The sequence below is a fragment of the Arvicanthis niloticus genome, chromosome 4 (genome assembly GCF_011762505.2).
Source record: "Arvicanthis niloticus isolate mArvNil1 chromosome 4, mArvNil1.pat.X, whole genome shotgun sequence".
In the NCBI taxonomy this organism is placed as follows: domain Eukaryota; kingdom Metazoa; phylum Chordata; class Mammalia; order Rodentia; family Muridae; genus Arvicanthis; species Arvicanthis niloticus.
The window spans coordinates 49,707,592-49,995,949 of NC_047661.1; the positions used below are offsets into that span (position 1 = coordinate 49,707,592).

The window sequence follows — 288,358 nt, forward strand, 5'->3', positions numbered from 1 at the left end:
CATTGTGCCAGTAATACATTCCACTTAAAAGATAGTTGTGGGCCAGCCAAAAATGTGGAAGTTGAGAAAATAGAGCAGCAACTGATAGAGTACACTTCAGGGCTAGAAGCAAGAGCACCTCAAGCCCAGATCCCCTGACCATGTGAATAAATAGCCTTTTGTATAGTTCCATACCATGATCATAGCACTAAAATTTCCATTCAAAGACAATAGTTGGGTACAATACCATTGTGAGAACATTTGAGGTAGCTGAGTAGTGGTGGAGCACACCTTTAGTCCCAGCACTCAGGAGACAGAGGCAGGCAGATCTCTGTGAGGTCCAGGCCAGCCCATCTACAGATCAAGCTCCAGGGCAGCCAGGACTATGCAGAGAAACCATCTATTGGAAAAGAACAACAACAAACAACACATGAGGTGATGTGATAGTTGTTTTTTTCCTCTCACTGCCTCTGCCATTCCCTAGATGTCACCTGGTATGACTGTGTGAGAAAGAACTCAGACTTCACGGTATTTGAAACAGAATCTTTTGGAAGTCCCCTTTGTTTCTGGTGATCTAAAGAAAGGTAGACGCAAATCACTGGCCTAAAGAAAGATGCCATCCAGTGTGGATGGAGCATGAAGGGGTTTGATTCCCCTGGGCAGAGCAACCATGGGATGGGATAACTCTCCAGAATGCGGAGAAATAAATACAATTTCTTCTTTTAAATTTATTTATTTTTATTTTATGTACATTGGTGTTTTGCCTGATTGCATGTCTGAATGAGGATGTCAGATCCCTTGGAACAGAAGTTACAGACAGTTGTGAGGTGCTTTGTGGGTGCTGGGAATTAGACCCAAGTCCGAAGAAGAGTAACCAGTGCTCCTAAATGTTCTGGCCACAAATGAGTTTGGTGGTAATCACAGACTTTGGGCTTAATGTCCACATTTATTGTTTACATTTTAATATCTTAAAGATGTCTCTGTGAACATTTTTTTTAAAAAAGAGCTATGATTTATTATATTCTAAAATTCTGTAGCAAATGTTTGAATTTAAATTAGACCTCCATTTCCATGGCTTGTCTCTCAGCAACATTTCTTGTTTGTGGAGCTCCTGTTCTCACCAGAAATACATATTCTTTAACCTTTTCTTTCCTACCTGAGATGAAAAGTCATGATAAACACTTCTCAAAGCTCTCAGGTCACCCACACTCCCAAACCTTCCCAAGAAGTCCAGTGATCTACAATTTCATTGAGATTGGTCCAAGGCCAAATCAAGGCTTTAGGCTTTGTCTTAGTTAGGATTTCCAATGCTGTGAAGAGAAACCATGACCAAGGCAACCCTTACAAAAGACAACATTTAATTGGGGCTGGCTTACAAGTTCAAAGGTTTAGTCCATTATCATCAAGGTAGGAAGCATGGCAGCATCCAGAGGAGCTGAGAGTTCTACATCTTGTTCCAAAGCAAACCAGAAGACTGCCTTCCAAGCATCTAGGAAAAGGGCATCAAAGCCTACCCCCATAGTGACATACCTCCTCCAACAAGGCCACACCTCCCAACAATGCCACTCACTATGGGCCAAGCATATTTAAACCATCACAGACTTCTTAACTGATATGTACACACACACATGTGCATATATACATGTGTGTGTATATATATATATATGTGTGTGTGTGTATACACACATACATACAATCATATGAAGAAGCAAGTAACCTGTTATTATCTGTATCTTACTGTAGCTTAAGAGGCTATGGCTTCATTAAGATAAGTAGTGAACCAGATTTGGGCCCTACATGACTGAATCCCATACTCTTTTCCCTCGGCCACACACATTCAGTAAGTACAGCTGAAGGGCTTGAATGTTCTCAGAGAGAAGTGGAGAGCTAAAGCAAAGACGGGTGGCTATGTCCTCCTTGCCTGTTTACAGCACTCAGTTATATTGCCATCATGGCCAAGCCTGCCATGTGCTTGCTCTCTGCTCAGGAACTGGGCAAGTATATGACTTCTTGTCTGAGTCCCAGTCTAACATCCCTACACCAAGAATTAGGCTCTACCTTTATATTTTTTAATCTTAAAGCCAAATGAGTCCTGAATCTTGGGGTCCTTTTTTTTTTCTTGTTAAATGCTTTCAAATGTTAATTGTAAATCATTTAGAAACAAACAAATTCAGAAGGACTAGATGATTAACCAATTAAATTATCTCTTCACCCAACTATCCCTACAACTAACATGTTCTGTGCAACATTCCTTCCTTTGTGAGCATGTTAAAAATGTGAAAGTAAATCTCATACTCCCATTTGCAATTCCTTCTCCTCAACATGGACCTATCTCCACATCATTTGCCTTGTTCAAGAACATTTTAGATCCTCATAGTGTTGCATATTTTTAATGCCAGCAACTGGGAGTCAGAGGCAGGTGGGTCTCTTTGAGCCAGCCTGTCTACATTGCAATTTCCAGGACGGCTAGAGCTACTTAGTAAGGCTGTCTCCAGAGATATAGATAGATAGATAGATAGATAGATAGATAGATAGATAGATAGATAGATAGATAGATGAATTGAATATATACCATCTCATTGCATGGTGTGAGAGTTTATTTCATATCCCAGATTGGACTTTTAAATCAGTTCCATTCTTCCCCACTATAGATACGCTAGGCCTATCTCGAATCCTGTCTTTTGCAGAAAAATTAAACCTAATTCCACAGGTGAACCCTAAAAGATGAGTCATATCCATCATATCCTCTCAGGTAAACAACACCTAACTGGGTGGAGTCAGTCAGTCTACTGGCACACAAGCCATTCACTTAAACTGATTAAGAATGGAAGCCAAGAGAACCAAGAGAAGCCAAGAGTACAGCAGAATAGGGAAGAGGCATTTCAAATGTACTTGCAACCAACAGAACCTGGACTGACGCTCACACTATGATGAGGTCTGCGCCTGAGTCTTCCTTGCACACTTGTGTTTTCTTTATTGGAAGACTTCTGCAGCTTGGGGTCGACAGCTCAAGTCCACATGCCCTAAGACTCTGATGTGTATTGTCTAATCACTCCTTGTATTCACTGAACCCTTTATTCTCCAGCCAACCACTACTAAATGGTAATTTTTCTAATTTGCTTTTCCAAATTAGAAAATTTGTTGTCTTAAATGACATCACCATGATCTCAGAGTGATTTTTAACGTTTGCTATGGGATTGACCTATTGGAAGTTCATCTCTTGGGAACTGCCTGTTTATATCATTGGCCCAGATCTTTCTGGTGGAGTCAGCATAGTTTTCTCATTGATTTAAAATGACTCCTTGATATTTCCAACTTGCTCACTTTTATACCTCACTATTTTACAAGACTCCCTGGGTTCCTCCTGATGTTTAACTATGGGTCTCTGCATCTGCTTCTATCTGCTGCTAGATAAAGCCCCTCAGGAGACAGTTATGCTAGGTTCCTGTCTGTAAGCATAGCAGAGTATCATTAATAGTGTCAGGGGTTAGCTATCTCATATGGGTTGGATCTCAAGTTGGGGCAGTCATTGGTTGCCTAGACAAGAAGCCTCACAGAGTCCACTAACCTGGGACCGCTGGGGCTCACAGAGCCTGGGCCACCAACTAGGAAGCATGCAGGAGCTGGACCAGGACCCCTACACGTTTGTAGCAAATGTGCAGCTTGTCTTCATGTGAGTCCTCTAACAAGTTGAACAGGGCTGTCTTGGTCTCTGTTTCCTGAGATTGGATCCCCCTTTCCCCTATCCGGACTGCCTGGTTGAGCCTCAGTGGGAGAGGATGTGCCTAGTTCTGCTGGGGCTAGATGTCCCAGGGTAGGGTGGTAGCCAAGGGGAAAAGACAATTGGGGGGGGGGGGAGGATTTGTAAGGGTGGGACTGGGAAGAGAGGAGGGAGGGGGGCTGTGATCAGGATATAAAGTGAAATTTTAAAATAGAAAAAGAAAGGAATATATAAATAAACAAACAAATATATAAAATGACTTCTTATGTATTGCAAATCTTGATCATGAGCCTTTTTCCTATGAGCTAGTGAGAGGCAAAAGTAAGGACAAAAAAAGATAGGTTAAAACTTTCTAGAAAGGTCTAAGGCCAAGAGTTTCAGGAAAAGTCTGTAATGCAAAGAGGACTAGGTTAGGAATTTGTCAGGAGACTGCTTCCATTTTTCATTGCTGTTGTCTCAGTTATTAGCATCCAAAGGTCAAGAGGGAGAAAAGTGGATGTGGAAAGAGAAAGGGAGAGGAGCCAGGAAAGGAATCCAGTCCAACCTTAGGAGCCCCTAATCCAATGGCTCTACCTCCTGACTCTTGACCCCTTTTCCCTAGAGCAATGTTCTCATTGGGGATATAATTAGTCTGGGCATCCGTTCATAGAAACTTTCAAAGATCCATAAACACATATAGTTTTAAATAAGTTAAAGTCCATGTCTCATATGATGTGTTCTATATGAGAAACCCCATCCCAGCATCATCCTTTCCCAACAGCATTCTTCAGGCATCTTGTGATGGTGATCTGTTGTACTAGTGCACAAAGTACCTTGAGATCCAACCAAAAAAAAAAAAAAAAAAAAAAAAAAAGGGTAATCTGAAACAATATCAATTTAAAGGTTGGCAAGGATATTAACAAAATGAATGGCCTTAATGTCTGGGTACCACATCCCTTTGCAAGTTCAGTGGTTGTTAAATCTTTGCCTTCAGTAAAATTGAAATGGGACTCAATTCAGTTGTCAGTTGATAGATTGTTTTCAATGTTATTATAGATCACTTCATGCATGTAACTCTGTGAGAGCCAAGTGACATGACAGGAACTGCATTCCTTCCTGTTGCCATGGACAAGATTTTTATTTGCATTGAGTACATTATTAATTTTTAAAATTATTTATTCCTAATATACTTATCAAATGTCATATGGCTTTGATCAGAGATAGTATACTCGTCAGCATAATGAAACCTGCCTTACAATTGCCAGTCCACTGTAGCAGGCATATAGAAGCTGCTTTTGTTCCGTTTTTATTTATTAATAGTAGTAGTAGTATGGAGACTTTTTGGAGACTATGTTTCATGTAGCTTAGTCTGGACTCCAACTGACTACTGAGCCAAGGATGACCTTGAGCTCCTGTTCTTCAAGCTAAATGGTAAGACCAGAGGTACATACCACCACACCATGCTAGAATCTGCATACATTGTATACCACTGAGCCGAAAAGCTGAGAGCACAAGATAAGCCCCTGTCTTCAACCTTCAGTCACCTTGGTTTCCAAGAACAAAGCCTTGTGGGTATAGATCCATCCAGAGGAGGGCAATTATCCTAGAAAGTTAGGCAATAGCCTGAAGCATAAGGAATCATCTCAAAAAGACCAAGATTAGTATCTCCTTAAAGGACTAAAATAACAAATATGATATGCCCGATCACACCTTGACCTGGGACTCATTAATTATGCATGTCTCTTGCCCCCGTCTCAAGTCTTCCATCATTTGAGCTCCGATGATGCTCAAATCAGAACACTGACATCAGACTCAGGGGCATCAGAGCCCTTTAATTACTTCCTCTACCCAAAGTGCTGATGAAATCTCTGGCCTCCAGTTTTTTTTCCACTAATACCTACTATTACCTATGTCTGTAATCTGTGCTTTGGATGGTTGCCCAAACCTAGCTTGTGGGGAATGCTGGGGATGGGGCTTTCAGCCTGAAACTCCACTTACAAACGTAAATGTTTAACTGCTTATTCAAGAAAACTGTATTGCTCGGTCATTTCATAGCCTAATGTAGATGAGATCTCAACTCTTCTTCAAAGGCTCCAGCTAGTCCTGCTTCCATTTTTTTATTTCTGTTGTCACAAAGTTATTAACATTCAACCAGCAAGAGAAGAAAAATGGATGTGGGAAGAGAAAGGAAGAGGAGAAGAAAGAGCTGGGAAAGGAACCCAACCCAGCCTTAGTTGTTAGAACAGGAATTGGTTCTTAGTCCCTATTTGAATAAATAGCACTATTCTTTTTTTAAAAAACCAGTACTTAACAACAGACCATCTATCATAGTATATCGTTTACATTTCTTATATATATATATATATATATTTTTAATTACATTGTAGAATCGAAGGAACAAGTAGGTTTGCAAAATTCCTGTACTTGAGTGGAGAGATGGTTGCAGTGGCCTGGAACTCTTGTTCAGGATGTCTCATGTCCTCTTCTGGACTCTATAGGCTCCTGGGCACACACATGTGCACATAAACAAAAATAATTAAGTCTTCAAATTTTCTTTAGGAAATATAGAACACCAATGTGTTTAGACAAGCGCCCACTCAGTAAATAATTAAATAATTAAATAGTGGGAGAGGGCCAAAGGGATGACTCAGTGGTTAAAAGCACACGCTACTCAGAGAAGACCCAAATTCAGTTTCAAGCATCCATGTCAGGTGGTTCATGGCTGCCTGCAACTACCGCTCCTGGGATATCTGCTGCCAGTGGCTTCCTCTGGCACCTGCACTTATGTGCACATAACCACATATGCACAGGATTAAAAATAAAGTAAAACTCTTAAAAAAAAAAAAAAAAAGCTAACAGACTGAAAATATAACTCATTTGGCATCCTGAAGCCCTGGGTTCAGTTCCATCTGCCAAATAAGCTGGGATTAGTGGCGGGGTCCTATAATTCTAGGAAAAAGAGAAAGTAATTGTGAGTGGACCCGCTCACCTGTGTTGTACATTGCCTCTCCATTGTCTTCAAAGCACAGGCATTCGGACCATCAGCTTCCTGAAAATCTAGGCAGAGCGAGTTCCAAGTACAGAAATGTTACCTTTCTTGGCAGAGTTCACCTATCAATATAACAACCAGATCTATAGTCTGCCAAACATTCTTAGCTTTGCAGTCAAGGTCAAGCTGCTGTGAGACTTAGGAATTCTGCACTGAAGTCAGTGAATTCTGATAGGCTTTGCCATCAGCTGGTCAGAGTAAACCACTGGTCCTCCTGGTAAATAAACAACCTATCTCTTTCCAGAAAAGTCTGTCATTTTGACTGCAGTAGATGGCAGTTTGAGACAAGGGTCCAGCTCCCCTCCCTAAAAAGGCCCATTGACCTTTATTGCAAGTGAAATAGCTTATGGGGATAGTAAATGGCTAACCTTACTGTACTATAAAACAGGGCTCCCTGTAGCCTCTCTCTGCTCAGTTCCACTGAGAGTCCTGTTAATAGCACTCCTCATAAAAGCCCTGTGCCACTGCCCAGGTGCAAACCTTTACAGAAATACAAATGAAGCTTCCAAAATTACTGGAAGAAAAAAAAATGTCAAAGGATATTGGCCACTATTTAGCAGGTGTTTCTGAACCAGAGTTTGAGATCGCTAATTTTGCATTTTTTTGCAAAAATTTTGGTTTAAAGAAAGCAGCAACTGACAAGAGTCTAAAAACAGGAAAATGAGCTTAGGTTAATGTTGCATTGATAGCTCCATCTGACCTGGTTATCAAAAATAAGTCAAACTCTGAACCAAAGAAATTAAAAGCCACAAAAAAAGAAACAGCAGTCCGCCTTCCAAAACTTTATTTAGTAAGTAAGTAAGTAAGTAAATGTATCAATGTGCATTAAGGTCAAACAACTATGATATCTTTTAGGATAATATTAAGTATTAACATAAACAATAATATGTATTACGTCTTTAATTCTAGCACTCTGGAGGCAGAAACAGGCAGATATCTGTTCAGAGACAGTGTGGTCTACAGAGTGAGTTCCAGAACATCCAGAGTGACATAGTGAAAATGAATAAATAAATCAATATAAAATATGTTACAAATACATCTTACCACAAGATCTAAAAATTAAGTATCCATCAAAGGATTTATAAGTACCTGAGTCATATTGATACTTACTTTATTTTTATTGTACTTATTTTTATATTTTATTATTTTTATAATTTTCTCATGACTGTAACATAATACCTAACAGAAGCAACTTAAATGGGGAAGGATTTATGTGGTTCACAGTCATATGGAGTACATGCCATTGTGGTGGGGAAGGCATGGAGACTTCATGATAGTGAGAACATGTGGTATGGCTTCCCCATGTTCTTTCAGATCAGGAATTAGAGAGAAAGAGAGGGCTTTTATGCCAGAAATGAGATTGGAATAGATGCCTCTCTAAGACGCTTCCTTAAAATGTCCCATGTATTCTAGTTAGGCCATATGCCTAAAGCTTCCACAACCTCCCAAAACTTCACTAGCAGCTAGGGTCTAAGCATTCAAACACATGAGCCTATGGGAGACAGTTGACATTCAAATTATAATATCCCATTCCTGGTTTTTATAGGATTATGGCCATCTCATAATTTAAAATATATTTAGTTCAACTTGAAAAGTCCCAATAGCCTCTCACAGTTACAGAAGCATTCAACTCAGGCAACACCTTAACTGTGAGCTCCTGTACAATAAAATACAATAAAAAAAAATACAATAAAATAGAATAACAAAGAAAGAAAGAAGTCACAGACTTCCAAAATGCAATGTCACAGAATTAAGCAGTCCCATCCCAAAGAAAATAAATGGAGCATAGAAAGAAAACGTTGACCAAAGCAAGACCAAAACCCAGCAGGGCAAATACCAAACCCCATAGTTAGATGTTCAGTATTCATGGCACATGATGTCATCATCTGGACTCCAAATTGCTTGGATAGTTCAGTAGACATAGCTCTGCTATCTGCAGCACAGTGCTCTTTGGGGCTGACTCCAACAGGTACCAGATGCGTTTCAGGGAAGATACTCAACATTTCAATCACCTAACAGTGATACATATCCAGTCAATAAACATATTAGAATATTAAATAAGTTAAGCCAATCTATTTCTATTAAGTAAATTATAATTTTATATTATTGCCTTTTTAAAAGGAAAACTTAATCTGTTCATTCATTTATCTACAGTCACATTGGTTTTATTTTTTTTTCCCCTTTCTCCTGATTGCTATGAGTGGTGTTCTTAGCAGAAGGCCACCCCTAGTATTGTTACAGCCAATGTTACATTGTTACAATGTTACAGTAATGTTACAGCCTAGTAATGTTACAGGAGTGTGTTGGTTTCTTAGTTTGTAACTGACCGAAACAATGTTAATCCCACCAGGTGAGAATAAGAAAAGAACACTGGCAGAATATTTTAGCCAAATCTGAAGCAAGATTTTATTAAATATTGGTCAAGATGTAGACACTGGCCAGGTCCATGCCCAGGATTCCTAGAGAATGGGCACAAGTTGCATTACTCCGGTGCTTATAAAAGCAAGACCAACAAGGTAATGTACTTCCTGCTTTCATCCAACTGGGGGTAAGCATACATCCTGACATAGTTCTTGCCTACCTACCTCCCACTTACATGTGATCACTTTCTGTGCAGTTGGGGCAACCAACCTTGTGAAAACAGATGGCTTGTTATCTTACATGAAGAAGCTCCCAGCATTCCAGTCCTTGGGCAAGTAGTGTTTACAGGTTTATCTGTCCATAGGCAAGTAGGGCTTATAATTTAGAGACATCGTTGTTTTATAGATCTCTTAAGCTCAGTAATTAAAACTTAAAACACAACTTTAGCCGTCATAGCAACTTAACAGGTAAAATATTTGCATTGATTCATGGTTCAGGGAGGGAAGGTTCATCATAGCTAGAAAAGCACTCCAGGAGTCAGTCTATGGTGTCGGCTGCTTACCACATGACACTGATCAGAGGCAGTGTGTTAAGAGCCACTGGTACAAACAAGATTCTTTGCCACAGAAAATAACCTTAGGACAAATCAATTTGAAGCAACTTGGAGTTTATTCAGAAGTGATTTTAATATAAATATAAGTGCTAGGTAACAGAGAGGCATTTAGGAAAATGGGAGCGCATACCCAAGCATGGGGGTGTGTTTTCAAGTGAGTCACATTTAACATTCACAGTTGGGTTGGTTTCCGAAGTTACGTCTCAGAGGGTTGCTAAGGAAATTAGATGAGACTATAGGGTGGTTCCTTATGTTCTCTGAATACAAGTGAGAAGTAAAACTGTAGTTCCCAAGGGTTGTACCTGAGCTGATATCCTTGCACTGTAAACAAAGTTTATGGTCTTGTTTATGAGATTCCCAAAATATTGGAGGCTCACATTTGGGAAAGCAGTAAGGTCATAGTCCAATGTCATACGTTCTCAGGTCTTAAACATAGTTCATTGCTATTTTAATATTCTTATTTGAAAATATCTCGATGTAAAAGGGTATATTATCTCTGTGTGGGCAACCTTTGGAGCAGATGTTAATTTGCCTCAAAATCTTTTTTTTTTTTAACTTAAAATATAATTACATTATTTTCCATCTTCCTGTCCTCCCTTTTTAAAATCTATGACCTGTTTTTCTTTGTTATACACATGTGTAATGTGTGTGTGTGTGTGTGTGTGTATAATTATATAAACACAGTAAAATACTTGCTGAGTTCATCTATTTGTATGTGTATGATTTCAGGGTGGCCAGTTGATATTGGAAAGCCAATTAGGAGACTCACTCTTGCAGAAGACTACTCCAGCTCTCAGCATTCCCCTGGTTGCCTATAGTTACCTGACCAGGGGAGAGCCCTGAGGGACTTCTTTCCACTTTAGCATGTCTGTTGCTGTTGTCTTTCTTCTGGTCTTCTTTAGGCTTGGTTTTAATTATTGGCTTTCACTTGGGGAGAGACTTCAGCTAGACTCTAGAGTAAGAGACTCCTTTCTCTTCCAACTTAACCTTAATTTTCTCTGTCTCCCTATCCTGCCCTACTATAGATCAGGAAGTAACCTGGGACCAAAAGAGACAGGATATAACCCTAAAGGCCCAAGGATTCATGTCCTCCAGCTAGGACCCAATGCCTAAAGGTTCCACAAGTATTCCCACCTAATGCCACCAGCTAGGAACCAAGCACTCATACACTGGAGTTTGTGGAGGACATTTCCCATTTCAACCATAACAGGTACATACATAAGAGGAGAGACACTCTTGTTACTCTGTAACTTAGCCTAGCATGTCACATTCAGTGCAGAGACAAGGCCACAAGCTAAAAGCAGTAAGAGGGTTATGTTTGGTTTGGTTTGGTTTGGTTTGGTTTGGTTTGGTTTGGTTTGGTTTGGTTCTTTTGTTTGTTAGGTAGGTTTTTGTTTTATTTTTGTTTTTGTTGGAGGTGGTGGTGTCAGTGGTGGTTGGTTGTTTTTTTTTTTTTTTGGAGAGGGCAAGGGTGTGTCTGAGACAGGGTTTCTCTGTAGAGCTTCATCTATTCTGGAACTCTCTCTGTAGAGCAGACTGGCCTCAGAGTCAGAGTTCTGCCTGCCACTTCCTCCCAAGTGCCAGAACTAAAGGCATGAGCTGCCACCACTACCAGGCCATTTTGTAATCTTTTAATGAAAATTCTCTTTAAAATTTTATTTTAACCAGATGTAGTATCTACCACCTTTAATCCTAGTACTAGGGAGGCAGTTGCAGGCAGATTTCTGTAAACTCAAAACCAGCCTGGTTTGCATAACAAATTTCAGGACTACGTAAACAAAAATCCATTTTAATTTAAATTTGGGAAAAAGTATCACTTACCCAGCAATAAGATTATGACATGCTACCCTGACAGAGAGAGAGAGAGAGAGAGAGAGAGAGAGAGAGAGAGAGAGAGAGAAAGAGAGAGAGAGAATAAATGTTTTGCCTGCATGTATGTACATGTACCACATGTGTGACTAGTGTCCTTGGAGATTGAAGGAGGATGTTGGATGTTGGGTTCCCTGTAATTAGGGTTACCAATGGTAATTTATCCACCAGGTGGGTGCTGGGAAAAAAATCCTGGCTCCCCTACAAGAACAGTAGTCTTAACCCAAGAAGTGGTCTTAACTACTAGTCATCTCTCCAGCACCATGCCCAGCTTTTTCCATAGATACTAAGGAGTTAAACTCAGGGAGTTATGCTTACCTGGTAAGCACTTTCCCAACTGCAGTATCTCCTCAGCCATCAGAGTTGTTCTTCTGTCTTGTGTTTTCTTGAGATGGTCTCACTATATAGTGGAGGTTGGCCTCAAGTTCACTCAGTTTTCCTGTCCTAGTCTTTAGCTAGGTTATGATCACCATGCCCAGTATACTTGCTACTTTTAACCATTTTATGAAGGCAGATTCCTTCCTGATTGGCAATCTGTCAATCTCCAGTGCTTATTATGATGCTCAATACAGAACGAACACACCTATAATGGCTAGATTTATGCCAACTTGACACAAACTGTAATCATCTAAGAGGAGAAAACTTCCATTGAGGAAAATGCCTCCACAATATCAGGCTGTAGGCAGGCCTATAAGGTTGATGGGGGAAATTAGTGGTTGATGGGGGAAGGCCCAGGCCCTTGTGGATGGTGTCACCCTAGGCTGGTGATCCTGGGAACATTCTATGAGAAAGCAGGATGAGCAAGCCATGGAGGGCAAGCCAATAAGCACTCTTCCATGGCCTCTGTATCAGCTCCTGCCTCCAGGTTCCTGCCCTGTTTTAGTCCCTGTCCTGACTTCCTTCAGGGATGGACTACGGTATGGAAATGTCCTTTCCCTTCCCAATGTGCTTTTGGTCATGGTGGTTTGTAACAGCAACAGAAACCCAAACTAAGACAACACCTCAATTCAAATATCAGTTTCTGAGTCTTCCTGCCTCTGTTTTATGGCCTAGGGAATGGTATGACAGCCATTACATCTCAGAGGTTTGTCCCAAGAGGTTGAGTTGTCCCTAGGAAGGTTCTGGAGTAATGCACGGCACATCATGAGCAATCTTCAGATGAGAGCTGTGATTACTGATGTACAAAATGACCTCTGAGTCTAAGTTGTTTCTTATTTTGTTCATCACCAACAGCAAAATAAGGAACATCCTCACACTGTGTGTGTTGCTTCCAATTAGTTATTTCCTTGAGATCTTATTGTTGGATCAAAGAGACAGCAGAATGAAACCTTTTAAAACTACTCCCTTTGATCTCCGCCCTTGAAGGAAAACTTAATGGTATGGAAAAGAAACCCTACTTGAGCTTAAACAGACAATGAGGCCAAGAAAGCCATGTCTATTTGTCAGTAACCACAATAATTTAGCAAGCATCCACTTTATTCACAAAACTATATGAACACCACACAGAAACCCCTGTTTCTACTCAGTTGAATTAATTTGACAAGGGATTTACGGGTCAGCTCGAGGCATCTTTCATGCTACGTGTAACTGGAGTATGGAGGAAAACGAAGTGTTCTTTGTCCTTAAATGCACAAACAAAAGTACACGTATGAAGGTAACAGGAGACTATATAACCAGGTGCCAAATTACTTTCTTAAAGGATTCCGGATCTCCAGTGCAGGCAGCACTGTTAGCTAAGCAGTGCAGAGTGGGTGCTGGCTGGAGCTACCTGGCAGACTTAAAAGCATTTTCAAAGGACCGTAGCCAGTTGGCTGCAAAGAAGAAGCATGTTACCACCGAAGTGATGACTAAATTAAACTGCACTTTCTTCTTAGAATCTAGCCTTTTATAATTGCCTTTAATCCACCCCTAAATGAACAGGACAGCTTTGCATTTAAATATCAGCAGCAGGAAATGTTTGCTCTTGCTGAAACACATTCCCCCAACGCTGTCGGGAGGTGAAGGCAGCTGCCAGCTTCAGCTGGAGGCTAAGTCCAAGAGGGGCACTCCAGAGTACTGGCGGCTGAAGCGATGACTGGCAGCCCTGGTGGAGGACAGTGCGAGTTTATCTGTTGGTGGGGGGTGGGGGATTGTTGGGGGTGCAAATAAAAACCATTCACTTTTAGGGTGTGTTATGGTAGTTGCGGGGGGGGGGGGGGTTGGTGAGCACCCCATGGGACTTCTAGGTTCTTATGCACCAGAAGAAAAAATTAGACACAGATGCATGCGTAGTTGGTTTGTTACAGGAGAAGAAAAGCATTTCTAACAGTGGAGATGCTGGAGCTGGAAATGGCTCCAGGGCTCAGTGGCTCCAGGTCCAGGACCTTGAGGGGTGTTCTGAATGCTACGAAAGGGCTTCTGCCCCTTTGGTGGATTATTGCATTCCTCTTGGATTTCTTTGTTGCTGTTGCTGTTGCTGTTGCTGTTGCTGTTGCTGTTGCTGTTGCTGTTGCTGTTGTTGTTGTTGTTGTTGCTGCTGCTGTTGTTGTTGTGTTTTACTTTCCTTTTTTTTTTCTTTCTTTCTTTTTTTTTGGGGGGGGTGGGTTTTTTGTTTGGTCGGTGTTTTGGGTTTGGTTTGGTTTTTTGGGTTTTTTGTTTTTGTTTTTGTTGGGGGTGTGGGGAGAAGATGTATGCTTTATTTTCTTACCTGGAGGCCAAGAGCATGGGGCTTACAGCCCTTCTCTCTACCACTGGTGTCTTTCAGGTGGACTTCACTCTGCCTCCCTCTCCTGCCTCTGGTACAGAAGTAAGGAGTCTTAAACAAAAGTCACAAGCCCCAGCACTCTCCAGGGACTTTGCCTCCTTGTCTGTTTGATTGCCTGGTTGAGGACAGTAGGGCCACTCATTTCCAGAAATCTAGAAGCAGAAACCCATTCCTGGCATTCAGGAAAGCTTCCAAGTTGCCAGAAAGTCCCCCTGTAAGAAGATAAGCCCTGGTTTCTGGCCTTTAAAATGCCCAGCCAAGCATTATCTTGTGTCTTATCAAGGCTCAATTAACCTGCCTCGGGAACTGACAAGCTCCAGATGCCCCCAGAAGCCTCCTCAACACCAAGAGACTGGCTGTTTTGCCCAAGCAGCAGACAAGCAAAACTGCCTTCCTTATATGGTGAAAAGTGCCCTGCCCCTTTAAGGCCAAGACACTGGGCTGCAGACAATCCCTGGGAAGTTTGCAGGCAGCCCAGTCCAGTGTCTGATCCTTGCCGCTGAGCAGGTGAGTTCCCAAAATCTTCCCTCCCTCATTTGCACCCAACTCTCAGAATTGTTCCCAAGATGGCTAATGCTTTTATGAATGGTTAGAGAATTTTAGGGTCAGCAGATAGGGTGTTACTTGCAGAAGTTTGAGTTGAAGGAAAAGCAAGGTTACCAGAGACATGTGCAGCAATGCAGGCAGCAGCCAGCCACCAGCCACCAGCCACCAGCCAGGATGCTCTAACTTCACCAGTGAGGAAGCAGTAAGATTACAGAGGCCCGAGGCATTCCAGGACAGGAAAAGTGAGAGCAGATTCCAGGCAACGCCATGAGTGGGTAAGTTTAGACTCTTGAGCTAAATAAGCTGGTGAACTACAAGTTTAAAGCGAACGGGGACAGGAGACAATGCTTCTGCAAGTGCTGGTGGCTTTGTAGAAGCAGGAGTACAGGGCTGACTGCAGAGGGGAAAGTACTGGTGAATGTTCACAGCGCTAGGGCACGGGAAGGCTGCAGCCTTAACCCTTTGTCTGGATAACTGTAAGGCTTGGCTGTCACGGACCCAAGGTGGGACTAGGACGGGTGCCTATGAGAAGTCCTGCGATATAATGCCACAAGAGACTAATTAGATGAGGAAGACTCCAGTTGTGGGAAAGCCTTGCTGGGAAAGCCTTGCTGTTACCGCCTAAATACCTTGTCAAAGAAAGCACCGGGGAATTCTGTCCTTCACCGCCAAAGGCAGGAAGACTTAGTCCCACTTGAGCTGACTGTACCTGCATCATTTAGTAACTCTGCTTCCCGATGTTTCTTCCCACGATCCGTAGCCTCTTAAGTTACCGATCTGAAATCAGCTGACAGAACTTTTGAAGGTCTAAATACTTGCTAGCACAGTGCATCCAGGGAAGGCTAAGATGCATTCTTTTGGAACTGGAGATTTTATTGATTGCCTAAGGAGAAGTGGGTGTGGCAGAGAAAAAAAGATACTTGAGGGTCATTTTATTACCTGTCCCAAGCTTTTTAACCAGGCCCATTCATCAGCTACAGCCAGAAGAAGTCCGCCCAGGAATTTAAAAGAGATGATGTGTTGCAGGGTGTGGGGGTCGCCTTTTCTCTTTGCTAAGTCAGGGGCTATTCATCTTCCGAGGCCAGCCAGCTTTGGTGCAGTAGCTGGTGGTGGAAAGGTTTAAAATTAGATTGGAATTCGTTACGTATTCCATGCCTTATAAAAATAATCATATATCTGGGTAGTCACTGAAGAATTTATTAACTAATTTATTGACTAATGAGTGTCCTATGCACTTGTTAGTGCTTCCTAAAGACTCCTTGGAAAGATTTTGTTTTTCATCAACAGGGCCTTTCCCAGTCAAGGTTTTCCATTTTCATTCAAGGGCTTTTCTCTTGCCTGACTGTTCATGGGTGGGTAAAGTCTGACTCTGACTTGCTACCCTACTCACAGATGCTACTACTGTCCAGGCAAAACGTTCATAGTCACAATGTAGGCACTATGGGCCTATGGGCCTATGGGCCTAGCCCTGTTCATTTTGTATCAAGCTAATATAGAAAGAAGAGTCCAAAAGGCTGCTTGAAGGCCTGATGATTTGAATTTGATCCCTGGGTCCCACAAGGTGGCAGGAGAGAACTGACTCTTAAGGACTGTCCACTGACTTCCAAGGGCACTGTGTCATCTGCACACATACATACACACACATACATATGCATGCATACATGTATAGACGCTGCTTTCCATGTGCATGTAGCCACAGAAAGCACACTCTCATGTCCCAAAGCTGGGAAACCTCAACAAGGTATACACGGTGATCTTTTGTAAACAAACTCAAGGCATTTTAAAAGTACAGCTTCTTGAACAGCTCACACACTGACTTTCAGTCACATACCAATGGTATGAATTCACAAGGCCATTTATTTGAAGCATGCTTCAGTTTCCCTGCTACTAACATGCAGATTAGAAGGGACTTTCCAAGGGTGTAGAAGGACCAATTGGAATTCAGCAGGTCTGGGCTACATTTTCAGTCCCTTCACTTATTCTAGGACTGCAGAGACGTTCTTTGGCTAGTGTGCAACTCAGTGTCCTTGTTAACAAAGTAAATGAGTAACTTGTTTTTTTCTCTCCCTGTGACCTGGAGAAATATATCATCCTTAGAGGAGGAAATGAGATTTGGGAGCAGAAACCAGCTCTGTAGCATAAGTTTAGAACCACAGTGGGTTCACATTCCTTCTTCCAGTCCCCTTTAAGGAAGGACATTCAGCTCCCCTAGTTATTAACCAGGCTTGTTGTGGGCCTTCTTATAGCAAACTCACTTCTACTTATTTGTGTTCAGAGACAAAGATGAGTTGACTTCTTCCTTTGGAATAAAAACATTCCATGTGCTTGAAGAGCAACAGTAAACCATCTTAGCACCTCTGTAAGAGGGGCTCACCCCAATAAAAAGTCTTTAAGGGGAATTTTTGTTACTATATGGCAATTCTTACATGTGCTTCAATATCACCACGTGCTGCTGCTGCTGTTCTAAGAAATCTCTTAACACAGTCACAGCGTCCTTAAGAACGCTACTGTGTGTGTTGTTTGCATTATCCAGGCTGCTTTGAGAGCAGGAGTGTTTTACTGTATGTAACAGGAACATATATGACATACTTCTATATGAAAGACAATCACTCTGCCCTATTTGGGAGGTAAAGAGACATTTCAGCAGCAGAAGTGGTCCAAATACTTGTCACAGCACACACAGCAGCTGGGGAAGACGAATGACCCCACTCCCACCGAGAAGCTGATCTCCAGGTCCGGATTAACACCTCTTCCATCAAGAGGCTGGATTTAGAGTCCCCAACTTGAGAGTTTAAATTAGGTGTGAAGCTCTAGCCTTCTTCCTTAGTGTGTCTGAGCCTCAGTTCAAGTGCATGAGGGAAGGATAATAGTACCTGAGCACACAGCTTGTGGAGTCAGAAACACTGCCAGTGCATGTGGCCCTGTCTGCTGTGCCCCAGTGTCTAACAGTTCCTAAGAGAGTTGCTAGACCTCCCTGTCTCATAAAACAGTGGCCCTGGGGCTCAGCTGGTAAGAGCTTGCTGTGAAATCAAAAGAACCCAAGTGTAATACCCAGCACCCACATAGAAATCTGTCACCCCAATATTGAAGAGCAGATACAGGTAGATCCGAGGACCTAGCTGGCTAGCTTATAATTTAGTGAGAGATCCTATCAGGAGGAGGAGGAAGAAGAGGAGGAGGAGGAAAAGCTATCAAGGCAGACACTCCATTTCCTCCTCTGACTCCTGCATGCATGCATGAACACCTAACCCACCAATGCACATACATCACACACCACACACACACACACACACACACACATATGCACAAAAATGAAAATTTAAAACAGTGTTAGCCCTGGACATTGTAGCTCTTCAAACTATTTGCAAATATAGGTATATTTCTTAGAATACACAAATGAAATTTTAATTTTTTAAGATTTTATTTCATGTGTCTAAATGTTTTGTCTGCATGTGTGTATGTATGTGCACTACATTCATGCCTGGTACCACTGGCAATCAAGAGAAGATGTCAGAGCTTCAGAGACTGGAGGTACAAATGTTTGTGAACCACCATGTGGATGCTGGGAATCAAACCTGAGTCCTCTGCAAAAGCAACAAGTGCTCTGGATGATGAAGATATCTCTCTAGCCCCATAAATTCATTCTTTAATTAAAAAGTGTAAGTTTGTGCTTATGCAGAATGAAAAAAGTAGTTGTTGAGATGATGAGAGATAAGTAAATGTGGCTTAAAAGCTGCTGGGTCTCATAGGGCTTTGGACTGTGTTCTATAGAGCCTTTAACCTCATGAGAGATATTACAAGAAGAAAGACTTGGCATGAGGAGCAGGAAGTGGTCCTACATTAGGCAGGTGAGCTGGAGACTCCAAAGGAGCTGATCTGAATCTCAGGACCCATCTCTAGCTGTTTTCTTTGACTTCTGCAGATAATTTGATTCATCTCTAAGGCAGCCATGATGGGGAAACTTGCGGAACTGTCTTAATCAATGTCTAGCTTTCAGATAAAGCTGTACTTGGAGCAATCAAGAACAATGGTACCTCTGCTTGTTGCCCAGCTGCCTTGAGGGTACCCATGAGACAAGCACAGACTTGTCTGGTGCTCTCAGGGTCTGTGCTTTATGTTTGTGGCAAGCTGATACCTGCTTATGGGAAATTGTTGCTGGAACAAGGCTTGTGGGTCTTGCCAGAGATGGATGCTGGCAGCTTGGCAGGACCTCCTGACTTTCTATTAACTATCACATGGGGAGCAGACCTCTTCCTCCTCCTCCTCCTCTTCTTCCTCCTCCTCTTCCTCTTCTTCTCTTTCTTCTTCTTCCTCTTCTTCTTTCATCATATTTGCATCCAACTATTTTGACTTCCTTCTCTATATTGCAATAATTGCAATAATTACCAAACTAGAGAGAGCATAAAGCATTCGTTAAAACCAGGTTGTGGCCCCATCCCTTTCATAAATATATGTAGATCTGAACTGGGGCCAGAATATCTACAAGTTTCTGTCATTGCTGATAGTCTAGGAGCCCCACTTTGGAAATAGGCCCTATAACCCAACACTAAATTTCAACTCCAGTGCTCCCAGGCTCTACCCATCTTCTGTTCTTGGGCACATGTACGTGTGTGTGTGTGTGTGTGTGTGTGTGTGTGTGTGTGTGTGTGTGTGTGTGTGGTGTGTGTGCAGTACAGACACCTCCCTGTTAAAAATAAAGAATAATCTTGGTATTGCACAAAGGAATGCAAGAGCAAGATGGAACTAGCTCACCAGGCCAATTCTTATAAAACGGGTACACCAAAACCCAAAACAGTCTAGAAAAACACCAAGGACAAGATGGCTCCCACCTTTTATCTCTGATATGGGCCAGGTAATAGCATCTCCTACCACTGGTGCAGGCTCAACTTTGCAATCTAACTGGATTACCTAAAGCGCACAAAAAGGAAGGGAAAGGTTCAGGGACTAAGAGTCCTCACTGGGCTTACTGCCTTTGACATATCCTCACCAAAATTACTTATCATTGTTTATTAAACTATGTCCTTTGTATACAATATCAAATTATCCCAATAGCCCAATGTGTTTGGAATCCTAAAGCAAACTGGAAGAGAGTAAATAACCAAATTCTCACTGGTGACAGGAGGGAGATTTGATCCTCAAACCGGACATGTCCAGAAAGTTCTAGATTGCCTGGCCACACCTTTAGAGCCCAGGAAAAGTGCAGCAATGTGCTCTTCCACATTCAAAGTCCCTACATCATGTCTGACTTTGTCCATGGACCACTTCTGTTACATCTCAAACTCAGATAGGAAACTCAAGTTCAAGTTTCATTTCATCTTGATGACTGTTCCATAAAGAACAACAAAACTTGTTTTTCCCTCTCCAACTCAGAAAGGGAAATCCATTTGTGCATGTGTGTGTGCGTGTGTGTGTGTGTGTGTGAAGGTATAATAAAAAATAAAGTAAAAAATGCAAAAGTTTATAAAAAACATAAAGAAAAATGGGATTCAACTGACTGATAGGCAATAGTCACTAATATAGACATTCTGTCCTAAAGTGGTGAGAAAAGGACAAACACATCAATTACAGCCTTGTATGCAAAGGTCTTTTATTACAACACAACTGATGCCATTATATTGAAACAATCCATTATGCCCTAATAAGGAGGTAATGATATACCCAGCTTAGCCCCCCCCTCCACCATTAGCAAACAGTGTAGGCTATTTTCTTCTCAGTGTTTTACACAAAAGTGAGCATGATAATGCCTTTTTGTGTCATCTTAACATTTATTTGGCTGTTTGGTTAGATTTTTTGAGACTGTTCTCCCTCTGTAGCTGTCTTAGTCAAGGCTTCTGTTGCTGTGAAAGACACCACGACTGTGGTAACTCTTATAAAGAAAAACATTTCATTGGAGCTGGCTTACAGTTTCGGAGGTTTAGGCCATTATGCTCATTGTGGGAAACATGGCAGTGTGTAGGCAGACATGGTGGTGGAGTTACAAGGAGTTCTACCTCTTGATCCAAATACGGGTTCCATACTGGGTGGAGCTTTAACATAGGACCTCAAAGCCCAGCCCCACAGTAACACACTTCCTCCAACAAAATCACACCTACTCCAACAAGGCCAAACCTCCTAATAGTGTCACCCTATGGGCCTGTGGGGGCAAATGGCATTCAAACTACCACAGTAGCCTAGCCTGGCCTGGATCTCTTTGTGTAACCCAAAATGGGCTCGAACTCGTGGTAATCTTTCCTGCCTTGGCCTTCTGAGTGCTAGGATTACAGATGTGGGTTCCTATGTCCAGCTCATCTAAACATTTGCTATGAATAATAAAACAATATAACTTAATGATATCAACTAAATAAAAAACACTTATTAAAACATATCCCTAGTCACTTATAATACAGCAGAAAGGAAACAGATGTAGCAGGATTTACTTTCTAGAGAAGGAAAACAGATAATAAGAAAAGAAAGAAGAAATTGTAATACTTGTTCAGAGAGGGGGAAGCTGTATTCTCTCCTGCCCTTCCCCTCCCTTTTTCCTTCCCTCCCTCCCTCCCTCCTTCCCTCCATCCCTCCCTCTTTTCCTCCCTTCCTTCTTTTCTTTTGAAACAGGGTCTTTACATAGCCCAGGCTGGCCACCCTTATAACCAAACTTTAGCATTCAAGAGCCTGAGCAAAGAGGATTTTGAGTCAGAGGCTAGCCTGGGCTACATTAAATTATTGGCACTTACAAGACAGAGTCTGGATGCTGGATCTCAGTGCTGCTTAGAGGCATGCACACAGGCTTACCCTGCTCAGGCTATGCTGCAGAAATGGTCTTTACTGAAAAATCCTCTGGAGCCGTAATGGCAGCTCAGTTAAGAGCTGTGCCTTAGTTCAGTGGGTAGCTACTGAAGCATCGTGAGCTTTAAAACTGATAGGAGGAATTGGATGAGGAAATGTGGGAGGGCAGACCAGGAGAGGGCAATGACTAGACTGTAAAAAAAATAAAAGTAATCAAAAAAGAAAGAAAGAAGGAAAGAAAGAAAGAAAGAAAGAAAGAAAGAAAGAAAGAAAGAAAGAAAGAAGCTAAATATCCTTAAAAATATTTTTTCAAATTAAAAAAATCGGTTTGGACACAGTAACCCACACCTTTAATCCCAGCATTCAGGAAGGAGTTAGGCAGCTCTCTTGATGATAGACTGGTCTACATAGTAGGATTCAGGACAGTCATGGATACAAAGTAAATACATGTCTCAAAAAAAAAAAAAGTCACTTTGGAAGATTTTAGCTGTATTCAATATTTACCCAGTATTCAGGAGGCTGAGGCTGCCAATTCACAGCCAGGTTGGGGCTACATACTCCATACTGAGTTCTAGGAGAGGTAAGACTACAGACATCCAGCCCTGGCTAAAGTGAATGAATACAGTCACTTTGGTTAGTAGAGTGGAGGAAGAATGGAAGAGCACAGAAATCAAGAACATGATTCACCAGGAATTCCCAGCATCACAACAGAGATGACAATGGCCTGCATAAGGCACATAGTGGGACAGTTTCTAAAGGATCCTGTCTTTAAAAGGAAGGCTACTGTCAGTCTCAGAGGCCTGTAATGCCAGCACTTGCAAAGCAGAGGCAGGTAGGTGGATCACTGGGAGTTCCAGGCTAGCCAGGACTACACAGCAAGACCCCTTTCCCAAACAAAAGAAGCATACTAAGTAAATATGAGCTGTTTCTCGGGACACCCTGAAATTAACTCCTTTCGAGTTTTCCATTTTAACATCAGTTGGCTTCCTGTAAACGTTAAGGAGTCATTGTAACATCAAATTCTAGAGCTTAATCTTTCCAGCGTAAGCCAGATCCCTTGCACTTTCTCCCTGCCATCCACCTGCATTTCAAGATGTTCCCTCCTCAGAGGGAGAACTGATTTGCTTCTAGCTTGCAGAGAGAGAGGTGAAATCATGCTTGCTCCCTGAACAACACTATGTAATTTCCCTCCACGAAGGGTCAACAGGAATGATCCTGCTTGTATCATTTTATAAAACCTGTGTCTAATCACATGAATAGCAGGTACCACGTCTACATTTATTCTGCCAAAAGGGTAACATCAAAATATCTTGAAGAGATTGCAGGCATTTTAGTGCTAATTTTACTACAGTATTAAAACCTTGCAAATAGCTTCCAGGTGCATACACTCCATCTCCTCAACCTAGGCAATTCAGCTTCCGGCACTTTAGAGGATGCCCTAACTGCCTCTCCTTATAGCTGTATCTTCTGCATCCCTAAGCAAGTAGTCCCTAAACTTCTCAGACTATCCCTAAGACCCAAGAAGCAATGGGGACCCATTGATTCACCTTCACAGGACCCACTTCTCACCCATGAGAGAAGCATCCTGTCCACTAGCTGAGTCTACAAGTATTGATATAAAGAGGGAGAGAGAAAGTAGGTGTCTGTCTGTCTACTGGTGAGTGCTTCCACTGGGTGGCAGGTGCCTCTGCAGTCAAACCTGGGTCCTTCCCATGTGTACTCTCAGAGCTGAGCATGGCAACTGGTCATAATACAAAGTACCTATCTTTCCTCTAAGTGGATGGAGTCTGGTGCTCACCAATTCATATTCTGCCTTCTAGTTTCTGAACGAAACTGAGGAGAAACAGAAAGATTAGGCCACTCCTCACCCCTAACCAAATCATCTTCTTTAAAATTCTCATGAAAACTGTATCAGCCCAGCAACTAAGGAGGCATATAGTTCAGATGCAGGAGACCACAGATTCAATCCCTGACACTTTTACTTTTCAAGATCCAGGAGTACTATAGCAGTCTACCTCTCGCCTGGCCACCTTTTCCAGCATTCAGGAGGTAGAACCATGAATAAATCTTCGAGTTTGAAGCCAGCCTAGAGCTCCAGGACTGCCTGAGCTATGTAGAGAGCCCTGTCTCAAAAAAACAACCAACCAACCAACCAACCAACCAATCAACCACAAAACCCATAAAAAGCACCCAGGCTCTAATATAGGAATGAAAACCCAGGAAGGCTGAGATGTACCTCAGCTGGTAGAGCACTTTCTTAGAATACAGAAAGCCTTGGGTTCTACCCCAGCACCTCATGAACTGAGTATGATACTGTACCCATGTACATGGGGGCATAGAGGCAAAGGGTTATTCGACTATATAGTGAAATCAGGACTAGCCTGGCTTTGTGAAACCCAGTCTTTAAACAAAACAATGCAGAGCTCTGTCATCTGAGTCTTGGGTGTGGCCCTACAGGAGGTGACACACCCCACTGTCTAGCCAAGAACAAAGCAGGAAGGTGGACCAGGTTTATGTTTCATAGAAAGCAAAGTCTTCACGTCCAGAAAAAAATCTTGTCTTAGCTGGTAGCTAATCACAACAAAATTTGGATGAGGTCACTGTGGTTGCCAGAAACTAGATGCTAACCGAGGCCTCCTCCTTCAGACTGTGAGATACCTGAGGCTGACTTGTGCATCCTCTAAAGCTCCTCTGTGCCCCTGGCACACCAAACCAAACCAAACCGAACCGAACCAGCTACACTTCCCCTCCCCCTCCCAGCATGACCAGGCTGCATCTTTTGACCCTGTCTTCCTTTACCTGTCCTTTAGCCTCTGGAAAGGAGACACTTGATATGCAGTTGTTTGAACCTTCGTCATTTAGCTGCAAACCAACACTTATCCAATGTTCAAAGTCCCAAAACCATTTTTACTTAAAACCACACATTTTCCCCATACAATCTGAATTTCTTAGAGTGAGGGAGCAAGTGAGAGAGAAGGACATTTTTGATGTTATAACACTAATGTTAGAAATATTAGCCTTACCTAGCCTTTATAGAACATTTTATATTTATAAAAATCTAGTATAAACTTACTAGTAAAAATTGCCAGATTCAGCCATGGAGGTGGCACGCGCCTTTAGTCCCAGCACCCAGAAGACAGAGGCAGGTAGATCTCGGAGTTTAAGGCCAGCCTGGTCTACAGAGTGAGTTCCAAGATAACCAGGACTATATAGACACATCCTGTTTAGTGGTGAAAAAACAATCCAGATTCCTTACTTAACTTTATGCCTCCTTGAGATCTTCCTCATCAAAAAACCCAAAAACTCCAAATTAAAGAATTTAAAATGTCCTGCCTTCTTTGCATAAGCTTGGAGCCTTTTGTTCATTGAAATATGGAAGTATCCAGCCTCATCATTAAAATTACTGAAGAGCATAATTCAAACTCCTGGCCTGTCCACTGAAGTTACCAAAAATGGTAATGCATTGCTGGTGTGAGAGCCCAGAGCAAGGAGGCAAAGCCAGTTCTGGCTGGGTTCTGGGAGGTTGGACGAACTTAAGCCTGAAATAGCTGTGGCAGACAGAACTCTGTCTTAGCTTAGAGATGCCTGTCCACTAGGCCTCTGAGTTCAGCATCAGGAAGCTGTCAAATGCAGCCATCTGTGCTGCTCCCTTCCACAGAAAGGCCCTTTGTGGGGGATGCTGACACCCAAGGGTAACAGCAGGAATACCGACTGCCCTTCAAAGTGTGGAATCCCCTCAGACACTGCACTGTTGAACAGGAGGCAGAATCGTGGCATCTCCACCTTCATCATCGCCTGTGTTATGGAGGATCATCTATCCATTTTTCTGAGCCCTGTTTGCAATATGGGTGACAGAGGTTTTGAACTCAATTGTTTTTATTTTCTTGTTCACTTTGTAATTAAGAAAGTTCTCCAGGTTCTTATTAATTCTGTCCTGGAAGTAAACCATGATACAAATGGTTGTTGAATGGTGTCCTGGCTGGTGTTATGTCAACTTGACACAGGCTAGAGTTATATGAAAGGAGGGAGCCTCAAATAAGAAGATGCTAACAATAAGATCCTTCTGCAGGGCATTTTCTTAATTAGTGATTGATGGGGGAAAGGGTACAGCCCATTGTGGGTGTGGCTATCCCTGGGCTGGAGGTCCTGGGTTCTGTAAGAAAGTAGGTCTAGCAAACTAAAGGGAGCAAGCCAGTAAGCAGCACCCCTCCATAGCCTATGCATCAGCTTCTGCTTCCAATGTGGAAGTGTAAAACCCTTTCCAACTTGTTTTTGGTGATGGTATTTCATCATAACAATAATAACCCTAGCAAAGACGAATGGCAGTGATAAACCTTATTCTTGCTCAGTTTGGACATACTGTTTCTGTATGATAGGTGTTTGGTACTAGGGGTTTGACCCAGAGACTTGGGCATCCAAGCAAGTGCTCTGCCACTGAGCTACATCTCCAGACATGTGTGTGGTTTTTGAGACAGTGTCTCAGTTGACCAGGTTGGTCCGAAACTCACTATGTAGCTGAGGCTAGTCTTGAAATCCTGATCCTCCTGCCTCAGCCTTCCAGATGCCAGGGTTCCATCATGTGTCTCTCTGTCTCTCTGACTGTGTCTGTGTCTGTATCTGTGTGTCTGTCTCTCTCATCTCTCTGTCTCTCTCTCTGTCTCTCTCTCTGTCTCTCTGCCTCTCTCTCTGCCTCTGTCTCTCTCTGTCTCTCTCTGTCTCTCTCTGTCTCTCTGTCTCTCTCTCTCTCTCTCTCTCTCTCTCTCTCACACACACACACACACACACTTATACACTTACACACTTACAGGCTGACTAGAAATACTTTGTGAAAGTCGAGAACATTACCACACTTCAAGAAGAAATACTTTTTCTGCTCATCCTGCTTGCCAGAGTGGAAAGATCCAAGAACCACCTCTCTCTGTCTAGAAGTGAGTCTCTTATTGAATATAGAAGGTATTCTCATACAAGGCAGGCCTTAGGTGGCAGCCTGAAGAACATAAGAGCATATAGGAGTGGCTGTGGTACAACCCAGCGCCAGGTGGGCAGTGTGCCCTTGGCTCCCCTGCCTGGTATTACTCTGCAGTCACACAGAACCTCAGATAGCTCATTTTTCTTATCCCTGCCTTAGCCAAGTTCCCTGCATTTGGTTTTTTGATCTTTCTGCTAAAATCAATCTCATCTAATTATCTTCTGTTCCACTTCTTTGAACCCCTTCCAGTTGCTTCTATTTCTCAAGTGTTTAATATAGAATCTGGGTGAAGTTCCGGCTGAGTCAGGTAGAGGCAGCTGCTTACCTCTTTAAGGAGCTAAGATGCTTTGCCAAGGAACCCTTCGCTGGAGTGCCGAGTGAGCCTGGCGCACAGGTGGCACACAGCAAGTACTACCCATGGGAAGAATCCATTGCGACCAATTCTAAATGGCTGGTACATTCCATCTGGCACTTAATGTACTTGACCCCCACCCACCGCTCTAAACTCTTTCTGGTCTTTGTTTTTGTTTGTTTGTTTTCCTAGTCTAATACTTATTTCAGTGATTATTTCTTTGATAGTTTGTGCATTAAAAAAAAAGTTAAAATCCCTTCGATTTCTACTCACATATTTAATTAATTTAATTCATGTGATAGGAATTAGACAGATTAACATTATTTATGACTTACCCCCTTTTATTCCTTTCTGGAAATTACTCCTAGTCATGTTAATATTCTCTTGTTTTTAAATTCTATTAGAGTAGATTGGCCTTGGCCTTGGTTAATTTTTGGTTAATGAGCTACGGAGCAACATTCATGCTACTTCCATTGCAACACAGGTTTGGGCTGAGAAGATGAAAAATGGGGGTCTTAAAATGATATTATTTGGAACTCGCTTGCAAATAACCCAGTGGGGTGAGCGAGGTGAGGGGTTCTGGGGGAAATGGAGTTGCTGAAATGGGAGAGAGCTACAGGGAACTCACCCTGCTCTGATTATGTAAGTGCTGCAAATGTTGCCATGTTTTAAAAATGTTTTAAAAAGGAGTGTCGGATTGTTTTTAAGGCACAGAAAATGGTATAAGTAGGCTGAAATGAAACTGATCCCTCTGAATTATTGGAGAATTTACAGACACAGTAGGCCTCTGGCACCCTCTCCCCGGTCATTGATATGTGAGAGGGCTTCAGCAACTTTTGCTTACTTCAAGATTCAGCTAAAGCTTCTCTTTTCTTTGGAGGGTTTTCTAAACCACCCACATTGAGTTGAATGCCTCTCTGGCATTTTTTTTTTTTTATACACCACTCTTTGATAATGCCTCCCCTGAGACTTAGAACCTTGACTGTAATCTCTGACATCCTTATTGACTGTAATTGTTGACATCCCTGTTGACTGTAATTGCTGGCATCCTTTTTCCTTCCTAGTTCTCTGAGCTCTTTGGCCTCCTTCAATTCTCTCTCCAGAATCCAGTGCCTGACACATAGGTATCTGGATAAATGGACAACAAAATAACCAGAAGAATGTGCACACTATGTTATCTCCTTGAGGCTGCAGCTTCCTATACAAGGACCTCCTGCCATCTCTCCATCTTCCACCTTTTGGCATTCCACTTCCGATTGATGACCCAGCTACCAACCAGTTGTCCCTGCCTTGGCTAAATCCTAGCTGTTTGGTGTTTCAACTAAGGATCGTGTTCTACAGTGTGATACACACTCACTTTTTGATAATTCTCAGCTACATGTGTTTTGACAGTCTTCTATTTATATTCATACATGTATGCATGCATACATACATACATACATACATAGGTACACTGGAAAGAGGAATTGGTGATAAATAAACCTGTGATTTCACAGAGAATATCATTTATTCTCTGTGAACACGTGCTGTGTTAACCAACCTTACCCAGCCTCATAAGTCAGACACAAAATGCTTGGGTGTCACCATAGATGCTCCAAGCTCTATAACTGAACTCTTGGCCATGCCTGTTAGAAGTTGACAGTGAAATCACAGATGTACTTTGTATGTATACACAGAATGTTCACTTTCTGAAACTGCAAAGTATAAACACATGCACTTTCCTTATGAGACAGCATCTCCTATAGCCCAGGTTACTTTGAGGTCATTATGTAGCTGAGCCTGGCCTTGAACTCCTTCCTGGTCTTTCTGCTTCTATCTCCCAAAGGCTGGAATCACAGGATTGTGCTTCTACATGTAAACAGAATTAAAACACAGGAAATGGTTAAACATCTTTTGGGCTCTCCACCCATTTCATCACATTACCTCAGAGTTTTAGCATGGGTTAATCTAAAAGCTAGCAGATTGTGTCAGTGATGTGAATTCTTATCTTGGTCAGTAATAATCCAGCAAGAGAGCCAGTGTTGATGCTTCTGTTTAATGTATTGTGTTTCTCAAGTGCTGTGTTTAGCCTTTTTACTTATAAAAGGTTGTTAATAATACTGCTTATATAAAATTCACTGTTTCATCAAGTCTAATGTGTTACTGATATGTAAAGCATGTCATTATTTTAGGTGTCATTAAGAAAAGCCATGGAACTGGAGAGGTAGCCCAGTGGTGAAGAACACATACTGCTCTTCCCAAGGACCTCAGCTCAAATCCCAGCATGCACTCCAAGCAGCTCACTACTGCCTAAAATTCCAGTCTCAGGGGATCTAACACCACCATCTTCTGGCCTCTGTGACACACCAACATTCACATGCACTTATCCACGCCACTCCCTGTCCCACATACACAAAATTTTGTAAACAGAGCAACAATGGGCTGGGAGGTGTGCCCCGCAGGCCAACAACTTGAAGAGTGTGTGAGGCCTTGGGTTTAATCCCCAGCACTGACTGACAACATTTCTGCTATTTATCAATCATAATTTCAAGGGCTGCAGCTCAGTAGTAGATCTGAGTCTAGCACTGTAATAATAACAATGGGCAGGATGACATTGATTTCGAGATACCTAATGTCTAAAGTGTGGATTCAAATTGATGAAATAAAGAACCTGCAGGCTACTTCTACTTTAGCAAAGGGATATTTGTACTCTATTGATAACAGTTATATCAAGTTTTCCTTTTGAGTAAGTTTATTTGGGGGTGTTGCAGGGCTGAGGCGGGATTTCTCTGTATAACTTTGGCTGTCCTGGAATGCTCTTCATAGAGCAGACCAGGCTGGCCTTGAATTCTCAGAGATCCTCATGCCTCTGCCTCCCAAGTGCTGGTATTAAAGGTGTACACCACCATGCCTGGCTGTGAGTTTAATTATAAAATGAGCCAACTTAAAGAAAACTATAATACAGACTACGATATAGCAGGACCCCAGAGGTGGAATACAGGTCTTGGCCCAACTGCTGTATGGCTCCATGTGTGTCAGAGCTCTGACTGCTTCACAGAAGAGCATAAGAAAATGGTTTGTGTCTCAGCTGAGGAGTATAACTATACAAAGAAAGTTCTAGAAAGTAGACTCATTGCATATTCTAGAACAATCCCAGACTTGCCTGGATTTAAATAATGGCATTTATTTATTTAAATAATTATTTAATAATTATTTAAATTATTATTAAATAAATTATTAAATAATTTATTTAAATAATGGCATATTCAGAGACCTGCTTCAGTTTGAATTCTTTCTCTAACAAGGAAGGGGAAGGGATCCTTTTTAATTTTAAAAATTGATTAATTATTAAAGAAAACTGGCTAACAAAACATTTGGTTTCTGAGATTATCAAATCAAATCATGGTCACTTTCTTTTCTTATAATTGATTTGCCACTTGGAATAGATTAATGAGGAACTTCTATCAGAATATATTTCACTGAGAACATATAAGAAGTGGATGCTGTCTTATTCCTGGAATAAGGAAAGGGAGAAGAGAATGGCTTTGGTGGAGTTTGAGTTTGGGAAGCTACAGCATCTACTTGGGCTCTCTAGCCAGTACATGGATTTGTGCTTCTCGGCCTCCTAACTCCTACTGCACCCAGCCATGCTTTCAACGCCAGGGCACAGTGGCAGCATTTCTCAGAGAGTTCAACAGCATCCCTTGTTTTAATCTGCATTTATTCTTGAAGGTTACTATGAGTCGTTAGCCCCAATGCAACAAAGTGGGAGGTCATACAAGTCATGCAGGCTCTGCTGCATGCACACAGCCAGCTTTTGAAAACTTCCCTGCAAAGGTTCTAATGTAAGTGTAATTGAAAGAGAGATGGAATACATATGCATATGCTAATAAAGGGATTCTTTGTAGTCAGCAGATATTCACATAATAATTGAGCGTCAGTGAACCTGTTACAGTATAATGAAATGTAAAGGTCTTAAAAAATCATATATAGGCCATTGGCTATTAGTATGATTTTAAAAATATAATCAGTAACAATTAGCAAAGTCTGTAATACATCTGCAGCTGTTTCTGCTGCCTGGGACTAATGATGCTAGAAACTGTTCTAAATTGTAATGCCTCTCTCTTCTTAAATTCTTTGTTTAGGGGTTCTCTCATGGAATAACTTTATAAGGAGTATTTTCTGATGTTTTTTAAAGCCATTAACATTGTACACTAAATTTTAAAAGTTAGACATAGAAAAATAAATTTAGAGGAATACTCAAGTCCAAGAACTTTTCTTTAAGCAGACACACTGGTCAAAGGGTCAAATATCAAGGCAAAAGGAGGTGGGGTGGCATGGGCTAGAAACATTGATCCAAACGTAAAGAACTTGCTGGACAAACATGAGGGTTTCAGTTCAGATCCTCAGAACACGCTTTAAATGCCCAGACTGCATGTGCATGTAGACCCAGTGCTTGGGGGATGGCTTGTGGAAAACGGAGACTGAAGGTTTCCCTGGCCAGTCAGTCTAGTAAGAACAGTGAGGTAGGTCCAGTTTCAGAGACCCTGTCTTAAAAACTAAAGTGTAGAGCAATAGAAAATACTGAAAGTTGACCTCTGGCCTCATTATATGTATACACATATACATCTATACAGCCATACATGATAAATTAATTTTGTCTTAGTGTCTCTCTGTGTGTTTATGAAAGAGAGCGAGAGTGAGAGAGAGAGAGAGAAAGAGAGAGAGAGACACAGAGAGAGACAGAGAGACAGAGAGAAGGATGGAGGGATGGAGGGAGGAAGAATTTTACATCATTCTGTCTGTCCTGGTACTTGTTGTATAGCCCAAGCTGGCCTCAAATTTGTAGAGGCCAGCCTGTCTCTACCTCCTCAGTGCTGGGATTATGTCCAGCCTTTGTCTTGGAGTCTAAATGTCAGGTTCTCCAGGGTTTGGGTGCAGGCCATTTGCTGAGAGACAGTAAGAGAGGAGATAATGAGTAGAATGTATAAGTCTGCTTCTATGGGGCACAGAATAGATTTCATCCTAGAGGAGACCTGTGAGTCCTGTGGCCAAGCAAACACAGCAGCTGGAGGGAGGCATCAAGACCTGCTTAGAGAAAAAGTAGCTCATAATTCCATTTGATGGTGTGAGCAGAAGGGAAGAGGCCAGAGTGGCTTCCACATGTGTACCATGAACAACAGAGTAGAATGTTACAAAGGCATAGAATTTCCCCTCCTGATACCCCAAACCTTAACAATGTAGAAGGAAGATGAAAAGATTTTTCACTTAAATTTTTTCTTTACCTTTTTCTTCAGCTTTTAGCCTGGAAAGTTAAAATGCCAACTGTGTGACATATTTGCATAGAATCAATTTTCCATTAAAAATACATAAGCTTTTAAGATATTGCTCCTTCTGACCTTTTCCTCTTAGTCAGCTTCCTGTAGACAACACAGATGAATTCCCTCACTCTAGGCTGGTTCCCTTCTCCTTCTTTCTTTCTTCTTTCTGTCTTTTGATTTTTTTTTTTTTTTTTTTGTACTAGGGAGCAAACCCAGACCTTCACAATGCTATTATTTGACTAACTCTAATCCAAATGTTCTATTTATCTTTTTATTGGTTTATTTTTTTCATGTGTATGGGTGTCTTTGCCAGTTCATGTATCTGTGTACCACATATGTGCAAGGCCCCTAGAGACCAGAAGAGAGTGTCAGGTCCTCTGGGACTGGTATTACAGAGGGTTGTGAGGCACCATTGTGAGTGCTAAGAATCAAACCCATGTCCTCTTAACTACTAAGACATCTCTCCACCCCTCTATCTTTTTTTAAAAGAAATAACGATAGTCCAGCATGGTGGTTTATGCCTCTAATCCCAGTACTGTGAGGAAAGCAGATCTCTGTGAGTTTGAGGCCAGCCTGTTCTCCATAGTGAGTTCCAGACCAGCCAGGGCTGTTACATGTGAGACCTTGTCTGACAACAAAAGAAGTAGTTATACTTTCCCTTGTGACTTTTATAAATTAATCTATTCCTCTAAATGTTAACAGTCTCTTAATGTGTTTTCTGTGATTTTTAAATTTACTACATGCTGCTTTTATTGATCCATTTTGGTTGGGACATTTGAGAGCTTATTTAAACTAAGTAGCTTTGAACTTACAGAGCGATGCCACCCAATGTACATACCTTCATCTGAAACTTTGGGTGAATTTGGATAAAATGAACGTCTTTCGAAAAGTTCACTTCAAACTTGACAGATATCTTCTAACTTGGCTGGGACACTTGGAGAGTGAAAACTTAGTGTTGACAGTTAGGCCAAGATAGCAGGGATGGAGCAGGACCATCCATGAGAAATAGCAGAGATGAAGCAGGACCAACCACACAAGATAGCAGGGATAGAGCAGGACCATCCACACAAGATAGCAGGGATGGAACAGGACCATCCATGAGAAATAGCAGAGATGGAGCAGGACCAACCACACAAGATAGCAGAGATAGTGCTGGGTCATCCATCCAGTATAGCAGGAATGGAGGAGGACCCTCCACATAAGACTTAGAAGATGCCAGTTCTTCAGCTCTGATTGCAGACTTAGACTGTGGGAGGCTAGAGCTAAGAACTGAAGTTCAAGTGATGATACAGAGATGGGTAAAGAATGAAGCTGCTTTTGGATTTGCATTTGAAGTTAACAATGATGCAATGAGTGCCCCAGCACTCCCTGTTGCCCCTAGTGCCCATTCTGTGCATCTGCCTGATTCAGGCATCCGGGTCACAGCACATGAAGCTTTAGCAGTTTCTAGGCTCAGACAATTTCATGCAGTTTCCATTTCACAAGGATGCTATTGGGCCAGAGAGCTGCACGGATGACCTCATCCATGAATGCAGGGCTGCTTAGAGCCAGTGCTAATGCTCTTGGAAAAGCTCCTTCCTGCTCCACAAGCTGTGTTCCCTGTGTATGGCATTGGCAATGGCAGCAGCCAAGTCATATCAGGAAGTGACCAGAACAGTTCTCACATCTCCGAGCCTCTTGCAAAGATGCTCTTTGGCAAGCATAAGATAGAAACACAAGACACAAGGCCTTCGAGGCAGCTTCTTGTTTACTGGGGCCAAATGATACCAGCTCCTGTGCCCATCACTTAGGAGGCTACTGTGAGCGCTTGGAGTAAGTGTACCTATAACTGTCCCCGGATTGTCCTTCATGATCTTCTGAGTTATACCTTCCAGTGATGCTCAAAAATGTTAGCTCAGGGTTGCTTCCAGACTTACTTTTCAACTTTAAGAACTTTAAGACTGTGGAAGATAATGGCAGAAAACTCCCACAAGAGGAAAGTTCTGGCAGTTGACTTAGTTCTTTCCATCTGAGGTATGGCCTTTTTAGAAGTATAGCATGCTCCCTTTCTTGTTCTTGTCAAAAGAGAGCAAATTTCTTACTAATGGAATCCCAGCATGTGCACTGCACGTTCCTAGAGGGTATAACTCACGCTGTTGTCTACATGAATAGTGTCAAATGGTCCCACCCATAGGGACTATTGTTCAGGTAAGGGCCTGATGGACATCTTTATGTGATGTTTCTCTGATAAAGATACCATCTTTGCTGCTCTTAGCCGTTTGGATCACTAATGCCTACAAACCATGCAGGGTAATCTTCATTATAAACATACATTCCCCCCTATTTCTGTAAATATCAAAACCGTTAGTCTAGGGGTCCTGTGGTCAGGTTTGGAAAACATGTTACTGGGTATATTTTGTAAGTACTATTGTCATTGGGGAATGTATACTGTACAATCACATCGTCTAATGGAAACTCAAAACCTTTACGATGTTTTCTTATTTGCTTTATGTATTCTAATTATTTGTGTGTGATGAGGGGGAGTGTGCCGTGGTATATGTGTGGAAGCCAGAGGGCAACTTTATGGAGTTGGTTCTCTTCTTCCACCTCTTCAGGAGCGAACACAAGTTGTCAGGTTTACACAGCAAATTCCTACACCCGATGAGCCATCTCTTGCTGGCCTAAGAGATGAGTTTTAAATAGACATTTCTATTAAAATATAGCACTGCCAATGGGGGAGGGAGAAACTACCATCTTAGATATACTGAAGCTCCATCTCTCTAATGTATACACAGATAAGCTAGTAAGTGAAAACTGACTCTTGGTGGAGATACCATGTACCCAAGACAACCTGCCTCGCCTGTTAGCAGACATACTTTTGTTTTGGATTAATGCACAAATGAACTTGTTATCTTTTTCTTTTTAACTTTATTGATTTTTTTGTGAATTTCACATTGTGTACCCCAATTTCACTCTTTTTTCTGTCCCCCTAATATCTGTCCTCAGCCCTTACAACACCCCCTTGCCAAAGGAGAATAAAATAGGATAAAAAGTTCTTGTTGTGGAAGCTGTGGTGTGTCACACCATAGACCACACATCTCTACTTGCAAATGTTCATTGCAATGAATCACTAGTTTGTTTCAAGGCCTCGGGCTTCTGCTATACCATCAATATTACATTCTCACTGGGACTCCTTTTAGATATCTTGTCATTGTCTGGTGTCATGGAGATCCTGCAGATCTGCACAACTGACCCTTCCTGTGCTCCAGCAGATCAGTAGATGTCGGAGTAGACCAACTCAAAGCCCTGGATCTGGGCCTGGGCCAAAGCTGAGTTGGTCAGCCTGCTCGCTCTCTGGAGCCGTCGATACCACAAGTACTAGTTCACCTAATGTTGCAGCCAGCAAGGGGTCAGTCAGCTCTCACCTGTACCTTAGCCACCAGGGCCAGCTCTACTGTGCTGCACAGGTGAGGTGCAGGGCCCATTCTTCCTGGTCCTACAGCTAGTAAGGGGAGGGGCCAGCTCTCCTGCTGTCCTGACTTCAGGGCCAGCTCTCCAGCCTGTTACCTGCAATAGTGAGGGGTAAAGGGGAGGGGGTGGGGCAGAAATGAGGCATCTTTTGATAAGAAAGGTGATAAAAAAGACTGAGAGACAATTTTGCATCCCATTTTCCATCTTTTCTAGGATGAAATCCGTAGGGTCTCTAGACTGGAAGAAGCCTGTTTTCTTCCAGACATTTAACCAAACCCTGCTATTTGCCAAATGCCTTCAACAGGCAGTCCGCCCTCTTTCATCTGCAAACTGTGGTCATAAAGTTGTTTAGAGACTGGGCTGGAAACAAGGCCCAGATGTTCTACATCTAGGACACTTCGTCCTACAGAGCGGTTCAGTATCCCCAGAGCTACACACAGGTGATGAAACAGCAGAACATCTGTGTCCTGAGTGTGACTTGCATGGAATTCACACAATAAAGATGAAACTAACCCTTCACTAGCCAACTCCTTGTTAGTATACCAGCCACAATGTAGAGAAAATTAAGTGTCAGTGCTAATTATTTCAGCACTAGCTTGGAGAATTTTTTTGCAAGTGTTTTGCCCTACTCACGCCCATTATAACACATGTATTTCAAACAGATCCTTTCTCAGATACTGCCTTCACAAGTTAAAATCCTGGAAACAGCACTAGCCCTGAGGGGCGTGGCCATCTCAGCCACACTGTTTTATTGTGGATCCAGTTTCCTACCTGTGACAAACAAAAACCCAAGCTGACCTTAAAGACAATTTTTTGAGGGGGGAGATAGGGGAGGAACTTATCACTTTAGCCGGCAGCAACATGATATTTCCTTTCCTGAAGCTATCTTTATTTTTTCTTTAAAACTTGTTTGTTTTTCAAGACAGAGTTTCTCTGTGTAGCTCTGGATGTCCTGGAACTTGCTCCAGACCAGGCTGGCCTCAAACTCAGAGATCTGCCCGCCTACCTCTTGGACTGGAATCCACCCCCCCCCCTTTTTTTTTTTTTTTTAAAGATTTATTATGTATGTGAGTGTTCTATTTGCATGTATGCCTTCATGACAGACGAGGGCATCAGACCCCATTAAAAATGATCCTGAGCTACTATGTGGCTGCTGGGAATTGAACTCAGGACCTCCAGAAGAACACCCAATGCTCTTAACTGATGAGCCATCTCTCCAGCTCCACCCATCAACACTTCTTATTTTATTTGTATGAGTGTTTTGCCTGCACTATGAATGTGTACCTCAGATATAACATGCTCCTGAAGGCCAGAAGAGGGAGATATTGTGAGCAACCTATAGATGCTGAAAATGGAATGCATCTCTCCAGCCCCTATAGTCTTCCTTTCACAGCTTAATATCCTAATTTGCTGAATATCGCTGAACTTAAGAGGCCAAGCACTGTACCAGCCAGCTTCCTCAAACACAAATACTGCCCACACAGTGATTCCAAGTAGGAGACAGAGCTAGCCTGAGAATGCTGCAAGGAGACCCTTTCTGACATTTTTCCCCCTAGTAAATTGATCCACCTGGGACCAAGGTCTACTGACCTTGTAGATGAGAGAATACGAATAAAAATTCTAAACCCAAACTACCCAGTGTCAAGATCTGGCTCAGCTGCCTACTTTACCAGTTTGTGACATTGGGCAAATTACTTAATATCACCGTCCTTGACCACTTCACATACAAATGAGCAGGAAAAGTTTCCTCGCAGAAATCTTGAGGACCAAAGAAAGAAAGTCTTTATGACTCAAACAACAAATGTCTATCAAGTCATTATTTCTTTCTCAGCCCTGCTGTTCACAGAGCTCAGAGTATCTTCTTTTCTACACCAGAATCCCATCCCACTTAAGGACTTTCAAATCACCATAGCAAGGTATAAAGATACAGTTACACTTTGTTTTTTAAGTAAGTTAGAACAAGAGTTTTCAGACTAGGTCTAAAATTTGGAACCTTTGGTTGAGGCCAATGATAAGCATGAAGGCCTGAACCACAGGCTCTCTCCTCTGGATTGTCTGAGCCTGTGTCACCACCCTGTTTTAGACCATTTGAGGAATCGAACTCAGGGCCTCTGGTATGCTAGATCAGCCTTCTAACCATTGAACTACACCTCTAGCACCCTAGAATAAAATACTCATAAAATAAACATTTCGTGAAACTTATATTTGTTTTTAAACAGATGTATGACATGGATTGTGATATAAAATGTAATTCTATGAGGCTACTAGAGAAGCAGATTAAACAGCAACACTGATAGCATGTATCACACCGCAGTGGATGCCATGGGCTCAGAGACGTGTCCTCTGATCTAAGTGAGCAGGAAGAATCCAAACCTTCCAGGAGGAGGTGTTATGTTGGCTGAGACTTATGATTAAAAAAAAAAAAAAGTTGGTTGGAAAAGTTGGAGGTGGTGATGGAAAGCAGACCCTTTAGAGGCAACCCTTGTGGAGTTTTGGTGGTCAGCCTTTCCTAGGCTGCATTCCTAGGAAGGCTACGCTTGGCTGCATACAATGGTCAGGACTACTTCAGAGTGCAGTACTTGTGAGGGCAGTTGGTGGTCAAAAGGGACTCTTAATCTAGGCAGAAATGACAACACTGGATTGACAGGGAAGGTTCTGGAAGTAGGCCTCTCCTCTTGTCCCATATTTCTGATGTCTGATTCACAGAGGTTTTAGGGCACAGATCTAAGGAAGAAGGCAGCAAACTAACTTGAGAGGAGCCTCCCTAAAGAGGAAGAAGACAGGACTTTTAGATCACTTTGCAAATCATTTCTCCACCCTACTGGACCTAACTGCTCACTATTGCTGTCTTGAAGTTGGCAGGCCTTCCTGTTCCAGAGTGGGAGCATTCTTGGCAGGGGGTGGAAGTCTGGAAACAGAATGGTAACTGGGCTGGCCAAGCACTTTCCATGGATAGAGGAGAAAAGGAGGCTTGGTACTTCCCATCTGATCCAGATTATCTGGTCAGAAAGTAATGTGAACGAACAGATACATTCCAAAATGTTTATCATGGTATTTGAAATGCCATGCATTTCTGACAGTGTATTTACCTTGCCAAATGTTTTAATTAGGTTTCATTTTACATTTCCTGATCACAGACCACAGAGCGGCCAGGGAGTTAGTGGGCCAGCTGTGTGGGTGGGTGGCTCCGGAGGTCCTGGTGCTTAAAAACTGGGCTGTCACTATAATGCTCCTGTCTGTCACTCCAGCTGACAAATATTTGTTCACTTGCATCTGCCACAGAGTACGTAGCTCCGTGTATGTGTGTGTACTGTATGCATGTGTGTATACACGTGAATGCAGGTATACCTGCCTGGGTAGGAATGTGTGAGGTCAGAGGTTGACATTGCCTTATGACGTCAGCTTATTTTGAAATTCTTTTTTCTCTGAACCTAGGGCTTGCAGTTTGGGGTAGCCTGACTCCCACTATCAGGGATCTGTCTGTCTTCATGTCCAACCCCAGCATATTGGGGTTACAGGCAGCACCCAGATCCTGGCTTTTATAGAAGGTACTTTACTGGCTAAGCCATTTCTCCAGCACTCGGGGTAGCTTTTTTGACCTAAGCTTGGTCATGACCCATGGTGATCTTTTGGGCAGTACTTGTGCCCATCTATGCCACAGAACACAGGACCACCTGCATACCTGTCAGCGGCAGCCAGCATTCTTCTGCACCCTCACATCAAAACATATTTGGGGCACTAAGCAGGCTGTTTACAGATGTTCATGTGAATTATATTTTAAGTCCTAACCAGTCCCTTTTGTCTGAAGCGCTGGACAGACCAGAGGCCTCTTTTCCTGTTATTCACAGGATTGCTGCTTCCAGACAAGGTTTGATTACATTTCCCGGCCAGGGGCTTACCTAAGAGAGGAAATCACTGAGACAAAGGGTCTCTGCACCAAGTCTCCCACAAGAGCCTTGATGGCTGGGTGGCAGCCACTCCCTACCCAGGAATCCCAAGTATGCCTCTGCTCCTCCATTTGGAGGGTGCCAAGCAAGGGTTGGGGTTTGGTCCAGACTAGTCCTGCTGGAATAAATTAGTTACAGGCCTAAATCTGGTAGTCCAAGGAAACTCTCCATTTCACTGTCGAGTTAAGCACGCTTCCATTCTCACCACAGAGGAGGCATTTCCTAGCTAACTTCTCACAGGGCAAGAGTGTTCAGAGGAAATATTTAGTCCTTAAAAGGTATGCTGCAACCCGTCCACGTCATCCAAGCGAATAGTTTCACATCATCCAAACTTCTTCCTAAAAAGAAGGGTTGGCAAGTTCAGGTAGCCCGTGTATGGTCTTGGAAACTTTCCCATAGATTTTTAAAAAAATTATTATTATTCAATTCCCTGAAAAAAAAAAAAAAAAACAACCAAGTAAGCAAAGCCAACCAGTGTACTAGGTGCACCACCACTCGGGTCTTTCTCCTTTACAATCTTCTGGGTCGGTTCTGTTGGAAGGGATGTCTGGCCCCACCTTCAGGGTAGATCTCCACCCCACTTCCTGACCTCCACGTTCGCTCACACCGTCCCTGCTCACACTCTATCTCCTAGCGGTACACACACCTCGCTGAGGTCACCCTCAGTGCCGCTGGGAAGGGGAAGGAAATATGAGCAAAAGCAACAGGTTCCACCCACTGCCTGAACTTGGAAGTGGATATCAGGGCGCGGTGAAGGAGAGGAAGCGGGTATGGGGAAGGTAGAAAGGAAATGACAGGGTCTGACCACTGGTCACTTGAGCTCCTACGAGGCTTGTGTATTTGCTTGTGAGGATGACAGGAGGTCCTTCTCAGGGTCACTTGGGGACTTCCCCGTGGACTGGGAGGTATCAGGTCCGCGTGGCCCTGCAGGAGGCTTTGCTTGGGTAAAGCGCTCAGCCAAGAGGCCTTGAGGTGCGTTCGGCACAGATCCCTTCCCCAGGGCGCGGTCCTTACACACGGCGGGGGCAGTGAGCCGAGCGCCCGTACCCTCCCTCCGCCCTCGCCTCTCCGCGCTCTCCTAGCCGGCTTCTAGCTCCAGCCTCCGGCGGGGAAAACCGGACGAGCGGACTGCGCCGCACCCCGCAGCCTCTGGGCATGCTCCGTGGCGGGACCCGGTCTGCCGCCGTCGCCGGGAGGGCGCGTCTTCCCTTCTCCAGGGCGGCGGCGCCTGCAGCGACACCGGGCCCCGGACACCTTTGGCGGAAGCAAGCTCTGAGGGGGAGCCATCCTGCTGGGGCGTGGGCCGACAGCGCCCCCGTGCCCATCCTTTCCGAGTGGGGCTGACCGAGGAGGCGCGCAGGCGGGATATGCCCAGCGACTACTGCAGTTCCTTAGAAAGTAAAGCTGAGCTCGCCCGGCGCGGGGCTCCCAGCGGCCGCCGGGAGGGGGCGGGGCGGGGCGGGGCCAGCTTGGGGGTGGTCCCAGTGCCCCCGCGAGGTGCGAAATCAGATTCAACCTCCCTCTAGGGTCCCGCCCCCAGGGAATCAGAATTCAGTGGGAAAGTGTTTGGGAGAATCCTTGGGGCGGAGTGCTAGGGGCGCGCCTGGCGTCAAATGGTTAACACAAAGTCCGCGCGCGCCCCTGGGCTATGAGGGTGAAAAGTGCGCGCCCGTGGCTGCGCACCCCTTTGCTAATTTGCGGGTTAGTTAACCGGAGGAAGTCAACTTGTGCGGGGAGGGGTGGAGGCCGCTCAGGCTGCTGCTGGCTCCCGCCCCAAGGCCTCTTAGGGCGATCGCACCTCACGGCTGGCCGGCGCCGCGCGCGGGGAGGTCGGGGTGGGCAGCGGGCGGCCGGAGCAGCAGGCTCAACCCGGCCACTTACTCTTTCTGCCTCCTCCTCCCCCCCCCCCCAGGATTACCGAGAGGATGGGATGGATCTAGGCAGTGACGCCGGCAGCAGCAGCAGCAGCCGCGCCAGCTCACAGTCCAACTCCACCAAAGTGACCCCTTGCTCCGAGTGCAAATCCTCATCGTCGCCGGGGGGTAGCTTGGACTTAGTGTCTGCTCTGGAAGACTATGAAGAACCCTTCCCGGTCTACCAGAAGAAGGTGATTGATGAGTGGGCTCCGGAGGAGGACGGGGAGGAGGAGGAAGAGGAGGACGATCGAGGGTATCGGGATGACCGCTGTCCGGCCCGAGAGCCAGGGGACGTGAGCGCCAGGATCGGCAGCAGCGGGAGCAGGAGCGCCGCCGCCACTATGCCGTCCCCGATGCCTAACGGCAACCTCCATCCTCACGACTCCCAAGACCTCAGGCACAATGGCAACGTGGTGGTAGCCGGCCGGCCGAATGCCTCCCGGGTTCCCCGGAGACCTATCCAGAAGACCCAGCCTCCTGGGAGCCGGCGCGGAGGCCGGAACCGGGCATCTGGGGGGCTCTGTCTTCAGCCTCCGGACCGCGGGACGCGCGTCCCGGAAGAGCCCCCTGCGCCCCCAATGGACTGGGAGGCGTTGGAAAAGCATCTGGCCGGGCTGCAGTTCCGGGAGCAGGAGGTGCGAAACCAGGGTCAGGCGAGGACCAACTCCACCTCTGTAAGTTGGCCCGGGTGCGTGCCCACGCGCGCACACCCGCGTACACACCTCACGCGCAGCCCACACGCCCCTTCTCCGCGCTCTCGCCGGTGATGGCCCCATTCATCCTTCCCGAGGGTGGGGGCTGGGCCGGAGAGCCTGCCTCCTGTTCCCCTAGGGTACGCTTGCTCTGTCTGTGAGCTGTCTGGGTTTACAGGATGGGCGGAGAGAAGGGAGGGGCAGCCAGAGGGCAGCAGAAAGTCGGGTTAGAGGAACCCGCGACTCATTTTGATGGAATTACTTATGGAGACTAGGTTGTGAGTCACTTGCCTGAAAATAAATCTAGGGAGATTTCCTGACCTAAGTCAGTGCCTGCGGGGGCTATTTCACACTATAATAGTTGGGGCTTTGTGCATCCTCTTGGGTCTTCCAACGTTGCCACTCACGTCTCGCCCTGAGCCAGTGCACAAGCACGCAGTCGCCTGCCCACACCTCAGATCTGGCAAGCGCGTGTGTTCCATCCCGGCTCCTGGGTTTGGATGGATTAAAGGTCCTCCTCTGACTTTTCTTCCTTGAAACCTGAGCGATTGCTGACCTGGAGGAACTGGGTGAATTGAACTGCCAGGATGAGGGAGGGGCTTGCTGCCTCTGCCTGACTCTCTCCCTGTAGGCGAATCCCTTCTTGTTTTGATAAAAGAACCACTTACAGTTCCTTACCGGAGGCTACTGCCTCAATTCTGGAAAAGCCAGACAGGGAGGGGTGCTAGCGTGCAGCGGAAGGAGGGAGGGAAGGAGGACTGCATCTATAATAAGCTCAGGCAGGTTTGTACTTGTCTCAACATTTTTTTTTCTCCTGAGAGGAGAGCAGATAAATGACTTTAAAAGAAAGGCATCATGAATGTAGCTCTCCCTTTATCACTGTTTGAGATAAAGCAACAGTTGTAATTTGAAATCATTAGCAAGATATCCCTAAATAGGGCTGAAGGGCACAGTTTAAATGAGCTGCCTTCTGTGTGTGACAGCTGTGTGGCAGTGTAGGAAAATGCTTGCCTCGCAGGTGTAATTTGGCTACTCTGAGTCTCCCAGGCTCCTGGAAATTGGGTGCATGCACTTCTGACTTCAGGGGTGAGAGTGGTAACAGGGTTTCACAGAGAAATTGGCACAGTGTCTGTCAGCGCCTTTGGTTGACAGAGCCCATTGGTTAGCGTCCCTTGAGAGATTACCTATTAAATTAACACACTTGTTTTAATCCCAGCCGTTTCAAAGTGTACCATGTCACCAACAGACGTGGAATCTTCCCATTGCAGCCAATGCTGTTTCCCCATTAAACTCCCAGGATTTGAGCAATGATTGAAGATAAGCTGTTACATTGCCGTAACTGGGCTGAGAGTCTGGTAAGGTGAGATAGGGTAGACTGTCTGCCCTCTGGGAATTTGACATTTAAGGACTGGCCCAGACAGAACCCTTCTCAACCCAGTGCTTACACATTCTCATTATTGTGGGCAGCCTTTAAAACCTAAGGTACTCCTTCCTTCCTTCAGCAATTTGGAGTTTCTTCCTCCTTGTTCCCAGATTCCCAGGCTCCCAGCTCTTCTAAAAATGTGTGTGTGCTCTTGTTATTTTTAGAAGTCATTGCACTTTTTTTTAAAGTTTAAAGAAGTTTAAAGAACACACACACACACACACACACACACACACACACACACACGTATGTTGCGGTAAGGGATATGCACATGTCGTGGTTCACATGTGGAGGTCAGAGAAAAACCTTTGAGAGTCTCTTCTTGTGGACCCCGAGGATTAAGCACTGGTCATGAGGTTTGATGGTGCTTTAACATGCTGAGCTGTGTCAGAAGGCCCGTTTTGGTTTGTGTTTGAATAAAGTTATTACTACATGTTTGCTTAGGATGGTGCTTTCAAACGAAGATCTCTATGAACTCTCCTTAATGCTTAAAAACATTGTAGTACATACATACACAGTTGCAGAAAGCCAGGTGATTGCTATGGCTTTCAGTTTTGTGTATGCACTGTATGGTCATCTAAAGTTTGTTACTTTGGGTTTCTGTTATAAAAAGTTTTGAAAACAGCATTTAAATTCTATGTATCATTGCCTGGAGTAAGCAACAGGGTGGTCGGGAGCTGGAGAATAGCAAATCATTGGTGTAGAAAGCCTGCCTCTGAAGGAGGCAGTCTAGTCCACTGGATTGTGCTACTCTTTAGAATGTTGTATGGCAACACATTAACAGGGCTGGGTGCATCGTGAGCAGGAGGCTGTAAAATACAGGAGAGAGGCCAGGTTCTCTTTACTGTATAATCTAAGAGCCACCTCAGGGATTTGTCCTTGCTGTTACGTCTTCAGTTGCTCTATTGGTTTGGTTCCATGACTCTTCCAGACTGTTCAGCTCTCATCAGCTCTGAGTGATTATTCCTGCTGCTCTCTTCCTACAGCAGAGCAACAGTGCCCCTCATCCTACCCCCTACCCTTGGCTCGTTTCCTAGTGCTAGCACTAGTCTTGTTTGTTCAAGACTTATGGGTGATATCTCATTCAAATGACCATTATATTGGTGCTGGGAACTGAACCTAGGTCCTCTGGATTTTGAGATAGGCTGTATGTAGCTCAGGCTGGCTACATGAGGTTCTCTATCTGGCAGAAGCTGGCCCTGAATTCATGTTCGTCCTTCATCTGCTTCCCAGGTGCTGTGATTACAGGTGTGCACCTGCTGTGCCATGGTGCCTGGGACAGTGCCTGAGATGTTTAAGGGTCTCATCTATTCAGTGAAGGAAGAAGCGTTTATAGCATCCACGTATCCCAGACTTTACCCAAAGTCCCCACCGTACAACTGAGAACAGAGGGCCTGAGATGCTGTGTGATTTGTCTGAGGTACCCATGAGAAGCCTTGTGAAATGGTTTTGATTTTTGTGTGAAAGGGTATTCTTTTTTATTTTTCCTTCCCACATAGGAGTGATTTCCTCCTCTTTTATACTTTAAATACTTGGAGATAGAAAGGATAGAGTACCTCCCTCCCTGAAATAAATTAAAAGACTTTTTTGTTTTGTTTTGCTTTGCTTTTCAAGAGAGGGTTTCTCTGTGTAGCAGTCTTGGCTGTTCTGAAACTTGCTTTGTAGACCAAGCTGGCCTCGAACTCAGAGAGATCCACCTGCCCCTGCCTCCTAATCCTAACCCTGAGTTCTGGGATTAAAGGCATGTGCCATCATACCCATTATTAAAAGACTCCTTGACGACAAGACCTCTGTTGAAATTCCTCAGCAGTGAGGACAGAAGTAATCTAAGAAACCATCAATCCCACTGCTTCAGAGTCTCTCCTCACAGGCAGAGTTGGGTTAGGTTTGCTGACACTGCTGGGCTTCTGCAGAGCTACATAGTAATGAGATCCAGAGTTCCTCTCTCCAGGTCCTATGTCCTGCTTCTCAGCTTCAACACCAAAGAAAGACTGAGGTCTCAGAAGTGACTTGACTTTTAGGCTTTCCTGATCCTGGAAAGAGTTAGGGCCAAGTTTAAAACATACCATGTGCATGTAGAGCTTAAAACCCCAAGCTGACCTTTGTGTGTGGAGTTCAGGGACTTCACCCCTCCCCTGGTGCTGATGGAGGGATGTGAGCTAGGCTGCTAGAGAGATTCTGGGGCCATAACTGGGAAATCCCTGAATCACCTGGGTGGAAGCACGCTGGTGGTCGACTCCTACCAACTTCTAGGTGCTGGAGGCTCCTTCACAAACCTCCACCGAATCAGGTGGTCCAAGCCCAACAGCAAGTTGAAACTATTCTGCATCTCTGTCTCTGGTGGCTCACCTTGGGCTTGTCACATATGAGGAGGCTCAGGAGTGCTATCTCTCTACCACAAGTACCCTGAGATGGCTGTCCCTAGCAGGATTGTGCCCGCCCATGTGTCCTCTTACCAGGGCTTATCTTCCCTTTTGGGTGGGCTAGTTCTTGATGAACGCTAGGGCCAGACACAGACTAAAAATTGTTCTGAACATTGGTGGTTTTGATCCTAGATGAGAGCCTTTATCCCGAAAGCTCTCATCTCTCTCTCTTGACAGCTGCCTTCTGCATCTATCTCTAGGTTTTAGTTTAATACTGCCACACTTATTTTTTTTTCTTTCGTGTGTGTGTGTGTGTGTGTGTGTGTGTTGTGTGTTTCGTTTTGGAGACAGGGTTTCTCTGACAGCCCTGACTGATCTGAAACTCACTCTGTAGACCGTGCTGGCCTTGAGCTCAGAGATCCACCTGCCTCTGCCTCCCAAGTGCTGGGATGGAAGGTGTGCACAACTGCCAGGCACCACTCACTTACTTACACACCTTTCACATAGGTGGGATATGGTACGTCATTTCAGGACTCCTTGGACCCTTTACATAGGTGGAGTATGGAATGGCCCAGTGCCCCAGTGTGTCTTTTCACTGGTCTTGTTATGAGGGCTTTTCTCCTTTGGTATGTGTAATCTTTCATGTTTAACCTGTTTCTGGAAACTCTGCTCTTGTTTCCCCATCTTGTATATTCTCTAAAAGCAGATTTGTTAGGCTGGGCATTTGGCTCCTTGGGTAAAGCCAGATATGGTAGTCCATGCGTGTGATCTCAGCCTCCCACTGTGGGATGGGAGCTGGAGACAGGAGAATTGCCAGAAGCAGGTGGGCTGACTAGCATGGAATACATAGTATTGAACAAGGGAAAGCCTGGCTCACATGACATAGGTAGGGAAGACTGACAGCTGAGGTGGTCCTCACTAGCACACGTGCCCAAACTCATACACACACACACACACACACACACACACACACACTCCTTGCCCCATATTTAAGGCAGTCTAGCTGAGGTAGAAGATGAATTGCATAAGTGATAATGTAAATTTGAATGTTTTCTATAATACTTATGTAACTTTTGACACAGCTGTGTAATCACTGACCTGATTTCTGTACTATGAATTGACTTGCATCTTCAGATACTTGTATTCCTTAGTCATCTGGTGATCGGCACCTGGATTAATTCTAGTTTTTTGCTATTCTAAGTAAAATTACTATGCCGGTTATACATAAATCTTTATGTGAACTTTCATCCCATTTCCTTTAGGTACATATGGGAGAGTGGGACTGGATCATATAGTTGGTATACTTTCAGCTTCCTGAGAAGCTGCCTTCTCCTTCCAAGAAGCATCATTTTAGATGGCCAGTGCCTTGATGCTTTAATTTTTTTATAATTTATTTGTTTGTTTATTCTGTATGTGTTGTGTGTATGTGTTGTGTGTATGTCTGTATATGTGTGTGTATGTGTCAATGACTGTGTACACATACATGTGTTTTGTATGTGTACCACCATATGGGTTCCAGAGGTCAAACTCAGGTCATCAGGCTTGGTGACAAGTGCCCTTACCTGCAGAGCCATCTCCTGGGCACCGTGGTCATTGTCATGGCTCTTACACCACTGACTAGAACTTTGGCTCCCCTCCTAGCAGCTAATCTATATCATTTGAACTTTTGGCTTTTCCAGGACATTTCTATTCAGGTTACTGGGAAGGCTGTAACATCTAACCAAACTCATTCTGCCATTGTTCCAAAGAAGAGAGGTATCTCCTTTTTAAAAATTAGATAAGGGTTCTAGTTATAGACCCCACCCTTTTAAAATGCAGTTTTATTATACTATTATGTCCTTGACAGGTATATTTTCCTCATTTAATAAGAAGTTAAGAATTATTTTAATTGATACATTAATTGAAAGTAAACTCTCCTAATAAGGTTATTTCTAAAGTACTTAAAAATAATTTGTCTTTTTATTTGTTTACACTGTTAGCTAGTAGCAAACTTTAAATTACCTACATTTCTCCTTAGAAAAGTGCTAATTACCAGTAATAGTCAATGTATTGTTCTGTAAGAATTACAACCCAGTTATTCTGCACAATGCTACAGAAGTAACTAAATGACTGAATGGTTTTTCCCTTAGTTACTTGGGAGCTATGGTTAAGTTATACAAATTCCTGTTTTATAGACTGAAATAAAGGTGGTTCAATGGAAAGGGTGCTTACCATCAAGACTGATGACCTGAATTTGATCTCCTGGAAGGAGAGAAGATATAGACCCACACAATACGTACAACATATACATCATACATATATGTACCCACACATAATAATAGTAATGAGAAAGTGTATATATATACATATATATATATACATACATATATATATGTATGTATATATATATATACACACACACACATACACATATACATAAATACATATTCTGTTATATAACCTTGGTTGTCCTAGAACTCACTATATAGACCAAGCTGGCCTCAAACTTGGAGGTCCTTCTGCCTCTGCCTCCATAGTGTTGGCAAAGGTGTGTGGAGCTATACCCAGCTTGAAAAAGAAGGTTTTTTTTTTTTTTAGATATAAAAGAAAAATATTCAGGCTCTAAACACACTAGCTTGCCAGAATTAAAGCCTCAGCTTAGTTGTAGGGTTCTGCTCAAGGTCCTGAGTTCAGTACTTACCAAGACTTGTAGGGTCCTTGTCTAATCGTGTTCGAGGTCCTGGGTTCAATACTTAACAATGGAGAAAAGAAATAGATTTAAGGAATACCCAAAGTAACAAACTTTTATAAATATAATATTTTTATTCTTTGAAAATTTTGTACAACGTGTTTTGAGCATATTCACAAACACCCCAATTTTGTGCTCACTCTATTGAGTATAATTTGGGCTGCCCACATACTCCTGAGTGTGGGGCCATCACTGGAGCATGGTCGACTTGCCAGGGGTCTCACTCTGAAAGAAAACTGGCCCTCCCTCCCTCCCTCCCTCCGAAGTCCTTAGCTGCTCACAGTCCTCAGTGAGGGATGGAGCTCACCAATCTATTAGTGGATATTTTGTTATGAACTAAAACATAAAACAAAAGTACAGAAAGAAAAAAAAAACAAGCAAACAAGAAAAGGCTTTATAAAACATTTGTAAAACATAAAGTATTTGCAAGCCTAGTGTGGTAACACATGCCTGTGATCCAGTAGTTAGAAGTTCAAGGCACGAGGATCACACAAGTTTGAGGCTAGCTCACTTAGGAGTCTCTAAAGTCAAGGCATGACCCAAGTTCCTTTGAAATGGATTCAGCAGGTGCTACTGGATGAGAAATGAGAAATTCAGTGGGTATCTGGGACCTGCAGGCCAAAGACCCTGAGCTGAAGCAGGCCAGGATCCAAGGCTGCTGTTGAACAGCAGGGCCTGTGGAGGGAGGAGGAGCTTAGGTCAAGGAAGCTGCAGCACTGAGGTGAAGAAGGAGACCGGAGGTAAGCGCACTGTCCTTCAGAACAGGTGCAGTGTGTTGGATAATTTCTTGCTTTTGTGTCACATCCAGGAAATCCAGGAATCCAGGAAAACTTCTACATGAACCGATAGCAGTGCCTGATGTGAGGGTTGGCACTGGAGATACTGGTGTGGACTAGAATGCCACCACAGGGCTGGAGCTGTGTGCTTCTGAAAGGCATTAGATTATCGGCTCTGTGCTGTAGAAGGTCAGTGGACTCTGTAGAGAGCCGCAAATCTGGCCCTTTGTAAAGACTTAGCACTAAAAGGTACTCTTCTTTGCCTCCTAGAAATGCAATGCATATTAGTTGTCTGCTTTTCCTATTCTCGAAAACAACAGGCATCTATGTTGACTTTTTGGTTTTTTGGTCTAGTAGGTAAATATGGCAATTCTTTGAAGAAGGAAAAAAAAAAGGATCAAATTGTTCTCAGAGGCTTTATCTGTGAAAAATAGTGAGCAGTGTTCTGTAGCTCTGCGAAGCATCAGCCAGCCTTATGTTAGTCTGTTCTGGTTAATGAGTGCTAACACACTTACCCAGGCTGCCTTCGGATTAGCGGAATCCAAATCACTAGGTGATAGGGCGCAAGAACTTGTTACTTGCCTTTTGGTATATTAATAGTCATTTAGAAGTAAGATTTGCGCATGCATTAACAAGAAGTATTTGTGATTTGTGAGGTCCACGAAATAGTCTAAATCGGGACACTTGGCTTAGTCAGAATATGGGTGAGAGCGAAGAATAGAAAAGTGGCCATAAGGAGAGGGAGGCATGTGTGAGGTTTCTGTTTCCTGTATGATGCTTCTGGATTTTCCAGCGATTTGTTTTTAACTTCTAATTAGTTTGCTTTGTACCATGACAAAAATTTTTCAGACCTATTTTTAAAATGTATACATTTTCAGGGTTTGAGCAAAACTAAATCTCCCACCCTTTATATCTTTAACTCGTTTCATTTTTATGTTTCTTTGTCTCATTAATTTAGAATTAGCACCTAAATTAACGTGTTCCGTTATGAAATCACCATGTCGCTTTGTTCTCCATGATCTTCCTTCCCACCCCCTCCTGCTCAACCCTTCCCCTCCCCACAGCTCTCTCTGCTTTCCTGTCCCTTCTACTCCACTCCACGTCTTTTTTCTCCTCTATTTAAGATCTTTTCTCTTTCTTGTGGTCTCCTTTCTAGTTTCATGACTTAGCTTCCTACGCATGCACGCACGCACGCATGCACGCACGCACGCTCCCTCGCTCGCTCCCTCGCTCCCGCACACCATGATCGTGATACTTCTCATTTCCACCCATTTTCCTGCAGGTGTCATGGTTCCATTTTGCTCCGTGTCTGAATAAAACTCCATTGTGTGTTTATACATCCCTTTGTCCATCCTGTATTGATGGCCACCTAGGCAAGTTCCATTTCTTAACTACTGTGACACTAGTTAAAGCAGCAGCAGCAGCAAACACTTGCGAACAACGTCTCCACGGCAGAAGACAGGGTCTTTTGGGTGTATACCCATGAGGGGTGTAGCTGGCTCGTATGGTAGTTCTCTTATCTTTTCTGGGGGAAACCCCGTCTAGTCCATAGTAGCTGTACCAGTTTTCACTCCAACTAGCAGTAAGTAAAGGTTCCTCTTTCCCCGTCACGTCTTCCACAGCATGTTTTGTTGTTTCCTTGGTGGTAGCCGGGCTGACTAGGGTTAAATAGAATCTTGAACAAGTTTCCATTTGTATTTCTGGATGACTAAGCATGTTGAACATTTTTGGTAATATTTGGTCTTGTGAGAAGTGCCACATATATTATAGCCCATATATTAGTGGGATATTTTGTGGGTCTCGGTGTTTATATCTGATCTACCTATTGACAGCACCACCTCTGGTCTGATGTATTTGATGTGCATTTCCTCTTAGTCTGTACGTTGTATGTTCAAACTCCTGATAGTTTCCTTTGCTGTGCAGAAGCATTTCAAATTCATATAGTCTAATTTGTAGTATTTGGGGTTCTCTCTTGTGACCCTGGAGTCCTTTTCAGAGAGTTCTTGTATGTTCCTGAATCCTGGAGTGTTTCCCTCTAACAGTTTTCAGTGTTTCAGGTTTTAAATCAAGGTCTTTGAGATGCAGATCTGATTTCTCTCCCTGCCTGTGGAAACCTAGTTCTCCCAGCGCCATCGCCATCGGTGATGACTGGCTCGGTAGTATGAGTTCGGATATTGTGATACGGCCAGCATTGTTCTGACTGCTTAGCACTGCTTTTGTTATTGAGGTCTTTTGGATTTCCAAATGAATCCTGGGATGTCGTCTCTAATTCAGTGAGGACCGTCTGTCATTGGAATTTTCCTGTAGACTGTTTTCAGTGGTGTAGCCATTTTTACGATATCCGCTGTAGTCAATGAGCATGACGGGCCTTTTGTAACCAGTGATCTGTTAGTGTTTTATTGTGTTAATTTGTGTCTTAAAGGGCATTAGTTAGCAGCTGATCTCTGAAATATTACCAGTTCAAAGGCTTTATTTTTTTCTGTATTCCAAGAGAGGTGAGTGATCTCTTCGAAACTCCTGAGGGATAGCTTAGCTATTTTCATGATTGGCTTTTGTTGTTGTTGATTTGTTTGGTCCTTGTTTCACAAAATACTACAACCCCCCCCCAAACAAACAAACAAACAAACAAACCCTTTATGAAGCAGGCGCGTGTTGAGATAGAGATGGTGGCTTCATGGTTAAGAGCATTGGTTGCTCTTCCAGAGGACCAGGGTTTGATTCCCAGCATCCATCCACATAGAGGCTAACAACAGTCTGCACTCTAGTTTCGGGGATCTCGTGCTCTCTTCTGTTCTTCCTCAGACACTGTATGTGGTACACAGACATGCAGACAAAACAACCATACATATGGGGAAAAAAACTAAAAATAACATAAAATTTAAAAAGGTATGTGGGTTAGGCTTTCCTAGGTGAAACAGGCAAAAGATGTACCATTCCCTTTAGGCGGATGATGTTGGTTTTCAGGATGCATAGGGCAGAAACTCAGCGTCCCCTATCTCTGTAGTGTAGCAGCCAGGCCTAGACACAGTGGCCTGCCTACCAGTGTCTTCCCAGGCACTCAGCAATAATATCCAAACATCCTTCCACTGAAGGAAGGCCTTTGGCCTTCCTGTTTATTCCCTCAACCCTTGGGCAGGTTACCTTTCTGTGTTTTCTCCTAAGTCCCTGAGAAAATGGCTTACCTCCCATGGGGCACTTCTGGTAGCCAGTACCCTTTGTCAGGTCTCCTCTCAGGATGGCAGCTCTTCTCCCTGACCAGGAGCTATGGGCAGGGTCTGCTTGCTAATGTGTGGGTAACAGGCATGCTGGGAACAACAACAGCAAAAGGTAAGTTGTTGTAGTTCCTAAGCTGGTGATCTGATTCTGTTTCCTTCTTTTGCCACAAATGGAAAGAGCTTGGTTGTCTAAAAACATTGAAAGGGAATGATGTAATTTCTTGACAATTCCTAAAACCCCTGGCAGTTGGTATAAACCTATATTTGAAGTTAAGATATTAAATAAATAATAACACCAGGAATAGTGTCATGGGTGGAATATTGGCATTTTTAATACTAAGCCAGCAGTATAATAGCTCTTGCTTCTCTTTCCCACCCAAAGAGAATGTAGCAAGTGTCTAGTTATATCCAGGGTCTGAACTTTTGGGAGACCAGTACAGTGCCTTAGAATCTTAAGGCTAATCTTCCTTCTGCTAAAAATAACACGTTTATAAATAGTTTCAAGATCAATTTAGTTCTCAGTGTTTCTTCCCATGGCCCCATTAGCTAACTATTATCTTACTTATGAAAACTGCAGATTTTTGTTCTTGTGTGATCTTATACATTTTTGACCCATTTTGACCTGGTCTGCCCATTTATTCTGCAGCTTCATCTTAAGTGTTCATGCCCACTGTTTCTACCCTAAAATTGGTTGGATAAGGAGCAAAAGAGCAGATGGCTAGGATTTTATTTTTGAACACTTAAATTATGTAATCTGTTAGTGTTTTTATCAAGCCTGCAGAGGCCCCGTACTCTGACCCAAATAGCCCTTAAAATAAGACCTCATTCTGGAAGGAATGAGTAAGGAAAACCCAGGAAGGGAAAAAAAATCCCTGATTTACTATGGAATATAATGTCTTCATTCTTAGATTTACTTTTTTGGTGTGGCATATACAAACCCTTAAGAGGATATGTGTACAATACTGTCATCTTTGCTGGGACATGGGTACCCCCCCCCATACACACACACACAAGCTCCACTGTGCTTTAAACTGCATTGATTAGTGTCTTTTGGAAATAATCACACTCCAGATCAAGAGTGAGTCATTCCCTCTAATGCTTCCAGACAAGTAACCCATGGAAGCCACCCTCAGGTGAGCAGATCCATCATAAGCTTCAGGACGGATCCCAGAGTCACTGCTCATCCTGGCTAGCTACATGATGACACATCACAGTGTAGCCTCAGGATTCTGAAACATTGGGAGAAACCAAACCCAGATTTAAACAATATCTTATCAGGGCCAATGAACAGACTCCAGGGATAAGAGTGCCTATGGCCAAGTCTGACTACCTGACTTGGATTCACAGAACCCATGTGGCAAAAAGGGAACAAGTGATTCTTGTAAGTTGTTTCTTAACTTCTACACATGCACTATCAGACATGTGTCCCTCAATGTAATTAATAAAATAAATACCTTGACTATCAAATACTGTCCAGGAACTGTAAGTACACATCTCTATTCTGCAGATCAGAATATGACTTAGGTCTGCCAGTTTCTCCTCCTACAACTCAACTTCCTGAGGTTCCAGAGGAGAAAACTGAGGCCCAAGCATGTGACGTGCCTTACCTGAAATGGGGTGATTTGGGGTAAGGGGGCAGTTTACTGCACTTCTAGAAATGGGGATTTCAAAGAGAACCCATGTGGGAAGCTCTTCTGATTTAGTGAAGGAGTGTTTTGTTCTCTCCTCTCTTTTCAGGGGTTACAATGGTTAGAAGTGATAATAACAAGAGGAAAAAACAATAGGAAATATGACATGTCTCACTGTTTCATTTAATTTTCGGGGTCACCTCATTTGCTAGCATTTAGTTTCCTTTTCCTCTTCAGAGCTGTTCCAAAAGTAATTTGCTGTTAGATTCAGGGAGATGTGTCGGGGTTCAGTTTTTATTGTTACGACCAGTGAAAAGAGAAGAGTTCTTTAAGAACAGACTATCTTAAATGCAAACACACATTGTGGAATGAACAGTTGTAGTCTCAGGTTCTTAGATCTGTTGGAAAGTCATCTGAGACCCCTTAATTCTAACAAGTAATGAGGGCTGATTTTGGAGGGGGCTACTGGAGGTTGAACTTTAAGTCTAGTTCTCTGCCACCAAGTTCTGCCCCTAGCCCTCACTATTTATTTTGACGCAGAGTCTCAGGTAGTTGTTCAGACTGGCCTTGAACTCAGTAGCACAGGAAGGCCTTCAACAGCATGGGATTCTCCTGCTTCATCCTCTTAATAAGATCTGATATTTGGGTCATAGTTTGTACCACTGGTACCCCATCTTCCTCCACCCTTTCTTTCTTCCTTGAACTAGATGTGCAGCCAAGGATGACCTTAAATTTCTGATCCTCCTGCCTCAACTTCCAGAGTGCTCATTACAAAAATGTGCCTCTGTGCTTAGTTTATATGCACAAGACTTTGTGTTTGCTGAGCAAGTACCCTACTAATGGAGCTATGTCCCCAACCCTCTACTATTTATTAATTTTGACAAAATTACAGTCCTTAACCACCAAACTTAACTAAACTTTCATGATACTCAGAATCTAGTAAAACATCAACATTGATTAATGGTATTGAGATTTTATTTCCTGCTGTTTTTCTTCATAATATGGAGAAGGAGTTGTTGAGAAGATAACCATTTGAATCTTTTTTTTTTCTTATTAGAACATCTAGCTTTTAAGTACAGAGTCAACACAGACAACAAACTAGACAAGTTTGAGTTTATTCATTTACTTTCTTTCAAAAAAAAAAGGGAATTATTGATATCAGCTTTCTCTCAAAACTCAACTTTGGAATAATTGTAGGTTTATAGAAAAGTTGCAAAGACTGTACAGAAAGTCTGAGTAGTCCTTAGTTGCTGCTCCTGATGCTACCTTCCTCTTAAGTAACCACTGGACATCTGTCAAAACCAAAAAATGAGCAATGGCACCTAAAGTATAGATTTTATTTGGATTTTTAGTGACTTTAAAAAAATTAAAGTTATAATAAAACTGTAAGACAAAATTAATAAATAGCATGGCCTACATAGCCCTCAAAGTCTTTATGTAAGTAAGTTAGGCCATTGGATTGTGTTTGCTTGGTCAGTGCATTTTGAAGATGGGGCTCCTGGCCCTCCCTCCAGCCAGTTGTTTTGCCTAAGCTCCTCTGGCAAGAAGCCCTGCAGCTGCTTCTGTGGAGAAGAAAGGGGCAGGAAGGAAGGCAAAGCCAAGGTTCAGATGCAAGCTTGGAGGCTGAGGTGGGAGGATATCCTGATCCCACAGCATTGAGAGAAACCAGGGCAACTCTGCAGGACTTGTGTCCAAAACCAAACAAAGCAGATAATAAAGGTAAGGAAGAGAGGCAGTCAGAGAAACGTGAGCAGAACATCTGGTGAACCCTCTATGCCTGGTGCCCGGAGTGAGGGGTGTCAGAAAAAGTTCCTAAGCAGAGGCAATCTGCATGCTTACCCATAGTCTTTTCTGCCTTTCTTTTCATTTTAATTAATTAATTTATTCACATCAAATGTTGCCCCCCTTCTGGGTCCCTTCTTCTCAAAGACCCTGTCCTCGTCTTCCCTCCTCTTCGAGGGTGGGGCCCCCGGGTACCCTCCTACCCTGGCTCATCAAGTCTCATCCAGGATAGACTGTGAGGCCAGACAGGACAGCCATGTTGGAGAATGGATACCACAGTCAGACTACAGCTATAGGGAGAGCCTGTGCTCCAGTTGTTGGGGAACCCACATGGAGACTGAGCTGCACATCTGCTACATATGTGCCCTGGGCCACGTTCATGCCTGTTCTTTGGTTGGTGCCTCAGTCTCTGAGAGTTCCCAGAAGTCCAGGGTAGTTACTATGCTGGTCCTCCTGTGGGATTCCCATCCCCTTCAGGGCCTTCAATCCTCCACCCCAACTCTTCCGTAAAAGTCCCTGACCTCCATCTAATAATTTGACTATGGGTATCTGCATCTGTTAGATGCTAAGTAGAGCCTCTCAGAGGACAGTTATACTAGACTCCTGTCTGCAAGCATAATGGAGTATCATTAATAATGTCAGGGATCGGTGCTTGCCCGTGGGATGGGTTTCAACTTGGGCTTGTTATTGATGGCCATTCCTTCGATATCTGCGCCATCTTTGTCCATCTTTGTCCTTGCATTTCTTTTAGGCAGGACAAATTTTGGGTGGAAACTTTTGTGGGTGGTTGGTGTCCTTATCCCTCTAAATGGGCTGTGGACAGTCACAAGCTGTCCGCTGCTCTTTGGCTCTAACTCTGTGTTCACCAGGGAACCATGTGGGAGTGTAGCCTTCACAGCTAAGTTGGGGTGGGCTTTTGTGGATGTGCTGGGTAAAGCCTGGCAAAGGCAGGGACTTACAGCTCTAACAGACAGGTGGAAGTGGTCTGTGGCTTAGAGGACTGGAATAGTTATAATGAACATGTCTGGGAGATTTTCCAGATTGGAAATGGCACAGAAAGAGGGTTGAGACTCTTGCAGACATGAGGAAGAGAAGTTGTCAAATTGTGATGCTCAACAGTTGTTGGCTGACTAGATGATTAGAGTCTTTAAGATTGAATCCTGACCATAGTGTGTCACTAGGAGAAGCTTGTTCAAGTGACTCAGTGTTGTTTCATAAAAATGGGTTTCCTGTTTCCTTTCTTTGTCTTTGGCTGACAGGATGGCGAATCCTTCCCTAAGGCTTGTTAAAATTCTTTCCCTAATTACATGTTTGATGTATTGTAGATTATGATAACACTAACCCAACATTTCCTTCAGCAAAACTGTTTCCCAAACCCAAACGTTTTGACTGACTGCTTCAGTTCCTGTGTTCCTGCCAATTCATTAGACACTCTCCTCTGGGCAGAAGGAACCCTGGCGTCCCACTCTGTAATCTTCAGTGTAGTCTCCTGCCGAGGATGCTTGTGGCTGTGAAGGCTGACATGCATTACCTTCCTAAAGCTCTGCAGTTTCCGTTAGGGAACTGGCCTCTTTCCTTTGTGTGGTGTGTGCTTTTGGTTACTGAGTGATTACAAGTGGCTGACTCATGCTCTGGGAGCTTCCATCTCAGCTGTTCCCCCGCCAGCTCTGTGTGGGTGGAAGGAAGGGCAGCCTGCCTTGGACTATAGGTTCAGTGTGCTGACTGTGAGGTCCTCTGAGCTGTTAGAGGTAACTGCTGCCCAGCCTGTATCCTGAAGGAAATGTGGCTGTGGCTTCTTCTCCTCCCTCAGCTCCTGCTCCTGTCCATTCTGTGCTTTGACATCAGCACTGCTGCTTCATTGTTTACAAGACAGGAACGCTAACTGGTGACAGCAGACAGTCTTTTGACATAAAAATCAAACTCAGATTATAACAGCTGTAGGCATGTTATTGCTTAAATAGACATCATTAACCAAATCATGGAATTCTGAAGCTTTGATCAACCTTCAAGTCCACGGGTCCAATGTCCTGTAGGCTGCAGGCAGGGAAGTAATCACACAAAGTGAAAGAAATATGCAAGTTGTCATAATCTGGACACATCCATGAACCACACAGACCACAAGACTCATCTGCCCCAGGGCATCTGGTCCATACACCCTTACCCTCCTCTCCTGCCCTTGTGTCCCATCATGCCATTTATGAGGTGACTGGATGAAAGTAAAGTAGCATCAGAGACTTGGGAAGGATAGGAGTGACAGGCACATGGGAATTCAGCCTGCTGTGTCCATGGTGTCCGTAGCATTGTTCAGACATGGAGGCAGAGTTTACTGTGTTGTAGGCAAGCTTGTCCTCTGTGATCTCAGACCTTGATGCAGATGAAACTTACCATAAGGAAGAGGTTATTAACCTGCCCAGGGATGACAACCTATAATACTGCGCTATAGAGCTCATTTTCAATCTTAATTAAAAACTGCTCTGCAACCATTGCTTATTTTGTGGACTGTGTTTTTGCATGTTCTAAGATGCAAGCCTCTGAGTTCTGAAGGGATAAATATGCTCACTCTGCTTTGAATGGAGAGTTGCGTTTTAAAGTTGCTTCTGTGTTTTTCAGAAAAGCAGGCAGGTTAGTGGTATCTGCCATGCATATCTTTAATAGATACCATCATCTTTTCTTCATAGCTGTGTTCACTCTGTGTGGAATGTGGGTGCTGTGTTAGGTGTAGGGGACAGAGACCAGCAGAAGCCAACTTAGAACTGACCCATCCTGGACCTTACCCTTGTGGAGCTTCCAGTTCACAGCACAGACCGATAGACAGTTCGGTGACTGATGCCATGAGAAATGGTGAGACAGTAACTAAGTCTCACTAAGGAGTCATTTGTCATCAAGGACAGATTGTGTGTGTGTGTGTGTGTGTGTGTGTGTGTGTGTGTGTGTGTGTGTGTTAGGCCTGTCTATCCTTTGATACCCTTCCTTGTAAAAATCTAAAACACTAGCAAAAATTATGAAAGAGCAACCACATCCCCACTGTGAGGTGTTTAATTGTAAGAACAGTAACTGTGGTGGCTAATTTTCTTTGTCAACTTGAAATTTTTGAAAGAAAGATCCTAAAGAATTGCTTCAATCAGATTGGCATATAGGACATTATCTTGTTTGCTAACTGGCATAAACTGGTCCAGCCCACTGTGGGCAGCACCATCCCCAGTTAGGTGGGCTGTATAAAAGGAGTAGCAGGGCCAGGTGGTGGTACACATCTTTAATCCCAGCACTCAGGAGGCAGGGAGGCAGAAGCAGTTGGATCTCCTAGAGTTTGAGGTCAGCCTGGCTTACAGAGACAATTCCAGGACAGCTAGGGCTACCTAGATAAACCCCGTGGAGAAAAACAAACAACAAACAACAAGCAAATAAAAAGAAAGATTGGGGACCTTGGGCCTGGGAGCAGGCGAGTAAGCGGTGTACTTCTGTTGGCTTCTGTTTTGACTTCTTATGATGGTGGATTGCAAATAAACCCCTTCCTTCCCAAGTTGCTTTTGGTCCTAGTGTTTATCACAGTAACAGAAAGCAAAATAAAACAGTAGCAATGCTTAGTGAGTTCCTTTTATGGCCAGCAACTTAGCTCTCAACTTTTCATTTCTTGTAGCTAAGGCTTACACTGGGATGGGTGGATACTGCTAATGTCTTTTCCCAGCCAAGCCACCCTGGACCCAGAGAGATGGTACCAGCCCCTTTGTCTGCAAAGGCCACATACACTTTTAGATACATCTGCTACAGCAAATATTTGAAAGTCAGCCAATGACTGATGGCCTGTAGCTACCTTCTTCTTCTGTTTTCCAGACAGGGTCTCACAGTGTTGCTTTAGATAGTCTGGATCACAAGATCCTCCCACCTCGGCCTCCCAGATGCTGAGAAAACAGGCGTGTGCCTCTTATGTAGCTTGGTTTTCTTTACCCACAGCACGGCTACATCTGATATTCTGCAATCTCTTGACACTTTTTTAGGCTCATTTTTCTTCTATTAAGTCCTTTTCATTAATGGAAACCTAATCAGCTAAAACTTTCTTTAAATGAAAGTGTATATATGTCACGCTTTTTAAAAAAGTCTCCTAATCTCTACCTCCGTGTTTATTTCTAATAAACCATTAGTCTTTGGGTGTCAAAAACTCACCCTGTGTGTTGGGCTTGAAGAAAATGAAATAATACTGAGATTCGTCAAAATGGTGTGTCAAAATGTGACCTGGTCCTGAGCAAGTCCAGCAAACCTTTTTGTATGCAGAATGTGCTACATGTTACAGGCAGCCTGGAGATTATGGGGCCTGTCTGGGAACTCTTGCTGTTTGTAGGGTGGATGACACCTGTAGAGCTTAGTCTCCTCCCAGGAATCCTGAAACTACATTTTGCAATTGCTTAGACTGTAGCAGTAAGTCTTACAAAGGCCATGGAATGCTTCCCGTGCACACAGGAAGCATACCACAGCACCACCCAGCCTGAGCACAATGGCACATTCCTCTAATTCCAGCACTGGAAAGGCAGAGGCAGGAAGATCAGGAGTCTAAGCTCTAACTTGGTTGCACAGCAAGTCAAGGGCCAGCTTGAGCTACTTGAGATTCTGTCTCCCAACAATACAAAAACTCCTTTCTCCTTTTTAATAATCACAGGTCTTGAAGTGTCGTTTCTTTGTGCTTAGATAGGTGTGGTGTGGAATAGAATCTTAGGGAGTGGAAAGTAGTTTCTTGAATTTAGTAGTGGCTTAATGTTTAATTCTCAGGCCTCAGGAACTTCCTGAGTGTTTTGGTTAAAGGGAGTGCACATATTTGTGGGGGTTTCTGCAGGTCTGGATACTGTGAGATGGGACCACGTTAACACAGAGAGCCTTGTGTGTTATTGAAGATTCACCTGTCATCTCAGTTACATCAGTTAAGACGTGGGGTAGAGCTGTTAACAGTTGCCCTAGGTTAGGACACTGACTGTGTAAACTCTTTCCACGGATCCCTTCTGGAACCCACAGTGTGTTGTTGGAGAAGCAAACCAGGCCCTCACTTTCCCAGCCCAGCCATTGGATTCACAATGATTGGATTTTGGAGTTTGGGTTTGGAGTGAACGGTAATTACTCTGTCAGAGCGTTCGCGAGCAGTGAATCGTAGCAAGCGGAGGTAGAAGAGAAGACGACTCTGTCTCCCCACCTGCGACGGAAAGCTGTTGAATGTCAAATCTGGTTTGCAAGTTTGAAGTGAATGTGTTTCCCTCCACATGTCATCTAGTTAAGCAAGTTCACAACTGTTCAGTCAGCATTGGTTAGTGGAAGGAACGAAGGAGGGAGAGCCGCAGTACTTTGGGGTCAAGGTATTTATTTTCAGGATTATTATCCCGATGCCTTCCCTGCCTTTCACCTTCTCTGCAGTGCCCTTTCCATCCTGGCTCTGCGTGCTCCAGCCGCCCTTCATACAGAGCCTGTGAGGTCTCCCTGACTCCGTGAAAGCCTCTCCTGCTTAGATGACTTGTTGATAGAGAAGCTGCTTGCTGCACAGAAAACGGGAAAGGTTTGCTGGGGAGAAACAGGACTCCCTGGATGGTGGGCATCTCCCAGTTGTTTCCTTTGTGGTTTTCCTTTAACCAGTGGGTTGTGTTCTTTTGGTTAGCTGGCCGTAATGCATGGAAAAGTAAGTGGCTTCATAGTATGGTGCTTGGCTGGAGAAAATGGTTTACAAATCAGTCAAGAGCAAAACTTCAGGCTGAGGAGATGGCTCTGTTGTTCAAGTGTTTGCCATGCATGCATGAAGACCCAGGTTTAGGTTTCTTAAATCCAAATAGAAAGTTGGGAGGGTGTGGCGGCCTGTCTACAGCCTGCTCTGCTGGGAAGTAGAGAGGGTGATTTCTGGATTACTTCAGGAGTGAGCTCAGTGAGAGATGGACCTCATTCTATGAAATATGAAGGAAGGCAACTGACACAAGGCCACACACACATACAGAAAGGGAGGGAAAGGACAGTGAACTTTGACCTCAAGTAAAGATGAGATGCAATCTAACTTTTGGCTTTAATCTGGCTGTCTGCTGTGTAACCCAGTGACTGAGCCAGCCAGGCTGAGAGCCAAGAGCCAGGTAAGGATTGTGGGGGATTCTACAAACTTCTCTCTCCATCCATTTAAAAAAGTGAAATGCTTTAGAGCGAGCCACATGTTCGGTAATACTTTCTAAGAAGTCGTATTAAGTATGACTCATCTTACACACCTACCAGTTGTTACATGTAAAATGCTACAGCAGGCCATTGTCTGCAGGGCAGCATTGTAGAGACCCTCGATCTATTTGCTTTTCTGAAAGGCCTAGCCATGCTTCCATAGACAAATGAGAGTGTTTTCCCATATTAAAGCCCTGTTTTGGGGGCACATGGTATGCTTCCCTCTCCCTGCATAGCTGCACAGTGATTAAATATTGACTAAGCCAGCATGTGACAGCAGCAGCCTCGCCCTGGTAAATGCTGATGTGTGACGCTGAATGTAAATACAGAAGCATCCCCGAAGGGCCAGCCTGCTTCCTTGGGAAGTGGGCAAGTCCTGAGTTATGCATGAGGTGTCAAACTCAACGGCTCCAACAGAAGGGTGTCATCTGAAACAAGTAATTCCTTAAAAAGCAACCCAGTTCTGTCAGAAGAAAATATATTTTCCCAATCAATTTGAATAATAAAAAGGCTGTTTGTGAGTTTTCACGGAACATCCAGGGTGCCCGGTGAACAAAGGAGCTCTCGGCACTGGGACAGCTCTTGCTTTCAAAGACTCTGACTGTTTGGTTTTTAAGAAACAAACTGAAATCATTAGATTTCCTTCTGGGCCTTGAAGGTCTGATTGAGAAGTTTCAATACATGTTTCTACTCTGTGGTCACTGCCTGCGTTCTTTCTTGCTACTGTTGTAAATAGGTTCACTTTAAAATCACAGAATTGTCTCCCCCTCCCCCTTTATGAGGGAAAATGGGATGTTAATCTTGCTTTTCTAAAGGAAACTCTTTAAATGTCTTTCTTTTTTTGAGATTATAATATAATTACAGGAGATACGTTTTTCTTCAGTATTTTCCCCTGGTAATAAGGTTTATTATAAGATCTGATTTTTTTTTTCATTGCAATGCTTATTTTAAAATTAACTGTGTACATACATTTGGGTGAATATATGTGTGTGTGCTTATTTGGGTATATGTGAAAGAGAAAGAGAGGGAGAGGGAGAGGGAGAGGGAGAGGGAGAGGAGAGGAGAGGAGAGGAGAGGAGAGGAGAGGAGAGGAGAGGGAGATCGAGCAAGGGCCAACCTGTAGTTTTTTTTTTTTTTTTTTTTTTTTTTTTTTTTTTTTTTTTTTTTGAGATAATGCTGGCTACCAATTCTATTAAACTGCCAGGTCAGCAGGCTCCAAGATCCTTTTCCCATGGGTGCTAGAGATCAAAATCCATTCCTCATGCTTACACAGCAGACAGTTTACAGACACGGCTCTCTCCCCAGCTCTGTTATAGGACTCTTCCTTACACCCTGTAATAAACACCTCCAAGACTAACTCAGCAGTTGTCTCTGCATGTTGTGAAACTGTTTATTCCTGAGCATGATTTAAACACAGGTCTCCGTCTCAACAAGCATAGTCATCTAAAACGTCTGCATCTTCTTCCAGCAAACTTTCTAGACATTTCCTCCTCTGAGCTGCCAGGGCCCCCCGTGTGGCGACAGCTGCCTGAGCATTAGCGTCACCACCTTCAAGGTCTCCTGAACTTAACAGATGCTTCATGAGAGCATTGTATTTCTTAGCTAGGTGTGGTGCACACAACTGTAAAATCGGCACTTGGGAGGCAGAGGCAGGAGGAGCAACAGCATGAAGCCATCCTGAGCTGCCACAGGAAGAGCTTGTCTCCAAAAACCAATGTCTGAGGGTGTGGTAGGGTGTTACCTAGCATATACCAGGTCTTGGGTTTGATTCCCAGCACCACAACTTTTTTAAAATTGTATTTCTTAAATGATTCAGTTTAACGAAGATGGACTGATACATATGTGAGGGGGTTTAAAAATAATTTATTATTAGTAGTATTAGCAACATTATTAGCATTATTGTTATTATTAGCATTGTCATTAGTAGTAATAGTAACATCATTATTAGCATTATTAGTAGTGTTATTGTTATCAGCATTATTAGTAGCATTATTATTAGTAGTAGTAGTATTAGACTATTCAAAAATGTATTTATGATCCCATTCTCCTTCGAAACATAGTATCACATGTACTTAGTCGGAATGAAAGTCGCACGAGAGGCAGCCGAGTATCCACGAGTGTAGCTGTAGCTCATCCTCAGTCAAAAGCACAGAAGTGAGTCCCAGAGGAACCAGGCAGTGTGTGTGCCCTGGGGCTGAGGAGCTAACAGACGTGAGGCCCCACAGCTAGACCGGTCACATATGCCACCCACTCTTAGAATGATCTCATCATTGTCCTTCAGAAAACCAGAAGTATTTGTGAAAAATAGATTGATATAGGCATTAGTGTGTGTGTGTGTGTGTGTGTGTGTGTGTGTGTGTGTGTAATAAATACAACTTGCTCAGTATGTATGTTACTGGTATGTATGCTTTCACGACCAAACATTTGGTACTAGAAAACCAATTGGAGTACTCTTCTCTGGCAAGACTGTGTCTCCCACTTTTAGCTTTCCTTAGTTGCTTGTAGATCTTGATCCGAACAAGGATGACAGTAATAGACATACTGAGGTGGACGGAAGCTGATGAGGAACTAAAGTATTAAAGACAACAGAGGACTTACAGAGAGACAGTGTGGCCAGGGAGTGAGCACAGGAGCATGGTTGGTCAGCCTTGGTGCTGAAGGGCAAGAGAAGGCCTGACTTTGGATCTGACCGTGTGCTTTTGCAGTAAAAGGATGAAGAGAAATGCAGTAACTTCCAGTCAGACAGCAGGTAATTATGTTAGAACGCCAAAGCTGAAGAGACTTGCCTTAGAACTTATTTCAAAGAAGTTCCCACATGCATTGACTAGAATATGTTTGCTTCTGCCTAGTACCCAAACTGTATGGCTGAGCATTTAGTCTGTAAATGCTCGAGGCTGCTGAGCTGCCGACTGTACATTTCCAGTTAGCCACTGTTCATCCCAAATATTCCCAGTTTTTATTTCTGTGAACACTAGATTACCCTTCCCTGTGCCTCGGCTGCTCAAGAGTATTGTGCCAACTGTGAAATGCTTTATGAACTGAGTGGATGTGTAATGTAATAAGGAATCCCTTTCTCGTATTCAGTGTGTGTGTGTGTGTGTCTGTCTGTCTGGAAAACAGATCCAACAAAATAATAGAACATGTTTGAACTTGAACAAGGTTCTCAAAAGATTGAACCTAAGAACTAATAGTGTCTTGGTGGTGTATGTGCAGCCTCTAGTCCTCCCTCACCCCAGCTGCCCTCATCTTCCTCCTTTGAGCCTGAACATAGTCAGCTAGCACTGAGAACCTGGCATGGCTTCAGAGAAACTCCATTTAGGCTTCAGTAGGAGGAATGAAGAAAATTAACCAAGGTATGCTTTTATTCCATTTTAGTAGTATATTATAGATAAAATTACCATCCTGGAGGATAGGTAGCAACCTCATCAAGATGACTTTCAGTCATCTTGTTGAAAACAATCTTCAAATCCGGGAGACAACCTTGCTTTTTATTTATATAGCTCCCACCCCCTAGAAACTTACAGTGTGGAAGCCCTGAGTTCAGTTGGTTTTGTTTGTTTGTTTTGGTTTGTTTGTTTTGGTTTGTTTTTTGTTTTATTTATTTATTTATTTATTTATTTATTTATTTTAGGAAACCCATTCCTTACATTATGTGTTGTGGAAGGTACTAAAATATGCAACATTTTAAGGCTAAATTTCCGATTTCATTCTTCCAGAAGAGTAATGCACTGATCAGAATCTACCCTGAAAGCTTTTTCTGGATATAAAGCCTGACAACAACCACAAGATGCAGCCGCCACAGCCACACACTTAAAACAGCAGGGCCACGGCTGGGAGCGAAGCTTAAGAGGGCCTGCTGGATGCTGAGTGTTCTTCCACTTGTGAGAAATTAGGCCTGGGCACACTCAACACATTCCTGGATGTGACTTCCTGTTGCCTTATGTATACAGTCTGGAAGATTCCTGAGGAGAGTTTTATTGTCCACAGAAATTGAGTGGAGGTGTCTTCAGGGTTGGCTTTTTTCCAAGAGGCTCCTGCTAGGGCCAAATTATCCATTGCACTTTCTTAGTGAGTTTACCAAAAATATATGGGAGTTTACTAACTGTTGAACATATGTTACTGGGGAAAAAAACAAAAAGAAGAGAATAAATTCCTACTCTTAACACAGGTTACTTTAAATCTGTGCCACTTCCTCCCAACCCCATATTAATCATATTTCCACAGAAATAGAACCAAAGTGTGTGTGTGTGTGTGTCTGTCTGTCTGTCTGTCTGTCTGCCTGTGTCCTTGTATGGGACTGTCTGTCTATGTATGTCTGTCTCTGTGTGTGTGTGTGTGTGTGTGTGTGTGTGTCTGTCTGTCTGTCTGTTTGTCTGTCTGCCTGTGGAGAGGGTCTTATATACATTTTGGGGTGAGTTGGGGGTCTAAAGGCAGGTGCTTTCTATCCACTTGGTCTGAGATGTTAGGGATTCCTCAACTGCTTGTGGAGGGGCTTCAGGTGTTGCCTCTACATAACTGGTTGTCACAGTCCTCTCCATGGGATGTTGTAGTCATGTGTTCCAGAACAGGAGTCTGGTGGGATGTAGATTTTAAAGGCCTACTTAGTGTTCTCAGTTATGAGAATTTCTGTGGTTCCTGAATCTACTCAACCTTACCAGGCTTAATGTCTGGTGGCATGGTCCACTGCCCGACACATGCCCAGCACTGAGAGGGAGGCTTCCACTCTCCGTGCCTGGAGAATACACACTTCAGGCCTTAGGATTGTGAAATGGGGTTCCTCTCCATTCTGAAAACTCCACTCTGCAATGGAGCTCAAAGTGCGGAGATTAGAAATGCTTTAGTGAATCATCAAAATATTACTTTTTACAAAAACACGTATGTGCATATTCATGTGCATGAGTGTGTACATGTGCATGTGTGAACATGTGCGTGTGTGTGTACATGTGCATGTGTGAACATGTGCGTGTGTGTGTACATGTGCATGTGTGAACATGTGCATGCGTGTGTACATGTGGGCATGTGCATGTTGAGATCCAAAGTCAGTGTTAATTGTCTTTCTTAGTCACTCTCTTCATATTTTGAGTCAGGGTCTCTCACTAAACCAGCAGCTTGTGAGCGGCTGAATTCACTAGCCAGCAAGCTCTCAGTACCCTCATGTTTCCACCCCCACAGAGGTGGAGGTTGGGATTTACAAACATACAGTGCTATCCTCAGCTTTTATGTGGGTTCTAGGTCCTTGTACTTGGACAGCCAGCAGTTTATTGATGGAGCCATCTCCCAGGCCCCTGAAACATTTTGTTACACGAATCCCACACTGTTTTTTTGTTTTTTTGTTTTTGTTTTTTTGTTTTTTTGTTTTTTTGTTTTTTGTTTTTTGGTTTTTTTTTTTTTTTTTTTTTTTTTTTTTGGTTTTTTGAGACAGGGTTTCTCTGTTTAGTCCTGGCTGTCCTGGAACTCATTCTGTAGACCAGGCTGGCCTTGAACTCAGAAATCCGCCTGTCTCTGCCTCCCAAGTGCTGGGATTAAAGGCGTGCGCCACCACCGCCCGGCCCCACACTGTTTTTATGGCAAGTGAACTCAAGTTGCATGAGAGTGTGTGATGTGTGTCCTTCATATGCTGAGTTTCAGTCTCTGGTTAGAATGGAAGTGAAGGCACAGTCTTCCCTTACAACAAGATTTCTATCTTTATGTGCTCGTTGACAGACTCAGAGAAAATATTTGTATGCTTTGTGTGTTCATTATTTGTTGTGTCCTTTTAGAAGTCACTGCCTTTGGTGTGCCACTTTAAGATTTTCACATTAAGTGTAAGATTCCTTTCTTAAAAAAAATAATCTGTGAGGCAGATGAGGTGGCTCGGTGGGTAAAGGCCCATGTTACCTAGCCTGGTGAGCTGAGTTTGGTGCCCGAGATCCACATGGTGGAAACACAGAATCAGATCCAAGTTCTCTGTCCTCTGCTCAGTGTTGGTAGAGTATATGTGTTTAAATGAGAAGTTCTGTTCTTTCAAACCCCAAAGTCCTTTTCATCCTGCAAAGCCCTCCTTGTGCATAAGGACAGACTTCAGAATTGATTCTGAGAAGTCAGGTGCTGGCCCCTCACACTCCAACTTAACTAAAAGTCTCTGTCTTTAGTTTTGTGTACAGATTAGTGTATAAATACCATTAGAGTCTAGGAACATTTGATCTTGGAGATGTCTCTAGGTGACATGGACAAGGTAGGGACCTCAGAAGTCATCTTATGAATTTCAATACAAGGACTTGTTAACACAAGTGAAGGAAGGCTAAAAGAGCAAAACTCAGACCCTGGGCTAACCCAGAGTTGCTAGAGACTATCAGCCACTATTGCCAGGATTGAGGCAATCAAGGGGAAAGAGATGTGACCAGGATTACCTTGGAGCTCTGTCATGTGACTCAGGTTTCCTGCAGGAGGGACAGGCAGAGCCATAGTCAGCAACATTTTCCTAGTCTGGCACTCCTGTGGTGTCTAGAGAGATATTCTCCAGCCTCTGGTTTCTAGAGCCAAATCTCTCCCTGTCTGTCCACTCACTAGCCTCAGCCTGTCCCTATGTCTCAGATTGAAGGGCTCTGCAGGGAACTAGGTGACAACAGACCCTAGGGAACATCCTGATGACAATGTCAGCATCAGAGAGCCGAAGTCCTGTAGTTTGGTTCCCTTGTTCCTGTGCCAGGCCTTATCATGAACTGTAGTCACTCATCTGTGTACAGGTTTTGCCTCTCAAGTGACGGTACTAGTGATGGAAGGGTCACAGAAGGAGTGAAGCTGTTAGTCTGTCTTAGTTAATCATATTAATTGTTTTCTACTTGTTAATAATGATGATGGAAACAAAATATTAAATGCCAGAGGCTAGAGTGTTGTGTAGTGGTGAGTTTCTCAGACAATGGGATGCCTGTAATATTTTGATTTCTCTTTTGTAGTGTAAACCCATGTCCTTATAACAATTGCTTCTATCTCTGTGTGTCCTTCCTTTGCCAGTGTGTGTTTGTGTGTGTGTGTGTGTGTGTGTGTGTGACTGATTTTCCCCCAAGAGATCAGAATTCCATGGGCATCTCCTTTTGCTACAGTTCCTTTGTTCATTTCTAGAGATGATGGAGTTGGTATTGATGGTGCTTCCCCTGCACTGTATCCAACTCTACTCAATCAGCCTTTATTGTGGGGCTGACAGATGCCAGGCTGTACCTCAGAGATGAGGAGGCAAAGGGACCCCGTGGAGCATGGCTTTGGCCATGTTACAGTCTTTGACCTTGAGTTTTAGCAATGGCCCCTTATGTTCCTTATTGTGGTGCCCTGGATGCTGTGAGGACAAACACTAGCATATGCAAGGTTGCTAAAGAACCGAGTGGGGGTGGAGCCAACATCAGTGTGGACCACAGTCACTGCTCCATCAGAAGTAATGTGTTCTCATTTTGATAACCATTCACAGTTTTGGTTCAGGTATTTTTACTCACTATTCAACCTAGTAGAATTTTCCTTTGCTAGGATTTTTGCCTTTCAGTCACTCAGCTGAAATTTTAGTTGTTTATTGGTTCTTATCATTCCATGGAAGGGAATGTATGTCTTAAATTGGTAGTTTAGGATTTGTTCTGTTCTGTTGCCCATCTTTAGAAAGGAGCTGAGGAGACTAAATTAACCATGTCTCAGGGCCTGGGGCTTTGTATTGGCTTACAGGTTGGTGGTGTGCTTCTCAGAATAAAGATGGAGTGTGTGGTTGGGTGGACATGGCCTACCATGACTGTAGAACTGATCTGAAATTTAAGTAAGAATGTAGATTCTGGTTATAATCACGCGGAAACTTTTTATAGCCATAGGTAAACTATTTACTCCTTTTCAACCTGCGTCTGTCACCTTCTTGGTGCACTAGTGGGTTAAGCTGTTTATAAAGAGTATACATGGGGCTGGGGAGATGGTTTAGTAGGTAAGTTCTGTGCAAGCATGAGGACTTGAGGTCAAATTCCCAGCACCCATGTAGAAAGATGGGTGTGTGTTTCTGTAACCCCAGCCTAGGGAGAACAGAGACAGGCCGATCCCAGGAACTTAGCAGCCAGCCAGCCCGCCAGCCTAGCTGAAATAGTGAGCTTTTGGTTCCGTGAGAGACCTATCTCACAAGGCTAAGAGCAATAGAGGAAAACATGTCCTCCTTTGGCTAGTGCACACATACATGCAACTTTACAAACATGAATACTACGTAAGTTTACCTTTGCTCTAAAGGGATATAACCCATCTTAGCTTTGTCAGTACAAGGCAGGGTTCCTCAGCCATTCCTATGTATCATGACACTGGCATGGCTTTACCATGTTCTAGTCCAAGGCATAATGCACCCCACCGCTCTGATTCATTTGGGCCCCGGTATTTGTATGTATATATATGGTGTGAACTATCTATCTATCTATCAATCTATCAATCAATCTATCTATCTATCTATCTATCTATCTATCAGAATGTATGTATCTATCAGAATCTATTTATCTCTATGTCTGTATCTGTCCATTGCAGCATCTCAGATGGTTCTAAGAAGCACTCAGGGTAAAAAATACTGGCATAACATATAGACAAAAGATGAAACCGTGTGCTTGGCTTTTTGCCCATAGTTTGCGTGTGCTAGCCGTTTGGTTGTTTATTGCAGAATGGCCGATGAGTTCATCTCTTAATCACCGCTGTAAAAAATTACCACAAACAATTCTTCCTGTTCATATTTATTGTCTCACAGTTCTGAAGTCAGAAGTCTGAAATGGTCTTCCAGGGCCAAAGGCAATCCTTCTGCAGAATTTAGAGGTTCTCTGGCCTTCCCTGGCTTTTAGAAGGTGTCTACATGCCTTGGAACATTGCCATACCTTGTTCTTATATCAGCTTCAGCTGCTACATTTCTCTTTAACACTCCTGCAGCTAGCCCTCTTATAGAGACGCTTGTAATTATGTTAGGACCATCTACCTTATCCTGGATAATCTTGTCTCAAGATTTAATTTACCCATACCTATGAAGTCTCCTTCGCTGTGCAAGAAATCATAAAGACCTAATCATGGGGTCTGGGGATTTAGGCTTAGACGTGTGGAGAGGGTAGGTACTCTGCAGGAAAACATTCCCCCTACTTATCTGAGGAGAGCATCCTCTGAGTCAGACCCAAGTCCCTGCTTCCGCTTCCTAGCCCCACAGCATCCGAAGGCTCTAAAAGAGGAACATTCTGTAAAGACTGGAAGTGAGGACACTGTGTTCAGAATTTTAATTCCATTGATTTTTTAAAAAGTGCTACCAGTTTTTAAATTTTCAGACACCTTAAGAATTTGTTCTAGAAATAGGTTATGTAACCTCAGAATCTTCATGAGCTCTGGTACATTTCTGATTTCTCTCAGATGGGGTTGTTTTGCCATTACCAAGCCAATGGTTCTCAGCAAGAAGTGGGTGTGGCTTATTACTAAACTTACCCTTGCCACAATCATCCACCAAGCACCAACTGTATGCTAGCCTCCTAGACATAAAAATAATGAAAGCTTTCAAGAGCAGGGGCGGAGGGCTGACTGTTGGTGTCCAGGATATCTGTTCATTTAATCAGCTTTCATTGTCAGTCTGGTTTTGCTTTTTTAGGATTTGTTGTTGTTGTTGTTATCCTTGTTTTTAATATTTGCATATAAAAACCTCAGAAGAGGCCCTTTATGGCATAAAAGTGATTAAAAAACTTCTGTAAGAGGCCAACAAATAGGACTTTAATAAAGTGGTAGTACACAGCAAAAGAACTACCTGGACATACAGGAAGCTCGCCAGGAGACAAGGGCCTCAGCAGCGGCTTCCAACCCCATCAATTTTTTGGAACTGTGGGAAGAAGGAAGTGTTATGTCACCTTTTTAAAAAAAAAATCCTTGTTCCTGGTAGCCCACTCTTAGCAATTAAACATAATCTAATTAAAAGAGGGCTTGGGCATCTGTCACAAAAGAAATGATGTTGAGTTTGGTTTTATAGAAGTGAAACTATGACAAGACTTAAGAGCTCATCATCATCATCAAAGCTCAAGGACTCAGTGAAGAGCTGGGAATGGTCTCTATGTGCTCACACATGCCCTGTAAGACCTTCTGCCCACCCTGGTTCTACCCCAGTTCTTCTACCAGACTGTCTGCTGAAGACTCTCTCTGACCTTTGAGGAGGACGGGACCAAGCTCAGACCCTATAATCCCACTAGCTTCTACTCCTTCTGTAACTGGTTTCCTAACTGGGGAGATAAGTCTTTAGGAGTTTTGACTCATGTAGTCATGAACCCGGCTTCTAATCCTATTTTCTCTACTTATTAAGCATGTGGTCTTTGGAGAGTTACTTAATCTCTGCCTTGGTCTCCTCACTGGTGACAGGGGTGTGGGGAAGAAGGAATTCCAGGCAGAGGGAATAGCATGCGCTAAATCATGAGTGAGGATGTGCAAGTTACACTGGGAACCCAGTAGCCACCAAGGATGTACTGAGGATGCTAATGGTAAGGGGAGGAGCATCCTGTCTTTGCATTTGGTATGTGGATTCTGAGGAACCAGATAGACAGAAGTCTGGGTTTGGGGAAGTCATTGAGACCAAAGTTGGAATTTGTAATATAACTAAGAGAGACCTACTTGGGGATGCATGCTCAGAAACCTTGTTTCCCAGATTCCCAACTGGAAAGCAAGACGCAGCGTGACTGGGCAAGGACACCTGTAGATAATGGGAACAAGCACGGGCTCTCCCTGTCTAACACTTGTTAGGTGATGATAGACAGATAAAAGGGGGATGCAGTGTTTTGATTTGGGGCACAAGTTGCAGTAGAGAAGCAGCATGCTGAAGCAAAATACAATGTTCCCAACTCTCTGGTGACAAGTTCTGCATTGACTGTGGAGAAACAAAACATTAAGTACTCTTAAGAGAGAGAGCACCAGGGTGGACAATCGTGGATGGGAGATAAAAATTAAAGCCCTCCATTCTGAATGCCACTGAGGGAAGTGACTGGAACTTTCTGGACAGACCACACTGTGTCTTTCTCCAGATGATGTCATGGTACTAGAACAAGGACTTGAAGAGCTAGTGAATTAGACTGTGTTTCCATGACTAATGGACTTTGACTATTGTCTTTGGACCCTTGTTGCCAAGAGATTTGTGTCTACTGCTTCAACGTCAAGCCCTTCAAAATTGCTCTTAACAATTCTTCTGTTGTACGACTCTATTCCTGGGAAGTTGTGAACTAATGTCTGCTCCCAATTAGGGGACAGATGATAGGCCAAAGTTCAACTTGGTGAACCAATGAGTTTGTGGGTTACTTGCAGGAATATGATTGAGGGGTTATTTACCAGGAGTAGAAATGACTCACATCCAGCTGCGTCACCAAAGTCCACCCCAGCACGGGTGACAGCTCACAAAGCTGGGAAGCCTGGTGCACACTGCGCAGCCTGCAGGCAGCTCAACAGGCTGCAGATTGTCCGAGATAGATGAGTTGGTCTGAGCCTCTTCCAGGCAGCTCAGCATGTGGTAGAAGTCTCTCAGCAGCCTCTACTGCTTATCTGTGTTTGGGGAGGGAAGGGCCTAGTGAATCTGGTCACTCTAAGGGACTTCCTTAAGCTATTTTGAGTTGTTTATTTCCTGGACTTAAGCTTCCCTGCAGGATAGAATATTTCATTTTTCCTTGAAAAGTGGTTCTCAAACTTCCTAATACTCTGTCTGACCCTTTAGTTCTACATGTTGTGGTGAATCCCCAATCATAACATTACTTCATTGCTACTTCATAATTGGAATTTTGCTACTGTTATGAATCGTAATGTAAATATCTGATATGCATGCTATCTGATAAGGTGTCACTGCCTACAGGTTGAGAACTGCTTCATTAGAACACCCTGGGTCTCAACACACTTTAGAATATCCTGTTGTTTCAACTACTCTTCAGCATCAAGTGTTTTTATGAGCCTCCTTCCAAGATGGAAGCTTTAAACTGGTACACAACCTCCTTTGGCTGGTTCAAGGCTCTGACACCACTCATTCCTGTAGCCTCTGATTCACAGATGATTCGTTACAAGCTCTTGAACATGAACATGACCTTTTTTTGTATGTTAATAATAGTATCCCACTGGTCACTGTAAAACTTGATTTTATTAGAAGTCTGGGTCTTAAATGTGGGACTTTTTTTTCAAGGCAGAGTTTCTCTGTGTTAACAGCCCGGTCTGTCCTGGAACTCTCTCTATAGACCAGGCTGGCCTTGAAACCACAGAGGTCTGCCTCTGCCTCTGCCTCTGCCTCTGCCTCTGCCTCTGCCTCTGCCTCTGCCTCTGCCTCTGCCTCTGCCTCTGCCTCTGCCTCTGCCTCTGCCTCTGCCTCTGCCTCTGCCTCTGCCTCTGCCTCTGCCTCTGCCTCTGCCTCTCTGCCTCTCTGCCTCTCTGCCTCTCTGCCTCTCTGCCTCTGCCTCTCTGCCTCTCTGCCTCTGCCTCTCTGCCTCTGCCTCTCTGCCTCTCTGCCTCTCTCTCTGCCTCTCTGCCTCTCTGCCTCTCTGCCTCTCTCTCTGCCTCTCTGCCTCTCTGCCTCTCTGCCTCTCTGCCTCTCTGCCTCTCTGCCTCTGCCTCCAGAGTGCTAGGATTAAAGACACCTGCCAGCATGCTCAGTCAATGTGGGATTTCCACAGTCATTAGTATTTCCCTAAATTCTGTCCTTAGAGTCTTCTAACAAGGCATTTTTCTTTCTCCCTTTCCATTTTTCCTTTGAAAGGATCAAGGAGAATGTCAACATTGTAGAGTTTCTTACTGAAAACAACATGTTGATAAGATACAGATTTTTTATTGAAATGTTGTGAGAGTTTGCTAAATTTTAAATTGATTCTTTTGGGAAAATACAATCTAATGATTTGTTTGGATTGCTATTCATTTGTGTTATACAAACTAGAAAGCTGGAAAAAAATAGGCTTGGAACCAGACAAACTGTTTGTGTGTGTGTGTATAATGAATCTGAGTGTGTCTGTGTCTATGGTTTGTGTCTCTGTGTATGTGTGGGTGTGTATCTGTGTAGTTTGTGGCTCTCTGTGTGTATGTGTGTTTGTGTGTATGGGTGTGTCTGTGTATGAGTCTGTCTCTGTGTGTTTCTGTGTCTGTGGTTTCTCTCTCTCTTTCTCTCTCTCTCTCTGTGTGTGTGTGTGTTTAAGTGTTTGTATGGGGTACATGTGGAAGCCCAAGACTGATGTCAGGTTCTTCAATTGCCTTCCACCTTATTTTTTGAGACAAGATCCCTTGCTCAACATGGAAGTTCATTTCCCAGCCAGAAAATCCCAGAATCCTCTTGCCTGTCCCTCCAGTGTTGGGATTTCAAGTGTGTATACTACCATGCTCACTTTTTCATGTGGGTACTGGAGACCCAAACTCAGGTTCTTATGCTTTCAAGACAAGCCCTCTACTGAAAAGCTCTCTTTTTCCCCAGTCTCCTCCAATCCCTTTAGCTGTTCCATTTTGAAAAAAAAAGTTAACTCTCTTTGCTCCAATTCCTACACCTGTGGAGTGTGGATATCAGTAGCAGGCTTGATCTGCCTATGTACCTGGGCCATAAATGACGTTAGCTAGTTTGCCTTATCGTTGTAATTATTATCATCTATTTCTTATCTCCCATGCTGGGGACCTTTGCCTGTCAATCAAGTACTACTCCTGAGCTGTACAAACAAGGACGATGCTTGCAGACCCTCGCCATGGTTTCCATACCTGGTTCACAAGTTGAATGTGTGGATTTTTTAAAACAGAGCATGTGCTAAATCGGAGGACTAAACCCTTGGTTTTAATGATAGTTGTTAAGCTGGAATTTTCCGTCTGATGATTTGAGATTGTGGCCTCACTGTACCTGCGAATGACGACAGTTAAGCAACCACTAGAGAGACTGGGCAGGGCAGTAATTTGACCTACATTCCTTCACTCTGCTTTGCTCATATTGAGCCACCTCCCTGCAAATTCTTTCTCCCCAGGCATTCCTTCTTCCTGAGGTAAAGGGGCCCCCTGCTCTGTGGAGGACAGTCGGGCTCAGGTATGCAGCCTTAGCTACCTAGGGTAAAGAGAGGTGAAGCACTGCCAAGTGAAAGTCAAATTCTTAGCCCTGTGCAAATGGCTTAGCCTTTCAAAGCTCGCTCTCTCATCCATGAAGTCACAGAATAGAGGACTGCACATTCATGGCATTGAAATTGGCACAAAATCAAATATGTTTATCTAGTAAGAGTTGCCAAGCTGCTTCCTGGAGGCAAAGGCCTGGCACGGATGACCAAGGTCACAGAACAGCAGGACAGAGTTAACCGAGCACCTGACAGACAGCCCAGCAGGGGCTGTAAAGAACATTGCAAGGGTAATGGGAGGAATTAAGAGCAACAAATGTGGAGGGCTTCACTGAGGCCCAACGGCTGGATTGGGAGTGTGTCACACAGCTGATTGGAAGATGGAAAGGACAGCTAGTCACAGAGACTTTGATTGGTCTTTCTGGCTTGGGTGGGAGGGACTGATTGGGGTCAGGTTCTTCTCAATCTTGTTAGGAATTTGGAACTTTATCCTAAGAAAAATGAAGTCTTACTGAGGCATTTTCAGTGAAGTAAAACAGTAGATTTGGAGTCTGGAACAGTAACTCAAGGCAGAGGTGTTTGGATGGGAAAGCTGCCGAGCTGCCGAGCTGCCGCAAATCAAAGCCTGGATCTACTTGCACTAGAATGTCTGAGCTGAAGCCCTGCAGGTGAGATGGGAGGGGCTGGGGCTCTGAAAGGTTTCCAGGGAGGCAAGTGCTGCTTTTATTTGCTCAGTAAGTCCCCATCCCTCACCCATCCCCATGTGAATGGAACATCCATCTTGTGCCAATGCTCCTATGTACAAAACAATGTCCCTCCTGCAGTCACCGTATAAGGTGACTACCTGAGGGAAAACAAGTGAACACATACTACACTGTTGTGACCATGCTGATAACCCACCCTCACAATCTCTGCCATAAAATGAGAGGTCTAGTATAGGCAAGCCAGTGTGCCTCAGGTCAGCCCCAGTGGTCATGTGCCAATTTTGATAAAGTCATCCTGAGTCACAGGATCTTTGATCTGTTCTGAACCCCTCATGGGTCCTCTTTTTCCCACCAACAGATTCAAGAAAGGGACAGATTCAAAAATGCTGTGTCCTGCACAGCTTCAAGGATTGACCTACTGGGGCTGCAAGGGAATGAAGAAAAGACAAATTTGGACACACAGAAAAGCTGGGATTGGATGGACTGAGCTCTCGAGTGGAGAAGCAGCATCCCAGAAAGCTCAGCCTGTTTATTATATACAGTGAGATATGGAAGTGGGGTTATTACATACAGATAAACAAGGAATTAGATTTATTATGTACAGCTGGACAAAGAGGCAGGTTTAGCTAATCTCAGTAGGAACGGTCTCTATAGGGAAGCAGCCTTTGAGTAGTAACATTTGGGTAAATATAAAAAAACTCAGGAAAAAAGCTATGGTGAACATTTTTTTGCACACACTGTTATCATTCACACTCAGCCTAGAGGAAGGCTTTGCCTTCCCTCTGAGCCTTTCCCAAGGAAGACTTTACCATCCCCAGGGCTGAGGCATTAGTCCTTGATGTGGCCCATGGAAACAATACACATTTACTCAGGACTTCAGTCTGAACTTCCTGGATCCCCACAAAGGTCACAGCTGCAGTCACCTGGGAGAGCAGAATGTCATTATCAGTTCCTGTCACACAGATAGCATCTGATAGCGGACCACAGGTTTAAGGAGCACAGATTTCAGTAGTAGTTGCTGATCTGCAGTGTACTATCAGGGAGTTTCTACATGTGATCTTTGTTGAGTGCCGGGCTGTGAGGGTCCAGGTGACAGAAGAGGAACTGGGACATGCCTGATCCATCTTCTGTTTCTGTGAGCCCTTGACCTGCACTTGCAGCCCCCTCTGTGTTCTCACAGGCAAGAGTGACACACATGCTGAGAGCCCTTATGCTCACATCCCTACAATACAGATTCACACCTCTTCAATGCAGGGCAAGCAAATTTTTGAGAAGGGAATCTCTGTACATGGAGCGTAGGGGAATTTGAATTCAGCAACATGGACACTCTGACAAGGGATCACATCCAAAGACCTTCTAGGTTTGTATAATTTGGCAGAAATGACACACCTTTAATCTGTAAGGCTGGAATACATACACACCCTTAGTGTACACCTTTAATCCCAAACAACAAAGGTAAAATTAATTTGTAAAGGGAAGCAGCCATGTTTGGAAGTGTCATCAAATTGAGGGGCAGACAAAATGACAAATCAGAGAAAGATTTGACAGAATGAGTCAGATAGGCTACGCCCAACTCTCACAAGAACAGCACAGGAAAGACATGCTATTTAACCACCACACAGGAAGAGTTAGGAATTCAGTTCAGTTGAGTTCAATTCAGTGCAGTTGGGTGTAGTTCAGTTGAGTACAGTTGAGTTTGTTGGTGAGTTCCATTCAGTTTGTTCAGTTTGTGCAGTGCAGGTCAGCATAGGCAAATGAAGCCAGAGAATAAGTAGGAGCCAGATTAGAACAAATTGCTAGAATTAGTTTGAGACCAAGCAGAGCAATTCAGTGAGAAGCTGAGAGAAGCCAGATTGGATCAGTCAGTTTTGTTGTTTTTTTTTTTGGGGGGGGGGTGTTTGAGCCAGAACAACTGAATTGAACCAGCTAGGCAGACTTCAGAAGGAAGCCTCTGAGACGACAATTAAAGCAGGCAAATAGAAGTTACTTTTACAATGGAGGGCAAGGGTACTGTTTATACCCAGTGCTCTGGCTGTGCTGAAAATGCAAAGTGTGTGATTTTTACCTGAAAAAAAAATCCCATTTTAGAATCTGGGTGGTTAGTTTGTTTTTTCTTTTCATTTCCAAATCCTAGAACTTATAGGCCCCCTTTGTATGCAAGAAAAATGAATGACAGTTCTCCTAATTGTTTTTCTTTTTTATGGAAGAGTTATGTATAAAAGCATATATGTGTATATGTACACAAACAGGAAATTTCAGCTGGGGATGGTAGCAGTTACTCTAAGTAAGATATTGTAAATGTTGTTTCTCTAATAGGAGGAATTTTAGAATTTCAGCAACTTGCACACATTTCTAGAACATAAACAAGTATTTATAAGTAAAAGTGAAAAAGCATGTATGTGTGTATATATGTATATATATAGCGCATCAATCATATTTTTATTATCTAAATTATGTATGTGTATTTCTGTCTGCTATGGATGTGTATATGACACCAGCTGCCTATGGAAGCCAGAAGAAGGTCCTGGATCCTCTGGAGCTGCTGTTCCAGGTAGCTGTGAGCTACCTGAGGTGGGTGCTGAGATCAGGCTGTCTGAAAGAGCAAGACGGGTTCTCAACCATGGAGCCATCACTCCAGAACCATATTGTTCTTAAGAATTGTCTGATACTTATTTTTCCCTGGATCAAATGAGAGACACTTATAGTAAGAAGGGAGGGAGTCAAGTATGTTCTGCACATACATTTTGTCATTTTTTTCTATAGTAAGCAACTTCATAAATACCTTATCAGCATATTGCCTTAAGTTCTCAAAGAAAACAAATCCATGTAGAATAGCTTAAATCCTTTGGGGTCTTTTTCTCCTAAAAGAAGTTAGCTATTCTTTTGCGGGTAATATTTTAAAAATGCCTCTGGTCGGGCCGACTATCTATGCAGTGGTGGCTCTGCTTAGCTCAGGCCTTCATGTTCCGCAGCCATAGCCAAGCACACTACAGTTGGAAGCAGCCAGAGGCCACACGCACCACAACTAGACCCGAGAGACCACGGCTCCAGCCAGCCAGAAACACCGGCCCTGGCACCCACAAAATGCTAGCATGGGAAATGGCTCTGCCAATCCATCACACTGTCTCCACAAAGCTTGTCTGAACCCCAGACAATACCCGTCATGCCCACGGTACCCAATAGAATGAAGACTCTTATGCTTAAAGATTATCCAGTATTTATATATTTGGAAATGTTTTGTAGCAGGATGGTTTCCTGCTGCTTCGACACTATTCAATTAGTAATAATTCCATATTTACATATATCTCATCATCACTACATAATCCTGGCCGGCTTGGAACTCACTGTGTAGACTAGGCTGGCCTCAAACTCACAGATATCCACCAGGATCTGTTTCCTGAGTGTTGGGATTAGAGGCAAGCAGTCAGCATCTACCGTGTCTCACTTGAAATTTCCTTTTATAAACAGTGTCTGTGCATTTTCTCAGTTTTATTCCCAACCCCCAAACATCTCTAGAGGACAGGAAAAAAAAAACCAAGATTTTAATGTAACAATGAAAATAAAGGACTTGGCACAGTGCCTAATATCTGATAATCACACAACATGGTAACAAATTTTATGGCTACAATTAATCATTTTATTGCTGTTGTCACAATTCTGATTGAAGAAACCCAATCTTCAGTAATTAGGGATACTATGATTATAAAACTCATGCATAAAAATGCAGTTCTACAAATTTACAAGTAGTCTCTCACTTTGTACCAATTAAAAACCAAAAGAACAAACAAATAAATATTGTTTTGTGGCTTAGTTAGGGTTTTTATTGCTGTCATGTAACACCAGGACCAAAAGCAACTTGGGGAAGAAAGGCACTTATTTCAGATGGCATGTCCTGATCACAGACTTCCATGAAGGGAAGTCAGGGCAGGAACCTGGAGGCATGAGCTGATGCAGAGGTCATGCTTACTAAGGCTTTCTCCTCATGGCTTGCTCAGCCTGCTTTCTATTTGTCAGGACTACTAGCCCAGGGGTGGCACCACTCATGTGAGCTGGGACCCCTCCACCCCATACCAGTTCTTAGTTAGGAAGATGTATCACAGATTCGTCCACAGGTCAGTCTGGAAGGAGCATTTTCTCATTTGAGGTTTCCTTAAATGAGTCTACCTTGTATCAAATTGGCATAAAACCAGTACATTACTAAAACACCTTTTAAGTACTGGGAGAGTTGCACATATTAACTCATTTAATCAATTAATCTTTTAAAAAGAATTATTATATATTAATATATTATATATATTAATATATACATATATATAATATTATATATATATATATATATATATATATATATATATATATATGTATTTACACTGTAGCTATCTTCAGGCACACCAGAAAAGGGCATCAGATCCCATTACAGATGGTTGTGAGCCACCATGTAGTTGCTGGAAATTGAACTCAGGATCTCTGGCCATTCCTCCAGCCCCTCAATTAAACTGTTCTTGCAAATATAATGTGAGCTTTCATTGTATAGGTGAAGAAGCTGGAAATAAGAGTTTAAATCACATAACTGTAGTAGAAATTAAGAAGGGGAACATATTCTTAGTTCCATGCAAACTGCCAGTTACAGGAGGCAAAAGCAGTTGTCTTGAATAGATGAGTTTTCTCTTAAAAAAAAAAAAAAAAAAAAAAAAAGAGGAGGCTTCATGCCCAGCATTTTTGTTTGTTTAAGTCCCAGTTCCTCTCCACATCTGAGAGGCGACCTTTCCAATATAATGTATGTAGGTGGAATTCACTCTGTAAGCTGTGAGTGGGATTTTAGCAGTGTGATGACTGACAGCCTCAAGCCCCATTTTAAGTGACTCATCATCTTAAAAGCAGCTGATATGTGTCCCTGATACCTCAGATGAGGGCGGAAACATTAACAGTGGACAAACAGTAGGCTTGGCAGTCTCAGATTATTACTGTGAGTGGAGATGTTGCAAATGACAGAGCTTCACAGAGGTAGGGTTTTATTTCACAAGGAATATGGAAGAATTGTGGAGGTCTGCTGCTACCTAAGACAGCTTCAAGAGGGCTGAAGTCTCTGCTTTAGTGTTAGCTAAAGTGTAGATTTCACTTTGTCTTCCCCCCCATCCTCAATTTCCTGGTTTCTGCTTATAGTCCAAGATGGCTGCTTAAGCACCTGTCATCATGTAATACAATGAAAAGGGGACACTTTACAAATGTGGAAAACTGATAATTTTGCTAGAGAGAGAAGGAAAGGGCTAGCCATGCAGCATCGGAGAGCTTACTTCTGTTGCTGCATCTGTTCCAGGATACCCTGTTTTCTGCTGCCTTGAACAGGAATCCTGAAACAAATGAGTCTATGTGGGTTCTAAACTTCTCCTCTGGTCACCTGATTTTGAGTGAATGACTGAAGTCCTTAGAAACCTGTATTTTTATAAAAAGGAAAGCAGGAAGTGGTGATAAATTCCTTGCTTTGCAGACACTTGAAGTTTATCCCCAAACCCATTTGAACGTGCCAACCCAGGTAGCACTGATCTTATGATCCCAGCTCTGTGGAGAAGGAGACAGGAGGATCGTGGTCTCACTGGTCAGCCAGTCTAACCTAATTGTTGAGTTGAAGGCCAGCCAGAGACCTTGCCTCAAAGGAAGTGGATAGCGTTCTTGAAGATGGTGCCTGAGGTTGTCTTCCAGCATCTACACACAGGCACACACAACTGCACACACATGCATCAACACACACAGACGTAAGCTGCAGCAAAGGAAAAGCAAAGAGGGCCATGGCTGTTTTTAGTAGCTCCTTTGAGACTGCTTAAAGTCTCCCCTAGGGGATTCAGATTCCTGAATCACAAGCATTAACCCTGTAATTACTCTCAGAATCTTTGGGCTTATCTAAGACAGACCCTGGGTGAAGGTACTGCATTTGCAAGGTCTTGCAACCTGCTATCATCAGGGTATACCAAGGGAATCTTGTCACAGGTGGTAATAAATCCAGACAGTGGGAATGCATCCAGAGCTGGCTGCTTCTCTGGTTTTGTAAGTCACAGCATGCTTTCCTCCTAAGGAATATTGAGATTAGGGTCCTAGCAACTATTGTTTTCAATGCTAAAATCATTACCTGTGTTACACATAAACCTGAGACTCACCTGAAGGACAGGTTTCATTCATCACCTGTTTACAGATGGAGATAAAGGTCACCCAAGTCCAAGAGCATTGCCACAATGTGAACTGAGGTGATGGACTCTGGCATCTGTACCCTTTATACATGGAGCTGTACCTTTTCAAAAGTATAGGACACCATGAAACATTTGCTGGTTTTTAGTATGCAATAAACTAAGGAAAGTTGAGAGGTGGCGTCAGTTTTGCCTGTTCCCTGGAGTCATGTGTCATCCCTTGGTATCCTCTGGGGACTATCCCAAGACTCCCCATGGTTACCAAGATGCACAGGTGCTCATTTCCCAAGTAGTGTATATACACAGCCCGTTAGGTTTGGCTCCCCACATGATGAGCCCTTGGTCGATGGCTTATAATAACAAATACAGAGTAAACATGATGAGAGTTTTTATACTGAGCTCTTTAGAGAATAGTCACCATGTTAAGGTCTGTACATGTTCACTACAGACACAGCTTTTAAGTTATTACATTTATTTATGTCTGCATGTATGTGCCATAACACGTGAGTGGAGGTCAGAGGACGGCTTGCAGGAATGACTTGTCTCTACTTATGAAGGGGATCCTGGGAGTTGGTTTTAGGTCATTAGGATTGACAGCAAGCATCTTTAGTCCCAGGAACCATCTCAGAAACCCTAAATGTCTTTTTTTTTTTTAATTTTTTTTTAAAAAGATGTATTTAATGTGTATGAATGCTTTCATTGTGTGTGTGTGTGTGTGCTATGTTCATGCATGGTGCAGGAAGAGGTCCGAAAAGGCGTTAGGGAAGAGTTGTAAGCCATTAAATGGGCCCTGAGAACCACACCCTGATCCTCTGGAAGAGCAGCCAGTGCTCTTGGCCACCCAACCTACCCTTGATCCCTCTAAGAAAAATTTTTTTTATCTGCAGTTGGCCCACAGATGCAGTCTTCAGTGCTGTGGAGAGCTGACTGTGTTAGTGATCCCTTCGCTCCCTTACGGATTCTCTGCTGAGTTCCAAATAAAACCATCTTTGTACATGAAGCAAATGCCCAGGTTTTTGAGCTCTGAGGATCTGATACTGCTTACATCTGAGTGAGCAATGGGCATCAGAAGACAACTGGAGTGCAGGCCTGTCCTCTACCCACTCTGCTTTCCAAGGCAGTGACAGGAGCCCCCTGTTCTTGTAACACTGGAGGATAGAATTTTGATCAGCACGTTTCAAATTCAAAACAAAACAAAACAAACAAACAAACAAACAAACAAAAAACCCAAGTCTTCTCATAAGCACATGGGAAGGAAGAAGAACCAGCAATGATGTGTTCTTCACAGCAACTGGAAAGGAGAGAGGCCTTGACTATATGATGCCTTCTTTCCCAGTCATGAGTTCTGGGTACATGGCCTCTGAAGTCATCCTGCAGAGCTTTGGTGTCGCAGTACAGGTTGGTCTGGCATGAAACTTACAACGTTTGAACATACAGATGATCAGTTGCTTTCCCACTTGAAATGCTTTGTCCCCTCAGTGTGTTATGTAAGATGCCACTAAATGCAAATATGAATAAAAAAATCCATATTCAACCTGGCTTCACACAGTGAAGAGATTTGACTTTTAAGCAGCTAGAACATTCTTTAGAAAATGCTTCTGGGAATGTGGCTGAAGCTCAAGGGAAGAATGCCCGCTACAAAGCTCTGGGTTCTATTTCCAGCACAGGACGGACGGACACACACACACACACACACACACACACGATTTAGAATGTTTTCTTCTTTTACTTAATAGAATTTTACTCAAAGGCCCTGCTGTGTTTCTTGCAGTCAGCTTCATTTTATAGCTATCCCTCATTGCCACACCTTGTTGTTGCCAGAGTATTAATCATTATGACTCCAGAGCGTTGAGTTTCTTATCTCACTTGGAACAAAAAGACGAGTAGGAGCTAGAGGCTTCCAGGAACTCTGTCAGAAGAGTCAGTTGTCCTTAGCAAATTTCTCTCCACCCCCACTTCAATCTCTTAGTTAATTTTAACTATTTAGGTGTGTATGTGTGTGTGTACAAATGTGTGAATGCAGGTGCCTGGCCTGTGGTGTTGAGAAGGTGTTAGATCTCCTTAATCTTTATGAGTGCTTGCGAGTACTGGGAACTGAACATCCCTCCTTACAAGACCAGTGCTGGTCTTCAGTTGCCTGCTGAGCCACCTCTTCGGTCCCCGCCCCTACCCTCATTCCCACCTCCATCCCATTTGATCTCCTGGCTCTCACTGCCCAAATAAGGTCATATTTCTTTGAACTGGCAGCTTGGGCTATGCTGTGGGAGGTGTTATGTAAATTAGCTTGGGCTGCGCCACAAACTCCACCACCGGATCGTCGTCTCAGAGCACCCAGGCTTTGCAGGAAGAAGTCAGGGACCCAAATGAAGGTTACAGCTAAGTGGAGGGCCTGTATATGGAAGTGGCTATAATGATGTAGGCATCTCTCTAGCAACGCCCTAAGCACCGGGCTCCGCCCTAGGCGCCAGGGCTCCTGATTTCACTCGCAACTTTGGGAATCTGCTGACCCCTAGTGTCTTCAATAAGCATTGGCTGTAAAATCTAAAGGCTCACGTCCCACCTCCTCTCTCACAGAAGCCCCAGAGCTATGCATATAAGAGGAGGTTGTGAGTCAAATAAACCGTAACTTTAATGGGAGGCCTCTGATCTCATGAAGACTCAGCATACAGACTCCCGTGCGGTGGCTCTCTGCCTGTGAATCTAACACTTAGCAGGTTAAGGCAGGATTTCTGAGTTTGAAGCCAGCCTGGACTACTGGTGAGTTTCAGGCCAGCCTTGGGGAATAAAGCGAGATCCTCATCTCAAAAACAAAAGGCTGAGCATTCATGCCAGGGCTTTCCTGACCATTATTCTAAGAGAACTTTATGTAAACCTGGACCCCCCTGTCAGTCATGTCCAAGTAGGTCTCTTCCCTAGATGCAAGATATCTTTTTGGAGGTAAGGCATAGGTATGTGATGAAGACCTATACTCTTAGTGAATATTGCCTGGGTAGATGAAGACCACCACAATTAACCTAGCATTGAAGAGGCAGAGGCAGGAGGAGCTCAAGTAGAAAACCAGGCTGGGCTGCATATATGCATATATCAAGTTCCCCACCAGCCTGACTGCAGAAATACTTTAAAATAAAAAAAAAAAAAAATATATATATATATATATATATATATACACATATATATATAGTGTGTATATATACATATATATGTATATATATATATAGAGAGAGACAGACAGACAGACAGACAAATAAGAGAGTAGGTATTATTCATCTATGTTTTTGCTCGTAAATAGCCAGTCTATCAGGCTAAATGCATACACTGTGATGAAATCAGCAGTCAATTGTGTATGTAAACTCTATGTTATACAAACTATCCCAGTATCCCAGAAGGCCCAGCTGAGCAGCTCTTTTGTGCTGTGGGCTGGCTACAGTGTGGCCAACAGCTCCAGTACTCACTGTGCAGGGCTTTTATTACACTGTATCAGCTTGTTCTGCTGCTGGGAGCCAGACTGGAGCCACTAGTGAAGATGTGTTACCCCCAACCTTCCTCTGGTCGGTGCACTTGGAGGCACAAGACTTTCCCTGGAGTTTTCCTGGATTTTGGGTTGTAGGATAAAAGGAAAGACAGAGACAAGAAGATGATACCCAAGAAAAGAGAGAGAGAGAGAGAGAGAGAGAGAGAGAGAGAGAGAGAGAGAATCTTTGATTTGTTTTGCTTGTAACCAGTTTCTAAGGCAAGTGTGAAATGAGGCAGCTCTCCAGCTAGCAGGAATTTTGTACAAGGCAAGGCTTAGAAATGAACTAATCTGATCTCTGGAGGGCACTGAAAGACAGATAGAATTTCTCAATCTGGGATCTGAGGAATGTTCTGGAGAACAGGCAGATGTTTGACAGCTGGTTGGTTTTAGCAAGCAGAGCTGCTATTGCTGCTAGCCAGGCATCACACTGCATCCTGGCCAGGGGCTCATGCAGCCACTGCCGAGACAGCCTCCTGCAACCCTTGCTATGTCTTCCCACAGTGGAGGAAAGCCCCAGCAGAAGAGCTGCAGCCTCAGTGGCTGAATGAGGCACGGGGAGGCAGCTAAGCCACAGATGTGTGCAGTGACTGGAACAGCCACGCAGACATCAGTGTGGCTTGTGCCTGTCACCAGATTAGACACACCAAGTGAGTTTGCCATGATGATGCCTTTGATTGTGTAGGTGGTAGGCATATTAGATATTGGTTCTATCTTTCCATTGACAACCTTGGAGTTCACCTTGGTGACACATAGCTTTCTTGCCGAAATGGGGACTGGGACTGTATTCTGTCAATGCTAATGGGAGCTTTGAAAAAGCTACAACTCTTGCAGTCCATTTAAAAGTTGTCATTTGTCAGTTTGAATGGATCTTTTTTATTTATTTGTTTTCTTTTACATTTAGTGTGTGTGTGTGTGTGAGAGAGAGAGAGAGAGAGAGAGAGAGAGAGAGAGAGAGAGAGAGAGAAGAAGAGGAGAGAGAGAGAGAGAGAGAGAGGAGAGAGGAGAGAGGAGAGGGAGAGAGAGAGAGGGAGAGGGAGAGAGGTGCTGCTGCACATGTGGAGGGTCAAGCACTTTGGGGTTCAGCTTTCTTTCCACTAGAGGATCTTGGGGATCGAACTCAGGCCGTTGTTGGCTTGCCAGAATGCCACTTCACCTGCTGAGCTCTCACTGGCCCTGACTATATCTTGTTATAGGCTCATATTTATATTCATCCCCCCCCCCGCCCCAGTGTCATTTCTCCTTATCCCTCCCTCTGCCTTTTATGGATGGCGTGAGCTTGCATTGGATGACCTGCACATCCACTCTCACAAGCCCCTAACCCAGCTTCTACCTTTCATTGTGGCCCGGTACATGGACAGGTCAGTGTGGTTTTCCAAGTGCTGTCTGTCTGTGGCGTTGTGAAAGAACCAACCACCAGGAAGATTACAACAATTTGAGGTTTTTAAAAAGTATTTTTAGAATTTTCTTCTTTGTATGCTCCTATTTTTATTGTTGTTTTTCTGGTTCGTTGTTGTTGTTGGGTGTTTGTTTGTTTGTTTGGGGCTTTTTCTTTTGTTTTGGATTTTTCATAGATTGGGTTGTTTTCCTCCCCCTTCTCCAAATTAGTGTGTGTTTGTATCTATGTTGAATGGATGATCTCTAATTAGGAATTCCCTTGAGAAGCATAATCAGCCTGGGAAGTGTCGGGGAAACAGTGGCTGGAAAGCTGGTTAATTTTGGCAAGAAATCGGCGAGTCCTCACCCTTCCTGGCTGTGTGCCACAGCTGTGCCTCTCTGTTGTGTGAGTGTCAAGAGAGGAAGCTAAGCGCCAGGGCCAGGGCCTGACACCAAAGGCCTCCCTCACCCAGGAGGCAACTGTCGGCCTCCCTTTGTAAAAATGAAGAAATTGAGGCCTACCCACACTGGCAGTTGCCCAAGGCATAGTTACTTCAAGACACCACCAAGTTTCAAAATGCAGGCATTTCTAACTTGAGAATCCTGTTTTTCTACAGTACCAAATGTCCCAGCCTTCAGGTTTTTGTCTTGGAACTAAAAATATGAAGAACAGCGAGCATTTGTTCTACTAACAGACAGCTTCTTTAGAACCCTTCTGTTTTTTTTTTTTTTTGCCCCCCCCCCAGAGGATTTGTTTGGTTTTCGTTTTAATTAGCAACCGTGAATAATAAGCACATCCTGGTTCATCGCCTCATGATCAGACACTACTGTACAGTGTGAGGAGTGCTGGCCGGGTTTGTGTTTAGATTGACAGCAAGAATTATTTTCAACCCTGAGACTGTGAGCTGCTTGTCCATTTTTTTCTTGCTAATGGAACCTTCGGTGATGGAGAGCAGCAATATAACCCTGTGTTTCTAACAGTCATATCTGGGGCTAGAGCAGCAGTTCTCAACCTTCCTAATGCTGTGATCCTTTGATATAGTTTCTTGTGTTTTGGTGATCCCCCAACCTTAAAATTATGTTTGTTGCTACTTTGTAACTGTAATTTTGCTACCCTTATAAATCATAATATAAATATCTGATATGCAGGATATCTGATCTATTACCCCCAAAAGGGTCATGATCCTCGGGTTGAGAATCCATACCCTGGTATAGTGGTTAAGAGTACTGCTTTTGAAGAGGACCCAAGTTTGGTTTACAACACCCATATTGGGTGACTAACTGCTGCCTGTGACTCCATCTCCCCCCCCACACACACACACAGAGTTAAAAAAAAAAAAAAAAAAAAAAAAAAATCCCATCACTCCAGAGACAGAGACAAGCAAATCTGAGTTTGAGGCCAGATTGGTCTATATAGTATGTTCCAGGCCAGCTCAGGCTACATAGTAAGATCCTATCTCAAATAAATAGATAAAATCCTTTATGGTCATGTGACATGATTTGGCCAGTGATTGTTATTTCTCTGAGATACCTCTTAAAGTGGCTGGCTGACTTACCTGTCCAGTATGTTTGTTTGTTTTAATTCTACTGGGGGGGGGTATATTGTTTTTCAAGGTACTATAATACCAGAATTATGTGTGGTCAGGCAAGTTCCTATTCTACCTCCCTGCTCCAAAAATCCTCTTAAACAATTCTCCTCAGATAGAGGATGCCTCAGGAGGTAGGCTGGTAAAAACAGACACTATAGCTGGTCTCATCCAGAAGGCCAAGAAGCAATGGCCGATATCTTCTTCATGTCAAGTTTTTTTTTTTTTTTTTCTTTTTTGTAGCTAGGAAAGGAGTCAGTGTGAAGGCGGGAGCACAGACGAGAGGTAGCGGAGGCTCAGATAGAGAGCCTGTCCCTTGGAGGCTCAAACACCTTTGTAACAGCCTGGATGCCTGCCCTCACTGGGTGGGCAAAATAACCTCTCTAATTTTTAACAGTTTTTTTCAGATCTAATTGCATGCCACACCACTGGCCTGCTTTAGGGGCATAAATCAGTGATTTCAGTAAGTGTATAGGACTACCCAGACACTGCAGGACCCAAACTTAAAACATTTCTTTCACCCAGAAGTATCATTTCTGCATGTGTGTTCTTCTCTTCCAGAGTGTGGCTGTCTTCTCATTTTCCTATTGATATATTTGAAGCCTATTTTTAATTCTGCTGAAATCTTTTTTTCCGCCTTGAGATTGATTCTCTTGAGTCAGTCATGCTTTCTGATGCTGTCCAACAACTCTTTGTCCAACCCAAGCTTGTAAATCTTGTCTATATTTTCTTCTTCATTTTTAAAAACCTACCCTATGTTCCGATTCATTTTGACTTCATTTTAGAATAGTTTGGCAATTTCTTAAAGTAAATTTTTCAAATTTGTCACATGGACTCCAGTTCCTCTCCTGAAAGTTTATCCTTTAAGTCCAGTTTCTCTTGGTTTGTTTTGATTTGGGTTTTGCCTCAGCTATCCAGTTGTCTCACAACTCTGTCAGAAAAACTATCCTTTGTGTCCTATTACCTTGATGCCTTTGCCTAGAACCTTGTGCTATGCGTACAAAGCTTGAGGATTCTCAGTTCTGGGGCATTGATTTATATGTTTTCCCTATGCAGCACCATGCTATCTTAATTAAGGTGGCTTAATGGTAAATTTTAAAATGAGAAACGTAGGTTTCTTGCTTTCTGCCTTTTAAGGTTTTTTTTGTGGGTCTTTCATGCGTTCATTTGTATTTTAGAATCAGTTCATCAATTTCTGCCCAAAACACTTGGAATTTTTAGGACCATGGTGAGTTCACAGATCTATTTGCTGAGAATTTATCTCTTAATAATATTGAATCTTCTACCTTACTTCTTTAGAAAGATTTATAAATATTTATAAATATCAATTTCTATATCTATAACTATAATATATACTAAATAGTACAATACATACTAATATGTATTATATAAGTCATATGTAATATATACTACTAATAAAACAGTATATAGTATATACTATTAATAGAATATTATATAGTATAATATATAGTAATAATATCAATAACTGTAAATATTTAGAAATATCTATTTCTCACTAAGCCCAGTATTTTCCATCTTGAGTGGGTATGCGTTTATTATCTAACATTGTGAAACACTAGTTTTAGCTTTTTTCTTTTCAACAGTAATTTGAGTTTATTGTCTGCCCTAGTTTGCTTCCGTTGCTGTGATAAACACCATGACCCAAAGCAACATGGGAGGAAAGTGTTTCTGTCATCCTAGAAGGAGTGAACAGTCGATTTGTTAGGAAGGGAAGTCAAGGCAGGGACCTGGAGGCAGGAGCAAAGCAGAGGCCGTGGAGAAACACTGCTGAATGGCTTGCTCCTCTCCAAGGCTTACTAAGCTTGCCCAGGAGGGCACCACAGTGGGCTACGACTTCCCACATCAATCATTCACTTATCAAGAAAATGAGAAAATCCCTACAGACCAGTAAGATGAAGGTGTTTTTTTTTCAGCTGAAGTTTCCTCTTCCCAGAAGACAAAAAAACAAACAAACAAAAAACCCAGCACCATCTCTGGGTTCTCATAGCAAGCTTGGAACTTATATAAAATAACATGTTTTAATTATTCCCTGCTATAAATAGTGAAAAGATATTCGTGAAACTAAGTGTGATATATGTAGTTTGGTACATCCATGAATGTCAGTTTAGTCTCCAAACCCTTTGCTCCTGCCTCCGGATATATGTTGTCTTCGTTAGGGTTACTATTGCTTTGATGAAACACCAGGACCAAAAAGAATTCGGGAGGAGGTATGCAGTCTATGAGGGAAACCAAGACTGGAACTCAAACCAAGCAGGAACCTAGAGGCAGAAGCTAATGCAGAGAACATGGAGGGGGTCTTACTGGTTTATCCCTCTTGGCTTGCTCAGCCTTCTTTCTTATAGAACTCAGGACCACCAGCCCGGGAGTGGCGCCACCATGAATGGGCTGGTCCCTCCCCTACCAGTCACTAATTAAGAAAATGCCCTACAGACCTGAATACAACCTGATGTTACAGAAGCATCTTCTCAAGTGAGGCTCCTCATCCCTTGTCTTTATAGCTTGTGTCATGTTGATTTTAAACTGCCCAGCACACATGTTGGCTATGAATCATTTCCATAAGCCCTGCTGGGATGTAAGGGTAAAACGTCTGGAAGTGTTGACCTGATTCCCACAAGAGAGAAGGTAGGGTCAGTTTAAGAGAGCTCCAAATCCCAGACCCTAAGTTCTGTGGACTGAGTAATGAAGGGGTGAAGCAGCACCCTGGCCATGCAGACAATGAAGCCAGATCCCCCTCGTCATGACTCTCTGCCTGCCCCTTCCACGAGTGTAGTCTATCAAAGCAACATGGGAGGAAAGTGTTTCTGTCATCCTACAGTGAGTGCCAGGAATGTTGGCCCCTGACAGTTCTCAGCTGAGACCCTTTGGGGTTAAACAGAGCTGTTTTGTCTTAGATAATGCCTCCTTCTCCAGATAAGGCCATATCTAGTGACTGATTAAGACTGGGAAACAAAGACCCTGCCTTTCTCCAGGGTTGGAACAACTTAGAAGGGCCAACCTACCTCCAGCCCCCCCCCTCCCCCCCCTCTGTGAGACCCTTTTTTTTCAGGTGCACTGGAGTCAGGGTCTACCGTGGCTCTGCTTACTGCTTCATTTGTCTTGGTTGTTGATCTGGAGCACACTCTTGAGTACAGTTCTGCCTGAAGATTCTGCTTCCCACGCCTGGAGATCTTTAAGTACAAAGGGCTAGATGCCAGAATTCCTTTCACAGTTGTGGGGATTAATGTTTTATAGAAGCCAGAGACTAAGGGACCAATAGTAGGGGGCTTTGAAGGACAGAGTAAGATGTCAGCCTCAATGGAGAGCATTTCAGAAAGCCTTAGCTGGCATACATGGAGTATATATGGCCAGGTAAAAACACTGGAGATCAGCTTGTTATGGTTTGGATGCAGATGTTCCTTACAGCCTCTTGTGTTTTAATGCTTCTCAGTTGTTGGTGCTATTTTGGAAGGTGGTACCCTGCTTTGCTTTTCTGTTGCTATGAATAAGACAGTCTGACCAAAAACAACTTGGGAAGGAAAGGGCTTATTTCATTTTCTGCTTCCAGGTTGGTTGCAGCCCATCACTGCGGGCAAAAGGGACGGGAACTCAAGCAGAGCCAGAGAGTTCTGCTTACTGGCTTGTCCTCTGGGTCATGCTCTGTGACCTTTTTCATACAGTCCAGATCCACCTGCCTCGTAACAGTCTGGCCCTTCCTACGTCAACAGCCAAGACAGTGTCTCACAGACACAACCACAGTCTGGTCTGACCTGGTTAGATCTTCAGTTGAACTTCCTTTGTGCCAAGTGACTCTAGGTCAGCAGTTCTCATCTGTGGGTCACGACCCCTTTGGCAAACCTCTATCTCCAAAACTATTTACATTATGATTCATAACAGTAGCAAAATTACAGTTATGATGTAGCAATGAAAATAATTTTGTGGTTGAGGGTGGGGGTCACCACAACAGGAGGAACTGCATTAAAGGGTCGCAGCATGCAGAAGGTTGAGACCTGCGGCTGGAAGTTGTGTCAAGTTGACAGTATCAACCGACCAATAGAGTTGTGGAATCTTCTAGAAGTGGAGCCTTGCTGGAAGAAGGGATTGATGGGAGGTGGAGGTGGTCTCATGGGCCATATCTCACCCTGGTTCTGTCTGAGTTGTCTTCTGGATACGAGCAAATCACCTCATATTCCCACTAGCTTTGAGCTCTCCGCTATTATATCTCCAACCCCCATTCCCCATCCCATAATGAAATGAGATGTTTAGCTCCAAGCTGGAAGCCAGAACAAATCCTTTCTTACTTAAGGTGTTCCTTGTTAAGTATTTGGATACAGTGTTATGAAAAGTAGCTAACGCAGACCCTGACACTCCCTTTGTAAAGGGACTGTGGTGGCCCACCTTTAATATTCTTCCTGCCCACTTCCACCTGTGATCCCAAGGAAAGGCCCTGAATCTGGAAAGGGAAGAGATGATTTTGGGTCTCTCTTGCCAGCTTTCCTCACTACACGGTCTTAGAGCTTCCATTCCATTTCTCCTTGAAAAAAAGTAAGGGAAATTTGGCTGTTTGTTTGTTTTTAGTCTGTACTGATCTTTATTTTGGGTCTGCATTGGTATAAATTGACAGGAGGCTTCCTTGGACAAATGACCAGGTGACACCAGAGCCTAATAGATTTCTTTACTTATATAAGCCAAATCATCTCATGCCGGTACTTCAGGCCGGTTTATTATTAAATGATACATCTGCAAATTTCTTGTTTCCTCCATAACTCCTGCCTGTCTCCTTGACCCGTGGTTCTTCATCCTTTAAGCTACCCACCTGCCCACCCCATCCCTAACCCCATTAATCACTTCTTAATGGTAAAGCCTAAATTCTTAAATGGGTACCAGAGATGTCCCATATTTGGGCCCAATTTATCTTTGGTCTAATTTCCACCACTTCCTTGTACTTTAATGTAACTATTCCCCCGAACCTCCGAACTTACACCACTTGAGTTTTGGTGCCTTTGCGGCATCCTCTGCCTGAGTTTTTTTCTCCATCCTGTCTCCTTCCTGCTCAGCTGGCTCCTACTCCTCCCTGAAGTGCAGCTCTACAGACTCCTTCTCCAGAACACCTCCCTGACCCCACCACTTGGGTCTCGATCCTATGTCCTAACCAGTAACTGGTGTTAAGGATTCGTGGGACAGGGGCTGGGAGGTGGCTCAGTTGGTAAAGGATTTGAATTTATCCTCCCAACCCGCATGGAAGAAGCCAGGTGTGGCGGTCACAGACACATGTACTCACAGCACTGGGGATGTGGAGCTCTCCGTATTCCTGAGGCTTGCTGCCTAGATGGCCTCCCTTACTTCACAGATTCTAGGCCAGGGAAGATGCTTTGTCTCAACAACAACAAATAGTTTCCAAGATAGGACCCTGAGGTTGTTCTTTAACCTTCACATTACCCGTGTATGCACACCTGCACATACACAGACATGCACATGCAAAATACATGCATAAGATAAATATGTAGTATGTAGAATAGTTGCTTATGAGTCTCTATGTCTAGTGTGAGAATGGATCTCGTTTCATATCTATATTCCTGACCCCTGAAGGCTTAAGCCTTCAGTTAACTTGTAGTTCAGATGAGGGAATTAAATATCAGTGATGGAAAACATTAGGCTAACAGCAGGACAGGTGCGCACATGAGGAGGGAGCTGTGGTTAGAACTTTGGATGATGCTCGGTGAGGGAGGTGCCTATCTTCTTCATACTCTCATCAAATGTCCCCAGGTATGTAGCTACGTGTTACACTCAAGTTATAGGGAGAATACCAAACAAAACAAAAACCAATCACTGAAAAGCTGCATATAAGCTGTAGCTGTATTTACTTTGAATTAGGGACAGTAAGATCATTAAGGTGCAAAACTAACAGGAAACTGTGTAAAAATAGTGGTAACTTATATATCTCCTGATAATGCTGTCAACCCTCGACCCACTCAGGAGCATTATCCAATACCCTTGGGTTCATATCTTCACTAGGAAGGGCTAGCTGAGCACCCTGGGATTCCACAGGACCGGTAGGCCACTAGGCAGCAGCAGAGGACCATGGGCAGCCTGGAGCAGAGTGTTGTTGATACAGTGTCAGAACTGTGACAGTAGCTTGGTGTTCCTGGTCTTGTGAACCTTTTGTGCCTCACTCTGAGCAGGTTGTACCCAAGGCAGCTCTGACCCACACGAAGGCACAACCGAATTGCTTCCTCTTGCTTTCAGGCAGCTGATGATTTTGTTTTTTTACATTAGCAAAATTATCCGTTTGACGTTGTGTGGTCCTTATCCTATGACCTAAGATACCTGTTGCTTTAAAGTAGTTTATTTCAGCTTAACCTAGCAAACTTTATCTCACAGGCCCTAACAGCCAGAAATCCCACCCAGAGCTCTGTAGCTCTGGTTCTAGCCCAGGGTGACTCTTGAGGCTGCAGTCATCAGAAGGCTTTACTTGGGGAAAGAGGGACACATTGCTGGAGGCTGGTGGCCAGAAGCCTCAGTTCCTCAAGAATAGCCTTCTCCATAGCTTCTTTGTGCCTACATCATGGTACAAGTTCACTCTGTACCAGCCATCAGCCTATGGAACACAATCTTTAAGTCTAGGCCACACTCAAGATCCTACTGCTTCATAGAAAGGTATAAAGGAGTTTATGGGTGCTTTTGAGAGTACCTCATTCTTCAGAGGAATTTAGAGGTACTGGAATATCGTAGAAATAATCATGGCTCATCTTGAAGTCCCGGAAGGTTGTACCTCTTGCACCTTATTTCCATTCTCCTGCTCGACAGTGGTCTAAGGAAAGTAGCAAGGGGCAGAGCCACTGTGAAACTTCCTCAGATCTGACCAAGTGTGTTTTTTCCTCCATTCCTTTAATTGGTGCCAGTCACAGATGAAAGTGCCTGTCTCTGATATTCCCTCCATGAAGGTAGGTGGTTCAGGGAATCAGCTTCTTGGTGGAGTCCTCCTTCCCTGCTGTCTTGGTTGGACTTGGTCATGTCTTCCAGGAGGCCACCACAGAGGTTTGAGTGAAGCACTCCTACTGACACATGACAGCCTGAACAGTACACTGTTGGCCATTCCCAGCTCTGCCACCAGACTTCTGTGGCCCCAGAGGACAGCCCAAAGGTTAACTGTAAAGTTGCAAAACCAACTGGAGAGTCTAAGTGTTTTCCCCACCCACCAAATCCACCTTAATTAAAACACATACCAGGAACTTCCTGCTGGTGAAAATTCAGACACCAGCACCTAGCACTTGGAATTATAGCTTCTAAGAGAAGAAATCACTAAAACATCTAAAAATAATAATTACAGACAAGTCATTCTTCCAGGGAAATTATATACATAGTCAGGTCGGCAGATTATAGAAAAAATTCAAACCTGTAACTTAAATTCAGTCTGAAATGAAATGAACTCGACATATCCCAAGGGGAGGGGGCTGGAGGATGGAAGGAGCTGAATAGGAACAAGAATAGAGAAGGCATGTGTGCACTTCTCTGCCTGTCATGCTCAGTCAGAGACCGTGTACAGAAGTGACTTCCTGGTGTTGTGCAATGTCTAAAGCTTGAAATAATTGAGGGCAAGATTGTCTCCTGACATTTTGAGGACTCTTTAAACTGGGAGTTCAGCCAGAAACAGCCAAGCATCAGTGTCACACTTAATATGAAATAAATGCCAAGATAAGAACTAGGGGCATGAGATAGGAAGGAAGGGATGTCCGGGAGAGGTCATTACTATATAGGAAGGAATATCCAGGAGAGATCGCTACTATATAGGAAGGGATATCGGAGAGGTCGCTACTGTTTGCAGTGTTGTCAGGGGAGACCTCTCTACTAAAGCAGCATATGTGGGGGAGTACAGAAGCAACCCTGAAAGATATAGAAAACTTATGAAAAATATAGAAAGTTTTTATGACCCCTAGACCTGAGCCAAAAATGTAGGCCAGCGAGTTCACTAGTTCCACAAAGAAAGCAGAACTAAATGTGAGATTTTTAGGTCTTAGAATTCACTGCCCCAGGATACATTCTGCATTGGGGAGGAGTACATTATTCTTGAGACAGAGGACGCTTGCTAGATTAACATTCAAGAGAGGAAGGGAGAGGCTGATTAACATCCCTCAGACCTCAGTGAAAAGAACCCACCTGTGTGTTGGGAAAGGCCCAAAGCACTAGACACATTCTAGGAACTAGCTGACCACAAAGAAAGATACAAGTCATCTGGGTGGTTCCAGAAACTAGATGACCACAAGGTGAATGGTTGAACAAGATTACATTCTTGAGAAAAATGTGTATACAGCATGTTTTCCACATGACTGACTGAATTATGGGCTGGGACTTTCCACTATTTTTATAATATGTTCCCTCAGTTACCCCCTCACACCCCTGGTTTGTGAGGACTTTAAAAAGTCCTCCTCTCCCTGGGCCGCTTTGTCAATTTCTCTACTCCTGTGTGAGTTATGAGCTGACAATCAGCCGGCTGATTCCCAGATTAAAGCTTCTTGCTGTTTACATCTAGATTGGTGCCTTGTGAGTTATTGGGTGGCCGTGACATCCCTGGACGTGAATGAGGGTCTCCCCTCTTGGGGGTCTTTCAACCCCTTAAGATTCCCCAGCAGACTCAGCAGAGTGCTGAGCTGCAGAAGGCTTTGGAGTAGAGACTAAGTAGAAGGAAGAACAGATCTCCTTGGTGCTGGGAGGCGGATAACCCTGGTTCCTGGCTGAAGCTTGGTGTCTATCTACCCTGAGAGAGATGGATGCTATTAGAACATTTTGAAGAGAAGAAATACAATCAGATTGTCAGATAGATATTCTGGCTATTTTGCTGAGACTAGGCCAAGGTGGAGGAGGCTGGAAGGGCAGAACCAGAGAATCTGGGAAGAAAGCATATGTAATGATCCAGGGAGAGATGATGAAATCAGATAATTCCAGGGGTTTCTGAAGGATCAGTCAGAGATGTTTTGCTCCTAGACTGTGGGAAGAGAGATAGGGAAGAGTCCAGTATGACTCTCAGATCATGTTGGAGCACAAAACTTGCCATCACATGGGAAAAACTGTGAAGCAGGAGGCTGGGGGTGTCAGAGGTTAGGAGAGGCCAGGAGCTTGATTTAGGCTTCATAAACTTAAGGCAGACATGAGATCTGCAAGTGGAACGGTGTGGGCAGAAGGATAAAGGAGCCTGGAGTTCAGAGAAATGTCCAGGAGAGAGGCAGGGGTATAAAAGTCACTGGGGAAGAGATGAAAGGACCCTTAGGGGGGAGGATGGGGAGAGAGAGAAGGAGGAGGAACAGAGACACAGAGAGTGAATCCTATGAGTAAGCCTCAGATAGTCTAGTATAGCTATGTCCTGTAGATCATTCAGTGATAACAGAAATATTCTTTGCATCGGCCAGATGTCCAGCCACTAGAACCATGCAGGTCTGGAACACTTAAGACATGATGTGTGTAACTGAAGAGCACATGTTTAATTTGATTTAACATCAAGAGGCACACATAGCCTGTGCTGCCATATTGGACAGGAAGCTCTTGGGCATTAAGAGTGAGAGGAATGAGGAGCGACCAAGAGAAACAAAGCCTTTGCCTCAGGAAAGCACCAGAGGCAGCTGGAAGCCTCAGAAGCTGACTGGGAGGAGTCCTACTGGAGGATCCGACATGGGAGCACTACTTAGTGAGGTGGGGCTTAGGAGAGTAGATGGCAGTTGCTTGTGGAAACAAAAGCTTTATTGGAAAGTGTTCAAAGGAAAATAAAGGGTAGAGAGAACCTGCAGACAGCAAGTCTGGACGGCTCTGTCAGAGAATTTTGTGGTTGTCTAGGGGAGTGTGTGAGTGAATGGACAAGGGAAATATACCCAAGGGAAAATTTGAAGGTAGCAGCCATGAGTTTAAAGAAAGAGTAGTCGACCTTACCGTATATATATATTTTTCTCTAGCCATCTATATCATCCTGAGAGCTGATGCAAAGTGGGATTGAACCTGGTAAGTATGAAGTGAGAGGGGCAGGTGAGGGGTTTCAGGAATAGGTTGCAGAATCTAGAGTGGGGAGATGTGCCCGTATTAGAGCAAGAAAAAATGGTGGTGACGCAAGGCCAGCTTGACAATAGGAGGTGCGTGGTGGAGGCTAGCTCGGTGCTTTCGCTCAGCCCCCTCTCTAGTTTCATTTCCTCTGAGAACAGTTCTTTCTTTTCATGCCAAAGCTCAAGAATCGTTTTCTTTTCAAGACTGAGCAACTCTGGTGGTTAATCAAATTATTTCTAATTTGACCAAGTCTAGAGTCATGTGGAAGTGACTTTAAATCTCTGGGCATATCAGTGAGGCAGTTTCTAGACTAGGTTAATGGAGGCAGGAAGGCCCATCTTAATGTGGGGAGTATCATTCCATGGGCTAGGATTCCACACTGAATCAAAAGAAGAAATGGAGGAGAGCCACAAGATCCTTCTGTTTGCTGACTTCAGACACACAATCTGACCAGCCAGCTCCCGTTCCTGCCTCCAGGCCCTCCCCTTTATGATGTACCCTCTGACTATGAGACGAAGTAAACCCTTCCTTCCTCCCTTCCTTAAGTAGCTGTTGTTGGATAAGATAGTAACACATCATTTAATTTAAACGACTGGATTGGAGTCTCTTGTCTTTGCCTATGGTGGGTGGGTGACCTCTGCCGGCTTCCAGGAGCCCTGTTTTTTGTTGAATTTATATTATAAAACCCAGGGCCTTGCATATTCTTGGCAAATGTTTTACTACTGAGCTACACAGCGACCTCATCCTGAAAGCTCATACAAACGTTTTAGTTCTAGGTCCACAGCTGCAACTTCTTGGGACCCTAAGAGACAGAACTGGAGCTGGAGAGATGGCTCAGCTGTTAAGAACACTTGCTGCTCTTACAGAAGACTGAATGAAATTGAAAAGCCCACCTAACTGATAAGACATGACCCTGGGAGCAGCTAGATAATTCAGTTTAGCATTTCATTCACGTGTCAACATTTAGTGGTGAAAGGTCTGGCGGCTTGATTGAGAATGGCCCTCACAGGCTCCTGTATTTGAATACTTGGTCCCTAGTTGGTAGAGCTCTTTAGGAAGGATTGGGAGGTGTGGCCTGGTTGGAGGTGTGCTACTGTGGGTGGGTTTTGAGATTTCAAAAGCCCATGCCACTCTCAGCTAGCTCTCTCTGTCTCTGCTGTGATTCAGATGTAAGCGGTTAGGGACTGCTCCAGTTTCATGCCTGCTGTCGTGCTGCTGTCCATGAAGGTCATAGACTTAACTCTCTGGGACTATGAGTCCACAAAGGAAATGATTTCTTTTATTAGCTGCCTTGGTCATAATGTTCGCAGCAATAGAAAAATAACAAAGGCAAAGGGTATTTAAAAAAAAAAAAAAAAAAAAACAACGAGAAGCACTATCCCCACATCATTTGTAAATAAGAAAATAATTGAGTGTTCATTAAATTTTAAGATGGACTTCGAAATTTAATCACACTTTTTTTTTTCAATATGAAGAACTAGAGTCTCCTTTGGAAGGATTTGGTATCATTCTTCCCATGTACTTGTAAGTTGAAAATCCTTAAGCCAAGCATGGCTGAACTGCCAGTCACAGCAGAGCACTCAATCCTTCCGCCAGAACGTTTCTTGCCTGGATTTGGGAGCTCTCTTGTTTGCACAAGGAACATCGATTTCCTGTAGTGTGTTATCTCAAGAAGATAGCAGGAGCAGAGCTGTGCAGGAGCACACACCAGACTGGACTCGTGTATACGGGCAGACAGGACTCTAACCTACTCACTAGCTGGGTGTAGCCATCAAGCTGAGATTGTGTGGACAGATGTTAACAAAAAGTCTACAGAGCTTTTAGTTAGCCCAGCCAGGTCTTTGTTCTCTGAACCAAACACAGATCCTCAACTAATCTGTCATCCAACCTGTATGATGAGGATGACATTTTTAATAGTTCTGTGTGACTCCTTTCTGGGAGTACTGTGGTGAGGATAAGAACCATTTCTGTAGAGAGTATGTGGGGGAGGGGAATGGGGAGATGGCTCAGAGGGTCAAGTGCTTGTCACAGGAGCATAAGGACCCCCTAAAACTCAGGTTTTAAAAAAAAATAACATACATGCCAGATTCTCTTATAATTAATTCATGCCACAGAGATAAAGATGGTTGATCTTTGGGGCTTGCTGGCCAGCCAGTGTAGCTTTATCAGCAAGCTCCAAGTTCAGTGAGGGCCACTGTCCCAACAACTATGGTGGAGAGTGATTGAGGAAGGTACTTGATCTGAATTTCTGTCTATCACATTAGTGTGTGCAGACACAGATATGCGCGCGCGCGCGCACACACACACACACACACACACACACACACACACACACCAGGAAAAGAAAGAGAATACAGACCAGAGAGACTTGAGCTATGTTTCTGACTCTATAACACATCAGAAAGTTTTATGAAAGTTGAAACTGTAGGTTTTACCTTGGTTTCAACACTCAATCTTCTCTCTTTATTATCTTTATATCCTTTTAAAACATGCCCTAAATTTCCAAGGTCAGCAGGCAAATATAAAAATAGAGCCATCTTTCACAAGCCCAGGTTGCAATAGTAAGACAGTTGCTTCGAAACAAAATCCCTCCCATAAGGTGGCAAACCGGGGAGGAAGAGGTGGAGGAGGACTCCATAACTCATCTCTTTCCAATTAGTAATTTGATATTGAATCAGGAGCAGTCAGCTACTACAGATTTGTAAATGTTAACCTTACCTGAGTTCCTGTAAACAATTGTTTGCCTTTAGGTCCAGCTGATACACTCAGTCTTGGCCCTGTGGTAGGTAGATCTACAAAGTTAGGGGTCCCCCTAGAGCCTGCCATTACCACAGCTAGAAGTGAAGAGGCAATTGTGGCCAAAATGGCTTAGTTCCAAACTGGCAGTCAGCCTCTTGGCTCCCAGGTGAGCTTCAGGGGACTTCAAACAAACAAGTAGCCACATGGATAGCTTGGCTAATAACAGCTATGGCACTGGCTATGGGTACTTCCCTTCCCTGAAGTAAGAGATCTCCTGGGATTTGTGTTCACTAGTTCAGTCAAATGTTCATTAACACCTACTGTATGTCCGGTACTGCTAGACGCTAAATGTAAGATTATAGACTGAGCAATAGGATTCCAGCTGTCTCGTGGAGCAATTCAACACTATACATCTCCAAAGCAACAATGTCGTACTAAGGTATGGAGAAGAAATCTAATAGAACCTGATTTAAAATAGGGGATAGGGAAAGGTCTTTCCACCTTAAGTAATAAAGGTTGTGTGGTGTGGGACTAGACTCCAGGGTAAGAAGCAGTTTGTGTGAAGATCCTGAGCAGACACAAGCATGGCTTTTCTCAGACTACCTAGTAGCCTGCCACTCAATATGTCATTACTCTGACAAAGTGCTTGGGGAAAGGTTTGCTTTTACTTACATTTTCAAACTTTTCAGTGTATGGTTACTTAGCCCTGTGGCAGCAAAGCACATTAGGGTAAGAAGACAAGGCAAAGGAGGCCTGTTTACCTCATGGTGCTCAGGATGCAAGAAGGAAAGAGACAGGAAGGGACCAGGACCCCAGTATCCCCTTTGAGAGCTCTCTCCCAAGGACTTAATTTCCCTCCATTAGGTGCTAAAGGATCCATCAGTTCCAAGTAGCTGCTAACCAAGCCTTTAATACAGTGGGGAAGTTCAAGATCTAAGTTGCAAGAGTGAGCAAGATTTTGAGATGGCATAAGGAAGTCTGGAGGTGAACTCTGCGAGAGCAATAGGGTTTAAGGTCTTAAGAGCTGCAGGGAATGAGAGTTTAAGTTGTGATGTGACATCATCTGTTATGGGTTGAGAAGTGTATTTAATTTGAAAGGGTAAGGCTGCCAGCCCTTAATGTTTTATAAGTCCGGGAAGTAAATCAAGAAGTAAAACATTATCAAGTCAGGAGAACAAGGTGAAGGTTTAAATTTCTTCCTAAATGATATTTTATAAATTTATGCCATCAAGAAGTAGGGCCAAAGGTCTGATTGCTGTAGTTGTAGTGACAGCCGTCTGAAAGAAATCTCTTCTGTACTCTCTGCAAAACTGATGCTGAGAATCTTGAGTAGCGTTACGTTCTCGTCAGCACATTTCCACTGATGTCTGTAGAGCAAACACCTTCAGCTGCTCGCTGTGCGTGGTCTCGACAGTGACAGCAAGAGGAAATGGACAGGTAGTTGTTGCCCAGTGGATTGTGCTGTGTTTTCTAGTGTCTCTTCCTGTAGGTTGATGTCAAGTTCTAAAATGGGGTCTGGAAAGATGGTTCTGTTGGCTAAGTGTGGGCCATACCATCATGAGGGCCTGAGTCAAGCCCGAGCATAGCCCTCGCCCACAGAGGGGGGTTAGGGTGAAAACCTGGATTCAGCAGACTCAATGTTGCAGAAGACAAGACAGACCCCAGGTTTACTCCCTGGCCAGCCTTTTTGGTGAACATCAGGTTCTATGAGAAACCCTGCCTGAAAACAGTCAGATGAGACATACATGAGAAAGACAGCAGAAGTCCACTTCTGTCCTGCATATCAGATGCATGGATGGGTACAGAGTACAAAACCAATCCAGCCTCTTCCTTGAGTGTCATCTCATAAGGAGAAAGGTGACAGGCTTATCTACACAACACTGAGCCTGTTCTGTTCTGGGCTGTTACATTCTGTCTTGGCATAGTTAGTAAATAATGAAGAACCCCTGACAGTGTCTACTTGTGAGCATCTTGCGGGCCCAGGTTGTGGGTCTGAAAGAGTCTGTCTTTGCTATTCTCAATGGAGAACTGATTCAAATTTGAGTTTTGGAGGAGTTGGGATTAGCCTCCTGATTTACTTGCGTGCATCAGAACAGTCCACGACTGACATTAGCCCTCCCTCAGCTCACCTTCCAGCTCTGGTCCGAGACCATCATTTCCTAACCAGCACCTTTTGGCCCTGGAAAGACATGCCTCTGAACCAGGAGAGGCATCCTTGTTCAGTTGCTCTAACTTAAGCAAGTTAATTAGGTCATTAAATGTGTTTCTGGCAATTTTGTTACACACCAGGAAAACTTTCAGACTGGTGCTTATTCTAAGCTAAAACGTTAAGTGCAGTGTCTCACAGTGAGGGTGTGAGACTGTAAAGGATTGCAAACCCAGTCCATGTTGCAATCTAACTGGTCCTAGAAAAGCTGACAAAATGTCCCCAAAGAAACTCTTGGGCCCCATCCACTGTAAATAATAGTGTTTCAACAGTACTCCTGCATTAACAAAAAGTATATTTAAGGATCATTGATGAGTTATAATAGTTCCTTAGAAATTATATTAACAGTTTAATTATATATTATTGTGTTCCACCGTGGAGATAAAATAGTAACTGAGGACTGGGATGGCTCAATGAGCAAAGCATTTGCCTTGGAAATGGGAGGGCGCATGTTCAAATCCCTGAAACTCATGTAAAAGCTGGTCTTGGTAACTCACATCTGTAATCTTTTTGCTCCAACAAAATGATGAGATGTGCAGGCTAAAGAACCTCGGAAGCTCATGGGCCAGACCTCTGTGTACACCAAGGAGAACAAGAAATGAGAAACCCTGCTTCAAATGAGGTGAAATGCAAGGACCAAGACCTGAGGTTGTCCCCTGATCTCCACTGTGCCCTGACACATGTGCCTTTACTAACATACATGAGTGTATGCACACACATCATTCACACACACAAAATAGTAGCCAATTTTACCTTCATGAAATTTAACTTCACTTGAAGTCTAGTGTTTTTCTGACTCACCCCATCCTCTGCATAAAGCATAGATATTGATATGAATTTTGTATTGCTAATTTGGAAAACTCGGGTTATAAAAATCAACTTGACCTTAAAACAGTCATCGCATAGCCCCCAAAAGACAGAGGACAGTTTCTAAATCAACCTGTTTTGCACATTAGGAAATCGAGGGCCTTAGATATGAGGCAGTTGACCAAGGAGACATATATATTGTCAAGCCTAGAGATAGTTCTTATTTTGGTATGTGGCAGGGACTCATGTAGCCCAGGCTGCCTTTGTACTCTGTAGTTGAAAATGATCACGAACTTCAAATAGTTATTTAAATAATGGTCCAAGGTTGTATCAACTGTAGAAACATTGAAGAATGGCCTGAATGGTAACTTTGGACATATTAACACTGTCATAACCTATATAGTTCTTAACTGATAAGACTGAAGACATGCATGGTTATGTTATTATTGTTTCTTTAGCTATCATTGAGATGGCACTTAGATTTATACCTTACCTTTGAGGGTCATTTTGTTTTGTTATCCTATTACTAGTTGAAACTAATTGAAAAAACGCAACTGTCCACTAGAGGTCACCTTTCCAACTAGTTTTAATCTATCTTTCCCAGTTTAGAGGAGTAAATAATAGTCGTCATCATCCTTCATCATCACCACCATCATCATCATCGTTATATTATTATTATTATTATTATTATTATTATTATTATTATTATTATTATTGTCAGAGATTTCATGTAGTGCTTTAGATAAATGAACCCATATTTATACATATTGATACATCGGGACTACTCAAAGACCTAGAAGGCAAAGGGGAAGCATGTTCTTTCTTCCACACATCCCTTATGTGCACTAGCATGCAAGCATGCATGCACGTATTTATAAACACTTGGTGTTACCCTGGGCTTCTCTTAGAAAACCTGTCTGATTTTATTTGAAAATTTGGAAAGCCTTATTAGTTTCTCTACCTCTATCTCTGTCTCTCTGTCTCTCTCTGTCTCTCTGTCTCTGTCTCTCTGTCTCTCTCTCTCTCTCTCTCTCTCTCTCTCTCTCTCTCTCTCTCTCTCTCTCTCTGTCTAATCCTGTCTCTCAAGTGAAGGTAAAACCATCATTAAAGATATAAACAACTCAAGAAGAAACCATGTAGACATCACATCATGTACCTATGCATCAGCTGCTAATTTTCTACAGCATGCAAATTTCATTTTGCCTTGGGCAGAAAGCACACTGGGGAGGACCATAAGCCTATGCCGTAAACAGGTGCCTTCGCAGTTCCTGTGGAAATATAACTGTCTCATTATTCCACAGGGAGAGTGCTGCTATAACACTGCCTAGTTTCAAACTGTGTCTATAGAAACCCAGGGCAGCAGCAGGTATTTTTAGAGACTAATTTGCACCTATTATAATGATGTGCTAAACACCTCATCCTCAAGTCCCCAAAACATAAAACTGGAAATTAAAATATGAAAATGTAAGAATAATCCAGAATACATATGCAAATGAGATTATCTGTTGGACTTGATAGAAAAGTTGCCTATGAAGGAATGGTAAGAAGAATATAGCATGTCAGCCCATATCATGGAGAATCTAGTCCCTTCTTATTTATGCAAAGTATTTCCACTCCATCTTTGACATCAGCAGATTGAGTTTGTCCTGCTGAGTTCTCTGACAGTTGAACTAGTCGATATGCCTTTGACTGTGAACATGGTTTCTCTGTGCTGGCCTTTCTGAAAACTTCATGCCTGTGAATCTCTAGGCAGAAAGAATGATCTGAGTTGCCCAAGAAGCCAGGCTTGGTTCATTGCCAGGCGAAGGTCAGGCTCTTCTGCTTGGCACAGCTTGCACAATGACAAGAGAATGCCCAGCACATCAAATGAGGAAGTGTTGTTACAGATTGATGCCCTGTTACAAATATCGGTGTTCTATCTTTTATTATCTTACTTATAAGAAATGTAAGCAAATGCTGTATATTGCCAGTAAATCACCCGTGAGTAAGATTCTGTCCTCTGCCACTGAGCTTCTGGATACGCTCAGTGAATAATCCTCCAGAGACTGCAGCATGCGCCATGACCGAGAACCGGTTACACTTACCACTACTTGCTTCCGTAAGGTGGTGTTCTTTTGATGAGACCCAACAGAGCAAAATACAAAAAGAAATCTCAGCTCTAATTGGTATAAGACTACAATAGAAATCTTTAATATTATGCCTTCAAATATTTGTGTGTAACTGAAGATTCGCATGTTTTCATCATAGTGTAAGCATGAGCTCAAGTTAATTTTATCCTTATAAACCCTTATTTTTTTATTGTTTTTCATTTACGCTTTAGTTTTAAAGGGAGATTCTAATACTTTTCAAAATTAAAAATCAGCCCCACGGATTCACACCACTAATTTTCTAAGGAAGGTATTTTCAGTGTAGCCTAAAATAATAAGCAGTAAGCCAGAGACAGAATAGTCAAACTCTAGAGCAAATTATTTTACATTATTTATAAGCATTTTGTTTGTAAGAAATATAATTTGTCTCATTTTTTTCCCTCTAAGTTCCAGTTTCTGGTCTTCTAAACATTTCTGGAGAAAAGGTGTAGAATTGTCCCATTGCCAGTGTCTTCTGGATCCCCTCTGAATCATGGAGAGTGACTTTGTCATAGTCGTAGCCTGCAAGTGCACTATGAAGGTCTCCATCCCAGAAGTCACAGCCCCAGTTAAGATGTTCATATGGCAATCTAGTTAAATCACAAAGGAAAGACAAGAAAGAGGTGTGGGGTACGGTGACATACAGAGATGGTACAGGGCTGTGGAAGGGCCAGGCTGTCTGTGTCTGGGATTTTGCAGTCTTCTTTTGCCCAGCTTCTCCCCAGCAGCCCACCTGGGAGATGATCAAGCCGTGCACCAGGAGTAGAGGTTTCAAAAACAGTAGAGGATCCGCAATTAGGCAGAAGGCATCTGCCAGTGGCACAGACTTGCTTTATCAGAGACAAAGGTGATTTCCTCTGACTTCTGCTGTTATTCACTTCTTATCCAGAGGACAAACTGGGCAGAGTGGGAGTGACCAGTGGGCCATCCTTGAATGTAATGAGCACTGCATGCCCCGGATACATATGTTACACAGTGTCTGTGTGTGTGTGTGTGGGGGGGGGGGGGGGCAAGCAGCCTTTAGCCGTCCCTTCCCTTCCTGGCTCAGCATGCCCACTGGGTTTAGGTTTACACAGTACTGAGCATATTTCATGAAATCTGCATCTATTTGCTTATTCATTGTCTAACACTGTTCTCCTGTTGGCGGCTGCCTGTTCATTACCTACACTTAACACACCTTCGAGTTTCAACTACCCTCTTTGTTTCTGTTGTTCTCTGTACCAGAGTTCTCAAGGAGCACGGCAAACCCCCAAGGAAATCTTTTGGAAAAGGTTCTCCCATAATTGGCTAGCCTCTCTGCTTTCCCTCCAGCCCTCGGGCCTTAGCCCCCAGCTAACCAGTGGGGCCACTCTGCCATCTTAACATCCACCAGAACGTCTGTCTTAGTCAACATTTCTGTGTAATCATGTCTTCATTTTCAAAATGGAATGAACACATGCCAGGTGTGCCTTATCAACTCTTCTAGTACCTGGCTTTTTCTGTTACTTCCCACTCATCACTCTCACGCTCTCCCTTCTGGCTGTTTCCTTCCTTGATGCCATCCCTGATGCCAACCTCATGTGTGGTTCCCTCCCCCTCCCTCTCCCTTTCCTCCTCCTCTTTTCCCCCTCCTCCTCCTCCTCCTCCTCCTCCTCCTCCTCCTCCTCCTCCTCCTTCTTCTTCTTCTTCTCTCTCTCTCTCTCTCTCTCTCTCTCTCTCTCTCTCTCTCTTTCTCTCTCGTATGTATGGAGGGGGTGTTGACTACATATCTGTGTACCTGGTACCTATGGAGACCAAAGGAGAGTGTCAGGTCCCCTAATACTGGGGTTATAGACAGTTATTAGCCAACACCATGAGTACTGGGAGTCAAACCTAGGTCCTCTATAAGAGCAGCCAGTGCTCTTAACTACAGAGCCACTGCCCCAGCCCCATTGGCAGGGCCCTAACATTGGACTGCTCACAGTTTCACAAGAATAGCTGATACCTTCCTCTTTTTCAGAACATGTGGCCCTGGCTGCGTTTCTTCTGTACTTCTGAAGCATTTGAAGCAGACAAATGTCTGACAGCTCTCCTCTCTCTCCTTTACCCTTCCCTGGTAGCTCACCTTCCTCTCACCTTGCTGACCACACCCCCATGGCTTCTTGCCCTAAAACTGTGGGCTTTCAACCAGATTTGTTTTGGATGTGTGCAATTATAAATCATCACAAGCCAGCTTAAGCCAACTCAGACATGTGAATTTATTAGATTACAGTTATCGACTTAAAAACTTTGAAAGGAGTCTTACTTGGCAAAAATCCGGATGCCAATTGAGCTGTGCCCCTTTGGGAGGCTCTAGAGAAAGCTCTAGATGCAGCTAACCATCGTTTCTTTGCTATCATCCTCTATCTTCAAAGCCAACACCACCAGACCACCAGGCAAACCTTTTTCATACAGAAAGAAAAAGAATCTGGGTCTTCGTTTTATAGTTTTTGGTGTGTGTGCGTGTGCATGTGTTTATTTGTTGCTAGTTTCTGAGATAAAGACTTGCTGGGTATTCCAGGCTGCCCCCAGTCTCTTCAATGTCAGGATTCGTCATGTCCCATTGAGCCTGTTGAGATCCAAGCTCTAAGGAAATGTTCACCCTCGATGAGAGTTGTCTTCCTCTTCTCAATTCCTAGTGAACATACACACAAAATCTCTTTGGAGGCATTCGGCTCACTCCGTATTGTATACAGTTATCTGTACGGTGTACTCTTATGAAACCCTGCTTTGAATTGTACCCAGTAGGAATTTGTTTTAATTACAAGGTTGTAAGACTCAAAGACACTGTAGGGAAAGGACTGGCTGGATTGTGAGGCATCTTCAAAGGTTTGTTACTAGGCTTGACACCACTGATGCCAGAGAGAACTGCCCTCCTTCCACTGGGCATTGACAGACTCTGATGCTCACAGGATTAAACTTCCTCCTGACTTCTTTTCTTCTAGCATCCTAAGAGGTCACATCCCTCAACGCTATATAGCATCTGGCTGCTCTCTGTTGTTGTGAGGGGTACTTGCTGCCTTGCTCATCTACCTTGTCCCCCATTACTTTTTCCTCAACCCGTAACATTTCCTTGTGAACATTTTAAAGTGGAAATTTGTTTCACAAATTCGAATTCATATATTAGTTTCTTCTCAGAGCCCATGAGTCTCCAGCCTTTTACAAATGATGGTTTATATACCACTTTAAGAGTCTGCAATTGATATCTTACTAAACATGCTTTGTCGGAGCTCTCCAGTGGCCTCGCCCTCCGCTCATCCATCAGTTTGTTTTATTTATTTGACTCAGCGTACGGTTCATATCACAGCAAGTGTCCCTGTAAATACGTTAGCCTGCATATACTTAACTGAAGCTAAAAAAAAAAAAAAAAAAAAAGTGCAACTAGCTCTTTTTTTTATACCTCTTTGAGGTAAATACTATATTTAATAAAAATGCACAAATCTTGGTATTTACTCAGTGAAGGCTGACAAATGCATATACCCATGTAAGCCAAACAGTCTGCTCTTGTAGCACGTGTCAGAAAGTCTCCTGTGCTCCCTGCACATCAGTCCCCAACCCAAGTTTACTTCTGATGACCTGTGACTGTAACTGGTTACTACTGAAGTTACTGTTCAGAGCAGTTCTCTGGGGCTGGAGAGATGGCTCAGAAGGGAAGAGCATTTGCTGCTTCTCCAGAGGACCTGGGGTCTAGCCCCAGCACCCACAGACCTTTCTGTAACTCCAGTCCCAGGATATTTAATCCTCTTCTGGCCTTCATGGCCACCACATGCGTGTGGCGCACAGACATGCATGCGAGTCAACACTTAGACACATAAAATAAAAAACAAATCTAAGAAAAAAATTTAAAAACCAGCTCTGTATTGTGTTTCTTCTATTTGCCACAGTGGGAAAAGAAAAGCTTTTTTGAGATGTAGAAACACAACTATTTTATAGTGGCATAAATGTATGCTAATTGAGAAATGCTCTAACTTTTCCTTACACTCGTACCTTGGATGAGGTTTAGGCGAAGCCACACTGATTTTGGTTTGGGCCTGCTTTGGCCCAGTCTAGGTGAGTTGGTTTCTGCTGAGTCCTACTGGACATTTGTCTTAGTCTAGCCAGGCTTCTGTAAACTACAAACTCAGTGCCTCCTAAACAGTAGAACTTTATTTCTGTCATTCTAGAAGCCATTCACAGCGCAGCAGGTTCAGTGTCTGGGGAGGGCCTGCTTCCTGACTGACAGACAGCCCAGTTCTTACTGTGCCCCTTTAAGAGGGCATGAGTTCCTTCCATGAGGGTTCCTCCTCATACCTGCCCAGCAGCCCCACCTCCTCAGAGCTTTGCACTGGGGATACACTGCCCTTCCATCAGGCAAAAGCAGCCTTGTTGGACCTAGAGACTACTCAGTTGATACGAACTAGAAAACAGTGTTCCTCTCTTGGTTTTCTTCGATGCCCTATTTATTTGTTTGTTTGTTTGTTTATTGTTGTTAGTGAGCGTGTTACAGCATCCTTAGGCCTCAGTTTATCTAACTGCAAAGCAACAATTTTGGATTAAATAGTTTCTGGAAGTCCCACCTAAATATGAAATATTGAAAGTTTAAAGTGTTTGGCTCTCTTTGTTTTTAGATTTCATTGTGTAGCCCAGGCTGTCCTCAAACATAATCCTCCCCCTTCGGCTTCTTCAATACTAGAATTATGGCTACACGGCACAGTACTCAATTTAAGACTTAACTTTTTAAAATTGTGTTGGTGTGTGTGTGTGTAGGTGTGTGTAGGTGTGTGTAGAGCAGTGGACAACTTAGTGGAGGCTCTTCTCTCTTACCTTTATGTGGGTTCCAGAAATCAAATTGAGGTCAGGCGTGAGAACATTCACCCACTGAGATATCCCATTTGTCCTTCAACTCAATGGTTTTAATGAAAAACAAAAAGATTATAGACTGCACATAAAAAACATTGTCATTTTTAGACAGAAATAACAAATATTAATGTCCTTTGCTGAACTGTTTTAGCTTAAATGTTCTTGGGGCATCTGGTTTTTGTTTAAAGCTTTTTACTTTCTTTTTCCTGTACTGGTAAATCATAACATAAATCATAACATGAAGTCCTTTCTGGTGGACAGTTATTCAGACAAGCCTGCTTCATCTGTCCCTTTTTGTCTTGTTTACACCTTTTGGGAGGGAAGTGTTTTAACAGCATCTGGGATGCAAGTGTCAGAAATCTGTTCTCTCCAAAAACTACCTCTGAGTCACTCCCACTGTCTCTGGAACAGCAACTGTGAAGAGCAGGATTGTGTTTAGACCATTAAAAAAAAAAAAAAAAAAAACAGCACTTGATAAATGTCTTCAGGAGCTTATGTAATATATCCCAGAACCCCCAGGTTTAAAAAAGAACAGCATCCAGGAAGGAGAGAGAGAGAGAGAGAGAGAGAGAGAGAGAGAGAGAGAGAGAGAGAGAATATGTGTCTTAGACTCCTTTCCACATCTTAGACTTGTAGATTCAGGAATCAGAGCTGTGAGATCAAGCCCATTGCCCAAGTGAAGTTCCAACAGCCTTTGACGTGAGATGCTCTGTCTTGGAGACTGTGGGATGCCGCTCATGACGCCTGCTCCCCTGTACTCCATACAGATCTCTGTTCTGTGTGTACAGCCGGGCAGGCTGGAGTTTGGGTGGGCTGCTTTTACTGGTTTGCTTTATGGTAGCGTTTTGGTCCTCTTTCCATCTTAAGGTTAAGTAAACTTGTTACTACCCCAGAGTCTTGCGTTATTATCAAATGCTCTTTGTCCAATATGGCCGCTGTACTGTTGGTTTTTCAGGACACATGTCCTTTACCTAGAACCCACTGTTCAAATTTAGAGAACATGGGGTTGGGCCTCTCTTACCACTTTTTATACTCCTAATATGAGGTCTGAAATGGGTGTGCACATGGGCAAACCCTAAAACTAAAATTGGATGTAAAACTAAAATAGGATCAGCCTTGGGAACTTTTTCTTTAAAGTATGACAGTTCGAAGCCAGGCAAGGTTTCTCTGAGGACCATTTATGTCAACAAGGGCCAGAGAGATAGATAGTTCAGTGAGTCAAAGTGCTTGTCATCAGGGCTGATGACCTCAGTTTGAGCCTTGGGACCTATATGGTGGAGGGAAAGAACCAACCTGACCGCCACACATTTGCCAGGACAAGTCCACACGCACCTTACACAGAGACACAAAAGAAACGACAGTGTGAATTGTTTTGGGCAACCAAGGAATATAAAAAAGGAATTTTTATTGTTTTTCCCCTTAACTTTGTGTCATTGTGTTGGAGAATTCTTTCCTCTTTCCTACACACCGTAGAGTCCTAGAGTGGCCCTTGAGACGATTCAGAGATTGACCCCCATTTTCTTCCAGAAACATACATGATCCAACGTGTATTTTATTTGATTGTGATCTACAGGTCTCAAGTTCTTCCCATGCAGACTCTTGAGGATAGTCTGTCCCAGAGATTACCTGTGTTGTTTTGGGGTGTCTGTATATTCAAGTCATGGATTGGGTAATTTATACATGCAAGACCTACCTTTAAAGAAAAGTTTAGTTTTCATGTAATGAGTAAGTAATACCAACCTTAACATCTTAATAAGCTTCTCCAAAAATTATAGAAATCATGGTTGTGTCATATTTTTGTTTGACTAAAAACAGTTAAGAAAAAGTAAATGGGGTGTCTTTTTTAAATTACAAAATAATAATTTTAATGAAAGTCCTTCCTTTAGTCAGAAAGTTGACAAGATACTTTAAATGAAGCATGAATACAAACCTTGCATGTATGTATTCAGAATGGGCTGTTCTCTTTAGCATGTTAAAAGTTCCGAAAAGACCCTTAAGGCCAGGCTTTCATAATCACCAATCAAACAGCATTAGTGGGCAGGAAGGATGCTGTAGAAGGTTAGGAATGTCCAACTGCAACATTGATTTGTGTCTGTCGCTCGCTCTCTCTCCCTCGCTGGCCTTTTTCTCTATAATGAGTACTAGAATGTTTCCACATCAGTTAACTGCCTTCATAAAGCACCAGAAGGTCACACCAGCCCCAGACAGATCCTTTTCTTTGTGCCTATAATATAATTGGCTGATTGTGCGGGTGATGCGCCCGCCCCCTCCCCCAGTCCGGTCCCAGCTCGGCTCAGCAGCCTGCCTCCCGGTTCCGGAGGAGCAGAGCAGCTTGGAGGCTTCAGAGCTAGCTCGGTGGCTGCGCGCTTCCCAGCACAGGCAGTGCCACTGCGCAGGTTGCTCAGCGGAACTGCATCCATTTTAATCTGCGGGGAGCCCCTGCCTAACCAGGGCGTTCTCCCGCGCCTGTGGATGCTCAGCGCTTCCCCTGCACAGCCTCGCCCAGCAGTCCAGCTTTGGGGTCTGCATCCTAGGATGTTCTGAGATGGTACATCAGGAGAACTGCTCGTACCAGGTAAGGTTGGAAAGCCTGATTCCGAGGCCCTCACCCTATGGGAGAGGCCTTCCTCTTCTAGGGCAGCAGGTTGCCTCTTGCTGGATTTTCAGGGGATTTTTGCCATCCTGGGCTCCACTCCCGGCCTTCATTGCATACAGTATCTGAATTCTAATGAGGCTTTCTGAGGAGTAATGGAGCAGAAACGCTGCTTCTTTGGCCTTTAAAGCGTTTGTGGACTACATGGTGGTGATGTGTGCTCTGTACACTGTAGGTCTGTGCAAATAAGAGAAACTGCTCCGAACTGTAATTGAATTTAAGGGGGTTCGTACAAAACTGAAAAAAATTGCGATTATTGTTCATTGCATAAGAGGTCAATTACTTAGGGTCCAGTTTTTAAGACTGTCTATAAGGAAATTATTTAAATTAAAAGTCCTAATTGATGATCTTACAGTTTTTCATAAACCAGTCAGCAGGCATTTGACATTTCAAGTTGCACTGACATATCTTTATGAACCTGGTTTTGCCAGTATGCTCTTTTAGATGGTTAGTAGGTAAAAATTACAGTACCGGTGTGGGTTAAAAACTTCACACAGAAAAAAAAATTCAATTTAACACATGTTCATCTTTTGATATGCTAATTTGCTATCTGGGGTTAGGAATTCAACACTTCAGATAATTTCCAAAGCTCCCTACCTGAGTGTTTCGTAACTCCTCCCTCCCACTTGGGCTGTAGAGGCAACACTGTAAACAGCAAGAATGTTCTCAGAGAAATTGCTCTATGCAGTGGCTGGCAAGGCTGGTGCACATCCTGGGTGGTTGGTACTGATATATTACTCACCTGATGGAGTTTCTCAGAGACCAGCTCTCTAACCTAACAATGCCTCTTCCTTGTGAGAGGTCGGTTACCTGAGACAGGCAGGTGTTTCTCTGAGGGTCGAATTTCATAGTGTGAATGTCTGCAGGCGGAAAGTGGTGCATTTCACAAGACTCCAGGAAGGCAGCTGTTGCTAGCTAAGTAAAGCATGCCTATGAAATATGTCTGTGTACTATTTTTGTGCTTAATAATAGGAATTTTATAATCACAGGCCTGCTTTATAGCATTTTCATTTTACGAGACATTTAGTTCCCCGTATAGATCCTTAGGTATCAGGATTTGTGTTTCACGAGCATTCTTTCCATGAGAAAGTCAGAGAGCTGAGAAGAGGCACACATGTAGGGTGGGGTACATCAGGCATCCATGGAGAGCCTCGTGTGTGGATGGCTCAATGGGGCTGCAGGAGATTAAATTAGTGTCATAATTAAAATAGTTTTCCGCTTCCCTTTTCAGAGAAGCTCTGTAATTTATGTTGAAGGGGAGGTTACTAGAGGATCACTCGCTATATTTTTTTTCCTTGGGCCAAACACAAAGTCATTGTTTTTGGAAGGTGAAAAATTGGCCAGTATCAGCAGTTTTATTTGGGGGGGGCACGTTAGGCAAATGTTTCTTCCAAAGGAAGACAGATGTGACTTGACAGGAACTGAGTACTTAACAGTGGCACTATGTGTTTAATAGTTTTGAAGTCGTTATTGCTTATTTCCGCAGTAGAATTATGTGTGTTAGGGTTGCAGTGATAGTTAACTGACTGTGGATCACCCGCGGGGGGCAAGTGTATGGGCTTTTCCGAAATGCTTCCCTTCGGGGCTAGCTAACGAAAATAGAAGTGTTAGCCCTGATGCCAAGTCCTAATCCCTCTTAGAAACCTTGGTTTTAGAACCCATCTGGTGTCACATACGATTGGGTTTAGAAAAAGTGATTTCTCTAAATCCTTAGCTTGATGGGGTCCCAAGTCACTGGTGCTATCAACATTTATTTTTCTCAGAAACTTGCCCCCCCCCCTTTTTTTTTTGTCTAGGGCCTATTCATTTGTTAAAATGGCAGTGCAGAGAGGTTGTGGCATATTGCTTAGGTTTAGTGGAGCTTTTAATTTTTTTTTTTAAATCAGAATCTCACTATGTATACAAGAGTGGCTTAGAACTCACAGATGTCATCCTGCCTCTGCCTCCCCAGTGCTGAGTGCCACCAATCCCAGCAGGTGAGCGCTCTTAATGGGTTACCAGAGTTTCACTGGAGGATTGAGTATTTTCTCCCATCATTGACGTCTACTGGGGTTTCTGGAGGACATCCTAATAGAGCGGCTATGGGGGGGGGGGGGTGTCAGACTCCAGTCTCCTGAATGCTGTGTGCATATTTTGGTGCACATATATAGATGTAGATGACTGCCATTGCTATCATCAGATGTCAACCAAGTCCTCTAAATGGCTTACTGGTCTCTGTCCCTCATCACCCAGAGTGCTTTCAACATAGTATCCAGAATAAGCTGTTAAAATCAAAGTCTGATCATGTGCCACATTCCCAAATATCTTGAAAGTTTATCATCCCCCTTAGAAGTGGAACCCAGTTAGTCACAGAACCTGGACTTCACACCAGTGTCTTCCACCCAGCCATCCCCTGCCTCCATTTCCTCCTGGAGTCCATTCTGCTGGCCTTTACTCCTCTGGTTCAGTCCCTCTGGTCCACCTGGACCCTCCCCTCCACACCCCACCCACCACAACCCCCCATAGGCTTTTCACGTTTACCATTGGGTATAGACTTGTGCTAAAACATGGTTCACCCTTCTTCTGGAATTCACAGGGCACTGAGCAGCTCTACCCTCCGCCTTTATTCTTTCTTCAGATCTTTTCTGGGGTGCCTTTTCTTTTCTTTTCTTTAGACATCTTCTCTGAAATTACTCCATAAGCCCTAAGTTTTTCTATTTTTCATTATAGTTCCCAGATTTGCATTTACCACCATCGATTGGCACTGATTTCACGTCACTGTCTGTCTGTATTCAGTTTCCATTGCTGTATGAGAGTGGTTCTTTCTAAGGCCTCTAGTAGCATGCATGGGCAGACATGTCTGATGAAGTGAAAGGGCATTGGACATACTCGCCTCCTTCCCTCTGTGGACTTCCTTTTCTGAGAGAGATGCAGGCTACCGTCTTTCCCCTTATGCCCATTTCCTCACCTCTGAAATGGGCTTTTGCCTGTTGACACAGCATGACCATTGTTTGGTCCTCTGCCAGAGGCCACCCCTCTGCACAAGCAAGTCAGCCATCGCTAATGTAGAGCCACCTTGCTCCTGCAACTGTTTCTTCTGTGATCTTGGAACCTCATCAGGCCGCGCGTCACTTCCGTCCCGACCGTTTCAGGCTGATAGAAGTACAATCAATCCCGCTCTGTTGGTGATTATGTCGCCCAGGAGCCTATATGTCTCTGCTGAAGCAAGTGTCTGGATATCCTGAGCCCCGAGCAACCTGAGCCAAGGGAGAGTGGGCAGAGGAATTCTGCTGGGGAATTTTCCATGATAGTTTCAGGTCACCCTGCTTTTCCGATCTCCCTGGGTTCACAGGAAACTCCAGCTCACTAAGACGCAATGACACTTTCAGTCTTCACCCTGTTAGAAGCCAGAGCTGTCAACCTCCATTTTTCCAGTCTTGGGAGGAAGCCAATCTCTTCTTCTAGCAAAGAATCTTGCCCACAGCTTCAGTTCTGGCAGCCTTCAAAAGGCCAAATTCTTCTAAATTGTTTCTGATGGACAGCTTAGAAACATTGTTAACTTGTAAGCACAAGTTTAGGTCAATGGGGTCCATTGAGCTTAAAAACTTCCAAATATTTTTTTTCTCTTCTCCTGCAGTGTTGTTTGGGGGTAAGTACAGCATGGAGAAACAATGACAGTCTTTCATGTCTCCCTTGCTGTCCCTTAAATGACCAGCTCTGATCCAGATCACACCCTTGAATTCTTAGCTACAGTAGCCACTGTGAGAATGGAGACACACAAGGAGGAGAAGAGATAAAAGGGCACGTGACTAGCTCTCATCTACCTCCCTCCCCAGTCCAGAGTCCCTTCTTTAAGCACAGTCAGGAATCTGTAATGTTTCTCCAGTCCTTTCAGATAGATTCCAGACACTTTTGCATGGATTCAAGGCCTGGCAGGGATCCAAACCCTGGACTAAGTACTCCTCCCTTCTTCCCTCCTTCCCCCCTCCCTCCCTCCCTCCCTCCAGATTGCATGCTACCCCCACACTTTGTCCCTGCCGTGCTGCCTCAAGCTGGGATGCCTTCCGCCCACACACCACCTGCCCACACCTTTTGCCAGCTACTTTTAAGGCACAAATGCCACCACCTCCTGCAGAAAACTTCCTCCTCACCATCAAATGTCTCCCTGGCACTCTTTCTACTCCGTTAGGGCCTCTTTACCAGGCTCTAACATGGGTCTTTGTCTCCCATTAGAGAAAGACTCCTGAAGACACGATTCTTGTGTCAATTTTTAGAAGGCTCTGCCTTACACACATAGATTATATGTTTATTAAATGCTTGTTGGAGCAAACTCCCATTTTCTGCTGTTGGTATGTTCTGAGCCCTGAGAATCAGAGAGCAACCCAGATCTCTGCCTTGCAGCAGGGAATCAGCAAAGCTGACCCCAGCACTATAGGGACCAGCTACTAGGCTTCTGAGCCCCCATTACCAATGCTTTTAACATACTGTCTGCCAGAACAGATACACAGGGCCACACACGGTTGGTGAATGAAGGAGATACACTCATCCCAGCCCAGTCTGGGAAATCCCTCCATGCCTACTGATTTCACCCCAAGATTTTGCCATCCTGACGCTCATCATCAGGCATGTTTGTATTTTTTTCTTTTCTTCTTCTTCTTCTTTTTTTTTTTTTTTTTTTTGGTAAGCTTCATTATTTAAAAATAAATATGCAATAAATAAAAATATCACACACCAAAATTAAGCAGACCCAAGGTCGGCACTAGTTGAATTCTATACAACTAGAATTGACTTTCAAAATAGAATCTCTGAAGCTATGTGCTAAGTTACACTTACTTAATGCTAAATGTATTTTATGCACCTATCCAAACAAACAAAACCATGACAACTAGAACTAGAAAAACAATTAGCTTCATATTCTCCTTCAGAACTCGTGTCCATTACCTGCATTCAGTTCTTCTTCGTCCCTCGTTATACTTAGCTCCCCCAGCTTATCTCAGGGATTCCACTAAGTTGGCCATCATGGTCTATTTCCAGGTACATCCATACTTAGTTGAGACAAGCACTCACCCATAAGCTGCCTTTTCAACCCCTTCTTTTCTTCCTTTCTTCCCTCCCCTCCCTCCCTCCTTCCTTCCTTTCTTTCTTTTTTTTTCCTTTTCTTCTCTCCCCACTGCTTCCCCTTCTTTTTCCTCAGTCCCTCTCCCTCCCTGCACCTCTGCTTATGACCAAACCCAGGGCCTCCTGAACATCATGCAGTTATCTACCACTGAGCTGTGACATGTTGAAACTTGTCATTGAAACATGGCAGCCCAATGATTCTGGTGACTTAGCCTCCTAAGTAGCTGAGGTTACAGGCTTGCACTACCAAGTCCACCTGATGCTTTTGTTAATAACATTGCATCTTCTGAAAATTTGGGGTTATTTATTCATTCATTTTGCAAGATAGGTCAGGGACAGGATGCTAGTTCTCTCCACCACCTTGTAGGTTCCGGATATCAAAGTCAGGCTTGGCAGCAACTGTTTTTACCCACTGAGCATTCTCACTACCTCTCATATTTTACTGTTATTCCTTTACAGTACAGAGGGGTCATTTCACTGCTTCACAGAACACTAAGTTTTCTGGAGCAAACTGCTGTGGAAGTGTCATGCCCAGCTCACAAAACAAAAGATACCCTATCTTGGTCTCAAACAATCAAACTAGGGAGTGTATTGGTTTAAGTAGTTCATCAAGATACCCTCAAATTCTCAGTAGAAAGAGAAGTAAACAGCCTAGCAAGCCCAGATTCAGGTGGATCCTGTGGAATGTGGACAGAAGCAAAGAAATCCGTCTGTCTCCGGTGACACCAGCTCCCTTCCTTCTCCCTTCCTGAGAATGAGAGAATAAGGTATCACACTGGAGTTTGCCCAAGAATTCCATGTTCATCTGCACATGGCGGGGGAAGAACCACACCACTTCAGGAGGAAAAGGGAGCTTCAAGGTGTTTTAATGCACTGTTTTGATACAGGCTTTTAAGTATGAATTCAATTGTCTTTATCTGTCTATATATTTTGCTTTTGCTGGGAAGTTTTGATTTCACAGTAGATAGTCCTAAGAGTGTTCTAGTTTAATTCTTTTGCCTGGTTAGGGAATTGTATTCTGTCTCAAACAGTAACAATTAAGAAAGTAATTCTGAGTATAAATGTCTATATGTTTGTCTTAGCCAAGATGTCTGAAAATCTAATTCTGTGCTTTCTCACAAAAAGAAGCACAAGTGACAAGGGCTGAGTAGATGAAAGATGATCCTTTAAGATTCAGTGTAAAGGTCATCTGACATAGACGCATAGTGCAGGCCACTCTTGTAGGGGCTCAGTCTTCATGAGCTGGACTTGGTGATTTAAAGAAGTCAATATTTAAAGCCCGTTTTAATCCACAGATGTTAAACGGAATGGATGGTGGTGACAGGGGACAGGAAAGAAAGAAATGGGACACCTTTGTGATACACATCACTGCACTGAAGCTTTGGAGAGTAGAAACCCCCACATCACTTATACACATGTGTATGTATGTACATATAAATATAGACTCTTGGGTGACCAATCACAGTTCCACAAACAGAAGAACCATTAATAGGCCTGTGTACCAACCGAGCCAATTTTCATTATATATTTATATTCTCTATACCAGGGGGGAATTTCAAACTTTGATCTCCACTGGATTGAAGCATCAGAAACTACTCAGCCTCCTGAAATAGAAAGTAATTTGACAAAATTGCTTGAGTTCAAAAGAAAGCAGCCATCAGGGAAGCCTCGTGGCAATCAGAGAACCATTATGGAGTGGGACACAGAGAAAAATATAATGAGAGTATTGCTGATCCTACCTGGAAGCTGGGCTAGGGGCTGTCAGAATGAATGCAGAGGAGTTTCTGGGACCCAGGATGTTAGCCTGGTAGGAAGATTTACTAATGTGGTCCTCCATTCTTGGGTATGGAAAAGCATTTGACATGGGTGGCTTCCATTCCTGACCTCCTACCCCCACCCCCAATGTCAGTATTTTAATGTTTTTAACCTACAATTCTTAAAGCACTGCAAATTTTCATGGATTTTTTTCCCCAGCCATACGAATGCCTTAATTGAAAAGCAAACCAGATTCAGATGAGCTTTACATAGGAGAAAAAATTGTTTGAAAGAGACTGTAATGTTGAAGAAGGGATGAGGGTGCTAAAAGAACAGATCAGAAGGCTGAAGGGTTAATGAAGATTAACTAGAGTTTCCACCTGTGAATAGGAGAGGCTTTTGATAATCCATAAGTGATTTCCCAGTAATGTGCGCAGGGTTCTCAGAGTCAATAATTTCCACCGATGGCTGATAATGATCATTTAAAAGCATTAGATCACAGGAGAAATATGCCTTGCCATTCAGAGCATGGCTTGGCGTCCTTGGATTTCAGGGTAGGGAGTGGTGCTTTCAACCTCAGATTCTGAGAGGCTATAAGCACATTTCTGAGAGACAGCATTAGTATCTAGGCCTGTCTTCTTCTAGTTCCTTTCAGGCCATTCTCTGCAGGAAGGACAGACATAATGGTGTGGTCTTAGCTAACATGGCTGCTACAAAGCCTCCCACCATATATTCAGCTCCTGTCTGCCAGGTGGTGGCTGGATTTGTTTTATCCAGCCTTGTGTTCATCAGGACCTCTTGGAAGTGAAGTTTATTACACCACTGATCTCAAGCAACAAAAATCAGGGTCTTGCCACCCTATCCGGAAATGCAGTCTGAAACAGAAGAAAGATGGCTGATAATGGTCTGTTTCCCTAAGCTCTCCCAGAAGTGCTTCGGAAATATAAGAGGCATCTAGAAGTTTCAGGGATCCTTGGAAGTACAGCTTCTGACTTGGTAGGCTTCCAGTTGGACCTGAGACTGTGTTTCTACGGGCCCCTAGGCTTTATTGATGCTCTGCCCCAAGAGTAGCAAAACTCTAGACAGCATGAATGATCACTTTGTGGAGCATGATAGGACCCTGACTGTCAGATCCCCTGGAGAGGGTTTGAGCTGTGAGCCTGTGTGCTCAGAACTCACCTTGGGAATCTCAACTGCTCTGCTTAGGCAGACTCCCGCAAGCTGTCACAACCCCCCTCTAGGGAGGTGGCTCTGGGTTGCCTGTGGGAGCACAGTACTTACTTAGGATGAGAAGGAAGTTCCTTCTGTGCTTTCTTACTGCCAATCCTCATAGTTTTTAATACAGTAGTGAAATCTCCATGTTGGATTCAGTGTTCTGTTTCTAAAAGATGACATTATTGATGCATGTATTTATACATTTGTATGTGCAAACATATATAGTTCATGCATTATTAATAATATGTTTGTATTATGTATACAATATTTATTGTATGTTATATATGAATATATTTGAATATATATAATATACAATAATACAAATGTACTATTGTTTGTATAATTTGTGTGTGTGTGTGATTAGTGATAAAGGTGTAGTTTTTCTAATTTCAACTCTATACTGAAGCCAACCCAGTTATAATGAAGCTAAAGCGATATTATCAGAATTGTATGTGTCTCGGTGTCTTCTGATTTCTAAATTTTTATAGCTTCAGTCCTGCTCGTTATCAGCTGTAGGTTGCTTAGTGACTTACAATAGGGACCCAAATGAGTGACTAAAATTGACCATGATGTAAAAGAAACAAAGAGTGAGTCCAGCCACAGTAACTTTGCCTCTCCTCTGGGGAAGCCAGTTCTCTAGGCTCCACCCTGTAGGCTGTGTATGATTCTTCTGAAGGAGCCATCCTAACAGCTCCGTGGAAGTGTCCTACAGACAGGTGGCCTTCCTCCTGCAGCCAGCCAGCCTCACAGGAGCCCCACAAAACTGTGTCAATTGAAAAAACACTAATGTTAGTTCTTGCTGCTTCTCACTGGACAGAGCGTTTGGAAGAAACGTTTCCAGCCACACATCTACTCCTCGCTGTTTGAATTCGAAGCAGCTCCTCAGTGACCGCTCATCATAGGCAAAGCAACGTCCCAGGCGCTGTGGGCCGAACAAAGTGACTAACCACAAAATCCCTAATGGGGGGAAAAAGGCCTAACACAGTAATAGCTGTCAGAAAGAAGCTACTGTGGCTCGTGAGAATTCCATGGTAAAGCAGAGGAGAAAATTCACTAGACCGTGTGCTAGGTCCTGAGGGCGGAAGCTTTCTTTCCATTTCCTAAGGCGCCAGCAGCAGAAGGGTTGCAGCAGTGCATGCTGGGTGTTCCAGATGTGTGATTTAGAAAACAAGCCAGTATATGACTGAGGTGTGCTGCTGGATTTTTCTTCAACACATCCTAATTAAAAAAAAAAACAAACAAACAAACAATAACAAAAACGCCTGTTTATTGCTTTTGGGATCAGCCAGTAGGGGGCTCTAGCATACCCATTTATCATGTGGGCCACCAAGGCAGAGCACCTAGATTCGAATTCCTACCTGACTATGGCAATTTAGGTAGTGGCTAGGGGCCCTCCTCCCCCCCCCCCCCCCAGCTATAAAATGCAGCTGGCAATAACACATACTCTGTAGGATTAGTGAAGGATAGAGGAAATATGTAAGGTGCCTAGCCCCAGTAAAGCACATCTGTTGTTACATGGTTGCACATCCTGTAAGATTTGTGCTTCCTTCATCTCCGCCACCCCCTCTGATCAGTTAGGTTATAAGAGGATTGTTCAAAGTAGGAGCATGGTTTCAACCCCATAGCCTTGACCTTAGTGACTGTGGTCACAGCCCTAGCCAGCCCTCAGTGGCCACCATTGCCACACAATCCAGACAAACACTCCCGGACACTGCCATCGGGAATGAGAGTCCAGGGGTCTGGACTAGAGTAAGACAAGGTCTTGCAAATGTATCCCACAAGATGAAACTTATCCGTGTGATACCTTACAAAAGGGCTATTCATCCCCTTGGGAGCAGAGAGGACTGGCTTGGGATGGGGTCGGGGAGGAGGGAATGGAATAAAAGAATTTAGATTTGGATCTGGGCTGCGAATGAAAATATTTGCCTGATAGAAACAGGGCTACCATAAAGTCCACTGAGCCATGTTTACATCCCAAGTCCAACACAAATTGAATTTAAAAATATTTGCGGAGGTAAACAGCTAAAGGTGAGCCTGTGAGCAGAAGGTTGGGATGTGGAACAAGGTTCTATTGAATGGCATTTTCCTTCAGAACTGTTCTTAACAATGTTGCAGTTGCTCGGGAGTGTGTGATGAGAATTGATTGACTTGTCCATTTGCAATTTTCCGTGTGAAGATTTCAGAAGGTAAGGCCCGTTGCTAAGTGGAGGCTTGGCCTTTGAATTCATCTCTGGTTGGTTTTCCCTGCAAACTCTTGTTTTGGAGTAATAGCATTTTTGTTGTTGTTGTTTATGGGAGTATTAATTTGATATGTATGAGTAGGCTTGAGTGTGTGCCTGTGAAGTTCTGTTTGTCTGCTTCTTTGAGCCAAACATCCTCCAGCTGTGGACCTTTCCCCGGCTGCATGTAAAACCCATAAACAAACCCAGAAGCCATGGGAAAAGAGTAAAGAGAGCAATAGAAAAGAAAGCGTGCGTCTGTGAAAAAGCCCTCCACTGGCTGAATCTTAAAAGGGAAGTTGATGGATCCTCTTCCTTTCTCTTGCCTATATTAGTAGGACAAAGCCGTGCTCCTGGGGCAGAGAAGGGTTAGAATCAGTCTTAGTCTTGGGCTTAGTGCTCATTCCAGACAATGAAACTTTTACATCTCGTAAATGATTTGGAAAAAAAAAGAAATGAAGTGCTTCCCATTGGCCATGGGAAAAAGAAAACCGACAAACGTCTGTCTTATGGGTCACCTTAAATGATAGTTTTCGTTCTGTGTGGAGCATCCGACAGAGCTCACAGTGAGATCTCTCGGGCTGCAAGTTTTTGTGTCTATTTTTAGACTGCGGGCAGTCTACTGGCCTCAGAGTGCCTCGCCAAACTCCAGTTAACATTGGGCCCTGAACTGGGGTCGGGTCAGCTGGCGGAAGCTTACTGTCCCTCCTTTCCCCTTTTGGGAGCAGGAAAGGTGCTGTGGAGAAGAATCTGGGCCAGATCATTCAGGGAAGGTGACAGCAGATGGTAGGCAGGCTGGACTCTCTCAACAAGCCGATTGTCAGGAACGGAGTGCGCCTTACAGCAGGCAGCTGCCCAGTGCCCAGGAGAAAGAATCCAGGCAGGCCAGGCGGGGCAGTGTCTGAGGCAGAAGGGGGCAAGGACACTACAGCCAGGCACAGGTTCTTCATGCCAGCATGAGTGGTAACCAAGGAACTGGGCAGTTGGCACTTCAGCCTGTCAGGGTTCATGGGAGATTATTTCTTAAGTGAAATTCTAAAGAGTTAAAGGATGAATTTGGACCGTGATGGAATGGATGATGACATCATCAGTCGAGAATCCCCATTGGATTTGGAGGGGAATTATAAGAAGGTAAGGGGGGGAGCGCTTTTGTTTATAAACAATTGGACCATTTTTCTAAGAGGGAGGAAGGTTGCCAAATTCCACACACAGTGGTCATTGCCGTTGTACACTGAAGGAAAACTAAATACACAGAATTAACCACAGTAAGCTTGGAGACCCCGGTTCAGGCCCCCGGTTCTTCCCAGCTTACAGTCATTAATACAAGAACAGCTAAACCATACATGTCAGCGTTCTAAAGCTTAGAGAATTTCTATTATGCACTTCATTGCAAAGCAGCATTTTATACAAAGGGATTTTTTTAAAAAAAAAAATTATTGACATAATTCAGCAGTTCAGTAGAAACAATTACTTGGTAGAGCTAACGGATCCAAGTTTGTTTTTAACAGTGAAAAAAAAATTAAAAAGTTTTACAGAGAAGTTTGGGGTCTTAAAAAATTGATACAGTATCTGTTGATTCTCTGCTTGCCTTTTCTTTTGAAAGTCAGTAAATATATTTTGGGAATGTTTTATGTGGTAATTGTCTGGTAATAACAGGCCCAAGTAAAAATAGCTTTAGTTATATGGGTGAGATCATGAAATCAGGCTGCAAGTCTATGCTTGTCTGCCCACAGAAGCCCAAACACATACAGCCCTCCATCCTTACATTTGACAAACGTCAAGTGTAGCTCTTAGCTGGACAACACGAAGAATAGGATCCTCCATTCAGTCAAAGGTGTCATTAGTGGTTTTGCCCAGAGTAAGACATAGGAAGAAGTTTCTAGCATGTTCATTCCTCAAATTTGGTCAGCTGTGACATCTGCTTCTTAAACTCTGCGTGCGAATGTGGAGGCTCTTTGACGTATTTACTGCATATCTTATCATCTCATCATAATTTGTATTCTTTATCCAGGGTGTAAAACGTAAATTTTCGGTAGATCCCAGTGCCTGGGCCATGTTGCCCTGTGTATTTTCCATCCCTGGTGTTCTCCAACCAGGGGCTAAGAGCTCAGTGTGGTGACTTTGTGTCCTGAAACCCCAGCTGTCCGCCCTTCCCCCACTGGGCGGAAGCTGGAACACAAAAGACACTTGGGACACTCCGCCATCAGTCAGATCACTTATCCAACCCTGCAGAGCAAGGGTATCAGTCTCTTGTGTTCTGTCTTCAATGCCAGAGAACTGGTCACAGTTTTCTTTGTCAACTCTTTTTTTTTTTTTTTTTTAATTTAAAAAAAAAAAAAAGTCCAGATCGGTTCACACTAAGGAAAAAAAGAAAGGCATACCGTTACTAATTCGCTAACAATAAAATCATGACCACTGTGCTTGTATCCTACCTAGAAACAGGGAGGAAAACAGATGCCTGGAATAAGTGAGCTGAGCTACACTGGCAACCTGAGACAGGGCTGGCCAAAGCTACCAACAAGTAGAGCTCCAGGAGCTTAGAGGCACCATGGTCAACAAAACACAGTATAGGCCACCATGAAGCACAGGCAGTAGAAGGCTATGTTCAGTTTCAGGAGAAATAATATGAATAGGTTAGTACAAAACAAACAAATGACCTATTACGTGGGATGCTACAGGTATACAATGTGAGACCCAAAACATAAGAGTTGGCTCCTTGTCAATCAGCTTCAGAGTTACCTTCCCTAGGCAAGTGCCTTTATGTTTGTGCAGAGTGTTGTTTATCCTTGTGGTCACTGTGAAGACTTCATTATGCTTAGAGGGAAGAAAATTGTAATTTTGTTGTGAGCTTCTAGTGAAATTGATCAACATAGGCTTTTTTTCAGAGTACAAAGATGAGAAAGATAATTCTCACTATAAAAAAAAAAAAATCACTTTACCTAATCCAATCTTCCTTTTCAAAAGTTTTTTTCCCCCTTAATGTTTTTGGTCTTTGGTTGACTAGGGAAAAAATAAATAAATTAAATGCCATAAAAAGTCCTCTACAGGCATTTTGGTCTTGCATCCACCAGTTAAATGTAATGGGGCCTGTGTCTCAAGTATACATTTACTTTACTCCAAAATTACATTGATTCATCATTATAAATATAAATGTCTAAAACACATGCACAAATAGCTAATTGAGAGAATAAAATGCTTATGAATAAAAAATAAAACCCCAAATGAAACCTTCTCTCCTTTTCTGTGAACTCTCCCCTCATTAAGATCCAGCATCAAAACCAGTTGGAAAATCAGTGTTAGCTGCCCAGGTGCTACTTAATTCCCTGAATGGGTCACATTAATAAATACCACATGCGTGCAGGGATTGTTTTACAGGGTTGTCTTAAAGTCAGACAAACAGCCTTCAGGGGGAAAGGTCACTTTCCAATGACTAAAATTAGATTCACCAAGGCAGAGGAAGGAAAAGATTATGCAGCTGTCCCTTTTCCTTGGGGAAGGCCTGCCTGTAGCAAAGATGTTTCATTAAGAACCCAGCTTATTCAATAACAACAGCAAAACCAAGCTAAATAGAGAACAGATCATAGTACTTAGGAGAAAAAGTGGAGGTCTGGACCACGAATGAGGGATGTGCTCAGCCCACCACTCCCCTGCTCCACTGTGTTCACTTCCGAGTCTCTGCTGAAGAACCACAGAGGCCTGAGAGACGGCACATGCTGCTCTTGCACATGACCTAGGTTTGGCTCCCAGCACCCACATGGCAGCTCACAACTTCCTGTAAATCCCATTCTAGGGGATCTGACAGTCTCTTTTGACCTTCTCAGAACCCAGGCTCACGTGTGGCACACATACATAGGTGCAGGCAAACACTCATACTCACAAAAACGTAAATCTTTAGAAGAAGGAGGAGGGGGAGGGGAGGGCGAAGAAGGAAAAGGATGGAGAAGGAAAAGAAGAAGGGAGGAGGAGGAGGAAGAAGAGGAGAAGGTTGAGGAGGAGGAGGAGGAGGAGGAGGAGGAAGAGAAGGAGAAGAAAGAAGAAGAAGGAGAAGAAGAAAGAAGAAGAAGAAGCAGCAGCAGCACCACCACCACCACCACCGAGCATGTGTCAGGACAAGAAGGCCTTCAGCATATTCTCACCATCCTGATGTATTCATTCCCCTCCATCCATCCACCATCTAACTCCTCCATCATTCCCCAGCAGCCTTGTTGATCACCTATACGCTACATCAAGATCATGGAAAGGAGACCGAGTCTTCCCTCTAGGGGATTAGAAACAGAAAAATATGCTACTTGAATAGGTGCTGCCCTGAAAGAATGCCCACATGCACTATGGGCCTCCAAATTCTTTACCCAAGGCTGTGCCAAAGTAGAGGATATCCAGATGAACATTAGCAGACAGAAGAAAGAAATTCATGAGTATTCGGTTTAGCACACAGCCTAAGACTGGCTCCAGCTCTGTCCTTGAGGCCTTCTGTTCCCAGGCCACTGTGCACAAAATAAGGGAAGCAGTGCAGTCCCAGGACCTGGCAATCTTAGCTTTGTCCCACAGAGGTGTTGTCCCAAGTGTCTTCCATCTAATTACAGCGAAAGATTAGGGAGGACCCCATGGAGGGGGGAAAAAACATAAAAGGCTGGAAGGAGAAATATTTAAAGTGAAGCCACAGCTGTGCCTCATGTTTTTTTAAAAGGTGAATGGAAATGACTGTCTGAGATAAACTGCAATAAACAGGAGCACGGAATGCCAGCTGCCATTCCTGACAAGCTCTGCCCTCCCCACACAATTACCGAGGCAAAGCAGCCGCCGACCTCCATTAACCCTCACATCTCCCTGTCTCAGAGGCATGAATATGCTTGAAGAACCGAGTTAGTCACCCAAGCCTGGGCCCTGTGGCCCATGTGTTTTCCGCTCACCTCTGCCACCTCAGGGGAAATCCTTTCCAGTTTTGGGCCTGGGGTTTCCTTTTCTTCAGAGTGAGGAATCACAGGTTCTCAGTGTGCTGCCCTTGGGTTATGGTTCTTTGCATTCTGTCAGCCAATGGCCACACCTCAGTCAGCCATGATGGTCAAGGAATAGACTGTTTCTAGAGTGTTCAGTGGAACACTGAGCGCACTAGGTTTCTTCTTGCTCAGCAAACCATATGCATCCCCTTTCTTGTCCTGGCCTCCTTCTTTCTCCTCTTTTTCTCTCTTCTCAGCAATTACTTTAGGGCTCTAGTTCTTTCTTTTGGAGGATCAGCACAGTATTTTATGAAAGCTAAAATATAATTCTCATATGTCGAATTCCTTTGGGGCCAGGAGTGATAGCACATGTCTTTAATCCCAGCACTTGCGAGGCAGAAGCAGGTAGATCTCTGTGAGTTCTAGTTCAAATCCAGCCTGGTCTATAGAGAAAGTTTCAGGCCTGCCAAGGCTACATAGTGAGACATTGTCAAAACAACAACAGCAACAAACCACTTTTTAAAATGGTTGTCAGCATATTCACAAGCTTGTGCAAACTACTGTATAGTTTGAGAACATTTTATTTCCCCCTAAACAAACCTGGAAGCGTTAGCAGTCATTCTGTATCCATTGTCCACTTAGCCTTTGACAGCCACTTTCTGTCTTTATGGATTTACCTGATCCACATGTTTCTAGCATTTTAATTTTTTTCCCTTTTCTGCAGTCCCTATCTTGCCCACCCCTCCTTTTAATATCCACATCACTACCATTAATAAACTCTCAGCTACCATGTTCTCTCTGTGTCAGACAAAATGGTGAGCATTTACTTGTTTCAACATGAAAAATAGATATTATCTCCTTTTAAAATACAAAACAACCTGAGGCTCAAAAAGTTTCTGTAACCCGAAGTAGTGTCAGTCTCCACTTGTATCCTTAGGCCCAGGTACTGCCCTGCCCTCTTGTCAGATGTCCGTCCCCCACTTGCCCAGATCCTAATCCATCTGGCTAGTGGGTTGAAGACACCGTTTTCCTGGCAGTTGACCATTTCATCCCTAGGCAGTGTTTGGGGCTGTTGTGTTCCTGACAGTGATACCAGATGACCGTGATGGGCTTACAGGCGGCTAAACCCACACCTGTTAAAAATAGAGTTGCCAAATAACACTGTCAAGTGCATGCAATCATTTGAGAACTAGAAGTGAGCACAGGCTGCCGCCAACAACTTCTCTTTGGGACATGCTGATCTGAGGGTGGAAAGCCAACAGCATTCTGGGACATGCTGATCTGAGGATGGAAAGCCAACTGCATCCTGGAAGGGTTTTGCTTACAGGCTTCTAGCAGTCAGGCTTGATAGTTGGGCTTTTTCTCCCATCACCCATTTTTCCCCGTTCTAAGTGACGATTGAGCTAATGCTGGGCCTTTGTTAAAGACCTTTGTTCTAGTTCTTAGCCAACAGAATGTTCTGGTAGCAGGGCCCTTTACAGCAACATTTGTTTGCCTCATGTCATTAGAAGGCAGGCAGTCAACAACACTGCTCAAAACCACCTTCATGATTACGCTAATATAAATATCCCATCCTATAAACTAGCAGTCCAGAGCTTTTGATATCAGCCATTCTCAGGTAAAACAGATGAATCTTCCCCGCACGATGCTCCTCCTGGGGAATATGTATTCAAGGCCAGTGTTCCCAAGTAGTGGTCCTGAAATTTCAATTTAGGAAACCTGTGTCTGATATCTCATTATAACCTTTTTGTAGAATGTTTAGTGTAAGTGTCTAAGATGGGAGATGTCAGAAATTCTAGATGAAAAAGAAAGTGTCCAGGCTTAACATCCATTCAGTGGAAAGATCCAATGCCATCTAACTTCTATATCCACCCATAATTTAAAAGCACTTCCCAAGGGATAAAATGAATGTGAGAATTTGAAATATCCTGCAGTATACATGTATTTATGCATCTGACATTCAAAAGTATTCCATTTCTTCTCTCATAGAATACTATTTTCCTATTCTGATCTTGTTAAAAAGCCATGGTTTATCTCAGCAAGGAAATAATTATGGAGTATCATCAATATACCCAAGTTTTCTTTCTACCATTTAATTTAAAAGAAAGTCAATGAAATTTTCCACTTACCAAATACATTTTGTACATCTGCTTCCTGATGTTTAAAAGCCTCAGCCTCCCCCACACTGCAGAGTTGCCTACAGTTATTAGAGTCCAGCTATCTTCCAAGCAGACGAGAGAAACAAGTGACCACCATTTCCTAAAGGAAGAGAGTGTTTCCACAGGGAGCTTCAAAATCCCAGTTAGACTCCCTGGTGGATGCTAATGGTGATGAGCCAGGTATCGCTAGGTGACAGATTGCACTGGGTCAAGAAGATCATTAATTGCTGCAAAACAGGCATCCTCACAGGGCCAGACAATTGCATGCCCCTAGCTGCAGAGGCTGGACAGGCTACATGGAACAGATGTGGGCATGGGGGAAGGGGAATTAACGCTGCTTAGAACAGCAGCATCTGGAAGCTTGTTAGGCATGCACACTCTCAGCCCCAGCTCAGACCTCAAGCACAGAAGCCTGGCCTGTGCTTTCACAAGCTCTCTGGGTGATGGCCATGCACATTCAAATAGGGGAACTACTGTCTCAAAGAAATGTGTCACCTACAGAGAGCATGTGTGTGTGCCTGTACACATGCGTAGTCTCCACTTGACAAACTGATGTCTCAGCAGCTCCACTGACTGAGGGAGAGCAATAGGTCCTGAGACAATGCAGCTGATAGTACTTAGGAAGTTCTTTTTCTCTGTGAATGCTCTTTTCCTCATTAGCCTTGTAGAAAGTACAGTCATCTCTTAGTATCTATGGAACATTGCAACATTGCTTCCAACAAACACACACACACACACACGGGGGGTGGGGGGAGACAGAGAGACAGAGACAGATAGTGACAGAGACAGTGAGAGACAGAAACAGAGACAGTGACAGAGACAGACAGAGTCAGATAGATAGATAGATAGATAGATAGATAGATAGATAGATAGATATAACAAAAATCTATAACATAAAGTAGTGCAGAGTTTGTGTAGACTCTCATATACTTTATTTGCATATTTGGCACAGTATAGATACCTTGTCATTGTGTTGTTTAGGGATTAACAAGAATGAAGAATATGTACATGCTTAGTCTAGACAGATTCCCTCCAAGCACTTCCTGTTGAGCCTCTGATCTGAAACCTCTGGATAGGGAAACCACTGCATTTACTTCATTGCTTTTGCAAGTGAATCCATCTGCAGTAGCATAGAAGATGGAGAGAGGGCACCCAAGGCTCGTGCGCAGTCAGTGCTCTTAACCACGGAGCCATCTCTCTACCATCAGTAACTCATTCCACAGCAGTTCTGTGCAGTTCTCACCAGTTAGATCCTGGGATTTTTATAGGCAGAGATTCTTTAAATATATGTAATCCGGAGGAAGATTAAGTTCCTCTTGGTCTGACGAGCCTTCTGGCTGGCTTTGGTTATATCATGTGCATGAGTTAGGGGAAGGAAGCTCCTGGCATTGTCCTGAACACCAGTGACTTTATAATTAGAGCTAATGTGTTAGTCCCCAGAGAGTGTTCCTTATGCCTTACAGATGTGTCTCCACGAAAACACTGTGTGCCAGTTAAATATACTTTAGAAATGTAAGAACTACCCAATCCTTCCCTTGTAAATTTCTGGGCAGATTATCATGTTAAACGGCAAGTAGCCCTGCTTCAGAGACACCATGATGCTGCAAAGTAACATGGCCCAGAAGCTAGCAGAAGGAACCGAGCAGAGGATGCAGGAATGATAGAGTTGTATTAATATAAGGGATGGGTTTGTCCTGTGTCCTGGGAACAGTGTAGAAAGGACCCAGAGACAGGCAGATTGCAAATACACGTCTACCCAAACAGAACATCGTGCTCTTTCCTTTAGGAAGTACTACTTCTTCCCACGTTTGGGTAGAACAGTCCCACCCCAGCAAAGGAGTGTTGTAGTCTAAGTGTCCTGTGAGATACCTGTAGCTTGCACAATACCCTTGATGACCACTATACGTGGTATCTGCTCAGACTCAGTGTGTGACAGTTAGGAATGCTGTCATAGCCCAGGACAAGCTGCCAGGGGCTGATTAAGCATTAATATCTAAGCACAGTTTCCCTTGCTTCCACTTTGGTTTTGGACAGCTTTTCTATCCTGTGGTCGTGAGCCACTATTCCTCAGTTGCTCTTTGGCTTTTTACTAGCAATATCAATTTTAGACATTTTGTTTTATGAGAGTGTTTCCCAAGGCTTTTCAGTAGTGGGCATGGCTCTGCGGACCACAGCGCATCCAGATGGTGTCATTGGCATTGGCCTCCCCCTTTCGCCAAAGGCGTCGTCTCCAGCTTTGGGAGTTGTGAGATCCAGTTGGCCTTGGGATAGAATTCCTCAGAGAACTAAAGATCCCGCTTTGCTAGTAAGTGGAATTGTAGTACCTGAAACACCTGGAATCAGACGTTCCGAAAGGAGGACCGAGCTGTGGTGCTGAGGACAGAGGCCTCGAAGATGTTTGTAGATACCTCTGCTTATGGTTGCTCTGTGGTTATCTGTGCCCTGCCCGCAGCATTCGCTGATAACTCTGCTTACAGTTTGCCTGTGGTGATTGATGATCTGCTCCTTGGTTTGCGAGTGTTTGGTGCTTTTCTGGGAAACCGTCATGTCCGTGTCAGAGAAGAAATTGATCCATAGTTCTAGTCTCACACTGTGTCTGCGCTATAGTGCCCACTGTTGGTGTGAGTCTGCACACTCTTTCCCTTCAGTGTAGAAGAGAAGAAAGCCAGGGGATCAGAAAGCATAGTTCTTCTCCATAACAATAGGGTAGGTAACCTGTCTTTATGCTCCATTTCTCATCCTCAAAACAGAAAGTATTGGAGAATTAACCATGATGTCACCACTACTGCTGGCTACATTACCATCAGCCAGCTGCTCTGAACTCTCTCAGTTAACTCTTCAGTAAAGAGAAATCCCTCTCCATTCTGTGCTTCCATGCTCAAAAGCCACCAGCAATGTGACCGAAGAGGAGGCAACTCACCAACCAAACAGAGCTTAAGGTCAAAAGGTCAAATTCCCTTAATCTAGCAAAATGTAAACTGTCAGATCTCTGTAGAAAAATAAACTTAAGAACCAGTAATTCAGGGGAAAGAAAATACAGTCGCACAAACACTTAAACATGTATTCTTGTGGATAAATAGAAGGAACTGAACTAAGAGAGGATGCTTGCCTATCAAACTAAAACCAACAGCAAGTGCTCCAGGTTAGCTGGAGCACGCCAGAAGCCAACTTTGCATTGCTGGCGGGCATGCGAGTGGGAGCAGCTTTTCTTTGGAACACTGTGACAAGATGTGTCAAGAGCTTCAGCAAATGTTCACACACAGCAGATCTGGCAATCCCACTTCCAGGAACTCATCCCTGGGAAATCAGCAGACATGTGGGCAGGGATTTATGTAAAGATGTTATTTTTAATTTGACACAACCCCAAATGGCTAACTGTGGAAACCCCATAGGGTGGGACAAGAAGCCATCGTCGAAAGTGTGTTTTTAAAGAGTATGAAGTGCTTATATGGGAAATTTTTAATATATGCAAAATTAAAAAAAAAAACTAGGAGAAAATATACCAACTGTTAGCAATGATCTAAGTAACAGGATTATCGTTAACATTTATATTCTTTTTATTTTTTCTGTTTCTGTTCAGTGAGATCTAGAAAGGAAAATAGAGGAAGAAAATGGCTTTTTAGTGCTCTCAGACACTATTGGTAGCACTCTGTATTCCAGAAAGAACTGAGAAGAAGCCAAGGGGTGTTCACACATCCCTGAGGGGATGGCTATTACAAGCCTCTTCTGGACCCAGACCAATATTGGCCCAGCAGATTGTTGACCATTAATCATGAACACTCACGCTATCTCCTGGTTCTTATGTAAATACGCAGCTCTACTTAGCGGTTTTTGGATTGTTGAGGACTTGTGGTTGGGACATGGGCTCATGGACTTAGGCTGCATGTGTGCTAAATACGGATGAGTACGGGGTGTGTTTCACAAGGTTGGCCTGTGTGTGACAGGGCGGTAGGCCTTGATGGAGGTGCCAGCACTACACTGGTGCGTGGTTAACCAAATGCAGGGCACGCCTGCTTTCGTTGACCATCTCAGTGACTTTCTTAGTGCTCAGTATTGAGCAGGACATCACAGCAACTTTCCTGTAAAAATATCTATATAAAAACAGTCGTTCACTTTGTGGCTGTATTGTATGCATGTGCACACACGTATTATCTCCTTGGTATGTGCCAAAATGGGGTGGCGGAGGGGGGTGCAATGACTGGCTGTATAGATAGATGTCACTGCTAAGTGTAAATTAGAATGCTTATGGTATTCAAGACTTTAAAAGTGTTGAGAAGAAAGGAGAGGAGAGCTGAGCTGAGCTTTCTTTGAATAACAAGTTTTCAAACCTTCTGAAGTTAAATGTCTGGATCTAGCACCCCAAGATTTATACTTTAAAAACCCTAAGTTTATTCTAACATAGCTGCTGAAGCACTATAAAATACTATGCTGTCATATTTTACTCTGCTGTGGAATGTGGTATCCACACTCATTCCCGATGGCTTTGGGGCTCCTGAAATGAGGCCAGGTTGACTGAGGAACTGAATTTAAATTTTAATTAACCAATCGTTAGATTGAACCGCAGACAGCCACATGTGACCCGAGTGTGCTGGGAGACAGAGGAGTCCTTATCCTGGCTTTCATGTGGGAATGAAGTAAGTCATTCCATCCTTCTGGATGTGCTGGATCTTTGTGACACAGGAGAGCACAGGCATGACTCTAGAACCTTCTGTAGGGAGAAAGCTAGCACCACCAAGTCCCGTGAGCAGACAGAGGTAGCAGCAGTCCTGAAGAACCTGCTCAGCACACAAAATGGCCCCACTCATGAAACCCCCCCCCCAATCTTCTCAGCCCGGGCTCTCTGATTGGTTTTGTACTGGTTTTATTTTTAACTAAGGAAATCATTTCCAATCTTCTACCCCGTTGTTTAAAGGGCTTAAAAGTTCAGCCTGGTGAGTTTTTATGGGGCTTTTAATAGGAAGCTGAGTATTGTAAACATACCCAAATGATCAGAGAAGCATAGCTCAAGTCTTTTTACTATGCTTGCTTCACATCAAAATATGAGACCGATGAGGCCAATTACAACTCTCCAATCATCACACGCATTATATTCATGCTCATGCATACTCCGGAAATAGGAGGCAAACAGAAACAGCCGTACCCAGCGAGACTGTAAGCTCGGTGCAGGCAGACTGTGGAATCAGTCTTGTTGGCTCTATACCAGACCAAGCTATGGCAACAGCCAGCCCCCAGAATCCAGTGTGCACAGCTGAATGGGTTACTGTTCTTACTATGGATGGTGTGGGCTGAAGGTCTGGGGGAAAGCCTTATTTGGGGCCAGAGTGATTAAATTTAGGAGAAATTGTTGGCCAGCCCTGAGTAGCAGCTCCATCTAGTCGCATGAAGATGGATAGGCATCACAGTGGATGCCTAAACTGGAGATTAAAAAAAAAAAAAAAAAAAAGGGACCAAAGAACTGGAATTAGAATTAGAAGGCCGGGCAGTGGTGGTGCACACCTTTAATCCCAGCACTTGGGAGGCAGAGGCAGGCAAATTTTTGAGTTTGAGGCCAGCCTGGTCTACAGAGTGAGTTCCAGGACAGCCAGGGCTACACAGAGAGACCCTGTCTCGAAAAACAAAAACAACAACAACAAAAAATTAGAGCCATAAGAAACTAATTTTATTTCAGCTTTTAATAATTGAAACATCTCTGGACGTCAGCCTGTTTATGTTTTTGTCTAATGTTACATTCCAAGAAACTTACTTAGCAAGGTGGACTGCCTATAATTGCGTTGTATCTGCCCACTAATTGGCACCTTTTTTTTTTCCCTTGAAATTTTAGGCACAGAAGAATGAGAGAGAGTCTATCAGACAGAAGTTGGCACTCGGAAGCTTCTTTGACGATGGCCCAGGAATCTATACCAGCTGCAGCAAAAGCGGGAAGCCAAGCCTTTCCTCGAGGTGAGCACGCTTTTGAGTTGATTTTCTGGTATGTACCATGTGGTGCCTGTGTGTCTAATGAAAGACAGCCGTCTGTCCTCGTATGGTTGGTTCTGGGTTTCAGTCAGACCCTTTCCCGTTTGTGTGCTGGGTTCTTTTCACTGGGGATTGTAGCTATGGCTCAATGCCCAGCTACCTGAGGTCACATTCTTATATTCCATTTATCTTTGGACAGAACACTGATTTCATGGACTGACCAGGCAACAGGCCTAAGCCACTGATGCCGTATGCATGTGGCAGACCACCAGATTTCCCATTAAACAACCCCAAAGCACTCAGAAGTAGTCCTTCATATGTTTAATTGAAATGAATACCAGCACATGAGAACTGTTATTCTCACATTGATTGTTCTGTGTTCATTATGGTTGTAGATTGTCTGAAAAAAAAAAAAAGATTGTCGGCCAAGTAGTTTCTGTTGGTCTTTATTTTAGGATAGTGGTTTTCAACTCGTGGGTCAAGACCTACCAACTTTGGTGGTCAAATGGCCCTTTCACAGAGGTCACACATCAGATATTCTGCATATCATATATTTACATTACATCTTATGAAGCAGCAACAAGAATAGTTTTATGGTTGGGGGTCACCACATTCTGAGGAACTGTATTAAAGGGTCGAAGCATTGGGAAGGTTGAGAACCACTGTTTTAGGATATCATTACTTCCTTATCATTGTTTATTTATTTACCAAGATATTATTGATAGTTTGCATAGCTTTTTATTCCAAATAAACTATGTAAAGTTTCCAATTTTGCCAGGAAAACAGAAAAGGCTTCTCAACCTTTAGCATTCTTATGTGTCACCCAGGGAATTATGGTTCAGTGTGTCTCAGCTGAGCTTGAAACCCCATATTTCTGTGCCACTGCTAGCTGATGAACATACCACCATTGTGTGGGCACCTTTGCTTAATGGAAGTATGGATAATTTTCAGAATGATCCCATTCCTAGTGACTAATGGAAGCATGCAGAAGTAACTGAATACCCATCAGCACTCCTTGATACCCTCTGTCCCATCACCCACCATGCCTCGCTCTTTATCTTTTGAGTCTAAAGCAAACATACCCTCTGTAAATACCACATATATTATCAACACTAAGCCCAGTGCTAGCAACAAATGATAATGCCCATGCATTCATTCAGTCAGACCCCTACCGTATCTCAGCTTTATGTGAGGCCCAGAAGGAGCAACCTGATACCCACTCCCTACCTAATCCTGCCCTGTCCGATTCTAATAAGCCTTGTTTGGTCCTTTAGTGGAGACCAGAGGACATACACATGGTCACACAAGTGCAGAGTTTCAAAGAGGACAGATGAGTGGGTGCAGCAGGAGGCGAGCACTAGTTTGCCCATGGAACGTTAACGCATCGCAACCTTAGCTGGGTATCAGCCCCCTCCCACAGGATTCCCTTGGAGTCAGCAAGTCAGTGTGGCCCTGGCCTTTCACCTCCTCGTGACCATGGTAGAAGAAGGTATTGTGGCCTAGAGACAGACCCGCAGCTTTATCTAAATCTGCTTTGCAGTAGGGGAGTAACTGTTTAGTTTTGCTCATCCTCACTTTTCTGACTGTGAAATGAGGAGATTGTACGTAAAATGAGGTGTATATATGGCCTTACAGATTTGGCCACTGTTCTCTGCTACGCCCCCAAGAGGCCAGAATGTCTTCTCTAGCAGCTCCATGTGTCTGTTCAGCTGTGTCACTTCCATTTGGTACAAAGGGGTAGGCCTTTTTATAAATTCATACTTATGTATTCTTATCAGATGTATTCAGCATATTCATGATATGTCATATATTTGATATGATATATTTACATGTTGCGGCCCGTACTGCCCGTTCTGGTCCGAGGGTCAGGGTCTAGCGAGAGAGAGAGTGGGGATAAAGGGGAAGAGACTCGAAGAATGGAGACAAGACAGAGATTCTGATCAAGTCTCGTTTATTGAAGGGAATTCTGAGCTATTTATAGGCTTTTGCCAGGTGCCTTGTAGGCATGTGGATACCACGTGCCTTGCAGGTGTTGATATGACGTAAGCCTTACAGGCATCTATAGCGTGGACAGCACGTGCACCGCAATGCCTTGCAGGCGTGGATAGCACGTGTGCCTTATAAGCATGTATGGTGTAGATAGCACGTGGACAGCACGTGAACTGCAATGCCTTGCAGGCGTGACTACCACGTGCACCTTGCAGCTGGGGCCAGTAAACAGCAACACAAAATATGTGGGATATCAGAGTGTGCTTCAGCTGTTGTAGGCTATTGAAAACCAAATCTTTCGTCAGGGTATATGGTTCCAGATGGCTGCAAAGTTGATCTAGCCGCTTTCTGCTAAAGTCGGCTCCCAACATTTACATATTAATCTAAGAAGGTGGCAGAAACCATATTCATCATTCCTTGACCCCCATACCCTGCTCTCTTATAGTGCACAAAACTGTATTGTGTGTGTGCATATATATATATATATATGTATATTATATATAATATATATTATACATATTATATATAATATGTATGCATGCAAGCTCCCACATATTGCTCTGCTTTCTAGAAGCAGGACATTTTAGCTCCTTGGCTGCTGCCTCAGGTATTTACCTACATATCTCTAAATTAAATGCTTATGTTCTCAGGTTTTATTTCAAATAACCATCGATTGCTTCAACTCTAAAAGCTAGGGTTTCTTTTTATCACATTCTTCCCACAAATATGCCTACCTTTCCTTCCTTTCATTCTCCCTTTTAGTTACAGTACAGTTTAGGATCAGTTAATGATCTAATGTGTGTGTTCTTAAGATCAGACTCTAGTCCACCTGATCTGTTTTCTTAGTCAGGGTTTCTATTGCTGTAACAAAGCGCTATTACCAAAAAGCAAGGTGGGGAGGAAAGGATTTATTCAGCTTCCACATTGATGTTCATCACCAAAGTCAGGGCAGGAACTCACACAGGGCAAGGACCTGGAGGAAGGAACTGATACGGAGGCCATGGAGGGGTGTTACCTGCTGGCTTGTTCTCCATGGCTTGCTCAGCCTGCTTTCTTATAGAACCTGGGACCACCAGCCCAGCCAGGATTGGCACCACCCACAATGGACTGGGACCTTCCCAACTGACCACTAATTGAGAAAATGTCTTACAACTGGATCTCATGGAGGCATTTTCTAAACTGAGGATCCTTCCTCTCTGGTGACTATAGCTTGTGTCAAGTTGACACAGAACCAGCCAATATGCCCATGGAGCATGTTTCCGTTACTTGAGACTTATTATTGTTTAAATAAATAGGAACTGACTCCTTGTACTCTCTGTGAATGCATGAATGAATTACACCTTATACTCTAAGTGACTACAGTTGTTTCTGTAGCCAGTTTTGTAATGATGGCGTGGGGATGTTCTGGAACACTTGGTGGTGTCACATTGCTGCTTGTAACCCTCTTGTCCATGTCTTCTGCATATGTAGGGTTTCTCTTTGGTGTGCATGTGAGGGTGGACTTAGGAGATCAATATATGAATGTTTGCAATGGCAATCATGGCCAGTACGGTTGCCACAGGATACTGTCCTTCTAGCACTGTCTCAGATATCCCGTGGCTCTGAGACCTGTTGACACTCAGTACAGCCTTTAAAAGATTATTTATTAACTGAATAGGAACATGGCAGCATATTGTTGCTTATTAACCAGTTGCATTTCTTCTGTGAAATGTCTGTTTGTCTTATTTCAAATTTCTGGTTTCCCTCCTTCCTCCTCTTCCTCCTTATGTGTGGGTTTTTCCTTATCAAGGTTATTTAATCATAATATTAGTTCATATTAGGAATCCTAAATACACATTGCAAATATCTTCTCCCAGCTTGTAGCTTGTTTCTCACTTTCTTATGTGTTTTGTGACCATATGTCTTGATTTTAATATAGGTAATTCAATTTTTTTTCTGGTCAGTGTTGTGTGCAATTTTGTGTTTGAAATCTTTTCTAACTGGGCCTGGTAGTACTTACCTGTAATCCCAGCCCACTGGATGTGTAGACAGAAGAATCAAGATTGCTATATCAAATTCTGTCTCAGAAACCAAACTCAAACTTTCTCTACCCCATGGTTCAATAGATACTTGCTATTCTTACCAAGAGTTGAAGGTGTTGGATTTTTAGCAGTCGAATCAGTCAGTTGACATCTTTATAAGGTACGGAAAGACAGCAGTTTTCTTTTTCTTTTTTTTTTTTTTTTTTTGAGACAGGGTTTCTCTGTGTAGCCCTGGCTGTCCTGGAGCTCACTCTGTAGACCAGGCTGGCCTCGAACTCAGAAATCCACCTGCCTCTGCCTCCCAAGTGCTGGGATTAAAGGCGTGCGCCACCACTGCCCGGCTGGCAGTTTTCTTCTTCACTGTATAGTGCCCACCTTACTATGCTTGATGACTGATGCCCCCCCCCTTCATTCGCTGATCCCATAGACAACACTGTCTCCTGCTCTACAATCATGGGAATATTTCGTTCACTTGTTTATTTCATTGTTTCTATTCTTGCTCAAAAACTATAATTTTTATTATTATAGATCCAAAATACATCACAGTATTCAGATAGTCAACTCTCTTTATTCCTTTTCAATCAGACAAAAAAGAAAGTTCACACTTTTAAACAATGAGAGAATATTTCTTGGATTTTTATTCCTCCATACAAATTGAAATAATCTAATTAAGTTGGGCAAAATAATTTCATATTTTTTAAGATTCCTATTGAGTCTATGTATAGGTCAATTCAGGAAGAATTACATTTTTATAGTATGAAATCCTCTCATCTATGAACATGGTCTGTCTTTCCATTTATTAAATCTTTTTGAAATAAGGATTTGTTTTTCCATTTAGAGTGCTGCACATGTTTTGGCATACTTATTAATAGACACTTTTTGTTCTGACACCTTAAGTTCTCTTTAATAAAGCTTCCTTGTTAGTTACTGCTGAAGAAAAATGCAACTAACTACCTAAGCCCCTGTAAACCTTTCCTGTACGGGGGCTCAAACCCAGAACTTATGCATGCTAGACAGTGCTCTACCACTGTGTTAATAACCAGCAGGTCTTACACTCATTTTACCATCTCTGATAGTACCTCTGTAATTTCTTACAGTGATTCTTTAGGGTTTGTTTTTGTTTTTGTTTTTGTTTTTGTTTTGATGAGGTTTTTCTGTGAATCCCTGGCTGTCCTGGAACTCAGTTTCCTCCTGCCACTGCCTCCCAGGTGCTAGGATTAAAGGCATGCACCACCATGCCTGGCTCTTTAGACACTTTTGAACAATAACATCTTCTGCAAAGTACAGTGGCTTGATTTATTTCTTTCCAATCCCCTGCCTCTGGTTTCTATCTCTGTTTCCTTTGTACTTGATAGGTATTTGAATATAGTGTGGATGAGAAAACATAGTGGTTAGCTCATTTCTCAGATTGAGTAGACTAGTTCTACACTTTCCCTGTTTGGAGTGGTGTTAATTATATGCCTTATCTAATCATTTACAGAATTAGTAGTGTTCTAGTAATAATTTACAAAGAACTTTGATCTTAAGTGGACCTTTAATTCCATCACATGATTTTTTCTTCATTGCTGAAATAACTTTGTCACGTTATCTTGGTCTGTTAATGAATCAGTGCAGTACATTAGAGATTTTTCAAAATGTTGAATTATCCTTGCATATCCTATAAACCAAAGTGGGTTGAGGTAAATTATTTTTTTCATATTCTTTATTTTAAATATCTTGCTTAAGATTATTACATGTATATTCATAATTGGCATGGGTCTTCCATAGGCTTAGAATATTTTGTCTGCTTTTAGAACTTTGCTGGCTTAAAAATGGGCAGGGACTTATATTTCATATTATCTCCCAAAATGTCCATGTAATATTGTGATGATCTGCTTCTGTGACATCACCTGCATTGGTCTGGTATTTATGCATCTGTTTCAAAACTGATTTCATTCCTTAAGAGCTATCTGATTGTACCTTAAGAGCTATCTGATGGTACCTGTTTTTTTGTGTGTGTGTCTCTCTTGAATCAATTCTAATGAGATGTATTTTTCTAGATATTTCTCCATTTTCTTTACACTTTCATAATTGTTAGTATATTTAATTTCATTGAAATTTTAGTTTGATTGTTTTAGATAGTTTTTACTGGGCTTCATCTCTCCCCTGATTTTTTCTTTTTTTTTTTTTCCTCCTGCTTTCCATCTAATAATAATTAAGTATAGGATAATAAGGCTATTTTGCTGTCTTTGTGGGCTAGGCTGTTTTGACATATAGTATCTCCTCAGAGAGACCTTCTGAGGCTGCTTTATTACAAATAAACACCCATGTTCCTATCCCTTTCTCTTTTATCCTGTTTATCCACTTACCTTGACATGGGTTTCTCTTTAAACCTGTTTCCCTTATTAAGACATTTATAGAACATCTTTAAATCTGTTCTTTGTCTTCCACCAGCACCCAAATGTAAGTTATTGGGAAGCAAGTCTTTGTTGTGTGCGTTACTAAGGCAACCACATGAAGTGAGGTCAAGTCTCCAAGTATTGTTGAACAAATGAGTCGGGATCTTCACGATGGAACTAACCTAACCACACTGAGGCAGTCCTTCACCAGAATGTAGTCAACTGAAAGTATCTTGTCTTTTCTCTTGGTCTGTGACTTACAGTAAAAAAGAACCCTCAAACCTCATTGTGAGGGGTTGTAAGCCTGTCTGGTAGTGTCTGATGACCCTAAGAAGGGAAGGCTTGGAAGTTTAGTATGTGTTTAGGTACTCCAGTCTAGAGCACTTCTGATTCGAGAATAAACGTCTTGATTCTATGTAATTAGAGATTAGCCAGGCAGAGAGCTGGTCTAGATGGCCCTTTCAAGTACTGAGTCTGTGCACTGCTCTTCTCTGCTCCCCTGAGTATTTCCAGGATTCTGCAGTCTCGATTCATGCCCCTCCCGTACCAGCCACTCTCACACGCAGCTGAAGAACTTTCAAACACTTAAATATCCTCTGTACATTTCATTTTATCTTCCTAAGATTTTCATACTCTTGTGCTGTTGTTTCTCTTTCCTGAGTATCTGCCTTCCTGTCACAGATGTTAGGAGGATTTTATAAGAGCAGATAGATAGTGGTATCCATTACATTATGCTTAAGTCTCATGGGGGTTTCAATGTTTGTCTGTAGCGAGATATCTTCCCACTACATTTGTATAAAGCTCGGCGATTGGGCCATATGAGAGGTAGGTGGAGTGAGGAGTCAGGAGGAGGGAAGAGTAAGGGAAGGAAGAGGTGGAGAAAGAGAGAAGATGGCTTGAGATGTCCTCATGTCTTTAGCAGTCTCAGGTAGTTATTCATATCTAGGTTAGTTAATTGGGTTAACAATTCTAATTGTGTGGGCATCATGTTAATTGAGCATTTCCAAATATATAAATATTGGATAGCCAGTAAGTATTAAGAGTCTTCATTCTACCAGGTACCATAGGATAGCGGGTATTATCTGGGCTCAGCCAAACATTGTGGACAGCGTGGTGGATTGGCTGATCTAGCCACCACGATGATGTCTAGTGGGTGCCAGGGCTGATGCTTCAAGCTGGCTGGAGCCACATCTGGAGCACTCCGCTCTTGGCCTCTGGCTTCATTTGGAACATGGCTTCTGGTTAAGAACAAGCCAGACTGGACTCAACATTTGTCTGGTTTTGGTTTGCATTTTCTGTTTTTGTTTTTGAGACAGAGCCTCACTATGTAGCTCTGACTGGCCTGGAACTCAATATATAGATCAGGCTGGCCTCAAAACTCACAAAGACCAGCCTGCCTCTGCCTCTGAAGTTCTGGGATTAAAGCAGTACACCACCACACTCAACCTCAGCAAAAATACCTTCTCAAGTAAAATTCCACAAAGAATCCCTATATGTAAAACCAAACAATCCTTCTCCAGTTGAGAAGTACTGAGGGTCAGGAATTAGGGTTCCCAAAAATGCTTCCCCCATCTCTTTTCTACCCTCCTACCCTTTGGTTCTTCTCTTCTTTTCCCAGAGCCACTTGAGACTTAGAGCAGAGCCAAATTGGAAAAGCACCGAGTCCTCTTCCCCTGGAGACAGCTATGCAAACACGAAGTGCTTCACAGTAGCATGTAACAAGCTGCACTTGTTGGCTTGCCTTAGAGACATTATTTATAGCCTGTTCTTTTAGATGGGCTCATCTCTGTTCTGGTATGAACTCATCATCTGTGAGAACACCATGACTTTTCTAATTTCACTCGAGACGATATTTAATAAGTATTCTAAATGTTACTAAGAAACATTGCTTTATCTTGTCAATAGAAAATCCGTTACGATTTACCATCATCATCCTCATTAGCCATAATGTAGTGTCGGGGGAGGAGGGATCTCCAGGAAAGCTAAATTGCTGTTATGTATCCCTAGTATATAACCTGTGGTCATTAAGGCTATTAGGATGTAAATTTTCTTTGTGTTTTTATTGAGTCATTTTGTTCCTTGTTAATTCCATATGTGTTTAGAAGGCATGCTGGTTGCTCTCTTCTATCGACTTCTGTATCTCCCTCCTACCCCTATCAAACCCACCCCAATCACTACCAGTCATTCCAAAAGCATTTCACAGGGTGGAAATGCCTTGCCTCTTACAGAAGTATTCAAGGATGTCAGCTCAGCAGTACAGTACTCCAGAATGTACAAGAGCTGGTGTGTTGGGTTCGTTAAACATCCAGAACCAGATAGACCTGTTGCGAATCCACTACCCCGAAGAGCTCAGTCCTCAGTATGAAATGGAGTGCAGGATTTAAGAATAATTGGCAGAGCCAGGCATGGTAGTACAGGCCCAGCACAGAGAAGACTGAGGCAGAAGGAAGAGTAAGTTTGAGGCCGATATATGAAAAGCAAGCTGGGGTGAGCTGAGACACTATCGAAAAAACAAGCCCACTAAATATTGGATTCTGAAATTGTAAGCTTGGTTTTTAAGGCAGGGCCTACTGAAATAAATGGAAATCTTTGGAAACCTAATCTGTTTCCTGTTCATGCTCTTTAAAGGATCTGAATTTACCTGCCCCCAAAAAAAAATTAGTCATATTCAGTATGTAAGCGATGTGAAGGCGTGTGAGAGTCCCAGTGTGTCAGCCATGCCTTCAAGGTAAAGTTTGGTGGGGTCCACTGGGTTTCGGCCCTGCTGAGTTTTTCCGGATGGTGTTATCTCTCTTAAAGCAGTTAAAGCAGTTTTTTTTTTTTTTTTTAAAGTGGTAAGCTGTTAAATGTAAGCTAGGCTTACAATAATCCCATAAAGACATTTTATGCTTAATACTATAGCCAAAGAACGTTGGATATTGCTGCATAACACAGCTCATTAGACCCGACGTGTGCTGGAGTGCGGCCTACATGGGGTGTCACATTTTCCTGCAAAATTTGTTAATCCAGACATAATCACCTTCTTAAACTGAGACTGTGTGATCTTTGCCATTCTTCTATCGTTTCGGAAAAGGTCTTAACTACTTAATAGGAAATGAGAAAAATGGATTACCTACTTTTGAAATGAGATTTCCAAGAAATATAGTAGGTTTAGTGTGGGGTAGATCCTGCTGCACAGCAAGGGCTGTCCTTCACCTTCCAGCCCTCCTGCCTCGCACTCCTGTGTGCTGGGCGTACAGACTCGCCATCACTCCCAGCTTTTACTTCTGCTGTAATGCTTCCTTGCACACTCTTCCTTGGCCACCGAAATGATCAGCTATTGCTCTGCCCCCACGTTTGGAGCTTACATAGCTTAGTGTTGAGGAGACAGGAAGAGGCCTAGCTACTACTGTAGGGACACAAGATGAATAGCCATTACCAATAGGCATCTAGGAAAGCTTTTATTTATAAACACTACAGCCCAACCCGACATCGAGAAGAAAACTTCCCTTCCTCTCCCTTCTTCCTTCACAGTAGCCCCAGATCAATCTGATTTTCACTCTCTTTCTACCTTAACTCAAGATGGACTTTCTTCAGTGTACATAGCTATAAAGGCATCCTAGATAACTGTCTTCTTTATCACGCTGGCAGAGGGGCTGAGTAGCCTAGATGAGCTATATCCTTTCCTCCAGGCTGTATGATAAAAACAAATTCCCCAGAGTGGTTTTGAGCAGCTGGTTTGAATAATGATTACTGTTTACTTATCTCAACCATCCCCAAATCAAGATTCATTTCTTTCTTGGCCTTCCATGTTTATTGGTGAATGGCTGAAGCAAGGCCAATTACAGACACCTGCTACCTCCTCTGTGTTTGGGTGGGAAGGCGGGAAGCAGGGCCAGCTTAGCTAGACCCTTAACAGTGAACCTAGAAAGCTTTAAAGACATGAGATTCACGGGGCTTTGAATATGGGAACTCTCTGTGTGTGTGTGTGTGTGTGTGTGTGTGTGTGTGTGTGTGTGTGTGTGTGTGTGTGTGTGTGAAAGAGAGAGAGAGAGAGAGAGAGAGAGAGAGAGAGAGAGAGATGAGCCAGCATCATTTGCCAGGAAAATGGATCACTGTCTTGACTCTAACAGTAATGATTTTTGCATAATTTCCTGGAAGTGAGTGGACTGGCTGCTCCAGCCGGGCATGAAAGAAGAAAGAGGCTGACCTGCCTCAGTGCAGAGACTCACTCTACAGCATCTTCCTTGAAATGAGAAGTGCATACCAAAGTGCCTTGTTTGTAATGCATGGTGTATCTTTAAAACTTCACATTGATCTCATACATACGCATTAATGTGTTGTAAAAACTCTTCACGTTGGTAGCGCCAGCATCACAGCCAGCTCTGGCTACGCACCCGCTTTTAATTCTTTGTGAATTGCCGTCTCCTACTCCACCGAAAGCCTCTCTGTTTTGAATGCCTTGTTTCGAGCAGACCTTATTCTAAAATATTACACAATTTCCAAAGTGAGATAGGATTTAAAGTGGATCTTTTGAGAAGTAATAAGATTAAAATAGCAAAACAAATTTAATTAAGTAAGCAATTCTTCCCTTTCATAAATCCAAAAGAAAATTGGTATTTGTGAAATTTTCTTTGTCTAATAAATAGCCTTGCTTTACAATAATACCAATGACCCCAGTTTAATTAGGTGCAATTAATTTTGTGAAGCCTGAATTTGACATCTTGCTGAAGGCATAACCAGCTGTACCCTGTCTTATGAATTTTTTCATCAACAGTGAGAATTCAATTGCCTGAGCTATTGCACAGAAAGGTGGGGGTGGGCACAGGGCTACATGTTATATTAAAAGATGGCTTCAGTGGACAGCAGGATGTTAATTAAAAGAGCTTCTAGGATTTAGCTTTCATTCTGCATCATCTTTAACATGTTCTCAGAGTACCATCAGTGTAATTTACACCCCCTTTAGACAGTGGTTGCACACGTGCTTTGGGCCTCGGATGTGCCAATGCCACTACTTGAAGCTACACCCTCCAACAACAGTGAGCTGTCTGTCTGGAGGTCTCCCAGAATTCTTTCTTCTCCTTCAGTGCTGGTCACTGAACTCAGAATCTCATGCTTCTTCAACCACCGCTCAACTGAGCCACATCCCCACCCAGCACCATCTTTTAATTCAATCTTATAAACATTTCCCGTGTCCTTCAGATTGTTCTTTTGCAGATCATCACATGCATGAAACCCACAGAAGATACTTTTACCGAGAACACAAACCCTTCCATGTTGTTATTTAAACAGATCAGATTGGGGGGTGGTGGTGGCCATAATTTGTTGTGTCTCTTCAGATGTATAATATATTTGCAATTAAATAGATAAGTAAATTGTATCAGTACAAATGCCATTAAAAGAAAAGACTCATGCCTTTCCATTATAGCCCCCCATTCTGCCAGGCTTTGCTATCTCTCATCAACTGTTCCCAGATTCGTCCTCTCACATCCCACTCAAACATCCCACAGAACAAAGAAATGATACAGCCACTCACTCTGTTCACAGCAGTGCCTCTGCACCATCAGTGGGTCCAGAGTGCTGCTTGGATCAGTCACTAGGAAGGAAGTAGGGCGTGGCAAGTAGGACCAGGCTTTTAGGAGCCGAGGACCTGACTGCCACTTAGTAGCACTTGCTAATGACATTACTGTGCCTCAACCTTTTGGTCTGTAAAATGGGGTGGTACCTGTGCCTTCTTCATAAGGTCTCTGTGAAGACGGCAAGGGGAGTACTCAGAAGAGTGCCTCGTCTGTACAGCCTGATGTTTGATGTTGTTATTTCTGTTACATTTTTATTTGCTTCTGTATAGTGCTGATTATAGCACATGAAAAATTAAAACAAAACAAAACACTGCCAATTAAATGTCCCCATAGTACTTAGTTGATTTTAGTTGTTGAGAGACTCAGACTTGTTTGGACATATTCTTTTTGTATGCAGTTTTATCCATTCTTTGAGAATTTCACACAAATTATTTTGATCATATTCACCCCCTACTTCTCCCCATAACTCCTTTCAGGGCTGCCTCCCACCTCTCGCCCTCTCCTAATTTTGTGTTTTGCTGCTGTTGTTTCATAATCCAGAGTCCAATGTGTGTTGCCCGTATGCTCATGGTGGGAGCGGCATCCATTGGAGTATGGTTAACCTATCAGGGGACACGCCCATAATAAAACTGACTGTCCCTCCGCTGGAAGCTTCATCACCTGTTAGCTTCTCAGTTAAGGGTAGGGACTCACACACCCGTCTCCCTCCATGCTAGAATGCTGACTGGCTTGATCATGTGACAGGTCATGTGTAAAAGCAACAGCATGGCTATGAACTCATCAGTTCAGCCGTCCCATCACAGACGTTATCATATGTCTCTAGGACTTGTAAAAACAAAGAGACACAAACAAGAAATGCATTGGTGAAGGTCTCTCCTGGAACTTCGTCACATCAGAGTTGAACTCTCCTACACCATCTGTAGCACCAGTGTCTTGCTTGTCCCCACAGTGACACCCTCACCGGGTGGGCACTGGCAATAGAACCTAGATCCTCTCCAAGAGCAATCAGTGCTCTTAACCACGGAGCCATCTAAGGCAATGTTACTATGGAACCAAGCCTAAATAGCAACCTCTAATTGTTTCTCAGTATGACCATAAGAAAGGTGAACTGAAAAGTATAAAACTACATGAATTAAAATATTCACCTTGGAGTTAGAGTGGAGCTCAATCTTGGTACGTGTGAGGCTCTGGGTTCTGTCCGATCACAGAAAAAAGAAAAGACAGACAAACAAGTCCTACTAACCCCAGTTACCTCAAAATACACACAATACTGCCATTCTCTGCCATATTTTCTCAGGAGCCTCTTAGGCACCTGACAAAGGAAGGCTTGCTTCTTTACCCTGCACGGCTCTAGCAGCTGTCGGCAGGAGAGAAAAGTTTCAGTTCGAGGACTGAGTTGGGTAATTAGGATGGCTGGCTTTGAAAAATAGTTAAATTTCTGCCAGTTACCTAGGGGCTCTGGTTTACTGCAGTCACATGGAGAAGTGTAGCAGTGAGATCAGGAGGGGTGTTGGTGGGTGAGTGAGAGAGCCTGTCCACGCAACCGTTCACCTTCAAGAAGGCGGTGTTCCAGCTGCCCACGGATCAGCTCCCACTGTCCACAGCAGCCTGCCAAAAGCAGATCAGGCTGACTCCGGGGTGAGTCACACTCCCGCTTCAATGTGGTCTGAGTCAGATGGCAGCTGTCAAATGTTGAGCCCCACTCACCTTCCCTCCAACGCCCAGGCTCTACCGCCAACTCTCATCCTCTCTCTTTTGCCTTTTCTAATTCTTACCAAGTGCCCACACATGACAACTCAGAGGCATTCGAGGGAGACGAGTCTAAAGTCAACACAATGACTTCCATCAAGAAGTATTTAAGTGTAGTCCTTCCCATCCCACCTAAACATTTGAGAAGATTACTCATTGTCTCTATTTTTGTGGGGTGGGGAGTACACGTGTGCCATGGCACATGTGTGAAGGTCAGAAGACAACTTGTAGGAGTCTGTTCTTTCTTTATGGTGAGCCCTGGGGATTGAACTTAGCTCAGCAGGCGCAGCAGAAGGGGACCTTTCCTGCCGAGCTGTTGCACTGGCCCTTACGTATGCTTTCTATGTATAAAACTAGAATCGCACTGTAATTACTCTTTATGACCCTTTTTTTCACATAACACCATATCGGCATCTCAGCCATTTTCATAGCTATTCCAGTGTGCGTGTGTGCGTGCGTGCGTGCGTGCGTGCGTGCGTGCATGCGCATGTGTGTTCACATGCATGCCTGTGTGTTTGCTACCTGAGTAACTCATTATATTTCATATTTTCTTCTTAAGCATATCAGATTCCAGATTTTTGTTTCATTTTGTTTGTGTTTTCATCTTCTCTTTTATTCTCATTTATGAATGTATTTTACCCCTCTTAAAGCGTCCTAGCCCCTCAGGAGAGAGGATGCGTACCACTGTGTCTTTGTGCAATTTTACCAGTCTGGGACTTTGTTTTTCATATATAAAGCAAGATCCTCACTCCTTAGTCGGTAGATAAAGTGCCTGGCATATGATGGACGTTCACAAATGGCAACTTTTTATTTTGTAAATAGGCTGCATGGAAATCATCAGAACTCAATTAAGATGAAAATAGACCACATTTGACCTCTAGCTATTTTATGCCTACTATCCTAAGAGGGTTTGTTCTTGCCTTCCATTCATACTAGAGAGTATTCCTCTTGAAAATACATTTCGCCCACATTAAAATCCTGTAATTTCAAATTCAATTACAGGGAAGTGGTCATCAGTGAAGGAAATTGGCACTGATGTGGAATGAGAGCCAACAGCTGTCTGAGGAATCCAAGTATTTATAGCTCTCTGGAGCCCAGGTTAGGAGATGGGCTGATGCTTCTCCAAGGGAAAGCTTGTGGGTGGCCACCCAATCCACTAGCTGCTTAGCCACGGAGACTCTGGCCATGAGGTCTTGGAAGCCTATATCAGCTGTGCTTTGAACATGTACAGGAAGAAGAATTGAGAACTAGCCTTAGAAATGGGAGCAAAAATGGGGGCATATGTATCAGGTATAGAGAAGAAAACCCAGTGACAGCCGTTCACAGGCCCCACTGACTTTTATCGATGTTTCCTCTTCTCTTAAGATGCCAGGTCAGAAGTGAATAAGTAAATTAATGAAGAAAAATGCCAGGACAAGACACAAAGTGATACGTTGCCCCACCAGGCAACCTATTCTTTGGCACTTAGTTAGGAATACCAGCTAGCTTTTCTGGACACACGACTTCCGGGGAATCGCCCTCTGGGCTCTTTCCTGGGTTCATCCGTCTGCTAGCTGCACTTGCTTTCATCTGAAGCTCTTTGCTTTAACATTCCTGGATAGCACCTTACTTTACTAATGTCCAGGTAGCAGTGGTGTTTAATGGAATAGGGAATGTCCACCAACTGTTTTTGAGTTCCCTTCCGATGTGTGTGTTTGCACTTTGTGGTTGATGACTCGGGCCCTTGTGACTTGCTGGAAGACCTCGGTTTTATTCCTCCATCAACTGTCATGCCTTTACTAACAGGGGTCAAACACCATAAAATGCCTTTATGGTCCAACAAAAAAACTTCAATGAGTGAACTAATTCAAATAAAAGTCAGTAGACTGTAGTAGGACTGTAGCAAATGAGAAAGTGTGTTGTCTGATCCTTGAATGAATGAATGAACTAATAATCAAACAATCCTTTTCTCTGCATACATGCTTAGGAAAATCATTTATTATGCTTTTGTGTGATGATGCCATGTATTGAACCAGCAATATTTGCAGCTGGTTTACAGTCAGAATGGTTTTTTTAAAGTCCAGTAGAGTGTTTAACTGTTTCTTGACTAGACCTTGAAGCAAGAGGAAGTTTATACACTCTTGCTAGAATAAAAGAATCTGTAGCGTTGTGTTTCCATAAAAAATATGGAGAAGTAGAAACCTTGTTCCTTTCTCATTGTTTTTTAAAATAGCAGTAGGCGTTTGTATAGTTCTTGAGGTAAGTATCTACAAGGCATAGTAAACAGGGAAGAGAACGAGGCAGTTTGTGGGATACAGAAGTATTCTCTACGAAGCAATAGTGTGTCCTCTTAGCCTCCACCATCCCACATGATGCGTAGCTAAAGCTCACCCCAAACTCAGCTGTTCTCACGTTCATCATGACATAGTCCCAGAAAAATGAAATGCATTTATACATACCCTTGGGTAGTTATAATCCATATTTGATGCACTATTCCCTTTGAAATCAATATGAAACAGAAAAATGGCATGAAAAATATGAGTGATTATTCATTATGCATAAAACCTTTGAATAATGCATCAAAGATCCATTCAGATAAATGGGAAATAATGTATTCTAGCAGCTTGGTCACAAACTGTTGGGGGTGTTGAGTTATGAATGGCACTGCAAAACCGTGGTTCACGAGCCATAGTAGCTGCAGACAGTTAATGAGCAATGAAGCCGGAAACCCATAGGCATATGGAATTTCCCTCTTGCTCTGTTCCCTGGGTGAAGCCATATAGTTGCCTTGAAATTATGAACAATGAGGGGAGGCATGAGCCCTGTAAAGCTATGCTGCCAAACACAGGTAGGATCTAGTAAATTAAAATGGAGCTCTCATGTGTTCCTGGGACTTTGGTTCTGAGCTCTGGGATGAACTGACACAGAGAGCCTATTCAGAAAGCAATCTCGGAGTCAAGGCATGAAAGATTGTGAAATCTTAAAGTCAGAGAGATGGATCAGTGAATGAGGATGCTTGCTATGCAAGCATGAGAACCCAAGTTCAAGTCCTCAGTCCCCACACAAAAGCTGGGCATGCCAACAGTGTCTCTAACCCCAGGATTGGAGGCCTGAAGACAGGTAGATTCTGAAGTTCACTGGCAGCCAGCCTAGCCAAAACTTCAGGTTCAGTGAAAGAGCCTGTCTCAAAAGAATAAGTGAATAGAAGAAAATCTTCTCTGACCTCTAAGTGTAGACTCATATAGCGCACACATACACATGCACACACACAAGCACAGGCACGCACACAATGTTAAATATTCATACATTGATGCCTAAGCCAGATTCTCATTTCTAGAACTAGAAAACCAAGAGGAACTCTGGGCTTCAGAGCTGCCCTCAGACCAGACTTTAATCAGCCCAACCTAAGACCAAGGACATGAACCCACTTGACAATCTTTGCTGTAAGTTATCAGCAAACTTAAAACCATGAAGTTGCTTCTGTCTGGAGAACACAAGTCTTGTCTCTGTATTTTTTAAAGAAATGGGATTTTCCCCGTCAGCACTCGCAGTCAGAGCCAGGGCCTTGCTCACCATAGGCCAGTGTTCTACCACAGAGTTCTATGCCAACTATTCAGCCTTTAGAGACAACAACTCCTCATGCAGCCTGGGATGGCCTCAACTCTCAACATTCCTGCCTCGGTTTCCTGTGTGCCTGTGTTAGGGTGTCACTGCCTGATGAAGAGCTGGTTTGGGGTTCTGGTTTGGCTGTTGTTTGACTCAGTTGTATACCGTTGGCTGTGCTTTGAGATCTCCCTTGGTAGCAAAGAACACCTGTTTCTGCCATCCTCCCAGGCCCGTGCGTAACTATAACTGCACTGTCCTCATAACTGCAGCTGAAATCATCACAACCCTTTTCTAAGAGATGTTCCTCTCACTGTGGTTTACATCAGTGAGATGTAGCGGGGACACTGAGTGTCCCCATCCAATGCCCTTCCACGTAAGCAATCAACACCATTCCACGGGAGCCGCCTCTGCTCGTGCTGATGTGCCCAGAAGACGTGCCCAAGTCTTATGTCTTCAGCAAGTTCTGAGCTCTATCCAGACCCAGGTGGGATGCTTCATGCCCACAGCTCTGGGCAGCTCTACTGTGTGACATCCCATGTGGTCCATAAAGAAGAGATTCCAGGGCTAATCACCACCACCTAGACCTCCCAGGAGTAAAACCAACCAGCAAGGCAGACTACCCATGGCATTTTTTTTTTTTTTTTTAAGCAATGTTCTGCTAAATACTTAGAGAGATGTCTCAGGCCAGAGTTCAAACTCCAGTGCCTGATTCCAGTGGCTCCATCTCCAATGGGTCTGACATCCTCACCTGGCTTCCACAGGCACTCATACTCGTGTGTGTGTGTGTGTGTGTGTGTGTGTGTGTGTGTACGCGCGCGTGCGCGTGCGTATGTGTATGCGCATGCACGTGTGCATACACTCACATAGACACAAACACACATAAATAAAATAAACTTCTTTTAAAACATCAAATGACCCCGAATGAGATGCTTTGAAACGATAGCTTCCATAAACAAAATCCTTTTTTTCACTTAGTATTGTGCTCAAAAGACCAAGGAAGCCTGAACTTTGCAGGATTTAAGTGAGGCAGCAAAAGGGAAGAGACCCAGGGAAGTGCAGTTTTCAGAAATAAACCTTGCAGACAGCTGCCAAGCAGGAAGGTGAGAATGGGGATTATCTGTCCTCTGACTCCATGGCACAGAGGCCTTCAGAAGACCCGGTGGCCCTATCACCCCACAGCCAGGCCTCTGCTTGGGGAATGTGGTCGAGTTTCAACCAAAGCTGTCTTCCTCCTAAAATGCGATTAAAGGCTAAAGGCAAAGAAATCCTTCTTGAAACAGGAGCCCATTGAAGATGTCTTTACTAAAATCCTTCCTTAATCAGCTATGATGTCACATCTGCCCTGTGAGTAACATATTCTTGGCGATTACCTCCGTAAGGAATTACAAGCCCCTTCCCCCATCCTGCCCCACCCCATCTCCACCCAACCAAGCTCCCTTCTGTTTCCCATGGCGCTACTGTGCTGCTAAGGTGGTCTGGGGGCTCTTCAAGTCCCCCAGCTGTTAGAAGCTCCCTGTGGGTGGTTGGCCAGTTTGGGGCAGAGCTGTAGAATTTATTATTATATTTTCTTCACAATGAAGATATTTGTCCTGGGGCATCTTTAACTTGGTTTTGTGATATTCTTTCTGCTGGTCGTTTGATATTTTTACACTCTTTATCTCCAGCAGCCAGATGCTTCTTTGTGAGACTTTATTCATATCTAGGAAATGCTGCATAATCCTAGACTCGGGTGAGATTAAAATGTGTCCCTAGACTGTCCTTCCGAACCATAGATCTTTATTTTATTGTTAGAATTGCTTGATTCCGCTTTTTAGACAAACTGCGGATATCACAAATTTGTTAAACTTGATGTGTCTGGATCAAAGGGAAATCTGAACATGCTAGATACCACAAGATAAATGAAGAAAATGTAAGGGAGGCAGGTTCCAGCCCAACTGAAGGGCCAGCTGCTTTCTAGTTACAGATGGTATGCGTCGTCATTCAGACAGCCGACTGCATCAGAGTGGCTGTCGGTGTGTGAGCAGTGTTAGGGTACAGTCCCTTTAAAAGTCACATCAGCTCTAAGATTCTCTGTGCCTTTGCCCAGCTTCCAGAAAGTGGAAAGGGAGGGTAGTTCACAGGTACGAAGCACCTACCCCATGCCAAGCTCTGAACAAACTGAGGATTTGGAACCCACTGTGAACCAGTCATCTCAGAGCATGTGGTCTGCTTCCCTGCAGCTCTGGGCCTGGCCTCCTCATCTGTGTCAGGAAGGTTGGACAGACTCAGAGAGAGGGGTTACCTTTTTTTGAAGGGAAAACTAAGCTGGAGGTTGTGTAATTATAAAATTTAACAATAGGTGGCAGTACATACCCATTTTAATCGCAGTACTGAGGCTAACCCGGGTTAGTGGGGAGCAATTATATCAGTCATGGGCAAGGTGTGCAAAGTTTCTCCATCATTAGGATAAAGAAAACCAAACACAAATGTCAAGTATTAGATTAGACCCTTGCAGGAGTAATAACACCAGAGCAAGTTCGGTGTCCTCTGCCCCAAAGTGGCCTTAGACTGACCCCCTGTGGCCCCTTCCGGCACCCCCACCCCCACACATACCTATATATACACAAGACTTACTTTCCCACAAGACTGGGATATTGGAGATACTGAGAATGACCAAATAGTACTGAGATGTGGCTCACCTTCAAAAGACAGTTAGGACCAAGAGCTGAGCCCATGGTCTGGGCACGTCATCGCCAGTGCTTGTCCTTTCTGACTCCACTGCCAGGAGCATCCTTTCTGGAGCTTCAGAATCCTGATGAACTCCCGAGAGGTGTGCATTCTCATGGTGCTGGGTGTTGGGGGCAGTCTGCAGGAGCACATGCATTTTAAGACTCAAAACACCCTGGGATTTCCTTCTGTCTCTTGGGGTAAACAAGTCTATGGTGTTTTTGTCTTTACGTGACATAAGTGAGCTTCCTCCATTGGCTTTCCGCAACTGCTTTAAATAAAGGTTTCCTTCAAGTGGTCCTGTCGTACTAGAGGGGAAGGAGACTTTCTTCATGAAGCTGTAGTCTTGGGACATTGGTTCTCGTGAACTTGCTTGGGTTGTCCTTCTAAAACAGAATCCAAAATAGCATCACACAATGTTATTGGCAGAAGTCTGTTCATCTTGATCGGCAGAACTGTAAACACAAAGCATCTTTTTGTATGTGCCAGCTATTTGTTTGCTATTCACTGGGTGCTATAACATATAACTCAAAGCACAGACTGATGTGGAAAACAAAAAACAAAAAAAAAAAAAAACCAGCATGCTGGGAGGTCCTCTGATAAGGTTTGTATTTGCAGAAAAGAATTGGCTGAGACAGAAGGATTGCTAGCCCAGGCTATGTAGCAAAACCCTGTCTCAACAACAACAACAACAAAAGGAAATGTACAATGATTTAGGTCACTTAGTTCTCCACATGAAGAACACATAAAACTGTTTTGTCTGTAAACTCCATTTAATCAGCTCCAGCCAGGTAACGCCTAACTAAGCAGAATTACCATCCCGCTTGTTTCCGCCCAGACTACAGAGTGGGATGAACCTCCAGATATGCTTTGTCAATGACAGCGGCAGTGACAAGGACAGCGATGCAGATGACAGTAAGACTGAAACCAGCTTGGACACGCCCTTGTCCCCCATGGTAAGTCCAGGTGGCCACCGCCAGGGCCACTGCCTTGTCTTCTTTCCTGGTTGTTCAGCATTTATTCTGTCCTGAATCCACAGCAGCCATTCCAGGAGGGGCTGGGATTGCACGCTTTGAGAATTTGACAGTGACCCCAATTCAAAATCAGGACACAGTAGGGATGAATAAGGCTTATTAGAGTTGTTGACTATGAGAGAAATCACTCACTGTTTTAGAGATTAAAAGAGAGCTGGGCATGGTGGTGTGTGCTTGTAATCCAGGCACTTGGGGGTTTGGTGGCAGGAGGATCACAAGTTTGAGGTCAGCCTAGGCGTCATAGTGAGTTCAAAGCTGACCAGGTATAGATAAGAAATAGTTACATCCCTTTATCTGTTCCTTATGTATAATGCATATATGTGGGAAAGAAAGAATCTTTCTCACTGGGCTTCGAACTAGAAGCCCACATGTTCCGGAAGTCGAGACGACTCATGAGTGTTTGCTACTGAGGTGTTCTCCCCTCTGTGGTGTCTTTCACCTTTGCTCTGATGACCAGCAGGTGCGTGTTGACCTCTGAGCGTAGGGCAAATGTCATTTGATGGCTGATCTCTCGAAGACTCTCTCAGACCCTGGCTCTGGGTTCCATAATTAAACATGGCCCTTTGTAACTTTTACCACCCTTCTATTTATGCTCAAGACAGAATCGTTCTAAGTAGGCCCTTTTTTAGGTTTCTTGTGACTGACAGGCTCATTGCAATCAAGTGGGTAGTGGAATTGCTGCCAGCCCCCACCTCCACTGAGAGAGGACCCTGTTGCTAGTGCCCCTCCCCCCCCAGAGAGGACCCTGTTGCTAGTGCCCCTCCCCCCCGAGAGGACCCTGTTGCTAGTGCCTCTCCCCCCCCCAGAGAGGACCCTGTTGCTAGTGCCCCTCCCCCCCCCCAGATGTTGCTAGTGCCCCTCCCCCCATCCCCCGCTGAGAGAGGACCCTGTTCCTAGTGCCCCTCCCCAATTGCATGGCAACTAGAGTGAAGTTTGAAGCTTCTCTTCTTTCCTTCACAGAGCAAGCAGAGTTCTTCCTATTCTGATAGAGACACTACTGAGGAGGAATCTGAATCCCTGGATGACATGGACTTCCTCACAAGGCAAAAGAAGCTACAAGCTGAAGCCAAAATGGCCCTGGCCATGGCCAAACCAATGGCCAAAATGCAAGTAGAAGTGGAAAAACAGAACAGGAAAAAGTCTCCCGTCGCTGATCTTGTAAGCAGCGGAGGCTGGCATGCAAGCGAGCGTTTGGGGGCTGAAGATGGGTTCTTTCCCAGAGTTATGCAAACTGGGGTTTCTCTGAGGCAGTTTGTCAGACGCACCGGCAATTGAGAAAGAACACAGTCCGTTTCTTTTTCCCGTCTCCTGTTATACTGGAAAACACGGGGGGCAGCATTTCATAGAAGTAAACATTCGCGGCCCATGATTCAGATCCCTGTGTTCCTGTTCTGTCACAAGTGAAGGATTGCTATAGCTTCTCACCTGCCTCTCGAGGGAGACGGTATAGTGTAATGAATTAGTGCCCTGTACTTAACAGTCACTGGTAGCTCTGCCACCGGCCTGCTGCAGGGATCGGTGCTGGTGGCGTGCTATAAAGTAGTAAACAGTTAGCTGATACTCTTAATTTTACCATTGCCATTCCTATTATCTGTGTTCCCTATACCTAGTGTTAGAGACCAACCTGAAAGCCTGGGATGCAGACAGTATCATCTGCCCTACAGAGGGCATCATAGTAGGAAATGGGTGTTAAATATGGGACCACCCTTAGGACGCTCAGGGACTGGGGAAGCTAGGTAGAAGTGGGTGGCTGGGACTGGGTCTATAAGAGCAGACTGGCTCTTCCCCAGGGTCTTTGCCACTCGGCTCACCCCTCCACTGCCCCTTGTGTCTCCAGCTGCCACACATGCCTCACATAAGTGAATGCTTGATGAAAAGAAGTTTAAAGCCCACCGACCTGAGAGACATGACTATTGGGCAGCTACAAGTGATTGTCAACGACCTCCACTCCCAGATTGAAAGTAAGTGGGGGATCTGCTTGGAAGTAGGCATGAGGTGGACAGTGGTGAGGGGCAAGTCTTCCTGGGAGTTCAGTGCTTCTGTTCTGCATTTGCACTAGGATGGCTGTGTGTTTTCAAGATCAAGACAATCACAGGGCTCTTCTATTGGTTTGTTTAAAAAAAAAAAAGAAAGAAAGAAAGAAAGAAAGAAAGAAAGAAAGAAAGAAAGAAAGAAAGAAAGAAAGAAAGAAACTCTAAAATGTCAGAAGCTTTCAGAACTGTTAAAGGTTCACCATGGTTACCAGTCCTTTTAAAATTGCTGGCTCCTAGCGCAGGCCATGTGTTTAACTTGTATCTGCAAGCTTTGCCCAGCCGTTCCTCCCACCTCACGTGGGTATACATTTGTTTTAGCTATCCTCGTCATCACACATCAAATGAGACTTTTTTTTTAAGCTGATGTATATTTACAAATATGGAAAAATTACAAAGTTCTCTCCTCTCAGGATAAAGGGATTCAACAGATGCATGCAGACAGGGAAGGAGCTGTGTGCTGATGGTACTCACTGGAGGTCGTTTGTCACACAGAGAGCAGGCAGTGTTTGGCCCAGAGAAAAAAGGTGTCCCCACAGGGCAGCCAGGTCAGCCAGATCATGTCATCAGCCCCACATGAGATGGCACATGGGTGTGTGTAATGCCTGTAAAACGGTCCTGTAGACTCGAGAAAGATGATTCGAGCTGGTCTTTGTTGAGGCCAAGAGGGTCTGTGGGGAGTCACTAAGTAGATTTCTCTGTTGTTATGTTAGTTTTAAGCTTTCCTTAATAGAAAGTTTAAAACTTAATATGGAGCTGGGGAAGATGCAAAAAAAAAAAAAAAAAAAAAATCCCTCCTGTGTACTGAGGGTAATGTGCAGACATGTTGAGCGGTGTAGAAAAGGCAACCCAGGAACAAGTTAAAAAAAAAGATAATTTTTTTTTCACTAGATCCAAATAAAAATAATGCGATGTGCTTAGGTGATGTTTTAGAATCAATAGACAGCATTTCAGATTTTTAATGTTTTGTTTTGTTTTGTTTTGTTTTTCGAGACATGGTTTCTCTGTGTAGCCTTGGCTGTCTTGGAACTTACTCTGTAGACCAGGCTGGCCAGGAACTCAGAGATCTTCCTGCCCCTTGCCCCTTGCCCCTTGCCCCTTGCCCCTTGCCCCTTGCCCCTTGCCCCTTGCCCCTTGCCCCTTGCCCCTTGCCCCTTGCCCCTTGCCCCTTGCCCCTTGCCCCTTGCCCCTTGCCCCTTGCCCCTTGCCCCTTGCCCCTTGCCCCTTGCCCCTTGCCCCTTGCCCCTTGCCCCTTGCCCCTGCCTCCCAAGTGCTGGGATGAAAGGTGTGTCACACCACTGACTGGTTTAACGGTTTTTTGTTTTGTTTTGTTTTGTTTTTTAAACCTTAGACTCACAGGCATGGAGGGCTTGTTTAAAGTCAGAAACTCTGAAAACATGTCCAAGGGGCCCATGGCAACAACCCCACTCCCTCCTCTTGTCTCTGCTCACAGGTCTTTTCAGCTGTTCTCCCTCTGTGTGTACACATAACAGCCACAGTTCTTAACTTCTCTGAGGGTAAAATGTAAGAGTGGGCTCCTTGTCTATTCCTGAGCCACGCTGACCCAGCCCACTAATATCAGGAGAACTAGAAATATTAGTCTTCATCTGGTTAGTTTCTGGCTGTAAGGCAAGGGCTCAAAAGTATTCTCCTTGCACCGTTTTTCCAGATGTCTTTCTTCAGATCTTACACATCCTGCCACACCACAAAACTAACTTTCCAGTATTTCAGAGGATATTTCTTTTTGCCAGTATCTTCTTAATTTTACAAACAGGTCATGTTGCTCCAAAGGGTGCTTCACCTGCACATATAAGAAGCTGATGTAAGAGTCCATTAGAATTTGGATCTCCAGAAACCCATGTAGATTCTGGATGGGTGTGGTGTCTTACCTGTAGTCTTACCTTAGAAGGTACAAACAGCAGATCCCTAGAGTGAGCTGGCGAGCAAGACCAGCTGTGTGAGTGAGCCGTGGGTTTGGTTACAGGGTGGATTTATTCCAATATGGAAGAGCAATTGCTGATCATTCCCAACATGGGCCTCCCATGTCTAATTGCCCAGCCACACATGTAAAATTATACATATACATGCATGCAAGTCATGCACACATGAAACATGGAGAAAGAAAAGATTCTTTCCTAGGATCTTCAACTGCTTATATGTACTTTCATGTCTGTGAACATGCATTATGTTCTGATTTCAGTGTGGCTTGATCTGATTTTTAACGTTCCCTTTTTTGCCCCAGGTTTGAATGAAGAGTTGGTCCAGCTGCTTCTCATTCGAGATGAGCTGCACACAGAACAAGATGCCATGCTGGTGGACATAGAAGACTTGACTAGGTCAGTCTGGCTTCCCCCTTCCAAAGGAGAAAAGAAGCCTCGGGTAGACCAAAGTTGAAAGATGAGGGCAAGCATGAGCTCTTGAGACTTAATCCCTTACGTTCGTACCTAACTCACCAAACAGGTACTGATATTTGCTATTTAGAAGAGAGGAAGAGGCCCAAAATCCTCTTAGAAAATGCTTTATTTTTAATCTCTCTCTCTCTCTCTCTCTCTCTCTCTCTCTCTCTCTCTCTCTCTCTCTCTCTGTGTGTGTGTGTGTGTGTGTGTGTGTGTGTGTGTGTGTGTGTGTGTGTAGGGGGGTGGAGAGGCAGGTAGAGGTCAGAGGACAACCTTGAGTGTCTGTCCCTGTCTTCCTCTTTGTTTGAGATAGGATCTCTTGTTTTCGGTTGGGCTTCCAGGGATTCTCCTATCTCCAGCTTCATCTCACAGTAGCTGCACACAGTACAGTAATGAGGCTGTAGACCGTGCTACAGTATCCAGCCTTCTGTGATGTTCTAGTTCTGTTGCTGCAATTATTACTATGACCAAAGTAACCTAGGGGGAAAAAAACGGTTTATTTCATCTTACAGATTATAGCGCATCATTGGAGGAAGTCAGGGTAGGAACTCTAAGGCAGAAACCATGGACGAATGCTGTTTGCTGGCTCATTCACTGTCCAGCTCACTAAGGCTGATGCTCAGCCAGTTTCTCCATACAGTCCAGGACCACTTACCGAGGGAATGGTATCACCCACAGTGGGCCCAGCCCTCCTGCATCAATTATCAATGAAGACAATCTCCCACTGACAGGTTCTTCAGCCAGTCTGATCTTGGCAATTCCTCTGTCAAAGCTTTCTTCTCTGTTAACTCCAAACTGTATTAAGTTGACAATTAAAAGTAACAAGGCACTCCGGTATTCACACTTCCAAAACAAGCTCTTTACTCACTGAGCTAACTCCAGGCCCAGGAATGGTGATAGCTGTCAGTCTGAGGACTTCTTATGCTTTGCTCTAAATCAGGGCAACATTTCTAGCCTAGAAGGGCTTCATCCTGCAAAACTGTTACCCCCAAGACAGCTGCCCCTCATCCATTCCACTCTGTTGTTTCCAGCACAGGAATAGCCACTTGGTTGGTGCCGCAAAGAGATACCAGCTGTTAAATGGGCCAGCTCTTGATCTTTACTGCCATGTCTGGAAGGAAGGGATCCTGGCATCTTTCCACAGCCCCAGGGCCACCAGATTATTCTTATCATGGGGAAACTGAGATCCGAGTGTCAAGCTGGACATGGATCCAGCTGCCTTGTAGGTTAGAGTAATGAATCAGGCTAGTGCTAGTTCCCAGTTCTTAGTAGCTTCTCTCATGGTAAAGCCCATCATATGTATGTATGTATGTATGTAGAGTGTGTGTGTGTGTGTGTGTGTGTGTGTGTGCATAGATATATATAGGGCATGTATGGGTAAGAGATAAATATATTTCATCTAGCTAACCAGTTTGCTCCAGGGATCCCCTTCCCCTACCTTCAGAGGCTGTAATTATAGGCAGGTCTCCACACCTACTCATCATACACATGGATTCTGGGATCCAAACTCCAGTCCTTACTCTTGTATGGCAAGTGCTTTAACCACTGAGCTTTCTTCCCAGGTCCTTGTTTTGTGTGCTTTAAATTATCTTATCCCTCATCTAAAAAAGGAAAGACCTATTCTTCGTAAGTTGAGAATATTTGCCAGCAGCTGAATTATTATAGTAACACTCAAATAATACCATTGCCACCTGGAGACATGTTGGGGCATTGCCAACTGTAAGGCACCCCATTTTGTTACCCAAGAATCCAAGAGTCATGGAATTGAAAGGATAGCATCAGCAGGGAAATAGACACCCATAGTTCACAGAAGCCTGCAGTCTTCCCTAGCTCCCATCTATCTGCCTATGATGGCAAAAGCCTTCCCCACCCCTGCAGCGGTGCTAGTATTCTGTGCTGAGAGGAACACTGAGGGACTCCTACCCACTTCTCAAGATGATAGGCTTCATATCAGTCTCTCTGTGGGCCTGCTGGTATAGATGGGTGATTTGGGAGACCAGGCAAGCAGGACCATAGGGTCGGAAGCTTGGAGATAGTAGAGGAAGTTTTTCAACTGGAGCAGTCCTATAATAGACAGAAGCGTGGTGCTCCCTTGAAGCCCTCCACATGGAAGAAGAGGCCCATCCTCCTGTTCATGCTAGGGGTGGGGATCTGTGCATGGGACAGAGGAGAACCAGAGGGTGCTTAGCCATTCCCAGTGCTATCCCTAAAGAGACCCCTCTGGGAAGTCTGGGTCCACAGTTTCCTTTACCTGTTCTACCCTCAGGACTATAGATGTCAGTTCAAATCCACTCAGCTCAATTTTGGCTCCTCCTGAAAGCACCTAGAGATATTTATAAACTACAGGTGCCTGGGTCCCACACAGAGAGATTCTGATTTAATTATTCTTAGACTAGGCTAAGAATCAGACTTTTTAAAAGTTTCCTTATGATTTGAAAATCACTTGTGTGTTTCTTAAGAGCCGTTCTCTCTGCCCGCCTCCTAGAGTTTACTTTTGGGTCATTATTCTTCCCTCATGTTGGATTGCCAGGACTCGCAAGCCCACCAGCTAAATCCAGTCAACAGTTAAGACCTTGGAAGGCTTTAATCCAAAAGACCATCCCTGGGGAGTAGCCACAACACAGTTTATGCTGCTGTGTTTCCCACACATGACCAGCCATGTGCTGAGTGCTAGAGTGTCACCAGTTCTGAGGATGCCAAGACCAGCTTACCCTCCCCCTCTGTGTCCTGGCCACAGCCCGGCCTCTGTGAGCTTCATCACAGTCATATTGGTCTACTGTTTCTCACCAGGTGGTGATGAATTTCCTACCCTAAGAGCAGAGATGGCACCACTTGAATCCTTTGTTATGTTTTAGATTCTAGCACTGGGCCTGCCATGCACATAGTAGGTCCTCAGCAATGATTATATATATATAGTCATTTTGCAGGGCTTGAATGATACACATCTTACATCTTACAAAGGACTTTAATGTAAAAATGATTAATGAAAAGGTTTATGGAAATTCTTTCCCTCTTAAAATTTTAATGAAATTCTTCTTATGTATGTCTCAAAAGAATACATAGCTTTTAATATTTTCTAAAGCTGGTTTTTTCTTGCCACTTTTTCTTGCCTTTGCAGGAAGTCTCTTGATGTGTGTACCGGTGTGTACAATTGTGTAAGGGTACATTGAAACAAACACTGTAAGAGCTGTAATTCAGTTAGCTACAAGGGAACCTTCTATCACAGGACATTAGAACATTTCTTGAATCGAATTTGCCGGAGATACCCACAGATTGCTCTGTGAAAATGATCCATAGTTCTTTTACCCATCAGTGGGGCCGTGGTCTGTTTTGTTGGAGGAGGGTCAATAACAGTGTTTCCCTGGGTTCCTTGATTGCCAAATATACATTGCCATTTGTTCCAGAGTTTCTGCATGTGGCAAGGGTGCTGCCGTCACGTGCCCAATTTTTGAAACTGCCTGTGGTTTGTCTTCTCTGCACCATGGATAGGAAGCTTTCTGCATGAAACCAGGGCATAAGCTTGGCGTCATCGGCTCCCCACATCCAGACAGTACACATCTTGTCTCCAACCCTCGATGACAGCCAGAAACCACAGCCTTAAGCCTCTCACAAGACTTGTCATTTCCTAAAATCATCCTTACAAATCGTTAGCTTTTTGCAGCCTACAGATCTTACAGTTTTGGGGGGTTGTGCCTGTTCAGGGGGTTACCAAGAACATGGCTGTTTCTCCCCTCCTGTGCCCACCACTCAGCTCCTGGATTGTCCAAGTTTTGCATCATACCCTCCATGGCCATTTCATTGTTGTATTGACGCCTTAGGATTAAGTGGGGGTGGGGGTGAACTTACGCTAACATGGGAAAACTTTGTATCCACTCAGAGCTTTACATCATGTGTTTGACGTAAGCTTTCATAAGAGCAAATCAGATGGGCAGCTCCAGGCTCCTGTCGGGCTTAGTTAATGTTAAAATAATCGCTCAGTCCACCCTCAGCCACTCAATCTTGAATGCTGATCTTGACTTGTTTTCCCCTTTGGTTCCTGCAGTGCTGGGCGTCTACAGGTTGGGCGGGCGAGTACTCTCTCTCCATTGAGCTATAGCCCTACCTTTAATGTTTGTTCCCTGTCTGTGCTCTCTTCCTGGCCACATTCACTGTAATGCTCCCTGCAAAGACCTTACTGAGCCTTACTGAGCCCTGGGAGCAATGCCTGGCATAAAGAAAACACATTTTAACTCTTCACTGATGTAGCCATCTCAGCTACTCACCTCTTGACATCTTTTAAACACAACATTTTGCTTCTTCACAGTATTAATATATTAATACTTGCGGGCCTCATATTAATCTCGCAATTCACAAAAATCAAGGAGTCATGATCTCCGAATATAAAAACCAGAACAGTCCGTTGAGCTGGAAGGAAGCTCTCTCCCCTGACTTGAGCGTCTCATCCCGACTCTTGGTGTGGAGGCTGCTGTAGCTTTGGTTTAGAAGGTGTTGGTTGGAAAGCAGTCTGGGTCTTTCTCCTCAGTGCTGAGTGATTGTATCATTGATTTTGCAGACACGCTGAGAGTCAGCAGAAGCACATGGCTGAGAAAATGCCCGCGAAGTGAAAGAGAGCCATCCACCAGAGGACAAGCTAGAATTTATTTTGCTTCTGTGGTTGTTTAAAAAAAAAAAAAATGCTGTTGCTAAAGGTGGCTCCGAAACAGATATCAGTGTTAGTCATTGGTAATGTCTGAGCTTACTGTCCCGTGACTGGCCTTCGCTTCTTAATTTATTTTAATTTTTTTTTTTTTTTTTACTCTCGCCACTTACTATCAGGCGTTTTAATAAAATATTGTTACAAGAACTGTACAGTACTTACACCACTAACAACCGTGGATAAGCAGAGGGTAGTTTTAACTTTATTTTTATCTGTTTAGAGACTTTAAGTTGGAGCAGTATTTTACCATTGACTATTTCATTCTTCACAGTAGCTTTGAAGAGGAACTGTAAATGACGGTGCTATACAAGTCAAAAATACATGCCTGCCTCGTAGTGAAGTCGTAGCTCTCCATACTACGTATATTTTAATCAGTTTTCAACATTTTGTGAATGTTGACTACCTGAGGTTTATTCTTAGATGTGCTATTAACATTCTGTCGGATCCACATGGTTCCTTGGAAGTTTTATGTATAAATATGTAAAATAAAAATTAAAACTTTGTTTCATATGATACGTTCTTTTGCTCACTAACAAACACTGGCTGTGCCTCCTTTGCCCTTTGCCCTTTGCCCTTTGCCCTTTGCCCTTTGCCCTTTGCCCTTTGGGAAATCCCCACCAGACCGTGAGAACTGACAGTTGCTCCAAAGAAGGTAGCAAGGTAAGAGAGACTATGACGTCAGTTGCGTCAGGGCCAGCATTTCTGGGATTGACTAAAGCAACCCGTCTGGAATGTTGCCTCACCTCAACACCTTTTCCTCTTGTTAGGCCCTTGGATTGTGTCAGTGCTCCATTTAACAAAGTTACCACATGAGCAAATGGTGTTTGCACTTTTTTTGTGGACCCCAGAGCCTGACATGGCTGTGATTCCTGCACAAGACCCTCACATGACTGGGCCCACTGGCATCCTCTCCTGAAAGGTGGGAGGGCTCACAGAGCACTCAAGGTTCTTTACCTGGGATATGTGAACAGTTAACAATTGCTGAGGGTCAGAAGTATTCTCCTTGGGTCTGTAGCATCTGCAAATCGCCCATGTTCCTGTGAATAACTAATTCAGCTCACTGCTTCATCAGATTAGATGTGGGTGGAATCACTGCTTGGTGTGATGGTGGTGATGGTGGTACTACCTGAAGTAAAGTTCGACATTCGTTCCGGCTCCACAGGAAAACTAACGCAGCACATTTTTACTGTGTTTCTAAAGCTACTTTTTGCCATTTGTAATTTCTGAAGCACTTTTATTAGTCTCAAAAATTTACAGCTCTAAAGAGGATTGTAAGCTGTTCTCCAGTAGGTGGAGAGACTCACTCAGTTAACTGGTGTGCACAGACGACCCACCAGCTATGAGAGATGAGCAGTTCAACAGCCCAGCCCCCCAGTCCCAGGTCACCTAGTTTCTAAGTAGAGTCCAGAGTACAGGCAAGACTTTAGAAACCAGTATCCCATTCTCCTTTTACAGAAGTACTGGACCACTGCTAGTCACTGAAGGAGTTACCACAGTTCATGTTTAGCCAAACAGGTCATCTTAAGTTGTAACACATGTCACTTCTATGGGCTTAGCCAGCATTTGCATTCAGAATAGAAAAAGATTGTAACCCTGAGTGTGGTTCAGTTTTCTGAGTTGGCCATGGGCCAGCCTTGATTGCTGCCAACTATTGAACTCCACCAACTTTTCTCTGCCTGAGTAAGTCCCAGTGGGCCAGTCAGCCATCCGCTGGACCGTTGCTGCTCCCATTGGGCAGGCCTGTTGTTCTCATGTGCAGCCATGTGGTGGAATCATGTGGAAGCTTCAGGACACACTGGTTCTAGGGTCTTACTGTGGCCTTGGCATGTTTACTATTAAAGCATTGATCAGGGGTGGGTATGCATGCTCCATAGTGGTGTATAGAAATAGGGATGACTTTCAGGAGTTGGTCCTCTCCTTTCTACCTTGTAGGTCCAGGGATTGAACATCGATCATCAGGCTTGGCAGAAAGTACCTTTGCCCACTTAGCCATCTCATTAGCCCCTTGCTACCTGCAGAAGGTCCCCAAGTGCTAATGTTGAAAACCACTGTCATGGAATTTCTTTTTTAGCTTTTTGTTAAAACTTGTTTTTCAGTGTCAAGTGATTTTTTGTTTGTTTGGTTGTTTGGTTGGTTTTTTTGTTTGTTTTAGTTTAAGTGTTATATTCTTATTAATTTAAGCCTTTGGGAGAGCACAAAGTTACAGAAAAGATGGACAATGCCTCTGCTCAAGGAAGAGAGTGTAATCTGGGCATCTAAGCCTCCTGCTTATCTGGAGCTGACACAGACCCTCACTCATTTGCCAGGAAAGACAGTCTTAATTTTTAAACCCCTTGCCAGAGTTAATCAACTCCAATAAACTTTAGAAATGTCCTCTGTCTTAAGCAGTGTACTCTCCATAGCTACAAAAGTACATTCTGAAGAAACCCATGCCTTCTCTATCCAGTCTCTCAACCCATCCACCAGCCCATAACTACCACCAAAGAACCCCAACTTGGGAAGGGGAGGACACACCCAAAGGAGTCCCTCAAGATCCTCCCAGTATCAGTCTTGCTAAGAGTAGAGTGGGTCCTCCCACCACCTGAGAGTCTCAAAGGAGGCTCACCTTCAAGGCTATTCTTTCAAGATCTTCTCTGTCCTTCTGCTGAGGTTTGCCAACCAAGACTGGGTTAATCTCAGCAGTATTCTCACCTGCTCTAGGTCAGCTAGATGAACTGACCCAAGGATAGGACACCATCTCTCATTCACATTTGAAGAAACTGAGGTGTACTCACAACCTTCCAGGCCCTAGGACCAGGTATGGCTAAGAAGTACTCTACCAGCTTCCTAGGGCTGGGATCTCAAGACAGCTACGGAGGCTCTAACTTGTCACTTGTTAGTACCATATCTAGAATCACTGAAAAGATGACACCATGAGAGCCATTGAAGGAAAATTAAGGGTAAGAACGTTGGGGCTAGGGACACGGTCTTTTCCATTTCTAGATTTGTCGCCGCCTTGGAAGTTTAAGTCAAATGTTAGTTTACAAAGTGAAGATGCTTAAGGGAAGCATTAATCCAGCATTCCCATATCAAGTGTTCTTCCTTCCTCTAAATATCAGTGGCCGGGCTGTGGGTGTATTGTTGCACCCCTTCCTCTGTGCCTGCATAAGCAGATGCACACGGGTAGGATTTGTGCTGCAATTTGTTCTTGCAAAGTGGAATCACATAAAACAACACTTTGCAACTTGCTTTGTCTGTGAAAGTACACATACACACACACACACACACACACACACACACACACACACACACACACGTTGGGCCACATTTCGACCCTGGTTTGGGCCTTGTGGACAAACCTGAGCCTGGCTCGAGTTTTGAGATCTGTCTCAGTCACTTCCATAATGGGGTGACTCAACAAGACCCGTTTGGCCCTGCCTCTGCCCCGCTGTTGCTGATGTAGAGCTTTGCCATTGGCCCTGTCAGTCACCCCATACCCTCTGCCGCCCATCCCTGCCCCCTACCTCATCTCACCCCACCAAAACTCCTCCTCCCTAAGCTTTGAGTCTCACACACACACACACACACACACACACACACACGTTAAATACAAGAATGTGATATTGTGTCTGAATCTGCATTATTTTGCTCAGTATGATAATTTTTATTCCCATCTATTTCTGTAAATGTTTCGGCCACTTTTTACCTTTACCCAAGTCATTGTTTTCAAACTGCATAAATGCCTGCACTACTGGCACAGGCTTTGTTCAGCCAGTCTCTTTCCTTTGAAAATCCTTTCCAAGGATCTCCATGTTGCCCCAGGTCACATTCTTGCTTGTGCTTAGCTTTTCCTTCTGTGTTCACCCCATTGCTCTTCCTTAACTGTCACCCAGTGTTGTGCTCTACCTCACAGTACAGGCACCTAACATAGAGAAGGCCGGGCAAGGCCATCCCGGGGAAGTTTGATTCTTGGTGACAACATTAGACCTATTTCTGGCAAATACTCAACTCATTTTTATCATTAAATTTTGGGCTTGAGTGGCACTTTCTTAATGAACCTCCTTCCCACACATGCACACGTAGCCTAAAAGAATTCTCTGTCAGATTTTCTGTTTCTTGTTCAAGAGCAGACACACACCTCTACCGTGTGGGTACAGACAACCCTCAGCAAAGAACCAAGCAGACAACTCAAAGACACTTTGACTGAGAGCCTTCCTCTCTTCCTAACAGGCAACACTTCTCATCTTGGCTAAGGGATGGGTCCTGTAGACTTCACATGGGCTATTTTCATTGTTGTCAGGTTTAATCCCCATGATTGGCTCATTTCTATTTCTTAAGTACTTGGCCTTAGACCAGATATTTGTTGCATTCTTCTACTGAATCTGTCATCTCTAATAAATATCCCTATCACAGACAGAGCTATCCATCTACTAAAATCCATGCCTGTCTGTCTATAGTTGCAGACTTGCCCCTAGGACATGGCTCATCAGGCAGAGACATTCCCAGCTCCCAGTGTCTAAGGTGACTCCATGACTAATTAATTTTTCCCAATAAAGTGTTTACGGCTGTGATTCCAGCTTAGGCATTGTAGAGGATCTGCCCAGTATCTCCTCACACCAGCTGCAGTTTCAAGGCCTAGGAGATGTCAGAGACATAAAAGGGAAGGAGACTGAGTCCCTGAGTTACTCCATGGGGGTTGAGGGCAACTGCCTGCTGTTCTAGTTGGATTCCAGTGTTACAGGGGTAAGAAACAAGGGCATTTAAACTGTTACACTTAGTTGAATCTGTCTCCTTTTTAAAATTAGCATTGTACTAGCAAAGGCAAGCCCTCAGTAAGGGCAATTGTATTTAAGAAAGAGCTAGAAAACCAGTTCTGGTCTCAGAACAAACTGTTAACCAATATACCACACTATTTCATTTCTCTGGAAAAGAAGTGACTCACTCTATTTCTGGCCACTGACCTCCACAGCTCAGCTTAAATCCCATTTCCCAGACAAGCTTCTGTCCCTGGGGCAGAAATCAGAAGAAGGTCAAGATAAGATTTATGAGTAAACAATCCTTTCTAAAAATAAATATGGATTTTTATAATGATGTCAAGTGAACATAGGAGGTCTCTTTGATATCTATCTGGGAAAGCCTTGCAACCCACCAGTCCTTCTGATCACATCTGATCACACTGGGTAGTTCGACCACAGCTGAATCTGGGAAGTACAAAACACCATTTGCACTGATGCTCACTTACTTTGTCTAAAGAAGATTCTAGTGTTGCATGTGTTCATTTTGATATGGGTTGATGGGTGATAAGTTTTTCAGGATATTTTAGTAGAAGCTATGGTCAGTTGTCAGTATGAAGTAATGTAAGTAATTTATGAATTAATCACCTGTCTGTACAAACTGAAAATAAGCCAAAGAACTTCCTGGTCTAGAGCCTTGGTTTACAAAGACCTGTGGAGCAGAGTCAGTTGCAGAAGTTCTTTTGCAGAGCTTACTTCTCTTTGTACATTTTTGGATTGATGTACATTCTGGACTAATGCTGGGCTACGCTTCTAACACAACCCTGGCTTTAAAAGTTATTGAATCCATTTCCCTGAACCAGGTAAAAGTGTACAAAGTAGAAAAGGAAGGCTGCGGGGAAATGAGTCTGTTTCACAGTCCAGACTCCAGCTTTTGCTTTATTTACTACAAAATTCCTTGATTCTTTATATTCAATCAATACTTTATTTTCTGGCTTTTCAGAAAATAGACATGTGTGTTCTAACTCAGGCAAGGCACAGTAAGGGTAGACGTGAGTTCTTTAATTTTGCGCTTCATAAAGTTACTTCCTTCCCAATGTCTGTCCTCAGAAGAAATCACAGCCTGTAGTGACAGTCCATCTCACCTTATGTGTGGGTTCTTTGGATCTCTGAGCATCCCTGTGTATTATACATGGCATTTTAATGAGCCTGTGCCCATCCTTCACCTCTCAGATAGTTTAAATGCTCATAGAGAAGACAGTACGGAGGTTATCAGGGGAAAAGGCTTTCCTGCTTATCACAAAGCATCCGTTTCCTTTTTCCAGTGAACGAACAGACTCTTGTCCTCATTGATAAGACTGCTTATTTTAAAACACGTCACTATCTCAGATATAGGTCAGGCAGAGAACAGAGCATCAGGCAGCTCTGTCAGACTAAGCAACTTTTTATTATAATATTTTATCTTTTGAAATTATAATGACATCATTTCTTCCATTCCCTTTCTTCCCTCTAAACCCTCCCATTTATCCCTCTCTGTTCTTTCTAAAATTCTTGGCCTCTTTTTCACTATATATGCCTGTGAAATATATATATACATATACATACACATATACCTATATATTACATATCTGAATATATTTCACACACACACACATATATATATATATATGTACATATATTCCTAAATACATAAATACAATCCATATAATGTCATCTGTGTGTCTATGATCTCGCAATGGCTACATGGTATTAGAGAACTAATTGGGAGGAGGGGATTCTTCCCTGAGAAAGACTGTTAATCCACTCTCAGCATGAGTACCTACTGAGCAACTTCTAAAGGGAAATAATGAATGCCTCAGAAAAACAACTAGAAGTGGGGATGTTTGTAAGGGAGTCATAAACCTATTCAAGCAGTTCTGGCTAAACCAAGAGTGGGAGTGAAATATCACACAGGCAGTTCTGGAGTTCCCGGCCAGTGTTACACAGTACACAATAGACTGTGGGGTTTGCATAGAGACAGCAGCTTCAGCTGCCAGGTCTCTCCCAGGAGCAGAGCAAACCTAGCCAAACATGAGGGCTTGGGAGAATGGAAATATGGCTCAATGCAAAGCCTGGGGACCCGTGTCACCATCAGACCTTGGCAGCTTCATCTGAGGCCTTGTCTTAGGAGTTTCCTCTAAACATACCTTGGTACATTGAACCCTCAGGCCAAGCAATCCCTTGCTGATGTAACCTGCTGGTGAGAGAGCCAGAGAACAAAAGCCTACCCTTAATCAGTCTGCAGTTTCCAAGGAAACTATTTTTAGTCACTAAAATGGTGCCCACAAAATGGAACCCACCAAGTTCCAGGAATGCTAAAGTCCAGAAGGCATTTGTCAAAAGCAGCTGAATGATTTATACATTTTAGCTGCTTTCTGCTGAGGCTTGCCTATAGCATAGTAGTAGAGACTCTGCCTAGCATGCAGAGGTGTCCAGTCTTCTGTACTATGGAGTGATGAGTCTTGAGTACTCTTTACTTCCCAAGCTGATCTTGGGGCCTGTCTCCTCCCAAACACTGAGGCAACCATCATTTGAGGAATAGAAATCGGTATGATTTGGAAGGAAGAGACAAAACCAGTAATTAAAAATAAAGCAGCAAGGGGCTGATCAAAGCCTTTGAGGGCCACACTTCAAGAGTAGTGTTCATTTGTATCTTATAGGAAAGAGCCATCATCTTCCTTTTGAATCTAAATTCCTTGCCCTGTTTTTGTGCCTTTCTTGTTTCTTTTATAATCAGCTCAATCCCCTGATTTGCATAGATGATGTGTCAATAATGTACTAAGAATGCTTTTGCTAAGCCACTAAGAAAAAAATCAAAATGCCCACTTCCTTTTTTTAGTATGCATATATGTATCATTTCCTCAATAATGCTTTTTGTGAAGAGCTCCAAGCTACAGACTCATGGATGTCTTGGTTGGTGTCTAACACTGTTGACTACTCCTGCCAAGCGTCACCAGTGCCTTGACTTCACATCTCAGGACCCTCTTGGACTTACAATCTGGGTCCAAGAGAGCACCCTTCTCAGAATTGTCAAACTCAGGGGAAGACATTCATGTACAAATGCATGGGATTGCCTGCATTCCAACTAAGGAGACAAGCAACATTGCTTTCACATTCCACCAGAAAATGAAAGACAGGCGTCTGGACTTCTTCAGATTTCTAAGACAAGTACTCACTGTCATTCCCAACTGAAATTTGCCCCGATAAAATGGTTTTCACAGGGAATTCCTTGGGCTTCAGTTTCCAGGCCAGTCATACATACCATCACAAACACAGATAATTCTCAGTTCCACTGCAGGTAAGAGATGGAGGGTACAGCCTTTAGGAAGACAGTGCCTTCACCCCACAGATCTTGCAGCCAAAAGCAGGAGAAGAGTGAGCAATGTAAGGACTTCAGCCTCAAGATTCTGGAAGAGAACAGAAGATGTGTTTGATGGAACTAGTCTGAGAGACATCTGCAAAGAGGGAATGAGAACATCAAAGTGATGCCATGTGGCATAGTGAACAGAGGAAAAGCTTGGGCTAGTGCCATTATTACACACGCCATGCCAAACGTCACAAAAGCATGTAGGAAGGAAACTGATAAACAATCCAAGAGTTGAAGCAAGTTAAGAACAAGACAATGGAGGTGATATGGAGTTCTTACACAGACTAAAGGGATTGGTAGCCAAAAAATGATGTGCTGAGCTAACCTGATTTCTACCATACTCCTCCAAGACTTCAAAACAGTCTTGATGTATCCATGTATGGTGGTACACACCTATAATCCCACAATTTGGGAAGCAGAAGACTGCTATGAGTCTGAAGGCAGCCTGGGCTATATAGAAGGCTCTAGGCCAGCCAGGGAATCATAGTGAGAACCTGTCTTGAGAAAACAGCAATAACACTAGGAAATTCTGAAAAGGTGCTTGCCTAGGCCTCACCTCAGTCATCAGTATCACACAAAATTAGGCGTGGTATCAAGCACTTGGGAGATAGAGGAAGGGTGATCAGATATCCAAGGTCATATTAAAATGTATAGGGAGTTTGGAGCCACCCTTAGGATGCATGAGAGCCTATCTCAGAAACAATTTCATTGATTAATGATGTGAAAATAAATCTGGATTCTAAGAAGAGTACATATCTTCTACCATTCAGCTCTTGGCTGGACCAGATTAGTCACTGGAAATCACTTTAAGTCTCCCCAATACTCACATTTACCTGTTGTATTTGTTGTGTTATCTGATGACAACTTTATGATCCCTAGATACTTCTTTGAGATGTCAGTACCAGTAATACTCAAGTCTCCCCAATGTTCACTGCAAATTCTTTGATAAACCTGCCCTCTTTGCATTGTCTTCCAGGAGGCAAAAAATGAGGCTGTAGTCTTGCTCTCTCTCTCGGAGTAAAGGCTACAGGTACCAGCCTTTACTTCATTGCACTATCCCTCTAAGTTGCCTCAAATTCTTTTGGGGAACAAAGAGTTATCATAAGTAAATCAATCTATCTTTTACTTCTCTGTTTTAATTCATGCATTTATATATTAACTTAGGCCTGGCAGTCTATTTGCATTTGGAATCTACTCCCAGGACAGCATCAAGGTGGGAGATGTCAAAGGCAAAAGTTTTTCTCCAGACCACATGAATAAAACTCAAGTCCTGCTATCAATTGCACCTCTGCAAACATCTTTTATGTGTCTGCATATATTCAATGAAATATGATCTTATATACCTCCGTCACTACCCTACATCTCTTTCCATACCCCTCAATATATCACCCTCCTAACTTCATAGCTGTCTGTCTTCCTCTCTCCCTTCCTTCCTTCCTTCCTCCCTCCCTTCCTTCTTCCTTCTTTTTTCCTCCCTCTGTTGTTTAGCCTCCTTTGCTTACACCATCTTCCCATTTCTTTAATTTCCCATTCATTGTTTAGGCTTTCCTGCCTGAACACAGGGAAGGTCATTTAGTTTTGTTTCTTTATTTCTATTCCAGCAAATGACACTTAATAAATCTAATTAAATAAATCTAATAAGCTAAATAAATGCTATTTGAAAGTCTGGATGATTAAATGAATGTCCCATATTATCCTACCAAGAAATCCTGCTTCTCGTTTCTCACTGCTCAGTTTCCTTATCATAGAACTTTCGTAAGTCCTGAGGAATATACATCTGCTTCAAACGCCATATGTACTTTTAAAATTAGTGTGCATGCATGCACACCCATGAGTGTCAAGGTGGGACAAATTTTCAGTTCTTTCCTTCCACCATGTGGATGCTGGGAATTGAACCCAGTCATCGGGCTTAACAACAAACACCTTTACTCACCAAACCATCTCATTGGCCCAAAACTCCATATCTTTTCAAGGCAAAGGCATTCCCAAGCCTTGGTGAGGCTTTAATCTTCCATGAGATCTTGAGCCAAACTTAGTTCTGAGGTACATTAGAAACACTGGGTATCAGAAAGTAATGTGCTTCATCAATGAATCACAAAAGGTTAAGCTTTTTTTTTTTTTTTAAGGAAATGAATTGCATATAGAACAGCAGATGGTTTTCAAGCTAAGAGGGCAACGTATACCATGAGCCAACCATCCACAGGTATCAACATGCATGAGTGCCCGTGCGCAGAACATCATCAGTGTTTTGAATGTAGAGTAGCTGAGCTTCCACAGCCATCTGAAAGGAGTTTCAACTTCTTGACATGTACATTTTGGTTGTTCCTTCTGATCATCAGGGTAGAACTTTGGAGTTCGCCTTGGTAGACAGGTGATCCCTTCTGCAGAGACAATTCTAATTCCTGTGGTGTTGGATTGCTTCCTGGTGTTCAAATGGCTGAATCACTCCTGGAGTATATAGGAAGTCAGGTCAAAACAGAGGTAACAATGAGATTGATCTTTCATTTACCTTTTAGGGGGAACTAGCCAGTATTTGTAGGGCCTAAAAAAGTCATTGAAACTTCCCAGAGACGTTCAACTCAGCCCCAGGAAACAATTCAGGACTTTTCACATCATTTTATTACCACATATGATCACAGAACTTTCCTAAGAACAAGGAAAGTCAAGCTGCTGTGATTTTTATTTTGCAGAAAGGGAAATATATATAGGGGGTAAGAAGGGCATTTCCCAAAGCATTGTAGTCGCCATAAGAATTAGATGATCACACTGTACACTTGTATCACTGGAACACTTCTTAGGCTCTTTGAAAAGCCTCCCTCCCCCAAAGTAAAACAATACTCATGTTTAAGTCGGCCTCAAACTTTCTACCCTATGTTTAAAGAACTGCAAATAATATTATTTCCAAAATTTTCTAAATATAAAAACATTAGATATATCTGATATAGCCAATGGTGTATTTTTTCTAAATGTATGCAGTGGGATATGAATGCTAGAGTAATTTGACCATAATACCCATTTTGAAATATGAATTGAGTATGTAATTTGGCAGAACACCTGCTAAGCATGCATGGAGCTCTGGATTCTGCCTCCTGCAAATTTTTTAAGGAATGTGTTTGTGTATGTGTATGTGTGTGTATGTGTATATACATACATATATATATATATATATATATATATATATATATATATATATATTCTTACTTAACTAGAGAAAACAACTTTTATTTGTTAAGATACAGAAATTTTTATTATCCACTCTTTTTCCTCATATTTCAGTCTTAAAATCATTGTATTTCATTCTTAGAAATGTTTTATTTTTCTGGAAAACTTTTTTATATAAATAAACACACTGGTAAAACTGCTTTTCCTGACTGGCCCCCATTTCTTCATTCTTGAAGAGAGAAAAAAAAAGGAATTCTGGCCAAGTAAAATTACTTTCTTTTTAAATTCCTTGGAATCACAGGAAAATAACTGGGTCATTAATAATGACTGCATCCACACCCGACACATGGTTTCTTGTTTTCAGTCTGAATAGTTAGGAATGGGAGACCGCCACAGTTTCATAGTTAATTTGACACCTGCAGTCTGAACCAGAGGTCAAATTTCCCACCCAGGGTTAGCAAGATGATTGTCAGGAAGGTTCCTTAGGTGTTCTGAGGCCTCAGGGTCTTACTGCTCCTCCAGAGGGAAATCCCTGTGGTCGGATAAAGAGGTTCCTCTGAAAAGAAACAAAGCTGTTTAATTACATTGGCACAAATGGAAACCGAAGAATCAAATGAAGAAAGTGTTTCTAAGAAGGGAATTTGCTTTGGTTTTTACGTCTGCCCCTGTGGTTTCGCTTTTCATTTCTGTGGCATTTGGTTGAGGAGATAGTGCCTGAATAGTTCCTGCTCATGGCCTTCTAACAAGAAACCCTGGAAACCACTGAGGAGTGGAGGCTAAAGGAGCCCAAAGGAAGAGGCCAGCTCCTAGCCAGCCTTGCAGCTGTAGTGAGGTCTCCCTGATCCCTCCTCTATGGCTGGTTAAACTCCCTTGCATTCTAAGCCTGGGTTCCCCGCTGACTTGTAGAGGTTTCTGCTTACAAGGTCCAGAGATGTTTCATCCTGTTATCACTCTCTTCACTTCTAAAACTTCTCATCCTCCATTTCTTCCTGCTAAGCAAATAGTCCCATCTTTTATCAAGGTATCCTGAAACTTGGGACTTATGTTGGACACCTTTATTGTCTTTTAACAGTTCAAATGCAGTGGCCACCAGGCCCTGCTGTTGCTTCTTCTAAATTAATCCCATACACCTCATCTAGGCAGGCCGAGGACCAGTGCCCTCTGGACACTGTGGATTCTCACAAGGACTACTACAAAAACTTTCCAAAGTGCCACCCTCTATATGAGTCACCGCTTGTCCATTCTTGACACTGTCTTTTATGTTATGGCCTTTCAAAAATGAAAACACGGTGGTGGTGGCGGTAGTGCACATCTTTAATCCCAGAACTCAGGAGGCAGAGGCAGGCAGATCTCTAAGCTAGAGGCCAGCCTAGTCTACAGAGTGAGCTCCAGGACAGCAAGGGATACACCCTGTTTCAAACACACACACACACACACACACACACACACACACACAAAACACCCACAAATACTTATTTTTTCACTCCTATAGTGGCTCTGGCAACTGAGGCAGCTACAGAACAGGATGGGCCAACAGAAGCTGATTAAGTCTTCCCACATAATTTTGCCTTCCAACCTGCTGCGGTTTTTGCAAGGTTTGATAGAAACCCATATAATCCTTCATTTCTTTTCAAAGAACACCAAAAAAAAAAAAAAAAAATATGGACAGATCATTCTCAAACAGCCCACTCAGACAGGCCACCTCTTCATAGCTGTATTGTATCCCATTGAGAAACAGTAGTTTATTTAACTCATTTCTTGTTATTGTTTATTTCTACAAATGTCTGCAAAATTTCCCAGAACAGAGAATACACATCAGTCATTTGATGGTATTGCTGAATTTTCTTCTAAGGGAGCTATACAGAATATTTCTGTACCAACCAATTGTGTGAGAATCAGAGCCAGCCCTGAGCTTAGACCAGAGCTACATTATCCTGGACAGTATTCTTACCTGCTTTAAAAAGCCCTCACATGCCCACGGGTGGCCATCTAACACCCTGAATCTCACTTGCAAGGCTCCCGCCTCTGTGGGCCAGGGAGATGTGGACACCTGGGATCTTCCCTGATCTCCCTCTGCATATGCTCAGATGGCTGCATACATGGAGAGTTACAAGTCTAACCATCTCCCTTAGAGCTCTCAGTTGTCACCCTCCATGACTTTGCCCAACAAAGGCTCCTTAAGTTACTGAGGTGCTGGCCTTCTCTTTACACTTGCCATGCTGTCTTCCTCTGCAATCTGGCAGGAAATGGTATTGCCTTGAGAACAACTCAAATAATTTAGACTCTGACCAACCACATCCTTCGCAGGCAAGGAACTCCTTTTGAATTTCTAGTCTGCTCTTGGTCCACTGCCAGAGCCCAGCCCTGAAACCTTTAGTGATAATATTGTCCCATTTTTTTCATTGTGTTCTGCAGAGATGTCACTGTGTTCCAGCCCATTGCATGTCTGCAGTCTAGGTTTCATGACAAGCAACTCTTCTTTGTTCACCTTCTCTGTGTCCCATCGGCTTTGCTCCTTGATTTTCAGAACATTCTCCTAAGATGCCTTAGCAGGGCGAGCCAGGGCTCAGTGCCGCTATACCAGACCTGTGAACCAGATGCCTGGACATCACTCAGCAATTTGATGATTGGCAAGATGAGCTCAATGAGACAAAAGAAATAGAATGATGTGAGAGTGGAGAGGTTTGTCTGGTAAAAGAGTCAATTGCTATTACCAAGAACCCTAATTCAGTCCCCACACTGGAAAGCCCAAAACCATGTGTAACTTTTACTTCAGGGGGAGTCCATTGCTTCTGGTCTTCGTGGACATTCCATTCACATATACATACCCACAAACATAAACATAACTTTAAATAATAAAAAATAAATACATTTTGTATAATGTGCATGGTAAAGGATAGATAATAACCTCTTCTAGTAGATTAAAAGATAAAGCCTAAACTTTGTCCCGTCCCAAAAGAATCCTGACATGAAGTCCTTCACAAAGGTCCATTGCATATGGACTTCTATACAATTAGAATCCTGAGTCAGAGATGAAGGCCAAAGGACTTTGTTGTTGAAGACTGGTATGATGTATGTGAAGCAACATAGCAAATTCAATGTCTCCCTTATACCTGGAGAGAAGGATGGTTTTTTATAAATCTACCAAAATGGCAGCACATAAGAACAAGCATGTATTATCTCGGGGCCCAAGATCTGGAGCCAAACTCCTTCAGACTGAATTCTTGCCTCCAAGGACACCCTTTCTCGGTGCTTTGTGAACCCTTGGACAACTTTCCTAAGCTTCTTTTGCCTTGCCTGTCACACTTGTACAATGAGGGTGAGGGAATGGTTAATAGAAGCTTGCTTTAGAGGGTTGGTTCATGTGGAAGGTCTTAGAATCACACCTGACCAATAATGAATGTTATTCAATTTAATGTTACATTTGATTGATGTAAACTTATATAATTATGTAATCTTATTATATATTATACATATAAGTATATATTTTATATATTGTATAATTATAATTAATATAAATTAACAAATGTGAATTAATGTTAAATAATTTAATGAATGTTACTTTTTATTAATATAATTAAGCATCACTGTTTTAGGGTTCTTTAGCGTGTCCCTGGTAAGAAACCATTGCCACAAGAATCTTCTGCTCAGCCCTGGAATACAATAAGAAAACAGAAGCAGCATCCTGAAAATTGAGCTGCATCTTTCAGATGTAGACTGGTACCCACAAAGTTAAAGTGAATCTGTTCAGAATGGTCCTTCCCATTGTAGTCCTTAGATACATATTTAAAAGCACCTCAGAACCATCTCCTCCACTATCCCTTCCCCTGGCCATCTGCTTTTCTTGTTCCTGGGCCTCAGCCTCCTCACCAGATACCATTTTCCTCCAGCTCAGCATCTGAGAATCAAAGGTCTTCTGGCTTAGGGTATGTTCAGTCTCCTTATTAGGTCTAGCAGCCAGGCCCCTGTGCAGGCCAGCTCCATGGATTCATTAGTTTGCCAAAGGTCATATGACTCCCTGGTAGATGAATACATATTTGAACTTTGGAAGTTTGATGATGGCCAGCGCTCTCTAAGACAACACTTGGAAGCCCCATAATCTTGCCAAGATCACAGATATACTCTCCTAATAATTGAACTAACTGGCCAAAACTCAGCTAAAACCCAAAAGCCCATATATTCCCATACTCTTAATATGGACAAAAATTGTGATTACTCAATATTTGGCTATAGTTCTTGCTTAGAAATATGTGCATTACATATCATAGAATATTTTGAATAACTCAATCATTTAAAAATACACGTCAATCTTATTTGAGAGACTGGAACATACTAACAGTTCTTATCACCCTGGATCACACATTCATATGACAGGACATACTTAGATCTATGCCTTATATTATTTAATTGATAAGATCAAGGTTTAGATCTAGGACAATGGCTCAGTGGGATGATACTTTTTTTTTCTCTGCAAGCATGTGGACCTGAGTTCTAATCCATAGCATCCATGTAAAAAGCCAAGCAAGGTTGTACATCCATTCCTGTAACCTGAGATTTAAGAGGTGGAGACAAGAGCTATCTGCCAGCCAACCTAGCCAAAAGTGGAGAACTTCCGATTTCATGACAAACTCTGTTTCAAGGCAATGAAGTAGAGAGTAATAGAGGAAGACCCTAGAAGTACCACTCTGGCCTCTATATAGGTGCAAGGGGTTCGTACACTCATCAGCAATACTCTCATGTACAGATAACACACACACACACACACACACACACACACACACACAATTAAGACAACCAGAATGAAGCAAAGCAATAAGAAGGCAATGTGTGTGTAGTCTACAGTGCGCCAGTGAGCACAGACTACCTGAACTCAACCGTACTCATCTACCAGGCAACTCATGAACTTCAGGAAGCTAATTAAACCACCAAGCCTACTCTGTCGTCTGGAAAATAATGTTAATAATAACATCTGTCCCCTGGAGTTGTTTTAGGAAATGAAAGGCTTGTGCATGACATTTTTAGAACATTACTCCATACGATTACTAATGATTATAATCATTAGCTGTTAGTTTACTTAGTAGTAGTAGTGGTGGTAGTCACGTCTACCATGTTCTTCCATAGTCTGAGAACTCAAAGTGGTCACGAAAGCTGAAAACACTAAATGGCTTTAATCTTTAAGATACAATTCTACACTACTTATAATAAAGAAAGTAAATTATAGGGTAGTCAGTGTTTTCAATACAATTTGTCTTCTTGATAAAAGATAAAAAGGAAAGATTTTCAGATATGTCACTGTGCTCCGATGTTCAGTAAGAACATGTTTGGGGAGGCAGCACAGTGGATAAAGTGGTTGTTGTTCAAATGGGAGGACTGCAGTTCAGATTCCCACACCCACAGGAAAGCTGTTAAGGCATGGCAGCCTGTAATCCCAGCAAGTCAGAGGCAGCCTGTAATCCCAGCAAGTGTCAGAGGCAGCCTGTAATCCCAGCAAGTGTCAGAGGCAGCCTGTAATCCCAGCAAGTCAGAGGCAGCCTGTAATCCCAGCAAGTGTCAGAGGCAGCCTGTAACCCCAGCAAGTGTCAGAGGCAGCCTGTAACCCCAGCACGTCAGAGGCAGCCTGTAACCCCAGCATGTCAGAGGCAGCCTGTAATCCCAGCAAGTGTCAGAGGCAGCCTGTAATCCCAGCAAGTCAGAGGCAGCCTGTAATCCCAGCAAGTGTCAGAGGCAGCCTGTAACCCCAGCAAGTGTCAGAGGCAGCCTGTAACCCCAGCACGTCAGAGGCAGCCTGTAACCCCAGCACGTCAGAGGCAGCCTGTAATCTCAGCAAGTGTCAGAGGCAGCCTGTAATCCCCGCAAGTCAGAGGCAGCCTGTAACCCCAGCACGTCAGAGGCAGCCTGTAATCTCAGCAAGTGTCAGAGGCAGCCTGTAATCCCCGCAAGTCAGAGGCAGCCTGTAACCCCAGCACGTCAGAGACAGCCTGTAACCCCAGCACGTCAGAGGCAAGCTGGCTAGCTGGATATTGAGCTCTAGGTTCACAGAGTTACCTTGCCTAGTAAATAAAGTCCAGAGCAATTAAGAAAGGCACCAAATATCAATGCCTAGCTTCCACACACGCATACACATATATTCATATGCATATGTACACATGTGTGCTCACACACATCCAAACTCACACACAGATATACACGCAGAAAGAGAGACTACACAGTGTCCTTTCATAATTTTAACAGTCCATGATGAAGGATTTTCATAATTTATGATCAACACTAACCCAGAATCCAGAGATACTGGCATGAATTAGCACTTGGCAAAGCCACCGATACTGTCTTATTCCCATACAAACTTACATATGTGAGAGGTTACTTACCATCCCAGGACATAGTTGAGATCAATTATAACATTAAAATGATAAGAACCAAGTCATTAAAGAACATGAGATAAATATATTTGAAATATATTTAACAGATGTATCATTTTTATGGTGTCTTTTTGTTTTGGTTTTGGTTTATTTTGTTTTGTTTTTTCACACAGGGTTTCCTCTGTGCAGTCTTGGCTGTCTTGGAACTTGCTCTGTAGATCAGGCTGGCCTCAAACTTCACCTACTTCTGCCTCCCAGTGCTGGGATTAAAGGCATGTACCACCACTGCTCTGCCTTTGTGTTGTCTTAAAATATCACACTAGAAACTAGTAAACTAGACACATACTGACATGATGACAAACTAAAAAATAATCATGATGATGATGATGATGAGTAATTGCTAGTTCTCAGGACCAATAACATTTAGGTGGATATGGGACAGATATAGTCATTAACAAGAATGCACTAAGACATTTCTTCCTCTTGGTACAAAACTAGCTGAAGAAGTCAGGCATGGTGATGTATTCTGCAAGCAGACCCAAGGAAAATCATGAGTTCACGACTTACCTTGCTTACATGAGATCCTGTCTCAAACAACAAACTAGCTACAAGTTACTATACAATATTACATTAGGTCCCTGGCTCTGACTAGATGATAGGTCCATCTATACATGAGCTCATCACTGTGGCCACAGGATCTGTCCTCTGATTGGCTTGAAATGAGCCTGAGTTGGAGCCCTTCTTGATGGAGACAAAAACTATGAATCTTGAGCCACATATGGTGGCTCGCTCCATAGGCCAGCTTGTCTCCATAGTAAGTTCTAAGACAGCCAGGGTTAAAAAACAAAACCTCAACAAGTAATTCCAATTAAGATTAACTACATGAACTGTTTTTTCTCCTAGGTGTCTAATGTCCACCTTCATGGTATATGATATACACACTTTACTGGTCCTCAGTCACATGGAAAATATTTATGTAGGTGAAACAGAGAAGATGGTATTTGTTTGTGGTTAGATAAAAATCATGAAAACTTAATAAATCTATTTATATTTAAATTTTCATCTGTAACTAAAAGCATTCTTCTATTTGTTGAATGGCCTTCTCATTCTAACTATATCCAAAGACCTGAGAAATAATTCTAAATTAGAACATGGCCAGGGGACTTGCCAGTTTGACTTTGACTTGCATGTTTAAAATAAAATAAAGACTCAATAAAAGAAAATAAAGACTCAAGAAAGTGTCCTAGAGGGAAAGGAAGGCCACAAAATCTGCCAGCCTGTTTGGCTGCACCTTGTGAAGACTTATGGCCAAGAATCCTCAGGATGTTTTGTGACTTGACATCCACAGAGAATACCCAGGAAGGTGAAGGAACAGCCTGTGGTATCTTGTCCTAGCAGGTATCAGTATGACAATCCTTGAGAATGGTGTGTGTGAAAGGGAGCTTTACCACCATGCTACCATCAAGCCCAGAAGTAAACCTTCCCATCTGCACAAAGCTAAAGCCTAAGGTAGGTTACATGGGTTTCGTTTGCATGTTCACGTCTTCTGGTACCCTTCCCTTTGCTTTCTCTTCTTGTCAGTTTTCTTTTGCGTTGCTGTATCACTAGCTCTCTCTATTGTATTTTCTTTCCTCTTTCCCAGTTCTTGGCTGTTTTTCTGTCTTTTGTCTGTTGTATGTGTCTGTTCTAAAAAGCAGGCTCCAGGTTCTACTGTGCATCCTGAGATTGAAAACTAAAAGCCAGGTACCTATGAGCAGTGTGCCTGTGAGCATGGTCTCACCTCACACTTCCACCCCTGCTGGGAGTGGGAAGTCGTCTTTCTTCTTCTTGTGGGTTCTTCTTGAGGCAGCAGAGAGGGAAGAGTGAGGGTAAGACTTAGTCTTATGAGATATTTAGGGTTGCTGTATAATAAAAGTTTACTTATCTATGATACTATGCTACTGTAGCTGACCTGCCTTCTGTGATCCTCTGCCTTCTGTGCACTTAGCACCTCATCCCCAAAACAGCAAAGAATTAAGTAAATAGCCTTTGTACTATCTCAGCAGGAACTGCTGGGCCCTAACTTAGGCCTGCTAGTCTGAGGTTGCAGGAAGAAAAAAACACTTAGAGAAGTTATTATAGAGTTTATTACTAAGTGTAAAACGTTTTCTATGAAAGCTATCTAAGGGGAAAAGTGGAAAGGTTCTAAGTGGGGAAAAGGAAAAATTCTAATAAGGGAAAAGTTCTAAGCGAAAGAATTCTAGGCAGAGGAAAAGGAAAGGAAGGGACTAAGGACTACTACTACCACTTTTTGTCTTTGTCTTCAGTACTTTTACATCTTTCAGAGTACATGATCACATGTTACAAAGTTTATCACAAGTTCACACCAAAAATCAAATCATAAATTGAAATAGAAGTTTACAACAGAGAATGTTTACATGCATATCCATTAGGAGTAATTATCTGGCTAAACATCCATCACCTGTCTAGCTCCATAGGTTCACTGAAGGTTTAAAACTATAACTAAGAAATTAGTGAAGTTTTGTATAGATAAACCCAGGCAATATTTTATCTTCTGTCCTAACACCTATAATAAATCATGAGTTCCCTATTAGTGACCTTTGGTTAATTGTTTTACAACCTCTTAGAATGTGCTCTGAGCAGGAGAAAGTCTGGTTACTATCTAAGAGCAATTAACTGATGACACTTGTGAGACTGGCAGAGTTCTCATTGCAGTTTTGACTATCAGAAAAGAACCTAATAGCAGTCCCATTATAAAAGAGCTTAATAATCATTGATATAATTTTAGGAATTTTTTTTTCTGATTTTTCGAGACAGGGTTTCTCTGTATAGCCCTGGCTGTCCTGGAACTCACTCTGTAGACCAGGCTGGCCTCGAACTCAGAAATCCACCTGCCTCTGCCTCCCAAGTGCTGGGATTAAAGGCGTGCGCCACCACTGCCCAGCAATTTTAGGAATTTTTATAGGATCATCATTAAGACTTAAGAAGTCATCTATTTGTCTATATAGCATCGCTACAAGACAGTTCATCTTCGTGGATCTGCAGAGCTCTGCTCCAAAGGGGTGTGCTATTGCTTAGTGATTGTTACATATGTTTAATAGCAGAAATGTTTCCTAAAATAAATCCCTTACAGCCTTGCTGAATAAGGGCTCAATTGTCCCAGACTATATAATAATCCAAGGCAAGCCATTTCAGGATGTTAACCTGCTAATTATTAGCTTGTCCCATTATGGCTCCTGACACACCCCTCCACACCCATCCACCAAGCGGGTGCCCTCAAGAGCCAATGAGAGAAGAAGGCCTTCTGCTAGACTATGTGACCACCAACAAACATACCAACTAAGAAAAAAATATTTCCCTATTTATGTTTTTATACGTAGACAACTGGTTCATTTATATTAATCCACAGACTTTTTGTTTTGTTTTTTTTCCCAGTAGGAGAGAGAGAAATGTCCACATCTGACATTTCCAAGAATAACGCTTCCTATGACAAATTTCGGTTGGAAACAGCCAGGCTTAGGAGGCTTAGCCAGGCTAAGCCACCTTGAAAAACAAAGCTTCACAAGTGTGCCTGAACTAACTCCTCAAAGTTCTATTCAAGAAAAGGTAGAGGAATAATGCAGCAGCAAGAAGAGATCAGAGACTGTCAGGACCCAGCCTGCTATGTTGAGGGGTTGGTCGAAGTCCACTGCAGCTGTAGGCAGTATAGGCATCCCTCTGTGTGTATTCTGAACTCCCCTAAAAAATAGCTGAGAACTTGAGACAGATCAGATGAATCCAACTGTCCCCCAAGGCTATTAGACTGGAAGTTAAACATTGCCAAAGACCAGCCTTGGCTTGGAGAAGAGTTCTGAGGAAGGGGTGTCTGGGAGCTTCGAAATGAACAACTCAAAGTCAAACCGTGGGTTCAACCTGGAGGCCTATGTTCTGCTAGAGACAGCTTTCCAGCCTGCCTTCTCTCTGTTCTGCTTTCATCCTCTATGATCTGCTTTCTCTTTTTCTGATCTGCTTCCTCTGGAGATCTCCAGACAGCTAGCTCGTTCTCTCTCTCTCTCTCTCTCTCTCTCTCTCTCTCTCTCTCTCTTTCTCTCTCTGTGAGTGTGTGTGTGTGTGTGTGTGTATGTGTGTGTGTGTGTGTTTTGCTTGAGACAGTTCTCCAGACAGTTTTCTCTTGCTATTCTAAAAAAATTCTCTGGATAGCTCATCTTCTGCAGATCATAAGCTCAGTCCTTCATTTTACATATCAATACAGTCATTTACTCCAGGTTTTCTTCAGATTATCCTATGAATAAGCATCTTATGACCCCAATCCCTTAACTCTTAGGAAACAGCAAGCACACATTTTCTTTTAGCATTGCAAAAGAATTCAGATATCTGCCTGCCTCTGTTAAGCACAAACAAAATGCTAGGAGGATGGAACCTATCTTGAAATTACTGTTTCTACCACATCTGGACCTAAATTAGCTCTGTCCCAGGCTGACATTGAACTCAGGAATCTACCTGCATTTGTATCTATCTGCCTGGCTTTGTATCTTTCTGACAAGGTGGCTCATAATGTAGTTACTTGTGTTCCTTTAGATTCATGAAGCAATTTATATAATTCATGTTGCATCTATATTTTTCCATAGTTGAGAAATTATATATTTTTGAAATCATGTTTTTAGAGCTCATTTTCACAGCCTTAAGGGCTGTCTCTATGGGCCCAGTGTTTACCATTTTGCTGAGACATTAGCTACACCTTCACCTCCTGGACTCATGTTGTCTGATTATCATGGAGTCATTAATGTTAACAGGGAGGACATTCTTTGAAGGAGTAATGTGAAAATACATACATTATTATACAAACAAGCCCTATGTCCTCAGCAGACATCCATGCTGGCAGAGGCCACATCCGCTGGCCCTGTCCCAGGGGCAGGAACCATGCCACTCTGTCCCCACCAAGGCCATGTTGGACCCAGCAAAACATCGGAATTTTCCACTGCTAGACAAACTTCCCTCCTAGACAAACATTAACTCATGTCAGAACTTTGAAGCAAACATTCCTTAGTGCCTTTTCCTTTAAATGACTGAAATTGACTGCCCCAAGCAGGTAGGACTGTTTGATTGACAGATGTTAGACTTTCCTCACATCCCAGCCTGTACTGACATAAAATCGGACTATCCTGAGGCCCAGCAGGATCAACTGCTGTCTTCAGGGCTCTGAGGATGGAAGTATCTTCAGGCTACTACTCTTGCTTCTGAAGCTTGGCCAGGCAGGGGCAACCAGCACTTCAGCACTTCAGCCAGAAACATTGGTTTGTGGGAACTGTGAGAGTTTGCAATCAAGCATCTGCTTCCCTCGAATTTTCCAAATTATTGGTAAATCTCTTGGTTGGTCAGAGAAACTGATCTAACTGCAGAAGTCTGAAGACTTCGGAGTAGCTCTAGGTAGCCTAAAGATACTTCTCTACAGTCCTGCAGAGCAGCCCATGACCCACTGGCTAGGTAAGTAGCATATGCCTCTCTCTTACCTAGGAGCAGTGGACCACCCATCTGCCCACTCCTTCCTTGGCATTGTAGACCAAGCCCCAGTAAAGCATCGCCCCAGGATGTTATTGCCTATCTGCAGCCTTGTGTTGTGAAGCCTGGGCTAAGCTGGGTAAGACAAAGAACAGACAATTCCTTGGGCTGCCAACCTCAAGTATATTCATCAATATCAACCAGCAGGCAGCCCCAGGGAACAGCAGGGAGTCCAGACTGCAGAGACTGGGAAGGGCTGCGGGAGGGCTGTGAAGGTGAAAGGCTCTGAGGAGGCCAGGCTGCAGAAAAGCTTCATGCTGACAAAATAAAATAAAACAAAATAAAATAAAATTCCAGAAAGCCTCTAAGAGTTGTTGGTTCTGCTTTCCAAAGACTTGTAACACTCAGCACTGAGGTGCAGATGCCACAATTCTACACTGCTCTGACAGCTATTGGGTGCTGCTGGGCAATTGCATTTAAAACACAGAGGTAGAACACTGAGAGGGAAAAGTGGTGGTGCGTGCTCTCACAGTGCACAGAGCCCACGTGATAAGATTAGAACCATTAGAACCATGAGGAGATTTGGCAAGTGGGAGATGTTGTTAGTTTACAGGGCTATCTTAAACCAACCCAGACAAGACATCTCAAACAACTGACTTTTTTGTTGTGTCTGCAGAAGCTGGAAGGCCCAAATTGGGGTTCTAGCATGCCCAAGTTCTAGCTGAGCCCACACTGTGGCTTTTCAGTGTGCATTTTACAGTCTACTCACATGAGAGTGAGCAAGCATCCCTGTGTTCCTTCTTACCAGAGCCCTGTCTTATCACCAGGACCACCCTCAGGGTATCATCTAAATTTCCTTATCTCCAAACCTTTGTCTTCAAATATCACCTGTTTTTGGAAGCTTGAGTTTTAAAGGTTTGCGGGGGGAAGGTGGTCAGGGAAGGTGTTCAGGGAAGAGGCTGGTGGTGACTTTGGAGATAGCAGCTGTGGAAGAGTTGAGGGGACAGAGCAGTACCTAGGGTAGGGAGTGAGCAGGAACACCCTTTTCTATCTGGATCTGTATTTCCTGAACTAAAAGTACAAGCTTAGCTGATCTTGTAGCATGACAGTTTGGGAGACATGTCTGAACTTTCCCTGGCACCTTCCCAACTAACGGTTACAGTAAACCTCGCATCCCTCTGTATTCTGCCTTCAGATCCTTCAGAACAGCTTTCTTCTAAACTTCACCACTGTTCAAGACAAAGTCCCAATGAACCACACTATCACTTACAGAACAACTAATCCTGGCCCTTGAAATTGGGGAGACCAAAGCTAAGAAAAAAGCCCACAAGACTATAAATAGGATCATGGATCTAAAGTCTCAGAATGCTTCGGGAGGGATATAATGGGAGTTATTCACGCAAAAACTTTCAGGAGCGGAGTGGCTACAGTAGATGAACAAGCTGGCTGCAAATGGGCTATAGAGAGTGGTGGTGGTGTTAAACTGAGGAGTATCCCCAGGTCTCTAAATAGGATGGCCTCTAATCTGTTCCAGCCAACTGTTGGCATGGAGGATTACAGGCCAGAATTGCAAACTCTTGCTATGTCCCAAGAGAAGCCATAACTACATATCACTATATGCAATTGACCAATTTTTAATGTTGGTGACTAATTTGAATTAATTGCAGGGATCAACAAGACACACTGTCTGTGAGACCTGTGGACCACATGAGAATTAGAGGTTGTCTCTAGTGGTCCCTGCCTTGGATATTGCAAGAGTCAGGGGTAGGTGAAGAAATACTCCACAACTATATAATAGATGGTAAAATTAGAAATGTTATTAAAATGTAGGCATTATGAAAGTACAAATAAAAATAAGCTTCTCTTAAAATCTTACAGGATGCACTGAAAACCAGTTAAATTTAAGGTTCAGGGAAGCAGCCTGGATGTCTGGAACAGCTCTGAGTTGTCTGTTGCCTGAATGTGTCCCTGAAACAGGTGTTGCAACCATTTGGTGATGTGAGCCTTTAAAAGAACCTATGGCTGGCGCATAGCTAAGTGGTAGAGTACTCAATTATGAGAGTAGAGCCCTGCGTTACACTGAAAACCAGGAAGAGGTGCTGCCTAGTGAAGGTGGCAAGGCATCAACTTCAAAGGGGTTTCATAGAGTAAGCTTCTTCTTGAGAGAATGAATTGGCTCAAATAATGGCTCTTGGGTCTCTTCCTCTCCACTTACTGCACTCTACTGTGACATCATCTGTCATGAGATGTCCACCAAATGTTTAACCAATGGGATTGCCAAATCTTGGAGGCTCCAAACATGTGAGCTACGTAAACTTTTTTTCTTTATAAGATGTTCACTTCATGGTTTTGTTGTTGTTGTTGTTGTTACAGCAATGGAAAAACAGATTAATCCACTTAGGATGGAACCACTCCGATTGATTCAGGATGGTGCTAGAAGCCAAAGGCTGTGAATGCAAGTGGGTGGCAGGAAACTCAGGACAGATGCTATTTGCTTGACTGCTTACACTTTCTATTTCCTCTTGCGTCCAACAAAGGGGGTCAGCCTGGGATGTTCCCTCATCCTCAGATTCTGCAATGTGTACTTACTGGTGGTCTGAACTGAATTCATTTCTGCTCCCTTGGTGAGACAGTTTGTTTTGTTCTGTTTTGCTCTGTTCAGTGGGGGCAAGCAGCACCTCTTAGACATGATGAAAAGTGGCCATGCTGCAGCCTGAGAGTCAGCATGCTGAAAAGACATCTTGGTGGGAAACCAGGGTGAGAAATTGATCTATACAATCAGAGTCTTAACTGGGGTTATTATTGTGATGAAACACCATGACCAAAAGCAACTTAGGGAGGAAATGGTTTATTTCACTTGCAGTTCTGTATAACAACAGTTCATCAAAAGCATCGAGGATAAGAACTCAAGCAGGGCTGGAGTCTGGCAGCTGGAGCTGATGCAGAGGCTATGGAGATGTTCTGCTTGCTCTTGCTCTTCATGGCTTGCTCAGCCTGCTTTCTTATGGAACCCAGGACCACCTGCCCAGGGATGGCACCACCCACAATGGGCTGGACCCTCATTATTAATCATTAATTAAGAAAATGTCCTGTATTAGATCTTATGGAGGCATTTTCTCAATTAAGGTTCCTTCCTTTCAGATGACTCTAACTTGCATCAGGTTGACATAAAACTAGCCAGGACAATCGGTGAGCGTATTTTGACAAAAGGAAAAGATAAGGCTAAAGGGATAAGCTGATGTTTTCCCCATCTCCTCCCTGGAAAAATCCGGAAAGACAACTTAGCAAGCATTAAATTACATCCACTTCTTCAATATTTCAGTCAACAAGCATCCTCTGATGCCTGGACAGCATGTGCTTGGCCGTTCAAGGATGAGGTAGTGTGGAGAAGAGCAGACATGTTCATTTTCTCCCAGGACAGACATTTTATTAAGAAAAATGAGCAAAATAAACTAAGCTTGAAAGTATTTTTTAGTAAGTGGTTAAGAAAAAAATAAAATTGCATGATACTGTGAGAAAAAAAATAAATGAATTGAAGACTGGGAGATAGAACTTAGTGGAACGTGTGTGTCTAGCTTGAGGGTTTATTTCCTAGCAGCACATACACAAAACACATACATACACACACACACCACACACTCACACATACATACACAGCACACAATGCAACACATACACACCACAATACACATAACACACACATGCACATATACACATACAAAACACATACATACAACACACACTCACACATACACATACAATATACACACATAGCACACACATGCATATACACACACACAGCACACTCATAACGCACACATCTAACACACACGTGCACATACACACATGCACACACAGACATACATGCACAACATACATTATCATTGTATTGGATTACACATGGATAACACACCATTGGAAAGGGGAGAAAAAGCACACTGTAGACCAGTGATTCTACCCTAAGAAGTTGGGATTCTATTTCAAGGACAGCAGAGAGCTCTCAGAGTGAGCTAGAGAGCTTTGGTTGAAGACTGGTGTGATCTGTTTGTTTCAAAGATCCCTTTGGTTTCTGGTAGACATTTAGGGGCAGGAGAAAGATAAGCAGGAGGCACTTACAGTTATGCAGGCCAGACAGGATGGATATGAGAGAAGTGAATGAGCTCAGGAGACCTGTCAAAGAACACCCTGACAGATTAGATGCAGGTTATTCGTGGAAGCAAGACATGGAAGATGACGCTCACATTCTTATTGATTTGACTTTTATTATAATTTCTTAAAAGAGCCAGGCGTAGCGGTGCATACCTTTAATCCTAGCGCTTGGGAGGCAGAGGCAGGCAGATCTCTGTGAGCTTTAGGCTAGCGTGGTCTACAGTGCAAGTTCGGTACAGTCATGGATCTGTTACATGGAGAAACAACAACAACAAATAAAACTTACATGTACGTGACATATTTACTCCAAACCCTCTCTTACCCCCTTCCCATCCCTGTCAACACTTCAGATGCCTCCATTCCTTGCCCAGATTCACAACGCTGGAGCTTTGGATTGATTTACTTTAACCAGGTCCAGCTGTGCAGCAACTGGCTTGGCACTATCGATTGGAGCCTGACGGCGACAGCACGCACACACTTCTGACCCGAGACACTGGTATTTTTATCATTTGCTTACATGATAAAGGCTAAAGCAGTGGGTCCAAAGATGGAAAGAAATACTTATGGTAGTTAGCAGTGAGGAAACCTATGAAATGCCGGCCTAGGGCAGTCCTGAACACAGTGCGCATGTCAGTGTCATCCTGAACACAGTGCGCATGTCAGTGTCAGATCTGCACTGCTTTGCCTGAAACACATCAATAACATCTCAGTGCTGCTGAGATAAAACACAAATAACCTGGTGTGGAAGTCAAAGCGCTCCCTGGTTTGGGGCCCACTTAGATTCCCCAGCCTAATCTGTTTCCTACACGAACTCAACCCTCCTTCCATAATCAGAATTTGTCAACTTTTTTATTCTGTAATTGACTTTCCTTAAGTATACTTTTCTTTAATCACATCATTAGAGTTTTAAATACATTTCTTCCTCTACAGTGTCTTTCCTTCTCCATCTACCTGCTGAACTTGGCTCAACTCAGTGGGAAGGGGATACTTCTTTTTTGAAGCCTGTTTATCTACCTGCCTTTCTTCTTTCTTTCTTTCCTCCATCCCTACTTCCCTCGCTCACTCCAGGCACAGTGAGATGTGCTGTCTGATTGAGGCAGGAGACTATTAATTTGAAACAGAGCATGATGCCTAGGTTCAGAGTCTTACCAATCAGTGAATAGCTGGGAGGTTTTCAAGGTCAGGACTATTCCTCAATCCCTATGCTCACGGTGTCTTCAGCCATACAGCCTTCCCAGCAAGTTCTGGAGGGCAACAAAGAGCGGGAGAAGTAGCATTTGAGGGAGAACTATGGAACCCCACTCCCCAACAACTCAAGAAGAGGTAGTTCATATCTCTCTGTTCCTGGACATTTTCTTTGGCAGCCAATAATGGCTTACACACTCCATTACGGAGTCATTCCTTTTACCCCACCCCTTTACATATGTAGACATTTTAAGACGTTTCTACAGCAGTAGATAGAAAACCTCAACTTATGAAGAATGGATGCCACACCTAAGGTACAGGACACAGCAGTGATAGCATTCAGAGAGAAAGCGCAGATAGGAAGGCTAAACTCTGAGATGAATGGAAGTCGGCAATGTTCATTAACCTGAGCTGTGATTGCTAAGTTATGCATCTGACTGGGCTGGTCTAAGGAAACTCAACAGGGCCCATTGACATGCTGTTCTGGGAAAAGGAAGACAGAGACTCCTCACTTAAGCTGGCCCCAGGAGGCTCACTTTCTGTATCAGACACCAGAGGGAACCAAAGGCAGGCCTTAAGGAAGAAGTCTGAGAACATGGATGTTTCACAGAAGAGAGTAAACACAGCACCCCCACCCCTGTTTTCTTTTGGTGCCTGAGCAAGATTTGAACAGCAACTCCTAAACCTGGGCTATTTCACCAGAGAAAGCGTTACATCATTACTTTCACAAACCACCCTGATAAGTCTCATTCTTTGGAGCCAGTGGTTTAAAAACCCCAGAAGGCTCAGTGGAATGGTGAAGTATCTGAAGGCTGTCCTGTGAGCAGGCACCTGAGAGCTTGTTGTTCCTGAAGTCCTGGAGCCACACTTATTGTGAAAACCAAAATGGGGAAGAAAGTACCCGCTCAGGTCAGGTGGGAGAAAACTGGTTACTTCACAAAGAGGGAAACTAAAGATCCCACAAATGTGAACTGAGGGTCTGTGAGTGGAGTCGGGAGAGTGAATTTCCTCTTGTTGCTCAGGAACGAGGGCTTCATGAGGCAAGTCTCTGGATGGACAGAACCACTGCAATGGTTCCTGGCCACAACAGGCTCTAAACTATGCCCAGTCTTCACAGGGGCTTCAGAGAGAAAAGAGGAGTTGATATTTGGAAGCTCACACTAGTCCTGTCTACCTTTGAAGCCACCTCCACTCCCCCTCTACACACACACACACACACACTCATCCTTCTGGGGTAATAAATCTCTTTTGGTGTCTGGGTATGTCCTGTACCTGGGGTGGGAGCATCCTCCCTTACTGAGAGACTGAGCACTCCTGAGGCTTTTCATAGATAACAAGCCTTCTCTCCCTAGCTCCATTTCCTAAGAGCCCATTCTGTTCCCACACACAGGCTTTGCAGGATGACTGCTGCCCTGAGATCCTGGTTTTGTTCTGCCTTGGCTGAGTTGTGGCCATACATTCGGTTTCATGTTTTACAGCCTGTTAGTAAATCCCAGTCCACGCCCCAGATCCTCTCTGGTACCACAGCTCAGCTCCAGGAAGGAGACATCTTCTCTTTGGAAGATACCCACCAGTCAGACAGAATACTAATTAAGATCGGAAGGACCTAACCATCTTTTAAAACTCAGAATACTAAAAAACCAACCCTAGCTCAGCGTGGTAACGTATGCCCATAGTTTTATCTACTTGGGTCACGGAGGGGGAACCCTCGGAGCCCATGGGTTTCAGACCAGTCTAGGTGCTAAGGTTTGAACCTTCATGGACTCAGACTGTGAAGCTTTCCTTCAGCTTTTGGTGTGACTTGGGGAGGCTGTGAGACTTTCTCGAGTTGTGGCCTTACCAGAAGAATTAGCTCCCTACCATAGACTACGAAGATTGTACCCACACCCTGGTTTCTGTCACACTCCCTGCTTCTTAGTGTGCCGCTTGCCTCAACAGCCATGACAGAGCTGCACCATCATGCCTTCCCTGCCACAACACACTGACATAGACCTTCAGAAAATGCATACACCAAATCTTTCCTCCCAGAAGTTGCTTCTGTCAGAAGAGGGTAAAACTATATCTAACAACAAACACAGACTCGCCTAAGCAGAAGAAACCCAAGAATGAAGAATATCGTCCTATCCCAGGGCCTAGAACAGTTTGGTGCAAAATAAATACACAGTAATGTTGAGTGCATGAATTGTTTGTTGTCCATACATGTACTACAATTGAACACATGACTTAAGTACAAATCTGATGACCTTCTCAGAACTTTTAATGGCAGGTATGCGTTATACATTTCTAAACGGTGATGATTTGCTCAGCACATGCCCAAAGGATCCCTCTTATTTCTCACTGGATACCAACTAACATAGTATAAAACATGATCATCTAGAACTAGTTACGAGACCTGGTGGTGGCCTGGTTCCATTTTTCCTACCAATATAATTTATTCACTTATGATTTAGCTAGTCATCATTTGGCCAAAGCTAATTGAAATTATCATTGTAAACACATTTATTTTATATAACTTATGAAAGACCCTTAATTATACATTCAGCATTTCATAGAGTTCCCCCAAAACACAAGGAGGGAGGATGCTGGTCTTGGTCTTGGGGAGGATGTTGGCCTTGGGGAGGATGCTGGCCTTGGATGCATTAGAGAGCCTGACTTATTGGCAGATTCCAAATGACATCAATTTAGGAAGATTTGTTGTGTCCCTTTTGCCCCAAATACCTGATTCAAAAAAGAGTAGGTACACAGAAATTTTAGTATGTGACATTTTCATGTAGCAGCGTTACTGCGAGGGACAGCTATCTCAGAAGGTCAAGAGAAAGAGATGATATTTGCTATGTTTGCTCCTTGGTGTCCAACGCATCCCTTGAGATTCTTGCCAACTCAAGAAAATATGATAGATTCAAAAGGACCTCAAGCTGGTTGTGGTGAATCCTTTGTCCCATATGTATGCAAACTCATTTAAAATATTTTTACATTTACTTATTTTCTTGTGTGTAGGAGGGGCAGTGGCGGAGAATGTGCCACAGTGTATGAACAATCTACAGGACTCAGCTCTCCTTCCATCATGTGGGTTCAGGACCAAGGCCAAGTCATTAGGCCTGGCGGCAAACACCTTTACCACTGAGCCTTGTCACTGGCCCTGCGTGCTCATTTATAAGGGTGCCACATCTACCCACAAACCCCTTATCAGGAAGAGAAAAGAACTCTAAGCTAACACCTAGACATGGCAGCACACCTGTAACCAGCACTTGGGAGGCAGAGATGGGACCGCCAGAAGTTCAAGGTCACCCTTGTGTATATATTGAGTTTAAGGCCAGCCTAAGCTACATATGATACTGTCTCGAGAAAAAAGTAACTAAAAGAAAATAATTAAGTTGAACTAAACTTGCTCGTTGCTATGTCCCTCTCTCTTACCGACAAGTAGAGTCGATTTTATCCTTACACTACATATAATCCTGATAAATGTAAGTGCTTGTTTAAAAGCTTAAGAACAAACTTAAAAACCTAATTATTAACAAAATCCAGCAGCCTGTGACTCTTCAGCCTGCTGAACAAACACCATTGTGACGATTCACTAGCCTGCTTGTGCTGGGGCCTCTTTGGTCTGCCTTGGGAAGGACAGGTGGGGAGGTGATCTGTCCAGAGCCCTTGGGTTTCTCACAGGGATTATTTTCTGACTTCAAATCTGACAGAAGAACCCTAGCTTCAGGTCATGTTTGCCAAGCACAGCCCCATCTTGTACCAACCTTGTCCCTTGTGTACTAAGTTTGGGGCAAGCTTTCCGTTAGGTGAGTTGAAAGCTGATATGTGTGCCCCTCCCCTTTTGTTCCGTGTGTGATGACTATACCTTTCAAAACTAGAATTTAGGACACTGACATCTAAATGCAGATCATTTAGTGGCGTACTTAAACTATTTGACTGAAGCAAAATTCATGTGAAGAAAGATTTTTGCTGTGTTTAAATTTATAAATAATTAGCTGTGTGATTTGTAAATATTATAGATTAAAATTTTCCTTAAAAATGTGCTCTGTGGCAACATACATTTATGTTCTAGCCCATGTATTTCTCGGTAGACATGCTTGCTTACTGAATTGGTTTTATTTCTCTGTGCTCCTGGGATATTTTTTTGCATACAAAATTTTGTTCAAGCTGTTTGGTTTCTATGGCAGTAGGGGAAAAATGAAACCTATTTTCTCTATGAAAAAAGCAAGCCTGGCCCACTTCTCTGCCTATGAGAATGTGCAATTCTCTCTCCTGGCCAAGTCTAACAGGTTGTTTGTTGGGCTCAGAAGCCTTTTATAGCCTGGAGGTCTGGCCGGCACTGGGCTCATTTGTAAAAATAAAGAACATGGGCTGGCATCCATCTTAAAGGGGTAAACAACAAAGACAGTGCTTTGAGATGGACTCTAAAATGAACGTCTTGTGACTAGTGGGGCGCACTGTGGTGAGGGTGAGGGGGAGACTCCTCAGAAACTCCTGAATCCCAGTTTTGCCCAGACCTTTAAGTGACAGGCAGTTTCAACAGGATGGGGAGGGATTCCACCTGTCCTGTTCTGCTTCTGGTCCAAAAACTCTGCCCACCTGATTACCTGAGCGAGAATGGTAAAGTAAAACATATCAGCCGAGAATAAGCGTGTCTGAAGTTGACTACCTTAACACACACATTTGGTCAGTGTCTGATCCCTCAAGTCTGGGAACATTCTACTGCCTTGATGAGTGCAGCATCATCAGGAATTCCTATAGATAAATACATATAGTTATATATAAGATACATGTTATTTCATAGATGCCGGAGTACTTTTGCATAGTTATAAAGTCAGGTCTTCCATTTTCTACTTTTCTTGTGCTTCTGTGGTTCCCTTGACATCTTTCCATTGACGGACTAACCAAAGAATCTAACTCATTTTCTACCAAGACAATGTCAGTGGGGAGGAAACAGTACCAGGAACAACTCTTAAAACAGATTAAGCCAAATCTAGCTTCAATAGTACTTCCTAAGATTAAACCATACAGCAAATGACAACCTGCCCCACAGCAAACAGTACTTGTGAGTGAGGCCACATATGCGGACATGCCCACTATTACAGCTCCCCACCCACACACCTACTCCATTAACCCTTAGCTCTGGTTCTTCCTCCTCAAGCTCAAGGCCAATCTCCTTTGGGTCAACAAATAGATAAGGATCTTCAATGGGCTGATTTGCCTGATCTGTATTTTTTAAACAGAGGGCTCATGCAGGTCCAGCTTGGCCTCGAATTTCCTATGTACCGAAGGCTGTCCTTGAACTTCTGATCCTCCTGCCCTTAACATCCAAGCACTGGCTTCACAGACACGTACTACCATGACGAGTTTTTAATATTCTAATATTTTTATGATAAAGAAGCCCCTGTCAGCCTCTTGTCATCTAGAGCCAGCCTGGGCATGAGCTCCTCAGGACAGTGCTCTCTGTGACTGGGCCTGTTGTGTTCTTCACGGAGAAAGTCACTGCTCACAGTCTTTTTTCTCTAGCCCAGGAAGTGTGTCAGAGGCAGGAATCAGGTCACACTCTTACTTTGAGCTCTAGCCATGACTACAGTCATGGAATCTGCACTCAGACAAGCTTGGTAGCTTGGATTTTACCATGAAACCTGGATCAGACACTGAAGATTGAAAGAGGAATGAGTCAATGCCCTTACCTTCAAGGAACTCACAGCTGCCAATGCCAGTAAACCAGAGGTGCATTACATATGCCTGGAAACAAACTTCCTCTTTGTTAGAACCCTTGTGTAGGCATCAAGGGGGCTGTGGGGTAGGGTGGGGGGCACACCATAGCGTTCCTCCCTCTGAGACTCCCCACACCTCCCCCCCACACACACATACTCTTTCATTTCTGCTATCAGCTTTAGTTAAGGTGTATGTTCCTCTTGTCCTCATTTGCACGATTAGATTTTATTCTGCATTATTAAAGGCATTTTCTTTGGTATTGGGAGGAAGCAATTTTTGTAGATCGGGCGAAGATGCCATTAGATTTTTCATTCATTTGCCTTTAGTGGTGTGCCAGTTCCATCCAGTGAGGATACAACAGCTGTACCTGACTGCCACTGAAGTCATCAGCTGAGCTGTATAACACAGTGGAAAAGGCCCATGTCGCCATATTAAAGCTGTCATTCGAGACCAGCTGTTCTTAAGCCCAGTCTCTTTCTCTGTGATGAAAGGCTCTGTGAAGAACAGCTAAATTTAAGAGAGAGAGAGAGAGAGAGAGAGAGAGAGAGAGAGAGAGAGAGAGAGAGTCAACCATTCAGTCTTTTCTTACATGTACCCACCTTGTTCTTCAGACCAAGTGAACACCCCCCACTCGTGCTTCTCTCCACTGTGTAGACTCTCCTCAACCTCTTATTTTCTTACCTATTCGACTCACAGGAAGAGTCAACTTCAGCCCCTCCTTTCCCATAGGGCCCGTTTGGAAGGTGTCCAGAACTCAGATCTATTTGTTGCATAAATGAATAGATACAGAAGGATATCATTCACAAGCCCATGAGTTGTGTTGGATTATCATTGGTGGTTAATATATGTATGGATGATATTTGAGCCCTCATGGCCAGTTCTTGCTAGTCTGAGTCTGTCTTTTACGGTACTGGCAATAGACATAGAAAACGTGTTTGCTAAAAACCGCTCTCCAGGAGGGCTTTATCCAGCAACTGATGGAAACAGATGTAGAGACCCACAGCCAAGCATTAGCCAGAGCTGGAGGAATCCTTCAGAGGAGCAGGAGGCAGGATTGTAGGAGGCAGTGGGGTCAAGGACACCACAAGAAAAGCCACAGAATCAACTAATCCGTGCTCACAGGGCCTCGGTGCGACTGAACTAACAACCAGAGAGCCTGCATGGGACTCTGAATATATATATATTGCAGGTGTGTAGCTTGCTCTTCTGGTGGGACTCCTAACAGTGGGAGCAGGGGCTGCCTCTGAGTCTTTTGCCTGCTTTTGGAACCCTTTTCCTCCTACTGGGTTGCCCCGTCCAGCCTTAATACAAGGGGAGGTGCCTAGTCTTACTGCAAGTTGATATGGCATGTTTGGTTGACATCCCTGGGAGACATGCTCTTCTCTGAAAGGAAACACAGGAGTGGTGAGGGGAAGGGACTGGAAGTGGACAAGGGAAGGGAGACTGCAGTTGGGATATAATATATGAGAGAATAAAAGTTTTAAGACTGCTATTTTTCATTTACTTACACACACACACACACACACACACACACACACACTGGTCACAGATGATTAGTCAGGCAGATTCAATTCTTCTCTCAGTATTTCCTACTCAGGGACAAGTCTTGGGGACATCCCCAAGAAAATCCAAATAAAGGCATTCAGGGGAACTCGAACCCTGGCACCTTTGCTTACATGTCCTTCTGAAAGGCAGGGAGAGTTTTCCTTCCATGTTAATGAGAGGTTTCATTCCGATATGCAGCGAATGAAGGCAGGTATTGGGGAGAGGAACCGAGGAGGATCAACAAGAAGTCTGGATGTCTCAGATGTCTGTCGTCATCAGAGACATTGAGTATTCAGAGCCAAGAACGTGGACATAGACCCAGGCATGATGCACGAGGAAAGAATTCTGAAGTAAGGCAGTGTAATGGCCATGAGCCTCTGTAGCTGCTGGGAGCCTATCCACTGAACAGATGAGAAAACTGAGTCTCAGACTTGAGTGGCATGAAAGCCTGACTTCAAAGCTTGTTAACTTTATTTACACCATATTATGAGGTTTTTATACCAAAGCTTCTTTAAAAAAATTTTTTTTTAATTTAATGTCCATTAATGTTTTGTCTCCTGCGTATCCATGTGAGGGTGTCAGATCCCCTGGAACCAGAGTTACAGACAGAGTTGCTCTATAGGGCTGGGAACTGAACCCCAGTTCTCTGAATGAACATCTAGTTCTCTTAACTGCTGAGCCATCTCTCCAGCCCCATTTCTACTGATTCTTGAAGCTCATTCAAAAAAGAAAATCACATAAAGTATGACCCTAGCATTCTTTATAATCATAAATTGATTTTAAGGCCCATTTTTTTTCTTAAATGGTTCCAAATACATGTCAAAGTAATACCAAGTATTGGAGTTCAGTATGTTCTAAAAAGCTTTGAAAATTATACAATAAAATTTCTATATGGTTAGTAAAATCTATTGCTTGCTTTGATCAACAGTTTCATCAACCATAGGTAGATATTTTAACTCATCCAGTTGAACAAACTGGCACTCTAGAAAAACTGAACTGACCCAGATATGGCCAGACCTTGACTTCCAGGCTCTTCTCACCTCATCTACAGATATGACTGGACTGGCAGGACTCAAGTGATGAATGGTAGTCCACATGAGCCACTCTGCTGCCGGAAGAGGGGAGCCACATGAGCCATTCAGCTGCCGGAAGAGGCGAGTCTCATTTTAGGAAGGTTTTAGGCTCAATGTTTTAGAGCCCTGTTTTTAAAAATCAAACTTATCCATTAGGTCAGTTCCAACATAACAGAGAGCAAAGGGGAGAGAACAAAGAGGAAAGGGGAAAGTGGAAGGAATGGAAAATAGCAAAACATGAGATGCTTGTATGTGTCAGAGGGAACTAACTGGCCAAGGATCTGTCTACCATAAACCTACCCCATCTGGTAAAAGTTTTGTTTATGAAAGGGCTTAATTGTTTCTGGAGCTCGGTTCCCTGGAGGCCACTCCTTCCCCCACTCCTTCATTTCTTTTGCACAGATTATTTTGAAACCAGCTAATCTTGAAGGACCAATGGAGCTGAGACAGTCACCATCCGCATTACAACAGAACCAAGTGAACTTCCAGCCCAGGGCATGCTAACCCACCTCTGTGGTGACATTCGTTCATATGATTCTGGGCGCTAAATTAAGATTATTGGTCATGATAACACAAGGAAGGAAAAAAAGGAAAAGAGGAAGAAGAAAAAGGGGAGAGAAAACAGTTACATTCCATCCAGTTTTAACAAAGAAGTGTTGTTGCAAATAAGTTTTTTATTGAAGTATTTTTAAATGTAAATGTTTACTGGAGAGGGGTATCAAAAAGAGTAGCGGTTTCAATACGGTTTTTATAGTAACAGAACAAAGAAAGTCACAAATCCAGACTTTTTAAGTATTTATTTTCACTTAAGTACAATTATATCCTCCCTCCTTCCCACCTCCTCTCTCTATCTCCTGCCATGTCCATCATCCCTTTTACTTTCATGGGATCTTTTAAATTAGATTTGTGAGTGCGTGTGTATACAACCTGATGAATCCATTTAGTGTTGCTTGGGTATATATGTTTTTAAAGATGACCACTTGGTACTGGGTGTCCCATTAGGGGCTGTCATACCTAGGGAAGACTAATTTTCCATCTTTCAATAGCCATTAATTACCTGTATTCCTTCTTCTAGGGGTGGGACCCTATGAGATTCCCCCATCCACACTGTCATCTCCATGACAACTGTTTTGTCATGAACATGTCATTGTTCAGGTCTTATTTAGGCAGCCATATTGTTGAGATCTCATGAGTGTAGCTTCCTTGTTATATTTAAAAGGCAAAACCTTACAGCAGACTTCCTAATCCTCTGGCTTTTACAATCTTCCTGCTCCCACCTCTGTGATGATCTGAGCCTTGGGTGCAGGAGAAGTGGTGTAAATAAATCTGCTGGGGTTAGGCACCCTGCAATCAGTCACTCTCTATGTTTTGACCAGTTTTAGTTTTCTGTAACAGTCTCCATCCGATGCAAAGAAAAGTTTCTTTGATGAGTTATAAGAGCTATGTTTATCTGTTCGTTTTGAAGCTAAGTATTTAAACTGCAGTCAGTAAGTCTGCTGGCGTAGCACAATGGTAGTGGTAGTTACCCTCTAAGATCCATGACCTCAGGAACCACAGGAAGTGGAGGGAGAGAAGGATGGCCATTTGGTAGGCTAAAGAAAGCTCAAGATAAACTGTAGTTGACCTCTGGGCCAGCCATTCCATTCTCTCCACATCCCTAAAGTTCTAATCAGTTAACCAGCTTTTGAAGATGCAGCTGTTTTCCAGTAATTCTCATTATTGGGTGTCTGTCTACCTCGGCCTTTCTGCACCTTAAATGTTGACACAGGTCTCTCTCTTACTTAAACCTAGAGCTAATCACTTGGCTAGTCTAGCAAGCCAGTTTGTTCTGGGGAGCCCCTGTCTGTATCCCAAAAGTGGATTTCAGACAGGCATCCATGCTCAGCTGGCACTTACACATGTGAGCCAGGGATTTGAACTCACGTTCTCATATTTGTGCGCTGAGCACTTTACCCACTGTGCTATCTCCCAAGACTGACCTCCCTGTGCTAATTCTGGATTTCTAACACGAGCAGGAAGAAGCATCTCCCTTCGGTCCATACATTAGGAGCTAGCTTCTCACATACAATGTTCCTAAAGGCAGCTGTAGGGGAACGGGACATTAGCAGAAGCAGCCATGGCTCAGATCTTCCAGCAGGAGACAAAGAATGAAGCTGTCATCAGCCTTAGAAATACCCTAAAAGGCACCAGGGAGTGTTGACTCCCAGAAACTGAAGAGAGGAGAATCCTGAGAGGCACTCAGTTGATTATGGGGAAGCTACTCAAAGCTAACGTTAGCTTGGAGTCCCATCCCCACAACAGGTGTCAAGCAAACTTGATACCTTGTTTTGTTTTGGTTGTTTAACCTTTCACAGCTGATAGGGCTTCTGCAGCTCTGTGGAAAACCCTGCTGCGTAAATCGGCCTATTTCCAGAGAAGTAAGGTATCTGTCAGCCCAACCTGGGGAGCTCATTCATGTTCAGGAAATGTGTAGATGAGTCAGAGCCTGTGAGCCTCATCTCATTATTAAAGACTGTTTCTATCCAAGGAGGAACTAGAGATCTGGACAATGTCCCCTTCTGCCTCTTCTAATTTTAGGACATGAGACTCAGAGGTGTTAAGCACATTTCTTTACAAAGCCACAGGAATCCCTTCTGAAATCACAGCTGAGCAGTCCTCTTTGGTTTCTATTCTGTTATCATGTTAATTTGGTAACAACTGGAATGAAGATATTCAGGAATTTTTACACCTCGTGTAACATGAAGTCTGTGTAACGTGTGTAGTCGTGAAGTTCCAAGGCAAAAGAACGAAGGAAAATCGGGAATCACTATAATATCATCTGTATCTTAGGTTAAAGGTTCACGGTGCTTCTTGATATGTATATCTACCTTTTTGCTAAATGGTAAGGCCTCTTGTGTTCAAGATTTGTAATTTTATGTTTCATATCAGAATGGAAAACGACCAAGAAGAGCTACGGCAAGACTAGCTGCTGTTTACTTTGTATTTATTCAGAACTTCATATGCAATATTAGTTTTGATTCTCAAAATAATCCTGGGAGCAAAGGTCACATGGAATATCCTACCCTGGCTTCCAGAGGAAGGAAACAGTATACAATTAAGGCCTGACCATATGAGTTCCTCCCTGGATTCTGACCATGAGATAGATCTGGGCAGGTATTCTGACCTGCACACATCGGTGAAAAGGAGATGGGTCGTAGCTTTTGCCCTCCAGGGGAAGAGAGAGCATATATGGAGGAATTTTGCTGTGGCCATTTCCTTGAACAACACACATGGCCCACACATAAGAAAAACAGAGTAGTGTTAAATCTGTAATCGAATTGTGTGATATACAGATAGGCATTTTACAAAAAATCAAACAAAAAAAAACAAAACACACACACATATACACACACACACACACACACAAAACCTCAGCCTTTTAAATAGCTCATAGAAGCCTGCATAGGATATAAGACTTGTGGTTATAAAACATATCACAACTATTCCTCCCTTAAGACTTATTCTACATTATAAGTCTTTCTGGTCTGAGCCAGGGCCCTGAACAGACCTTGGGCACTAGCTCTGTACCCTAACCCACAACACCCAGAGGAAGATGTACTCCCAGGAGCTCTAACACGCCTAGGATCATAGATGAGGAGGCCACAACACCCGACCCAAACAGGGAGTAACTTAGAGCCCCACAGACCCAGGGATGCAGGAAACCCTGCCCTGCCAGTGGCATGGGTTCCTTCCAGTCTGCGCTGGTGCCCTGAGAAGACTTGGGTGCCAGCTCTGCATCTAATCCCACAACACCCAGAGGAGGCTAGACTCCCAGGAGCTCTAATATTCCCAGAATCATAGCTCTGCACCCAATTCCACAACACCCAGAGGAAGCTGGACTCACAGGAGCTCTAACACTCCCAGGAACATAGGATCACAGGATCTCAGGAGCTTGGTCACACCAGGATATCAGGATCCCGGAAGCAGCCTGACTCCCAAGAGGTCTTATACACAGGATTTCAGGATCACAGGATCACAGAAACAGCTGGACTCTGAGGAGTTCTGACACAACCAAGATAACAGGAGAAATAGGCTCCATCCAGTCAGAGACAGAGTGCAGGTAGCACTAGAGATGACCAGATGTCGAAAGGCAAGCTCAAGAACACAAGCAACAGAAACCAAGGTTACTTGGCATCATCAGACCCCAGTTCTCCCACCATAGCAAGACCTGGATACCCCATCACACCAGAAAAGCAAGATTCTGACTTAAAATCACATCTCATGATGATCATAGATGACTTTAAGAAGGACATAAACAACTTCCTTAAAGAAATACAGGAAAACACGGGTAACAGGTAGAAGCCCTTAAAGAGGAGACACAAAAACGCTTAAAGAATTACAAGAAAATACAACCAAACAGGTGAAGGAATTAAACAAAACCATCCAGGATCTAAAAAAATGGAAGTAGAAACAACAAAGAAATCACAAAGGGAGACTACCCTGGAGATAGAAAACCTAGAAAAGAGATAAGAAGTCTTAGATCACCAATAGAATACAAGAGACTGAAGAGAGAATCTCAGGTGCAGAAGATAACATAAAAAACATTGACACAACTGTCAAAGAAAATGTAAAATATGTAAAATGTAAAATGTAAAATGTAAAATGTAAAATGTAAAATGTAAAATGTAAAATGTAAAATGCAAAAAGCTCCTAACCCAAAACATAAAGGAAATCCAGGACACAATGAGAAGACCAAACCTAAGGTATAGAAGAGAGCGAAGATTCTCAACTTAAAGGGCCAGTAAATAGAATTTTAGAATTATAGAAGAAGTTTAGAATTATAGAAGAAAACTTCCCTAACCTAAAGAAAGAGATGCCCATGAACATACAAAAAGCCTACAGCACTCCAAATAGACTAGACCAGAAAAGACCTCCTTCACATAATAATCAAAACACCAAATGCACAAAACAAAGAAAGAATATTAAAAGCAGTAATGGAAAAAGGTCAAGTAGCTTATAAAGTCAGACTTATCAGAATTACATCAGACTTCTCACCAAAGAATATAAAAGCCAGAAGATTCTGGACAGATGTCATACTGACCCTAAGAGAACACAAATGCCAGCCCAGGCTACTATACCCAGCAAAACTCTCTATTACCATAGATGGAGAAACGAACGTATTCCATGACAAAGCCAAATTTACACAATATCTTTCCACAAATCCAGCCCTACAAAGGATAATAGATGGAAAACTCCAACACAAGGAGGGAAACTACAGACTAGAAAAAGTAAGAAAGTAGTCATCTTCCAACAAACCCAAAAGAAGATAGCCACAAAACACAATTCCACCTCTAATAACAAAAATAACAGGAAGCAACAATCATTTTTTCTTAACATCTCTCTCTTTTTTGGGGGGGAGTTGGGTTTTTTTTTTTTTTTTGGTTTGGTTTGGTTTTTTTGTTTTGTTTTTTTGTTTGTTTGTTTGTTTGCTTGTTTTTTTTTTTTTCCGAGACAGGGTTTCTCTGTGTAGCCCTGGCTGTCCTGGAACTCACTCTGTAGACCAGGCTGGCCTCGAACTCAGAAATCCGCCTGTCTCTGCCTCCCAAGTGCTGGGATTAAAGGCATGTGCTCTTAATATCTCTTAACATCAACTGACTCAATTCCCTAATGAAAAGACATAGACTAACAGACTAGATATGTAAACAGGACCCAGCATTTTGCTGCATACAGGAAACCCACCTCAGTGACAAAGACAGATACTACCTCAGAGTAAAAGGCTGGAAAACAATTTTCCAGGCAAATAGTCCCAAGAAACAAGCTGGAGTAGCCATTCTAATAGTGAATAAAATCAACTTTCAAGCAAAAAAAGTTATCAAAAAAGATAAGGAAGGACACTTCATACTCATAAAAAAAAAAAAAATCTACCAAGATGAACTCTTAATTCTGAACATCTATGCTCCAAATGCAAGGGCACCCACATTCATAAAAGAACTTTACTAAAGCTTAAAGCACACATTTCCCCTCACACAATAATAGTGGGACACTTCAACACCCCACTCTCAGCAATGGAAAGATCTTGAAAACAGAAATTAAACAGAGACACAGTGAAACTAAGAAAAGTTATGAACCAAATAGATTTAACAGACACACACACACACACACACACACACACACGCACGCACACACACGCACATATATCACACTCGTATTTCATATTAAAACAAAAGAATATACCTTCTTTTCAGCACCTCATGGTACCTTGTCCAAAATTGACCATATAATTAGTTATAAAACAGGCCTCAACAGATACAAGAAGATCAAAAAAATCCCATGCATCCTATCAGATCACTCTTGGTCAAGGAATAAATAAGGAGAGAAATTAAAGACTTTCGAGAATTTAATGAAGCCACATCATACCAAAATTGTGGGACACAAAGCAGTGTTAAGAGGAAAACTCATAGCTTTAAGTGCCTACAAAAAGAAACTGGAGAGAGAGCCTATACTATCATCTTGACAGCACACCTGAAAACTCTAGAACAAACAGAAGCAAATACACATAAGAGGAGTAGATGGCAGAAAATAATCAAACCCAGGGCTAAAATCAACCATGTAGAAACAAAAAGAACTATACAAAAAAATCAACAAAACCAGGAGCTGGTTCTTTGAGAAAATCAACAAGATAGTAAACCCTTAGCCAGACTAACCAGAGGGCACAGAGATAGTATCCAAGTTTATAAAATCAGAACTGAAAAGGAAGACATAACAACAGAAACCGAGAAAATTCACATGTCTTTTTTTTTGTTTTGTTTTGTTTTTTTTTTGTTTTGTTTTTTCGAGACAGGGTTTCTCTGTGTAGTCCTGGCTGTCCTGGAACTCACTCTGTAGACCAGGCTGGTCTTGAACTCAGAAATCTGCCTGCCTCTGCCTCCCAAGTGCTGGGATTAAAGGCGTGCACCACCACCACCCGGCGAAACCGAAAAAATTCAAAAAAATCATCAGATCCTACTACAAAAGCCTATACTCAACAAAACTGGAAAATCTGGATGAAATGGACAACTTTCTAGACAGATACCACGTACCAAAGTTAAATCAAGATCAGGTAAACCATCTAAACAGTCCTATAACTCCTAAACAAATAGCATCAGTCATTAAAAGTCTCCCCACCAAAAAAGCCCAAGACCAGATGGTTTTAGTGCAGAATTCTATCAGATCTTCAAAGAAGACCTAATACCAATTCTATTCAAACAATTCCACAAAATAAAAACAGAAGGAACACTACTCAATTTGTTCTATGAAGGCACAGTTACACTCATACCTAAACCACACAAAGACCCAACAAAGAAAGAAAACTTCAGTTGATGAATGAAATTGACAACACTTTGTTTTGTACAAAGAAGCCAAAACTATACAATGGAAAAAAAGAAAGCATCTTCAACAAATGGTCTTGGTCTAACTGGCCTTCTGCATGTAGAAGAATGCAAATAAACCCATATTTATCACCCTGCACATAACTCAAGTCCAAGTGGATCAAAGACCTCAACATAAAACCAGATACATTAAATCTGATAGAAGAGAAAATGGGGCCTTGAACGCCTTGGCTCGGGCGACAAGAAACAGAGAAAAAGGGTGCCGAGCAAGTCATGTGTGCTATTCCATGTGATATGGAATGGGTGGTATTATGTATTACACTCACACAATATACAAGGGCGTTCTTGGGTGATGAAGATGGATCAAAATAAGGTCAACAATGTCCCAGAATGTGCAATGGGATGCAGTAATGGGGAAACTGTGTCAGGGGATGTAGAGGGTATGCTGGACATTTCTGTGCTTCTTGCCCAATTTTGCTGTGAACCTAAACTGTAGCTTTTAAAGTATATAAAAACTTAAAACTTCACTTAGTGGTGAACTGTTTGTTTTTAAGTAGAAGGTTATTCTAACCATGTAAGTTATATTAAGAAGAGACAGAGGCGGTAGGAGAATCTATAGGTTTTAGGAAGGGTCTAATCCAACATCAGAACAAGGCATCCATGCAGTAAGGAGCACAGCAGAGCCTTCTCCAGAGCTGTCTGCTTCTTGTGTACTTGTCTCTCAGCTGTGAGCTAGACGTTGCAGACACTGGGAGCACAGCCATTATAGACACCTTCCAGGACTTCCATGAACAACTCAGGAAGGGCATGCCAGAATGTGAGGAGGCATTGTTGACCAGTCCACAGGGGAATGAGAAGGTGAGTGGCTGACACAGTGGGGAAATGATGCAGAGGACAAACGTGATGGTCTGTATATGCTCGGCCCAGGGAGTGGTGCTATTAGGAGGTGTGGCCTTGTTGGAGCATATGTGTTACTATGGGTGTGGGCTTTGAGACCCTTGTCCTAGCTGCCTGGAAGCCAGTATTATGAAGATGTAGAACTCTCAACTCCTCCAGAGCCATGCTTGCCTGGATGCTGCCATGCTCCCACCTTGATGATAATGGACTGAACCTCTGAACCTATAAGCCAGCCCCAACTAAATGTTGTCCTTGTAAGAGTTGCCTTGGTCATGGTGTCTGTTCACGGCAGTAAAACCCTAACTAATACAACCACATATGGAGAAGGATGCAAAAGCTGGTGGTAAGGCTGGCTCCCTTGATGGAGATTCAAGAGAGCAAACCCTGAGAAGCTGCATGATCTAATCACAGATTTTCAGAGAAGTAATTTACTCTCTGTGGACTCCATTTGACTTTCTAGAGACTCAGGAAATGGGGGTAAACTTACAGATGATGAAAATAGAATGTTACTGTGCTCCTTATGCCCCTACGTGGCCACACACCTGTGCTAAGTGCCTGTTGTAGCAAGAGGACTCATGTTTCCACCCAACCACACTCTGGCCCCTCTCTACCCAGTTGGCAGACCCCAGGTAGAGGGTTGAGAGGATAGAGAAGACAGAAGGGAGGATAGTAAGGCTGCAAGTTCAGAACCCTGGCCACTCAGACAAGGGTCAGATTAATAGTCAGACCCTACAATGGAAATGAAGGGTCAGGGTGAGGGGTAATGAGGAGACAGGAACTGGATGAGCTAAGACTCTATCAGATGAACTACCTGAAAACTATATAGCACCAGTCTTCTGTGTGTTGTAGAGTGTTCAGGTGCAGGTCTTCAACTGCGCTTCACTTCATACAGTTCTCAAAGGTGTTAGGGGACCAATGGCTGTATGCTGTAGGGCTGCTCTGAGGATTAGGTAAATTCATACATGTGTGAGCACTTACAAAGCGGCTTGGCTCACAATGACTATTCAAAATGATTAGCTATTGTTGGGCTTGTTTCTAGGCTTAGAGAGCAACGCCGCCGTCACTCCTGAAAGGGAGGTAGCCAGAAGCACCCACGAGCACTGGAGACAAATATGCAGCCTTGGCAGTGTGGTTAGAATTCTCAGCAAGCACAATGAGGAGCTCAATGACTTCACTTTACATTGCAGCCCAGCCAGAAAATCCTGACAGCCAAGTCTCACCCACCCGACCAATGTTTAGAAAGCCACAGAAGGCTGCCCAGGACTAGGGCCTCCTCTTGTTCTGTCACAGTTTGGACCTGAGAACCATTGCCCGGTTGCACTGCCTGGTCAGGGTCCTTTCCTTCAGCAAGTGGCCTGCAACCAAAGGCTGCTTTCTTCTTGCAAAGGGAGATTTGGCCTGAGAAAATCAAGTTGCTGTTATCTTGGCACAGGCAAACAGGGCGCTCACCTCAATCCCCTTGGTTTAATAAAGGAACAGCTTCCAGTCTTATCTTTGGAATTCACACCCCAAATGCCTAAGCAAGGAGAGGATTTTACTGATTGGTTGTGGGATGAAACTGCTGTGCCCAATTCACCACGGTCACAAATGGAAGAGCCCCAGCCTGTCAATCCTGAGAATAAAGCGTTTATAAAAGTAGACAGACCTGAGAGCCTAGAAACACCCACATTGTCCTATGGAAGCAGCTCTTGTGCTACCAATCACATTTTATGGGGCTAGGGGTAAAAGGTCTGGAAGTTCGGGGTCCCTTGTCCGTTGCTGTAAAGAGCTTGTCTCTCTCCAATTATTTTTAATTCAGGTGCTCTTCCTCAGCTTGGTTCATTTCTGGACTTGAAAGCATCCAGAAACACTGTTCATTTGCTCAGAAACATTAAGGATTTGTCCCATCCTGGGTGAGTTGTCTGTTCTCTGGTGTGCCTACCACCAGACGGGGGGGTGGGGTGGGGTGGGGGACAGAGATAGAAAAATAAAATGAAAACATAGTGTACATTTTGCTTTGTAGGAGTTACAGGGCTTCACAAAGACATAAGGATCTAAACCCAGACCTTGCCACCTGATGAACGTTTCCCTGGCATGTCCACCTGTGGTCCACAGAATGTCTGCTCCTCAGGACAGCCATGAAGGCAGCCCAACACAAACTCATACACTTACTCAAAAACGTCCTGGGAACTTTGTGATTTTGGGGGGGGGGGGGGGGAAGAAGATTCTAGATCATGAACTTTGCTGTTGATAACATTGTGTCACAGTATCAAAAGGTTGAGCACTGATGAACACATTGTGTCATAGTATCAAAAGGTTGAGCACACCTGTCAAAGTTTTCCTCTCCCCAGGAAAGTCGTGTTGTGAAAAGATACTAAAAGGTAGGATGGCTTTCAAAATGAAATGGAATTTGTCTCTGTGGTCAAAACCTTCACAAGCGAGAGAGAGATTCAGAGGCAGAAATTTTCGTTGTACTTTTTAAGCCCTCTTCTTAAGAAAGAGTACCAGGACCCATGCTTGTCCCTCAAATGTCATCATATCTATGCCAAGTGTCTTAGCCAAAGACTCCCAAAGTAACAACTTTCTCTTTAGGCTGGGGAATTCATGTCTCTACACTAAGGGCAAGGTTTATTCCAAAATTCAAACTACTTTTCACAGGAAGACGCTGTCAGAAGTGTGTTCTTAACATACATCATTTATTCGGTAAGGGAGTGTTAAATGGGTTTCCTGGATATGAAGGAAGATGGTCTCCGGTTGGTTAGATAGCATCTGCTAAAATTAGGCATTGTCTCAGCTGTTAGGATCTCTCACTTTTATGGCAGAGGGTGATCTTTAGTGAGAGGCAAAGGGCTCTGGTGCTTGCATTTTTTACAATGCATTTCTGGCTAAGAGTGACTTCACTGGACACAACCACAAAGAAAAGGGGAAACACTCTTCCTGCTCCAAGCATCCTGGAAAGAGACTTGAACTCTACCGCTGCTGCTGGTCATAGCCAAAATTAGCTCAGGTCTTCCTGTGGTCCAACTCCTGTCAAGAGCAGACACTTATTTTTTACAATAAACCAAACTAGAAGCAACAACAAAATGACATTAGTCACAGAGGTCAACAGTACATTCAAATCACAAGTTCCGACTGAAGAAGCCTAAGCCACAAGCCTGGAAGAAATAAGACACATCTTTGCCGTGTTCTCAGAGTTAGTAACCTCACTCTAGTCACAGTCTTACAGTCACCTCTCTCATTAAATTCAACCAAAGGGACAAAGGTGGTGAGGAGAACAGTTCTGTGGGCTGAGGGTCACAGAAGACATGAGACCAGGGATGAGTCTTTGGAGCTCAGAAAGAAGTGGGCTCCAGGATGATCAGTTGCAACTCAGATGAGGTTTTCAGGGACCTGACTCAGGGATTTGAACTGAACATCTAAGGAATATAGCACACTAATTTAATGAAGTCAGTGACAGCTCACCTACCAATTATTATTAAACTATAAGTAGTCGTTAACTGGGAAATATTTGTTTTTATAAAGTGAACAAAGCAATTTGAGTGGTAATGTGCCAGTATATTTTTTTCTAAGATGACTTAGCCAGATGAAAACAAAGGCATTTATTCACTGTGTCTACCAGTGCCAGGCAATGCTGCTGCACTGAGAAACAATAGGAAAGATGGTGTATAAGGTTCCAGCCTATGTGACAAACATCGTGCTAGATAAAGCAGAGAAGAAAGAAAGAAAATAAGGAAGGGGGGAGGGAGGGAAGAAGGAAGGGAGAAGGAATTAAGGAAGGAAGGAAAGTGGACAGATAAAAAATGAAAATAAAATGAAGTTATCACTGGAACTCCTACGTCACACTGAGCTGTCAAGGAAATGTTCTCTGGGGCAAGTGACCTTTAATAAAAATGAGGGTTGACCATGGTGGCACATGCCTTTAATCCCAGCCTCTCAGAGCAGAGGAAGGCAGGTTTCTATGTGTTCCAGGCCAGCCAGAACTATAAAGTCTTAAAAAAAAAAAAGAAAAGAAAGAAAGAAAAAAAGAAAGAAAGAAAGAAAGAAAGAAAGAAAGAAAGAAAGAAAGAAAGAAAAAGAAAGAAAGGAAACAGGTTTTTAAAATGACAGGACAAGAGGCATACAGAGTCAAGTTGGAGTGATAGGGTCACTCTAGGCAAAAGGAAGAGATATAAAGGATCCTAAGTAGACACAGATATTATATAGGTACCAACAGAAGTACTACATCTAACTCTTTCTGTTTGTGTGATTAAAACAAAACAAAAAAACAAAACAAACAAACAAACAAACAAACAAAAAAACCCTGACAAAAGCCTATAGGGAGAGGAGGATTATTTTGGCTCACAGTCTGAGGTGAATCATGGTGGGAAAGTCTTGGCAGCAGGAGGTTTTAAAAGTCTGGACTTGGTGCACCCACAGTCAGGAGGCAGAGCGTGGTGAACCCTGATACTCGGCCTGCTTCCCCAGGAACTGAGCTACCCTCCTTTAGGGTTCGTTTCCTCCCTTCCATTAAATCTTTCTTGCCCTCAAAGACATACGCAGAGTTTGTCTTGGTGATTTCAAATTGATTCCCATCAGCTTAGCAATCAAAATTAATATCACAGGGCCATCAAAGATTATGCAGCCTGATTATCTGAGTTCTACACCTGGCTCTTGATTGATGGAAGGAGATTGATTCACACGAGTTGTCCCTTGACCTCCACATGTGTGCTGTGACGAACGTACAGTCATGTTTGTGATTGTACAGGCACACAAATACACACACAAACACACGCACATGCACACACACGCAGAATTACTGACATATAATAAAAAATTAATATCACTGTTGCTCAGCCAGTTGGTGGAATATTGTTTATGAGTGTGTGTATGAGATTGTTTCTGAAAGAGGTTACTATTTGTGTTAGCGGATTATGTAAAAAGAAGCCCACTCTTGCCACTGTAGGTTGGCACCATCCAATTCTTTGAGCACCTAAACAGAGGACAGAGAAAGGAGGAATTTCTTCTGTCTGGCCTGGGACATCTATCTTCTGCCATCCACTCAGTGCTGAGCCATGTCAGCATCACTGGCTCTCACATGCGATGTTCATCACGCTCCCAACTACCTCCTGCTGGTGCTGTTTCTCCGGACTCCTTAACTGATGCAGTTATGGATCCCCTCGGGTCCCTCTGAGTGCCTCAACAAATTACTCGCCAATCTAAAATTGGTTTTCTTTGGCTAAATGGGCAAAGAAGGGATCCTGTTTCACAAGTCACTGAATGTACAGAACATTATGCGAGATATACAGAATTTTAAGGGGCATTAGCAGAATTATTAGCCAGATGCCAACTGCATGTATAAGCTGTATTTTCTTCGTTAGTTGTCTCCATTTTGTAAATTGGTTCTATCCAGTCATTCAAACTGTATTTTTGTGCCAGAAAATGGCTATGGCTGTGCTAGTAAGCCCTGTGTGGGACTGTTTATAAAAGAATAATAAAGTCAGGCTTGTGTCTTAATATCCATTTTATATGCATGGCTTGAGCTGAGTCCTTTATACATAATTCATGTGGTCATTTACAGGCTTTTACATGACTTCTCCATTAAGAGTTAACTAAAGAACAGGATGGTTATCAGCCATGGTACCCAGAATATTATGCAAATCTTTCTATCTCTAAGCCAACAGAAAGGGGGTTGTGTTGATTAATTTGAAAGATGGGGGCATTCACATATCTCTTGATGTTACGTGTCATTAATTAATGTAGCTAACTGAAAATAATTTTTGACGGGTAAATGTGTTTGCACATTACCTTTGGGTATGAAAATACAGTTTCAATCTGAGAGCTATCCCATGAATAAATGAAAAATATCTAATTTCATTCGTTTCAGTTTATCTCCTTCTGAAAAGGTGAATAAAGTGGTGGATATAGTGGCAGGTAACATCAGAAGACTTCCTCCCCCATTTCTCTCTCTGGTTTGGGTCTTGCTATGTAGCCCTGGTTTTCCTGGTACTTTCTATGTAGTTCTGGATGACCTTGAAGATCTAGTAATGCTCTTGTCTTGGCCTCTCAAGGGAACAACCATACCTGGCTACTTTTAGCCTAGTTAATTAACAATCATTTAACTTCTTCCAATATCAGCATGTTTGTATAGATAATGGTCAAGGATCTGGGAGAAATATGATCAATACACACACACACACACACACACACACACACACTGATATTTTTATTGAAATTGGCTTATGTGACTGTGGATGCCAAGAAATCCCACAATCTTCCATGTGCTACTTGGAGATCCATGAAAACTGGCCATGCCATTCAATCTGAATCCAGAGGCCCGGGACTAATAGAAGAAGATATGGGATTGACAGATATCTAATTCCTCCAAGGCCTAAACATTTCACAAATAAAAGAGTTTCTCTGATATCTAAGGGTAGGAAGCAATGGAGACCTCGGATCAAGAAGGGAGAAAGAATTCACGTGTAATGATGCCCTCCATAATCCCAATGCTCTGGAGGCCAAGGCAAGCCTTAAAAGGAGCAAACCACTAACAATTTTTGGGTAGAGAAATAGCTGTTCTCGGTACATAAAGCAGCTGGTGGAGATGACAGTGGAGGCTGGCGTAGAAGAAAACAGAGTTGGGGACCGCACTGCCTGAACTGAAAGAGCGATGTGGGAGTTGGGAGAAAGAGCAGATGTAAGAGACTTTGAGGAAGAAGAACTCAAGGCCCTCAGTGGTCAGGGTTGTAGAGTAAGGGAAGTGGCAGAGACATGACCTGGGGTTAGCTGTCTGGGGAATCTGAGGTGCAATGAGCTCATTTTAGTAACTCACAGGCCTATCTTAACTATCTGGTGGTAAATCATTTTCAAATGGAATAGCCCATGATGGAAATTGAGGGTGATGAGGGACAGGCAGTGGAAGGAGCTTTGTTTGAGGCTACATTAAGCCTAGATGATTCCATCACATTTCCCTCATCTGCTAGCTGTTTTAAAAGCAGGGTGAGCACTCCTCAATCAAGTCAAAGGTGGGTGCAGTTACTTCATAAGATGTCCCGGTTGCACTGACCCTTCTCCTCAGCTCTCCTATGACACACCCATTGCCAACTGGCTTTGAGTTTGAGCCAGCTTTCCCTTTGTTTCTTTTATCACTCTAGACTTCTTTGAGAGTAAGAACTAGGCACTACCCTCCACAATAAAAGCCCAGCGCCTGGAACAGGACATATATCTGACAAACACTAACACCTGCAGACTCTGCAGCTGATGCTGATGGGTGATAGAAGGTGATCCTTTTACCCTCACATGTGCCAGCTCAGTGTTGTGCACTAAAGATGCCAACACAACCCGGGAGCCTGTCCCCAAGGAATGGCGAAGCCAGAGTGGCAGAAAAGACAATAATCTCTAATGCAAAACTGCATTCGGGGAGATGGAAGAATCTAGAGAGGGCGGAAACTGGAGAGAATGATATTAGACTTGAACTCTGAAGACTGGTGAGCCAAGAAACTGAGGGGTTGCTGTGGGCAGGTGAGCAAAGCCTCAAAAGGATAAGATGCACACAGGGAAGGGGTGTGTGTGGGGGGGTGTGGGGGGGTGTGCACGTGCGCACGTGCACGCGCATGCATGTGTGTACCTGCCCACTAAACACATTGAGGGTTCCTCACACAGGGCACCAAAATCTAACTCAAAATCACCAGTAATGCATTGCTTTCACATTAAAGAAAGAAACCTAAGCACCCCTCCTCATTTGTGTCATTTAATCAAGATCAAACCCAGATCTGAATTCTCTACTTCCCTCTTCTGTCCTTCTGTCTGTCTGTTGTACATAGCTGAGTCTGTGCCTGCCTAAAGGCTGTCTTAGGAATCTGTTCCTGTGTCTGAGACTGTGTATGTCTGCAACTGTGTGAATGTATCTGTCCATGTCTGTCCCCTAACAAATCGCTCTGCTCTCTCCTGTTGAACATCACAGAAAGAAATGGGGAATACTTTACAGAAATCTTTAACAGACTTTTACAAGGTATTAAGTCACTGACCCAGATAACAAACAGTGCTACAAACATAATTGTTGGTCAAGCAGTATCCATACATTGTGTTCATCATCTATGGTGGATACTCATTTTATAAGATTACTTTCAATATCTATTTTTGCTGTCTTCAGCAAATGATTATAACACACCGGCAAACATCTATGTATTACCCTTGGGTCAGGGGCATGGATAAGTATGTAATTTAAGATTACAGCTACACATTAGCTTAGGTTGTAAAAGTTGACCAGATGGAAAAACCAGGGCAAGTAAGGTTGGTTATTACATTGTTCTCTGGAAGGCAAGCTAAACAAGCAAACTGAGTATGTAGAGATCTTAAATGCAGTGTTCACTCTGGCTGGGAGGTCCAGCAAACGTTCCAGTCTCTTAGAATGTAAGAGATATTTTCAAAATGTCACATCCCCATACCAGTATGCACCATTGTTTAAAAATTAACACATAATTGTATGTTTGATGTAAAGTGTGACATGTATAATATTAAGCAACCAGATCACAATAATAGCCATGTTTATTACCTCAATCTGTTATTCCTTTATGCTGGGAATTGTCCTAGTTAAAACTTTAAAAGCCCCATAGTCTTTATAAATTCAAACACATAAAAGTGTAGTCTCTTCAAAATATCCAATTTTTTTAAAAAAAAAATCTAATTATCTTCTAAAAGTTCAAAGACTTTTAATTGTTGACTCCTGTAAAAGTCAAAATTAAGTTAAATACTTTCTTCAAAAGGGAAGAACCAAGGCACAATAATAATCCATCAAAGCAAAACCAAACTCCAACAGAGTAAATAATGCAATATCCAATGTCTGGAATCCACTTACTATCTTCTGGGCTAGTGCCTTTACTATCAAAGGGCTTGTGCCATTTCTCCAGCCCTGGACTCTGCAGCACACACACCTTGTCTTCCAGGCTCCAGTTGGCTCCATTCCACTGCTGGTACTGTTATTACTGGCATCTCTGAAGTGCGGGGGTCTCTGCTGCCACTGGGTTGTACTGTCACTGATAGCCTCTCCTTGGCTTTCTTCAGGGACGCCTACCCGGCCACACAGTGCCAAACCTCAACTGCTCTTTAGGACCCTCCATGCTTTCAAACCCAGAACCACTTGGGTAACTCTTACACTACTAAGTTTGGCTGCCAGCATACAGCTTCTGGCACACGCGTGTGTGTGCTGACACTGTTGAAACATCTCCCAAAAGACTTCACATCAATGATCTGGTCTCTTCTTAATCACCACTAAGGCCTCAGCTCCAGCTGAACAGCATCGATTATCTCAACAAAGCAAAGGTTCCATTTTAGTGGTTCTAGTCTCCTGTAAAACACAGCCAATTATTCAGCTCCAGCTGACCAAACACACTGTATTCTTCATACAAAAGGTACATTAGGGTCTTTGTTTTCCTCTGAAAGTCTTCAGCCCAGGCTTCCATCTTCACTGCTCTCAACATTCTTAATAAGCTCCTACAGAACCAATCTTTGAACACTTAATGGCTTTTCTCAGAGTTCCAAAGGCCTTCCACAATCCTCCTCAAACCAACACGGTCAGGTCTGTTACAGCAATACCCCACTATCCTGGTACCAATTTATGTCCTAGTTAGGTGTCTTAATCACTATTCTATTGGTATAAAGAGTCGCCATTACCAAAGAGACGCTTATAAAAGGAAACATTTGATTAGAAGCTTGCTGACAGTTTCAGAGGTTTAGTCCATTATTACTACCATGATGGGGAGGCTTGGCAGGCCCGGTGTTAGAAAGAGCTAAGAGCTACATCTTGATCCATAGGCAGAGTGCAAACCTGAGCCACGCATGGGATTTGAATCCTCAAAGCCTACCTCTATACTTCCTCCCACAAGGTCATACTTCCTAATCCTTCTAAGACTATCAAAGAATTCCACTTCCTGGTGACTAAGGATTTAAATATATGAGTCTGTGGGAGTATCTTATTGAAACCACCATATTAGGGTTACTATTGCTGTGATGAAACACCAGGACCAAAAGCAATTTGTAGTGGAAAGGGCTTATTTGGCTTACTCTTCCACATCACAGTTCATCATTGAAGGAAGTCAGAAGAGGAACTCAAACGGGGCAGGAACCTGGAGACAGGACCTGATGCAGAGGCCATAGGTTTGCTGGCTTGCTTTCCATGGCTTGCTCAACCTGCTTTCTTACAGAACCCAGGACCACCAGCTCAGGGATGCCACTACCCACCATGGGCTGAGACATAATTTATCTCCTTCTGTATTTGTAACACTTAAGTGTCTAATATGTGCCATTCTGAGATGATGGTGAATTACATTCTAGTTCCATATTACAGATGACTTGTACATTATTCTAATTTAGATGTGGGGCACAAAGCACCTTGTTTCTGGTCCCAAATAACCTCCACTATTTCTTATCATATAAAAATATATAATTGTTATATAAAATAATTTTATTATATAAACATTTATGATTATATGTACATTTTCTGCCTTTTCATTAGCACATGTTAATTGCATATAATAATAGGTATGATTGTAACATTTTATATGTATACAATGTATTTTGATCATATTCACCCCATTCTCCTTTTTTTTGTGTTCTCCCATTCCCACTGATCTCCTTACTTTTCCCAACTAATCCTCTTCTTTCATGTTATTACAAAAAAAATGACCCAATGAGAGTTGTTAGGTTGCTCATAGGAACACAGATGAGGGGTTGTTTACAGGAGCAACTCACAGTGGAGGAATTGTCTCTCCTTCCCAATATCAACCATTAACTTCATGTAGGAAGGACAGTCTCCTTCTTTTCCTCTGACCCCTACATTGTTTCTTACCCAAAGCTTTGCAGGAGTAATACAGAAATTCCATGTAGCGGTCACTCAACCGTCACTGTTACCACTTAAGAGTTTCTGCAGCTACTTCTGCCCACTGGGGGTGGGGGGAAGGAACTCCTCTGACACCAGCACCAATCTATTGGCATAGGCATTGTTATTTAAACAACTTGACAAAAACATCAGGGCCATTTAGCAAAACCAGAATACCTTCCCCAATTGGGCTTATGAACTCTTGACCGGATGAGAATTCCCTCCTATGATGCAAGCCTCAATCCAATCAGAAAGCAGTTGGTGACCCTATGACAGACCTGCCACTATTGCATCTGTGGACACATCTTGCTTGGATGGTCATGAGTGTCACTTGTAGGGTCCACGGCTGAGTAAGAATGTTGATGACAAGCACCTTCTAGTAATCTAGGGCCTACCCAGCAGGGAGAACACTTCCAGACTAGTTCCAGCTTTATTTCTCTATGCCTTGAGGCCAGAACATCGTGTCTCAGCAGTAAGGTCTTAATATCTAGCTCTAGCAAGCAACCGCCAATAGTGGCAATTGCTTATACTTTTGGGACCTTCAGTAGGCCCCCTGACCAACAACTAAAAGGAGGAAGCCTGTATATATATATATATGTGTGTGTGTGTGTGTGTGTGTGTGTGTGTGTGTGTGTGTGTGTGTCTGTGTGTGTGTCTGTGTGTGTCTGTGTGTGTGTGTGTGTGTGTGTATCACCAATATTACCAAGGAAAAACTGAAGCAAACCTGTCTTCATTTGTCTCGTTGGTCTAGAAATCACTTATTGTGGAGATCACACAGCTGAGCAACGTATAACTAGACTCCCACTATCTTCGCTGTGGGTGGCACTCAGCTACATGGGTATGACGGTAACTGTGACCCAGGTTACTTTTCTAGGACTGGAGAGACACTGTAGTTGAAAATATTGACCCCTGGCTTAGACCTACAAATGTCTGATATGGTGGCTGAAGCATCTCTGTCTTCAAACTATGCCTGTCTTTTCTATGGCCTCAACCTATGGGTTAAAGCCACCATGACCAGAATTACAATGTTCTAAAGGAGGTGGCAACCCTAGTTCCTGAAATATCTTTTTTCCTTCCCAGAAAAGACATAAATAGTTCTCCCTTTTTATTAGCCACCTTCACTCCCTCATTATTCCCTCCCTGTATCTGTAGCTCCTCAATTCCCTGGAGTAAAGATGCTGACTTGTAAGCAGGGTCTCGCTCATCTTCATTGTGTGGCCACTGGATGACCCTTTTTCCTCTCCCACCACTCTGTTGCGTCATTGACTTTATGGAGCTGCCACAGGACCAAACAAACACTCTTTGGGGTCTCATGGCCACAAATGATGTGTCATAAAACTCTTCTACAACTGCAAACTTGTACAGCCAGTTAAAGTATAAAATGACCAGTCTGTCCTTTAAGCAATTGCCTCTGCCAACGGCACCCAGAGTGATAAAGAAGACAGCCAAGATTCCAAGCCTCAGTGCCCTGCAAGTATTTCCAGCAATGATCACTGTAGAACTAGATCTGCTTCCCAGGCCTCTTGGCAGGGAGCTCCCAGACCACAAGGGCAAAATTTCCTCCCTGCTTTACTGGAGTCCCAGGTGCTCACAGTCTCAGCCTCCAAGTCAGACTGAATTTACATCCCTGCATGTTTCATCTTTGCTCTCTGGAAGTCACAGATCATTTAATATTCTAATCCTTTATATTCTTTATTTATCTTTTTTATTCTTTTTATTTATTTATCTTAATTATTATATTCTTTATCTATCTTCATCTGCATGTATGTATGTGCATCATATGCTTGCCTGGTGCCCATGGAGGTCAGAAAAGAGTGTTGGATCCACTGGACCTGGAATTGTAGACAGTTGTAAATTGCCATGTGGGTGCTGGGAATTGAACCTTTGCAGAGATAGCTGATGAGGAAACTAGTGAACTAGTTTTCATATACATATACAGATCAGTGTGTGTGTGTGTGTGTGTGTGTGTGTGTGTGTGTATACGCATATCCACAATGCAGCACAGAAACAAAAAAAATAAAAATCATGAGAAAAAGATAAAAAAAACATAGAAGACAGATTTAAAGTCTACCATACATTTAATCTGTGACAAAAAGAACCTACATATAATCAAACACCATCTGAAGAGATTATAGCTGAGAGGGTTTCAAAACTGGCCAATAATACCAATTTATGATGCAAGAATCACTTTAACACCCAGTCAAAATAGCATATATATATATATATATATATATATATATATATATATATATATATGTTACAGTAGAGACAAAGATGTATTCTTAAAAGCATCTAGGTAGGAAAAACCCAAACTAGCTGCAAGTGAGTACCTGTTAATCTCTTAACAAGCACATCAGAAATCATGAGAAAGGGAAAGGATGCCATTGGTAGCCTGAAAGAATATTAGAGCACCTCAAATTTTATACCCAACAAACATATCCTTTAAGAAAGAAGGTAAAATAACCAGTCTAGCAAAACCTGAGAAATGTTGCCATCATAACATCTATGTAAAAATGAATTTAAAAGACTATACTTTACATAGTAGAATCATTTCCAAGAAGAGGGCTGAGCTGTGAAAAGAGATAAGAACAAAGAAACCAACACATGTTTAAACCTCAATCAACATTGTGAGTATAAACAATTATGCCTTAGCTGGGCATGGCAGCACATACCTTTAAATCCAGCACATGACAAAGAGACAGGTGTGTCATCCTGAGAGTCTGAGGTCAGTCTTATTTATATAGCAAGTTCTGAGTCAGTTAGAACTACACAGTACAGCTTTGTTTAAAAAAAAATCTTGATATATATATATATATATATATATATATATATATATATATATATCAAGATTTTTTATATATATATATATATAAATATATATATATAATATATATATAAAATATATATATATATTTTATATATATATATATAATCACTTGGTAGAGTGCTTGCCTTGCCTGTGTGAGTATGAGACCTGTGTATAACCTGGACCCTGAAATCCTTCTTAAAATGGTTTAGTTTCTTTGAAGACACAAGCAATAACAGGCTCATTATAGGAAGAACAAAGAATTTTTTTTAAAGAAAAGGGGACACACATACCACAGCCCCACCACACACACACACACAAAGCACTTGCACACATGAAACTCAAAATCACCCTCAACCCTTCCTCAAAAACACAGAACATGACTATATGTGTATGACCCCCGAAGTCTCAGTTTCTCCATGAAAGACAAGCTATACTTCTGAGGATGGATGTGTCCCCAGCACCATATAAGAATGACCCCTGCAGGTTAGTTTTCAGGAAGCAGGTAGTTTACTAAGTGAGGCCTTGCAGAGCAGCAGAAAGGACTCTAGTGGGAATTGAGAGCCTCAGATCTCTTCTGGACTCTGACATAAATCATCAGCTTGACTTTAAGCAGGTCACCTCTTCACTCTGGGTCTTATTATGTTACCACCTCCACTGAACAAAGGGTTTGGAAATGAAGCCCTTAAGGTTCCTTCCAATAAGGAAAACACATACCTTTGTGATTACTTTTAGAGTGCAATTTAGAGAATTGGTCTCAGAAAATATCTACAGACACAGTCTGTGTGGTTGCCGCTGTTTGTACCATCAGATGGCAAATGGCTCAAAATGGCCAGCACTTCTCCAGACCTGCTGCATCTATGCACAGCCCTGTTGGTAGTTTTCACAGTACATTTTTAAACTGCAGCTATTATATGGACGTCATTTCTTCATTTCTGCTTCCCAAGCTCCTCTGACACCTCTATTTCCATTCCCTTCCGAATGCTCCGGAAATAGCCTGCCTCACTTCACATGTCGGTGTTTATTAGCACCGAGGCAGAGCGTGCTCATCTGAACTGGCAGAGATTAAATAATTGAGACCGACATAAAAGCTTTTTATGCTAGTGTTCTTACATATCATCTAGGGACAACCCACTTCTGTTTAATGCCTTCCTGACCCATTTTGGGGTTCACAGAGACATGCTGGGACACTGTTCACAAGCCGTTTGTACCGACTCCTTGGCAAGCAAATGAAATATCCTTGAAAGGTGGCAGTCGCCACATCCATATCGGTAAAATTCAGACTCTGGGGCTCTGTGATTGATGTAGGAGTAGCTGTGGATCCTGGGAAATAAGCGGGCTCCTCTGTAAGAGCCATCTCTCCAGCTCCTACCTCAGGGTTGCTGTTTTGCTTTTGATTTTTAGTTGTACATTGTTGACATTTTTTTTTTACCTGCTGAGCTAATATAATAAGCAAAATATATTCGTTTTTTAAACTTTCTTTTGTTTCTTTGGTATGAAATATGTAGGGTATACTTTCATGCCTTCCTATCTTTTATTGGATATTTTATTTATTTACTTTTCAAATGTTATTGCCTTTCCTGGTTTCCCCTCCGGAAACCCCCTATTCCATCCCCTCCCTCTGCTTCTATGAGGGTGCTCCCCCACCTACCCACCCACTCCTGCCTCCCCACCCTGGCATTCCCCTACACTGGGACATCAAGCCTTCACAGGACCAAGGGCCTCCCTTCTCACTGATGCCGGACAAGGCTATCCTGTGCTACATATGCGGCTGGAGCCATGGGTTGCTCCATGTGTAGTCTTTGGCTGATGGTTTATTCCCTGGGAGCTCTGGGGATTCTGGTTGGTTGGTTGATATTGTTATTCTTCACATGGGGTTGCAAACTCCTTCAGTCCTTTCCCTAACTCCTCCATTGGGGTCCCATGCTCAGTTCCATGGTTAGCTGCGAGCATCTGCCTCTGTACTTGTCAGGCTCTGGCAGAGCCTCTCAGGAGTAACCTTTAGATACCTTTGACTACATAGTGCCTCCCTTTCAATCCAGAAGGTACTTAAGCCAGCATGGATGAATGAATTAAGTAATGAATTCTTTGGCCTTTTGTTTGTTTTTAAAAATTTGGTTTGTTGTTTTCTAGCTATCCTTGAACTCAAAATCCTCCCGCCTCAGCCTTCACACTGGGATTCCTGGCATGCACTAGGGTATCCAGCTGTTGCTGGCCATTTCAAAAGTAAACAAGGTAGAAACAAATACAGAAAAGAGGTAGTCAGCAGTCCCAGTGACCTGATGCTCACCTTCTCTGTCTCCCCACAGCTCTGCTCCCCTCCCCCACCCCAATGCCTTCACTGTGGTTGGCTGATATTATCTGATTAAATTTCAATCGCCATATTTACACAAGTCTACCTTGACTTATGTTGTTGTTAATTTGAGGAGTTCCCGTTATGGGGAGCAAATCCAGAGTTTTTATGTGTGCTAGGTCAGTGCCCGATCACTCAGATACATCCTTAACCCTCTAAGGAAGGCAGTTTTGTACACGTGTGCCAAGCAGTTATTTTTATAAATAGTTCATCAAGTTCCCACTTCTAAAATCTTACTTTTTTGCTATGCCCACCCAGAGCTACTTCAGAACTCAAGGCAGGGAAAGGGCTGCCTGTGCCTCTGTATGCATGTTATCAGATATACTTCAAATAATGCAAAAATAGTTAAGGAAGAAATGGGAGTAAATTTAAAATAAAGATGTACAGTTTGGGGCCCCTAAGTTCTGCCATTTCCTTCGTTTCCAATCACACAAACACAATGAGCTTTTTGTGTAGTCCGTGTCTTTTCCCCAGCCTTTTTTCCACAGTCGTTTTTCCCAAGTGTAGACACCTCTGTTTTTGAGTCCCTGATATACTCCCAGGTGCTGACGAGCCCGTGCCCGGCACACAGTACACATGTTTGGTGGCTTTCTGTTGAATGACTCATTGCTCAAACAGGCACTCCAGATGCCTTCCTTTCCCTGACTCCCTCCCACCTCCTTCTGCCCAGTTCCAAACTTGAGTTTATCCAACACTCGGTTTTTCTTGGCTTCTGCTATTCTTAGGCTGTTGGGAGATGCGGGGTGGGCGGGTGGAGTCAGACTTCTGCCAAGTGCCCACTACATGAAAGCAGATCCCCAAACCCTACACAGGCCCTGCCTTGCTTATCTCCAGTTGCTGCGACAGGAAGTTGCACACAGTGATCTTCAAACTCAGCTGTGGCCAAAGCCTGACTCCGTGACTCTGACAGTTACTGGCAACTTTTGTCGCGGGTTCTCACCACTTCCTATGCGTCCCTCTCCAACTTCCCTGTTCCTAAGCTGTTTCAGGTTTAAGCGATCTTGATCTTGCTTGCGGCACCTTAAGCCTCCTCCCAAATTGCCTTAAGTCACTTTTTACAACCCAGGACTAATTTGCTTTTATTTTATTTTTAATGTTCATAGGTTATTTTGATAAAGCTCTTTAACTTAATCGTGAGGCTGCATTATATTCTGTAATATGCTAACCACATTTAAGCTTCTCTAATGAGAGACCTACACATATTTTTGCATTTCTGAAATTCCTTAAGGGATATTCCTGGCTTTATTGGAGAGGGCAGGGGGACAATGGCTCCAAAAAGTTCAGATTCTTGATTAACTTGTCAAATTTATTTTCAGAAACAGTTTTATTATGAATTCTCTTTCATACCGTTTTCAACTTGAAAGGATTTATTTCATGTACCTGTATTTGATTGAGCTCTCTCATATCTTTTTAAATATATTTATTAACTATTTATAGCTTTCTTCAGTGAATTGTCTTTTAATGATTTTTCTCATTGGCCTACTGGGTCCTCATGTTCTTAATTATTTTTTGTCTGTGTTATTGACAAATTTCATACCGTAATTTGTGTGACAAACTCTCCAGGTTGGTTGCTGTGGTTCTACGATTCTCCTGTCTCTGCCTCCCTCCACTGGGCTTGCAGGTGGGGGCTCCAATCTGCCTTTGCCTTTAATCTCAGAACCATTCCAAGGTCTGGAAATCTTGTATCGTCTCTCCTGAAAGTTAGTTTGTAAGATATTAGCATATGTTCTGATATGATGTAAAATTTGTCCCATCTGTCCTGGGAATTATGCTACTTTTGGAGTTTTTAAATATTTTCATTAATTCTTTGAGACTTTTGTGCAACATATTTTGATCATATTCACCCCTCATTCCAGATATACCTTCCTTTATTTTTTTTAACTGTTGAGTCTAGTTTTTGTAGCCCAAGTACCCTTGGGTGTGGCCTGCTTGGAGTATGGTTGACCTATCAAGGGCCATACCCTTAAAAAAAAAAAAAAAAAAAAAGAATCTTTCTCTCCCAGCATCTGTCAGAGGCCAACATATCTCTAATGAATTGCTGAGACTTTGTGTTCCTCTCCCCTCCTTCAACTCATGCCAGGGATTTTGTTCCCGAGCAGTTGTGATTACAAGCCTGCACCCCTGGACTTGCCTGACTCAAATAATACCTTGAAAGCATATCCCTTCAATCATTTATAAAGTTTTTAAAATACAAAATGAAATCTGCAGAAAGTCAAGGAGTCCAGAGGCAGTTGAGGGACTTGCATGTTGGTGGCTTTGCTTTTAGTACATCCACAGTGCTCAACCTTTACCATGATACCTAGCCCACAGTAACCTCCTCTGCCTCCACCACCATGCTTGAAACCTCCCAAGCTATCAGGAGCAATGTAGCTGATACCCTACTTGCTCTCCACTCGCCCCACCCCCTTGAACACAAATATCCTTCCCTATGACCTATTCCATCTCCGTTCTCATTTCAGAACCTACTGTTCCAGAGACACCTCCAAGATCCAAACCAAGAAGACTCATGGATGCAGCTTATTATTTTTGTCTTTTCACATGGCAAGCAGGATCCTCATGTGCCATGGGTTCTACATCTGCTCCTCCTGCTACTCTGTCATCAGCTCCAAAATCTGCATGAATTCAGTTGAATTCAGTGGGGAGAATCAGCCATGCTATTTTCAGTTGCACAAAAAAGACAGCTCTCTCATAGGAACAAAGTAACCATCACAGAAACCCAAGCTTGCATCAAAAGCAACAGCACCGTGTAGGTCCATCTGGCTCACTCCTCACTCCATCATCAGAGTTATCATTCCCACCTATAACCACCAGAGCATCATAGCCTCCATGGCTTCCAGAGCACAGACAGCCTCTACGTAGCTTCATGGTAGCCCACTCCTCTTGCTGTCAGTCTATGATATGGTCCCAGTGGCTGCCTCAGCCATGTTATAAGTGAATCACAAAATCCTCTGTGCTATTCCTACGACTTCTGAAAGTCTCTATGCAGCTTAAATAGTTGAACCATTCCCTCTGGTGCAGCCAGGAGACACACTGCCCCATCTTAACATCAAACTGAGCGTAACATTTCGGAACCCATCGTACATCAATACTGTTGATTTAAATGCTTCTTAGTGATAGTAACTGCAACCGTGTGTTCACAGGACATGATTTGAGAAGGAAAAGCCCTTCACCACCTCCAGTGTGCACATCTACTCTTCCAACCACCTCTACGTGAGGAACTGCTAAGCTACACCACAGAGCCACTATCAGTCTTGCCTGGCTCAGAAACGAACTTCCCTGTGTCTTAGTTCCTGAGAACCAGTCAGCAAGGCTTTCTATTGCTTTGTTTCTCTGACTCTCCCGGGTGATTAATCACTCTGGTTTTTCTTGTCTTTTTCTGGGTAGGAGTGTTTCCACTTTCATCAGCTCTCTGTTGTTTTCTTTGTATTGTTTTGTTTGAGGCAAGCCTCATGATATAGCCCAGGCTGGCTGAACTTGAGATCCTCCTGCCTCAGCCTTGCCAAAGTTGGACCACCACATTAGGCTCTTCAGCTCCTTCTGTCTATGACCCCAAGTTCTTCTCCTTTGTTCATCAGAACTCTTCTATTTCATGAGTGAAATACTTCCCAACTCTGGAATGAAAAACAAAGACAAGACTTATAAGCTAAATTGTTGCAATTTTGTCTTTTGTCCAGATACAATCACATCTGTTGAGAATGAAGAGGAGAGTAAGGTAAACTGAGTTCTTGGGGCCTGCAGTGTATGTTGTAGTACAAGGCAGCAGCAGATGAACAACTGCACCCGCTACACACCAACAATGAGATATAAAAGATATTGTTAGCTAAAGCAAAGACAGAAGTGGCCAAAAATCTTGCTTCCATCTGGATGCATAAGTGTTTCACATTGAGTATTAGAGCAGAGGAAAAGCAGCCACCCCATCTCCCTCCTTTGTGTCTCTACTATTATGATGACTATCAAGTCCCTGCATAACATCATTGTCCAAAATGTTAAATAACACTGTTAACTGGGACCTCAAGACTAGAGATACTTGGTTTATTTTTTAAAAAGTTGTTTTTAAAAGCGTTGAATAGGTACTCCAGAAACATTTTCCCAGAAAAGCTTTATTTGCATTATATTTTCCTATCTCCAAGCACCCCTGTCACCACACTGTATTTTGAGAGAGCAGCAATAATATGCTGGGTTCAAATCCCACCTCGTACACTGCTTCAGGGGGTTATATGTATAGCTTTCTAAAGCTGTTTCCTAGTCTGTAAAAACAGTGACAGCAATGACATCTGGCATATAGAGTTTAAGAAGACTGGACAAAATGATAATGGAAAATTGTCTGTGACAGTCCCTGGCAACAACACAAACACAATAAACATTAGCAACTGTCACCAGCAGTCAGAATGCTACTCCTCCCTGAATCACTCTAGCTAGAATATTTGGGGGTGAAAAATCCCCTAAACACAAGTGAGAAAAGTACCAAGCTTCCCTGGAGGACAACACCACACAAGGACTGAAGACACTCAACTATTTTATTGACACAGAAGACCCTGGCATTAAAAAAAATAAATAATAATGGCCTAGCTGGGCAGTGGAGGCTCGAACTTTTAATCTCAGCACTCAGGAGGCAGAAACCAGAGAAGGTCTGTGTTCAAGGCTAGTCTGGTCTACAGAGAGAGTTCCAGGACAGTCACAGATACACAGAGAAACTCTGTTTCAAGAAACCAAACAAAGTAACAGCCTATTGGGTTCCTACTGGAGTAAACAGTCTTCTGAAAGGGATTTTCTACATTCGATATATTAACAATAATTTTTTTTATTATTTGAAAGGTAACAGTTATTGTTTTTTGTTTTGGTTTGGTTTGGTTTTTAAGGGGAAATAGCTCCAATTTAGAAGGCATGCTTTTTCAGAACAGCATAGATCAGTGTAAAGACTTTCAGAGTTCATCCCCTCAGCCCAGCCCCAGAGGCATCCTTCTGTCCTTAACTCAGCAAAGAGATCTGAGTTATGAGGCTTTCATTTTAAAAGTCCCTAATCAGTTTGTTTATTCAAGAAAAAAAATCCTTATTAATTTAGAAGTCTTCATGAAGCTTTGTATACAACTCAGTGACTTTTTGTTTGCTATATCCCCAAATTCTTGGTCAGATGATAATAGATTTTTGTAGAATTTGTAGAATCCATTTTTGTAGATTCATAGAAACCATTTGTTAGATGGCTGCCCTGAAACCATGGCAGCAAATTAGTTTAGCCCTATTTAAATACAAAATAGATCATTTTCTATTGCATTACAAGAATGCATTTGCTTAATCTCTTTATAGAGCTATATATATTTTTTTGGATGTCGGAATATTACCTTCTAGATTCTAAAGAAAAAAAAAAAAACACTCAAAGTTGTTCCAAACCTGCTATGTAAAGGATGCTATTAGCAGGGGTAATACGGAGATTGTGGTCTCAGATCCTTGGAGTTCTTTGACATGAGTTAAGTTCCTGTCCTTCCTCGGGAGAGAAACACTGGAGCATCTCTCGCTGTGTAAACACCAGAGGAAGTGAGATTGTGGAATGTCAGAAAGTTCTCCCTCCTGCAACCACTTCTCTGGAAAACAACTAGATACAAAGCTTTGTTCTCACACTAAAGGAAACATTTAGGACAGAAGGTTACTCCGACTCTTCCTTCTGAAGCACAAATTAGCCCTGTGTTTTCCTGGTCGTTTTCCTTCTCCTTTCTTTGAAACCAATGAGCTCATTCCCCGCGAATTTCCCAAGCAAAGGGTCATGGATTAAACAAAGGTGTGTAACAATAAACTGCAGGTTCAGACCCGCTTCCTGGCAAAGATGGGGCAGGGAGTCCCTACCGTCTAGAACTTCCCAGAGAGAGCCACAGCTTCTTCCACAGTGCATGGATTCCACAGTGCATGGATTCCAGTGCATGGAGGAACCCAGTTTGGCCCAGAAAGCATCAGAGAGATTTTTGCCTTCAACTATCTCCTCACCCTGGAATACACAAGACACCTCTCATTTTCTTAAAAAAAAATTTTTTTTATTTTGTAATTAAAATATAACTACATTGTTTCCCCCCCCCCTTCCCTTTCCTCCCTCCAAACTTCCCCGTGTTTTACCCTCCCCCTGCTCTCAGATTCATGGCCCCATTTTCTTTAATTGGTACTATTACACCTATATGAATACATATAAACACAGCCTGCTGAGTCCATCTTCCGTTGCTTGTATGTGTATGAGTTCGGGGATGACCGGTTGCTATTGGGTAATGGATTAAAAGGTTCATCCCTGGAAAGAATTAATTCTCCCAGTCTCAGCACCTCTTAGCTACCTGTAGCTCTTTCTTTAGGGGTAGGGTTCTGTAAGATTTTTTCCCCTCCACTATTTTTTTTTTAAATTATGTGTTTATATATTCATGTCATTGTAGGTATATGTGCACAGAGGTGTAGGTGCCCTCAGAGGCCAGAAGACAGCCTTAATCTCCTGAGGGTGGAGTTACAGGCAGTTGTGAGTTATCTCTTCCCAGTCCAGAAAACATGCTGGGACCAGTACTCAGATTCTAGAGGGCAGCACTGGCTCTTACCCACTGAGCCATCTCTCTGGTCTCATTAAGTTTCAAAGTTTCATTTTCACAAATATTGTCAGTAGTAACACAAGAATAGCCACAGGGACAAATGATAAAGCACAACTTTAGGCTTCGATTCACTTGCAAATCCAATGTTTTACAGTGAATACCCGAGTGCCTAGTTACGTACAGAACTTCGGGTGTGAAAAGGAAGATTTTCCCACATAGATTCAAACTTCAGCAGCTGCTGCTCACACTGGCTAAGATGACACCCTGTGCCTCAGTTTCCTGGTTTGTAAAATTGAGAATTGTATCAGTTACTTTTGTAAAACTGTGACCAAATATCGGACAGAATAGATTTAAGGGAAGAAGGTTTTACAGTGGCTCGTGGTTGTGGAACATTCAGTCCATGGTCAGTGGCTCTGTTTCTGTCAGGCAGGATACCATGGTGATGAGATTAGGCGATTGAAAAACATCTTAATTTGTCGGCAGACAGGAAGTTTAAAAAAGAACAGAAATTAAAAAAAAAAAAAAAAAAAAAAGAGCCAGATGGCATATAACCCCAAGCATCCTCCACACCACCTCAGCCCCCACTGACAATGATATACTTCTTCTGATTTTGTGTTTTCTCCTCTTTGCCACCTCTCAATAATGCTATCATATTAAACATTCAACAAGGGATCAATCCATTGATTAATCCATGACCCAGTTGTCTCTGAAACGTCATTACAGACATATTCAAAGAGGGCTGCACTAACCCCCTAGTCATTTCTTAATCTAATCAGGCAGACAATTAAAACGAATCATCTCAGGGATCATAATAACAGAATCGGCTTACATTACACAATTATCTCCATCTATCAGAGCTCGTACCAAGAATATTGGGAATGGTATACTATTTTTTAAAAAGAACACAGTCAGTTAAAACTTCAGTTTTGGAACTTTGATCACATTCCACATTCAAACTCACGTCGATTGGCACAGGCTCAGAGAGTGTCTCAGTGGGAGAAGGCCTGCAAAGCCCTGGGGCTCATCCCCACACATCTCCCCCAGACATTTCCATTTTCAGATCGTAGGGGGACTATTCCACAAAAGAGCTAGAAGAATCTTTTTCTCTTTTTCTTTTTAACATTTCTTCTATTCCAAATGTATTAATAAGCTGCCTGTGCAGCCAGGGTCTTGAGAAGCCAAGATCTTTGAAAGATGGAGAACTCCCTGGAAAAGCCCCCACTGTTGGCACTCTCTACTCAGGCACTTGCCAATTCGTAAGCACAGTGGGTATGAATGGAAAGCTGAGATACTGGGCAGATAATGGCTGTTAGCAAGAGAGAGTGTCAGGCCTGGGGAGGCTCAATGAAAAAAAAAAGCTGAAATTCAAATATACCAAGTTAACCAAGGCTTCAGACAGAATCCTGAAGGGGGAATGTAAAACGGAGATGCCTGTAAATACAGAGATGCTCTTTGCTCCTGTGTCCTTTCTCATTAGTAAGCGAAGCAGGGCAGGGGTTAGGCAGACAACAAAAAACTGAGAAATTATGCAAAGGTAATCGTGATCCTGTAGAGAAGAACAGACAAACACTGGGGTTCAGAGCCCACCAGAGCAGGGAAGCCTTGGGAAGCACCTTGTACTTTCAATAGGAACTCAGGAAGCCTCTCTCTAGTAATAAATACAAATATATAAAGATTAGCTTTTAGAAATGAAACCTCAAGCCAGCTTGATCCCAGATGGATTTGGAGGATCTGGTTTTGGTCTGACTGCAGACATCCCTGAACACAAACTCTGTGTATGTTTGTGTGTGTGTGTGTGTGTGTGTGTGTGTGTGTGTGCGTGTAATGTCTACCACTCAACAGAAAATTACCAGCCATGGAGAGACAGGGTCAAGAGTGAAATGGACATTCAGTTCATACACAAGTAATCCAAACATTGGAATGACCAGACTCAGAACATAATGACTGTCAACATGGTAAGGAGAATGGATGACAGGATGGGGGACTGCCTCAAGGACCTAAAGTCTATACAGTTTTAAAAAGCCAAGTAGAAATTCTAGTACAAAAAAAAGAAGGAGGAGGAGGAGGAAGAGGAGGAGAACAACAACAACAAACAAAACAACAACAATAAAAACCAGCCAGTAACTAAAGTCAACCTTCAATAAAACAGCCAAGCAGTTGGTGAGATGTAAGTGAAGGAAGCTTGAGTGACCTAGAACAGTGAACTGGTAGAAAACGGGCAGATGGAAATACCTGACCCCAGTTCTTAGAAAGGGGGAGGAAATTCCAGAAAACATCATCAAACATGTAGCAGGTTTCAAGAGATTGTCTATATGTTCGATCGGAATCTTAGGAGGTTGTCAATGGAAACCTGAAATGAGATCAAGTTGGAAACTATAGGCATTATTTGAAGAGCTAATTCATAGCTAAGAACTTTCCAAAGCTGATTTAACCAAGCTATAGATTCCTGGAGAAAAAGCTCAACCCAGAACTCCAGCTGACCGCCTCAACTTCCCCAGTCAGTTTCTCCTGGACACTTGTAAGGCCCTGCTCTCTTGGCCAGGCTACTGCAGTCATCTCCACTGAATGTTATAAATTCTTGAGTTGATGACGTATTCCAATCTTCTTCCTGTTTCTACTGCCACTTGATATTTATTTATTCCTTTATTTATTTATTTAACTTTCACTTGCTTTAAACTTAGTAAATTCACACACTCAAAACTGAAACTATGGCTGTCATAAATAATCCTCTGAACAGTTGAAAATAGTCCTTGGCACCACACACAAGATCGCCTGAACTAAGCAAATGTTTTGCCACTGAGATATATCACTAGCCCTCTTAAAAAAAAAAAAAAAAAATGTTTCTAGTTTTAAGACAAGCTCTCATTTAATTGCTCAGGATGGCCTCTCACCCTGTAGCCAGGCAGGCCTTGAACTTTGTGCCTCAGCCTCACACATAGCTGGAATTACAGGCCTGTACCACTCACTGGTTCAGCTTCTACCAAATTACGTTAAATTGATAGTCTTGTCTTTTCGTTTCCAGCATTAAAATCTCTCATTTGTTTTTCTTTCCTTATAGCATTGACTTCTATCTCTAATACTGTACTAAATACTATCTATTAGTACTAATAAACAAAAAAAAAAAAAAAAAAAAAAAAAAAACCTTAAAGAAAAGTAACATTACAGAAGAAAGTAAAAACACCAGAAAATATCTGACAAACACACAGAGAATAAGTACCCATTGAGTGTTCATGGTCACCCATGGAGTGCTCACTTGTGGAGTCCTCACCTATGGAGTGCTTACCTATGGAGTCCTCACCTATGGAGTCCTCACCTATGAAGTGCTCGCCTGTGGAGTCCTCACCCAGGAATCTGTATCACAGCCTTCATTGCAAGGTTTATGGACCATGAGGAAGAGGGTGTGGGAAAAAAAGTGTAAAGGGCAGAGGTCAGGGAAGACTGAGGAGAAACAGTGTTTCTCTGGACAATACAGTAACACTGCACTCACCAACCCATGGCAGCTCTGGTTGTCTGCACATGTTTGCAGGTTCACCCAGGCACAATTCCAACACAGAGCATGAAGGAGTTTATGAACCCCCACCCCTAGCTGAGGGACTATGACATCTGATGACTTCTTCAGGAGGGATATTCAGGCTTTTGGTGGCAGGGGGTGTGTGGCTGCTGGTTAGTTGAGTCTGTTCCCGACTTACGAGTGTAGAGACAACACAAATTAAACTCAGTAGGTTTTTCTTTAACTAAGTTAGGACATGACAGAAGAGAGTGAAGGATTGTCAGCGAAGGCCTGGGGGGACGAATATGATCAAAATACATTGTATGCATTTGTGAGTTCTACAAGAATTTTTTTAAAAGTTGTATTTTAAAAGCATGTGTCAGGAACTGTATCTAGTGGCCTAGAATGCACACTGAACAGAGGCTCTGGGCTCATTTGGATGGCAGAAACTACTTTTTTGTAAGAGGTGTGCCCTCTAGGAAAGGCACACCCTTATGATGAGCTTAATCTTAACCTCCTGGGCACAAGCACAGCTCTACATAAACTATTATGACATCAGTGATTCTAATCATCGATTGTCTCTTGTCCCCAGTTCACAGCCACAGGGACCTTACAGATTAGAGCTGCTATGGCCTCCTTGCTATACCCTTTTCAGCAGAGACACATGGCTGGCTCCAAGCCAATGACCAAGCAGGGCCATCTCTCTCTCTCTGCACATCTAGTAAGGCTGTCTTGGGGTAGTAAGGACTAAAGTTCCAAGGAACCTCCTACCCCAAACCTTCAAAATACAACTTGTCATAGCAAGCTTTGAACTCTCACACTTTCCCTGCAGGAGCTGGAACTATGTTCGTTCAGCCTGGGGAGTTATCAAGCCTTAGCCTGTTGCCCCACTGGGAATCCCTTCAGCTCTCCTCTGTTCTCCATCTCGAATGGAACCATGGGTTGGCCATATCCTGCCATCTACTCCCTTGGATCTGAGCTGGACCCTTGCATCCAGCTTCGACAATTGCTCCTGAGGGGATCTTTCCAACATGCACATCCAAGGATATCTCTATGCTAAAACTTCAGAAAGGCTAAGGATGTCCAAAATCTCTCAGCAGTGGCCAAATGCATCCCCACCAGTATCACAACTTGCAGCACTCTCTGTTCCCATCTCCTGTCTGCCTCCCTACTGTGTTGATTCCTATTCCCAGAACTAGCTCAGAATGCATCCCACTGGCAGCCAGGTAATGCCTCCTTGCAGATCCGGAGGCTCGCAGGAGTCTTTGCTGACTGCAGAGTGACGGCCTTGCTCTCTGGGCCTTTTTCTCCCAAGATGCTGTGCAGTCGTCACAATCAATCCAAATTGCTAGAACCGAGTTTGAAGCGATATATAGCCACCACGCCGGTTTTGTTCCTTTTTACGTTCAAGGCAGGACACATTCGCAAAACACATTGAGTCAGACTCAGTGTCCACAGTGGAAAAACAAGTGGATAGCCTGTGCTTCTTCGGAAGGGGCGCTGGGCAGCATGCTACTGCTAGGGGGTAGTGGGGCGGGACAGACCTGTCCCAGGACAAGAGAGGCTACTCGCAGGCCAGTTTTGCTTTCGCTCTGAGTGCGGTGGGCGGTGGGACGGTCCCGAATCTCCTCAGACGGGCACTCCGAGAGTTAATTCTTAATTCGAAAGCGCCACCCGCCCTGGGGGCGATCGACGCACTTGTCCTTGAAGCTGATGTAGAGACAGAGAGAGAAAGCAAGAGACACAGTCCTGGGAAAGTCCTGCCGGCTATCCAGACAATTATAAAAATGTGTCCCCCAGGGTCAGTGTTCCAACCGCCTCACCCTCGGCATCCAGCTGCTCCTCTCATTGCGGGTCCAGCATGTGTCAATCACGCTGTAAGTAGCTGAAGGCCGGGAACCAGGGTGACCTGATCAGGGAAGAAGGCCCGGGAAAGAGGAGACAGGAGCCCTGGACCCACTAAGGGAGACTAAGGAGCAGCCCTCAATTGCAGGCCAAGGGAAGGAGGAGGGGAAGGAAGATGGTGCTAGATTGCGCTGCACCTGGCACGGTCTCCTCATTATAGAGCAACCAGAGGCGCTACCGCTATGCCCATTTCACGGAAGAAAACTAAAGCCCAGCCTTGAAACTAGATAAAGGAAAATGTAGGTCTCAGCCAGTTCCCAAACAAGATCTGGGAGGTCTTGCTTCTTCATCTGTCAGCCCTGAGGAAGGAGTTAAATCATGGGTGGAGGGAGGTCAGTACCTAGAAGAAACGGATGGGAAAATTTGCTGAATGAATGAATCCAGAATGGCTGAAGAAAGAGGCAGGTCAAAACCAGGTTGCCAAGCTCCACCTACCACTCGTTTCCCTTCCAGACCTCCTCCTTTTGGCTACTCTCGTCCTCCTAAACCACCTCAGTTTGGCCAGGGTCATACCAGTCTCTGGACCTGCCAAGTGTCTTAGCCAGTCCCAAAACCTGCTGAAGACCACGGATGACATGGTGAAGACGGTGAGTTTCTCGTGTCTGTCTGGCTTCCAAGCTCAGCAGTTGAAATGACTTCTAACCTATCTGGTATCTGCTGGGAAGCCATAGTAGTTCATGGGTAGCTGGCAAGGACGGTAGAGGCGACTTTTCAAAACTTCTAAATATAATCTAAAGGAAACTGTGTCTCCAGAGAAAGGAAGAATGGTAATAAATTATAACGGCATCGGTTGGGACTGTGTTTATACAGAAGAAAGTGGGTACTTACAGTGTCCCTCCCAGCCTGCCTGCCTGTAGGGCAACATGCCAGGTGCTCCCTGCTTCTGATTCACAGCGGGTGGTACAGAGAGACAGTCACTGGGTACACTCTCTGTGCTTCACAAGCCATAGAGATGAATTAGATTGTCTCTCCAGCTGCTCACCAGTGTCCAGCACTGTGATGCTGTTCCTTGGATGGACACATCTCAGGGAGGACTCAGACATCAGATATCATGTCCAGTCTTCACTTTTCTTGGGCAAGTGTGATCCAGTTTTATTCATAGCTCCATTCATTTTTCTCAGGTTTTATATTTGAATGCAAAATAGCCTTTTCTGTTGTAAAAAAAAAAAAAAAAATGCCACGGTTTCCTCTCGATTTTGTGACAAAGCTGAAGCAAAATGCTGATGCGTTCGAGTTATCCTGCAGCTGCTATGCTGGAGATCCGTAGTAGAATTTAATTCTACTACGGTTTAATTCTGAATGAGTACCCATGTTCCATCCCCAACAGGGCATGCATGCACTCATAAGCACACAGGAACAGAGGAGGAAAGGAGAGAAACTCCTGTCTTTCTGTTGTGGTTTTTAAATCTTTCTTGAGGATCTTCTAGCTTGTTGTTGTATAGCTATCCCAAGATAAACAAACTCCCCTCCACAACGTCTTCTTGGTGAATTCCTTTCTTTCCTTCTTTTTTGTGTGTGTGTGTGTGTGTTTTGTTTTTTTTGTTTTTTGGTTTTTTTTTTTGTTTGTTTTGTGTGTGTGTGTGTTTTTGTTTTTTGTTTTTTTGTTTTTTTGTTTTTTTTGTTTGTTTGGTTGGTTGGTTTTTTTTTTTTCGAGACAGGGTTTCTCTGTGTAGCCCTGGCTGTCCTGGAACTCACTCTGTAGACCAGGCTGGCCTCGAACTCAGAAATCCGCCTGCCTCTGCCTCCCAAGTGCTGGGATTGAAGGCGTGCGCCACCACTGCCTTGCCCTTTCTTTCCTTCTAATCTTGCATAGTGTAGCTGATTGTTCCTCAAAGCTCAATCTTAATTAAATGGGGCTCCCAGGCAGGAGAGATGGACCCCGTGGTTAAGAGAGCTAGCTGCTTTTCCAGAGGTCCAGAGTTTTCCGTACCCACATGGTGGCTCACAACCATCTGTAACTCTGGTCATAGGAAATCTGTCCTTTTCTGGCCTCTGTGGGCACTGAGCACATGGTACACAGACATACATGCAGGTAGAACGTGTGTAGTCATGAAACCTTAAAATTAAGGAAAAACCTTAAGGGAGGGTCATGTAAGGAATTCCTGCAGAAAGGAGAGACTGTTTTCCTGAGGTGAGGTTTGGTATGGAGGGGATGAGGTGTTAAAGTTAACCAGATGCTCCTCACTCCCCTACTGCCAAGCACCAGTGCTGGGCTTCAAGGTACAATAGAATTCAACCTTGGCTTAGTTTGGGTCACTATTGCACTCTAGCTGAACGCGGAATCCAGGAGGGCACATCCATCGCTGTGTGTTCTTTGTCACACCCCAGTTGTGACATAGTTGAATGAAAAAGTTAGTCCAACCTTCAATCAGAGAGCTGTTGACTTCTGAATATGTTGTGTAATTCTGTTCTGTGGTGCTTTCCAGCACAGCAGGGAGTGAGAGGCGGCCCTCGAGTATGTAAATTAAAGCTCAACTAGTATTTAGGGCTTGCGAGTTTGTTGCAGCCTTCAAGCTGTGACTTTAACTGTTTCCCCTTTAGAAGTTATACTTGAAAAAAAGAGATTCGTAGGACACAGCTGCTTGGCAAAAGGAAAAACCACAGGATTCACCAGAAGCAAGCCGCACAGTGTGGTGCTGATGCTGATTATCGCAGCCTGTTACAGCCACCCCAGTGTTCACATGGTGCAAAAAACATCCTGCCGGCAGACAGCCTAAGCAAAGGGGGAGGAAGAGTAGGGAGAGCATGCCGGAGGTTGGTTTCTTCTCATCTTATGAAGAGCCTGACTTTCCCACTGGCCAAAGAGATGATGGTTCAGAGTGGCCAGTTCTAGGCTCTGCTGATCTGCTGGGGTGCCGGTCTCAGAGGGAGCCAGCTATCTTGGTAAGGGTATCACCTCCGTGTCTCCTTATGGCTTTCCCAGGCCAGAGAAAAACTGAAACATTATTCCTGCACTGCTGAAGACATTGATCATGAAGACATCACAAGGGACAAAACCAGCACACTGGAGGCCTGTTTACCACTGGAACTACACAAGGTATGGAGGACTTCCCCCCAAAAAAACAAGATTAAGAGCTGTGCAGCCAACCTCAGCTGTCTCCAAACATTTACTTGTAGCTATCAAACGTGAGACTGGGGAGGGGGCCAGGGAGGAGTCACAACTGTACAAATACTTCTACAAGCTGAAGGGTATACTCAATAACTGAACTGGGTGTGGAGGTATATACTTTTAGTTCCAGCACGCAGTGGGTAGAGAAAGGCTGGCTTCTGTTAAGTTAGAGGCCAGCCTGGTATGCATAGTGAGTTCCAGCCAGAGATACACAATAAGAGTTCATCTTTAAAAGGGAAGGGGGTGGCAGGAGAGTCTCAGTTACTGAAGTGCTTACTTCACTCGCCTGAGGACCTAAATTCGGATCCCCAGCACCCATGTGAAAGCTGGATCTGATGGTTTCTTGTGCAGCCTCAGTGCCGGGGTAGGCAGAGACAGGAGGATACCTGAGCCAGCTAGTCTAGATGAATCAACGAGCTGCAGGTCCAGTGAGAGAATCTGTCAGGAGAAGCAACTGGGAAAGATCCATCCTCCTGTTTCCACATGTACACACACCTGCACACATGTGCACACAGGAATACCTACACATATCCACACAAAAGTATGATGGTGAAGTTTCTTATGCTTCTTACTGTAATGAAGAGTTAGTGTGAGGGGAAAAAAAATCAGAGAAATTTGTATTAAGAACAAATGGCCAGGGGGTGGTGGTGGTCCATGCCTTTAATCTCAGCACTTGAAAGGCAGAGGCAGATGGACCTCTGTGAGTTCGAAGCTAGCCTGGTACACGAAGTAAGTTCCAGGACAGCCAGGGCTACAATAGAAACAGATGATGATGATGATGATGATGATGATGATGATGATGATGATGATGATATCCTTGTCTTATGATTTTCTTCTAGAACGAGAGTTGCCTGGCCACTAGAGAGACTTCTTCCATAATAGTAAGTAAGCAATCTAAAGGTTCCTTCCTCATGATGGAGTCACAACACTAATGCCTGATCATTCTTTCCTCTAGAGAGGGAGCTGCCTGCCCCCACAAAAGACTTCTTTGATGATGGTAAGCCACACCTCTTTTCTGACCTGCAGCAGGGGCACGTAGTTCCAGCCTATCTCAATGGTTCCTTCCCCATTTTGTCCCACCCTCTAGACCCTGTGCCTTGGTAGCATCTATGAGGACTTGAGGATGTACCAGACAGAGTTCCAGGCCATAAATGCAGCACTTCAGAATCATAACCACCAGCAAATCATTCTGGACAAAAACATGCTGATCGCTATTGAGGAGCTGATGCAGGTGAGGCAGCCTCCTGTCAGCAAGGGTTCCCTTTTCATGGTGAAGAGAGGCCCTTTATTAGATATAATAAAGTCAGCACATCTTGGGTTGGAAGAGACCCAGACGTCCCCTCCCACCTCCATCCCCCACCGGTGAAAGGCCTTGCAAGGTTACATTTGCTAAGACAGCCTTGAGGGGGACTTCTACAGCACGTGCAAATGCAAGCAGCCTTCTACTCGTCTACCTCATGATACAAATCAGGCTCTTTTCAAATACATTTTCTTGTACCAGCCCCACAACAAGCAAATAAGGTCTATATAGAGGAGGAAACAAGCTTAAGAGACTGAACTAGGGCCCTCTACAACAGGGCTTTGGTTTTTTTGTTTTGTTTTGTTTTGTTTTTTTAATACGTTTTTCTCTTAAAGGGTCAAGATTAGGACTGGAGAGACAGTCCAGTGGTTAAGAGCACTTGCTGTGCAACCGGGGTAACTTGACTTTGGCCTGGGGCTCCTATGTTACAAACAGGGTGTGGTCTTGAACGGCTCTCTAACTCCAGAGAGTGGAGACAGGAGGAACATTGAGACTTTCTTGCTGAAAGTTTAGCCATGAAACCTCCAGGATCAGGGAGAGACCCTGCCTCAAAGGACTAAGGTGGAGAGTCACATGATCTCTTCTCTGGCTTCTGCACTGTGAAGGCACAGATATGCACATGTGTGAGTGCATATAATACATGGAAACGTACACGTGTCCTTTTAAAAATGGACAGGATGGACACTCTAGGGGCTGCACACATATTCAAAGATCACCAGGGGAAACCACATGGGGCTGCTGTTCAATTATAATCTATTTTGAACCAAAATGTGACCAAAATGAAAAGTGATCTTACCTCTAGGGAAATGCAGTGTTAGGCATCTGTGGGGACAATGCTAACACAAAGCACAGAAATGTGCACACGAGAGAGATGAGCAACTTGGCAGCTAAGGCATGGGATGAAGGTATGTTCAGAGGTCACTGTCTGAAAAGCAATTGTTTTTCATTTCACACATACTGTCTGGGTTAAGGTTTCTATTTCTTTGATAAGACATCATGGCCAAAAGCAAATTGGGGAGGAAAGGGTTGACTTCGTTGTATAAAGTGTAGTGAGTCCATCATCCAGGAAAATGAAGGCAGAAGCTGATGCTATAGAAGAATCCTGGCGACTGGAGTGTTCCACAAGGCTTGCTCAGCTTGCCTTGTATAGCACCCAGGACTGCCAGGCCAGGGTGAACTGGGCCCTCCCACAGCAACCATCAATCAAGAAAATGACCACAGGTTTGCCCACTGGCCAATCTGGCTGGAGGTATTTTCCTCAGTTGATGTTTCTCTCTCCCAAAATGACTCTAGCTTGTGTTAAGTTAACATAAAACCACCCAGGACATTATATATTGCCAGATGACTTATTTGAAAGACAGTGAAGTTTACACAGATGTCAAACAACTTACCATGCAGAGATTTGTAATGGAGATTGCATGTACAAGCCCAGAAGTCAGGTGATTTGGGTAGCAGAAAGAGGTCTACCAGAGACCAGTCAACAACTGTGCTGACAAATTGTAAAATAGGATGTCTTGAAACTCTCTCTCTCTCTCTCTCTCTCTCTCTCTCTCTCTCTCTCTCTCAAGATTTTGTGAGGAGCAAGCAAAAATCTTAAACATCATAGAAACATAAGTTCTTATTCTATGTTATGAAATCAAAGGGTCGTGTGGGAAACACAGTACTGGTCTGTTTACCTACACAAATAGCATTTCTATCAGAAATAGGCCTGTTGCTGATAGTAAGCTCTAATCCATAGACACATCCCCCCACCCATCCCCAGATCCCTCTTCTAAAAGAACAAGGCTTCTTAACATAACTTATAAAAATTAATTAGCTATTGCTGCAGTTGCCACCTCATAGACTCATACCTTCTGAGAGACCAGCCCTAATGATGTTTTTTTTTTTGTTGTTGTTGTTTTTTTTTTTTTTTTCTGGGCTGTTTAGGGGTCTTGTCAGAGCTCATTAAAGACATAGGTATGTGCTCACAAGCAAGTATTTCTTCCCTCTTTTCCTGCAGGAACATGGCAAGAGTAGATGTAAAATGGGTCTAGGAGTGTGATGAGGGACTAGGTTGCAGGCCCCGGACTGTGCATTGACTCTATCCATTTTTTTTTTTTTTTTTGGCAGACAAATGTTTTAATATTTACATTGTATGTATGCTATGCTTGGCTTTTCTTTGTAGTCCCTGAATCATAACGGCGAGACTCTGCTCCAGAGACCTCCCGCGGGAGAAGCAGATCCCTACAGGGTGAAAATGAAGCTGTGCATTCTCCTCCACGCCTTCAGCACCCGCGTCATGACTATCAACAGGGTGATGAGCTATCTGAGCTCCTCCTGAAAGGCTCAAGGCCCTTCGCGATAGCGGCCTCCTCCCACACAGAGCCCTCCTCTCCCACAGCGCCCTCCTCCCCAAAATAGGTTAATAAGAGTCAGGTTAAGAATCGGGAGGTCTTGGCCTGGTTGACCTTAAGCTCCCGCAGGAATCTTTTCTCTGGTCACATTCTCGTTCCCCCAAAGGTGGCACAGCTACCTCAGCATGGTCCCCTCTATCATGTCTTTCATATTTACTATACAAGTTGTTTGTAAGTTTTTATCAAAATATTCTTAAGGGAAGACTATGTCTTCCCTTAAAGTGTCAGCAGAAGAGCAAGAACTGATAAGCTATTATTTTTGTGCCAAAGTGTTTATGAAAACACTCAGTCACCCCTTATTTAAAAATATTTATTGTTATATTTTATACTCATGAAAGTATATGAGCCTATTTATATTTATTTATTTACTATTTATTATAATATTTCTTATTATGAATTTGAAACATTTTGAAACATACCTTCTTTTGTGGTTCTAATAAAGTAATGCAAGCACTTCACAGATGTTCTTGGAGAATCTATTAATCTATCTATCTATCTATCTATCTATCTATCTATAGATTATTTATTTAATTACTTAAACAGGGTCTCACTGTGTAGACCAGGCTGGCTTCTGACTAACACTGATCAGATGGTCTCTGCCTCCTGAATGCTAAGGCCAAGCCTGTCTTATCACTTTGCCCAGCTAACTAGAGTATTTGAAATGCTCTGAGACGTACTGCAAGAAAACTGTCTTAGTTTGCAGTCTATTGCTCTGATAAATAAACACCATGACCACAAGAAACTGGGAGGAGGGGCATGTGTGATGTTACAGCTTATAGTCTATCACTGAGGGTCATCAGGGCAGAATCCTGGAGGCAGAAACTGATCCAGAGAGGATGGAGAAATGCTGCTGGCTGGCTTGCTCTCCATGGCTTGCTTAGCTGGCTTTCCTATACAAACCAGGACTACCAGACTAGGACTGGCACTACCTCAGTCTGCTGGGCCTCCCACATCAATCATTAATGAGAAAAATGCCCCCTCAGACTTGCCTACAGGTCAATCTGATGAAGACATTTTTTTTTTCAATTGAAATTCCGTCTTCCTAGATGCCCCTAGTTTGTGTCAATTTGACAAAACAAACAGACAAAAAAGAAACAGCACAAAAATTCTGATGACATTTGAACAAAATAATCTTGCAAAGATGTCCACAGTGGGGCTCGGGGGATGGCTCAGTGAGCAAAGTGTTCACCTCACAAGTGTGACAAGCAGAATTCAGACCCCCAGAATTCAACTTGTAACCCCAGTGTTATCAGGCCGACTGGGGACAACTGAAGCAAGCTGGCTGAGTTGACAGGTCAGACTGAAGAACTCTAGGTCTGAGTGAGACACCAAGCCTCAGTATACAAGGTAGTGAGTAATCAAGAAAGACACTCAAACAACAGCCTCCGGCCTCCACGTTCATGTGCACATATGCATGCACACACCTATGCTTCCACACGTTTGCACACATCACACAAGCATATACCACTGATATATACATGAAAAATAATGGCTAAAGTGTTCTGACTCATTTCCCAGTCCCCTTAATCTTGTTTTTGCTGGGAGACCAGGCTAGCCTCAGTACTCAAGTGGCTGTGTGAATTACAGCTTTTAAGGATTACTTTACTATTTCTGTTCAACATTTGAATCTCAAAGTAAAACATACAGAAATGTTCTCTCTGAAAACCTCAGGCCACGACCTGCTGTGCATTAAACAAATACATTATCATACTCTTCAACTTGGAAAAAGTGTCCTATGAGGCTCTTCAAATTATTCTAATTCGTGTGACCCTTTGGGCTCTCCAGGGAAGCCCTTTTTAAATTACAAACAGAAAAACTCTCTACTTGCCTAAATTATAGAGAATGCTTTCCTAAACCCCATGTATAATTGCCTTCCTTTGGTTTAAGAAGTGTATTCCTTCTGGTCTTAGTATTAATTCTGTCTTTCTAGTTCTTTAAGCCACGTGAATTTTAAGAGTCCCGAAACAGAATACCACATCATTCAGTTCTGGGATTCGATTCGGTCCTTTCTCCGGCCTTCGTTTAGAGACGTGCCTTTTCTAAGTTGTTTCTTCCCCCATTCATCTCCAGGGGTCCAGAGGAAAATCAGTGTGGCCTCACCTCTGTGACAAACTTGCTGTCCAGATTCTCGGTCTCTACCCATCATCAGACAAAAACCGTTGGAGGCCAGATTCACCAAAGAGCTGGGTAACTGCAGGCTCTTCTCAGGCTGGTGCTTCCCCCAGGCAGGGGCTCTCCCCAGGCCAGGGCTCCTCCCAGGAAGGCTTAGGTCACAGTGACTCTCATTGGCTGTGGGGTAGCTGGCTACTCCTTCTTGAGAATGATACCTGTTGTCTATCTCCTCATTGCATCAGGCCAGCAAGTGAAAGTCCTCCGCAAACTTGTATCCATGTAAAGGAGCATACTTGTTACATTTGTCCTAGGCATTAACATGAGATGTGCTTTAAATACTGACTGGAGGTGTACAAGGTGGTACATGCTTGCAATCCCAACACTTGGGAGGCTACAACAGGAAGGTTATGAGTTCAAAGTCAGCCTAATCTTCTGGCCAAGCCTATGTCTCAGACAAAGAAAATCCAACTGGCCCAAGTGAGATGTTCATGACAAATTCTATTCCTCCATCCATAGTTCTCACATCTTCTGAGATCTGTGCAGTAGTGTGTTTGTACTCTGACCAAGTGTTTTAATGGCTCCCTCCCTCTGCCCTATTCCAAGCAATGAAGATAATACTTAAACTTGCCTCCAAGAATCAAAGTGATGGTTAAATAAAATGATTTGCCTGGCCCTCAGAGCACAACAAGTCTTAGAAAAGTTTAAGAGTTATTACTCATCTTTGGGGATGGCAACTCAGACAAAGTAATTAAACCCTTTGCTACGTCTTCATTGGTAGAATTTAAGAGAGTAAAGGCAAATTCATAAAGTTACTGTAAGGATTAACTGAAACAGTGATAGAGTCAGGTGTGGGAGCACATGCCTGTAATCCCAGCACTCGGGAAGTAGATGCAGAAGCATCACAAGTTCAAGGCCAGCTTTTACTACACGTGAGTTTGTCGCCAGTCTGGGATAAAGGAGACCTGTCTCAAAAGAACACACACAATAAAGAAATGAGACACTGCAGGTGTCTAATGGGTGCTCCAAATCAAACTGTTAAGCTCTGGGGTTATTGTCTCCGATACATCTCACTGGTCCCACCAGGCAGGGCCAATGAGGTGGTTTAGCAGACAAAGGCACTGGACCCTCCAGGGCACTCAGCTAGAGTGAGTGGTGAGCGTGTGCTCAGAAAAAAAGGCTGGCTGGGAAGGGTGCTGGCAGAAGGCAAAGTCCCTCCCTCCAGGAAACAGGCTGAGAGCCTGAACTTTTCAGACCAAATCCTTCAGCTTAAAACCACTCCCAAGCACTGCCCATAGGATGCCCTTGACCTAAATTCCCCGCTAAAAAGGAAACAAACCTAACCCAGCCTCTGACACAGAGAAGGATCCACCTGAGAACCCCGAGAATCAGCATGGAAAACATGAGGATAGAATCCGCTTACTGAGGGTCCTCAGAACTGGGGAAAGAAGCCTGGTCACGTGTGCAAAGGAAGATTTGCCAAACTCAAGACATGCCAAAGGGTCCTCAATCTCCCAAGGAAAAATGAAGTCACAGAAATAAATGGGAAAACTCAGTTGAATGTGAAGCCATTCCCACATTCACCACAGACACTTTGGGCTGTGTCAACAGGCACTTCTGGTGTCCCTTTACAGTCAACATTTCTTTCCAGCTAGCATCACTGTGACTTCATGATTTAACCTAAGTGCATATAAAATTTAAAATAAAAAAAAATCCTGCTACATCTTCTGAAATACCTGAAATGCATGCATGCATAAATACACACACACACACACACACACACACACACACACAGTGGCATGTGTCTGTAATCACAGTTACTAAGGAGGCTGACAAAGGTAGATCACTTGACCCTGCAGCATAGTGGAGTGAAGCCTAACCTTGGCAAGACAGAATTTGTCTCAATTTTTTTCATTAATAATTTGTATCACATTTATTTATCTCGGGTGTGCACATGCATGTAAGCATGCCATGGGACACTTGTGAAAGTCAGAGGACAACTTTCGAGAGTTGGCTCTGCCCTTCTACCATGTACGTTCTGGTGATCCACCTCAGGCCGTCAGCAAAGCACCCTTCCTGACCTGCTGAGTCATCTTTCTGGCCCTCAAAAGTTTTTGTAATTAAATGTTTACCAACAAGTTCACTGAAATGTATTTGTTGAAAAAAAAAGTCTTCAGTGGTTTCTACCTGTCTTTTAAGTCTGATAATAAAATATTGATAAAGGGCCAAGTACATGGTGCATACCTATAATCGGAGCCTTAGGCAACTGAGGCAGGAGGATTGCAAGTTAGAGGACCCAGAACGGACTATTTAGGGAGACTCCACCTCACTAATAAAATAAAATGAACAGATAATAAGCAAATTTCAGTGTGGAGCAGAGGGTGTGGCTCTGTGTGCCGTGGATGAAGCCCCAGGTTTAATCCCAGCATCAAAGTGTGTCAGGAGGAGGTCTGTAAACTAGGATCTCAATATAACATCAGATAACACATGTGTGGAATTCTTTTCAGTAGAAAACTTAGCAGCTAAGGCTTTGAGTGCTGTGTGTGTCCTTGCTCACATCACTCTACACAGGAGCGTGAGCCTTGGAAGCATGTCGGTTCTCATGGTGGGTAGGTGGCAAATGCTCACTTGTACCGGTGAATCCAAGCACACTCCTCCAAGGACCATTCTCTGCCCATATCAAAGTCACAGTAAGTCAAGGGAACATTTCCTCCCCACGACTATGCAGCCCTCACAGTGACCGAGGCTTCTGGGCTGCATCACTTCCTCAGACAAGTTCAAGTCCAGAAAGTGTCACATTACTTATATATGTGTGTGCCTCTAGTTCCTGGCACTCAACAACAGGAGCAGAAAAGAAAGTGCCACGGAAGAAGAGACTGAAGGAAAGGAGGTCCAATGAGTGGCCCAACTTGGGATCCATCTCCTGACGGGGGTTGGGGGGTTGGGGGGTGGGCTGATGGCGGGGGGGGGGTATAGGAGGGGAAGTACCAAGACCTGACACTACTATGCTATGATGTGCTTACAGAAGGGAACCTAGCATGGCTGTCTTCTGAGAGGCCCTACCAGCAGCTGATGGAGACAGTTGCGGATACTTACCTCTTACCATTGGACAGAAGTAGGGAACTCCTACAGTTGAATTAGGGGAAGGATGAAAGAAGCTGAAGGGAAAGGCAACCCCATAAGAAGACCAAGAGTCTCAACTAACCCAGACCCCAGGGAGCTCCCAGAGAGCAGATACAGGCCGGTCCAAGGCCCCTGGCACATATATAACAGAGGTCTGCATGTTCAGGCCTCCGTGGGAGAAGATGTACTTAATCCTGGAGATCCTTGAGGCCCCAGAGAAGGGAGAGGCCTGTCGTGGGGGAAGAGCACCCTCTCAGAAGCAAGGGGGAGGAGGAATGGGATGAAGAACTGTGGAAGGGGGTACTGAGGGGGACAATGATTGGAATGTAAATAAATAAAATAATTTAAATTTTTAAAAAAGAAGTGCCATGGGCTTCCCCAGGTTTCTCATTTCCTTTTCTAAACAAAGTATAGTCAACAAAGTATTCTTCATAAATTATTTTCAATTACTAAGGCAACGGTAAAACATTAAAAAAATATATGCTTACTTCCTTTGAAATAACTATACATGTTATAACATACAAGGTGGATAAGTACTCCTTTTAAGTAAAAAATAATTTACATATCTGGTTGGGGGGTTAAGTGGTTACCATACTTTAAAAATAATTCCTTGCTGGCAGAGCAGACATACCACAGTGGTAAATGTGGCTTCCTTCCTGTTCGTATGTATCAGTCAGAATCACATCCTAGGTTGGAGGGGTAGCTCAGTTAATAGACTATTTGTCTAGCATTCACAAGGCTGTGTTAATTCCCAGCATCTCGGAAGTTCCGGGGAATTGGCTCCATTGCTTCTGCACCTCTTTATGAAGATGCAGAACCAGGGCTGGGAACGAAGCTGGAGCAAAGTGGTTTTCCTCACAGTGGAGCAGAAGCAGAAAGCAACTGGCTGGGGGTGGGGGTGGGGGAGGAGGGGAGGGTTCCCATATAATCCTCAAGGCCAAGCATCTGTGACCTCTGTCCTCCAACTGTGCCCCCACTTTCTAGAGCTTCCACTACTCCCAAAATGCCATCAGCAGGCAACCAAGACTGAGCCTTCGGACGACATTTCAGATCCAAACCATAACATCAAGCAAACACCCCATGCTCTGTTCCACACTGCTCTCGACAGTAGCAGCCCAAGAGTCCCAACGGACTCCCGATGACTGCCTCTCCCCAAACCCTCTCTCCTCAGTGACTGCCGAGACACAGTGACTCCACTTTTAGTGGGTTTTTTTTTTTTTTTCAGTGCATGCTCCAGGCAGGTTTTATTTTCTATCATGATTTATATATAAAATGCACCCATAAAAGCTCAGGTGTTTGAACACTTGGTCCCCAACTGCTGACACGATTTTGAAAGGTTGTGAAATTTTAAGAGATAAGGCCTGGATGGAAGAAATAGGTCACGGGGTTCAGGCTTCTAGGATATTAGCCTGAGCCCTCAATGGCAGCCATGGTGGGACCAACAGCATCATGTGACACTGCCGACACCTCCGCAGCCACTGCTGCTGCAACCTTTCCCAGCCACATGGACTGTATCCCCTTCAACTAGGAGCCAAACAAATGGCTCCTTTCTCAAGTCGTTCTTGTCAGGTAGTCTCCCACAGAGACCGGAAACGGAAGTAATACTCTTACTCAAACGGGTTTTGAAACTAAGGCAAAGACAAATACTCCCTGAATTCATTCAAGCCACGTGTGTCCTTATTTCTCTTAGTAGCATAGCCTTTAGCTTTTTACCTTTTACTTTTTAGCTTTCCAGGCTTTCCTGAGAAGAAAAATGTTGCTATAAATTCAAGGAGCGTCTTCTCAGCTGAAAATCAACCTTGTAGCAAATGTGTTCGGCCCTTCTGAGACAGGAGCCACCGGTGAATGGGCTTCCGCAGAATGAGGTGGATGACTGGCTCAAGGGACTCTAACCAAGGAATGAAAATGGACGTAACTCCATCTACAGACTCCAGGGCACAACTGGAAATCTGACCAGCAGCCAGAATTCACCCAGGGCCTCCCACCAGCCAGTAGCTGGAAAGCCATTGTTAGAACTCCTCAGACCAGGCAGTGTGTCAGGGAGGCCTGGAAATGTTGTCTGAGATCTTCATCACAACACTGCATCTGTGGTCCCCTAACCTGGGGGCTTAAGCCTTTCAGCAGGCACCAACTGCTCTACCCCAGGAACTCCAGACCATAAACAAATGTCCATCCCTGCCTGCTAGAAACCGCCATTCTCACAGGGACACAATCATCAAACAGGAGTTCTTACAGAATGGCAGAAAATATGTTTCCACATGAAACTGCATAGAGGAGACTTCCTGTAAACCCAAGCACCAACTTCTCCCAGCGAGTCCAGGATTCAGAAAAGTCCCTGTCCTCCTGCTTCCTCATCTGATCAGGAATTAATAGTAAGATATTTGGTTTAAATAAAAAGCATCTTGGAAATTGAGAGACTCTGCTCACTCTTCTAATAAAGGAACAAGGGGAACATACAGCTGTCCCAAACCAGAGACTGTACCTGTGGGAGCTACTTTACCTGGACTGCGTTCACTGAGCCTCAGTTCAAGCACTGAAGAGCTGGGCTCGGAACCATCTGCTGCCCACTGAACCAAGATGACAGCGATCTCAGAATAGGATGCTTTAAAAAGTGATTCATGGAGCTAGACACTCAGTGGTTAAGAGCCATACTACTCTTTCAGAGGACACAAATTTGGTTCCCACATCAGGTAGCTCATAATCACCTGTAACTCCAGGGGATGCCCTCTTCTGGCCTCTATTGGCTATACATTTACCTGAACACACACACACACACACACACACACACACACACACACACACGCACACGCACACACACACACACAGAGAGAGAGAGAGAGAGAGAGAGAGAGAGAGAGAGAGAGAGAGAGACTTTCAAAATAAAACAGTTAAAAGTGACTCACAGAATCAGGAGTGAAGCCTAATAGTACATCACCTTAGATAGCAAATGCACGACCCTGAGTTTGAGTTCCTCCCCCCCCCACCAGATAACTTGTAAGTAAATACTAGTACAAAGAAAACAGGAGCAGCTGTTAAAGGGTGATTTCTCTCCACCTACAATTTGTGGATTCTTTTAAAAACAGTTGAATAAACATATCTATCATGTTAATTTCCACCAACAAAATTCCTGGAGGGAGACACATCCACCACTCTCCTCCCCACACATCTTCCCAACTCCAAGAGTCAGTGGGGTTCGTTATTTTCTTGAGATAATCCTTTTAATGATAAGGGGGGTGCTTGAGATACTTGCTTGATCCCTGGGAGGCAGGGGTGGGGCAGAGACAGACAGAGAGCAGATACTTTTGGGGTTCGGTTCGACTAAATGTATTTATGCCATGTATATTCTCCGGGCTTCCCAAAGTAAATGACCCTGAATTGAGAATCAGACCTTAAAGTTTTACTGGGGCGGGGGGGAATAAAACTTGAAGATCCTCTGAAAAGATACTTGAATTTTTCCAGAGAAACCAGCACACTCCAGCTCTTTCACGCGAGAGAGTTAGAGAATTCCGTGGTCTCTGACAAAGGTGAAGCTTCTGTAGACAAACGCCAGAGGGCAGCAGACCTCAGGCAATGTCCTGTAAAAGAGCTTGGCTTTTCAGGAAGCCAACCAGGCCTACCTGGAATAGCACTCTGCAGTGAAGTCATTTGATGTTTGGTTGGTTGGTTGGCTGGTTTTTTCCCCTGTTTCTGGGGATTACTTGAAGGTTTCCGACATGCTAGGCAATTGGAACCTCTTTATTAGTTTCTTTTCTTCTTGCGACAAAATATCTGACAAGGAAAGAAGGGATTATTTGAAGGGGCGTTACAGTTTCAGGATACAGGGGTACAGTCTGTCATGGTGGGCATGACATGGCGGTGTAAGAAGTTCTGTGTGAAGCAGTTCTACGTACTGCATCGTCAGCAGTACAGGACCCGAGAGAGTTGGAGCCTTGGGCTCAGATCTCTCCTTCCCCTGCTTTTATTCAGTCTAGGGCCTCAGCCAATGAGGTGATGCTGTCCACATGCAGAGTGAGTCTGCCTTCCTCTCTTAAAACTCAGTGGAAGCACCTTCACGGTCACAGCCAAAGTGTCTCCTAGGTGATTCTAAATCCTGTCAGGTCAAAAACCCAAGATTAACCGCGTATGCCTGAAACCCACTTGGACTTCTAGTGTACCTTAAGGGTCTATTTGTACACGTTTGAGTTTTCTGAGTAGAAAATGTGTAAGCAGAGTTCCACGCGATCCCTCTGAGAAGCAACTCGGTGTTCTGATCATATAAACAATAAATAATCAAAAGTTTGAATTGTTTTGAGCTCAGGAGCAACAATGTGACCAAGAAGTGGGGGGCAGAGACAGAGACACATAGAGAGAGAGAGACAGAGAGACAAAGAGGAGCTTAAAAACAAAGGAATGAAGCCCTTTCTGGATTGAAGTGGTCTGGATTGAGTCCAGACAATTGTGGTCCTTACTGGTTTTCGGTGTTCTGTTACAGTGTGGGCAAGCCTCACTGGTGCCACCCAGTGGCCTCCCTGAGCACTGCTTCAGTTCCTGCAGCTCGGAAGGCTCAGTTTGGACTATCTGCGTCTCTACTAGCAGATAGACTTCATCTACCCTTTACTGAGACTTCTTGCCTGCGTAGAATTTGATAAGCACCTGTATCTGTCGCTCTCAGAGTGGATGGTGTGCTCCTGGAGCAGATGGGGGACAGAGGCTTTGAAGACAAGTAAGCACTTGCCGAGGTCAGCTGAACTGGAATTCCAGCCCTTCCTCTAACTGCCACATGAGTCATGGTTATTGAACGGTGGTGGCCCTGTACTTACCACTGAATTTGCATAATTCTCTGAACTCAAGTTTGTAAGCAAACAACCAACACTTTCCATATTAGAAACGGCTGTTCACTAAGACTCACGTTGATTTCACGTAAGCGATGAATTCAGATAATTTCCTGTTCACCTTCCAGAGCAGAGATGACTTCTTCAAAGCAGTTATCAAAATGCTGGGCAAGAACAGCGCACTGTCCCTTATCTTGCCTCAAACTCAGTGATCTCAATGTGCATATTATAACATTGCGACTTCTGTCTAATGTCATCAGAATTGCTATCTTCCTGACCCAGTTGGGTGAAAGCCATTTTATCCCCTCTCCCCAGCCTCCTAGCCAGGGTAACTATCTACATATCTGCTCAGGGAATTTCGGTCTTCATTCTATATAAAAATGGATGAGGCATTTAACATTTCCTCACAGTTTTATAGTCACTTAGAACAAGTCAAACTCTCCTTATTTAAGAAGTATATGTTAACCATCTTTAAGATACATGTTAACCACCTTTAAGATACATGTTAACTACCTTTAAGATACATGTTAACCACCTTTAAGATACATGTTAACCACCTTTAAGATACATGTTAACCACCTTTAAGACATACCTACACAACCAAAAGCTCATTGCTTCTTTTTTAAAGTTTTTATTGATTCTTTGTGAATTTCACATCTTGTTTCCCAATCCCACTTATCACTTCATATCTGCCCTTGCAATCTCCTCCCAAAAAAAAAAGAATATAAATAAATGAATGAACGAATGGATAAATAAATAAATAAATAAATCTCACTGTGGAAGCTGTGGTGTGTCATACAGTAGACCCTTCTGCCCTAACAGCTTTACTTGCAAATGTTCATTGCAGTGAATCGCTGGTCTGGTTTGAGGCCTCTGGCTTCTGCTACACTGTCAATACTGGATCCTCACTGAGATTTCTCTAGGATATCCTGTTGTTGCCCTTTGTCATGGAGATCCTTCAGCTTTGGATTTGCAGGATGACTGGCCCTTTCAAGTATTCTGGTATTTCACAGATAGTGTGGATGTCGGAGTGGGCCAACCGAAGCCCTGGATCTGGGCCTGAGTGGAAGCTGAGTTGGTCAGCACACCAGCTCTCCTGTACCTATGAAACCAGGGGCAGCTCTACTGTACTGCCCAAGTGAGGTGCAGAGCCCACTCTTCTGAGTACTATAGCCAACAAGTAGTGGGGCCAGTTCTCCTTGCTCTTACAACCTGGGGGGACAGCTCATCTGCCTGCAGGAGGTGGGGAGGTATAGTGGGTTGGCCCGATGCTACCTTGCATTGTCAGCATGCTTCGTTAGTATTCTAATGTTAATATTGGGCCCAAGACCTGGTTGTTCCAGAAGAATCTGCATGTATACACAACTGACACTATGTGACCTTGCCCTCAAGTTATTTCTAATTAGTAAATAAAGATATTGTGGTGAGTTTTGGCTACACAGCTTTGGCTCCCAGCAGATCACACCTGCACACTTGCTGAGGAACTATCTTTGGATCCGTGAATGAAAGACACACACACACAGACACACACACACACACACACTAGTTTTATTTTAAAAATGCATTGGATACTGCAAAGGCAGGGCACTCCTAAATCTTCCTATGCTACTCCAGTTTCACATGGCTGGTTGGCTTTATTTCCTGTCACTTCTGCATCCAATCCTTCTAATCCAAGTCGTGGAGATTCTGTCCCATTGCTCTCTGCATCCTTGCCCTCTCAACTCTAAGGGTCCTGCCCCTTGCCCAGTCATTGACCGTTGGTATCTTTATCGATCAATCAAAAACCAATCAGAGAGAAGGACCTTTAGTGTTTGGTCATGCAGATTCCCGACTGAATCAAAGCATTAGAACCAATCTCCAATATAAAGGTGCTGACAGCCAATAGCTGGACAGAAGAAACATAGGTGGGACTTAGGATTTCTGGGCTTGGGAGAACCAACCAAGAGGAGAAGAAGGTGAAGGAGGAGGAGGAGGAAGATACCAAGGGTTAGAAGTCATAAAAACTCAGCCCTAAGGCTGGCCAATTGAAGTTAAGAGCAGCCCAGATGAAACATAGTGAGTAATAACTCTGGGTTATCAGTAGGAAAGTAGATTCTAATAGTATAGACGGTAGATGTCTGCCCAGCTCTTGTGCTGTTTAAGGATTATTGTAAATATAGAGGTTGTATGTGTCTTTTATCTGGGAACTCAATGATCAAAGGTGGGGTGGAAACCCCAGATAGAGATTTAAAATTTCAACAACAGATAGGATGCATCTCTTCCTTGCTCACACTACCTCACAGCAGATGAGGGACAGGGTCAGCTCTACTGTGCACCCCAGGAAAGGTGCTGCCTGCTCTTCCCAGTATTGCACCCAGTGAGAGGCGGGCCCAGGTCTCCCTGACTCACCCCACTGAGGCCAGCTCTCCCTGGCCCATTGCTTCTTTACAGATTTTAAAGACTGAGCAATCTATTCCTTTATTTGATATAATTATTAGGAAAGTGTGCTGGTTAGTTTTATGTCAACTTGACACAAGCGAGAGACACATCAGAAAAGAGAGAGCCTCAATGCCTACATAAGATATGAAGGGTATTTTTTAAATTAGTGATTGAAGTAGGGGGCCCAGCCCACGGTGGGTAGCAACATCCTTGGGCTGATGGTCTGGGGTTTTATAAGAAAACAGGCTGAGCAAATCATAAGAAGCAAGCCAGTAGGCAACTGTCCTCCATGGCTTCTGCATCAGCTCCTGCCTCCAGGCTCCTACCTAGTTTGAGCTCCTTCCTTAGCTTCCTCTATGTAAACCTGAATTATATGTCCCACAGGTTTTCCTTTTAAGCTGTTCTAGGGATCTGAAGTCTAGATTAAAGAGTGACGCTAAGGGGTCACTCATGCCACCTAGTGGCCTCCTGGTGTATAACAGGAAAACCTTTTCTCTCCAAGCTGCTTTTGGTCATGGTATTTCATCACACTAATAGAAACCCTAACTAAGACAGGTGTAACGTTCACAACAAAAAGTCAGGTGAAACTGCTTCACAAGTCAAATTAAATTGAAATTAAAAAGTGTAGGCAGCCAAAGTAATTTACGAGCCCCAAAGTAAAAGTATTCGGCACATGGCAGACAATTCATCTTTGCTCTTGTCCAGCTCCGTGAGCCTAAGCAAGCTCCAGGCATAAGGTAGATGCCTTAGCAGTGGCCAACAGTGAGGTCCAGTCTCTTCTGTGCTATTCCCCAGTGCTGGTGAAGAAAGCATCAGAGACCCAGAAATGGAAGAGGTGTTTGTATCTTATCTATAGCACGCACTGATCTCTCAGAAACAGCAGCGTGTTCTTGGAAGAACCTGTGCCTGCCAGTGCAAGCCCACTGGTCCACAAAGAGCATCACAGCTTACTACATTGTCCACTTTGGCCTTTGTGATCTTGCTGTGCGGTGGTGCAGAAAAGCCCCTTGCCTCAAAGGTTAAGGTAAAGCACCCCTGTCCTTCACAAGCTTCGCTGGTGACTTAAGAAGAGGGGTGAGAATGCTTCCTGCCCTTTCCCCGGGATCCTATCGCCTCATCTCATCCTCAGCCAACAATTCATTAATTAAACACCTAACATTTGGGCTGCTGTCTTTCTTGTCCCACAGGTTTTCCTTTTAAACTGAACTAGGGATCTGGAGTCCAGATTAAAGAGCATTGCTAAGGGGTCGCTCATGCCACCTAGTGGCCTCCTGGTGTATAACAGTACTCTCAACTTCAAATTTCCACTTTCTAATTTTTAATGAATTCAACTTTTCCTAGTGTCTGTTACAAACACAAGTACTTGGAGCCATCTAAAGACTACTGTGTCTAAACCTAAACAACTAACGAGATTCTCAGTGTGATCTGTTAATATTGAAGCTGCCCATGCCTTTTAAATCTCTGCGGTGATATACTGTATCTGAAACTACCAGAGGAGCGACTGGATAGCTCAAAGTTGTCCTTACAAACTAATAATATAAGCTGTGGCCACTGGAGTTTAGGAAGACAGAGAACATGGTGGGGGCGAGGCATGTTTCTGCATCTGTCCTGAAATAAGTAACATAGTGCAAATAATTTCTAGTGTTTTATAGCAACGCAGTGTGACAAGAGTTTGCAGGAAACTATTACAGGTCTGTTGAAGACCTACATAGAAAAAAGTTCCAAAGGCCAAAATATGGAAAAAATGAGGTCAGAGGTGTCGGAACATGTGGGCCTGGGCCTAAGTGCTGGAAGGCTTTCCACAAAGATCTCCGGCCGGCCAGGTGTGAGGGTTCAGACAAAGAGGGGAAAGTGCCAGCAGGGAGGGGGAATTGCCTCTGCTTCCTCCAATGCTGCCTCTACCTGTCTCTGCTGTGGCTGCGTCTGAGCTGGTGGGAGGCCGACTAGCCAGCAAGGAGTGTGGGGAAGCTCCTGAAGGCATTTCAGGAGAGTAGATCTCTTCCCAAGTGGTAGTGTTACAGCTCTTAGGACAGAAACTCTCAGATCAAGGAGTAATTCTCACATACCTTTACTTCTCGAGGATAAGATTCTTACATACAGTTTTGGGGTTAGTTAGGGTCTGGCAGCAGGTACCTCCTATTGGCATGGTCTGAGAGATTGGGAATGGATACCTTATCTACATGTGGGAGGGCCTGGGGCACTGTTCCTAGGTGACTAATGGCCACAGTCCTCTCTGTGGAGGGCTGTGGGGGCTGTAGCTATGTGAAAGGAGCCAGGGGCCCAGGAGCAAAGCCAAACTCCTACCCTCCCTGAGGGTTTCCGGGGCTCAAAGCCTGCTAGACCAGGTACCCAGCTGCCTCTCACAGCCCACCGCCCCACAGGAACAGTTAAAAGAATGATCCACAGTCAATAATGCCTTGGAAACTGTGAGAGAGGCTCCAGGAAGTCAGGCAGAGGCTTTTACCTCAGAGCACTTTGTTCCCTGGATGGTTCTTGGACATGAGTCCATGTCTCCTGTGTGAAACATTTACATTCCACTTATAAGACATGTTTATTCTTGTTGGATGCCAGAACACAGCTACAGGACCCAATCTGGTCAGTGTAGTCTGACTCTGGACATGGCCTCCTGCCTTCCTAGATATAATCTATAGCATATGCCAGACAATTGTGTGTAAACTGCTCTGTCCTGAGTTCTGGGAAAAGGCTGCTCTGTCAATACTTAGTATGTGCTTACTGGTGTTTATTTACATGCTTTTCTGATCTCAAACAACCTTCCTTGCTTTCTTTGTTACAGTCATGTATGAAAGTACACTAAAACAGAAAAAAAAAAAAAAGGGTGTTTACAGCATCAGACTGCAGGTCAGCCCATTCTTTTAATGTCCTCAGATCTCAGTCCAGCAGACAAGATAGATCTACACAGGTCGATGAAGGTCAACAGGAGATGTAGCTCAGAGGCAGGAGGATGACTGCTATCACTTGCCAGATGAGACAGAGGCTATTGAAATAAAATAAACATGTTATTCTCCGGGAGCTTATGAAGCTTCTACCTGTATGACTGATGATGGAAGAGCATAGAAAGTGCTGACTGTGCAGTATTGTCTATACACTGGAAAACGCCGTGCTTGCAAAGCTCTTTTTGGATAGCTCATGTGTTTTGGCACAACTTTCTACACTTGGATTTAGCTTCTGTGCTACAAGATGTCTGCCATCTTTGGACTTAAAGGAAGAGTTCAAAACCATAATGAATAAAATCAATTGGCCGTTGTCTTAGCCCAGAAAAGGGCAGATGACACAAATACCTTATAAAGCATAGACTCACTTAAAATGTTTCCAAAAAAGTTAAACCACCTGGTCTACTGAGACAGGGTAATCACAAGTTCAAAGCCACCGCAGGCTATGTAGTAACATCCTATTTTAAGAACAATTAAATCAGGCTGGAGGATATCCAGGGGACAAGAACACTCACTTTGCAAGCATAAGAACCCAAGTTCGAATCCCTAGCACCCATGTAAAAGACAGCATGATTTTCTCTTTTGCAGTCATGATTACACATGCCTATAACTCTTGTGTTGTGGAGTAGATATGGGTCCTGAAGCTGGGCTGCCAGCTAGGTAGTTCCAGCAATCCTCCTGTCTCCACCCCTCACAGTGCTGAAGGCACAAGTGCTTGTGACCACATCCAGCTTTTTATGTGAGTTCAGGGCATTCCCACTCAGGTCCCCAAGGTCAAAAAGCTCTCTTACCTGCAAAGGCAGGTTCCCAGCCCCCAGACTGATTGCTTTAATGGAAATGTGTTACTGTTTTTTCTAATTGATCCTTATTGTATCCTGTCAGGTGACTGAATTCATGGGTAACAGAATAGGACCATTTTGAAAAGCTTCATTAGAAGTAGGTGCCAGTCACAAGCAAGGGAGGGGCAATTTGATGCAGAGGTTTTGAGAACTAAGAGCAGTCAAACATGTATCAGAAAGCCCACTAGATGGCGTGAGTCACTCCTTTGTGCTCACATTTTAAAAGAGCCTTTAAAAAGTTACTTCAATTGTACAGAACTATGGGACACATTGAATAATTTGAAATGGATATACAATGTATATAGATCATTCAGGGAGAATTAATATTTCTATCTTGTTAAATGTTTTCAAGTTTTGATGAACATAACAATTGTGCATATCTGTGGGGTATATTGTGAGCAGGCTATGCAAGTGACATAGATGAATTTTACGTCTTCCTACAATGTCAGGTTATTTAAAAGCAGCAGACTTCAAGCTATACCTAAGCTCTAAATTACTGAGAGATGCTTTTCCATGGTATTTGTGGCCACTAAAAACAGGGGTTCTGCTCTCCCCTAGTCTTAATGACCAATATTGACTCTCAGATCATACATCAATTACACACAGTGGCATAAAGGAAGGTTGCGATGGCTGGTGACAGCAGGGTTAGAAAACCTTGCTGAAACCAGGGCTCAGAGCTGATACAGTGACACAAAGAGCCCCTGGGGTGGAAAGAGGACATAACAGAAACATTTTGCACGCTGACTTGGAATTAACTTTTAAAAAAAGATATTAAGGAACCCAAGTTCAGGGCTGCCCAGGCTCAGGGATGCCTTAGTATCCAGCTAGTTCAAGACACAGAAACTGGCTGCTCATCCCCCACCCTCCCAGAATAGCATTTCTTAAGACATGCTCTGAGGACCAGAGTGAAAAGTGCATCTCATGTCTTATGAAGACTGTTTCTGGGACCACTGAGTCAGAATCTCCTAGGAATGGAGGAACAGACAGGAAGAACACAGTGTTTGAACATATGGGTATTTATAGGCTTCTTGTTCTCACATAATCGGGTTTTTAAAAAATGTATACGAATACACTGTAGCTGTCTTTAGACACAACAGAAACGGGCGTCAGATCCATTACAGATGGCTGCTGGGAATTGAACTCAGGACCTCTGGAAGAGTAGTCAGTGCTCTTATTCCCTGAGCCATCTCTCCAGTCCTAACTTAATCGTTTTAAGAAGTCTATGAGAACCAGTTTACCAAGGCAGAGATCCAGGCTCAGAAATGGTAATTAACTATCTCAAGTTCACACAGCTTTTGCCGCTGGCCACTAACAGTTCATGCCCTGCCTTCCCTTCTCCCCTCCGCTGCACCCTGTAGTGCCAACTCCCATAGTATAGTCCAGTTGCCTTCTCTACAGGACTTGTTACATGCTGAACTTCTCCACATATTTATTATTGCCCAAGCTTCGTGGCTCTAGAAAATACAGGAGCTCTTCCATTTCACCCCTAGCTCCTCTTGCTCTTTATGTTCCCGTTCTAAAGAGCTAGGGAAGCATGAACCTGAAACTGGGAGACAGGGTCTCCATGATGGGTTTGAAGAAACCATCCAGCCGCTGCAACCTTTGCCTCTTGTAATGCAGTCTCTACACATGTTCATTTTGTTAAAGCAATTATAGGAGTAGGCAGAGTGAGCCAATCTTACATAGCACAGGTCCGCTTAAAAGCCAGATCTGCATCCGTGGCAAAAGCATACTTTCCGTTCAGCCAGCACTACATAATTCCTTCCTACAGCAGCCCTTAAAACCCTGAAGAAGCCTATACTGGATGCTAGTGGTTTTTGTCTCCGTGCTATGAAAAAAAAAAAAAAAAAAAAAAGACCTGGCAAGAAGTAACTTCAGTGAAGAGGGTTCATTTTACCGTCCTATTTACAGGGGGACACAATTCATAGAGGTGGAGACTAATTGTCCCTGGGAGGTTCTGTGCAGAGGTACAGAGGACAGCTATAGGAAGGGAAGGCAGCACAGGCTGCCAGTGAACGTATCCTGTGGGACAGTATTGCCTGTCCTTTCGCAGAGGGTCTTCGGGCTCTCAGAAAGGAACCGCCTTCCTGCCCAAAGCCCTTTGTGTTCTGAGACCCTGCTGCTGGCACCTGTGCTGCACAAAGCTTACCTGCCTGCTCACAAACCTCCCCATGGGCTGCCCTGGGCTGTTGCGCATGTTGGTGACCAGGAGCTGCTTGCTTGTCTACACTTTGAAACTTTATAAACCCACTTGGTAATGCTCGAGGTTCTGCCAAGTAAGAGGAACCCGTGGTTTGAATGTTTAGTCCTTTCCAAACCTCACGGGAGACTAATCCTCAATGCAAGAAGAGTTTAGGAGTTGGGGGCTTTAGTTAGAGATCAGGACAGAGTGCTGAGTCTCTCCGTGTGGATTAGTGTCCTGGTAAAGGTGCTTAAATTCTACCATGTAATGACACCTAGACTCCTCCTTGACCTTGGTTTCCTAACCTCCAGAACCAGAAAGAAATGCATTTTGTTCTTCATAAATAACCCAGTGTGAAGTTTAGTCTTCATGGTTAACGTTAAAGTAGTAGTTTTCAACTTCTCCGAGAGATGCAAATCACATACCCAACATTTCAGATATTTACATTATTATTCATAACAGTAGCAAAATTATAGTTATGGAATAGAATCAAAATAATTTTATGGCTGGGAGTCACCACAACATGAGGATTAAAGGGTCACAGGATTAGGAAGGTTGGGAACCACTGCTCTAGCAGATTCGGAGTCATCAGGGAAGCACACCCTTTTGTATATCCATGGGGACTTTAAGTGAGAAAGGTTTAACTGAGGAGGCATCCTGAGTGTAAGCCCCGGTCCACAGGCTGGGTCACCACACTGATTAGTCAGAGAGTGTGAGCTGAGTACACGCCTTTATCCCTCCTCTGTTTGCTGAATTCCAAAGCAGTGTGACCAGCTGCTGTCACTCCTGCTGCCATGGCTTCTGGCCACGATGGACTGACTGTAGCCAGAAACCATATGCCAAAATTAAACACTTCCTTAAGATGCTTTTGCGATGGACGCACAGGCACATGTGTGCACATGCACACACACAACTGATCTGTCAGGCTAAATTATTTTCTTATTAAATGCCAAATAGACTGAAACAAAGGATCGGTGCTATTCTGGAAGAAACAGAGAGAGCCTATTACCCCAATTGCAGTTGTCTACTTCCACATCTGGGGATATTTCACCTGGAGTCCATGAGACATACCCTGTCCCCAGGAGCCCCCTCATTTGCTTCTTGAGATTTATAAACTTTTTGGAATTCTGCAGCAGCTATGATATCAAAACACAAGAGCCTGAAATGCAGGTTTTCAACAGAGGTATAAAATCACTTGCCCCAGAATTTACACATTAAACTAGGAATTGGGTCAGTAGTAGAGCAGTTGCCAAACCTCGGTAAGGTCCTGGATTTGATCCTTAGTCCTATAAGAAAAAAACAGATAAACTACCGATTCCCAAAATTGACAGCAAATCTAACCACTCAGAGAGGTCCTAAAATCTATAAACTCAAATCAGACTTAGCAGTACACACCTTTAATCCTAGCACTTGGTGGGGGTTGGTAGGGGCAGAGGCAGATGGATCTCTGTGAGTTCAAAGTGGGGGTTGGTAGGGGCAGAGGCAGATGGATCTCTGTGAGTTCAAAGTTAGCCTGGTCTACTGAGAGAGTTTCAGGACAGCCAGAGCTTCATAGAGAGACCCTGTCTTAAAATTTTTTTCCTTTTTTTTTTATTGGATATTATATTTACATTTCAGGTTTTATCCCCTAACCTCCCTTCCCCCCACCACCCAGGAACCTCCTATCCCACTGTGTTAAAAAATTAAAGCAAAAGCAATGACAACAAAATCTCCATAAGCCCTAAATGTTAGTGTTGGTCAGATGTTAGCATTTTTTGCAAGTATCCATACGGCTCCAATGTGGAATGGAGGGAGGATGGAGGTGACCAACAGACTGTCATAGGCTTCCGGCAGGAGTGTGAGCCCGTGGGCCTCACTGTACACAGATTGCTTCTCCTCATTGTTCAGTGTGATTGTTGGACTGTCTGTTCTATGAGGTGGTGGGTTTCCCAGCACCTGGCCTCTGTCTAGTGCACACTGATCCTTTGCTGCAAGAAGAAGACAAAAAAACAGAGTCCAGGGTGGGTCTCCTCACCTCAAAGCCACTTGCTGCTGTTTTTAAAATGCTACGGTCTGAAGTTTCCTGTCTGAAAATACCCCTATATGTTATGTCAAATCATTACCCTTGTGGGGTGAGGTTAGGGTTGTAGGGTTCAACGGTCACCTGGCAGACGTGTTTCTTTTAGATTTCTGCTCCAGAATGTAGTTAATCGTGCAGCTAGCAGTGTGGATGTGCACTCAGAGGCCTAACATGAACAACAAGGCTTCTAAAGAAACACTCGAGTTTCGATTATTCTTGGTTGACTTAAAAACGTGGAGCCAGATATGATAGTGCGTATCTGCAGTTTCAGCATTCAGGTGCCTAACACAGGAAGAGCATGAACTCCAGGGAAGCTTGGTCTACATGGTGAAACTCTTACTCAAAATCACTAATTGAGGGTGGGAGGGGGGCATGAGATGGCTTAGTAAGTAAAGGAGATTGCAACTAAGCCTGACTGCCTAGGTTTTATCCCTGGGACCCACATGGTGGGAGTAGAGAACTGATTTCTACAAGTTGACCTGTAGCCCCTACACCTGAACAATGGCAGCCATGAAACCAGCTGGAAAACCTGACTGTATACTTTGTTGCTAGACTGTGCTGGCTTATAGGTCTGGGGTGCCAAATGCATTCTGGGTTTGTTTGTTTGTTTGTTTGTTTGGTTGGTTGGTTGGTTTTTGTGTCTATAATGCCAAAGACTTGAGAGTCACTGTTAAACGGTGTTATACACCACTAGTCTTACAACTTCTGTAGATTTCACTTCTGTGGGCTGTGCTGATAACAGTTGCTGAGACCACTACTTAGAGATCTCTTTTGTTGAAAATATAAGTACTCAGGGCTGGAGAGATGGCTCAGCAGTTAAGAGTACTGGCTGCTCTTTCAGAGGTCCTGAGTTCAAATCCCAGCAATCACATGGTGGCTCACAACCATCTGTAATGGGGTCCAATGCCCTATTCTGGTGTACATGAAAACAGGGTACTCATATATATTAAATAAGCAAACAAACAAATAAATCTTTTAAAAATACTTTTTTAAAAAGAGAAAATATATAAGCAGTTTTCACTTGGGACTATAGATGTTGTGATGGTTTGTATATGCTTGGTTCAGGGAGTGGCACTATTTGGAGGTGTGGCCTTGTTGAAGTAGGTGTGTCACTGTGGGCTTTAAGACTCCCATCCTAGCTGCCTGGGAGCCAACATTCTGCTAGAAGCCTTCAGATGAGGATGTAGAACTCTCAGCTCCTCCTTCACCGTGCCTGCCTGAATGTTGCCATGGTCCCACCTTGATGATAATGGACTGAACCTCTGAGCCTGTAAGGCAGCCCCAATTAAATGTTGTCCTTATAAGGCTTGCCTTGTCCATGATGTCTGTTCACAGCAGTAAACCCATAAGTAAGACAAAAGTTCAATATGGTGACTAGAACAAGCTGGAAGGATGTAAGGACTCTGTCTCCATAGTGTGTCAGACTCCTCCAGCCATCAGCCACTCTTTAGCCCTTTAACTAGAAACACTAGATTCTGAGGGGAATGAGAGGCAGTATCTGTGATCCTCAATGGTATCCACAATGCTCAAGAAAACACCAGAATATTTCTTCTCTTGTTACCCTCTTCCTCCCTCGTTATTCCTGTCCCACATCTGGAACTCCCCAACCCTTTAGAGAGGAGACATTTTTGTGAGTGAAGCCCCCACTTCTCTATCATTTGCCCACTAAACTCCCTTTCCCGTTAACAGTGACTCTCAAGTCTTTGGCATTATAGCTGTAAAACCAAATCAGACAAACAAAAACCCGAGTGCATTTGGCACTCACTCAGGACCTATGAGCCATCACAGTTAGCACCAAAGCACACAGTCCGGCAAGGGCTGTTTTCTGCCGGTCTCATGGCTGGCTAGAAATTGTGATTTTATTATTTATTTATTTATTTTTATTTATTTTTTGTTATTGTCCAGGGTCAAAAGCTAGCCCTATTTTGCCAGCCTGAAAAACAAAGAAACAAAAACAAAGCAAACCAAAACACCTGGCAAAATCCAAAATGTTAAGTGCAGTTTATATTTACTACCACTGAGAAGTTTTAAAAAGTGGTTCTTTGAACCGTTCTAAGTTGACAACTATCCATTTTTTAAAAGTTACAAATCAAACCAATATTGAAACAAAGTCTGACCTTCTGCAAGGCAGTCTCAGAGCCCACAGAACCTTTTGTACTGTGAGGAACATCGGCCCAGCAGGCTCAGGGGCCTAGATTCAGAGTATCAGAATATCTCTGTGCTCAGGGGCTTTCTGTGGAAGTGTGGACCACCAACTTTTCATGTTCAGTCTCCTGGTACACACCAATAAACAAGTACCTTATGGTCTTCCTTAGAAATAAACACTTGCAAAATTAAAAATACAAAAATGCATACTTGATTTCAAATTACTGTCATTTTCATCTGTGAGAACCAGTAAGTAAATAAATCGGCAAGCTGTTTAGATTGGAAAATAAACAGAATTCACATTTTCTAAATGGGACTCTCCCTTTTCTTTCTCTATGTCTCCTTTTCAAATCTACCGACTTGGTTTAACTTTTAAAAGTGCTTTTCTCAACTAGCTTTCAAATAAATTATTTACCCCCTAAAGATGTTTTAAACAAGAACTCAGCCAAAGATAATGTAAGTAAACCCTGAGGAATTTACAGCACAAAATAAAAGCCTTTTCCCCCTTTTTAAACAAGGCTATAGGCATTTGAGGAAAGAAATAATGGAGAAACAATTCCACATTTCTGTTTCCAAGGAGAAGAAATAAGTACAAGACAATCCACAATAGACAGAAGCGTCTGCAGGCAGCAATTAGAGCTCCAGCACGTGTCTATAAGAGTCTCTACTAACTCCTGAGCACTGTTGTACAGAAGAACCCAAGGACGCTGAGACAGAAAAGGACTTACAGCAACCCTCTACACAGAGTACTAAGTGACTGTGCTGACATGAAGGGTCTAGTTGAGGAGCTTTAGTAAGCAAGATGTGTGTCTTACTTAGGGTTTTACTGCTAACAGACACCATGACCAAAGCAACTCTTATAAGGCCAACATTTACTTGGCGCTGGTTTACAGGTTCAGAGGTTCAGTCCATTATCAAGGTGGGAGTATAGCAGCATCCAGGCAGGCATGGCACAGGAGGAGCTGAGAGTTCTAGTTCTTGCTAGCAGAATACTCACTTCCAGGTATCTAGGATGAGAGTCTTAAAGTCCACACTCACAGTGACACACTTACTCCAACAAGGCCACACTAATTCCAACAGGGCCACACCTTCTAATCATAAAACTCTCTGAACCAAGCATATACAAACCATCACAATGTATCAGCAAACATAGATCACAGACACACTCACACACACACACACACACATTCACACACTCTTACACTCATTCACAAACACACTCACATATACACCTACACAAACTTATATACACACTCACACAACTCTCTCACACACACTCAACACATATACACTCATACAAATTCAGTCACACACTTTCACATACACATATACACACAACTCTCACACACTACAAACACTCATTCTGTCTGTCTGTTTCTCTCTCTCTCTCTCTCTCTCTCTCTCTCTCACACACACACACACACACACACACACACACATTTTCAGTTTTAAGTTTTTTACAGGGCTGAGGATTGATCTGGGGTCTTGCACAGGTGAGGTAAGACCCATTCCACTCAGTCACATCTGACACTAAACAATGACATTTTATCTTTATGGCCAGTGACAGACAGGAAAAAACTAGCTGGAATTTTTCAGGCTCATGAAACAAGAATAGGAAACTTTGCATCTTCTGTTCTGGAGCTGGAGACATCTCTGACAAAGGGGGTTAGGAATCCAGGAGCAAGTCCAGTTGGATATATAGAGGCCTGTTAAAGAGTACACTATACACCTTGCCCATCTTGTCTGAAGCAAGCAAGCAGGAAAATGGCAGAGACTGGGAGGGACAGCAGAGTATCATAGGTGCAGGTCTGCAGAGCAGGACACTGCAAGAAATGTTTATTTCATTGTTAAATCCCAGACCCCAGACACAAGGATCCTAGAATCCTTTGCGATACTGTCTCTGGTAACAGGCCACTGATGGTGCTGGGTGCTATCAGGGACAATGAGAACGGGTCCTGTTTTCCCACCTATGTACTCCCAGTTCCAGAGTGACATGGGTCGGGATCTAAACCCCTCGGCTCGGTTTTACCATTGAGAAACTAAGGCCCAGAGAAGCTTTTGTTTAATTTCCTCTTCTCACTTCAAGTTCCCACTCACAGCCTTCTCAGTCTAGTCACTCCTAAGTGCCTCTCGCTGTCTGGACACATGCTAGAGCCTTGTCTCAATGATTTGAGTCAGCAGAATTCTTAAATGAAGCTAAAGTTTTTCCAGTCAATTCTATGCTCCATTTCTCAACAGCTACCTCTGACTCTGCTCCTTGATTTTAAGGAGCCCGTGGGGGAGGGGGTCTTCCCTAGCTCAAATGAAGGGGACTGAAGGCAGCTAGACTTCCTACTTTCCATCTCTATGGAAAAGCCTTGGGTGACCCAAGATGTAGAACTGAGTTTTAGTCAGTGAGGGGCTGTGCATTCTGCTTTCAGCAGCTTTCCCAGATTCATGTTTCAGTAGTCCTCCTCCCTGGGTTCATGTTTCAGGAATCCTCCCCCTGGGTTCATGTTTCAGTAGTCCTCCCCCCCTGGGTTCATGTTTCAGGAGTCCTCCTCCCTGGGTTCATGTTTCAGGAGTTCTCCCCCCTGGGTTCATGTTTCAGGAGTTCTCCCCCCTGGGTTCATGTTTCAGGAGTCCTCCCCCCCCCCCCCCCCCCCGGGTTCCTGTTCCAGTAGTCCTCCTCCACAGTAGGGACACATCACATTTCTGGCATACTTCTTAGGAAAACACACTGTCTCATGTTAGCTCTTAGAGTAAGCTAGCTGTCCCATCCCACCTCTAGGGAAAGACATCTTACCAAGACCCAGCTCTAGCATTACTGTCAAAACCACAGGCTTGGGCCAGGGAGAAGACTCTGTTGGTAAAGCATTTGCCATGAAAACAGGAAGACTTGACTTCAGATTCTTGATACCCACATAAACAGTGCTCACCACTGGGCAAACTGGTGAGCTCCAGGCTCAGTGAGAGAAACTGTCTCAGATAAAAAGGTGGACTGTGACTGCCTCCACACATGCACACACATGTATATGTAAGCAGGTACACACATACATAACATGCGCATTTAAGAATAAAACAACTGGGGGTTGGGGATTTAGCTCAGTGGTAGAGCACTTGCCTAGCAAGAGCAAGGCCCTGGGTTCTGTCCTCAGCTCTGAAATAAAAAAACAGCATAAACCAACTGTAAGTTCAACACTCCTGCAATCAGTCCTTGAACCTTGAACCTTACTAGTTTAGGCTCCTCTACTTCCCAGTGAGTTCTAGAATCTTTCTCTCTCTCTATCTCTGTCTCTCTATCTCTCCCCCCACATTTTTTGCAACCTTCAAAAATTATTTTATCAAAAGCTTCAACTCCCTTCCTTCATGCTTGAAGTACTCTCTCACATCCAAAGAGGGCCACGGCCTCTTATTTCTAAGCCTTTGGCCATCTGCCCATTCAGCCTCTGTAATCCCCCTTCCAACATGCTCACACTCTAGTGTGAAAGCCTAATGGTGTGTATCAGTTGGCATAAGACTTTCGGTTCATCAACCAGACTGTGGTCCCTGTATACCCTGTTGTACCAAACACCAAACCCCTGTATCCTCTTGAGAGATGCCCATGGGGACTTTTCTGGTTACAATCCTAGACCCAAATGATGTTTCTTTCTGTATCTCAGTACTTCCTGGCTCTAGCTTGCCTTTGAGTAACACAATCCCAATTCTCAAGTTAGTCAGTAGTTGACTATCCTGCTCCAAGGTTTCTGAAACAACCCCCATCTATTTGGCCTGGGCAAAGGGTCCTTCACCTTTATAGCCTGTTATCAGTAGCATCTTCCTTCAATGGGTAAATGATCCTCTCATCTGTAGCCCAGACAAGGAAACTTCTAACACCACAGGAGTATCACAAGGGCTGGCTTCCTACAGCCAAAGTCTCCTTGTCCAATGTTAAATATCTTCCCATGAGGCAGAATTCTTGGGACAGGTATTAATTCCAGAGACAAACACCTAGACACAAAGAAGTTCTTAGACATAGGTACCTCTGCCTGCAACCATGCCTTTATGGCAATGATAGGGTACTATTGCTTCTGCATCCCCTAGCAGAGACTCAGCTGACCCTTCACATGAGGTTCTCACTTGACCCTGAAGCTAAACCTCTAAGCTGACTCTCATGTACAAAAGGCCCTACAACCCTCAGATGTGCCCTAACCACTAACCCTACCTTGACTTTATCAGACCTAAGGAAACCCTTCTCTTTGCATGCTCAGATAATAAGAAAGATGGAGCTGGAGCGATAGTTCAGAGGTTACGAGCACTGGCTACTCTTCCAGAGGTTCTGCGTTCAATTCCCAGCAACTACATGGTGGCTGACAACCATCTGTACTGGGATCTGATGCCCTCTTCTGGCCTGCAGGCATGCATGCATTCAGAATGCTGTATATATAATAAATAAATAAATAAATCTAGAAGAAGAAGAAGGAGAAGGAGAAGAAGAAAAAAGAAAGAAAAAGAAAGAACATTGCATTGCTCAGGGATGACCCCTGTGTCTCCAAGCTCTGGCTTCAGTTACCCTTTCAGTAGAGGAAGCCCCCAAAGGAACACTGGGAAAAAGAATCATTATGTTTACCATACTGGGTGCAAATATATTTAACCTTAATGCTTTTCTGACATCTGGATTCACAAATAACAGATCCTCCTCATAGAAGCCCCAACTCAGCTTCCGGCTTTATCAAATCCTAAATCTTGCTGCCTTGCTGCCAGACCCAACTCCTCCTTCTCCAACAATCCTGCCTAAAACTCATCGTGAACTGTCAGACAAGATCTTTGTGACATTCATCTCCCTGGTCCTGAGGCTGCTTGGTTCACTGATGGCAGAAGACACATCATGAATGAGGACACATCTATGCAGTTGTCAACCTCCTGGCAGGCAACACCACCACATTAGCACAGGAAGCCGGACTTAATCTACCTCGCTTATGCTCTTCAGCTAGGGTCAAATGTGAGACTTAATCTAAACTGTGGTCTATGACATGTGGTTCATGTCTGGGTCTCCATTTAGAAAGAAAGGTAACTGCTAACCAACACACATCCGCTTTCTAAACAAATCTACTTTACATCCTGGAATCGTAACTTTGCCGGAGGCTATCAAACACTCAAAGCAGGTAGCAACTGTTTATTGAAAGCCTTATCAAAAGCAAGATGACCAGTGTCACTTCAACGACCAGTGTCACTTCAACGACCAGTGTCACATGACCACCCCAAATGTGGATTCTTGACTACATAAAAATGAGAGACAGCCTGAGAGCCAGCACGCATGCATTAACTCTTGGTTTGTGGAGATGTGGCCAGTTCCCTCAAACTCTTGCCTCTGTCACTTAACCAATGACAAGCTACAAACTGGACATTGAGCCAAACTTTCTCCCATAAGTAGATCTTTTCACAGTGTTTATCATAGCAACAGAAAATAAATTAAGACTTGTTCACCCCAGCACCCCTGAAAGAGGCTCAGGGTAATTTAGACAAAGGTTTTAGTCACAACCCTTAATGTCCCAGTCTTCCCAGTGCAAATTCTCAGCTGCCTCCACTGGTGCAAACGCCTGAGAACTAGGTGTTCATTTACATAACAAAAGTTCCGAAGGGCTAGGAGGTGGCTCAGCTGGTAGAGTGCATGCTGGGAAAGGATGAGCATCTAAGCACAGAGCTCCAGAATTATAGTGTAAAAGCTGGGTGTGGTAGTGCATACTGGCAACTGGAGAAGCAGGAGGATCCTGGAGCTCACGGTGATGCTTGTCTTGCTGCGAACTGGTGAGCTCCATATTAAGTGACAGCCCTGTCTCAAACAAAGCAAAACAAAACAAAAACAAACAAACAAAAAACCCAACAAATAAACAAATAGATCTCCACGGAATGTGTGAAAGAGCTGACATCAACTTCTGGCCTATGTGTTTGTGCACACATGCACGCATGCACACACACACATGCACGCACACACATGCACGAGGACTCCTGCAATAAGCAAACATGTTTCGACATTTACTCGCCCACTATTTGGAGACGCTATTTTCCCTCACAACTCTCTTTCTTAGTGGTTCCTATTCCCACTCATTGTGAGAGGTCTAAACTCACCTCCCACTTACCAATTATCATTTCAGGGTTATTTCCTCAGAAATCAGTTCGGGTCGGGCTTTTTATCTTGATGGCTTTTGTTTTTTTTTTTTTTAGAAGGTGACATTTTTTTGGCTGTCTTCCTGGATTCTCAACCTTCTGAGCTTTTAATCACAAACTACAGGGGGAAAAAAATGAAATTCCTGTAGTAAAGCAAAGCAAAAGAAAAATGGAATCCGTGGGTGGAGTGACTTGGTGAGAGTCACAGCAACAAGCTACCGAAGCCCCACTGGGAGCCAAGGGAATATAAGACACCTCCATTTTAAGAATTGCTCATTTAAAACACCACTTTTCTTTTATTATTATTATCATTATCATCATCATTATCGTCACCATTATTATTATATTTAATTACTACTGTGATAAAAGAAATTTCTGAGGTGTCCTAAATTTAATTAGAAAGGTCTAAGATTAAGGGGGGAAAGTTCAGGAGATGAAACAGTTAACACTGCAGGTCACTTCATGCTCTTCAGTTTATGTGAAAAACCTTATCTCCAAGTCCATGGATGGCATCCAGCTTATAACCCCAAGTCACCCAGGATCAAAAATGTCCTTACACTGCGTCTCTTCCCAAAGCTGCGCTCCTATCACCTGCCATCTACCCTTCTCTACAGAGAATGTAGGCTCGCTATAGCCAATTACTCCTTTCCCCAGATCTCTGTACCGTATGTGTTCCACCTCTGGGCTCCCTCCGTATCCAGGGTCTTGTTAAACAATATGGTGGCAGCAGTAGAATCTAGGATCTAGTTGTCCGAGAAGTAGATCTGAGCGTGATGCTCGCAGCAACATACTGCGTTTGAGATTCATCAGGCCTGGCCAAACAACCTGCTCTCTGACCCGCAGCTCGCCGGCATCTCAGTCTGGACTATTTGCCTTCTGTTTCTAGTCACCTGGTACATGGCTGCCCTTGATTTCTGTGGCACACATACCAATCTGGAAAATCAGTGAGTTATGGATGTGATGTCTTCAAGTAGGGTGAAGAGAATCCTCTAAACTGATGTATTTGTGAGACTCACTTGAAGTAATGCACCTTTCTGTTGGTTTGGGATATTTTTGTCTAAAATAGTTTTGATTCACAGTGACATCTAGTGGCACTTGGGTGCAATCACAGTTTGGATTTAACTAAAATTTAACACGGTGGGGGTGGGGGGTGGGGGGTGGGGGGTGGGAAGGGCTGTTTCCTGGGCTTGGCCGACTGAAAGCAACTCTTCTAAATTGTGGTGAGTTTAAAAGGAAAAATTTCTCAACTCCCCCTTTCAGGAATACCAGCTGGTGCCATATGTAAAAAGTATGGGGCTGACTTGCTCACATTTTTAAAAATCGAAATGGGGTAACCTTTCTAAAGTCTGTAGTGGGCACTAATTTCCAAGTTGCTCTCTTTAGCCTACTACTCCCTAAAGAGAAACTGCACTTAAATGACTAAGATATTAACTGCTAAATAACTTTTCCTGGGTCTGGAGAGATGGTTCAGCAGTTAGCACTGGCTGCTTTCCCAGAGGATCCAGATTGGAGTCCCAGCACCCACAGGGCAGCTCAAACCATCTGCAACTCCAGTTCCAAGGAATCCAACATACTCTTCTGGCCTCTGCACAAATTAAAAGCATGTAGTGCATAGATATACATGCAGATAATACATCTGTACATATAAAAAATTAAGTTTAAAATTTTAAAAGAAAATCAACATTTTTAGGGAAAGATCATAAATATTCTATAGGTTTACCGAACTCAGAACTACTCGTCACCTTCTGATAACAGTCCAATTCTGAATGCCCATCCATGTTCCTTAATTCTGTATTGACTGACACAAATCATGCCCTTTCCTTCCCTTCCTCTTGGCATCCTGGAGTTTTCTGAGACAGAGCCCTTGAGAACAATTTTATGCTTCGTCTTTCAGAGTGGAATCCTTGAAGTAGACTGAGAATGGCTTTAAAGGGGTGAGCATGCAGACCCGAGTCAGTGTTAAGCAACAGTTTCCTCCAAGATTGAAACATTATATCCTGTAGGGAAGCTCTGAGCAGGAAGGCAAACAACTCGAAAGAGCTTGGGGAAGTCCCCGAAACTGACCAGATTCACTAAGCCCCTCCCTGCCATAGTTGAGAGTCCCTCTCGACAAGCCAGCTACAAAGAAGACTCTGAGACCAGACCATCTGACCAGAAGCAGAAACCAGCCAGGCTGCCTGGAAGAGGGTTAGACCAACTGAGGCACCTGGAAAGTTCAATTCATACAGGAGCTGCCTGAAGGCTGTGCAGTGTGCTCCAGGCTTCCCAGCTTTTGTGAGCTGTCACCCATGCTGGGGTGGGCTTTAGTGATGCAGCTATCTCCGAGTCATTTCTGCTGCTGTAAGTAAACCCTCACCCAGATTCCTATAAGCAATCCCAATTAAACTCCTGGCTCACTAAGTTGAACTTTCGTGGTATTCGTATTTGGTGTGTCATGGGTTCCCTATCTAGAGTGAGTAAACGTGTGTTGTGGCTCCCTCCCTAGGAAAAATTTTGCCACAACATAATTAGCACCAGAGCCAGGACACAAGAGAAACAAAGTTATAAAGGAGTGAGTGCATGGTCCTAGCTGGGTGTAGAGAGGCACACAGCTGAGGCTGAGAAGCCTATGGGGGACGCATCCACTGAGGAATTTCCAATGGAGTTGTCCTTTCTGGTATGGGGTGTGTTACTGTGCCTTTGTGCCATGGCAACAGTTCATGGTTCTTGTTATGGATAGTGAGACATAATGCTAAACCATCAGGGTTAGCAGTATCTATGGGAGAATCCCAGCATGGCAGCCTCATCTAATAAGTAAAGTTTATTTTCCACTGATAGACCCTGTCTCAGACACTAAGGTGGATATCATCTAAGGAACAGGGCCTTAAGCTCTCTGGACCCTAAGCACACACATACACCCTGATGCAAGTAAGGACATGTGCATATATGTACACGCATGTCTCAGTAACTTGAAATATTAGCATGGTATGTTAAACAGTAGATATTAATGACTTGTGAATAAGTTTTAATTGGCAGAAAACTTTTTAATGAGGTATAATTACATAATTTCCTTCCTCTTCCCTTTTCTGTGTCCAAGCCCTCTCATATCCCCCCTCATCCCTTCTCAAAGTTCTCAAAGTTGTGCTCTTTTTCTTTAATTATATATATATATATATATATATATATATATGCATATATATGCACATAAATATAAAGATACAACCTTCTGACTCTATTTAATGTTGCTTATATGTATATGATAGGAATAATTTTTAAATAGGTAACGTACTAAAATATAAATGATTAAGTGAAAGTTTACTTTGTTAGTATGCATATGATGTGTGTTTGAATGGTGTGTGTATAGTGCGTGTGTGCATGTGTGTTCATGTGTATAAATGTGGGCCGGTGCATATACCATGGCCTATTGGAGTTAGAGGAAGCCTTCAGTCTGGGTCCTTGCTTTCTTCTTATTTAAGACAGTTTCTTTGTTGTCAATGTGTTTACCAAGCAGGTCATGAGCTTCTGGGAATTCTCCTGTTTCAGCTCCCATCTCACCTCAGGAGCACTGCGATTACAGGTGAGTGTGATTGCCTTTGGCTCTATATGAGTTCTTGAGATTCAAAGTCAGCTCCTCGTGTTTACATGACAGGTTCTGCACACACTGAGCCACTTCCCTACTCCACACCAAGCAAAAAGATTTATATACTTTGACATGTTGATTGTGTATATTTTTAAAAAATCTAAATATATTTGGGTCTGATAATAATAATAATTTCCTTTTGCCAGTCAAAAATTATGGTATAAGAAGGGACGTAAAATGCATGAAGTGACCTAGGAATAGCATTAAAATAGAAAATATAAAATCCAACGTGAATCTCCACAACCTCAGAGTAGCTATTCTAACTGTATAGTTCATGAGATGGATTGGCTGTGGGTCTGTTTAGTTTCAGACCATGATATTTTTATTTGTAAACCTTTTTAATGATAAAGTTTATTTTCAGTATTTCAAAAAATAAAGAGCACATGTCTAAACTTTATTAAATGGCATTGATAGTGTTGTGTTTTATAAAAAAAAAAAAATAAGAAGAAGAAGAAAGCCAAGGATATGTTTGGTAAAGACATGGTAAGGTGTGAGGGAAAGGAGTGCCTCTGCGGGCCCATGCTGAGCATCCCTTCTCCCTGAGGTACCAGCCACATGGTATAGTATGGAATAGAGTTTATTTAAGGCAAGGGGAGGGGAGTTTAGGGCATAGTAGAGACAGAGAAAGTGGGGTGAGAGGATAAGAGAGCAAAAGAGCAAGAGCAAGAGAGTGAGGAGAGGGCCAGCAGCCCCTTTTATAGTGAGTCAGGCACACCTAACTGTTGCTAGGTAACTGTGGGATGGAGCTGAGAAGAAATGCTAATATTCTCCCATTTTGATTTAATTTAAAAAGGAAAAAATTAGAAAGAGGTGATGGTGAAGCAGGAATAGGGTTGTCATGATATTTAGCTACTTCCTGCCGACTTTGGGGCAACGTGTCTCTGGGAAACCCAAGAAAATGGGTATGGGAATGTTGGTCCAGTCTTAGGAGAGTTGGCTGTTTCCTTGCTGTCCAGAATCTGTGGAACCATCTGTGGATAGATAGGAAGGAGCAGGTCCAGTAAGAGCACCTATGTCTGTGAGAGAAGATTAGAGCATGTGTGGGTTGCTTCTCTGGAGCTGTTCTGGATGTAGTAAATGCCTGGACTTGACAAGATGCTGAAACACACATATATACATTAGAGGTAGGGGATAAGGTTAAGTACATTATGACTGCTAGAACACTGGTCAGCAATGCTAGAAGTCACTATGTGTTGGGCCTTGGACGAGGTAACTCCATTTAACCTGTTACCTTCAGTCACATAGGACACAGGTAGAGGGCTTGATTAACAAGTCTCTACCTCCAGAGATTTAAATATTAATGAATTATCAAAAGGCCAGGGGCGTAGCTAATTAAGTTATTCCCTCCCCTTTTTCCTTCCCTATAAAATGAGACTCCCCTGGCCTTTGGCGGGGGAAGTGCGTGCCACCTACACCCATTTACCATGCCATGAAAAATAAAGCTTTGGAAAACCAGACTCCATGCGTCGCATGGTCTCTCTGCCAGACTCCCAGCTTTTGGAACCCTGGAACATTGCCGATGCAGCCACTGGCCCGCCCGTCTACAGCTGCGTGAATGTGGGACCTTCCAGGCAGGGTGGGAAGCCCGACCCCCCCTCCCCCGCCCACGAGATTTCTTCCCCACAACTATGTAGGAACTAAAATTAAAAGTGAGTAAAGTAATCTGGTGCTGAGAGCTGAGCTTCATCATGGAGGCTACAGAATGTAAAGATCTGAGGAGGGAAGGAAGGAAGCATTACTCTGCATAAAATGAAATGACTGGATGTTCCAAGACAGGCACAGGACAAATGCTCAGGGTTGGACAGTGTGGTAATTTGAGTGAGAATGGCCCCCATAGGTTCATATATTTGAATGCTTGGTCCTTAGTTGGTGGAACTGTTTGAGAAGGATTAGGAGGTGTGGCCTTGTTGGAGGAGGTGTGTCACTGAGGGTGGGCTTCGAGGTCCCAAAAGCCCATGCAAGCCCAAGGCTCTCTCTTCTCACCTTCTTCTCACCTTCTTCCCACCCCACCTCCTCTCTGCTTCCAATTTTCAGACAATATGTAAGCTCTCAGCTACTGTTCCAGCATCATGCCTGCCTACCACCATGTTCCCCACCATGATGATAGTAGATTCATCCTCTGTAACTATAAAAGGACTCCCCTCTCTTTTGTAAGTTGCCTTGATTATGGTGTCCCTTCACAGCAAAAGAGCAGTGGCTAAGACACAGTTATGAAAGGATTGGAGGAAGTAGAAGATCTTAGGGGGAATTTGATGTGATCAGCTGATAAAAGTGTTTCTAGGTTTTCTTAGACGCTGAGACCATGCTGCTGTGGAACTCAGGTTCATTCCCCTTGCTTCAAATGACAGCTTTTCCCTGGAACTGTAGTCTTGGCATTGCAGTCCTGGCAGACCTGTAACTCTGCAGCTAGACCAGGCTGGCCTTGAACTCACAGAGACCTGCCTGCCTCTGCCCCTTGAGTGCTGGAATTAAAGCCATGTGTCACCATGCCCAGCTAACTTTTTACTGGTTATTTTTACTGTGTATGTGATGTGGAAGGGTGGTGTGTGTGTCACAGTACACTTGTGCAAGTCAGATGACACTTTGTAGAGTTGGTTCTCTACTTCTGCATTTGACAGTGTTCCCAGAAATTGAACTCAGGTTGTGAGCAAGTGCTGTCCAGGCTAAGATGTCTCTTTGGCCCCTGATGATGAGGCAAATAGTGCTGTTATTCATCGTCACAAAATTAAACTAATGTAACTAACTAAGGACCCATGGTGCTGAGACATTAAAGATTTTCCCAAGCCTTGTGGACACCTTCAACACCGATACTGGAATATCTCTTTGAGAATGTAGGTTTTTCATTCTTTGAAATCATAATAGGAAAACCAAGGTGTATTTCTCTGTAGCTGTAGACAGTTTAGCAACCAAAGAGGATTCTTATGTATGCCAAGAACTTAGTTTAACTGCTAGGAAAATCCACCCTGTGATAAAATAATTTCTTCACAGTGACAAGGATAGTGTTACCCTCCCCCGTCTCAAGCAAATCTGTGGTTTCATGAAAAAGGTATCTCCATAAAAATACTTTATGGCCCCATTGAAAATGTCTTTTCCAGGTACTTCTTGTTAAATCTTGTGCTGCCATTTAGAGGGAATTGTCTCCTAGATCCATGTTTCTGATTTACTTGAATAGCCCAGCACCCCAGTCACTGGCTTTATCAGACCAAATGCACAAGCTCCAAGGTCAATTAAAGATCCTATCTCAAAAAGTGGTCTGAATAGCAGTCATGGGAGACAGCAGGTGCCAACCTCTTCCTCCTACCCACTGCCCATATAGATACTACATTCTTACCTCTGGCCTGACGAATATTTCCCAACTGCCATCTAACCTACTGTAAGTACTTGTGGAAATTTATCCCAGAACCTGGTCCTTCCTTTATGGCTGACATCTGCAATAGCTTAATCAGCTCTTATATTCAGACATCATAAAGTGTCATAAGCTGGTTTTTCAATCTTCAAAAACTAAGGCAGCAGTCATGAGGGATGTCACTGAGAGTGGGCTTTGGGGTTTCAAAAACCCATGTAAGGTCCAGTCTTGCTCTCTCTGTCTGCCTCCCACTTGGAGATGAGGATGCAAGTTCTCAGCCACTACTAGTGCCACCAACTAGATGCTTTCTTTTGTAAGTTGCCTTGGTCATGGTGTCTCTTCACAGCAAGGAATAGTAGCTAAGACAGTGTCTAATGACGAAATCACAACACGTTTCCTTTCAGTCACATTTATTTTTAATTGCAAAGGAGTATCACACAGTACTTCTTTTTATACAGTGGAACAAGTGTTCTGATGATTGGAGAAGGTGGGCTTTGCAGACATGAAGAAGGGCTGAAGAAAACAGAAACAACAAATGTAGATGGGTTGTTTCAAACTTATATTCCTTACAAAAGTTAAAGCAGAGAAGACACCTTTCGGTGTGAAAGCTAACATCTTCTTTGGAAATTTGCTTCCTTTCTCTCTTGTACCTGGTTTCTTAGAAGGCTGGATAAACAACTGTGTTGGGCTGTCGGATCTAAAACAGGAGCTCCGTCTAAACCAATAGCCCCACCCACAAATCTTTTTCAGAGAATGTTTTCCTAAAACTCACTTTAACGTCAAGCAAGTTTTGTTCTTGCTTTTGTTTGTGTTCCTGTTTTAGTTTGAAAATATATGTGTATGTGGTATGTGTTCGTGTGTGTATGTGTGTGTGTGCACATTTGTATGTATGTGTAGGTGCACATACATGCCCACATACATGCATGTAGAGATCGGAAGCTGATGTTGAATAGCTTCCGAGACCTCTCCCCACCGCCATGTATTGAAGAAGGGTTTCTCACTGAACCCGCTTGTTCTGGAATCCTGTCTCCACCTCCTGAAGCCAGGATTTACAAGCAGGCTGTCACACCCGCCTAGCTTTTTATGTGGTTTGGGGGACCTGAACTCTATAGTCTTCACACTCGCTAAGCAAGTGTTTTACCCACAGAGCCATTTCCCCAGCCCCGGCTTCTACTTCAGAGTGGATTTTACTTGTCATATGAAATCACTACTTAACATGTTAACTTATTTTTTTAATTAAAAAGAATACTTTAGATTTCACTTAAATGTCTGCTTTTCTACTTTCTCAGGAAAACATGCCGCTTCCCTCTACACAGGCCCACACCCCCACATGTGAACCTGAGGGGCAGCTCTTGTCTTGGGTGAGCACCTCCTTTCCGGACTACTCTGGCACCCGCCTGTTCTCATGCACTGACAGGACTTGCCAGTGCAGCAAATACTGCCTTAACTGCTATGAAGGTCCTAAGTGCAGCGTCTGGGCAGAGGTGTCTTTACTCAGACCTCTCCCAGGAGTTGGTCTATAAATTAGACTCTCTGATAATACTGAGCTTCCCTTAGTCCTGTTTCTGACAAACAAGGACAGTTAACCATCGGAGTCTTTTGTTTTCTGAAATTCAGCAGCCTTGGGTGCTAGCAAGACTTGGATAAAGGACCAGCCTTCCAAATATGATTTCATACGATTCAGAGTGACCCCTTGTTTATCTGTGGAAGCACCACGCACAGACCCTCCCTTCCCGTTCTCTCCCTCAAGAATTGTTAGTTTAGCTGTTTCCTGCTTTCTCTCCCAAACAAGAGTCTAGTTCAGCTGACTGACATAGACTTCCCCTAGGACAATGCAATACCAGCTGTCAGGTCACTTTGCTGACTCCTCACCTAAAGGCTTAAAGTAAGGCCCCCTGATGAGAAACCTTGACCTTCATGCCAGGCAAACTTCCCCTCCCACAATAGTCTGAACACAACCTGTTTCCTTACTCACTTGCCCGCCCTCCGTTTCGCCCCGCACACTGCCTTCAACTCCGTTCTGAATTTTGTATAGGTCTTTGCTCAGGGTATGACCCTGTCAGTAAGCATTTCGGATGCAATGCACCACAGCACTTGGAAGAGGGTGGGGCAGAATGTTAACAGGAAAGTCGAAGGAAGCTCTGTCTGAAGAGAGAAACAGGAGGCCAGCAAGGGACTGCACACCTGTGATGCCGGCACTCCGGAAGCTGAGGCAAGCAGATGTGACATTCGAGGTCAGCTTGAACTACCTGAGATAACTTAGCTTATAAACAAAACCACACAAACAAAAGAAACCCACGTGGAGGCAGGAGGCTCCCATAAGAAGCAGGATTTATGCACATCTCGGGCTCTGCTTGGCATGGGAGCTTTTCCCACGTTGCCTACAGGCATCCAGATTATTAGGTTGTGTTCATCGCGTTAATACAGACATCAGCGCTCTATCAGACTGACCTCCGGATGCTCTGCGGTGCACATGCGCACTTAGCAATGTCTTTCACCAATCTTGTAGCCTTTGTAGACTTGACATTCTTTTCCAACTTCAATAAAAGTTTCTCTTTAAACAACCTTGTGTATTTAAGCTCTTTCCCCCTCCAAACCCCCCCCCCCACATAAGCTTGCACTCTGTCTAACAGCCCTTCAGTTCTCAGTTCTCAGACTCCAAATAAAGTTCTTTGCTCTTTGCTGACTCATTGTTTAAGTTGATTGACAGGTTCTTCTTGGTTTAGGATAGTGGGAGAGAGAGGTCCCAAGGAGTCAGGGTCACATAATCGGAAGCAAATTTGGAGATATTTGAAAGATAGTCTTTATAGTGGACAATGGCCTTCTAAATGTCCTTTGCCCGTAGTTAAAAATTTGCGTCAAGTCAGCATCTCTACATTGTTTGCCCCCCCCCCCCCCCCCCCCCCCCCCGCTGCCTGACACAGCCTCAGTTTCTTTACCTGAGCTGTGTCCTCCACACCTCTTACCTAAACCCGGCCCTAACCTGCTAAAAGTATTTTACGTTAAGATCACATTTTGATTAACTGTTCAATTAAACAGTGCAAGCTGAACAATCTTGTCAAACTATCACAGAACACACAAAACCACTGCAAGGAGTCGGGTAGAATCCTGGCACCAAGGCACCATCGTGTCCTTTCTATCCATGCAGCCTTAGAAAATGCATTTTCTGCTGAAGTCAGATGTTCCACGGACCTACTGAATCAACTTGCTGAAAGTAAGAACAAGAATGCTCTGTTTTAAAAGTTTCACATGGTGGGTCCATGTTACCCTCCAAGATGGGAGTTTACAAAATAAAATCTCTGAAAACCTGGCTGTAACTGAGTCATTTGATGTCGTCGTCATCATCATAGTTTGAAAATTATTTGAAAAATGATTGTAGATTAGATGAACCAAGTTGAGGAGGGCAGGAAATTATTATGATTACAGAAACATTTCTGCACTTGACATTGGAATTTTGTGCTTTTGCTAGCCAAGGGAGTAAACAATCCCCACCATGCTCAAGAGACCAAACGTAACTTCAAAACAGCACCCTGGTTTTCAGCCAGGATGTCTTTCACTGAATAAAAGCCTGTGGATCTCTAAGGAGTCTGTGGTAGGGAGTGAGAAAACTGAAGCACTCTTAGGAAAACACAGACTGGAAGATACTTGGGTACTTCTCAAGAAGACTTTTTTTTTTTTTTTTTTTTTTTTTTAAGATTTTGTCCTTTAAATTATGTGTGGCTATGTGTGGAGTTGACTTCCATGCCCACAGAGGCCAGCAGAGAGTGTCCAATACCCTGAAGCTGGAGCTCCAAGTGGCTATGAAGCATCTGATTTGAATGCTGGGAACCAAACCTAGGTCTTCTGCAAGAGTTGTAGTGGTCCTTACTGGCTGAGCCACTGCTCTAGCTCCTACCACCCCAGACTAACAAAGGGAGAGCAAGTATTGAAGACTAAATCTAGCAGTAGGTGTTACCCAGGGCCACCCCATTTTGTAAACCACTTCCGTTTTGATTGCATTGTGACAATTTCTAAAGTACAATAATTTGATTTCCAAAGTAAGTTATTTTTCTAGAATCTTGTCCTCCCACACTCACGGCTGATTCAGAGACAGCTTGGCTGCAACTTGTCAACCAGGTGGCATCAAACCTCCCTGCTTACCCTGAAATCTGTAAGAAGAAACCACCATTCTGCCACATAGCTCTGAGCTCTCCTCAGAAGCCCAGCCTTCCTGCTGTCTGTCTGTCTGTGATGTAAATAACTCTCTAATAAACTTCTGACACACAC

At 43.4% G+C, this 288,358-nt stretch overlaps 2 protein-coding genes and 1 non-coding gene across 9 annotated transcripts; 2 read left to right on the forward strand and 1 right to left on the reverse strand.

Annotated features, from left to right (window-relative positions):
* The first annotated feature begins 14,771 nt into the window (after positions 1-14,771).
* Schip1 (schwannomin interacting protein 1) lies at positions 14,772-169,100 on the forward strand. 6 transcript variants are annotated; one of them, XM_076932494.1, is made up of 8 exons: positions 14,772-14,821; positions 41,556-42,233; positions 138,312-138,430; positions 159,270-159,387; positions 160,426-160,623; positions 161,303-161,426; positions 163,738-163,831; positions 168,444-169,100. In XM_076932494.1, exons 2-8 carry the CDS (start codon positions 41,574-41,576, stop codon positions 168,493-168,495), a joined length of 1,365 nt encoding a protein of 454 aa, XP_076788609.1. In that variant the 5' UTR covers positions 14,772-14,821; positions 41,556-41,573; the 3' UTR covers positions 168,496-169,100. The 6 variants fall into 6 exon arrangements, with proteins under 6 accessions (XP_076788609.1, XP_034355805.1, XP_034355804.1 ...); XM_034499914.2 differs by lacking the exon at positions 14,772-14,821 and adding an exon at positions 40,875-41,041; XM_034499913.2 differs by lacking the exon at positions 14,772-14,821 and adding an exon at positions 41,205-41,344.
* On the reverse strand, positions 89,725-89,909 carry LOC117708079 (U2 spliceosomal RNA). Its single transcript, XR_004606788.1, has one exon. It is a non-coding gene; the product is annotated as a U2 spliceosomal RNA (small nuclear RNA).
* Positions 169,101-240,714: 71,614 nt separating the features above from the next.
* Il12a (interleukin 12A) lies at positions 240,715-248,772 on the forward strand. 2 transcript variants are annotated; one of them, XM_034500971.2, is made up of 7 exons: positions 240,715-241,534; positions 242,016-242,149; positions 244,486-244,599; positions 245,511-245,552; positions 245,627-245,668; positions 245,759-245,902; positions 248,136-248,772. In XM_034500971.2, exons 1-7 carry the CDS (start codon positions 241,519-241,521, stop codon positions 248,289-248,291), a joined length of 648 nt encoding a protein of 215 aa, XP_034356862.1. In that variant the 5' UTR covers positions 240,715-241,518; the 3' UTR covers positions 248,292-248,772. The 2 variants fall into 2 exon arrangements, with proteins under 2 accessions (XP_034356862.1, XP_076788611.1); XM_076932496.1 differs by having other exon boundaries at positions 240,718-242,149.
* The last annotated feature ends 39,586 nt before the right edge of the window (positions 248,773-288,358 follow it).

Excerpts from the sequence above, each read along its gene's own strand:
- Schip1 (XM_076932494.1), top strand. The coding sequence starts at position 41,574 with ATGGATCTAGGCAGTGACGCCGGCAGCAGCAGCAGCAGCCGCGCCAGC. Across the intron at positions 160,624-161,302 it reads AGTCTCCCGTCGCTGATCTT|CTGCCACACATGCCTCACAT; the intron begins GTAAGCAGCGGA and ends TTGTGTCTCCAG. Across the intron at positions 161,427-163,737 it reads CCTCCACTCCCAGATTGAAA|GTTTGAATGAAGAGTTGGTC; the intron begins GTAAGTGGGGGA and ends TTTTTGCCCCAG.
- Il12a (XM_076932496.1), top strand. The coding sequence starts at position 241,937 with ATGAATCCAGAATGGCTGAAGAAAGAGGCAGGTCAAAACCAGGTTGCC. Across the intron at positions 244,600-245,510 it reads TACCACTGGAACTACACAAG|AACGAGAGTTGCCTGGCCAC; the intron begins GTATGGAGGACT and ends ATTTTCTTCTAG. Across the intron at positions 245,903-248,135 it reads CTATTGAGGAGCTGATGCAG|TCCCTGAATCATAACGGCGA; the intron begins GTGAGGCAGCCT and ends TTTTCTTTGTAG.